Raw genomic sequence first — 288,358 nt, 5'->3', positions numbered from 1 at the left:
CATTGATTAGAGAAATACAAATTGAAACAACTCTGAGTTACCACCTCACACCTATCTGATTGGCTAATATGACAAACAAGGAAAATGATAAATGTTGGAGAAGATGTGGGAAAATTGGAACACTAATGCATTGTTGGTGGAGTTGTGAAATGATTCAACCATTCTGAAGAGCAATTTGGAACTATACCCAAAGTGCTATAAAACTGTGCATACCCTTCAATCGAGCAATACCGCTACTAGGCCTGTATCCCAAAGAGATTGTAATAAAGGAGAAAGGACCCACATGTACAAAAATATTTATAGCAGCTCTTTCTGTGGTGGCAAAGAATTGGAAATTGAGGGGATGCCCATCAGTCAGGGAATGGCTGAACAAGTTGTGGTATATGAATGTAATGCAATACTATTGTGCTATAAGAAATGACGAGCAGGCAGATTTCAGAAAAACCTGGGAAGACTTGTATGGTCTCATGCTGAGTGAAATGAGCAGAACCGGGAGAAAGTTGTACACAGTTACAGCCACACTGTGTGATAATCAACTATGATCATCCAGAGAAAAAGCTGTGGAGTCTGAATGCAGATTGAAGCCTACTATTTTCCTTCTTTTTTTTTCCATGGTTTTCCACTTTCATTCTGATTCTTCTTTCACAACATGACTAATGTGGAAATATGTTTAATATGACTGAATATGTATAACCTATATCAGATTGCTTGCTGTCTTGAGGAGGAGAGAGGGGAGAGAGAGAGGGAGAAAAAAACCTGGAACTCAAAATCTTATAAAAATGAATGTTGAAAACTATCTTTACATGTAATTGGGTGAAAAAATAAAATACTTTGCGGGGGAAGAAATATCAATTTGGCTGATGTATAGAAGCTGGATTAGTAAGGGCAAGGGCTAGAAGTAGGGAGACTATTTAGGAAGCTATTACAGTTGTCCAGGGAAAAAGTGAAGAGGGCCTGGACCATGTAAGTGGATTACAGGGTATGAATGGTAGAAATGATATGGAGGTGGAATTGATAAGACTTGGTTGGCAATTAAGTAGAATTAGGCCCAAGAGCCCAAGTTCGGTTCCAAGTAGCCCTGGGTTTGGCCTGAAGTATTGACTCAGACTTACCCATGAAGGTATTATTTCAACTTTGGAAAGAATGTCAGATTTGAAATCGGAAGATGTGGATTCAAGGTCTAGCCCCCTTTGCTAGTTGGGTGATCACAGTGATTACCATCTTCCTCCTCCCCCTCCTCCCACCAGTGCAAATCAATGCTTCGTCTCTAATTGGTAGTCTTAGAGGGTTGTCTGGGGAGCACTGAGAAATTAGGGATTTGGTATGTGTCAGAGGGAGCAGCTAGGTGGCTGTGCCTGGAGTACCAGGCCTGGAGTCAGGAAGACTCATCTCTCTGAGTTCAAATCTGGCCTCAGACACTTAGTAGCTGTGTGACCCTGGGCAAGTCACTTATCCCTGTCTGCCTTGGTTTTCTCATCTGTAAAATCTCTGCCAAGAAAACCCCAAATGGGGTCATGAAGAATCAGATATGACTTGAACAACTGAACAACAATGTGCCAGATGCAGGACTTGAACCCAGATCCTCCTGACTCTGAGGCTGGCAATGCCATCTGGCCTTCCAATAATATTAGTGATATTCAATAATAGCTGGCATTTATGCAGCTTTTGAAGGTTTGCAAGGCATTTTGTATGGATTATTATCTCATTAGGTCCACACAATATTCCTTTGGGGAAAGGTACTTTAAGGATTTTTATCTCCATCTAAAAGCTGAGGAAACTGAATTACAATGGCCCTGAGCCTCAGTCTCCTAATCTATAAAACAGAGATAATAAAACTTTCACTATCTACTTCACAGGATTATTCTGAGGAAAAGTTGATAATTTTCACTGCTCTATGTAAATTTAGGAGCTATTGTTATGCTTCTTCTGGCTCAGAGGAAAACTGATCAAGAGCTCAGATCACTGCAGTCCCTTTCATTTGCTCTTCTTCCTGCTCTCACGCCCTAAATCCTGGCCCCCTAAGGCTTCTGCCCCCAGCCTCCTTCTCTTCTCAGTCCACTTTCTCTCCCTTATTGATCCCCTCTGCCGCAACCACTCCACATTTTGCCTACCAAATCAATACCTCAAGCTGTGATCTCTTTCTTAAGCTGCACTCCCATGTATCTACAGGCTGTCTACTGGGCAATTGCATCTCTTGGTCCCACTGCAGACTAAATGTGTCTGAAACCAGTCATCATCATCCTCTCCTGCCCTCAATCAATTCCTCTCGCCAGACTCCCTTATCTCTCTTAATGACACCACTATTTCACCCAAACCTAAAAGCTCTGAGTCATTTTTTGCCCCCCATCCCCATTAATCAACCAACAAGTATTTATTAAGCCCTTAGCCTGGCCCTGGAAATACAAAGACAAATCCCTAACAGTCCTGAATTCTGTTGATAGAATATCTAGAATATTCACCCTCTCCTTTACATTCCCACCGCCACCACTGGCACCACCACCACCACCACCGTTCAGGTCAGATCCTCATTCCCTTGGGTTTGAACTCTTGTCATAACCTCCCTGGTTTTCTTCCCTCCAGGTCTTCCTGTGCTGGTACAACCAGATTAAGTCGTTCCAATCATTTCATTTCCCTGCTGAAAACCCTTCAATGACTCTCCACTCGCTACAGAATAAAGCCTGGAGGTCATAGGATGTGTGTGGATGTGAGCAATCACTGAGCCTAGCTTCTTTATTGTAGAGACGAAAAACTGAGGGCCTCAGAGGTGAGAGCTCCCAGTCTCACAGGAGTAAGGAGCAAAGTCAGAATTCAAACTCAGGTCATAGGCTTTTTGGCCTATGGAGCCCCAAGGTACCTTACAGGACACTTAGTTATTTTACAGGGGCAGCTAGATGGCTCAGTGGATAGAGCACAGGACCTAGAGTCAGGAGGACCTGAGTTCAAATTTCACCTCAGACACTTACTAGCTGTGTGACTCTGGACAAGTCATTTCACCCTGTTTGCCTCAGCTTCCTCATCTGTAAGATGAGCTAGAGAAGAAAATGGCAAACCACTCCAGTATCTCTGCCAAGAAAACCCCAAAAGGGGTCACAGAGATTCTGACACAGATGAACAACAGTTATTTTACAGAGGGGAAAGCTGAAACTTAGGTTAAATTTGGCTTGTACTATAGTCACACACATAGTAAGTGGCAAAACCAGAGTTTCATTCCAGGCCCTCTGCCGTAAATCCAGGCTCTTATGTTATTGATACTTTATGTTTTTATATCACAGTCATTTCTGGATCTGCCTCATTTCCTGTATACGACCTCCCCCCCTCCCCAGTCCACCCATCGCCACCACCTATGCACATTCAAAGAGTAGCCCAGTCCTTTCCCTCTCCTAAGAGAAAACCATTGACCCAAACCACAGGACACAGCAACTGTCCTACGGTGTAGCAATCATTCCATACCCACTGTCTACTCCCCCTCCAGGCTACTGAAAGAAGAAAGAACTATTCCCTAGGGCTGAGATTGGTCATTAAAATCATTCCCATCAGCTTTGTTTTAGAGTCGTTCTCCTTTCCATGATTACAGTCCCCTTCCTGCTCCGTTCATTCTGCCTCTTTTCATGTTTCTCTAAATTTCTTCTATTCACTGTTTCTTATGGCACAGTAATATTCCATGACATTCATATGCCCCAATTTGTTTAGCCATTCTCCCATCCCAGGGAGCCCAATTTGTTTCCAGTCTCTTGCTACCACAAAAAGAAAGGGGGAAAAAAAAAGACAAAATGTTGCTAGGAATATTTGAGTCTATAAGGGTCAGCAAACATCCCATCACCAACAGGCAGCAAGCTCCTTAAGGTCTGAGACTGTCTGGTATTTTGTCTTTGCATTCCTAGCACCCAGAACAGTTCCAGGAAGCAGTAGGTGCTTCATACATATTTGTTTCAATTTCATTAAGTTTTCTGCATTCAGTTTGAAAATGCGAAATGATAACTCGACAGCACATTTAAATACCTTTCTCGCACAATGCATTTCCAAGCAGTCTGTTGTGGTGAATATATGGGGACTGCTAATGTTTATGCTGTGAGCTGCGTTGCTGATGAACTGCAGAAAGAAAACATCTGCTCCATGGCGTGGGTTGTTTGTTTGTTTGTTTAAGATGAAATGAAGGTTCTAGAATCCTAACAGATGAGCCTGGTGATTTAATTCTTTGGTTTAATGAATCTCCAAGTTGAGAAGAAAGTGGAATATTGGTGAGCAGATTTCTGCTTGATCTCAGGAAGCTGCTTTCAAGCTGAAGTCGTCCCCTCTCCCTACTGCACACGATCATGGGGAGGCAGCCTGGTGTCAGGCAGGGGGCTCCAACCCTTTTCATCTCCTCCTCCATTAGTAAAAAATGTTTTGAGTACAGCCTCCTCTCTATGTATATTTGCTTATTTATGAAGTATATACATGAACTACTGGACTAATAATTGTGCACATTGTAAGATGTACACAAAGAATAGAAAATTTAGCGGGATGAGATAAAGATGAAATGATATTTGATTCTGAGTGTGTGTGTGTGTGTGTGTGTGTGTGTGAGAGAGAGAGAGAGAGAGAGAGAGAGAGAGAGAGAGAGAGGAGACAGAGACAGAGAGACACAGAGATAGACACAGAGAGAGTCACAGAGAGAGAGAGAGAGAGAGAGGAGACACAGAGACAGAGAGACACAGAGATAGACACAGAGACAGACACAGAGAGAGTCACAGAGAGAGAAAGAGAGAGAGAGAGAGAGAGAGAGAGAGAGAGAGAGAGAGAGAGAGGAGACACAGAGACAGAGAGACACAGAGATAGACACAGAGAGAGTCACAGAGAAAGAGAGAGAGAGAGAGAGAGAGAGAGAGAGAGAGAGAGAGAGAGAGAGGAGACACAGAGACAGAGAGACACAGAGATAGACACAGAGAGAGTCACAGAGAGAGAAAGAGAGAGAGAGAGAGAGAGAGAGAGAAGCGTTTTATGTTGGGGTAGTATAGTCAGACGTTGTTTTGGAAAATCACTGAATAGCTGAGTTAAGGATGGATGGGAGAAGCTTGAGGTAGGGACATGAATTAGAAGGCTAGAGCAAAAGGCCAAGTGGGAGGTGATAAGGGCCTGAACTAGGGAGATGGCCACATGAGTGGAGAGGAAAGGTTGGATGTGAGAGATGGGATGAAGGTAGAAATGACAAGATTTGGTAACCAAGGGAAAGTGAAGAGTTGGGGAGGGTAAGCATTTTTGTAAAGTGCTAGTGATGATGATGATGATGATGATGCTCAGGTTTTCTACAATCTGTTTGTTTGTTCAGCCATTCTCCAGTATATGGGTTCTCCCTTTGTTTGGGAGAAAGTGGTAACAATTGAGACCAGGAAGTGTCCTGTGTGGGAAGTGACACGAGCTGAGACTTGAATGGTAGGGATTCCAAGCAAGTGAAGTGAATAGTAAGTGCATTCCAGCTTCTACATAGGCACAGAGATAGAAGAATGGAAGACAGAATGTTATGTATGGGAAACAGCAAATAGGCCAGCCTGAGGGTGAAGGGGGCAGCAAATTGGAACCAACCTGGAAACAAAGGATGAAGCCAGAGTGTGAAGGGCTTCAAATGCCAGATGGGAGCGTTTGTAAGGAGCCATTCATTGAAGTTTCTTGAGCAACGGACTGCTCTCATTTACATTCCTAAGACAGGTCTAGAAACAATACTGCAACTACCTTGTAGCATAGCACACGTTCACTTCTAGTTTGGACTCTTTATGTATGACAACATTGCAAGTACCATTTTTGTGATGAAAAGTATTTCTCCAAGTCCCCCAGTGGTAGCCTATCTGAGATGGGTTGTAGTAGAAAGAATACGGGAGCTGGAGTCAGGAGAGACTTGGATTTGAAGGCATCCAGTCTTATGATACTTCCCTGAGGTCTTGGACTCCCCAGAAAAGATACTTAGGGTTGTTAGAGATTGCTACCCTCCATTTTCCATTAAAACTGTGCTACCAAATAGGCCATGATAAGGGCAAAAAGAGAAATCCAAGTTCCTTGTTCCCCCATATTGTGGATTTAGTCCCTTGTTGATATATTCCCATTTTTGAGGAACCACCCATATGATCCTCTTTTCTCTCCAAAAAACTGGTACTTCCCAGGAACGCTTCTTCTCTCTCTGGAAAGCTGGGTCCTAGAAATTTTGAATTCGGGTTTGCTTAAGGAAGTAATCTGAAGCTGGTGCTGCCCATAAATTCCTCTTCTCTCTCCAGAAAGCTGTATTCTGAGATCTCTCCACCCAGGAACTCCCCTTTCTTCTATCTCAGAGGCTGGGGTTCAGAAGCTCGAAATACTCCTCAGAGTGGAGCACGTCTGGCACATAGTATATGCTTGTCAGCAGACTGTAATAGCTCTGAGCTTTTTTGTAAGAAAACAATTACATCAGTTCTGAGATTGTTATAGATGGGTCAGTACTCCACTGGGGTGCCTGGAATAATGAGGGGCAATTTACTTTATTCTAGATGACAGGATCTAAAAGGATCTCAGTAGGCTGGAATGTTGGAGTAAAGATAATAAGATGCAATTTAATAGGGATTAAAAAGTAAAGTCCAAAAGAATCCCCTTCTGCTGCAAGTAGTGATGAGGTAGATGTGACACCTTCATTGGACAAAGAAAGACCTGGGAGTCTCAGTGAACTGAACACTCATTACAAGTCAACAGTGGAATAGCTTGGCCCCAAAATGCAATCGTAGGCCCCATCAAGAGAGGCAGACAGTTCAGGACCAAAGAGGTAACAGCTACAATGTTCTCTGCTCATTTCTGGGCCGCACGTTTTAAGGTCTTTAGTTAGCTAGGGAAAGTCCAGAGAAGGGCAAGCAGGGTGGTTAAGGGATTCAAATTCATGCCATATGTGGATTTGTTGAAAGAACTGAAGATGTTTAGCCTGAAGAAGAGAAGACTTGGGGGAGGTATGACAGCTATCTTTAAGTATGTCAAAGAAGGATTACACTTAGCAATAATATTGACCCACGTGGTAGTAGCACCTTAAGGTTTGCAAAGCACTTTACATATATTATTTCATTTGAGTTTCACAACCACCCTGGGAGGTAGACACTATTATTATCCTCATTTTACAGATGGGAAAACTGAGGCTAAGCGAAGTTAGTCGACTCCCCTGGGGTCACTCAGCTAAATAAGTGTCTGAGGTAGGATTTGAACTCAGGTCTTCCTAACTCCAAGTCCAGTGCATTAGTCACTGTACCACCCAAAGGGAAGAGCTAGAAACACTAGGTAGAAATTGTAGAGAGGCAGATTTGGGGCTTAGTGTGAAGAAAGTCTTCTCAACAACAGAGATGCAGAAGAGATTCCAGGATGGTCTAGATGTCCAATTAGAGACAGTATAACAGAGTGGGAAAAGCGGTGGACCTCCAAACTGTGATTATGGCAGATCGCTTCACCTTTCTGAACTTCTGTTTCTTCATCTATAACATGGAGACAAAAATATTTGCCTCCCCTCCGGGGTGTGGCAAGAAAAGCACTTTGCACATTGTCTAGTGGTACGTACACGTAAACTATTATTACAAGCATCGAGTAAGCACCTACTATGTGCTACACACTGTGCTAAGAAGCACAAAGAAATCTCCCTCAGATGCATCTGTCATGGCTGGAGGAGGCTTTTTGGAGGCTCAGCGAAGCGTGAAAGTCCATGAGAGGTAAAGAGGCAGCATGAGGCACATTGGCAGAGAGGGAGCCCACACGGACGAAATTGCCTCTTGCTGAGGTATTGAAATGTTAGTATCGATTCCTGCCTGGGGTAGAAATATCGAACGCTGGGAGAGAACATCCGTGAACTTTCTCTCAGCAAAACTCATTAAAGAATCTGGGAGCATTTTTAACAAGGTTTAAAATAAAAAGCTTGAAAACAAACAAACAAGAAATAAAGAAAAGGTTGTGTGGGATCAGGATGTGAGTTTCTTGCTGGGCATCACCATACCTGGGCAATCCAAGTTTTGTAAATTACAGTCACATTCTTTCAGCCTTAGTTTTCTCATGGGGGGGGCAATAATAGTGGCTCTCCTTCACTCAGGGGAAGATTGTGGGCCTGGTTGCCTCTCTCTTGCCTCTAGGGCAAAACAGAAATTCTGTTTGCCATTTGAAGTCCTTCCCAATATGGCTGTAACCTACACCTTACAGGCTTATTCCCCATTATGTCCTAGCGTATTCAATGTGTTGCAGCCTATCCGGCCTGTTTACTGTTTCCCATCTCCTGCCTCTGGGCCTTTGTTTATGCTGTTTCTCATGACTGGAATATGTTGTTGTTCAGCAGTTGTTTTTCAGTCACGTCTGACTCTTCGTAACCCAATTAGGGGTTTTCTCAGCAAAGATACAAATCTTCTCCTGCAAGTACAGAGTCCAGGGGAAGAATGAGCTTGAACTTACATTACTGTGCTGGGCCTGGAGTCAGGAAGACTTGCCGAGTTCAAATCCAACCTCAGACACTGACTAGCTGTGTGACCCTGGGCAAGTCACTTCGCCCCGTTTGCTTCAGTGTCCTCATCTGTAAAAGGAGCTGGAGAAGGAAATGGCGAACCACCCCAGTATCTTTGCCAAGAAAACCCCAAATGGGGTCATGACTGAAACAGCTAAACAACACAATAACAACTATGGTAGGGAGGCACTGTGTAGAGAACACGTGTGGCTAAAGGGCACACTCACAATTCTGAGTTACTGAAAGTCCTTTCTCCAGTCCCTACCCAGCATTCTTTTCTAATTCAAAGGGTTGCATGGCTTGAAATTGCTTCTTCTTGCAGGTGGTTATCTTTCTGCTTCTATCTGTGCTACGTTTGTCCCTTTTGGTTCTTGGTGTGACCGTCTATGCTCTGGGATAGATGTGTTGTCTCCTACTGGTCCTTTTTTTTTTTTGATGACATGGTTAATGGTGGGGGGCAAGGGGTGACAGAGAAGACAGAGCACTTCCCTCTCAGAGGTTTGGCTTGAATTGTAATTATCAACTCCAGGACTGAAATCTTCCATTGCTAGGCTAGACCCAAAGATGAGCCTTTGTATGATGGAGAAGCTTATAGTCATTGGAGAAAACTGCAACTTTGCCCAAAGGCAACCTAGCCCACTCTGCTCCTCCTGTTCAATTCTGGGTCTCCATCACTGTCTGCCTGCAGACATAGACACCGATGGACCAGCTCATTAGGTTGTCCATTTAACGGCATAGCATGGTCTAGGCAACAGACATTTTTCATCCACTTGTAAACCAAAATGATTATATATTTCTGGGTAGTTATATGGAAATGCACCACTAGATGGTACAAATGCCCAGTTTTCCAGCAATGATTTGCTAAGTGGTTTGCCTGGGCATGATCACTAGATTGGAACTATTTAAAATGTGTGCTTTTTAAAGTTGAAAAGCAAAATACTTCAAAGTAACAGTTGCAAAACAACATTGCCTTCAACTTTTTTTTTTCAGTTTCTAGTTGTTGGGGTTTTTTATGCCATAAGAGGTGTAATTAGAGAAACAATCAGGAGCAATTTTTCTTTCTTTTTCTTTTCTTCTTTAATGTTAACACTTACCTTGGTTGTTGTTATAGACTGAGGAGAACAGACTCTGTCCAGAAAATATAAGATTAGTACAGAGACAATTTTTTAAAATTTTCCCTTTAGTCACTCCCTTTGGCAAAGGATACAGATAGCAATATCGCAACATCCCAGGGATGGTGAGTCTATAGGATCCTAGCTGAAAGGGATCTCAGAGGCCATCTAGTCCAACCCCTGTCATTATGCAATTGAGGAAACTGAGGCCTAGAAAGAGGAAATGACTCTTGTCCAAGGCCACATAGTATGTGCCAGAGCTGAGATTTGAACCCAGGTCCAGTAATGATGCCAAGGTCAGTTTCTCAGATTCAGTGCTTTTAGCTGCAGTGTTAATTTGGCCTAATAAGTTTCCAGCCTAAAATTTTCTAATCTGATGACACAATCTGGAGAGCACAGTTTCTCTCTTCTAGATTTTTTTTTTTTAGTGAGGCAATAGGGTTAAGTGACTTGCCCAGAGTCATACAGCTACTAAGCATTATGTGTGTGAGGCCGGATTTGAACTCAGGTCTTCATGACTCCAGGGCCAGTGCTCTATCCACTGTGCCACCTAACTAACTGCCCTTGTCTTCTAGATTTTTGAGGAGATCTTATTGGGAAGTCAAAGGACAGCAAATAAGTGGGCTAAGTAAATTTTGTAAGAACGGATGATCTTTGGTGCTCTGAGAGAGGTTGTCTCTTTTGAAAGTAATTTGATTTCTTTTATATTGCAATGATCTATGTTGATCAATTCATGTATTGAACTATGTCATAAGTTGGGAAACAATATTGTTCTAAAGAATAATAATATTATCTGACTCTCTCTTTCTTTCTCTCTCTCTCTCTTTTTTTTTTTTTTTGAGAATGGGTCTTCCTCGGCTCTTCCTCAGGCAGGCAGTTCCATGGCCATTCACCTACGCAATTGCAGCTCCCAGCTCCTGAGCTCAAGCAATCCATAAGCCTCAGCCTCCTCAATAGCAGGGATTAGAGGAATGTGCCACTATAGCCATCTGACATTTGTTTTTAAAATAAGTTGTATTGATATCTTTTGTTTTCACTCACATTTTTTTATAGACATATTCCCCTCTACTCAAATGAACTCTTTGTTATAACAAAGAAAAATGGACAAAACTGAAGGATGTAGTGAGCATGTTTGATGGTCTATGCACCATTCCCCAACATCTTTACTGAAAGGAAGAGAGAGTAGCTGACATTCAGGAGGCAAGTAGGGGCTCAGTGGATAGAGAGCTGGGCCTGGAGTCATGAAGACTTGAGTTCACATCTGGCCTCAAAAACTTATTAGCTGTGTGACCCTGGGCAAGTCACTTCACCCTGTTTGCCTCGGTTTCCTCATCTGTAAAATAAGCGGAAGAAGGAAATGGCAAAATACCACAGTATCTCTGACAAGAAAACTCCAAATGCGGTCAGGAAGAGTTGGAAACGAATGAAACAACTGAACAACAAGGTAGCATAGTGGATAGAGCGCTGGATCTGAATTCAAGACCAACTGAGTTCAAATCCAGTTTCAGACACTTATTAGCTATGTGACCCTAGGCAAGTCACTTAACCTCTGTCTGCCTCAGTTTTCTCAAATGTAAAAAAATGGGGATAATAATAGCACTTACCTCTTGAGGTTGTTGTGAGGACTAAATAAGATGATAATTTTATTTTTTTTTTTAATTTTTTTGTGAGGCAATCAGGGTTAAGTGACTTGCCCAGCATCACACAGCTTGTAAATGTCAAGTGTCCAAGGTCGGATTTGAACTCAGGTCCTCCTGACTCCAAGGCTGGAGCTCTATCACTATGCCAACTACCTGTCCCGACAATTTTAAATAAGATAATATTTGTGAAGTGCTTTGCAAACCTTAAGGCACTATATAAATGTTAGCTGGGTTTTTTTGTTATTGTTATTATGTAAAACTTTAAAAGTTCACAAAGCACTTTATATACATTATGTCACTTGAGCCTGACAACAGCCCAGTAAGGTGAGAATGACAGATATTTTTATCCCCATTTTACAGATGAGAAAACTGAGACTCAAAGAAGTCAAGAGCCTTGCACATGGTCATACAGCTACTAAATGCCTAAGGCAGGATTCAAATCCTGGTCTTCATGACTCTGTGTGCATCACTCAATACAAGTGATCAGAGGGGTTTATATTTTGGGTCTCGAACATTCATTACACCACTCAGGAAGCAGTTAAGGACAGTGGTAACAATGACAACCACAACAATAATAATAACTCACTTCTTCAGAGTGCTTTAGCATTTACAAAGTGCTTTCCTTGCAGCAGCCTTGTAAGGTCTGGGTAGTACAAGTGTCTCGAAAGTGGATAAGAGAAAATGAGGCTCACTGTGGAAAAGAACACTTCCAGGACCTCCAAATTTGATTTTTCCCATGAGTCATTCATCTCTCATAACAGTAAGCAGGGTGCTTGTGCCAGGGCATGGGTCAAAAAATAGTTAGGGATGCAGGTCAGAGGTGATGCATTAACTTCCTCTTGCCTTAAAGTAAATCACTCCTCTGTGATTTGGAAGCTACAAGTCAGACCTCTGGTCTATGCAGTCAGAATCATGCTCCTGCACCTGTCAGTATATTCTAATATCTATTTTCTTTTCATTAAAAAAAGTTGATCTGTTTCTCCCATTATCCCCAGCTCCCAACAAGAAAAAAACAACCCTGAAAAATAACTCTGGCAAAACAAATTCCTGTATTAGCCATGTTGGAAAATGTCTCTTTCTGCATTTTGAGTTGATCACCTCTGTCAGGAGATGAGTGGTATGTTTCGTCTTCATTCTTTTTGGACTCATGGTTTATCGCTGTATGGACCAAAGTTCTAACATCTTTCTCTATAATGTTGTTAACTTTGTATGTGTGTTGTTGTCTTGGTTCTGCTCACTTCATTCTGCATCAGTTCATACAAAGTCTTCCCAGTTTCCTCTGAAACTGGACATTTCTTCAGATACAATAATACTTCATTATATTTATATACCACAATCTGTTTAGCTGTTCTACAATAGGAGAATTAAGCCCCTTAATTTCCAGTTTGGGGCTACCACCGAAAGAGCGGCTATAAATATTTTTGTGCATATGGGTCCTTTCCTTCATTCGTTGATTTCTTTGAGGCAGAAGCCTATGAAGTGCTTGCACTGAGTCAAAGTATATACACATTTTAAGAACTTTGGGTAGTATAATTCTAAATTGCCTTCTAGAATGGTTAGACCAGTTCAGAGCTCCACCAAATATTGCACCCATTTTCCCATAGCCCCTCCAACATTCATTATTTTCCTTTTTGTGTCACCTTTGGCAGTGATGGGTGTGAGGTAGAATCTTAAAATTCTTTTTATGTGCATTTCTCTGATTATTAATTATTTAGAGCAATTTTCATATGTTGATAAGTTGGATTTCTCTCTTTGAAAACTTTTGGTTAACAACCATTGGCCATTCATGTATTGAGGAATGGCTCTTAATTCTTATAAATTGGAATCAGTTCCCATAGACCCTTTATCAGAGAAACTAGTTACCCATTTCCCTTCTAACTTTTATCATATCAGATTTGTCTGTGTGAAAACTTAAAAAATTTTTATGATCAAAATTATTCATATTTCGTGTGTGATTTAGTATCAATTTTTACTTTGGGTTCCGACCAAGGCCAATGATCTGCTGATGGTACCTGCCTGCTGTTTGATTGTTTCTACCCTCAGTCAGTAAGATCCCAAAGTATAAAATAAGCCACAATGGACCCTTTTCTTCATTGTATAAAAGGCAGACACTTAGGTAGGTAGACAGACAGACTGACTGAATTAATGGTATTCTACTGTTAGGGTAGTCCCCTGACTTGAAAAACAAAAAACAAGAAGCTAAATGAAAGAAGAGGATTCCAATCACTCCCGGTTAACTTTCCTTTGTTAACAGTTTTTGATGCAGTCAGGCACTCTCATTAAGCCAGGCAGATCTTTTCACCTCCTCCTTCACCCAGATCAAGACCATCCAGCATAGACTGCTATGCTCCCACCTCACAAGATCAATCTTGCATCCCCACTTGCTTGGCTTCTCTGACTGGATGTTCCTTAGGTATCCCAAAGTCAACATAGTCCCAAAAGAATGCATTCAATCTTCTCCCAAACCAATCCATCCTCCAGACTTACCTATTTCTGTTGAGGTGGCCACCATCTAAGCACCCAGGTTTGCAACCTTGGAGTCAACCTTGACTCCTCTGTCTTTCATCCTATCTACCATCCTATCCTATCAAATTACTCCTCAAGTCTTATTGTTTCTATCTCCACAACATCTCTCGAATCTGTTCCCTTGTCTCTGCTCACATAGCCAACAGACCCTCATCACCTCTCACAGTTTATTACAGTAGCTCCCTAAGAGGGGCCCTACTTCCACTTTCTCCCCTCTCTAGTCCAAGCTGCACACAGCCATCAAAGTGATATTCCTAGAATACAAATCTGACTGACAACACCCTCCACCCCCAACTGAAAAAAACAAACTTTAATGTCTTCAGTTGCCTCTAGGATAAAGTACAACATCCTCAGCCTGGCATTTAAAAACTTTCCACTATCTGGCCCCTACCTACCTTTCCTGTCATATTTCTTATTACTCTCCTTCACACACATTCTGCTACAGTTCAATTTTCATGTTCTTTCTCCATACACAATATTCTGTCTCCCACCTTTGCACAGGCTACCCACGCCAAGTCTGGAAAGCACTCCTAACTTCCACCTCTCAGACTATCTATCATCTATCTTCTTTCAAAGCACAGCTCAAAGGCCACTGCCCACATGAAACTTTTCCTGATTCCCCCAAGCTTGGTGTTCTTTTGTTCCCGAAATTACTTGTTCGAACTTGGTGGCACTTTGTATTCACTTCCCGAGGGGAGAGAAGGACCGGGACTCTTTTTCATTTAGCACAGTGCCAGGTACATGAGAAGTATTTCTCCAGTTCCTGCTCATAGAATCATCTCGACATCTTTCCTCCCATTTTTCTCTTAATGATCTCAAAGGAAAAAGGTGTGTTCTCCTTGCCAAAGCTCAGCCCTCCCTTGTGCCTTTGATCTTGGCCCTTCCTGACTCTCAAGGGTTTATTTGGTTAACCTTTTCAGACCACAGGGAGTCCATGCCTAGGGTGTATATCAAACGAATTAGTGGAGGACTGATTTTCCACAGGGTTGGGGGCCTTCGCTCTGAACAGTGTTTCTAGATAACCTACAAAGATAGAGAAGGATGACCAAACTCAGACCTTCATGGAAATTCAGAATCATCGTCCCCATTTCAGTTATTGTTGTTGGTTTTTTCCAAATGACCTACAAAGCCCTCACAGGGGGCACCGCTGGCTTTAAATGGAAAATCAGAATCATGAATGATTTTAGATCTCTGTGGTTTTGAAGAAAACGTTCTTATTATAGAATCAGAGAATCATGTTGAAACCCAGCACTAGAAGCTCCAGGATGGAACTTCCAGAAAGCAGAGAGGCAGAAATGGCAGAGATTAGCAAGGGAACGAGAAACTAGGCAACCCAACAGAAAACAACATGGATCAGGGCCCCAGAACATTTACAAACTGTGGTTTACAAAACTTCACAGACTCTGCATTCCTTATGGTAGAGGGAACGTGTTGTAATGGCTAGAGTGCTGGATTAGAGGCAAAGAAATCTCAGTTTGAATCCTGCATTTGATATTGACTGTCTGGGTGACCCTAGGAAAGATAGTTGACCTTTCTGAGTATCAGTTTGCTCATCTTTGAAATGGCACCCATCTCATAAAGTAAAGCAGTGCGGTGACATTGGATTTGGAGTCAAGATCATCCAGGCTCATCCCCTGACTCGACCACTTAGTACCTGGGTGACCTTGGACAAGTTACTTCATTTCTGGGCTGAAGTTTCTTTATATGTAAAATAAGTTGGACTCAGTGGTCTCCAAGGTCCCTTGTAGCCTTAAATTCATGATCCTATGAGGGTTGTTATGAGGATCAAACATTGAGATCATATGTGTGCCTTGCAGACTTCAGAATGATAAGGAGATATGAGCAATTATTAGAGAGCTCACAATGAGTCCTGCCTGATGAGTAACTTCTCATACCTATCAGTAATATCAACAGTGGTAGACCTTGAAACGGGGGAAACCCCAAACAAAATGACTGACAAGAGACAAGGTGGTGATCTAGGAATAGGAATAATCCTTTATAAGTGGGAGTCTTTGATAATCTACAAAGAACTTTAAATGTGTCTCCTTACTTGGTTTTCCCAATCCCCACCACATGAGGTAGGTAGGGTAGGTGTCATCCCAATTTTACAGATAAGGAAACTGAGACTCAGAAAGATGCGGTGATTTACCCAAGATCATACAATTAGTCATTGTCCAAATCAGGCTGTGAACTGAAGGGATTCTTGATCACATCTAGGCTAAACTAGGAGGCCTCTGAGGTCCCTTAAAACATGGGCTGCACATCACACCTATCAGATTGGCTAACATGAAATAGGAAAATGATAAATGACGGAGAAGATGTGAGAAAATTGGAACACTAATGCATTGTTGGTGGAGTTGTGAGCTGATCCAACCATTCTGGAGAATAATTTGGAATTATACCCTAAAGGCTATAAAAAGGTGCATACCCTTTGATCCAGCAATACCACTACTAGGTCTGTATCCCAAAAAGGTCATGAAAAAGGGAAAAGGACCCACATGTACAAAAATATTCATAGCAGCTCTTTTTATGGTGGCCAAGAATTGGAAATTGAGAGGATGCCCACCAATTGGGGAATGGCTGAACAAGTTGTGGTATAGGAGTGTAATGGAATACTATTGTGCTATAAGAAATGATGAGCAGGTGGACTTCAGAAAAACCTGGAAAGACTTGTATGGTCTGATGCTGAGTGAAGTGAGCAGAACCAGGAGAGCAATGTACTTAATAACAGCAACATTGTACGATAAACCAATTTTGGTAGACTTAGCTCTTCTCAGCAATGCAGAGATCTAAGACAATTCCAAAAGACTCATGAAGGACAATGCTATCTACATCCAGAGAAAGAACTATGGAATCCGAATGCAGATCAAAGCACACTATTTTCTCTTTTTTGTTTTTCTGTTTCTCGTGGTTTTTCCCTTTTGTTCTGATTCTTCTTTCACAACATGACTAATGTGGAAATATGTTTAATATGATTGTATATGTATAACATATCAGATTGCAGGCTGCCTTGGAGAGGGGAGCAGGAGAGGGGGAAACTTAGAACTCAAAATCTTATAAAAGTGAATGTTGAAAACTAAAAATTAATTAATTAATTAATTTTTAAAAAAAACATGGGCTAGACTTGATGGCTTCTGAGGTCCCTTAAAACATTGAGAGTCTCTGATTGTGTGTCTCTCTAACTCCGTATTAAGTTCTGTTCTCTTTGTACCATATAGTCTCCAAAGTAATGAGTCCTCAGGAACCAATAATAATAACCGTAGCTTCCCTGTTCCCATCACTGATAATGGGTTTGATTTTACATTTTACAGTTAAAAGGATCATTAGTGATGAGTCTTCAGGATTAATGAAAGTATTCCCAGATTTTGCAACCATGTCTAGAATAGCTTCAGAGATTCTTATATAAATATCTGGGAAACTCTCTCTTTCTTTAGTTTTCCTGGTACTAAACTTATCTGTGAGAGACAGTGTGGTATATACTGACTGTGTCACCTGGGGCAAGTCACCTAACTTCTCAGTGTGTCTTGATAACTCTGTAGGACTAGAAGCTGCAGGTTGCATACCAATATGCATTGATAGAATGAATTTCTTCACTAAGAATTCCCTACACAGAAGACATACCAGGCCTGAACCAAAAGGGAAAAATACTTTTCTCTACGTGTGCCAGAAGCATGCTAGTAAATGTTTAACAACCAGCTCTCCAAAAAAAAAAGTACAAATGACATACCTTTCTGCTTAATCTGCACTATTAACATTTTCTCCATCACTTTTTAAGTCTAGGCAGCCAACAAAACAACAAATGAAGCCCTGATTTGAGGCTGCTTATAAATGTTCACACTGAAAATTTAACAATCAGGTCCTGGCTCCAGGACACACCTGGTTATGCCCCCCTCCCCAGAATGCAAGCTACTTGAGGGCAGAGATTGTTTCTTTTTTTGCCTTGGTATCCCCAACCCCCAGTTCAGTGACTTCCACATTTTATCTGGGTCTTTGATTTCATCAGGCAGTGACATTCCAGTGAGGAAACTCCCTTTACCAACACAGATCGCAACCTGCTTGGGGCATTGAGAGGTTAAGGGGCTTACCAGTATGTGTCAGAAGTGAGACTTGAATCCAGGTCCTGACTCCTAAGCAGGATCTCCATTCATATACTATGCTGATGCTTAATGTTTGTTGGGTTGAATTTCATCGAATGGAGAAAAACAGATATTGTAACTCTCCTGATACATAATAGAAGAATCCTACCTAATGCTCCTCAGCCTTCCTTTCATACAAACTCCTAGAATCCATAATCCCAAGCAGAATGTATATCATGAGATTCCAAATGAGGGAACTTAAATTTGGGACTGAAACAAGGGTCCCCTGACATTTGATGTTGGTTTTCACTTCACTCCTCAGAAGTCCAGGAGGCAAAAGGTCTCAGCTTTCTCTCCAAAAAGGAGGAAAGCAAATCAGATGTTCTCTAGGGCCCTTCCAGAAAAGATCTGTACCAGTAATATGTGTGCTTTTGCTAGATTTCACGGGCACAAATATCTTCAAATCAGAATTCTCCTCCCTGGTACTGGGATTACCAGTAACAGGCTTTCTCACTGATCTTCCATCCTCTCTCCAACTCTGCACCAATTACTGTTCCATTCTAGGCCTCAGTTTCCTTCTCTAAAGTAAGTCACTGGGACTGCATGGTCTGTAAGGTCCCATCTTCCTCAAAAACTCTAGGGTTCAATGATTCCAGGAAGTCTACGTCATCCATCTACATCGCCCTCTTCAAATCATGACCACTGCTCCCTACTGCCTACTGAAAACTACTTCCACTCCTAGATAATTTGGGCATTGAGCTTTCTTTGTTGTTGTTTTAAGTCTCTCAGATAATAACAACAACAAGAACTCTGTATGCCATTTTATATTTTTATTTAAGTAAAAAAAGTTTTATTGACGTCTTTGGTTTTTACATCACAGCCATTTACCAATACACCACCACCCTCTCCCCATAGTCTCTCTCTTGCAACATAGGAAGGAAAGAAATTAAGCATCTATGTTCCCCGGCATTTTGCTAAGTGCTTTACAGATATTATTACCTCATTTGATCCTGGGAAGTGGGTGATATTATTATCCCTTTTTTTTTTTAATAGCCGAGGAAACTGAGGCAAACAGAGGTTAAGTTTACACAGTTACACAGAGGTCAAGGCTACACAGTTAATTGTCTGAGGCAGGATTTGAGCTCAGTGCACTCAGTGCGCAGTGCACTGTGGCGCCACCTAGTGACCTCCAAAATAGGAAAAACAGTTAAGGAAAACCAAGCATCCACAGTCCCCTGCCTTTCCTGAGAGGAGTAAAAGTGTTTCTCATTATCTGTTTTCTGGGGCCAAGATTGGTCATTACGATATATTACAGTATAACAGAGCTCAGAGGCCTTTCAGGGTTGTTTTCATTTACATTGTTGTGGTCACTGCCCACGTTCTCACATTTGAGCCTCATAAAAACTTTGAAGTAGGCAGGGAGTGTCATATTTTACAGGAGGAAATAAGCCCTTGTGGTTAAGTGATTTGTCTAAGGTCACACGACTAGCCCCTTGACTTCTAACCAGTCACTTTCCACCATGCCACTCCATATCATCCTTGGTGTCTTTAATATCCATGGAGATTGACCGTCAAATCCCATTACCTCATGGTTCTTCTCCATTCTTGATTCAGCTGACCTTTATGGCAGTGGGATTTTGGTGTCCCCCCCCTTTCCATCCCCACCCCACCCCCGATCATGACCACCTTATTTACTGGTCGCTCTCCATTCCCCTCACTCCACGCTGTGATCTCTAAGCACTAACTTCCTCTGACATCACCCAACATCCTGGCTGTAATTGATGGCTGATCTAGGCTCTACTTCATGATCAGCCACTTCCACAATGGAGGATGCTCTTGTCTCCTTTGAGAGGCAACAGGGTATAGTGAAAAAAGCTTTGCATTTGGAGCACTTGGCACTTGGACTCAAATTCCAGCTCTGCTATTTCCTACCTGTGTAACTATGAGTAAGTTTCTTCTCCCTGGTCTTCAGTTTCCTCTCATGTAAGATGAGGGGTTTCAAATAGATGACCTCTAAGGTTCCCTCTATCTCTATCTCTACGATTCAGTGACCTCTGATACTTGTACCATAATTGTGAATGCCAGTCTCCCTTTTGGCCATAACTGTCTATACCTTTCCTGTTCACTTTCCCTGTCAACTTGCTCCATTTCTGCTCCCAAGCAAGCCAAAGTACTACTATAGGACAACTCAGTATCATGCGGGAGTGGCCTACCACAGATTTGTGCCCTTACCACTATTCTCTCTTGGTTTTCCATTTGTCCGAGAACAACTCCTCCCACTCTGCTACTGCCATCACCCATCATCCACCTCACTCTCAGCAGATAAATTTCCCCTAAGATCAAGGCCACCTAATTAATATAAGCTTGTTTCAATAGCGTTCTGACTCCACATCTCTCCTTGACTCAGAGGTCAAGATGTTCATCCTCCTCTTTAATTCAAGTCCACTCAATAAGCATTTATTTACATGCTTACATGCAAGGGGATACATAGGCACACAAAAAAAAAAACCAGCCCTTCATCATGCGTGGCTGTCCCAGACTAATTTTGCAGATGAGGAAACTGAGGCAAAGAGAGACTAAGTGACTTGCCCACCGTCACACAGTAAGTAAATGTCAGAAATCACATTTGAACTCAGGTCTTCCTGACTCCAGGCCCCAGTACTCTATTCATGACACCACCTAGTCCAAAGCAGAATGCCCCTGACTTGAGGTTTTGCTCATTTCAGCAACGTCTTGGGTATGTTTCGGGCTTGCTCTGGCTCAGATTCTACACTGGAAACTCCCCCACCTCATCTACAGCTCTGTGCATAGAAGGATCACCTCTCCTGACTCATCAGAATGCTAGAAAAGCTTAAAACCTTTCAAAGTCCTCAGGCTTCTAAAGCCCTTCCCAGGGTGGTTCCTGCTATCTTTGCCAACTGACCACAGACACATCATTCCTTCTCACTTCCACATATGCTCTAGGCCTGGAACACTCTCCCTCTTTACCTCTGCCTCTTAGACGCCTCCCCCCCTTCAAGGTTCAGTTCAAGGGTCACCTCTGCCTTACCTAACTAATCCCCCTAGATGTTAGTCCCCATCCCCATTACCCTGTATATATTTGGTATATCTTTTATATTTATATAGCTGTGTATATAGCAGGGATGGTTTCTGACTTTGTATCCCCAACCCTGGCCCAGTGCCTGCACATAGTCGGCTCTTGTTTTAAAATACATTTTATCTTTTTCAATCAACAAAAACTCTGCCTTCTCTCCCTCCCACCTCTCCCCAACCCGACTAAGGAAAAAAGAAAAAGAAAATCTTCTATTGCAAACATGAGCAAAACAAAGTCCAGCATTGGCCTTGTCCAAAACACATATGTCTCCATTTTGCATAAGAGGAAATAGTTCCTGCCTTCAAAGACTTTATGTTCTAGGGAAGCTTGTGTCAGACACATGGCCCCAGGCCACATTACAGTCCCCACTACTCCTAAGTAGACCTGAACCAGATTAAAATGCAATTGGGAAATACTTACCAAAATAAATTTAAATATAATAGACCGTATTAATCAATTAATTAATTAATTAACCAATAAGGTTAATAAGTGGTTTTCTAAGTCAAGAAGCAATGGTTTAATAGTCCCTGTTTCTATCTGAGTCTGAAACCACTGTTCTAAGGGGAAAAGGAAGGATATACTGTATTTAAGCAGATAAATACAATATAATTCGAGGAATGAGAGAATCCTAACAGCTAGTGGGAATCAGAGAAGGTTTTCTAGAGGAAGGAGCACCTGGGCAGAGCCTTGATAAAAGGATCTAGATTTAGGATTCTAAGATTCGTGAGCCTTGAGCAGGCCCTTCCACGGCTGCTCCCCATCTTAGCCTGCCTTGGTTCCTAAGGGACTGAGATCCTATTCACATCTTCTCCCTCTCCAGAAACTGATCTGGGTTCCAGTCCCTTCTCTGCTCACTTCCTAGTAATATGGCTTCCCCTTCTGGGCCTCAGCCTCCTCCTCTGGAAAATAAGAATTGTCTTGAAAGGTCCTTTTCAGTTCTAAAATTCTGCATTTCTATGTCTCTCTCCCACTAGTTCCTTCCCCTTGGCTTTCAAAATGTACAGGTCTTCTCTGCCTGGGGGAAAAAAAAAAACAAATAACCCATCATTTGACCCCCACTGCCTCTTGTATGTACAATACTTCTCCCAAGCAGGTCTTCTTCCTAGTTGCTGGGCAACCACCCACTTCACTATTTAATTGAATCCTAGCCTGCAGTTCCCTTTGATTTTTCTGATTTAACTGCAGAACAACAACGTCAGATTTATCCGTAGCTACACAGCTCTCTCTAGAGGATCGTTACATGTACTGTTCCAAAAAACAGAGGAAAAAGAAAAAAAAACACCGGCTCTTAGTTTTCTAAAGCCAAGCACTCTTTCCAAATTTGATGAGCTCTTGTACCCAGTGCATTCAAATGTATGGCAAGGACATGGTTAAATGGTTCTGAGGCAGTGAGCCCCTCACAAAGCCCCAGCAGCCCCTATGGATGGCTTGGAATAAGCTTTGTGACTCAAAACACCTCCCAATGCCCTAGTTTCAAGCTGAAGTATGCAAATCCAAGAGATGGAGGGGAAGCACATTTTAGTCAAATGGTCACCCCATAGGGCTCAGGCTGCTTCACTGTTGGTAGCTAAGGCTAAGGGAGTGGGCCTCCTGGGAGATGAGGCCTTAGAAGCCATCTAGTCCAAGCCCTTCATTTTATAGAGGAGGACACTGAGGCCTAGAGGAGAGGAAGGGACTTGCCTAAGGTCACACAGACCAGAGTCAGAATTTAAACTCCAGTCCTGTGGTTCCAAGGACAGCATACTTTCCATCATGCCATGCTACCAATTTTGAGAAGGAACAACGCCCACTACCAAGCTGGAGCAGCCCTTGTGACCTGGTACCTTAAGAACAGGAATTTGAGGGGAGGAGGGATGATCAGCTTTAAACCCCACCAGAAAAGGAATCTAATATAGGGCAAACAGGCTCCAATGCACTCTCTCTCCAGAGACCATTCTGGAGCACCTTACTCCCTCGTCTTCAACCATTTTACCTTGCATCAATTTAATTCAATTCAAGAAACATTCCCTAATTTCTAGAGGAGATACAAAGAGGAAAAAATGACGGTCCCTGTCCTCAAAGAGCTCACTGCCATCTACCTTGACATAGGACATTTTACCAAAAAGTAGAATGTGATCAAAGGGACCTTGGCCAGACCAGGACCAAGGGATGGCAGAACATTTGCTGAGCCATCATTTTCAGTTTGGGCAATCAGGGAAGGCTTCATAGAAGATATGGCACCTAAGTTGAGCCTTGAAGGAGGAGAAGGATTTCTCTAAGTAGAGGAGGTAAGAAGTCAGTGTGTTTCAGAGCTAGAGCAAAGCCTCCAAGGAGATGCTAATCAGGCTAGAAGGCAGAATGGATAAAGGGGAGCCATATGCAATAAGGCTGGAAAACTAGATTGGAGCTTTAAGTGCCATGAGCAGTTGGTATTTTAACCCAGGGGCAATAAGGAGCCACTGATGATTTTTGTGTAAGGGAGTACCTTGGTCAGACCTGAGCCACAAGGAGATTGTTTTGGTAGCTGTGCGAAGGATGGATTGGGATGGGAAGAGACTGGAGGCAGGGAGAACAGTGAGAAAGCTCTTATAAGAGCCCAGGTGAGAAGTGAATCAGAAGGTGGGGATAGGACAGTGTGAGTAGAAAAGAGGGAGCAGGGAATGCAGGATGTGCTGTGGAGATAGAATTGTCAGAACTGGGCAACTGATTGGTCATGACAGGATTGGGAGTGAGGGACAGTGAGGAGTTAAAGAGCTTGACACCATGAATAGAAGGGCAGCTGGAAGGAGGACTGGCTTGAGAGGAAAATACCAGCTATGATCAGTTCTATTTTGGACATGTTGCATTTGAGGTATTGGCAGGAGATCCATTTGGAGATGTCCAGGAAGCCTCCTGGTTTCATATCCCTGATCAGCCCTGCCTGCCCTATGTCAATCTTGCCTCCCTTCCACATCCACTGACTGCTCCATCTGCACCACCCAATGATGACCAAGCCTTTCATCAACCACATTTGCTACTGGGAACTAGCCTTCCTGACCTGGGGCTGGAGCCTTCCCAACACAAGGCCCCTAGATGTAGCCACTTAATAGGACTATTTTCTATTTAAAAAAAAAACTTCATTAAAACATCTGTAAAATTTTGATGGATAATAATTACTCATGTATATATATATGAATTAGAAGAGAAAATACCACTTAAAGCAAAATTTGAAGAAGTTTTACATCTGGTTGGGTTAGCCAGTGGTACCATGGATAGAGCACCAGTCCCTGGAATCAGGAGGACCTGAATTCAAATCCAGCCTCTGGTACTTACTACCTATGTGATCCACTGTGAGTCACTGAACCCTGTTTGCCTCAGTTTCCTCGTCTGTAACATGAGCTGGAGAAGGAAATGGCAAACCACTCCAATATCTTGCCAAGAAAACTCCAAATGGGGTCAAGAAGAGTGGGACGTGACTGAAATGACACAGCAGCGGCAACAGCAACATTACATCTAGTTATGCATCGATGCTTTCCCTCTAACTTCAAGTATATCCAATCTCTGCTTGGACTTACTTTGCCTAGAGGTTTACTTCTCAAGCTCAAAGCAGATTTCCCTGGACTCCCAGGCTGTGCCCACTCCAACGATGCTTTGGTTATGTTCTGCAGTGGCACTGAAAATTCCCTGCCTTGTGCCTACATATAACTTCTTGGAGGCTCACTCCTGAGTCATCAGAGTGGTTTGAAAGCTTTCTGCCTCAGCCTGCTCCCTTATGCTTCAGGGATGCAGCCCCTTACATCACCAAGTCATATAATGTTAGAGCTAAGAGGAACCTGAGAGACCACCTAGGCCAACCTCTTCATTTTCCTGAGGAGGAAATTGAGGTCCTTTCCCCATTACACAGCGAATTAATAGCAGAGCCGAGACTACAACCTTAGCCTTCTGATTACTTGTTTTCAGTGTTCCTCTCAGGATTATCCCCCTATCACATACTTGAAAGGGGAGATTGGCCCTCTACTGTGGTTTAGCCTTTTCACCTTTTGGGGGGCTTGCTCTTTCTATATCCAAAACAAAAGAGAAAAACCTATACTCGTTGTGACTAGTGACTACTTGAGGTTTCATGTCAAAACCCATGACTCTCACCTTCCAATTAAGAGATTATTACCACGGTGACTAATTTACCAATGCAGCACAGATCTCACTCATTCCTCTCTCAATTACTCACTCACTTGCTTCTATCAGCTCTCGAATCAAATGGTTAATTAGCATAGAAAAGATTTTCTTTACCGAAGCAAGTCTGAAAGTGATGTTAGACAACTTCTGGACCAAACCTCTGGGCACCCAATTTTTCCTTTTCTTTCTTTTAAATGCCCACTGAGCAGGCAAACAGTTTCTAAGATAGATTTGTCCCTATGATGTAAAAGCACGTAAGTCCACAAGTATCGCTTCCTCAAACTGGCCTATTGCTTATAGAGCTGGGTGTTAAATGATCAGGGGGAACAAAGCTCATATGTCGTGTTAATAAAGGAAGGTTTCATCCATGGGATTCAGAAACTGGGCGATGGTTTATCATCTTTTTCAGACATTCATAATGTGGGATTTTGGGAGTGAGGCATTTACAGTATTGCCTTGCCTTCCCCATCATCCTCAGTCCCTATTGGCTAAGTAGAAGAACAAAATTACCCACATGGCAGCATCTTCACTCTGAACTGGTCCTCCTACGCAGCTCCCCACTTCCTTTTTAAAAATTCACTCAAGTATTATTCATCAGCAAGGAAATAAAAAAATCTCTTTTTCAGTTCTCTATCAGTATTCATCCCTGCACCCCAAACCCCACCCCTACCCGACACAGCAAGTTAGGCCATGTGTGTCACTTTGTTTTATTCAAATGAGTGCAAATGTCAACCAATTGAAGACCCAGAGGTGGCTGTGGGTAAGGTCACCCATCGCCCCGAAAAGCCAACGCATTGAGCGGATGTCACCCTGTCAAGCACCTTCCTGGCTGCCCTTTGTGATGAAGTGATTGAAGGGGAGACAGGCAAAGAGGCAACTTGAAAGACACCTTTCTCTGGGGAGGAAGGAATACCTCGATGAAGAAAGGATTCTCTTTCTCCCTATTCTCTCCCCACCCACCCCTACCCACTAGAAAAATCCTGTATTCATTTGGATTTTTTCCATTTGGTTGAATCTCACTGGATTGGCAACAATTCAGCAAACTAGCATTGTAAATGAGTCTGGGGATTTTTTTTTTCCCAAGTAGTTCTTAGAGTTGGTCCCCAGCTTTAGCTTCAAGCAGAGTTTGATGCTTATTTCCTAGAGCACTGAGCATTTCAGAATGTTCTCCTTGGCTAAAAAGTGTCAATAGGATGTGGCCTCTAGGACATAGTGACTGCTGAGTCCAGGACTAAGAAAACGATTTCCAGTCCAATATCACTTTGTGATAATCAAACTCATTGCAAGGAAAGCTGAGGGGCAGAGTGGTTGGAGCACTGGAGTAGGAGAAGACCAAATTCTGAATCCTGCCTCAGACACTCACTAGTTGTGTTACTCTGGGCAAGTCATTTAACCTCTCTGTGCCTCAGTTTCTTCATCTGTAAAATGGAGATAATAATATCTGTGGTAATTACTTTCCAAGGTTATTGTGAGAATCAAATGAGATGTGATATATGTAGAGTGCTTTGCAAACCTTAAAGCACTGTAAAATGCCAATGGTGATTATTCTCCATTATTACTATTTATTCTATAAATAAATATTTACTAATAAACAGATTCAATTAGGTAACATCTTCTAAGCATCTACTTTACACAAAATATTGTGTTAGGCTCAGAGTACAAGGACAACACGAAACAGTACCTGCTGCCCTCAGGGCCTTATATTCTTTCTCTCTCTTTTTTTTTCTTTTTGGGGCGGGGGGCTAGGTGACTTGCCCAGGGTCACACACAGCTAGTAAGTGTCAAGTGTCTGAGGCTGGATTTGAACTCAGGTGTTCCTGACTCTAGGGCCGGTGCTCTATCCACTGCACCACCTAGCTGTCTCAGGACCTTACATTCTTACATGATCCTCCATCTCCAGACTCCAAGCATTTTCCCAGACTGTCCCCCATGCCTGGAACTCTCTCCCTCCTCATTTCTGCCTCCTGGCTTCCTTTAAGTCTCAGCTAAAGTCCTGCCTTTCTCAGTCCCCCTTAATCCTTAGACTTTTCCTCAGAGATAATCTCCAATTTATCCTGCCTATATCTCGGTTGCATATGGTTGTTTACATGTCTCCCCCACTAGAATGAGAGCCCCTTGAGGGCAGAGACTGATTTTTGCTTTTATATCTTCGGTGCTTAGCCCAGTAACTGGGACATAATAGGCACTTAATAAATGCTTGTTGACTTATTGACTCCTGGGGGGATACAACCCATGCACAGATGAATCAGTACAAAGTCTACACTTGGGGGGAGGTTGTCAGGACCTGTGATTTCATCAGTGCGGGGATCTCCTAATACAGAAATGCCCTCCACTAATAAAGCTGTATCTGACTTTTGGTGACCTCATTTGGAGTTTTCTTGGCAAAGATACTGGAGTGGTTTGCCATTTCCTTCTCCGGCTCATATTACAGAAGAGGAAATTGAGGCAAATGGGGTGAAGTGACTTGCCTTGGGTCACACAGCTAGTAAGTATCAGAGGCTGAATTTGAACTCAGGTCCTCCTAACTTCAGGGACTGGAGCTGTATCCACTGTGCCACCTAGCTAACCCAACTAGATGTAAAATTTCTTCAAATTTTGCTTTGAGTGGTATTTTCTCATACTATTCCATTAATGTACCATAGCTTATCTGACTACTCCTTAATTTGGGAAATATGGGTTGTTTCCATTTTATTTTATTTTATTTTTTTTGCTATTTCAAATAAAGTACCTACAAATAGGTCCTTTTTCCTCCATATTAAATTGCTGCATCAAAAGACATACTCAGTTTCCAGATCTCCAAAATGTTTTCCCCAGGTTACAGTTCCACCAACAATGCATCAGAGTGCGTTTTCTCACATTCCCACCAACCCCAGACTTAAACATTTTTTGCTATTTATGACGCACAATGAGGAATGAGTGTAGGATGGTAGCTCAAGGTTATCTTGATTTGCTTTTCTCTGATTATTAGGGAGTTTGAACATCTTTTCATGTGGTTATTAACAGAGTTTGTATTTCCTCCTTTACAAATTGTCTGTTCATGTAGAGTCCTCCATTGGAAAGTGTGTATTTATAGTGCTATGAATATGCACTACCATTTAAGAGTGACATTGACAAACTAGAGCAGGTCCCAAGGAGGGTAGCGAGGCATGGTGAGAGAGTCAGAAATCACGCTGCAGGAAGAACAAATGAAGGACTGAGTTTCTCAAGAATAGAAGACTAAGGAGGGACATGAGAGCTGCCTTCAAGCCTCCTCTTCTTCTACGTGGCTACCAATGGCCAAGAGGACCAGGTGCTTTGCCATCTGACAGCCCTTCAAAAAGATGCGTTCCATGGGGCAAATCTAGAACCAACAACTGTAAATTACAGGGAGGCTGATTTGTGTTAAATATAAGGAAAAGGCTACTTTTTAAAAACTTTTTTTTTCAAGGAGGAAGGGGAAAAGGAGAGAGGTAAAAAGAGAGGAAAAGGCTGCTATAAATATTTTGGTATATGTGAGAACTTTCTTTGAACCTGAGACTCCATTACTGGACTTATACCTTAAGGAAGCCATCAGCTACTTTCCTTCTTATCCTAGGTGCATTGATTTAATTTGTGCAGAAGCTTTTCAGTTTCAACTAACCCAAATTATCTAGTTACCTATTTTATCTTTTGTATTTGCTTTTATCTCTTATTTGGTTAAGTATACATCTCCTACCCATAGCTGTGAGAAGCATATGATCTATCTTCTCTTCTAATCTTTTTATACATAGTATGATCTTTAATATTAAAGTTGCTTATTCCATTTAGAATGTATTATGGAATATGGTGTAAGATGTGGGTCTAAGCCTAATTTCTATGAGATTGCTTTCCAGTTTTCCCAGCAATTTTTATCATATAAGTCCTAGGTAATTTATGTTTTTGACCTTATCGAACACTGGGTTGTTGAGTTCTATTGTTTCTGATTCTCCCTTATCTAGTCTGTTCCATTGACCTATCTCTTTGTTCCTTAATCAATACCAGATGGTTTTGATGACTGCTGGTTTATAATATAACCTAAGGTCTGGAAATGCTACTCTTCTTTTATCCCTACCTCTTCTCATCATTTCCTTTGATATTGTAGATTTTTTGTTTTTCATTATTATTTTGTCAAGTTGTATAAAGTTCCTTTTTTTTTTTTTAAGGCAATTGGGGTTAAGTGATTTGCTCAGGGTCACACAGCTAATGTCTGAGGCCAGATTTGAACTCAGATCCTCCTGACTCCAGGGTTGATGCTTTATCCACTGTGCCACCTAGCTGCTCCTTATAAAGTTCTTTATAAATCACCCTTGGTGACTAGTATAGCATTGAAAGTATAAATTAATTTTGGTAGTATTGTCATTTTTATTATATTGGCACAGTTTAGCCATAAGCACTGAATATTTTTCTAGCTATTTAAATTGTTTTTTTTTAAGAAGCACTTTGTAATTGAATATATATATATATATATATATATATATATATATATATATGTCTTTTTTGAGTTTTGGTAGGTTGATCCCCAGATATTTTATGCATTTTGTAGTTATTTAGAATGAAATTTCTTTTTCATTATTTATTTTTGTGTTTTGTTTTTATTACATCAGAATGCTGTTGATTTTTGAGGATTTATTCTGTAGCCTGAAATTTCACTGAAGCTATTGTCTCAATATCTTTGTTGATTTCCTAGTATTTTTCATGTAAACCATGTCACCAAACAAAGATAGTTTTATCTTCTATTTACCTGTCTTTATTACTTTAATTCCTTTTTCTTATCTTATCGCCATTGCTAGCATTTCCAAAACTGTATCAAATAATAGTGGGGAGAGTAGGCTTTATTCCCATATTTATTGGAAAATGTTCCACTGTATCCCCATTGTATATGATGCTCCCTTTCAGTTTTAGATAGATACATTTTATGATATTTTTAAAAAATCTCTCTATGTCTATTGTAGGGTATTTTTAAGCATAAAAGAGTGTTGTACTTTGTTAAAGGCTTGTTCTGCATCTATTAAGATGATCATGTGGTTTTGGATGTTTTTGTTTTTATCCTTGCATCCTTGGTATAAATCCTACTTGGTTGTAATGAATGATTTCTTGCATAAATTGCTGTAGTCTCTTCGACAGAATTTTGCTTAAAACATCGGAGTCAATGTTAATTAACGACATTATGCTACAGCTTTCTTTCTGTGTTTTATCTGTTCTTGGTTTAGTAATTAGGACTATATTTGTCTCATAAAAAGATTCTGGTAGGGTGCTTTCTTTCTCGTTTTTTGAGAATAATTAGTAAAGTATGGATACTAACTGTTTTTTGATAGAATTCTCCTGTGAATCTATTAGGATCATGAGGGTTTTTTTCCCTTTGGTATTTCTTTTATAGCTAGATCTATTTTCTTTTCTGAAATTGGGTTATTTAATATCTCTATCTGGTCTTCTGATAGGGTATTTTATATTCTTGAAGGTATTCCTCTATTTTCTTTTGCGTTCTCAGTTTTATTAGCACATAACTGTGCATAATATGTTCTGATTATTTGTTCATTTCTTCTGGTTTTGCTGTGAACCTTGCTCATTTGCTATTTTATTGATTTTCTGCTCTCTTTTTAATTAGATTAGCTAAAGGTTTACTAATTTTACTGATCTTTTCAAAGAACTGGATTTTAGTTTTATTTATCATTTCTATGGTTTTTTGTTTCCAATTTATCTATGTCCTCTAATTTTTAATATTTTTGCTTTTTTACTTATTTTAAGTTTATTTGTTGGCTTTTTAATTTTTTAATGCATATTCAGCTCATCAATCCTCTTTTTCTCTATTTTGTTAATGCAAGTTTATAAAGATATGTTTTGCCCTCTAAGGACTGCTTTAGCTACATCTCAGAAATTTTGTTATTTCATCATTATCATTTTCTTTTACATAATTATTGTTTCTATGATTGGTTCTTTGACCCACTCATTATTTAAGATTTCATTGTTATGCCTCCATTTGGGTCTATATCTTTTGTTTGTGGTCCCTGAATCAATGACATTTTATTGCACTAATGGTCTATAAAGATGTATTAACTATTTTCATCTTTTTACAATTTTGTTTACAATATCTCTGTGCCCTAATACATGGTCAATTTTTGTAAGCATTCCATGTGGTGCCTAGAAACATGTATTTTTTTTTTTTTGCTGTCTCATTTAGAAAATACTGTAAGTCTTTAAAGTCTGGCTTCTCCAGGACTCCATTCGGTACCATATTTTTCCTTTTGTATGTATCTGTTAGACTTAGCCAAAGTTGAAAGAGTGATATTGAAATCTCCTGTCACTATTGTGTTATTGTCTATATCTTCTTATAACTCAGATAATGTTTCCTTTATGAATTTGGATTCTTAAGGCATTTGGAGCATATTGTTTATTACTGACCCTGGTTTTTGTCTATGGTTCATTTAAGCACGATACGGTTTCCTTGTTTATTCCTTTTTTAGGTTTATTTTTGCTTTTTTGGAATTACTTGATGCATAGTAAAATTTTTCCATCCCCTCAGTATTATTTTGTGTATGTCTTTGTTTTAAAAATGTGTTTCTTGCAAGCAATAAATAGTAGGGTTTTGTTCCAATCTGTCACTCTTTTTCATTTGATTGGATTGTTTAATTCATTCACATTTAAAATTTGGGGAGCTAGGACTGTATTTTTCTCCATCTGTCTCAAAAATTGGAGCTTTTCAAAGCTATATTTTTCCCACTTCTAATGTAAACACAGTACTATATTCCTTGTTACTTTACCTTAATTTTTTTAAGGTGGCCCTGTTCCCATTGGCTCTCTTTCCCTCCCCCTAATCCCCTCATGTTTGTTACCCCTTTCTCTTTGATGTTTTGCTTATTAGTCCCTTTTTCTCTATTGCTTTTATCTGGTTACATGGTTCTTCCTTCCTTTCTTCCTCTCAGTCAAGTAGATTCCCCTTTTTTCTCTTCTCCTTCAACTAGTTCTGTTCATTAGTTTTTTAAATTTCTTTTTTTGTATTCTTTTCCAAAACATATTTCTCTTCCTCTCTTTATTATCCATCCTCTCTTTGTGTCCACTCCAGACCTTTGTTCTCTGGTTCATGACCTCCAGAATTATCTGACCTCTTTCTTTTCTCTGCATTACTCATGTAAACAAAACTTCGAAGGTATCCATTCTAGGCTCTCCTCTCTAGGTCATTTCTGCCACTGCTTTGTAGAGCTTGTCCTGTGGATTTCCCTTTTGCACTGTGCCTCACTCCTAGAACAATGCCAATTATTGTATGTATCACAGAGGACACTACCCCAAGACAGGGCACCTCTTCCACCACATCTCTGATTATGCGGTCTGCCACTGATCTATATACCCTCCCCAGGTTACCTTTTTTCCCCATTTGCCTCAAAATCTCCCTGGGTCTATGTTCTCCCATTCCCCCAGATGCCAGGAGTTCCAACTGCCCCCCTCCCCAGCCAAGGTAGAATGAGTAAATTTTTAAGCCCCAAATTCTCCAGGCCACACCCAGTGCAAGGTCCTCATCTCCTTTCACAGACCATCTCTCTTCACCTATAGGAGCATTCATCAGTGTAACCCCCTCACTCCACCAAAGCAAATCCTCCTTCCTTTCCTGCCATTTTCAATCCTTCCTCCCTCCTCCTCAGGCACTGCCCTGTAGGCTTATCTCTTTCTAAGACCACAGAAGTCACCTTCTCCTCACTGCTAGCCCTGGATTTGAACCCTATACATCACACATTAATCCCTATGCCTTTGCTACTCTTCACCCTTTTCATGGACCCTCCCATGTTGTTAAGTAATCTCACCAAAAAGAAAAACCAAAACACATTGATTTACCTGTAGGCAAAGTGTTGCCAGGTTCTGTCTACAATTCCCTAGGCCTGCCTCTTCACTGCTACCTCCCCTGGACTTCCACCTTCACCCCAGTCTCCTTGTGTACATTTAGAAAGAAGTTTCTTATTGGATCCTCTGTTGTCACTCTGTTGCTATAGCTTGTCCTTGGCTTCTGAATTTATTTGCTCCTCCTGCATTTCTGTTGTTTGGAATGTCTAAGAATCAAGAAACCTCTTCAGTTCTGGTTTTCTTTCTAAAATTGTTTCAAAGGCTTCTTTTTTATTCAGCATCTAGCTTTTTTCATTTATGGTTAAGCTCAGATTCACGGGGTAGGTTACCCTAGGTTGTAGTCTGAGCTCCATCGCTCTTTGGAACACATTATTCTATTCCCTTTTACATTTTCTGGTGGGTCCAGAAGAGTCTAGAGTAATTCGAATTTCCTTTCTTTTGAATTTGAAGTTCTTTGTCCTGATTACTTGCAGAATTTGTTTCTGAATTGAATTGTTAAATTTAACCACTATGTGACTTGGAGTTTACAACCCTGGGTTTTTTTTCCGGAAGTGATCTATGAATTCTTTCAATTGGGATTTCGTTGTCTCTTTTCAGAAGTTCTAGGCAATTCTATTATTTCCTGCATTGAGGTGGTAAATTTTGTTGTTCTATTGTATTCTTCTGGGAGATCCTTTCTCTGTCTCTGTCTCTAAGATTAGTGTGTTTTGTTTGCATAACGAGAGTATTTTCTTTTAATGTTCATGTTTTTTGCTTCTCTTCTAGATTGTCCTCCACTTCTGTATATTTGCATTCCCAACCTAACATTCTCTCTTTTATTTCTTTGGTGAGATTTTGTCATTGCAGATTCTAGTTTTTCTATTGTGCCCATTAATTTTGCTGTGCAAGCCATAAATTCTGCTCTCCTAAGTCTCATGTCTCTTGTAAACCTCTATAGCATGTGGTTCCATGTTCTCCTCATTCCACCCAGGTCGCTCACTTATCAACTGTTGGATTATTTGCCTTTGTTCTGCAGCATATATTTATTAATGCCTGAACTAATTCACTAGATCTGGATTCTTTCTATTAATATTTTCCCTGTTAATTTATCAACTTAATTCAAGGTCTTTGAGTTTTCTTCTTCCTGAGATCTTTGGTAATTTCAGGGTTTTGGTGTTTTTTTCCTTCTGATTTTCCCCTATTCACTTTCTGACTGTTCTCCTGATGGTAGTTTCCTTTGGGACTAGATCTCAGTGTCTCAGCCTCCTCTCACACCAGGCAATTCACAGTTTACCAGCCTAGGTCTCTGCGCCAAGTGTCTGTGGATGGTGGGAATTGGCCCCAGCTAGATACTGGCCTATTGCCCTCAGGCTTGGTGGAGCCCTGCACAGACTCCCTGCTCCCCCACCCCTACACCTTCACGTCCACATCCACGTTGTCCAGTCCCCTGGCTCCTTCTGTTCCTCAGAGAGCTGCTACCCTTGTGCTACAGAGTTGCGGCCCCAGCAGGCTTTTTCTCCTGAAGGGCCACTGCCTGCCACGTGGACTCTCTATCCCGGGTCTCCATGGCATTGTAAAAAGGGAAAGCAAGTTAGGGTGGGAGAGAGCTGGGTCTTGCTGCAGGCGCCTAAATCAGGTCCTTGGGTCCATTTGTGCAGCCTCCCTGAAGGGCATGTCGGGTAGGGTCTGAGATGGAGGAGGGGTGCTGAGCCAGCTCAGGGTCACTGAGTGTCAGGATTTTTTTTTTTTTGTGGGAGCAGGGAGTTTAGCCTTCTTTTGGATTCTGGGTTTCCAAAATCATGGAGACAACTGAAGTTGCCTTATCTTTGGTGCATAATTTCTGTTTTGGAGATGTTTGAGAGGTCATAGGAATCAGAGAAAATGTCTTCTCCTCCATCTTGTTCTCATGTTACCCAGAAGTCCCAACCAGCAAGATCTGTGGGAAAAAAAAAATCCAGTTGTGTTGCTTGCTTTCTAATAAGTGGGGGAAATACCTACTGTCTCTTTGCATTGTGTTCTGATTTTCAAGTGAAGGTCAGACTAAGAGCCCCAACTTGATCGAAAGCAGAATGAAACTAGAAGGAGAGGAACAGCCTGAGGATCTAGTGGCTACAGGCCAATCAGAGATCAATGGGAGCAAAACTGTTTGATAGGATAAGGGCCCTTACTTTTCTGTATTTTTTCCTTCTCATGAGTGTGACTAATCCATCCATTTGACCTGGGGAAGAGACAATGTTAGGAGGCAGCTAAGTAGTTCAGTGGACAGAATGCTGAGCCTGGCGTCAGGAAGACCTGTGTTCAAATGTAGCTTCAGGCATTTACTAGCTGGGTGACCCTGGGCAAGTCACTTAACCTCCATTAATCCACTGGAGAAGAAAATGGCAAAGCACTCCAGTATCTTTGCCAAGAAAACCCCATGGGCAGTATGATCCAGGAGATCACAAAGAGTTGGACACAACTGAATAACCAAACAGAGCTGTCTTAAGGTATTTGAGGGATTGGTCTCAATTAGAAGGATTATGCCTAACCAATTTGGCCCTAGAGGGTAGAAGCTCTAAGGAGGCAAATTTAAGCCAGCTATAAGGAAAAACTTCTAACAAAGAGAGCTACCCCCCAAGTGGAATGGGCTGGCTCAGGAGGTGGTGAGCTCCTCTTCGCTGGAAGTCTTCAATCGGAAGGTAAATGGCCATTTGTCCGGTATATTTGTAGTGGGCAGTGAATAGAGTACTGGATTCGGAATCAGGAAGACCCGAGTTCGAATGCTGCCACAGATACTAACCTGGATCCTAGATCCAGCTAGAGGATCCTAGCACTAATGCTAATCCTATTACTATTAATAATCAGCATAAGAGTATAGGATCATAGGTTTAGAGGCAGAAGGAATCTCAGGTCATCAAGTCTAACATCCTCATTTTACAGATGAAGAAACTGAGGCACAAAGAGGCTAAATGACTTTCCCAGGATAACATAGCTAGTAGGTCTACGAGGCAGTATTTAAACATAGATCTTCCTAACTTGAAGTCTCAAGTTCTGTTAACACATACCATGCTGTCTCTCATGATAATATTAATAATGATGATAATGATTATGATGATGACCAAACCCTAAAACCTGTGATTTCAGCTCTCACTATTTATTGAAATCTGAGTCAGGTTTTTACTACTTAGCTGAAACCTCCTTATAAACCTTTGGGAGAATCTTTAGGTTTCAAGCAAATCTTTGCTTCTTTGGGGTCTCCACTGGGCCAAGCTTTCAGTGGTTTTGACAGAGTTTCACTGTGGTATTTGGGTTCATGCAAAACTAGGTTTCAAAGTGAAACCAAAGAGGGAGGGACTAACTCATATAAGTACAACTGAACAAAGTTCCTGTGAAATTGAAACTGCTGGGTTTGGCACAAATTCAGAGGCACCATCTTAGGTCAGCCTGCTTTACTCTTACCAGGTAACTATGTACACTTAGGTGGACACAGTGCATTGTGGGGGAAGCAGCAAGGCACAGTAGAGGAAGAAGGTTTGGTACAAGGGAGATCACCATTTTCCCACAATGTTGAAAGAAACAACATGGCCCTAATAGGGGATAATGTCCTGGGTTCAAATCCTATCTCTGACACATTAGCTATGCGACCAACCTTGGGTAAGTACTTAACCCCACTGGGTTAGACAGCTCCCTAGGACTGGTCTACAAAGTCAAGGATGGGCTATAATCTCCCTTGCTCGAGGGAATCATGAATTCTTTGCATTTTCTGAGATATGAAGGACAGAAGTATGAGAACTTTTGCAGTATCACTAAAGATGAAGCAAGTTCTATTCAGATGAGGAATGGCAAATAATGTGTGTGTAAAAGCTGGGGTTTTATAGGCCTTTGATTCTGATATCATAGAATCTGGGAGTTGAAAAAGACATTAGAAATCACCTAGTCCAGGGGCAGCTAGGTGGTGCAGTGGATAGAGCACTGGTCCTGAAATCAGGAGGACCTGAGTTCAAATCCAGCCTCAGACCAAAACACTTGACACTTACTAGCTGTGTGACCCTGGGCAAGTCACTTAACCCCAATTGCTTTAAAAAAAATTTTTTTTTTAAATCACCTAGTCCAAGCTAGATAACAAATCTCTACAATATCCCTGCCTTATAAGTGGTCATACAGCCTCTCTTTGTAGACCTCCGGTGACGGGGATCTCACTACATAGGGAGGCAGTGCATTCCATTGTTGGGTAGCTCTATTTGGAAGCTCTTCCTATAGTTACTTCCATCCATCAATCCTCAATCCTCATATTCCCCTTTGGGCCTGCGAAGATTTCCCTAGTCTCTTCCCTTTTCCACACCACAGCCCTTCAGCTATTGGAAGATGATGAACAAACTCACACTTGGTCTTTTCCTCTCTAGGGCCAAATTTCCCACAGTTCCCAAAGACAGCCATCACGTCCCCTCTCAGTCTTGGCCTCTCTTCTCCAGACTAAACATCCCCATATGTTGCTCTAGACTTTCAAGAAAAAACTCAGAATATTTTGACTTTCATGTACAATAAAATGTGCAAGGACTGAATTTTAAAAAGGCAAGAGAAGGTTTCCTAATTCTTGTCCCAGATGTTTTTCCCCCTGAACCAACCCACTGAAAGACACTGTGAAACAGAAACACAACTAGCATTTTTTGGTGCTTAAGACAAGTAGCACAAAATGTTTCTGGCATAAGGAGTACAAACTGAGTCTTCAAGCTCTGCTGGAGATGTGGAGATGAGAAGAGGGGAAGAACCCGCTGGGGATACACCTATTTTAATGAAGTATTTTTGCTAACCAGATGTCAAATTTGGTTGTTTCTAGCTGCAATGCTATGAGGGTCTGACCTGTGAAAGACCTTAGCTTGAAAAGGCCAAGGTCCCTCACTGCACCCTGGGCCATCTCCAGTTGTCCTGATCCATATCTGGCTACTGACCAGATGACTCCAGAGGGGAAAGTGAGGCTGGTGACTTTGCACAGCCCTCCCTCACTTAAGTCCAATTCACTTGCATGTCATGGCAACACCTCCCTGATGTCATGGTTCTATTTGAGATCGAAGGACAAACAGCTATAAATTTAAATTCCAGCACCCTGGGATAAAGTGCTGGTTGCCCTGTTCTAGGCTCTGCTGGGAAATCCTTCAGAGCTCCTTCTTGGCCCTGTGACTTGCTGCTAATGCCAACTTTTTTTTTTCCTAGACATTGTCACAATGACTATACCATCTCAAAACTTACAGAAGCATACTTAGTACTCAAGGGCAAATTGTAGCTTCAAGTCTCAGAGAACCTGTAGCCTCTGGCCCATTCCCAAGAACGTATCTAGAAAGAAATTAAGTTTTTAATTCTTGGGGCCTAAATTTTAAACCTCAAGCTGTTTATTAAAGGATAAAGAGGCGTGCACCAGAACAGCAAATCTTCACGTGGGGGTGAAATATTGTGCTACTTGTCTCTCCACGCCCCAAGTCACAGAAGCCATCCAGTCAAAACTGTAGCAGAAATAACAATAACAATAACAATAATAATATAGTAGCTAGTCCTTTAAGGTTCATAAAACACTTTATATAATGGAACCTCATTTGGTCCTCACGACAACCCTGAGAGATAGGTGCTAGTATTCCCATCATATAAATAAGGAAACTGAAGCTGAGAGGTTAAGTGAGTTGTCCAGGGTCACTCAGCTAGTATCTATGGAAGTGACCTTGAGTTCCTGAAGGCCGTGCCAGTGGAGTGCAAACTTTGGAAAGTCTTTGAACACAGCCCGGGGATTGGTTGTGGGTCTGACATTCAAAGACCAGTTTGGTTAAGTGTGAAGATACTCATCACCCTGGTGGTTATTAAGACTGAATTCCCCATCCCCAAGAAAATGAGGGGAATTCAGTAAAAGCTGTCTTGATGTCAAGACAAGAACAAGAAGGAGCCAACGTATGTAATATGAGGTTATTTTTTGCCAAGGGGATTTAGAAAGAAAACCTTCAGATAAGAGCTACTAAGAGGATGATTTGGACTGATATTACAGTTTATCTGAAGCAAAAGGAAGTGATTTGTAGACCCAGAGAGGGTGAGCTGATGGATAGCATTATGTGCATTTATATCAGAAAGCAGTAATTTAGAAGAAAGGCAGTAGTTTGGATTATATTTGGGAAGGATTATTATAGTTGATAGGAAAGGGTGAAAGTCGGGAGGTATGAAGATTCAGAGTGGTCAGTGAAAAGCTGAAGGTATAGGCCAGAGGTGTCAAACAACCATCCCAAGGGCCACTGTGGCCCGCAAAACTCTGGAGTGCTGCTCAAAGCAGATTGAAATGTCATTGGAAAATATTTAACAAAATGAAAATGCAGTAGAACATAGATAACATTAATACCTGGTTTGCTAAGTCATTATGCTGCCTCCAGGGATCCTTCTATAGTTTTGTGGCCTCAGTTTCTACTGGAGTCAGACACTACTGGGTTGGTCCCCTGTCAAGGAGACAAGTGACAAATTTTAGAAATGCTAAAGGAAAATTTAGATTTATCCAGATTTTCAATATGAGAAAAAAAGAATACTGAGGAATGAAAAACAACAGTACTTCTCTGCATGGGAGAATCAGGGAAGAAAGAATGCTTTCTATAGTGACAGCAAAATAAAGCAGAGGGGAGAACTTTCCAGATGGAGAGATTTCATTTATGTCATTCGGGGGTAAATGGATGACAGCATCTAGACGGAGATGCAGACAATAGAGGCTTGAGGAAATCAGTAGGTTGCAGAAAGACAGATAGAGGAGCAATTTGTTTTGTAACCGATGTGTTGAAACCACTGGATCCTGATAACAACTTGGGGAGCTAAGTGCTATTATTGTGGCCGCCATCTTACAGATGAGGTAACAAAGGCTCTGAGAGGCCAAGCAACTTTCCGAGGCCACACAACTAGGAAGTATCTGAGTTAGGGTCTGAACCAAGGGCTTCCTCAGTCCAAGGACATCTCTGTATCCACTAGGCTTACCAAACCACAGAGCACATTTGCATTATGGGAAGGAGACTAATGAGAAAAGATGGACATCCCACAATCTTTCAGGTTCAACTTTGCAATAAGTTTGCTTTTCAAAACTGCTGTTCTAATTACAAGACTTTGTGGGTGTGGGAGGAGGTTATCCACGTAGGGAACTCTTGGTTTGGAAACTTCCTCCACTGAAGCAAATTAGCAACTCATCCATACTATATAGTCTTAGAGAGCTGCCTGGAACACTGGGAGGTTAAGTGACTTAAACAGGGGCACAGAGCTAGTGTGTGGCAGAGGTAGGATGTGAAAGGAGAAAGGAAGGAAGGAAGGAAGGAAGGAAGGAAGGAAGGAAGGAAGGAAGGAAGGAAGGAAGGAAGGAAGGAAGGAAGGAAGGAAGGAAGGAAGGAAAGAAGGAAGGAAGGAAAGAAGGAAGGAAGGAAGGAAGGAGGAAGGAAAGGAGGGAAGAAGGAAAGAGAAAAGAAAGAAGAAGAAAAGAGAAAGGAAGAAGGAAGGAGAAAGGAAGGAAGAGAGAAGGAAAGAGGGGGCAGCTAGATGGCACAGTGGATAGATATCTGCCCTTGGAGTCAGGAGGACCTGAGTTCAAATCCGGCCTCAGACACATAATACTTCCTAGCTGTGTGACCTTGGGCAAGTCACTTAACCCCAATTGCCTCACCAAAAAAAAAAAAAGCAAACAAAAAAAAAAAAGAAGGAAAGAGAAAGGGAGAGAGGAAGAAGGGAGAAAGGAAGGAAACAAGCATGTATCAAACTCCTATTATGCGCCAGGCACTGTGCTAAGAACTTTTAAAATATCTCATTTGATCTCAACAACCCTGGGAGGTAGGTGTTATTGTTATCCTCATTTTTTAAGTTCAGGAAACTGAGGCAGACAGAGGTGAAGTGACTTGCCTAGAGTTATGCAGCTAGTAAATGTCTGAGGCCAGTTTTGAATTCAGGTCTTCCTGACTCCAGGCCTAGCGCTCTATCCACTGAGCCATCTGGCTGCCTAGGTTGCTACCAAGTAATTGCTCTTTTTGTATTTCTATGGTTTTCTATTAAAGACAAGCAAAACACACAAAGCACCCTGTGGGTTAAAGAGTTACTGGAGAATATGGGAGACTCATGAATATTTTCCATTGAAGACAAGGGCATCCCCTCTGGAAGGCCTTTGTCCTTCCGGTCCTCCCATGAAGTAATTTGCAACTCTTCAGGATATAGCAATGACTTTGTCCTAAGAAACTGACACAGATGCAACATGGTATAGTGAAATTAATGGAATTTACTATGGCATAGTGGATTTGGAGATGGGAGACATTGGGGTTGAATCCTACAACTCTATTTCAGACTTTTACCAGCCTAGGGGCCTTGGGCTAATTCCTTTATCTTTCTAAAAACTTTGATTTCTTCTTCTGTTCTCTGTCTCTTGGCTCAAGGCATTTTCTCTGGCTGTCCTCCTTACCCAGAATGCTCTCCCTCCCCATCTCTGCTTCCTTCTAAGTTCCAGCTAAAATCCCACCTTCTGTAGGAAGCCTTTCCTGATCCCCCCTTAGTTCTAGCACCTTCCCTCTGTTGACTATTTCCATTTTAACATGTATATAGCTTGTTTATATGTAGTTGTTTTCATGTTGCCCCCCCATTAGACGGATATCTTTTGCCTTTATTTGTATCCCTAGTACTTAGCACAGTGCCTGCCACATAGTAGGTGCTTTATAACTATTGATTGGCTGACTGTCAAATAAGGATGAAGATCATAGGATCATAGGTTTGAACCTAAAAGGGACCTCAAAAGTCCCAGAATCCAGTCCCCTCATTTTACAGATGAGGAAACTGAGGCCCAGAGAAGTTAAGTAACTTGCCCAAAGTCCCCCAGGCAGTAAGTCACAAAGGAGGATAATGCTCATACTAGCCCCCTTCACAACTTTGGTGTGTAGAGGCTTTGTTAACCTTAAAGTACTATAGAAATGTGAACAATTCTGATTATTCTTTCTATACCCCAACGCATGGAGTCATTTGTCAATCTCCAGGACGTGGTAATGGCCTCAGGAGAGGGGCCTGGGTTTGATTTAGAGGACAATTTTCTGTCTCCCCCCTCCCCCACTTTCACCGCAGACCAATTTTTCCAGCTGAATTTTCAAGTTGAGATATCGTTCTGTACACATTCCCAGAGGAGCTGGGGCAATTGGTGACATTCAATTTATAAACTGCCTTTTCTCTGAAAGACTCAGAAACATCAAGTTGATTACTTGCTAGATTGGTATCTGGAAAGGTTATGGTAGAAGATCTGAAGCTCCCTTTTTGATAAATAATTAAAAAGCCTCCTACAATTGGTGATACGAACTCCTCTTCCCCAGCCTGAAAAATTTCTAAGTGCATCTTGAGAGTAATTCTCAGTCCTTCATGCTATTTTTGAGCCCGGTGACAGGCAGCCACATTAAAAGATCAGTTCAGTTTTTAATGCCTATGAATATTGGGAAGAAAAATGCTGTCCAAATGATAGTAGAAAATGGCTGCAGTGTTTCCATAGTGATAGGCTCAAAAAAAAAAAGTTAACCGGAAGAAAAATAAACAGCTATAAGATACAGGAAAGGAAAGGAAAGGAAAGGAAAGGAAAGGAAAGGAAAGGAAAGGAAAGGAAAGGAAAGGAAAGGAAAGGAAAGGAAGGAAAGGAAAGGAAAGGAAAGGAAAGGAAAGGAAAGGAAAGGAAAGGAAAGGAAAGGAAAGGAAAGGAAAGGAAAGGAAAGGAAAGGAAAGGAAAGGAAAGGAAAGGAAAGGAAAGGAAAGGAAAGGAAAGAAAGGAAAGGAAAGGAAAGGAGAAGGAAAGGAAAGGAAAGGAAAAGAAAGGAAAGGAAAGGAAAGGAAAGGAAAGGAGAAATGAAAGGAAAGAAAAAGGAGAAAAGAAAGGAGAAAGAAAAGGAAAGGAGAATGAAAGGAAAGGAAAGGAAAGGGGAAAGGAGAAAGAAAAGGAAAGGAGGAAGGAAAGGAAATGACAAGGGAAAGGGGAAAGGAAAAGGATAAGGAAAAAGGGAAAGGAGAAAGAAAAAAGGGAAAGGAGAAGGAAAGGAGAAAGGAAAGGGAAAGGAGAAAAAAAGGAGAAAAGAAAAGGAAATGAGAAATGAGAGGAAAGGAAAGGAAAAGGAGAAAGGAAAGGATAAGGAAAAAGGGAAAGGAAAAGGAAAGGCAAAAGGAAGAGAGAGAGAGAGAAGTAGCTGATAGATGATAACTAGACAGTGCCTGAAAATCATTTGGGGGTGTATGAAGTCTGGATAATGATTATGATGACAGTGATGGTGATGACAATAATAATAATAATAGCATTTCCATAGTGCTTTACGGTTTACAAAGCACTTTATAAATATCTCATTTGATCCTCACAACAGCCCTGGGAGATAGGTGCTAGTTTTATCTCCATTTTACAGATGAGGAAACTGAGGCAAAGAGAAGTGTGTTGCCCAGGGTCACACAGCTAGTAAGTGTCAGAGGCTGGATTTGACCTCAAGTTTTCCTGACTCTCTGTCTCCTGCAGCACCACCTTAATCTATGGATGCTAAATAAATGATACATAACAAAGATGATGATGAGAATGGGACATGTGCTTGGCCCTCAGCAAGAAGCCAATAGATGTGTCCAGCTCCCATGATCATTCCTGTTACAGAGAGAGGGAAAGGGAGGACTAACACATTCCACTTGGAGTCTGCAAGATGTAGGTTCAAATTCTACCTCTGACCTGCAGCCGTATGACACTAGGCAAGTCACTTAACCTCTCAACGTTCAGGCAACTCACCATAAGTCAACCGCACCACAAGTTCTACATACAGGTGAGATCACACATCTATAGCCCCATTGCCCCTCCCCTAAAATGAAATGATCAAGTATTTCTTGGGGATAATCAGCTAATCTTATTCCCACATGGACACCAACTACGATTTAGTCCTTTTTGTATTGGCTACTTGCAAAACCACAATTAAAATGACCCTGTGTTGTGTTGGTCTGATATTTTCTTTTACAAAACAATGCTTTGCACACATAGTAAGTACCTTCACAGGTGGCTACATTGAATCAAAACATGCTGGAGACAATGTGAGTCAACAAGTTGATCAAACGAGCATTTATTAAGCACTTACTCTGTGCCAGGCACTGTACTGTGGCATATATAGTGGTTAGTTTTTAGAGATGGGAAGACCTGGGTTCAAATCTTCTTCAGACATTTACTGCTTTTGTGACACTGGACAAAGCATTTAAGCTCTGTAAACCACAGTTTCCTCATCTGTAAAATGGGGATAATAACCTCTATAGTGTCTTTCTTGCAAGGCTGTGATGAGACTCCAGTAACATAATGCAAGTAAAGAGCTTTGCAAACATTGAAGCACTCTAGAAATGAGTTATTGTTATTAACATGTCATCTGATTGGTTCCTCAGATCTGTGCTGACCATATTAAAGAGCTTCAGAGTGAGTAAAGCACTGCCCTTGAAGTCGAGAAGACCTAAGTTCAAATCCTGCCTCAGCCTCAGCCACTTGCAAGCTGTGTGACCCTAGGCAAGTCACTTAACCCTCCTGCCCCTTAGTTTCCTCATTTGTAAAATGGAACACACTTCATGGTATTGTAGTGAAGATCAAATGAGATCATATATGTGAAGTGTTTTGCAAACCTTCTATTTTCATTGCTGTGATATAAACAAGATAGATGACAGCTAGGAAGATATAATAGATACATTATGGTGAGATGATAACTAACAGATCACTATAGCTAGATGGTGCAGTAGATTGAGTGCTGGGCCTGGAGTCAGGAAGACTTGGGCTCAAATCTTGCCTCAAACACTTACTGAGCAAGTTACTTCACCCTGTTTGCCTCAGTTTATTCATCTGTAAAATGAGCTGGAGAAGGAAATGGCAAACCACTCCAGGATCTTTGCCAAGAAAACTCCAAATGGAGTCATGAAGAGTTAGACACAACTGAAAAACGACGGGAAGGGAAGGGAAGGGGAGGGGAGGGGAGGGAGGGGAGGGGAGGGGAGGGGAGGGGAGGGGAGGGAGGGGAGGGAGGGGAGGGAGGGGAGGGGAGGGAGGGGAGGGGAGGGAGGGGAGGGGAGGGAAGGGAAGGGGAGGGGAGGGAAGGGAAGGGAAGGGAAGGGAAGGGAAGGGAAGGGAAGGGAAGGGAAGGGAAGGGAAGAGGGAAGGGAAGGGAAGGGAAGGGAATGCTTGATAGATGAGCTATAGAGAGATGCTTGAAACTGAGATGATTGAAAAATAGACCATAGGAAAACAATTTCTATCTTATTACTCCACTCCACTGCACCCCACTCCACAATGGGTAGCATTCAGCTCCATATTCAGAGATGAGACCCACCTTCCTTCCTCCCTCCAAGGTCAGTTCTCTGTCTGCTCTGCCAAGCTTCCTCTCTCACCTTTGACACACTGGCTGTGGGAGCCTGGTCAAATCCCTTCATCTCTCTCGCACTGTAAGTTGCAGAACAGATACCGATCTGGACTGGTAGAGGGAGTTTTCTCACTGGGAGAAGCCCTAAACCAACAAAATCATAGATCCAGTCCCCTATTCCCCCAAAAAATATCCAAAGTGAGTTAATGCTCTTTATACAATCCCAGGCACAACTGATGACATTTGATTTATGAAATACCTTTTCTCTGTAAGATTCAGAAACATAAAATGGGTCCATTATCTTCTAGTTTGACAGATAATAAAGATAATAGATCATAGAAGGTAGATGATTGATAAAAAGGTGATAGAAAATAGATCCATAATAGACAGATGATTGGGAGAGAGCTGATAGGTAACAGATTGAATAGCTAAGAGGTAGAGAGAGAAAGCACCCATCACAAGGGCCATCTGTGGCCGTGATTTCTTTTGAAATCTGGTTCTGTCTAACCCAATCTGAAACAATAGAGTAAGTGTATAGTAAATATGTATTGGTGACTATAACATGCAGTAAAGCTTTACTCACACACTGTTCCCTTTCTAAGAAATATTCAAGGGTCTGACAACGGCAAAAAGCTAGTCATTCTTTCCAAAACATATCCAACAATTCCACACGTCAGCAGTTTGTGACAGATGCATTTGTCAAAACGAAAGCTGGTCATTTTACTTTAAAAAGGTCAAATCCTGCATAACGTTTGTGGTGGGGGGAGGGGGGAAATAGGAGGACTGAGAACCTCATTTTTCATGAAAGAGCCAATGACTGCATGTGAATCCCAAGGACTCATATGATTATATGATTCATATGTTCATATGAATAGCCATGATTAGGACCCTAAACACTACTGACATGCTAGAATGTAGATGTCTCAGCCCCTCATCAATGTTGGAACTCTCCAGGGAAGCGGGGAAGGGGTGTTTAATAGGGGAAATAAGACTCAATGTTGTAAAGACAGGACAATTTCACTTATCCAGAATCAGACCAGATGTCTTGACCCTCTGTATCGGAGGCAGATGACAGCCTAGGGACTATCCTGATACTGGAGAGAGAGGATTTCTGGGGTCACTTCCCTTCTAGGGCTGTGTATCCCTGTATGGGATCTCTCTGCCCTCTCTCGAAGACTATGAAAGTCCCTAGGCATGAACCGCTCTCTGGATTATCATCATCTGCCCCTATCTGAATGGGGGCAGAGGGAGATCAGAGAGTATTGGTGGATCCAGGTAGTGCTAAAAGAAACTAGAAGTTCATACACATATATACAATTAGTCTATGAAGAGACAGCAAAATAAAGTAGAGACATGGACTCTAAACCTGGCTGTGTGACCTTGGGAAAGTCACCTCTCCTTGTGTCTCAATTTCTTGGTGGTTTGGTGGATAGAGCGCTAAGCCTGGAGTCAGGAAGACCTGAGTTCAAATCCTGCCTCAGCTGTGGAACCCTGGGCAAGTCACTTAACCCTCTGTTTGCCTTACTCTGCTGGAGAAAAAAAATGGCAAACCACTCTAGTATCTTTGCCAAGAAAATCCCACGGACAGCGTTGTCGTGCTATGGTCCACGGGTCACAAAGAGATAGATACAATTGAACAACAGCAATGAAAGAAAAAGAAAAGCATGTGTTGCTAGAGAGGAGAGATAGGAGGGTATTAACATCATAGGATTTAACTCTAAAAGCAACCTTCAAGATCATCCAGTCCCTTCCTCTCATTTTGTAGGTAAGGAAATGGAGGCCCAGAGAAGGGAAATGACTTGTCTAAGGGCACAGAGATAATAAGGGCCACAGATGCTCCTCAGCCCCAGGTTTTCTGACTTCAAGTCTGGGGTTCTTTCTACTACCCAATGACTGAATAACTGTAGATTGAAAGTCAGAAGGCACCTTAGAGGTCATACGGCTCAACTCCCTCATTTCACAGAGAAGGAAACTGAGGCCCAAATTGGGGAATCCACTTGCCCAAGGTGACATGAGCAATAAGCAGCAGAGCCAGGATTCAAACTCAAGTTCTCAGCCTCCAAATCTAGCTCTTTCTGTGGTATCTTCCCACGTCAATCATTTGACTCTTCTACCTCCTATAGCCACCCCTCAAGCCTCTTCTTCACCTTTTTTTGTGACCTCTTTACCCTTTTAGCATCTTCCCTTCTGAAACAACACGCCATAATCCGTGTCTTGGATGTACCTAGTCATTTGCATGTTGTCTCCTCCATTACAATGTGAGCTCCTTGAGAGTGAGAGCTGGGTTTTTGCCTTCCTCTGTGGCCCCAGTGCTTAGAACAGTACCTGGCACAGAGTAAGGATTCAATAAATATCTGTTGACTGGCTGACTTTGAGGTTTACTTGTGATACTCATTTTAACATGATTTTACCTGCGGAAACATGTTAGAACTCAGGGTCTGGTCTAAGTCTAAAATTTGGATGTTCTATAGAAGAAAGCCAAGAGATGGCCCCAGCATCTGACTTGTGAGTTTGTCCTGTAACTTGCTAGATGGAAAATTGATTGACAGATAGGGATAGATAGATAAACAGACAGGAAAAAGAAGAAAGAAGAAGAAGAGAAAAAGGAGAAAAAAGAAAGAAAGAAAGAAAGAAAGAAAGAAAGAAAGAAAGAAAGAAAGAAAGAAAGAAAGAAAGAAAAGAAAAGAAAGCTAGATAGACAGATAGCCAGACAGATAGATAGAATAGAATAGAAAACTAGAAAGACAGATAAACAGACAGGCAGGCAGATAGAATAGAATAGAAAACAAGAAAGAAAGAAAGAAAGAAAGAAAGAAAGAAAGAAAGAAAGAAAGAAAGAAAGAAAGAGAGAGAGAGAGAAAGAAAGAAAGAGAGAGAGAGAGAAAGAGAGAGAGAGAAAGAAAGAAAAAAGAAGAAAGAAAGAAAGAAAGAAAGAAAGAAAGAAAGAAAGAAAGAAAGAAAGAAAGAAAAGAAAAGAAAGCTAGGTAGATAGACAAATAGCCAGCCAGCCAGAGAGATAAATAGAATAGAATAAAAAACTAGAAAGATAAACAGACAGAAAGAATAGAAAGATAGAATAGAAAACTAGATAGAAAGATAGTAGATAGAAAGATAGAATAGAAAGATAGACAATAAAAAAGAAAGATAATAAAAAGACAGGACAGAAAGAGATACAAAGATATTCAAAATAAAAATAGAATAGATAGAAAGAATGATAGAAAGGTAGAAAGAAAGAAAGATCAACAGAGAGATGGAGATTGATAAAAGAGGGGAAGTAACTTACCCAAGGTCACACAGGTAGAGAGTAGGTTCTAAGGCAACTTTTTCAACTGCACCATGTTGTTTCTCACACTTGTAAAATGAGGCAGTCCCACATTCCCTCTCAGCCCCACGGTGAGCTGGGGAGAAATGTCCATTGGACACACTGTGAAGTTCCACCTGCTTTATTAATGTTCTTCCATCACTTTCTTAAGCTCCTGTTTGTGAATTTGCCTGTTTCTGAAAACTGAACAATCGGCTCTCAGGAGTCGGAGCTGGCTGCAGCCCTCCCTCCCTCTCAGCTCAGAATCCAACAACCAGATGTTTTTTGTCCTTATGTGTACTATTCATTTGAAGAAGAAAATGAATTTTTAAAAAACCTTTTAAATTAATTTATTTATCTTTAGTTTTCAACATTCACTTCCATAAGCTTTTGAGTTTTAAATTTTCTCCCCCTTCTCCTCCTCCCTCCTCCCCAAGACGGTGCACAATCTGATATAGGCTATACATGTACATTCTCATTAAACATATTTTCGCATTTGTCATGCGGAATTTAGATTTAGAACTAATGGGAGGACCCACAAGAAAGAAGAAACAAAACAAAACAGAAGAGAGAAGAAAAGAGCAAATAGTCTGCTTCCATCTGCATTCAGACTCCATAGTTCTTTCTCTGGATGTGGATAGCATTTTCCATCATGAGTTTTTTGGAATTGTCTTAGATCATTGCATTGCTGAGGAGGGCTGAGTCTATCAAAGTCAGTCATCGCACAATGTGGCTCTACACTGTGTACAATGTTCTCCTGGTTCTGCTCACTTTACTCAGCATCAGTCCATACAAGTCTTTCCAGGTTTTTCTGAGGTCTGCCTGTTCATCATTTCTTATAGCACAATAGTATTCCATCACATTCATATACCACAACTTGCTCACCCATTCCCCAATGGATGGGCATCCTCTCAATTTCCAATTCTTTGCCACCACAGAAAGAGCTGCTATAAATATTTTTGTACGTGTGGGTCCTTTTCCCATTTGTATGATCTCTCTGGAATACAGACCTAGTAGTGCTATTGCTGGGTAAAAGGCAAAACTGTGTTTTATAGCCCTTTGGGCATAGTTCCAAATTGCTCTCCAGAATGGTTGAATCAGCTCACAACTCTCCCAACAATGCATTAGTGTTCCAATTTTCCCACATCTTCTCCAACATTTGTCATTTTCCTGTTTTGTCATCTTGGCCAATCTGATAGGTGTGATGTGGTACTCAGAGTTGTTTTGATTTGCATTTCTCTAATGAATAGTGATTTAGAGCATTTAGAAAATGAACATTTAAAAATGTGTTCTCACTTGGTTTCTCCTCCCTGGCAATCCCCCCTCCCCACAACATGTTGTTGTTGTTGTTGTTTTCCTCTGTTTTGAAGCAGCTCTTGTCCACAGAGGAATCTCGGATATGTGTCTGTGTCCTTGGCTGGGGAGATAAAGGGTTCCTTTAATGGAACTGCTTACTCCAGCAAGGTTGAGGAGAGAAGAAAGCAATTTAGCAATGACCATATCTAGCCGCTTTTCTCTTCCTCCTATGTAGAGAAGCCTGCCCCTGGGCAATTATCACCCATAGTCACATCTGTCAGATAATCCTGCTTACTCCTACCTGTGGGCTAAGTCCAACCCTTGGTACTAACTTCCCATCAGAGCAATAACTAAGGTGGGGCAATCAGGGCTTTCCCCTAGGATGCCAAAATGTAAAAGGTGATAATGTGTTCACAGTCCTTCAGCAGCAGCCTTATGGTGACCTGGGATTACGCCTCTCCATTGTCTCTGTGTAATCTTCATTTATTTGGAGATTGTAACCATATAGAATCACTAGAACAATACTGATATTTGTGGGGGGAGAGAGAGAGAGAGAGAGAGAGAGAGAGAGAGAGAGAGAGAGAGAGAGAGAGATGGCGGGGAAAGGGGGGGATCTGATAAATTTAACAAAAGAACAACTCTGGAAATGCTGCACCTTCCACTATACTCCGACCCCCCCCCCCAAGTCCTGGCTTTGGTTTGTGAAAATAACAATGGGATTAAAGACTATATTGAGAGAAACAAGTATTACTACCTTGAGAGAAGCCAAAACAACATAAGGATATGTGTCAAATGATGAAGTAGAGGGAGAGGAGAGACAGAATCCACGAGTTTGCATTTATATGGGGAAGAAGGAAGTCTATCAGATGAATCCCCCTCCCTTTTGCTCTACTGTCTGAGGGACTAGAGACTCAGAGCTATAGCCAGGGTGGGGCAGCTAGAGCTTTCTCCCAGAACAAAGATATTTAGGGTGTGCTAGCAGCATTTAAATTCCTTCAGCAGTGTAGAGATAACCAAACTTGGTAGCTAGTTAGTTAGCAAGAACAACTAGTTAAAATAGGAAACTACCTTCATTTCCTTTTCTGACTGCTGCACATTAGGTGAGTAGGCTCCACTCCACCCCCTAGAAGCCTAACTGTGTCCCAAGATCTCTGCCTCCCTCTATCTCAACCCCCCACCCCCACCCCTAGCCAATTGGAATTTGTCTTTAAAAGTTCATTTGAGTGTGTTTTCCCTGGGAATGAAAAATGTTAGTTACAACTTTGTGGAGACTCACTTTTCATCTACTCCTTGATAAGAACTCTTCTTACAAACCCCTGGAATAAGTCAAGTTTAGGAGAGGTTGTAAAAAGGAAATTGTGGTTATGAAGGGAGAGAGCAACTATGCTAAGCTGGCCAAGAAAGAGGGAGGCCCTTGTGAGGGGAGGGGCACGGTACTGTAAGCATAGTAGGTTGTTTAGTTCATCTTATTTGCCGTGAGATCTTTGAATTGGCCACGTTAATAAATGCAGGCAAAAACTGCCAATGACCAGGGATTCCTAACCTGAGGTCTGAGGATGAATTTTCAGAGGTCTGTGAACTTGGATGGGGTGGGAGAGAAATGACATCTTGATTTTCACTAACTGAAATTGAGCATTTCCTTCAGTAATTTCAAAACAGGACTCTGAACAGACTTCACCAGTTGGCCTATGGGATCTAGGACACCCAACCAAGGTTAAGAAGCCCTTGAGCTCTCTGAGGGCAGGGGTCATTTGGTGTTTGGGGAGCCCCAGCACCTAGCTCTCATCACCTGGCACTGTCAGCTCTCAATATTTGTTGCATACCAAGTCTTACTCTCCTTGCCAAGGGACCTGCCATTCTCTATTTCCTCTACAAACTCCTCAGCCTGGCATTGAAGGCCCCCTGCCACTGGCTGACTCGTGCCTACTTTTCCACTGTTACTTCACATTACTCCCCTGAACTGGCCATATCCTCTCGGGTTTCCGTGAACATGCACAAGTCATCACCCATGCCTAGAATGCATTCCCTCCCCATGGCTACCTTTCAGAATTCTTCTCTTACTTTGAGGCTCAGCTACCACCTCCTCCATGAAGCCTTCCTTGATGCACCCCTCCCCCCTAGTAGTGTTCTTTCCCCCTCAAATATTCATAGACTGCTTGATCACCTTTGCCCTCTTTGAACCCTAACTTGTTTCACACTTAACTCTGTGTGCATGTTATGTTCCCAGCAACAGAATCGAAGCTTTTAGAAGGCATGGATTGTTTTCATTTTTGTCTTTGTCTACCCAGAAGCTAGCACAGTGCCTGGCATGCAGTAGGTGCTTAATGAATGCTTGTCAGATTTAATTGAATCCTTAGGGTAATGGAGATGGCTTTTTTCTTACCTTGTGCTTCATAATATTACTAACCACCACAACTAGAACAGCAAACATTGCCTCACTAACATGATGTTTCAGTCAACTGGGCAAAGTGGCCATGGCTGGACTAACCTAATCCCCTGCAGCCAACAGGTGCCATCGTGGACTGGCCACACTAGAAAAGGAAAGTGCTTGGTTTCATCATAAGTATAAACTAGTGTGTGCTCAAATATTTGTTTACATCATGGTATTTGGCAAGATGTGGCCCAGGGATACATCATCACTAGGATGACAAGTGAAAAGAAGCAGCCAAGGAAAGGAGACATACTGAGAAAGCCATTTGAAACTAGTGCTAAGATTCTCCTCCAGCGCTAAATCTCTCATTGATCCTGTGGTCCCATGACCTTCCCAGCAGACCAGTTAGAGCCCATTTCCCGAGGCTGAATTTAAGCATATGGGCAGTGCATGTTCTACTTTGAGCAGCTGAGATAGGAACCCTGAAGATGCACCTAACTTGGGCACCTGAGCAGAAGAGAGGTGCCTCCTGCCAAGGAACTTTGACCTGGAGGCATGGAGCATTCCTTGGGGGGGGGGCATAAGAAGCTATGGTTAATGATGCTCTCCCTCCCTCCCCCACAAAGCAGGTGAGGCATGAGAAGAGATCTCTTAATATTCCAAACACGGGCTCACTCATTACTGCCCACAGGGTCCTGGTCGATGATGGAGATATAGAAGTTGTTTTGCCTTCTTCTTCCACACCCACATTTCTTTTGGGGAGGGTGGGGAGTGTTTCCACATGGAAACTAAGGTTTGCAATCGCTTATATTTCAGGAAAAGCAAAACAGCAACAATATGGAGATGGCTTAGGGGCCTCCCCCACCTACTACAGACAGGCTTCAGAAGAAGTTGGCATCGGCCCTCCAGCAACAGTGGCGTTGGCTGCTGCCTCTGGTTCTACCATACACCTACTCTATTCTTCTGTGCTCCGTAATGAAGCCCGAAGTCACATTTTTTTTGGCCACAGAGAACTTTGATGCAAGCGGTTCTTCATTTCCTAGTAACTGCTTCCTTCCTCCTTCCTCCACCCGCCTCACCAACTGGAGGCTTGAGAGCCCTTCCACTCTGACTCAGAACATGAGGTCTACTTTGCAAGGCCACTGCCATGAATCAGAGCTTTTCCAGTGTTTGTTGTTTAGAAGGGAAGAAGATTGATATGGTAACAGTGATGACAACATCCTCTGTAGTCTCCCAAACCAATTTCTAGACAATAGTCGGGTAACCAGTCGAAACGCCAAAATAGCATTCCTAGGAGGTAAAAAGTCTCCCCATCTCACCCCACCTTTTTCTTTTTTCATCAATGAGGAAACAATGACGCAACTGCTTGGAAAAAAAAAATAACCTGTAGGCCGAGCTGACGAGAGACAAAATTGCAAAGTAGCATCCAATTAATCCAAGAAGCATTTAAGGACCTACTGTGTGAGAGGCAACATGATGTATTAGCAAGATCTGTATTCAAGTCCTGCTCCTGATCCCTATCAGCTTTGTGACCATGGACAAGTCAGTGCTGCATCATAGGTGCTTAATAAATGCTCATTGGATGAATGAATGACTGAAAAGCATATCAGTGCTCAGTGCCTCCAGGCAATTGTCTCAGGACCATAAGTTACAGGTGAGTTGTTGATCTATGTTGCTTGAGGAAGTTTCAGTACTGGGAGTTCCACACAGCAACCAAATTGAAATCATAGGACCAGAACCCCCAGAAAAACGTGCTGGACATTGTTCTAAGTGCTGGGCATATAAAGGCAAAACGGAAAGCAATCCCTGCCCTCAGGGAGCTTACATTCTACTGGGAGGATATAACATGTCATTTCCATGACCCTTCTCTGCCCCCTTTCACCTCTTCTATCCCTTTTCATCCACAGTGTTTTTGTGTTGCTCCATCCTTTCCATCAGGGAGGTAAGTACCTGATCAATTCCATCACCTTCAGTTGTTTTTTTGTTTTGTTTTGTTTTTGACAAGGCAATGTGGTGAAGTGACTTGCCCAGGGTCACACAGCTAGTAAGTGTCAAGTGTCTGAGGCCAGATTTGAACTCAGATCTTCCTGAATCCAGGGCCAGTGCTCTATCCACTGTGCCATCTAGCTGCCCCCCCCCTCAGTTCTTAATAACAAGTGGTTGACCCTTCCAAGAGTATTTGCCCCTGGAGAGAACAATGAATCTCTAATGGCGCACCTGCCACTTCTGTGGACTTCAATTCCCTTCTCTATGAATTAAGAGATTGCTAAGATTATCTCGAAGGTCTCTTCCAGCTCTAAAATGCCAGGATCTAATGAGCTGTGAAATCTAGGCAACTACGGCCCTTTGTCTAAAATTCTCGATGGTGAAATAGTATGGATTGACTAAGGCATGGAAGGATTTTTTAAGTTAAATAGGATTTATGGTCACCTTTTGTTTTTGTATCACAGTCATTTCTAGACATATCCCACCATCCCCACCACCAAATGAGTATGTCCTTGTAATAAAGAAGAATATATAAATAAAACCATCTGACCCAGTGACCATACATCTGGCAGTATATACAACATATAACTATAACCCCCCTCCCCAACACACGTGCACACACACACACACACACACACACACACACATCTCTCTACAAAAAGGAGGCACATACTTCCTCATCTCTTCTCTAGGGCCCAGCCTGCTCATTACAATTACCCAGAGTTCAGTTACTTTTTATTATTCTTGTTAGTCTGTATGTATGTAAATTACTCTTCTGAGTCTGCATCAGTTTATGCAAGTCTTCCCATGTTTCTCCAAATTCCTCATATTTGTCATTTCTTATGGTACAATAGTTTTGAGACAGTTTTTCAGCAAGTCCTCCAGAAAAGAAATTGGCTCTCTTTGAGATGATTATAATAGTTCCTTGATTGTATGCCTGACCCACAAATTTAAGCCTTGACTGTGGGATTAAATTCCCTTCTTCAGAGTCATCTGCACTCCCTCTTCGCCCAACTGACAACACTCTTTAAATAACCCAGGGAAGTCATAATGATAGCGAGCCTTATCGAACCCCTTTAGACGGCTTCTTCCTCTGCCACTTCTTGTGAGAAAGTGAGGAGTGGTGGGACATAGGGCCTGCAGAGGCCAAGGCAAATATTCTCCTCCTAGCATACACACTGGTTTGTGACCGGAAGAGAGTGTTTGGTGTTGGGGTTAATTGATATGTTGAAGAGGAGTTTGAAAGATGAAGATAAGTGTCTACACAACAACTCTGAAAGTTCAGAGGTTTCCACCTTGCTAGACAGCACACAATCCCCCGCTGAGGTCTTTATAAACACTAATCTTGACAACAGCTGAGGCGTGTGGGAGGCACAGAGTATTAGTCCCATGTGCAAATGGAGAAAGTGAGGCACAGTCAGGATAAGGACGAGGATGGGGGCGAGAGAGATCAGCCACCTGAATGACAGCATCCTGTATCTACCTGAGCCTACACAGTTTTCAAACTGGAATGATTCAAATTAGAAAAAGCTAACAACCAAGGTTGGGAAGCTCTCATGGCTGTGAATGTAACTTCTCCTTTGCCAAAATTTGGCATCACTTCAATCACCAAGGGCCACTGAAGGAAAGGATTCTCAATATTCAAATACAGAGATGTTTTCTCCAATAATACAGATCACGATCTATCCATCCCTGCTCATTCTGTGGGACTCTTGTCCATGGCTTTCTATTAAGTTCACTACAGGTGGCCACCCAGTGGTCTGCTGATGAATGTTTAACAACCAAGCTCTCTGGGGGAAAAAAAATGTGACACACTTTTAAGTTTAATCTGCATTTTAACACTTTCTTAAGTCTAAACAATCAACAAAAGATTGACTCTTGATTTTGCTGATTTCGGAGGTATAAATGCTCTCACTGAAAATTTGTGTACCAGGCTTTCACAAGGTGGTTGGGGCTGGCTCTAGTACGCCCTTGGGGTGCTCAGGGTGTTGGATGCTTTGTTCATTTTCTCCTCACATTGGGATGAAACCAGTGGAGCATTTCCACCATTTACCATCATCCCTTACCCTCTCCCAGTGGTCAGCCCATCTTCCCCTCCTGTCCTATGTTTCTCTAATAATACTTTAGAGTTCCTCGTTGACTATGTGCTGCAGCCAGCTCACAAGAAAAAGATAATAAGGATATATGATCTTATCAGACTACTATTTAGCCCCAGTTTTGTGGGGTGCTGATTAGGCAGTTGTAATATTATAAAATGGGAGGGTAGTTAAAGTAGATAGGAATGTTAGAAATTATCTAGTTCAACACCGTCATTTTAGAGGTGACGGTGGCATGTCCAAGCTCACAAGGACAGAATTGGGACCTTCAACCCAGGTATTCTGACTCCAGAGCGTGTATCTTTCCACTATACCTTCTCTTCTTCCTACCTATCTTTCCTATATGGGCTACCCAGAAGTGAATCACAATTTTACAGGATAGTAGACCTAAAGTCCAACAACTAGGTGGCTCAGTGGATAAAGCACTGAGCCCAGAGTCAGGAAAACCTGAATTCAGATATGATCTTGGACACTTATTAGATGTTTGACCTTGGGCAAGTCACTTAACCTCTGTTTCCCTTGGATGCAGCTAGGTGGCTCAGTAGGTAGAACACTGGGCCTGTAGTCAAGAAGACCTGAGTTCAAATCTGGCATCAGACATTTACTAAATGTATGACCTTGGGCAAATCACTTCACCTCTGTTTGCCTTAACCCACTGGAGAAGGAAATGGCCAACTACTCCAGTATCTTTGACCAAAAAACTACATGGGTAGCATTGGTATGCTATGGTCCATGGGGCTACAGAGAGTTAGACATGACTGAACAACAACATGACCTAAAGTCCAGGCACACATCATAGGATAGTGAATTTAGACCTGGAAGGACCCTTCAAGTGCATCTTGCTGAACCCCCCCCCTCATTTTACTGAAGAGAAAACTGAGACCCAGATGTTAGGATGAATTCTGTCTTTGCCTTAAAGTTATAAGCAATACTGTAATCCTTGAAGGTATAGGACATGTATCTCTTATGGGTATGGTGGTAGAGAGGTCTAGCGAAGAGCCACTTGTATCCCAGTAGTGTGCCATAGCGAAGGCACACTGCCAGCCAACATAGTCCAGCATTCGGGGGACAAGAGGTAGGATAGATAGGGAGATTCACGGTGACAAGCCACATCATTCAATCCAATGTCCCACACTGTCTCCAAATACAGCCAGAGCACAGAACAAAAGCTAATATTCAGAACGATACTTTTTGAAAACCCTGAGTCATCAAGAAAAAAATACTTTGAGAAGGCAGGGAATCTCACAGTACATTTTTGAAAGATTTCCATTTTCACAAAAGTTTAAATGACAACAAGCTTGCATCTAAAGTGGTAAGCCTTGACTCTCCAGAAAACTCAGCTATCCAAAGGAGCTCATACCCTGAAGTTCTAGGTAGCAGAGGTTTGACCATAATCGGTGCTCATTCCCTGCGTGCTTGAAACCGGGGAAGAAAGGGTAGGGTAGAAGGGGAAGTTAGCATGCAATTTGAAAGCCAGAAAATCTAGTTATTCTTTGCTCATCACTTTCTCCTAACATTACTGTTTTCTGTACTATTCTGGGGAGGGCCGATGTCTCCTACTGAGTGCCATCTTTGTATGATCACAAACTAGATTTGTCTTGCTCTGGGTTTTAACAGTAATTTATCCAAGGTCTTCTCCTCCTTCCCAAACCTAAAATGCTGAGCTTGTGACAAAACTGAGACACAGGAAGATGTCTTTCAGAACAGTCACTCATTAAGGACGTTAAGAAGGGACTTTTGTTGGATCTGGGCTGGACTTGGTCCCTGAAGCCTCTTCCTGCTATGAAATTCAGCAGTTCTTTCAAATTCTCCTTGCAATGGTGACACTGAAGCCACTCCCCCTTTCAAGCCTTCCTTCCCTTCCTCCTAGCTACACCAGGCCTCTTGCTGTGGTATTTCTTCCATCCCCCTCACTGCAGGGAGGGGAGATTTGCCTTTCCATACCCTTGGGACCTTGGTGACTCCTTGCCCTAACCCTCTCTGTCTAAGTTTCTGTGCCTTGTTCTAGGTGGTAGCTTTTTAGCCTGACAAGGTGTATGAATGGGTCCTAACAGGTTAATATTGAAAAGGAGCTTGACATAATAGGTTAGGGCTGGCCTTGGAGTCAGGAAGGCCTGGGTTCAAATTTGGTCTCTGATACATGTTAGCTGTGTGACCCTGAGCAAGTAAATTATTTCACCTCTTAGTGGCACAGGTAACTAGATAATTTGTAGACAGCTTGCTAATCTGCCCCAGTAGAGGGAATTTCCTCACTGGGAATTTCCACACATACATGAAATCACAGGTCCAAACTCAAAATTTAAAAGGTAGGTAGGAGTTAATATTATCCTGCTATTATGACATTAGTTCATTTTGAAGGAAAGCTTTACCATTAAAAAAAAAAAAGGATTCTGATAGTGAAAATTCCAGCATGCCCAGTAGTGGGAAGGGAGTTGGCCATACCTACAACCCTGCCCCATATGGAGAGAGATAGGGGACTATGAAGTAGCCAGCAGTAATGCCCCTGAGCTTCCCTCTCAGGCCCCAAAGCTAATTCTAATCCCACCTCTGAAAAGAGCTCAGAGGTTATTTTTGAGTCATAATTATTCAGCCTTCATTTCCCCATGGGACTACTTTAAGTTCCCAGAGTCATGGGGACAAGCTGGAAGCCAGGGCAATTGGGGAGGTACCTGAGCTCTCTTTTCATCTGAGCCTTATAGCCAGGCATTAAAGCGAGAAAAAAGGATGTGGCAGTAGCTTGGAGATCTCTCATTGGCATTGGTGAAATGAAGAGTAAGAGGGGCGGGGCATCCCAAGCCAGTCCAAAAGTCCTGAAAGAAGCGGGCTATACACATATCATGAGGGAAGGAGGTGGCTCGAAGCCATGAAGACATGCCTTGCACATTCCTCATGCATGCCCTTACATGAAGTCTGACAGGGTTTGACAATTGTGCTTCCGTTTTCCGTCTAACTACAAACTAGCCCAATTATTGGATATGTGGTGGAGACAGTGTGGTATGGTCAAACTCTTTCCCTAGCACTGGTTCTGGAGTCAGAGAATCTGGGTTCGAATTCCACCTTTGACAATTACCACCCCTGTATCCTTGGGAAAGTTACTTTAGCTCCCTTGGACCAACTTTTCCTCAGCTGTCAAATGAGGGTTCTAGAGTAGATGGCCTCTGAAGTCCCATCGAACTCCAAATCTATCTGTGATCCTATCCCTCAAAGGACATGAGTTCAAATCTGGCCTCTGAAGTTTATTACTGGTGTGACCTGAAGCAAGTCACTTAACTTCCCTGGGATTCAATTTCCTCCTCTGTAAAATGAGGACTATATTGGATAATACTGCATAGTCCCGGGCATATAATAGGCACCTAGCACAGTCCCTGGTATATAATGCCCATTGATGAGGACACTGAGGCCCAGAGAGGGTGACTGACTTTGCTCAAGGCCACACAGCTATTCTAAGTGGCAAATCTTAGATTGGAACTCAGGTTTGTGTCTCTAGATCCAATGTCATTGTCACTGAACAAAGGTGCCTCATTCAAGCCCTAGCTAGATCTAATTTTTTTAAATGAGTCCATCTGGCCTTCTCTTTGCCCTTCCTACCAGTGTGCATCTGAGTAAGGATTCATTGAGTCCATTTCTGGGACACCTGGGTAAGCTTTTGGCTCTCCCCACCCAACATGGCTAGAAAACCACAAATTCAGAGATGTCTTTGTTTATGTGACCTTTTTATCTGCACACAGTAACAGGCACACAAATGGAATTCAGATGAGGCAAAATCACTGTGTGAGTGTGTGTGTGTGTGTGTGTGTGTGTGTGTGTGTGAGAGAGAGAGAGAGAGAGAGAGAGAGAGAGAGAGAGAGAGAGAGAGAAATAAAGAACCTACGCATGCATGCTCCTACAGAAAAAAATCTCAGCCTGAATTACAATATCCCAAACCCCAAATTTATAAGGGAAACAAACCAGTGCCTGGGAGAAGAGCCAAAGCAAAGATTTGGTGGAGGAAATGTTGATACTAATGGTTGGACATGAGTTTTTGGGTTTCTGTGGATTTATGACTCTCTCTGTCTCATATAGAGTGTCAGTAAAGAGCTTCATTGAAAATGGAGGCCTTCCTATAACAATGTAAATGGAAAGAATGAATACAAAAATGAAACTGAACATGCTTTAACCATAACCAACCATGTCCTGAAAGAAGACACAAGGAAAGGTCCCTCTGCCTTTCTTCTCTGCAGAGGTAAGGAGCAAACTTGGGGTGTGGAACCTACATACGCTGTCAGACTTTGGTGATGGGTGAGATTATGTTGCCAATCCTTTTTTCTCTCTTCTAAAAATTCTTTGTTATAAGCAATAGCCCACTGAGTATGGGAGAGTGAAGGACACATTTGGCAATGAAGGCATATACAAGTTGCAACAAAAAAAAGTTTTTTTTAAAAAGGAAATGGAAGTCTTCAAGCAGAAGCTGAGTGGTCACTTATAAGCCGTGTTAAGGAGAGGCTTCTTGGTCAGGTATGAATTGGCCACCAAGGTCTCTTTCAGCTGTTCAGAGACTCAGTCGCTCTGTCCCATTCTCCTTGCAATGGTGATATTAACAAAGCAACCCTGAGAAGGTGAGCTTTGCCATCTCTCACACCCTTCTAAGCTTAGTACTATCCTGCTTTGCATAACTCTATTTCAGCTTTTCCTGCTAAGGGTCTTTCCTTAGGTTTGCGAACAGGAGCCAGAAAAATGTCCTCCTAGTATAGGGCTTCTGGGTAAAGTCACACAATTTCCAACCACAGAAGGAATCTTGGTTTGAGTCACAGCAAGGAGGGGAGGACTGACATTAGCCTGAGATTGAGACTGTAGCTTCAGTTGACTTTTCTGTCTTCCTGTGGAGCAAATTTGAGTTCTCCTTTGATTTCACTTGAGGGTTTTAATTAGGAATCCAAGAAGACAATTCAAATGGCAAACCATTTTCAAGCATGTTCACATACATATTTGTGGGAGTGCAGCTGCCTCCTTCCAACTGGAATAAGTAACTAGCTAAAGTTTTCTTAAGCAAAGACTCTTAGAGGTTAAGAAGAATATAGAGTTCCTCTCACAAGACAAAGGAACTGGTAGTGAGGGGTGGGAACATGGAAAGAGAGTGCTCTTACTGATGTGAGTGACTTGGCTGATTTCTATGCAATTTACAGATGAACAGCCTAAATTGCAAAGGACAATTACCAATGTCATCTCCATGATTTTCTTGCATTACTTCTAAGAGGCACACAGAATGGTTCCCTAAGATGAAAAATCTGTTCCAAATAGCCCTGTTTCAGAAATTGGGGCACATTTTTGGTCTTAATAGTAGCCATAAATTCTTCTTTCCCAGCAGTGCACTGTAGTTGATAGAGTTGACCAGAAGCCAGGAAAACCTGAGTTTTATATAGATATATAGAAGATGTGACCTACTGGGAGTGACCCAGGCTCAAGAGCTGTCCTCCATTGGTAGAGAAGCCCCTCTTCAGGAACTCCCTACCCAACAGAATCACAGGGTCTGTGAAAATCCCTTTCCCCTGAAAGCCCTCCACCAATGTAGTCATTCATCTGTGGCATGAGAACCAAACCAGAAAAAAAAAACAAAACTCCATGATACAGAAGAATATACTTTCAGGTAATCCAATAATTACCTAAAAATAGTCACAACAGTTCCTAAATACTACCTTGTTTACCTAGCAACCTGTCACTTGACCATGGGACCTGGGACAAGGGCTATATCTGGAGTCAAGAAGACCTGGGTTGAAAGTTCCACTTCAAGTCTTTTAATTGATTTGGCCTCTCTGATGTCTTCATCCAAATTGGGGGGGGGGGGGTTAGACCCTAGAATCCATCATCCCGATCCATTATGTTAGGGTTATCCGAGGTTTTCATCTGAAATAGCTCTTTATGTTGAGGCTGGCCATAAAACATCTCCATCAAGGACCTTTGTTGATTTGTGTTGCAAATTGTACCTGCCACTACTTATGGACAAACATAAGTGCAAGAATGGGGTTGATACATACAAACATACACACACACACACACACACACACACACACACACACACACACACACGGCAACACTCCAGCATTGAAAAACCAACAAAATTGAAGCAAAATATCAACTACAACACTGTATGTGTTAAGATACAGAGCTCCTTAGGATGTCCAACATCTATCTGCCCTTGAAGGTCAAAGATGTCCAGTCGTGAGTTATCTCCCTGTTATGATTCCAAATGTTTCTTTATTGTGAAACCGGACATCAAGATTCTCCCTCAAGGATCTATGTTGGTTTCTTTTGTAGATTGTACCCACCTCTACCTACTTAGAGAAAAAACCAAAGGTCGAAGATGGAAGATGGACTTGAAACAAACACAAACACACACACTCACTCATACACATGCCCAAATTCAAACACCCACACAAATACACATGAGGAAACAGGCCAATGTTGACCTTTGTGTGGGAGGGTACAGGTCCTGCTCCTCCAAATGCCTATGGATACAGCGCTAAGGCTCCCTAGAAAATATCATGTCTGACCTGAAGGTCATAGATACTGGCATGTCCAGTTGCCATGGTTACCACAGATTTTATTCCAAACATCCCTTTATTATGAGGCAGGACATGAATCTTCCTCCAGGATATTTATTGATTTGTTTTGCTGACTGTACTCAAGCCATTTTTAAAGACAAACTAAGGAGCAAAAAAGGGAAAAAAGCATTTATTTGCACAAAGATACACAAGCACACACACATAGCCAAGAAAGCAGGCCTGTGCGGAGAACAAAACATTATTGATTTGGTTGCTATATGTATATGTATCGAAATACAGAACTGAGGGTCCACAGAATGAAGGTCATAGACTCTATTATATCCTATTGCTAGAGTTATCTCAGGATTACCATCTCAATGATCACTTTATTTTAAGGTTCATCTTCACTGATCTTCCTCAAGAATCTATAATATTGATCTGCTTTGCAGACTATAACCAACCCAACTTATGGATACAAGCACCAAAGAGGGAGAATGGGGTTCATACTCTCTCTTTCTCTCATGCACACACCAACACACACACACACACACATGCATGGACTCAAATAGGCCAACACTGTTGGGGTGGAAGGTACAGGTCCTGATCCTAGCTATTTGTGTTAAGATATAGAGCTAACGGTTCATCAAATATTCAGCATCTGACCTTGAAGAAACAAGATTCTGTTATGTCTAATTGCCCCAGCTACCACAAGATTTATTCCCAAATACTCTTTTATTCAGGGCCTGGATAGTAAGAATCTTCCAGGGGCAGTGAGGTGGCACGGTGAATAGAGCTCTGGCCTTGGAGTCAGGAGGACCTGAGTTCAAATCCAGCCTCAGACACTTAACACTTACTAGCTGTGTGACCCCGGGCAAGTCACTTAACTCCTATCGCCTCACCAAAAAGAAAAAAAAAAAAGAATCTTCCATCAGAAATCCTTGTTGATATTTTAACTGGTTATTCCAAATTATACCCATGGAAGAACCAAAGGACAAATAGAGAGAATGGGTATTACACATACACGTTAAAAAACCAATATCAACAATGGGTTGAAATGTCAAGGTCCTGATATGATATGTGTTAAGATACAGAGCTGAGACTCTATAATGTCTAGCATCTACTTATCCTTAAAGGTAAAAAATTCTGTAATTTCCTCTTGCCAGAGTTACCTCTATCCTAGTTATGATCACAATTATCCCTTTATTATGAGACTAGACATCAAGATTCTCCCTCCAGGATCTGTGTCAATTTCTTTTTGCAGAATACAAAGGGCAAAGCAGGCGAATGGAGTTAATATGTGCACATACACACACATGCAAACTCATACATACAAACTCACACACATACACACAAATGCACATAAGGAAACAGGCCAGTGCTGACCCCTAGGTTTTCTAGAAGTACAGGGTCCTGATTCTATATATGCCTATTAGGATTACAGAGTTAAGGCTCTATAGAATGTTTATTACCTGACCCTGAAGGTCTAAAATTCTGATATGCCCATTTGCCAGGGTTACTCCTGCACCCCTATTATAATCCCAAATTTTCCCTTGATTTTGAGGATGGACATCAATAATCTCCCTTAAAGAACTTTACAGATTGTCCCAGATCATACACATGGACAAATCAAAGGACAAAGAAGGTAAAGTCCAGAGTTCATAAATACACACACACACACACACACACACACACACACACACATACACAGCAACAAGCCAGTATTGGTGGGAAAAAAACCCAACATCGTTGGAGTAGAATGTCAAGGTTCTGATTCTGTCAAGGTTGGTATATGTTAAGATGCACAGCTGAGGCTCTCGAGAATGTCCAATATCTGACTTCATGAAGGTCAAATATTCTGTTAAGTCAAGTTGCTCTCCCTTACCCATCCAATTACAATCCCAAGTATCTTTCCTTGTGCCACTGGTTATCAAGATTCTCCCTCAAGCATCTGAGTTGATTTGTTTTGCAGATGTTTGCCACCCTTACTCACAGACAAATCAAAGAGCAAAGGAGAATGGAGTTGATACAAACACACAAACATACAAATTCACATACACAAACTCCTACACGTCCAAACACACATGAGTAAACAGGCCAATGTGGACACCTGTGTTGACAGGTACCAGTTCTGCTCCTCTAGAAGTGTGTTAAGATACGGAGCTGAGGCTCCCTAGAAAGTACAGTGCCTGACCTTGAAGGTCATAGGTTCTGTTGTATCCATATCCAGTGGCAGAATTTATTCCCAAATATCCCTTTATTGGGAGGCAGTTCATGAGGAATCTTCCTCAAGGATCTCTATCGGTTTGTTTTGCACACTGTACCCATTTATTCTTAAAGGGCAAGAGGGAGAAAGGAGTTTATTTGCATGTACATACACAGATAAACACAAAGCTGAGAAAGCCGGCCTACATTGATGACCCATTGGTGGCTGTGGGTCCTGATGCTGCATGTATTAACACAGAACTGATGTCAGTCCATATGATGTCCAGCATATGACCTTTAAGGTCACAGATTCTACTATGTCCCATTGCCAGGGTTACCCCAGGATTATAATCCAAATTATCATTCTAGGTTGAGGATAGACAGCAAAGATCTTCCTCAAGAATCTATGTTTATGGGGCCGCTAGGTGGTGCAGCGGATTGAGTTCTGGCCTTAGAGTCTAGTTCAAATCTGACCTCAGACACATGACACTAGCTGTGTGACCCTGGGCAAATCACTTAACCCCGACTGCCTCACCAAAAAAAAAAAAAGCAAAAAAAAAAAAAGTAGCTTGTAAGAATCTATGTTTATGTTTTACAGATTGCCCCAGAACAGACACGTGGAAAAAGCAAAGATCAAATAGGGAGAATGGGTTTTATGCTCATCTATGTACATACACATGCACGTACCCACCAAAAAAAGGCCAACATTGACAAGCCGACATTGTGAGTTGGTACTGCAGGGCTGAGCGTCTCTATTATGCAGCATCTGACCTTGGAGATAAAGGAGATTCTGTTATATCGTTCCCAGTGTTATTCCCTCCCACCTGCATTATAATCCCAATTAGTTCTTAATTTTGAGGATGGACATCAAGAATCACCATATCAATGATAATCTCAAACCATATATCTGGGCAAAGAGAAGTAAAAATCTGGGATTTGTACGCACACATATACATACATACGTACATAAACATACACATGTACATACGTGTACAAGCCAACACACTATCATTGAAAAACCAACATAGTTGGGGTGGAATGTCAAGGTCGTGATTGTCTACGTGTGATCTCTAGAATGTCCAGTACCCCATCTTCATGAAGGTCAATGATTCTGTTTTGTCTCATTGCCAGGGTTACATTCCCCTCCCCCATGCCCCGTCATGATCCTAAATTACAATCCAGATCTTAAATAAATCCTAAATGATCCTTTATCATAAATATTGGACATCAAAATTCTCATGAATCTGTGTTGATTTTTTTTTTTACAGATTCTACACCCCTAACCAAAGGGCAAAGTAGGAAAATGGGATTGCTACTCACACATGCACACACAGACTCACATACACAAATTCATAATCATATACACGAACACACATAAGGAAAGAGGCTTATGTTGACACCTGTGTAGATAGGTATAGATCCTGCTTGTGTACATTAAGATACAGAGCTGACTCTAGAAAAAACAGTGTCTGTCCTGAGGTCATAGGTTCTGTTGTGTCCAGATGTCAGGGTTACAGCAGGATTTAATCCCAAACATCCCTTTACTCTGAGTCCAGACATGAATCTTCAAGGATCTTGTTTATTTGTTTTGTAGACTGTATGCATTCATACCAAGGGCAAATCAAAATGTAAACAGGGAAAAAGGAGTTTATTTGAATATATGCAGAAAACAGACACACACACCCAAGAAAGCAGGCCTACATTGTAGACAACCTAACTTTATTGATTTCGTTGCTGCAGGTCCTGATTGTGTTACAGAACAGTCCATATGATTATCCAGCATCTGACTATAAAGGTCATAGATTCTGTTATGTCTCATTGCCAGGTTTACCCCCGGATTATAACCTTAATTGTCTCTTTATTCTGAGGTTCAACTTTAAGAATCTTCCTCAGTCCCTGTGATTTATTTTACAGATTATACAACCTGGCCCTACTCTTGGACGAAGAAAAAAACAAAGAATAAGGTCTGCGTTCCCTCCCCCACCATACACACAAATAGGCCATTATTGACACCCAACATTGTTGGATTAAGTGCATGTCTTGAACTTAGTATGAAGGAACCGGAGTTCAAAGATGTTCACCATCTAACCTTGAAGGTCCATGATACAACACGATGTTCATTTGCCTTCATTACCACATTATTTGAGAATAAATCTATTCTGAAAACATCCTTTTCTTTTGAGGTTGGACTTTTAAGAATCTCCCTTGAAGGGTCTTTTAAAAATTTTTAATATTTTCTTTTTCCCCCAATCATATGTAAAAACAATTTTTTATTGATTCATTTGACAAGTATTTATTAAATAAGTATTAAACACCAAATCAAAACATTTACTTGACTTATGCCCCCATAATTGTTACACATGCGATGATAAGTCCTATTCTGAATCTCATTTAGCAAGTATTTTTTGAGCATCTACTATGTGCTTAGTATCTTACTAATTTTTTTTAAAAGTAATTTATTCTGATTTATCAACAATCACTTCCACAAGCTTTTGAGTTTTAAATTTTTCTCCCCCTGCCTCCCCAAGACGGCACGCTATCTGATATAGGCTATACATATACATTCCTATTAAACATATTTTCACATTAGTGATGTTGTAAGGAAGAATTAGAACCAATAGGAGGAACCACAAGAAAGAGGAAACAAAACAAAACAGAAGAAAAAAGTAGCAAATAGTATGCTTCAATCTACATTCAAACTCCACAGTTCTTTCTTCGGATGTGGACAGCATTTTCCATCATGAGTCTTTTGGAGATGAAAAACAATTTTTAGTATTCATTTTTTCAAATTTTGAGTTCCAAATTCTCTCTTTCCCTCCCTCCCTCAGCTCCCCCCTCATAGAGAAGGCAAGCAATTTTATATAGGTTATACATGCATAGTAATGCAAATCATATTTCTATATTATGAAGAGTCTTTGTTGATATATTTTAAAGATTGCTTGAAACAATACACATGGTCAAATCAAAGAGCAAACAGGGAGTGGGTTACCACCTCCCCCCACACACACATACTCATACGCTTACCACACATGGAAAAACCCGACATTGTTGGGATGAATGGTAGGGGGTTTTGATCTTATATATTATGGAAGCTCTCTAGAATGTTCATCATCGTATCTCCTTGGGGCAGCTAGGTGGTGCAGTGGATAGGGCTCTGACCTTGGAGGCAGGAGGGCCTGAGTTCAAATCCGGCCTCAGACACTTGACACTTACTAGCTATGTGACCCTGGGCAAGTCATTTAACCCCAATTGCCTCACCAAAAAGCAAAAAAAAAAAAAGTTGAATGTTCACCATCTGACCTTGAAAGTCAACATTCTTTTACGTTCAGTTGCCAGGGTTACCCTTGATCTGAAGTCTAACATTTTCTTATATTCAGTTATTTTAGGAGTTATACCCCAGAATTTAATCCCAAATATTCTTATCAAACTGGACCTTTCCTCCAAGGATATGTTTCACTAGCAAATATTTTAAAGGGCAATACCCAAACTAGACAGTTTAAAATTCCCCCAGCAGTGCCTATTTGGGCCCCTGTCCCCCTTATTAGAAAGTAGAGGGGCAGCTAGATGGCACAGTGGATAGAGCACTGGCCCTGGAGTCCTCAGGAGGACCTGTGTTCAAATCTGGTCTCAGACCTGACACTTGATACTTACTAACTGTGTGACCCTGGGCAAGTCACTTAACCCCAATTGCCTCGCCAAAAAAAAAACAAAACAAAACAAACAAAAAAAAATAGACACAGAACTCTCAGTTGATTCTTTTCAGTCATTTTATTTTAGGATCTGAATAAATGTAGAGGAACACGAAGGATGGACGGGACTGGCATTGAGGAAAGGAGGAAAAGGAATGGGCTCTGGATAGAGAATGGGAAAAGGGTTCTGGATACAGAATGGGGAAAGGGTGAAAGATGTGTTCCTTTGTTTCTTGAAGCCAAGTGGGACCTGCTCTGACAAGGACCAAAGTTAAATTCAACAGAAGATTCGATGATGAAGGTGGAGGTGTCTAGCTTTAAGAAGTACTGGCTGAGTGATGCTCATTTCTCTGGAGACAGAGGTGCAATAGTTCCAGGGGCTGGTGACTCTCCGTGGTCCCCAGATAAGCCATGCCCAGGGCCAGCTTAGGGCAGTACGTGAGTTCTAAGAGACCAGCTCTCATTTTCAGGTCTATCAGAGAATGAGTCAATGGTAGGCCAGGACTAAGGCCCTTGACTTAGAGAGTAGAATTGGCTGCAGGGTTGGGATCCGCTATTTGGGGTGAAGCTGCTTCATATTGATCTTCTAAGGCCAGGATGACAGTTGGGCCTCCCCCTGCCTGCAGGTTGCTCTTCAGTAGGACATCAAAGCCAGCCACAAAGACGGAGAAGTAGTCTGCCATTCCTATAGAGAAAAGTTTGAAAGAAGAAACTGATCTTCACTTCACTTCACTATGTGAACAAAATAGTAGAATATGTGTCCTAGGGAGTGATGGAGATGATGGTCCCTGGAAAGCCGGGAGACATCACTCCCCGTAGCTGACAGAGCCTTAGCTTGTGGGCTTCTCAGGGCCCAGGCTGGGGTCTGTGACAGCAGTAAGGCTGAGCTTGTGCCCTTTCTATATACCCCTCAGTCTGGGTAACCTGTTTACCACCCCACAATCTGTGACATCACAAAGAAGCCAGCTGCCAGCCTGGAGGAAGAGGAGCCAATATGACCATAAAGTGTCAAAATTGGCCCTGGAAAGTGGCACAAATTTTATACTGACCATACTACAGGCCTCTGTGACACTCGTCCATGTAACCTGGGGGGAAGAGGGAGTGAGTGGGCATGGCAAGTGGGTTCAATCCTTTGGGGGCTTCAGTTTCCTTCCCTCCAAAATTAGCAGGGTTAAACTTGCTGAAACATCCTTCCTAAACTGGGGTGGGGGAAGGTAAACAGAACTAAGCAAATTACTTAAGCTCTCTGGGCTAGGTGGCCTCTGAGGCCCCTTCCAGCTCTATGATCCTATGAATTCCTATGATTCCATAACCAGGTGGCCTCTGATGCCCCTTCCAGCTCTATGATCCTATGAATTCCTATGATTCCATAACCAGGTGGCCTCTGAGGCCCCTTCCAGCTCTATGATCCTACGAATTCCTATGATTCCATAACCAGGTGGCCTCAAAGGCCCCTTCCGGCTCTAGAGCCATGATCCCATGATATTCAGGGCATTGTGTTCAGTTGGGGTCGCCTGCCCCACTTTAGGAAGGATATTGATAGGATGCTGAAGATGTATTCACAGGAGGGAAACCAGGACAATGCCTTAAGAGGGCCAGCAGAGAAGACAGTCTTAGGAGGAATATGGTAACTGTCTCCAAGTGATGTGAAGGTGGTGCTGCTATCTGTCCAGTGGAAGAGGGATTTAGTGGCCCCAGAGGGCAGACTTAGGAGCAACAGATGGATAGAAGTCTGTAAAAGGCAAATAAATGGAGGCTGGAAGCAATTTACAAAAGAAAAAACCTTTCCTAACAAGGAGAGCTTGAGTAGACTGGGCCACAGTCCTGGGAGGGAGGGAGAGAGTGGGCTCCTCCTGGATGTCTTCAAGCAAAGGCTGATGACTTGTCCCCAGGTGTGATGTAGGGGGGGCAATCTTGTTCAGGTAACAGATTCCCTTCCAACTCAGAGATTCTGTGATTCTGACCCTTGAGGGTAGGAGCCCCGATCAAATAGCTCTTTCCCCTCCATCTTGGGGGGAGGCATGGGGAAAGCAAATTCCTTCACCTGTTCTCTGAGCAAATGAACAATGAACATTTATTAAGCACTTACTACGTGCCTTTAGCCTGTACCAAGTGGTGAGGATATGAACAGAAAGTTGTGAAAGACAACCCCTGCCCTCAGGAAGCCTCCTTTCTAAATAAAGGGGGAAGACAACACATTTTAACTCCAGGTTAGTTGGAAAGACCCTGTGGCCCTTTGGCAAGACGGAATGGCAATGACTTCTCTTTAATGTCATTTCCGCTAATAAAATAGTTTCTGTTTGTGATGTTGACTGAACCGTTTGATGGGGCCAAGGGCTTGAGTGGTGAGAGCTTTTTTCTGGATGCTTGGTAGCTGCAGGCCCTGCAGAGGCACTTGCCAGTGGGATCTCCCCAGGGGGCTGCTTCCCTGGATCATGGCTTCAGGGACAGGTAGGAAGCAGGCTAGTGGTATGAGGCAGGGCCTGGGGGGAGGTGCTGCTGTTCCTGGCTCTTGGGTTTACCTGCCTGTTGGTGGCAGTTGGCACCTGCAGAAGCAGTTACCAGGTTGGGAGCCCCACAGCAGGGTTGTTTCACTAGACTACAGATTCAGGGACAGGCTGGAAGCAGGGCTGGTGGGCCAGGGTGGGGGTGGAGGAAGGTGCCAATGTTCCTTCCTCTTGGCTGCAGTTGTTTGGCAGTTGGTGGAAGCAGCAGGCCCCTTCTCCACAGGGGTTGTTCCCCTGTGTGTGGGGGGGGTATAACCTGAGAGCTGCTGCTCTAGCCCAGTACTTGGGTCTTTCCTAGGGCTTACCTGCCTGTAGGTAGGAGGCAGTTGGGTGGCAGCTGGGGGTGGGGTGGGGAAGGGGAATGACAGGCTCCACAGAGGTTACTCCCCTGGCACTCTCCACTCCCTGTTCTCTCATCCCCACCCTCCTCAGCCCTCCTCTGCCTTCCCCTTCCCATTGTACTTTCTTGAACCCCTATTCCATTGCTGGAAAGCTTCCTTTCTTCTCACACTCCTGTCTCCTTGCACTCACAGAAGCCTGGCTCCCCCAGAAGTCATCCATTCTTGGTCACCCTCTCTAGTACTGCTGAGTAGACCTCTCATGCCTCTAGTGCTGGGCCAGGAGAAGGAGTCAGCTCCTCCTCACTGCCACTTCCACACTCTCCCTGCCACTATCACACCACATCCTCTCCTCCTTTGAAGTTCCCTGCAACCCTGAAGACCCACCTATGCAGATCATTTCCGTAGTCATCTCCTGGTTCCCAGCTCCCTTCTCTCTCCTTTCTCAAAGAGTTTAGTGCTTAGATCATATCTTCCTCTTGACACTAACCCCTGCCCTCCTGTGTGGTCCCCTCAAACACTCTGGCCTGATTTACTCTGGCCTCCACAACTCCCATGTCTTGACTTACAACTAAGACACAGGGATAGTCAATACTCTTGATATCACCAACACCCAAAACTCCTGCTATCATGACACAGAGCTCTGAAATTCCCTTCTTTGATCACAGCCTCCCATGCTTCCAGGAATCTCTCCTCCTGCTTTATTCCTAAACCTATTCTTCATCCTTGCTGTCATCTTCAGTCATTCCACCCTCCCTGTTCTCCTGGATCACTATGTCTCGCTCTGGCCTTATTTTCCTCCCTTCAAAATCTTGACCCTATAGTCAACCAATTGAAGTATATAGTGGCATCTCTCCTTGAACTCTTTGCCCCCTGTTCCTCTTTCCACTCATAACTTGCTGAACCTTAACCTCAGGTTACCCTCACCATTCGCCTTCTCCATTCCTCTGCGTGTGCTCTGCTGGAGTAAGTCACATAATCATACTGCCTGATTGAGCTGCACAAGTTTGTGTTATCTAATCTCAGTTGGCCCTTCAATGCTTGCACGACAATCTTCTCATTCTTCTCTGATGGACTCTGTTGGAGTCCCCACTGCAACAGCTCCAAACACCACCAGCTGCCTGCTCTGCCTCTCACCAGAGGACCTCAGCCTCCTATTTTATTGAGAAAAGAGAGGCCATCCTTTCACCCCTATTCTTCACCTCAGAACTCTTCTACATCAACAATTCTTTCCACCTTTGCTCCAGTCCCTTATCCTTGCTAAAGCCAACCACTAAAAATGTGTGCTTGATTCTATCCCCTCCCATCTCCTTTGGGAGCTTGCCCCTTTGACTCCCTAACTTGAATCGCTCTTTATATACTGGGTTCATCTATGCTGCTTATAAATAGACCTACGTTTCTCAGTACTATCAAGGAAGGACTCTCTTATTCTGGACACTATCTTTCTAAATGCAGCCCAAAATCACATTAGTTTTTTGTTTTGTTTTGACTGCCCGCATCATGTTTTTTTGGGCAGCTAGGTGGCACTGCAGTGGATAGAGTGCTGGGCCTGTAGTCAGGAAGACTCCTCTTCCTGAGTTCAAATCTGGCCTCAGGCACTTACTAGTTGTGCGACTCTGGGCAAGTCAATGAACCTTTGTTTGCCTCAGTTTCCTCAACTGTAAAACGAGCTGGAGAAGGAAATGGCAAACCACTCTGGTATCTCTGGCAAGAAAACCCCAAATGGGGTCGCGAAGAGTGGGATACAACTGAAACAACTGAACAACAACAACCATGTTATTGGCCCAACATTTTGGACAACCCAGATCTTATTGGATCCTGACTCTGTTACCCAATATGTTGGCTTGCCCTCCCAGTTTTGTTTCATTTGATAAAAAGGTAAAGAGACAGGACAGAACACAAATCCATGAGATTCACCATCCCTTCCCCATGGATCTCTACCTATTGGTGACTATTCTTTGAGTCCGGCTATTTACTCAGTTCTGAAGCCCACATCTTTCCATCTCGTCATGAGGAGGCCACATAGGGCTTTGTCAAATGCTGGATCTAGAATCAGAAGAAATCCAGAAATCTGGATTTAAACCCTACCTCTGCTACCTGCCAGCAATCTGTGTGATCCTGGACAAGGCACACACACACACACACACACACACACACACACACACACACACACATACAGTTGTCTCTGTGGGCTGCTCATCTATAGGATCTGAGGGGCTGGACTAGATGACCTTAAATAGCCTTTCCAGCCCTCTAACTCCTAAAGCCATGATCCTATGGATGGTACAATGAAAGGGGAGATTATTGGGGACTGGCTATGGCAGAGAAGACATGTGAAAGAGATGGGACTTTTCTTGGACATTTCAAGTCTCAAGAGTAAAAGGGTTTAGAGGCCAAATAAATCAAAGCACAAAGGCATGTTTGGGGGGGACAGTGAGCTTCCTAGCCTGGCTGGGGGAATTCATCCTGGAGGAGGTAAGGCTAGACACATAGGAAGAACTGATGAGGCTTAGTGGCAGATTAGCTCTAGGGAATGAGGGAAAAGAAGGGGAACCTAAATTTGGACTGTGCCCCACAGGCAGACTATGAGAGAGTGGGAGTAGAACTTGAAGTGGTTCTGTGCCATTGTTGGGAGTTCTGTGCTGGGAGGGCAGGAGCTGAAACTCTGCAAAGCAGGCTACACCTTCTTTTTATCCACATCCAGCATGGCCCCTTGAGGAGGAGAGAGCAAGGCCAGAATGGCCTGGGGGAGGCAGCTCCCCAGGGTAGAACAGCACTGTGCTGGAGTCTTCTGGCCACTAGGGGGCTCACTGCCATTGCTGCACCTGTTGCATCCCCAGTGATCAGAGCTGAGTCATTCCAACGCCTGGGCCTGTGGCAAGTAACATGGGCTTGACTCCTAGCCTCACAGAGAGCCTCAGAAAGGAATGGGGGAAAATTATGTGAAAAATAATGCCCTGAAGAGAAGGAAAGCCTGCTCTGTTGCAGCATAAGTACCACATGAGAACTTGGCCTTCTTTTCTCAACTGCAAACCCAGACTTCCCTCATCCTGTCACCTTCAGCATCCCTGAAAATCTCCAGTTAAGCCCCAGAGCCATAACTAGGGCCAGGCAACTGGGGTGCCAACATTTAGAAGGTGCCAACATGTTGACATTGATTTATTGATGATTCACAGCCAATTCATGCACCATTGGCCTTGGCCTTTAAAAAGGAAGCTGGAGAGGACAGAAGGCAGTCACACACACACACACACACACACACACACACACACACAGAGAGTCACATGACCTTAGGGATAGCTGCCAGTAAGAGACAATTGGTTCCTAATCCAAGTGGGGACTGCAGCAATGTGGACCTACACCAATGGAGGGGAAATAGTGGAGCCACAGATCTTAGACCAAGCCTCCTAGACCCAGTGGAAGAGCTCCTGGACCAAGTAGGAGCCTGAGGAATGGGGCAAAAGACAAAAAACCCCAGCAATCTTTGCCCTTTATCCCAAGCTTGGCCCTCTCCCCCACCCCCAATGTAGAGGAGCCTTATCCAAGGATAAGTACTATAAGTCACAAGGACTGCATAGGTCCTTGGGAGGGGGAAGGGGTTGCCCTAGAGGCGGGAGAATCATTTGCCTCCCCAGGATAATAAATGACCATGAGTCAGGGCAGTACAGGTCTCTGGGAGGTGGCACTCACCAGAGGTGTGGGGTGCTTAGCTCTCTTTGGTGAGGGGGTGAGGGGAGTACCAGGATGCTACATAAGGCAGAAGTTTTGTGTAGGTCTGTGGGAGGTAAGGGCTTACTGGAAGGATGGCTTACCTGACCCTCTAACAACTCTGAGCACTTTTCCCTTATAGGGGAAGCCACCCTTCACTACCTAGTCTGAAGGACCAAATTGGGAGGTCCCTGGGAGGTGGGACTCCCCTGAGAGGGAGACATTATGATTTTGACTATGAGAACAAGTGGCAGATCCTTTGTGTTTTTCATCAAGTTACATCAAAGCCCAAGTATTTGCGTGAGCTACTGGGTACTGAACAATTTCTTGAATGTAATCTAACCCACTCTCTTCCTTCCTTTCCATTCTGGGCCATCTGCAGTGCCTGTCCAAGAGGGATTTGAATTTTAGGTTCCTAGATCTTGAGTTGGAAAGGATCTCAGAGGCCATTTACAGAGGAGGAAACTGAGGCCACACCAAGTCATTGTGCCTCTTGGCATCCTCTGTGAAATGAGCAGGGCTGGACTATTTGACCCATAAGAGCCCCACCAGCTCTATCCATATCTGTGATTTTTGAGGACATGGAGTTGAGCTTCCTTGAAGGACAGACAGGATTTGAAGAGGCAGAGGGGAAAATAGAGGGCATCCCAGATGAGGGAACAAAGAGAGGGGATATTCATGTGTTGTGGTCAGGAGACAGTCACAGACTAAATTAGAAGCCCAAATTGCATTCCGTTCCATTCCACCAAGATTTGTTTGCCAAGGTGCCATCCAGGGGCATGATGTTGGCATCTAGACAAGAGAGTCCCCTGCTACATCTGAGTGCCAGGTGTAGCTGCAATGCCTAGGTACAAACTGGGTAGCTTTGGAATTGAAAACGTTGGGGTGCTTCATGAAGCTTTTCCTGATATTTCTTCTAGCGCTTCTCATTTCTTTTACTAAGTGCTAATAGTGGGGCATGGTGAAATGAGTGCCCGATTGGGAAATGAGGACACCTGGGTTTGAAACCTGGGTTTGAAGTTAGCAGAAGCCTAATGGGAGCAGGACATCCAGGGCTTTGCCCCAGAGTGTTGAAACATAGAGGATACAGTAGCATAAAAACAACAGAGCTTAGCAAGAGCAATGGGTTCAAATAGGAAGCTAGCAGATGGCCTGCTTCCTCCCTCCCATCCCTCATCTCATCCTTCACACCCCAGGTGAGGTCCTCCCTAACCCTCTGGCCCGTCCACTCCCTTTACCTCTCCCCGCTCCTCCCCATGGCCTCCCCAGCAGCATCTGGGGGGCAAATGCAGTATTACTTGCACTTAGGGATCATCACTTTCCTCTCTGACCCTTAGTTTCCTCATCTGCAAAATGACAATAACACCTGAGAACCTAAACAAACGTGGCGCGGGTGGCTGTGAGGCTCGTGTCAGATTAGGTCTCTAATTGACAGCTGTTGATACTGTCAGTGAGGTCCCCTAGGAGAGAGGTGCGGCCTGGCTAATAGGTGGGAGAAATCACCTTCCTCCTGCCCCACCCTCCTGGGGCCACGGCTTCGAGATTTCCCTTCTAGAATGTTCCATAGCTCACGTATAACTTTCCTGTGCCATTGACAATAGATGTCGATTGTGTAGACTTTCCGGCCTTGCTCAGTCATTCATTTCAGTGAAACATTCATCTCAAAGCTGCTCTGACAAGTTTCAGGTGTCATCCGTGGCCTCAGTTTAGGAATAACTTGCAGAGAAGCTGCAAGAGCGGTGCATCACAGAACCTCTCCTGCGGTTTTCACACATGACTGCTACCTGGAGCTGAGTCTTTCCTTTGCCTGAGAGGAGTCAGAGAAAGAATGAGCATCAAGGGAGCTCTGTTCCCGTTTCTAGTTTCAAAAGGAGTTAACAGCTCAAAGGGTAATCACCTTCACACACTGTGGGGTTTAATGAGCTCTAGGCAGGCCACCTGGCTTCTAGGCCCATCTCTGCCGGGAGCTTGCTGCGTGACCTTGAGCAAATCACTCCCCCTCTCTGGGCCTCTTTCCTCTTCTGTACAGTGAAGGGCTCAGAGGATATGGTTTCTAAGGTCTCTTCCAACTCAGCTGACCTGTGTTCTTTAAATCCCAGAAGTTATCAAGCTTCAGACGGCACAGTTATAATCTGGGAATTTGGAACCCCTTTTTGAAGGGCCATGGAGGCAATTTCATTGGTAGCTCAGGAAAGATGGGAATTCCCAGGCCTGGCCAAATGTGTGTGAGCTTGAATGGACATCATTGTCCCTGGTACTAAGGCTGTGCTCCGCTAGTTCATAGTGTCACAGAATTGACAGGGGCCTAGTCTAACCTTTACTCCAAGAAAAGAATCTTCTGTCCGACTCCCCTAGACGAGTGGTCACATCTAGCCTTTACTTGCAGACCTTCAATGCTAGGAAGCTCACCACCTCCCAGTGCACTTGGGGACAACTCCGTCATTAGGAAACTTTCTCTGACATCCAGGCAAAATTGACCCTTCCACAATTTCCTGTCCCTCAACCCTAAAGTGCTCCTCCATTGCATGCTCTAAAACCAAGCAGATCAACTGACATTCCTCTACCAATACTTGAATACAGTAATGATGCCCCCCCAAAGTCTTCTTTCCTCTAGGCTGAACATCTCCAGTACTTTCAACCAGCCCTCATGTGGCCCAGGCATGGTCTAGTGCTTAGCACAGTACTTGGCACATAGGGCCTATTTAATACGCGTTTGTTGATGGCTTGATTGACTGGTGGTCTCCAGTCTCCCTAAATACGGCTCAGAGAACTGAGTGCAATCCTCAAAAATGTGGGCTGAGGGGCAGCATAGAGCAGGACTATTGTCTCTTGAGCTCTGGACTTTATAGCTATCTCTTTTGATGCAACCCACAATAGCATTTGGAGTTTTCAGTCCACTAAGACCCCCAGATCTTTTCTCCAACTGTCATCCAGCCATACCTCCCTCATCTTGTCCTTCTGAAGGTGGTCAGTTGAACCCAAATATGGAATCCTTTTCAATTTTGTCTTATTAATTTCAGCCATGGGTCTCCTCTGTCATCCATCATGTTAGTTTTCCTTCCTAGATTCATGTCATCTGCAAATGTGATAAATAGGCCATCTATTCCTCCACCCAAGTCATTAATAATACTGTTAAAAAGCAGATCTCCTCCGACTCTGAGATTCTGGGATTTTGTGATATTTCTTTTTATATACTTTGGCTCCAGCTGAACTGTACTGTTCTCTCTGCCCCCTAAACATACTATGTCTTTGTTCACTATTCCCTATGCCTAAGATTTCCTCCCTCTTCATCTTCACTTATTGAATTCCAACTCCTGCTTTAAAGTCCCCTCTTCCAAGGAGCCTTCCTTGATTTCTCTGCTCTGTCTCTCCTCCCCACCCCCTAGCACCCTCCTTTACCGTCGGTAACAACCCTTTACTCCCAGCTGCCTTGTCTCACATTTTCTCTGAGGCACTCATAATAATGTAGTGTCTTCTCAGCATCGTTGGAATCTTATCCCTCTCCTGGCTGTGAGGGCCAGAAGAACAGGGACTCTGCCTTATCCTAAACTTGGCAACTCTCCTGGTGTCCTGAATACAGTGAATGACTAATAGATATCTATTGAACTGAATCTTCTTGTCTTCTGCCCTGATCAGAACATTTTGGGAGTATCATTCAGTTCCAAATACCATGTCTTAGGAAGGACATTGACAAACTGCTCCCTTGAAGTTACCACTGAAGCCCACTGACTGTCCATTGGTTCTGTCTAGACCAGCCTCTAGCTCTGGAGCTGGGGGTGGGGTGGGATAGGAGGACTTTTTGGATGCGATCCCAACATTTGTGTTCTTCATTCCTTTGGGACAAACCCCACTGGAGCATTACCTTACTTAAGGTCACAGGAATTTAGGTTTACTAGACTTGGAAGGGACCTTTGAGATCCTATAGCCCAGCACTCCTTAAACTGTAGCGACCCATCACGAAAAATTTGGCAACAGTAAAAGGTTTCTGAACACGCAATGATCAAAAATCAATTCAAAATCAATGCATAATGAATCCAAGGTGCTACTGGCAGCTGCATTGTGAAACTTCCCTGCAACTCTGGTTCTGAACACAAAGCATGTGCATTTTGCACTACACATGCCCTTGGGCCACACAACACTATGGAATGCTGTAGAAACACAAAAAAGGAGTCTCTAGTGGAAAAATTTAAGAAGCCCTGCTCTAGTCCAGCCCCATCCCTTCACAGAGCAAGATACCGAAGCCCGGGGAGGGAAGGTACCCCTAGGTGACACAGTGGCAGAGTTGGGAGTGCCTTTCCCTCTGTACTGTCTGAGTGACTGGTGCAGTGACGGGCTATGCTAGTCAGAGATTCAAGCTCTGATCACAGAATTTAACCTGTCCTTGGCTTCTTTTCCTCTCTGTAAAGAAATTTCTCCTCTCCCACCTCCACCCAACATCTATTAAGTCCACATAAACAATGGTGGAGAACGATTTGCTGAATTTGCTGAGTCAGGAGCCCAGCCTGGACCCAGCAGCCCCCAGTTTAATGAATTGAGGTCTGCCTAGGGAAGGAAGTGCTAATATAGTCATAGCCAGACAGTAGCGGTGGGTGTGAGCTGATTCATGTCAGAGGGCTTGAGCCATACAAAGGATGGCAGCTGGCAGATGGCAGAAGACCGTCCACTGAGGGATTCTGGGGGGAACAGAAGGAAGGAAAGTGTTTCCAAGGAGTGGTCAGTCCCTCCTTCCCCTTGATTTGTAGAAGTTTAATAAAGAGGTCTCCCATTATATTATAAGAAGAAGGAGAAGGGGCAGCTGGGTGGTGCGGTGGATAGAGCTCTGGCCTTGGAGTCAAGAGGACCTGAGTCCAAATGTGACTTCAGACACTTGACACTTGCTAGCTGTGTGACCCTGGGCAAGTCACTTAACCATGATTGCCTTGCAAAAAATTTTAAAAAGGAGAAGAGCTAAATTTCTTATTATGTTTACTCTGTGCCAGGCACTGTGCTTAGCACTTTACAATTATTATCTCATTTGATCCTCACAATAACCCTGGGAGCTATTATGAGCTCCATTTTACAGATGAGGAAACTGAGGCAGTCAGTGGTGAAGTGACTTGCCCAGGGTCATACAGCTAGTAAGTATCTGAGGCCAGATTTGAACTCACATCTTCCTGAGTCCAAGCCCAGCCTTAAGGCCTGGAACTATATCCATATTTCAAGGCCACATGGCATAGTCTAGAGAGAAGCCTAGATTTGGAGTTCCAGAAGAAATGCCACTTGACAGTTGTGTGACCCAGAACAAGTCACATCCCCCCTCTAGGCCTCAGTTACCTCCCTTCTCTTTAAAATGAACTAGAGGGCTTCTGAGGTCCTTGCCAGCTTGAAATTGTTGATCCTATGGTGAGGTCCTGGGCCAATCAATCCCCTTCCTTGGGCATCACTTTTGTCATCTATAACAGGGTTTGAAACCCCTTCAGCACTTCTTAAACTGTGTGGGTTGTGACCCCATATGGGGTTGGGAAATGAAGAGGATGGATTAGATGGTCTCTGAGGTCCCTTTGAGCTCAAGATCCACCATATATGTATATATTAATATGGTAATATGATCATTATTGAATGTTAGAACTGGAATCAGACCTTAGTAATCATAGTATTCCAGCTCAAGATCGGAAGGACCCTCAGGGCCCATCTAATCCAAGCTTCTCATTTTTTATAGATGAGGAAATTGAGGCCCAAGAAAGGTAAGTGACCTATCTAAGGTCATACAGATGGCAAGTGACAGAGGCAGGATTTGAACCCAGCTCCTTTGACTGTAGAGTCAGCTCTTTTTCCACTACTATAGAGACTTAGTCTATTTTCATCATTTTACAAATGTTCCAACAGACCCAGAGAGTGGATGACTTTTTGGTAGAGCTGGGACTAGAAAGTATCCAAGTCTCAAAACTCTTAGGTCAAGAGTTCTTTTGTCTGTCTCCCTCCCAAAGCTAGAAGTAGGGGAGAGTGATTGGGACTTTGTCCCAGGACACCAACATCTAGAGTGGGAAAACTTCTACCAGGGAATGAATTTCCTCTATTCTAGCCTGTTCCTAGCTTTCAATGCCTAGTAGGACAAATGTAAATTTTGAAGATACTGATTTGATAACAAGCCAAAATTGTCGAAGGCAGAACAATAGGGATCCAGACCTGATAAGTAGTGAGACTCCAAGAAGGGACAGAAGACAGAAAGTTTAATCAAAGAAGAGATTGGTATGAGGAGTAGTAGTAGTAGTAGTAGTAGTAGTAGTAGTAGTAGTAGTAGTAGTAGTAGTAGTAGTTGTTGCTGGGGTGGTGGTGGTGGTTGTTGAAAAGGCTGTTAGAACTTAGTCAATGGGAGAGAGTGAAGAGAATAGTCCATAGACAATGACCCAAGCTAGAGTGGAGGAGGCTTGTTTTGAAGGATGTCTGGACGCAGAACCTAGAGAAACAGCTTGCTTGGGCTGGTGGCTGTGGGAAGTAGGGTTATGCCCCTAAATCCAACAAGAAAGGATTGAGGTTCCCCACAGACCAGGGAGAAGAAGCAGACTAAAGTTGTAATAACCAGTCTTATACCCCAATTAGATTCAGTGGCTAAGCTGAATACCTGTCATTTGCCCACCTATATAGAATTTGTGCCCTCAAATTCTCAGGATCACAGATCTAGAACTGGAAAGGACCTCAAAGGCCATCTAATGCAATCCCCTCTCTTTTTTTGTTTTTGCTTTGACATATGAAGAACCAGATGCCCAGAGAAGCTAATTGACTTACCCAAGGTTGGACAAATAGTAAGTTGCATCAGAGGTCGAATTTGAATCCAGGTCCTCTGACCCTGAAGTCAATGCTCTTCCACTGTACTCTTCCATCACACTAGAGTAAAAGAGATTTTGCCTGAGCCAGATGGGGATAAAGGACCTGGGGTCAGAGCTAGGAGTGGCCATTTTTGAACAGTGGAACAAAGAAATCCCAAGACATGAGATAATTCACCTGGAGTGTGGCCACTGAGAGTATGGGGGGGGGGGATCATCTAATGGCTTCCTTATTGAACTAACAATTATTGCTAACTAGGTGTTAAGCTCAGTTGTTTCTAGATGCTGAAGGGCTACGAGTGCTTCTAGCACCCTCTGAATTTTCCTGCCCTAGGGCAAAATGCCATTGCCCTATCCTAGTTATAGAACTTCCTGAAGTATTCGTATCAGACTGGGAAAGAAAAATCTGTAGCCCAAGGTTGTAGTCTAAGAAAAAAAACAAAATAAAACACCTTATTGCTTGGATTAGAGATGACAAGACAACCACAAGGAGACGTAAACCCTTCGTCTCCCATTGCTGTCAGAGACACTTTATAAAGCTGCCCAAGGTTTCTTTCCACAGATTTGTAAGAACCCAGCCTCGATCCTAGGCTGACCCACTGCCTTTTTCTCCTTTTCCCCTCTTCACTGCCATGACCTTTGGTCACGCTAGCCAATGTCAACATTATCACATCCTAACTTCTCAAACCTAGGGAGCTGGGAAGCCGGCATCTGGCCCAGTAGCCATTTTCACAACGTGGCTCCTATGAGCATCTTCCCTCAATGGAATTAAACAATCTTATGGAAGAAAGGAGATGTCCGGCTCTGATAAAAATCGTGCTATTTGCCTGGGAGCCGGTTTACGAATAGCTGTTTGCTGCACACACACAGGACAGGATGCTGGGGCGTGGGCGGTGATGAGCTGATGCTGAGTCTACTGTCGGTACGCATATCTGATCAGTGCTGCATTTGACATTGTTTTCTTTCAAAACAATTTGGAATTAATTACAGAAACAAACTTTTCATTGTGGTCTCTGGCCAAACATGAGTCTCTTGATGCCTTCTGTCTGTCACAGAACATTTCAAGAGTTTCTTTAACCGTGAATGCCTTGTGGGAAGAGAATGCAAATAGCATTTAGAAAAGTGGATTTCTTGACACCTAAGTAATGTGCTGCTGATACTTTGGGGCTGGGGGGGGGCAGGTTGTCTCACTACAAAGTGAAATGTTAGCACTTATTTGGCAACTTCAGGTCATGCTTAAAGAAAATCCAGATGCTTCATGGGAGTGATATCAGATCAAGTCATTACATTCAACAAACATATATTAAAGTGCCTACTATGTGCCAGGTCCTATGATAGTGCTGGGGCTACAAAGACAAAAAAAAAATTGAAATAGTCCCTGCACTCAAGAGGCTTCCAATCTAATAAGGAGCTTATAGGTAGTGACTGAACAGAGAATAGGTCCTGGATATGGGAGTTCATTGGCATAGGGAGTTCCCCCATGAGAAAACTCCCTCTAGCAATGCAAGTCAGAATCTTTTCTCCAACTTAAGAGTCCTAGAGAGTCTAGTCTAGAATCTAGAACATTAAGAGGGTAAGTGACTTGCCCAGGGCCATACAGCCAATATGTGTCAGAGGCAGGACATCAACTCAAATGGATTTGGTTCCTAGGCCAGCTTTACCTACTACACCATGCTGCCTCTCATGAGTTGGAATAGGCCAGAGGTGGGGAACCTGCAGCCTCAAGGCCACATGTGGCCCTCTAGGTCTTCAAGTGTGGCCCTCTGACTGAATCCAAACTTCACAGAACAAATCCCCTTCATAAAAGGATTTATTCTGTAAAACTTGGACTCTGTCAAAAGGCTGCACCCGAGGACCTGGAAGGCCACATATGGCCTTGAGGCCACAGGCTCCCCACTCCTGGTATAGGACTTAATGTTTTCTCCAAAGTTTATTCACATGCTTTATCTAATTTGAGTCTCATCAGAATCTGAAGATGTAGACAGGGTAGATATTATTATTCCCATTTCTTAGATGAGGAAAGGAAAAGTGATTTGCACAAGGTCATGTATCAAGCTAGTAACAGAGCCAGGACCAGACCAGATGATCTTGTTCTGGACCACTAGCAAGCAAAAGCTGATGGAAAGGTGGAGAAGTCATTATTTCATGGATTTGCTCCTGGTGAATACTGAGTTCAGCTAAGTCAGACTAAAATTTCTTCTTTCTCCTTGATCACAAAGTTTGGGTCTAATCCCCTTGGATGACTACCTCAAGCTCCTCTTTCTCTTGGCCTATGGATGGGGTTGGGGGGGGGGCGTGGTAGTGGCGTTGAACTGTACAAAACCGAAATGAATCTGAGAATTGCTAGTCTTCAGCCTTGCTTTGGAATGGACAGCCGTGGCCTACCCAGCCTTGATTGTGTTTGAGGAACTGGCCATTCTCGATAGTCAAATCAATCCAACCTTTTTTTTTTCCTAGACCTATTTTCTTTTCCATAAACTGGAGACACATTAGTAAGACCGAAATTGAAGCTAGTCAGTGTTTGTCATTTTCCTTGAAACTGGCAAACCAAGCCCAATTGAGCCTTGCCATAGGAAAATACTGCCATCGGCTACTAAAGTTTTGAACGTTTCAAGGCACGAATGAATAGATGGAAGAAGCAACTCGTCTCTTCTTTGCCACCCAAAGGGGGAAAGCCTGGAAGTGAACGATATGGGTGCAATTAAAAAAAAAAACCAACCCTTTACGTAACTTTTTTTACTGGGAGAGAACACCACGAAGCACATTTTCCAGGAAGTGTGGGCTGACATGATTGTGTGCTCTTAACTAATCCTGAGTAGGGTAGCAAGTACACCAGCCTTCTAATGCTGCTTCTGCAAGCTCCTCTGTCAGAAGTCATTTCAACTCAACTGAAGCATGAATGAACCATACAGCCCGCCTGCTCCCCCGGCTGGGAATACCGGCTCTGCGGCCACCGTGAAAATCGTTATGTTTTTACTTACTCTTTTTGTTATTGTGCAGACTATTGGGACGGCGTTTTTTGGGGTCTACCTTCATAGGAGGCTGGACGAGGTAAGATCAACTGCAAGGCTTGATGAAATTGGGCTGTTTGTTTTTCTTGGCTTGACATTTTGAGTTTTTAACGTTTGGCTTGAAACTCTACTCAAATGAGGTGAAAGACTGGAAGTCGGAGGGAGATAATATTCTTTTCCTACACATTCGGCTACCTCATCAAGGATTTCTTGTCCTTCAGATTCCTGTTCTTTCAGAAAGTTTCGTGTGATAAAAAGTCACTTTTGAATTTTTTAATTGAAATTTACAATAGAACAGCTCGTTAGCAATGGATAAGCTCATGTCAACTGAATATTTCATCCCATATTCAATTAGCACAGACACAAGAGGACAAGAATATTCTGTCACTAATTAAAAGGTATTCTTTGTGGAATCATTTGTGATAAGGAAGCAAATTTATTTTCTTTCCTCTGAAAAATAGCTTATATTTCCATAGCACAACCAAGTTTTACAAAGAACTTTCCTTCCAATAATCATGGTAGGTAAGTAATGTCAGGATTTTTTTTTTTGCCTCCGCTTGTAATTTCATCTAGATCGGGAATAGTTTACGTGGAAGGTTGTGCCCTGCTGCATATTAACAACTATTCTGAAATTTACAGTCTTAAGAGAGTTACTTGGGGCACTCTGAAAACCCAAATAACTTGCCTATGGCCACACAGGTAGTATGTGTCATAAGGAGGGCTTGAACTCAGATGTTCCTAACTATAGGACCACTGTAAGTTAAACTTCATCTCAGTGCCAGGATGATTATCCCCACTTTATAGATGGTGAAATTGGGATTCACAGAGCTCTAAGGCCTCCTGATTTCAAAAGCCAGCATTCTCCCCACTATGCCACATTGCCCATCTTAGGTTGGTCCATGAAGTTCACTACTTAGGTTCAGAAACATAGAGTAGTTGGGTAACAGAGCAGGTCAATTTGAATTCTTAAGAAATTATAACCGGGAAGATGCATTTTGTTTCTACACAAATAGCTCCCACTCTCACTAACAGGCGACACAGGCTGTGTCTAGAGCAGGGCTTCTTAGAACCCATCAGTGACACCAGGACCCACAGTTTAAGAAGCCCTGCTCTAGAGGATGCCTCTCATTTTGATGAAAGAAAGATGATCCATGTAATTATTCGTACAGATGCTTCCAAAAATCTGGATTTTACCAACATGCAAGTAGAACATCTAGGCACCTGAATTCTTCATCTGTCAACCCGTTGTCCCCGCACTATGAGGCTGGCCATTGCCATAGCCTTACAGGCACAACGGAATCCCTAATTGGAATTAAAAAACAATGATCAGGGTCCTGGCAGCTCAATATCCAATTAGCAAGGAGAGCCAGGGAAGCTTTGGGTTTGGCCTTTGTCAGACACGTGTCTGGTCACTTGACTGGTTCTGGAGGTGAAATCCCCCTCCTACCTGTGTAGCCACAGCTTTCCTTTAGCACCCATGTCTAGCTAGCTAGCTAAAATGCCAGCGTCCTCCTGGGCTGCCTCATCATGGTGTGCAGGTGACCCTTAAGTCCTTAGATGCACAGGCAGTGGAACACAAGCTTTGGCAAGTCCTACCAAGCTGAGAAGGATTGGGCCTGGTGACCGGGCCTAATGATACGTTCTGTCTGTTGCCTGAGGACCAGCCTAGCTAAGCATAAAGAAAGAAGTTCATCGCCCAAAAGATGACTGCAAGGAGATGAAGTCTTTGGCAAAGACTAATTCATGAAATCATCTTAAAATGCCTCAGTGGTTTCTAGTATAGCTTAAATTCCACATACTGAAATCTCCTGAGACATATGAATCGCGAGGACCTATGACAATATTTTTAGATGAAAATTTTCTATCAAGTTTCAAAGTTGTTCGTATCTGATGTGGTGGAGAAAGGATTGAACTTGGAGTCTAAAGGGCCTGGGTTCAAATTCTGCCTCTGATCCTTGCTGGATGGCCAAAGACAAACCTCTTAACCTTTCTGGGCCTCAGTTTCCTCATCTGTGAAATGAAGGGATTGGGACTAGATGACCTCTGAGGTCCTTTCCGAATCAAAATCTAAAGTAAATTGAAGAGCAATAAGTTTTTTTAAATTTTTATTGATAATATTTTATTTTAAATTACTTTCATTTACTAATCTATCTCCCTTTCCTTTTCTACCCAGTGAGCTATCCTTTGTAACAAAGAAAAAGAAAGAAAGAAAGTTAGTTTAATAAAATCACCCAACACATCAGTCCAGATGATTCAATGTTCTGCCCCCATAGGCCCCTAGCTCTGCTAAAAAGTGAGCAAAGCGCGTGAAAGAACCCTTTTTCAAATAGCCAAATGCTAAAGTGTGGTTGTAATATAACAATTATTGTGATTGTGGTTTGGGGGTATCATTATATTTTTAGCTAGGTTGTGCTTTCTACCTCTGTCCACTGATGTGCCAATTATCCTGGAACATTTTGTTTCTGGTTTGTGAGGAATTAGAGACCTCCAATTCCCTCAAAGTTGGATAGTCGGTACCATTACTCACTTATTTGGAATTTCGTAGGTGTCACTCCCCCTCCCCAATCCTTTTTTTTTTTTTTCAAAGCACCGTGGTGGGGAATACGGTCCTGAGCACTGAAGTATCATTGCCTGGTATACTTTCAGCCTCCCCGGTCTCATATCTCTGCTCTTCCACGACCAGGTAGAAAAGGAGATACGTCAACAAGACAGCTATTTGTTCATGAGAATGCTACAGGAATGCAATCAGAAAGACTCCTCCACTGTCCTGAACTGCCAGAAAATTCTAGCCCACTTTCAGAAGCCACTTAAGGTAAACTCTTTCATAAACTCATAAATTCAAAATCAGACTGATGTTATTGTCCATGTGGGTCATAAGAGCTAGAGATGAACAAGACCTTTGGAGCCAGCCGGGCCAATCCCTCATTTTATGGAAGTTGAATGACTTGCCCAAGGTCACCTATCTAATGAGTGGCAGAACTGGGATTGTAACTCAGCTCCTCCAACTCCAAAGCCATTTCTCTTTCCATTACAAGTGCCCAAGTCCAACTCCCTCATTTTACAGATGAGGAAACTGAGGGGCAACAAGGGTTGACTGACTCACCCACACAGCTAGTATGTGGCAAAGCCGGGATTCCGACTCAGATCTCCAGCTAAATTCAGGACTCATTCCAATCTGCCAGACTTAATAGTCTAAGTTTTAAACGAATACAAAGAAAATGCCATAAGAAAGGCAAAACAGATGTAGGAAATTTCTTGTGAAGAATCAGAATTCTGGAGGTAGGAGGTCTGGGTTCTGAGCCTAACACTTGCCTCTTTGATTCCCTGGGTGGCCAGATCACTGGTGTCATACCAGGGCTTCATGTTGACTTAGAAAACCACATAGTTACATTATCTATGTTCTGTTGTATTTTTATTTATTTTGTTAAATATTTCCTAAATACGTTCTAATCTGGTTCTGATTGCATTTGGGAGTGGCACCATTGGACTCAGGGCTTCTTAAACTCTTTTCACTTGGGATCCTTTGGCCCCACATGGGGTCACAATCCACAGTTTAAGAAGCATTGGACTAGATGTGAGACCCACAACCTATGCCCTAGGCAAAACCGTGTAGGGAAGTTCATGTTAGGAGGAGACTGCTGTCTCCTGTCAGCACCCCCTATCGACCCAGACACCTACAGAAGCCCCACTCGCCCAGGACCTGGAGCTTTTCCTTCTCTCTCTAGTTAGCTGTCTTGGTGGATTTCCAAGGGATTGTCTGATGACAGAGACTGCACACTTTCTCAGAGCTAGAATGGACCTCAGAGGGATCTATCTAGGAGTGGGGAACCTGTGGCCTTGAGGCCACATGTGGCCTTCTAGGTCTTCTGGTGCCTTTTGACTGAGTCCAAGTTTTACAGAACAAATCCTTTTATGAAGGGGATTTGTTCTGTGAAGTTTGGATTCAGTCAAAGAGCCGCACTTGAGGACCTAGAGGGCCACGTATGGCCTGGAGGCGGCAGGTTCCCCACCCCTGATCCCTTCCAACCTGCATCAGCAAAGGAATCCCTAATATGACATATGGGTGTCCAGAGGGCAGGCAGCCTCTGCTCAAAGACCTCCAAGGAGGGCACACCCAGCACCTCTTAAGCAGCCTGTTCCATTTTGGGCCATCTCTCACTGGGAGGAAGCTTTTCCTGACAGCAAACCGAAATTTGCCTCTTGGCAACTTTCACCTATGGTGTCTAGCTCTGCCCTCTAATAAGAGAGGCCTCTCAAAGATTGAAAGGTCTTTGGGATCTAAAAGAATGAATGTCTAGTGGTGCTGGTAGAATCTCCAGTTGAGTAGGAATGGTAGGGGGGGCTGGGTGAAGGGAGGTTGGTTAGTGGTTCGTTAGGTAGGATTTTGCCTAATCCACTCGAAAAGGTTTAGAGCTGGAAGGACCTCAAAGGCCCTCTAGTCCAATCAGGTCATTTTACAGATGAGGAAACTGAGGCCCAAGGAGGTAACATGACTTGCCCAAGGTCACTTGGGTAGTAGAAGGCAGCCCCGGGATTCCAACTCCCATCCTTTCACTCCAAAGTCAGGAGTGGCACCACACTGATGGCCCCGAAATGACATGATGCTAAATTGACTTAAGGATACTATGCCACAGTCTTTGTATTGAACAAAGCTCTTGCAATAGAAAGAATGCTGGCTTGGGAGTGAGAGGACCTATGTTCTGGCTCTGCTACTTCCTACTTGTGTGACCCGGGGCAAACTGCTTTTTCTCCTAATGTTGTGAGCCAATGATCCGTAATGTGAAATGTTTCATCTTGTCTGTCCACCTGGAATTTAGACAGTCTGTGAATGTGTCCATAAGGGTCAAACCTCAAGAGAGGCTTGGATCCCCTGAAGGTGGGGACACAGCTGGGGTCCACGATCTGCCCCGAGGGGCTCCAGGAACGCTCTCTCGGGGACTTCAATGAACTTAATTCCAGCATCTCTTCCCTCTCTCAACTGACTCCCTCTCCTTTTGTCCCCTTCCTGCAGGGCACTGGCACATTCTGCCCTAAACTTCAATGAGGCCATCTCTCTTGAAGCCCATCTTGGGCCATTAATAGGCCATAGTTTACACAGGAAAAGTCCTTGCAGTGTAGCAGATGGGGGTCTCTGGCCCCCTACCCCACTCCCACCCTAAGTATATACTCCAAGGCTTCACCCCTATATTTAGTGCCCACAGGAACCTCATGCTTACTGGGCTCTTTACACCAATCTAGGCATCTGACTGGAAGTCTCTTAAGGGCAGGGATTGATGAGAGTCTTTGGATGATCACTGTGCAGCACATTCCCTGGTCTACAATAGGTTCTTATTTGTTTGGGGTTGGTTTTTTTGGGTTTTTTGGTTTTTTTGTTTTGTTTTGGTTTGGTTTGGTTTTGGCTAGGCAATGGGGTTAAGTGACTTGCCCAGGGTCACACAGCTAGTGAGTGTTATGTGTCTAAGACCAGATTTGAACTCCAGGGCCAGTGCTCTATCCACTGCAGCCACCTAGCTGCCCCTACAATAGGTTCTTAATCAATGCTTATTGGACTGGATGGAACTGTAATGGATTGAAATGGATTAGAGAGACCTTCAGCTCCTCCAAGCCTCCTCACTATTTTAGCATCTTTACTCTTAAACTAGAGATAGCAGTTCCAGGCAATATCTGAGGGTAGTGAAAGGACCAGAGGTTTCTTGGAAAGGACTATGGGGCTAAGAGAGAGTCAGAGCATGGCCTTCCAGCCTTGACTCAACCACCCACGAGCAATCTAGCTTTAGGCACGTCACTCCTCATCCCTGGGTTGACATTTTAAGGTTTGCAAAGCACTTAAATATATTCTTTCACTTAACAATCACTCTGTGAGGGAGGTACTACAAAGTTGTTACCTTCATTTTGACAGATATGGAAACTGAGGCCCAGAGAGTTCAAGTGCCTTGTCCAATGTCACACAGTTAGAATTTGAACCCAGTCCTCTGGGGCCTTGGGGCCAGGCTCTTTCCTTTGTACAACATTGCTTCTTGGTGCCTGGCATCCTTGTAACGGAGGCTGTGCCCTGCGTCAGGAACCCTTCGGTCTTCTTCAGTTTGGACACTCTACAAATCCTGAAATAAATGAGGGCAAAGTCCTTGGCAAAAACAAACCCAAAAGAACCTCTGCTGAATAACACAGATAGCATTCTTATGGTTCTGCCAAGAGTTGCCCCTCCTTTGGCAGGGAGAGTAGGCTGGCACTGGGAATATGCTCTGCCCCGAATTTCTGCCAGCTACCTGAGGCTTCGTCTAAAATTGGCTATCTGGGAGGACCTGAGTTCAAATCTGGCCTCAGACCAAATACTTGACACTTAACTAGCTGTGTGACCCTGGGCCCCAATTGCCTAAAAATAAAAAATTTTTAAATTTTTAAAAAATGGGACAGCTAGGTGGCGCAGTGGATAGAGCACCAGCCGTGGATTCAGGAGGACCTGAGTTCAAATCCGGCCTCAGACACATAACACTTACTGGCTGCGTGACCCTGGGCAAGTCACTTAACCCCATTGCCTAGCCAAAAATAAATAAATAAAATTGGCTACCCGGCAGAGGAGTAAGAAAGACCCCAGGCAGGATTTTCCTTCTGAACTCTTGGTTCAGTTGATGACTTCAAGGTATCAGCCCCAAAGGGCACCTCTAGCATAGAGCCACAGACTTGAAATGGTTCAACACCAAATCTGCTTTTCCCCAATGGCCCTTTCCTCCAGTCACCAATGAAAATCCTCTGATTTCTTTTTTTATTTTTGGTTCTCCAGATCTTGCGTTTTTGCTCAGGGTGATGAGTCCAGACTACATTTCAGTTTTCTTGGCCAGTCGGTCAATAAACACGCATTTATTAAGCACCAAATTCATGCCAGGCACTGGCCAAGGCCAGCTTGCTAATTTTCTGGGCCACTGTGTGTTTTCCCAATGGCACAAAATTCTCAGAAGTTTGCACTTTAGGGGGCTCTGAGCTCTCAAGCTGTGGGGGTGGGAAATAGCCATCCAAGTTGTTCCTAAATATATGCTGAATTGGAAGTTGACCATAGGCAAGCAGAGTAACTTCCTTTCCTCCCTCCACATGCAAACCTTACAGCATCATAGATTTACAGCTGGAAGGGATTGGGGGGTCATCTAGTCTAACCCCCTCATTTTATAGTTAAGGAAACTGAGACCCAGAAAGGTTTCATAGATTTAGCACTGGAAGGCACCTAGGACCATCAGTTCCAGGCCTCATTTTACAGAGAAATGAAGGCTCGGGAAATGCAAGCAACTTGCCCAAGATCACATTGCTAGTAAGAAGCCGAGCTGAGATTCAAACCCAGGTCTTCTGGGTTTCCAAATTCAGGGCTTTTCTCCTAGACTAGGCTGCTCCTTGGTGCCTCGCATCCCTTTTTTGAAGACAAAGTTCTTTCCACAGGGACAGAGAAGGCTTATAATGAACATACCCCCTGGGACACTGAACATAGCCACTTAAAATGCGACATTGGAAAGGACTCAACAGGGCCTCTTCCTGAGGCCAGCAGTTTCAGAGGTTGTTTTTGTAATCCATTGGGGTGGGAGGAAGGAATGGAGCACCACTCAACCCAGCAGGGAGCCCAGGACCAGAAAAGACAATTTTTGCAATGCACCCCCCTTCCCCCCACCCTGCTCCAGTCTGCCAAAGGTCTATGCCCAGCTTACCCAAAAAGTAGCTCAGCTGCAATCATTACACTACCCGTCTTTTTTGCAAGCATTCTAAGCAGTCATTTGTTTATTGGGTCTTGAATGTATTTTTTCCTGTCACCACATTTTTATGGTGCCAAACTCTGGCTTAAACAGAAAATTGAAACTCAACTGCACATGTAGGCAGTTCAAGAGGCAGATGGCACATTAATCTTTGTAACTTACAGCCTAGGCTCTGGCAACTCAATTCAATTCCTTTTCAATTCAGTTCAGTTCAATTCATATCAATTCAATTCAATTAAGATCAGTTCAGTTCAGTTTGGTTCAGTTTACAACTCATTCCCAATTAGAGCAAATAATGACTCTCCCTGAAGTGATTTCATTATTCAAATTTGCACTGCATATTTCCATTGGACTGGAACTAATTACCATATTTTACATAATTACAACACAATTATAATAGTGCAAATTCAAAAAATCAATAATTCAGTTCAGTTCAGTAACCGTGGGACACAGTCATAGTGACAGAAAAGAAGGCTCCATTTGGAGTCAGAGATACTGTGTTCAAATTCTGCCTCGAGCTATGTGACCTTGGGCAAGTCACTTGACCTCTCTGGGCCTCAGTTTCCTCTTCATTTTTTATTTTTATTTTTTTTAGGCAATTGGGGTTAAGTGACTTGCCCAAGGTCACACAGCTAGTAAGTGTCAAGTGTTTGGTCTGAGGCCTGATTTGAACTCAGGTCCGCCTGACTTCAGGGCCGGTGCTCTATCCACTGGGCCACCTAGCTGCCCCCTCAGTTTCCTCTTTAGTAAAATGAAGATATTGAACAAGATGACCTCTGAGGTTGTTCTGGCTCTAAAGCTAAGAGCCTATGGACAAATATTTACTAAGCACCTATTGTATATAAGGCACTAGTGATACAAAAACAAGAATAACTCCTGACCTCAGGGAGCTTCTAGTCTAAGGAGGGAAGGAAAGAGGACAGCACATGCAAAGACAAGAAATTCTAGAGGGAGAGAGTACTAGCAATTGCTCAGATCAGGAAAGACCTTGCCTAGGTGATAAGATTAATCTGAGCTGCCCTTTGAAAAAAGTTAGGGATTTTTCCAAGTGGAGCTGAGGAGAGAGTGCATCCCAGGCCAGGAGGTGGGAGATGGACATCAGCCAGTTTGGGACAGAGAATTTGTGACGGGGATTTATATGAAATATGCCTGGAAAGGTAGGCAAGGCAAATAGGAGAGGACTTTATGTAGGTCCCAGTTTGAGTGGATTGTACAGAGCCCTGAATGAAACCATCTACTACACCACTAAAAACGCATTTTGTGTAAAGCAGCCAAATAATAGGACTCTATTAATGATGGATTCCATCCAGTCTTGCTTACGAGAAGGTGTGTGGCAGCTTTCCTAGAAGACGTTATGTTAAGCAAGTTGGGTCTCGGTCTCTGACTCTGCCCTTCATTTCTATCCTGGCTTGACACCCCACCCAACCCTTCTCAGAGGACCCCAGGCTAGTCACTCAACTCCTCACGGCCCTGGGTTCCCCAGGTTCCCATCTTTTCAGGGGCCCATATAAAAAGGCCATTTGCAGGCAACCATTAGAACCCCAAATGCCCATTCTCCCATTCATTGTCACCTGTCAATGATCCAGGGAGTTCAATGTCCTGGGCATGAACAACACCATGGCTTTTTTTCCAAGACCACAAACATTTATCAAGTGCTTGTTACACACCAGGAACAGTGCTTCCAATAAGGACTACAGAGATGAAAAATGACCTGGCCCCTGCCCTCAGGAAGCTTACAGTTTAACAAGGGGAATAGGATGTGTACATGGCTAAATATGATGGAAGGCAAACGATGATAGGAACTGAGGAGAATTCCAGATGAAGGACTAGAGGAAATACTGAGCAAGGAAAGAGAAGGACCACTATATTTGGAGGCAGAGAGCCCGGGATTGAATCCTAGCTCTGCCTGTTTACTACTTGTGTGGTCTTGGACCAGTCCCTCCCCCTCCCTGGGCCTCAGTTTCCTCTTCTGTAAAATGAGGGGGTTGGACCAATTGGTGGGGCAGCTAGGTGGTGCAGTGGATAGAGCACCGGCCCTGGAGTCAGGAGGACCTGAGTTCAAATCTGGCCTCAGACCAAACACTTGACACTTACTAGCTGTGTGACCCTGGGCAAGTCACTTAACCCCATTGCCTAGCCAAAAAAAAAAGGGGGGGGAGAGGACCTATTTATACAAAAATATCTAGAATGGGACTAACTGGATTCTGAGGCCTCTCCCAGCTCTACATCACGGATCATACATGCAACCTTGAGCAACTCACTTTGTTTTCCTCATCCTCAGTTTCCTCACTTATAAGGTGAAGGAGTTGGTCTAGGTGGTCTCTGATCAGACTTTAATTATCTGATCCCTTTTTGGGGGGGGGAAGGAAGGGATGCTTCATGGAGGAAGTGGTACCTGAGCTGAGTACTTGGGCTTGATTGTCTCCTGGAATGGGGAGGTCTTAAAACTGGCATCTTCTAGATTACTCCTTGGACTCTTGAGACAGTGAGGGAAGCCCAGCCCACAGCCTCTCAGAGGTGCCCAAGGGCATTAGTGAAAGGTTCAGGAAGGGGAGAACAGCTACAATGGGAGGTCCATTGGTGGGATGGGGGACGATGTTGGTGCAGGACCAGTGCCGCCCCCCACTGCCCCAGTGACCTTTGATGTTTCTGCTCATTTCAGCCTGAAGAGAGCCCCACAAAGGAGACATTTGAGAAGCAGAAAGGTAGGTGGCCTGGGAGAGTTCCTGGGAGCACTTCAAAAGGGACAGGAACAATGGCTGGGAATTGGGGAGGTGGGGAGGAGCAGGTGTAACAAATGTTTGGAAGTGGGTCATTGAGAACCTGGCAAATCCAATTGGAAACAAAGGACTACCTTCTGAGGCCTGGTCCTTGGGGGTAGCTCCCTCCTCTCAAGAATCAGAGGAGCCTGGAAGGGGCCTAAGAGATCGATCTTGGCCGTTTTATAGAAGAGGAAACTAAATCCCAGAAAAGTGAAATGATTCACTCAAAGATACATAGGAGGTCAGTCTGTAGGTCATACATCAGGGCCAGGCATAGTACTAGGTGCGGAGGTATGAACGCTAAAATGAAAACAGTCCCTGCCCTCAAGGAGATTACTCTCCCGAGGAGACACAACATTCATATGGATCAGGAAATCCAAAGTATACACAAAGTTCATAATACAATACCATTTTAAGGGGGAAAGAACATGGCCAAGTGGGGAGATTGGGAAAGGCCTCGTGTGGGAGGTGATGCCTGACCTGGGCTTTGGAGGAATCCAGGAAGCAGAGGAGATGATACTCATGTAATTGGATCAAGATATTAGAGCCACAAGATGGACTGTGGAACTCCATCCTTCTGGCTCTTCATTCCTCTGGATGACTGGGAAGTTCCTCCTCTCTCACCAAGGAACCATGTCAGCTTTGTTTATGGGGACTGAAGCCAACGCCCCAGAGCCCTGCTATCTAACCTCCACTTGGAAAGCACTTAATTTGAAGCCTGGAAGAGCTCTTTGCAGGCCAGATCCAGTTCATCCTTCCACAATGCATCCTGGCCAAGACGAGTAGTCATGCAGCCTCTGCTCAGTTACATCCAGGGCCAGGCTGGACGTGACCTCCACTGGCCTTCAAACCCATAACTATTGGAAGAATGTCCAGTGCTGGACAGCTCACTGGTTCAGCCTCAGAGAACAAGCCAGCTCCTTCCATTCAGATGTTGTCTCCCCACCACTCACTTCCTCTTCGGGCTCAACCCCCTAGTTCTTTATACTGTTCCTCATAGGACATGGAACTGGACATAATGCAGCCATGTGGTCTAACCAGCACCATCGACAATAGAACAATACCTTCCAGCACTTAGCACAGTGTCTGACACATAGTAGGTTCTTAATAATAGTTTACTGACTCACTGACTGACCTTCCCTCTCTCCTCCCCCGCCCCCAATTCCCTCCCCCACAATTAGTTCTCTCTATGGTAGTTTGTGACTCTGTGCTGGTAAATCTTTAACAACTGACTCTGAAAAAAAGTGTACCCCAACACTTGAAGTTTAATCACATTTTCTCTATCACTTTCTTAAGCTTAGACAATCAACAAAACAATCAGTAAAGCCCAGATTTGTAGCGATTTCAAGGCATAAACATTCACGACAAAAATTTTACAACCAGCTCATTTTGAGCTGGCTCCAGCACACTCCAGGCTGTATCACACCCTTTCTCAGGTGGGGGTGGGTGCAGTTGATAGAATCAAACTAGGAACAAATAGGTGCAAGTTACACAGAGGCAAGTTACAGAGAGTATCATCCCCTCTGCTTCCTGGCTTCCTCCAAAGCCCAGCTCAGGCATCACCTCCCACACAAGGCCTTTGGCTTGGAGGAAGGACAAACTTCCTAAAAATTAGAGCTGTTTAGTACTTGTGTGGCCTTGGAGCAGTCCCTTCCCCTCCCGGGGCCTCAGTTGGACTAGTTGGGGTGGGGAGGAAGCAGGGCATTGCAGTGAAGTGAAAAGAACAATTGCTATGGAGTCAGAAGACCTGAGTTCAAGTCCTCTTCTGCTCTATTATAACCTGTATGACCTTAGGCAAATCACCTCTTGGGGCCTCAGTTTCCTCATCTGTGAAATGAGGACATTGGACTAAATGGCTTCTAAGGTCCCTTCTGGCTCTCAATCTGTGACCTATATTACCCACGTCCTATAGAATGGGCCTCCTGGGGAGGCGGTATGTGTCACTAGAGGCCTTCGGTCAGGGGCTTGATGATCCTTTTAAGATAGATTCATGCTTCCAGTATGGCCATACCTCTGCCACTAGGCCCTAGGGGAAGGCCTCCTGTTTGTCTCCAGGTGTTAGGCCTCTCTCCCAACTCCTCAGATTTCTTTGTACTTGCATTTGAGAGGCAGCATAACATGGTAGCTAGCCTTAGCGTCAAGAAGACACAGTCAGGTCCTGTTTTGGACACAGGATTAATTGTGTGACCCTGGGAAAGTCACTTAACTTCTCCATTGCTCTAGGCAATAGTCAAAGACTACAGACCAATTGCTGACCTACATTAGTAAAGGGAGTTTCCATACCAGGATTTCCCCACGCTGATAAGATCAATAGTCTGGACTAAAAGAAAAAAAAATAGCATTGTTTCCTTATCTGGGTATATGCATTCTATCACCCACAGCAGACTGGAAGCTCCTTGAGGGCAGGGACTATTTTATCTTTGCATCCCCAACACTTGACACAATGTTTGGCTCACAACTGGGGCTTAATAAATGCTTAGTGAATTGAACTGAACTGAATTCCAGCTCTAAGATTCTAAAGATTCCTTATGCTCAGAATACCACTGGATAATCAGGCCAGTCACAAGCTCCCAGGGTCATGGTTCCCATCTTTCACTAGTCAACAAAACTCAATAAAAGTAATGCCTACTGTGTGCAAGGTACCATGCTGGGCATTGTCTCTGTCCTCTAGGAGCTCCCAGGCTAGGTGAGGGGAGAAGACTGTAAACCTAGGAAACAGAAAAATGGTGACCAACCAGGCTAAGCTTGTGGAAGAACTGACCAGCAGGACCGAGGTAGCTGGACATGGGTCAAAGTACCTCAACCAATATATTAAGTGTTCAGTGTCACTTAACCGTGTGTGACCTTGGACAACTCAGTTCACCTCTCTTGGCTTCAGTTTCCTCATCTCTTAAGTGGGGGGAGGGGGGGCAGCCTGAATTAGACGGCCTCTGAGTTCCTTCCATCTCTCAATCATTGATCTGATGACTTATTCCTCAAAGGAAGACTGTAACCATTGTTGATGGTATTGGGGGACAGGGGTGGGCATGAGCAGCAATAAGCAAAATGTAATGGAGGCTCCCCCTCCTTGGGCACAGGCCAAGGAGTTTGCTCTGAGTGAGCCAGGCAATCGCACCTCTCTGATTTGCTTAGGAGACTTAGTCATATGAGAAAATTGAAACATGAGATCTCAGGCCAGTTGGATGTTGGTGTCTGACACATCTCATGGCTTTTATTTAATTTCAGGGGATCAGAAGCAGCTACCGATAATGGCTCATCTGACAAGTAACACCAACAGTAAATCAACAGCTGGTAAGTCTCGGAGCATTTAAAAATTCATTTCCCACTGGAGTCATCACATTGGTTAGCCAAGTTGTTTTTTTTACAGAACAGTGGGTCTATTTCTTTGGGGTCTGATTGACAAGCCCATCCATTCCCCCTCCTTCTCATCATCTTTAAAGAGAGCCCCAAGCAAAGGGGAAACTGGGAGAAATACTGAAGAGATGGGACCAAAGCCCCTGTCTTCCTCTTTCATCGCCTGCTCCCAAATGGTGTAACATTAGGTGGAGGGATTGGTCTTTGGCCAGCTCAGAGGAAACACCTAGTGGACAGACTCCTTGTCATTAAACTCCCCCCCTCCCCAGCTTCTACTGCCTGAAAAATGAAGGCTGGCCTTCACGTTTATAAAAATAGGACTCAAGGGACGCATTCCCATCTGTTTGATCCCCCTACAGTAAACCCCAGCCTCATTATGGCTAGCCCCAGGGAAATTAAAGGTAAAATCATTTTACAAAGATCAATAGATGATAACGTCAAATTTTCCAACGTAGTAAGAACAGATGATGTGCTCTGATCTCTTCACCTCCAAATGATTTTATTTCCACAAACGTTCTTCTAGTATCACAGGCCTAAGTCAGGACATGGCACTGCAGGATTCTTTATATCTGATAAAACAATGGAAACAAAGTCACTGAGCACAAAATCTCCACTGCTCCCCCCCCATCCATATAAATGCAGTCTGAGATTGTGGCCCCAAGAGCAGAGGGCCAACCTTTGACTGTCTCTAAAGGCCAGGATGGGGTACAGAAAAAGGCCAGGACAACAGCTTAAAAGCCAGGGTCTTCTCATGGCACAAAAGAAAGAGCACTTGGGGGCTTTGGAATCAGAGGACCTGGATTCAAATCCTGCCCTGTGGGGCCTTAGGCAAGTCCTTTCCCCTCTCTGGGCCTCAGTTTCCTCCTCTGTAAAATTAGGAAGTTGATATGAGGCCTCTGAGAGCCTGATTGGGACTCTTCATGGTCATCAAGTGAATTCCAATGTGTTCATGTCAAAAGATGAACAGATAGCCCCAACGTTAACAACTTTCTTCAGGAATTCTGTGTATCTCTTAAAGGAATCTGACTATGCCACTGACTAGCTATATGATAATGGGCAAGTCACTTTCTCCTTTCTGAGCCTCAGTTTCTCCAGCCATCAAATGGGACTAATAATCTGTGTACTTTCCACCTGGCAGGAATGTTCTAAAGAAATGAGAGTCACCATTTGATAGATCATGTTTCCTGGTCTTCGGATGTAGTTCCCTGAGAGAACTTATGTTAAATGAGTTGAATATTAGGCCCGGGACCTTTGTCATTCTGCCCCATAGGAACCCCCAAGGTTCAGGGGAGATCAGAGTCCAGTTAAAAATCAGCCAACATTTCCCAGCCCACTCTGTGTTGATTATTCATTACCAAATGGCCTAGATGAAAAGGAACGCGCCCCCTAATCGTGTATTGAACATCCACACGAGCAACATTTGGGCATGATTTGGTTGTTCTATATCTCTTAAGGGAGAGCTTGTCTGTAAGGCCTGTAAAATTTCAAACTAAAGTAGCTGTTCCTCCTAACACCAGATTCTTGGGTCTCAATATGACATGAGAAAACTGGTTTGTCACCCCAAGGGGTGTGTGTGTGTGTGTGTGTGTGTGTGTGTGTGTGTGTGTGCACGTGAGTGCGCGCCTAGATGTGCACTGGAGCTCTGCTCAGTCAACATAATCTCAAGTTCTTCCCCACGAAGCCCCCACCCCCGCCAATCGAACTCTCTGTGGGAGCTGAGATTGGAAATCTGGCGCACACACCTGCCACTTTGAACCCCACTCAGACTGAGTCGAGAAAATGGCGCAGGGCGTCGCCGGTGGGTGCTTGGGCTCAGCCACAAGACTGCAGAGGCTTTGCATACCACCAAGCTTGCAAGGCGGTGGCGCCCACTACAAGGGGAGATCAAAACCGAAGGGGAACTTGACAAGTTTATTTTCATACTTCCTTTCCTAATTTTAGTCCCCCTCAGTGGGAGGCAGGCCTGCTTTGCATCAGCATGATTAGGGAGGAATAAATCAGTTCTTGCCTTGCTGGGCTGTGGCTGACAAATGGTGTATGTTGTAAAATTGAAGCATGGTGTTAACTAATGGTAGGATTTGGGGATTTGCTTTTAAGGAGTCATGAGGCCATGCGTATAATTTGTTGGGGAATTTTTTTATTTACCCTACTTATTTTTAATACAAATAATTTATAATATGTATAATATATTATATTTATATTATATATGTTATTAATAGATTATTATATAATATATAATGTATGAAATAATTATAATAATAAATAATTTATAAATTAGTCCAAGCCCTTTTAACAGAGAAGGAAACTGAGGCCCAGACTGGGGAGAGGGCTTTCCTGAAGTCACCAAGATAATAATCTATGGCCTTGCATGGTCTTACATTTCTTGTCCATTAGAATATGAAACATGGAACACATTCCAATTGACCACTTTGTTTTCTCCTTCCTACACAGTTCTGCAGTGGGCCAAAAAAGGATATTACACCATGAGCGACTCATTATCCTATAGTGATGGGAAACTGACAGTCCAAAGCTCAGGATTTTACTATATCTATTCCCAAGTCACCTTTTGTTCCAACCGAGAAACTTCCAGTCAGGCACCATTTATCGCCAGCCTTTGCCTGAAATCGAGCGGATCAGAGAGAGTCCTCCTCCGAGCAGCAAATACCCACACACCCTCTAAACCGTGTAGGCATCAGTCAATTCGCTTGGGAGGAACGTTCGACCTGCAACAAGGTGCTTCCGTGTTTGTCAATGTGACTGATCCCACCCAAGTGAGTCACGGGACAGGATTCACGTATTTCGGTTTATTTAAATTGTGAAAAAAAAATGTAATTCCTCATTTTGTGGCCAAAGATGATGCCATCAATCTTCGCCATATAGAAAAAAGCAGTTCATACTAAACCCTTTGGAACTGACTGGGCTTTCCTGGCTTGGACTATTTATATTCCTCGGACTTTCTTTAATCAAATACTATTTATTACGTACTCCCACATAGGCAGTGCTGTACATACTAAGGGATTCCCAGAGTGAAACAGAAACAGTCCCTGCCCTACACAGGGTTGTGCCTTAAAACACATGAAACTGAGGCAGACATCCAGTGAACCCCACAGAGACCAAGAATGAGAATGAGAGGACAGAGACAGAGCTAGAGAAAGAGATAAAGACACAGAAAGATATAGACAAAGACAGAGATATATAGAAAGTGTGTGTGTGTGCATATGCGTGTGTGTGTGTGTGTGAGAGAGAGACAGAGACAGAGAGACAGAAAGACAGAGAGAGAGAGAGAAGAAAGTTAATACAATCAGTATTATTAGCACAAATGAGTCCCCTGAAATGGCTGCATTATTCAAACTCTCACTGCATATTTCCCCATTGCCATTTTTTATATCACTGTAACTTGGAATAGTATGAATTCAAATACGTGTGACCATTTCAGGGGATTCATTATTCATACCGATCAGGACCTAATTTTGACACGTGCTATCTAGAGCAGGGCTTCTAAAACTTTTTCCACTCAAGACCCCTTCAGCGCTTCTTAAACTGTGGGGTTTAAACATAAGGGGTTGTGACCCACAGTTTAAGAAGCACTGATCTAAAGTCTTCCAGTGGGCAGTACACTGGATCATCTCCAAAGGTGAGGAGGGGGGGAAGGGAGATCCCATGCCTCATGTTCATTTACAATCAACTCTTGCGTATGGGCACTAACCCAGAGGTTCTGGACAGCGGAGAGCTGACAAACCTGACTTCTGTCACTCAGTTCCCCACAGTTGCTTATCCCCATCCATTCCCACCAAGGATCCTCGTGGGCAGAGGGAAGCAGCCCTACGACCAGTGAGGTGGCACAGGGGAGTAGAATAATCTCTGGGTCCTAGAGAGAATCCACATGTTGACCACTGGGAGTTGACTGTGCTTATGGGAAATCTACTGTATCCAGCTGTAGTCTTCACTGTTTCCCAAGTGAACCTGTGATCATCTTGTTATTTATTTTTTGAGTAATAAATGTTACTTAACGTTATTGCCATTTTTTCTTTCTGAAGACCAAAACATTCTCCACCCCCACGACTGCTGCTTAGAGAAATATGTCGATCTTTTGGCACGGAATAGCCTCAACACATGCCAGGAAGGAGTCACAGTGTCAATGACATCGTATAAACTGTCACGGGGCAGAGGGGAAAAGGGACCGTGCCAGTGTTTCAGGAGGCTTAAATCCAGGCTGATTTTGCCTTGGTTACTCACTGAGCAGCATCGGGGGAGAGCCTTACGTCAGCAGCAGTAGCATCTCTTCTCCAAACTTAGGTAGGTCAGGGAGGATTTCACCCAACATCTTTGAGTCCCACTGACTCAAAGAACTGGAAATAGTCGTGGAGGGCCCTACATGCGTAGGGCCAGAATTAGCTTCCCTGCCTCTGAATTTGGCAGACACAAGGGAGTTGAGGAAATCTCAGAAAGTGGCACCAGATTCCTGGAAGGAGCTACCATAGTTCCCTGTTAGATACAATTCAGATGGGAATTTCTCTAACATACTTTTAGCTAATAAGGTTATGGGATGAAAAGCTGCCCATCCTAGTGAAAAGAGCATGGGGCTCAGAGGACAAGGACCTGGAACAGAATCCCTGCTCTATTTCATATTTGTAAGACCTTGGGCAAATGTAAGACCTCTCTGTGCCTCAGTTTCCTCTCCTGAACAATGAAGGGGTTGATCATCTCTAAGGTCCTTTCCAGCTCCAAATCCTACTAAGTCTTTCCTATGATGCTCCAGGAAGAGCTACAGACTGAGTTTAAGAGAAATGTGGATCCATGAAAGGTAGAAAACCCAAAGGGCACAGTTTCTCAGGTGTGAATGTATTCAATTCAACCAACATTTACTGAGCATCTAATCTGTGCAAAGCATTTATACTAGTATTTCCTTAAAAACAAAAACAAAAACAAAGATGAGAAAACCCAAACCAAAACTAGTTTCTGCTTTCAAGGGGCTTACAGTCTTAGAGTGGAGAACCCTGAATCCAGGAGGAAAGCAGCAATTGCCTAGAAAGCCTCTGCATTGGTACAAAAGGAGTCACATCTGGTCCAACTTACAGGTGAACAGAATCCCTTTTATACACTGACAAACAGCCCCTCCCCCCAGCCTTTGCCTGAGGACCTCCAGAGTCAGAGAACTTGCTACTTCTCATGGCAGCTGTCATCATTAGCAATTTTCTCTGGCCATCAGATCTAAATCTGCCTCTTGGTGACTCCGCCCTCTACTCCCAGTTTAGCCACCTGAGGCCAAGGAGAACAAATTCCATCCCTTTTCCATATGACAGTCATTCAAATACTTGAGGACAGCTTTTCCCGCCCCGCTGTCTTCTCTTTCCCAGGCTAAACATCCTCAGTTCTTTCTAAGCCAAACTTTGGGTACAGCAGCTGGTCTCCAATCCTCTCACCACGTGATGGGGCAAAGGAAGGGTGCAGAATTCAGGTACAGATAAAGAACTACTCAAGCCCAGATGATGCTTCTCAAAAGCATCCAGAAGAACTGACCTGCTCTGGCTTCCCAGAGACCACCCCTTGGGCATTCTGCAAGACACTCAATACCTATGGGGGCTTTAGCTCCAGGTTAAGAGCCCAGGAGTGAGCCTTGGTGAAGAGGCTTGCCGGAGTTTAAGCTAAGAGCAGAGTCAATGAGCCAAGGGAAAGAGAATTCGCTTACAGGAACAAGGTAATAAAAGAAGAAGACAGCAATAATAGGAAAAGTCATGGAGATCCCTCGCTAGCCTGAAGAAAAGGCTTTCCGTTAAGACATCCTCCTTTCTCCTAATTTCATATATATTTTGGATTTAGTATGTTGTTCTCTCCCAGTACAATGTAAGCTCCCTGAGGGCACGGACAGTTCCATTTTTGTTGTTATATGCCTAGCACAATAGAGGCACTATACAGCTATGTGACCCTGAGCAAGTCACTTAACCTTTGTCTGCCTCAGTTTCTTCATCTGTAAAATAAGTATAATAACGGCACCTACTTCCCAGGGTTGTAAGGATCAAATGAGATATTTATAAAGCAGTTTGCAAGCCTTAAAGCACTATACAGCTATGTGACCCTGAGCAAGTCACTTAACCTTTGTCTGCCTCAGTTTCTTCATCTGTAAAATAAGTATAATAACGGCACCTACACTTCCCAGGGTTGTAAGGATCAAATGAGATAATATTTGTAAAGCAGTTTGCAAACCTGAAAGCACTATATAAATACTGGCTCTTTTATTATTAATAAGAATAAATGCTTGTTGAATTGACAGATATACTTTTAAATTGTTTGCTGAAAAGTTGGATGATTTTTCTCATGAGTTTTCTTATGGAACCACCTCGACTTTTATTCTGGAGATAGCAATCAGCTGACAGCCAGCCCTTCCAGAATCCCAAGTCTCCGTACCTAGGGCTTGGGTATCATGGGCCAAGTAATGCTATAGATCCCAAAGGCTCTCGCCAAGCTAAAGCCCAGAGTGCACAAAGATGGTCGGAGTTAGCTTAAAATGGCGGAGCCCTCTGAAATTACCAGTTAGCAAGCAGTAAAAGTACAGACAAGAGGTCTTGCCCATGTGGTTAGACCAGAGGAAATCCTGTTGTGACACCCAAGTGAAAGAAGAAAAAGGGAGCTCGACTATGAGAGCCAGAAGTAGACATGAGCAAAGAAGGAAGCTATGAGGGCACTAGATTGCCCATTTAATAACTTTCACCACTAAACAAAATCCAAGTGTGGGTGCTTATTAACCGATGTTAAATAGAGGACTGAGAAGTGGAGTTTTTAGGTTTCAATCTTTAGCCTTACAGAATCATAGACAGTCAGAGCTGAAAGGGACCTTCAAAGGCCCTCTCTTCCTACTCCCTCATTTTACAGAAGCCCCAAATAATGACGACGATGTTATTCTACAGAAGGCCTGGCCAATTTTACCTCCAGAATCCAATTCATAGGACTTTTGGGGCACAGGTCTCAAGATAGAAGGGCTCTTAGGGATCATCCAATCCAAATACCCCCCTTTTTTTGACAGATGGGGAAACTGAGACCCATAGGATCTGTCCAAGATGACCCTGGTGTTCAGGAATAAAGTTGGGATTTGAACCCAGATTCCAAATCCAGCACCCCACTCTCTCTCATCCTAAGAAATCTCTCACTAGAGTCTTACTATAACTTTGGAGGTCCCAGTTATTCCACTTTACAGATGACGATGAAACTGAGGATTCGGGCCTCAAAAACCAAAGGGGATTTGAGAAGGAATTTGAACTCAGGTCTCTCTGATTCCGTGGCCAGCCCTCAATCCACTAGGCACCCCACCCCTGCCAATTCCTTCAGCGCCAAGTACCAAGCTATGTACTGCTACAAAAACAAAACAGCCTCTGTTTTAGGGAGCTTACACTCAAAATAATAGCAATAATAAGTAGCTAACATTTAGACAGCACTTACTACGTGCTGCAGAAATATTATCTGATCCTCACAACAACCCTTTAAGGTAGGTGCTATTATGATCCCCATTTTACAGATGAGGAAACTGAGGCCCAGGGTGATCAGGTGACTTACCTAAGGTCACTCAGGCAGTAAACAGCCAAGCCGGGATTCAAATTCAGATCCTTCAGAATGAGTCAGAGCCCTTTCCACCAGTCATACCTCTGACTAAATGTTCAGTGACTACTCTGTGTCTATCACATTGGGCCTCAGCAATCCTTTCAGAGATGACATATATCTTAGGCCAAACATTCAGGAAGTCCCAATGATACTGATGGGATAGATGCTGGAGGTCCCCTTGTTAAACCCTTCTCCACTGGCTACCTATTGGTCACTCACAAATTCTATCTCATGATTCTGCAACAAGTCTTCCTGCTCTCTTCCCGATAAGATAAACAAATTCGGTGTGGTGGATTCAGAACCGGTTAGATGGCTATACTCAAAGACCAAGTCCCCAGCAATATGGAAGGAGATCTCTGGTGGAGTGCCTCAGAGATCTGATCTGTCCTTGGCACTATGATATCCAACAGTTTTATCAATGACCTGGATGAAAGAATTGCTGGCACGCTTATCTAATATGTAGCTGGCACAAGCTGGGAGGTATGGCTAACATACTAGATGACAGACAAGATCATAAAAGGTCTTAACAAACTAGAACAATGGATCAAATGTAACCAGAAGAAAGTTAATGGGAATAAATGTAGTCTTGTACTTGAATTCAAAAACCCAACTTCCCAAGTCCAAGATGAGGAGAACGTGGCTAGATATGGGGGCTTTAGAGGGCTACAGCCTCAATTATTAAAAAGCATGCTATGGGGCAGCTAGGTGGCGCAGTGGATAGAGCACCAGCCCTAGATTCAGGAGGACCTGGGTTCAAATCTGGCCTCAGACACATAACACTCACTAGCTGTGTGACTCTGGGCAAGTCACTTAACCCCATTGCCTAGCCAAAAAAAAAAAAAGCATGCTATGGTGGACAAAACAGTAATGTGGTCTTGGCCTTCATTAAGCAAGGGATAGTGTCCCGAGTGAAGGAGGCAATGACTGTATCATACTACACCCTATTCCCATCACACTTAAAGCTCTGCATTCTGTTCTGAACATCCACATTCGAAGAAGGAAATTGATAAGACGAAGAGCATAATGGAGAAGGCCCTGAGATGCTGCCATGTTAGAATGGCTGAAGGGAACTACGGATGTTTAAAGAGGAGAAGACTTAGAAGGGTCATGATCAGTATCTTCTACTTTTTGAAGGGCTGTCACATGGCAATGGCATCTGACTTGTCCTCCTTGGCCCCTGGGAACAGAACTATGAGGCAGCTAAGGTGGCAGAGCAATATAGTATAAGACTTGGAGTCAGGAAGACCTGAGTTCAAATCCTGCCTTGGATACTCACTAGCTGTTACCCTGGGCAAGACACTTTCTGTGCCTCCATTTCCTCATCTATAAAATGGGGATAATAATAGCACCTACCTCCCAAGGTTGTTGTGAGGACAGAATGAGACAACATGTAAAGTGCTTTACAAACCTCAAAGAGCTATATAAATGCTAGCTATTTTCGTCGTTGTTGTAAAATCATTAGAATTAAAATTATTAACAGGAAGCAACGGGTAGAATTGGGAGAAAGGTAAACGTAAGGTTCAACATAAGGGGAAACAAAAGGTAGGGACAGAATTATGATTAGAAATTGAATTAGAGGAATTGACCACCTTGAGAGGGAGCTCTTCACGCAAAGACCACCCACTGGTTAAGTATATCATAGACGAGATTCTCACTCTGGACAGGTTGAATGAAAACTGCCACGCTTTGACCTCATCCTTATTTTCCAGGATGAAAAAACCAATGTTCAGAGCGGTGATTTGCTTCAAATCACACAGCTAAGAAGTGATGGTGTCAGGACTGGAACCTAGGTCTTCTAGTTCCTTCTAGACTAGAGCCTCCTGAAGCTCTAAAGGCAACATCAGCTCCTGCTGAACTCTTCCTTCAGACCAACAGAGGTCCACACTCATGGAAAACCACCAAAATACCACGCTTCTAAGATACTCAGCTCCTTCCCCCACCCTTCCTCTTTACCAACACCAAGCAGGTGATAAAGGAGAGGGAGCACACACAAAAATTCCATTTATAAGGCATTGTCATCCTTCTTTATTGATTGAAAATGTCAATTTAAAAAGTGTTCAAAATAAAAACAGTTTAGAAAAACTGGGTTTGCATAAGAGAAATGACAGGAAATTAGCCTACCCTGGGAGAAGACAAACAGAACCACCTCCTCACAGTGAGGCAGCAATGGAAAGGATAACGGGACCAGAGAATTTACAAAAGCATTGTAAACAACACAAATATGGAACCAGCGCTGTCGATTTCACATGACTTCATTTCCTCACTCAGGTTATTTGGCTCGTAACAGCAACAGCCATGCTTGGTATGGGTTCCGTTAGCTGAAGTACCATGCTTCTCCCATCAGGGGCTCAGAGGCCTCTTAAGCAGACTTCTGTAGAGCTCAGCATTGGAAAATTGGTTTTCGGTACAGTCTGCTTTCCTACCATGACTATAATCCATTTGAGTTCCTTGATATGTGAAGATTGTAGCTCACTGGAGGTCTAGAGCAGACCTTCTGAAATTTTTTCTACTTTCGACCCCTTCAGCACTTCTTAAACTGTTTAAAAAGTGCTTAAACAGTTTAAAAAGTGCTGGTCTGGAGTGAGACCTCAAAAACTAGTCCAATCCCCTCATTTTATAGAGGACAAAAATGAGGCCCAGAGAGATTGCTTCAATTTGCTAGGCCTCAGTTTCCTTATCTAAAAAATGAGAGAGCCGAGTTCCCTTTAGAAGGTAAAGGGCCCTCTCTCAGAAAGTCTCTCCTGGCCCCTCAGCCCCAGGAGGGAATGAAAGGCGAGGCAGAGGCTGCCCCAGATGAGTTTAGCTAGGAAACAGGGGTGGGTGGCTTGCTCCCAGCATTCCTTTGGCTGGCTCACTTCCTGAGAGCAGTACTTCCCCTGGGGGGGGGGGCAGCAAGCAAAAATCCACGTACCATACTGTGTAGCAGCATGGACTAGAGACCACCAAGTACCAGGGTGGGAGAGGGTGGTCAGTTTGGGGAGCAAAGCATTTCAAGTTGGAATCTGGATGTTTTCTAAACCAGCATTTGCATAAACTGACACTCATAAGTATTCATAGCAAATACATCTGGAAAACAACTTTTTTTTTGTTTATTTTCACTTTGTTTTTCAATCTAATGCCCCCTTTTTTTTTTCCATCCCTCAAAAGGGATCTGTCCCACGCTGGTCAAACTTCACCTGCCTTTGGGACTTTCTAATTATCTACCATACATCCTTTCCTAAATTGTGCTGAATGATGCCTGGGATCTGCTGACTATTCTATGGCCATGAGCTACAGCTGTGTCCGGATTGCTGGGATTCCAACAAAGTTACTGAGGAAAAGAGGGGAGCCAGATCAGCGGCCCAGCCGGCTCCAAGCAGGCCCCACTTGTGCTTGGGCAAACACTGGCCTTCCTGGAGAGAGCAGATTCCTGCAAATGCTATTGAAATGCCTCCTCTTGAGGGGGACAGGGGGACTGCTCCACCTCTTGCCACAGTCTATAAGCGGGCCAAGGAGAATGGACATCTCCTGTTAGAAGCCAGCCTCTTCTCTTGGTGGAGACTTTGAGACGCCCCAGTGATGGGAGGCTGGAATCCAAAACCGGGACACCAGAAGAGCTCACGGTCTGACTACAGGAAGGGGAGTGAGCAAAAGCGTGTTCCAACCAGAATGACGTACTGCTGGGTATGGTGAAGTCAAAGCACTGGGGAAATGCAAAACGTCTATGTCTACGATGCTCTAGCCGGAGAAGCTGCCACGATATCGTCATCACATGCTAGAAATAGCCTGCCGGCATTACGGCTTGGTGTTTGTGGCAATGATGAAAGCTCCTGCTCTATTGGGTTAAATCAAGCATGTCAATTAGACCAACATAAAAGCAACAAAAGGACTACTGAGTCTCCCGCGTTATCTTGTTAGAAAATCAAAGGAAAATAACTGTGTGTACACGAGGGGGGAGGAGGGGAGGTTAGACAGGGCGCATGGGCCATAGGACTTTACCATTCAATAACTTAGGTACCATTTCTTACGTGAGGCTTTTCTTGATTCCTCACCCACCCCCCTCAGTCATTAGGACCCCCCCAGTGACTCCACATTGGCGTCATATATATTTGGCATTGACTGGTGGCGTTGACTCCTCACTGAGTAGAGCTTAAGTCTGTGGAGGGCAGAAGTTGTTTCGTTCTTGTCACTGCATCTCCAGCATTGAGTACGGAGTGCGTAGTGGGGGTTTAGCGATGCTTCTTGAATGAATAACTGAGGGGCTTCAAGATCAAGGAAAGCTATTGGGAGAAAGCAGTGGGTGTGCCAGCCTCTCTCACTGGGCACCGCTTGGCAGCTTCTCTGAGAGTAGCTTTGTCCAAAGCACTAGTGACCCATCCGACCAAAGAGGAGATGGGATGAACTGTGAACCTAGGGCCATTTGCTGACTCTTCCTATTGCAATTATTACTACTGGTTTCATTTCCTTATTGAATGGAAGGCTATTTCCACTACAAATTCCTTTTTTTTCCTATAAGAGAAAACAGCCAAATACACAGAAAGCAGACAAGGCGAGGAGCAGAGTAAGTCAAGGGGTCTGATTTTCCCTTCCCGAAGATCCCAAGTCTCACTGGAGTGAGTGCTGGCAGCATGGATGGGGTAGCCTCAAGCCAGGAGGGAGGCCTTGCCTCCTGGGTCTGCCCTCATGCACTCATCTGTTTGCTTCAACAGCCTCCTGACCAACTTTTCCAAGTCTTTCCTGGACTTCAATTCTTCTTCTAGGCATTGCTTCATTTTTTTATTCTCCTAAGTGGTCAAAAACAAAAACAAAAAGCCAAGAAAAGGTCTATTCCAGAGAAAAGCCAACAAAGTCACAGAATCCAGGGGCAGAAGTCAAAAGAGGACAGGTATCAACCAGCCTCAACCCCAGTGCACAGTATCATTCACAGCTTGATATGGGGTGGGAGAAGAGAGAATATGGGGACAACTTGCACGAAACCTAACAAGACCCACCCCAAAGTTTACTGCTGTGTGGGACGCCAGCCACAGAGTAAGTACATATAGCCTAGGACAGGGGTGGGGAAGCTGCAGCCTCAAAGGCCACATGTGGCCTCCCAGGTCGTTGGGTGAGGCCTTTTGACTGAGTCCAAGTTTTATAGAACAAATTCTTTTATTCAGGGGATTTGTTCTGCGAAGTTTGGATTCAGTCAAAGGGCTGCACTTGAGGACCTAGAGGGCCACATGTGGCCTCGAGGCTGCAGCTTCCCCACCCCTGGCCTAGGAGGTACGGTCACTGGGCCATGGCCAAGCTACGATGATATTTGTCAGTTCTGGACAAGACCCAGGTTATGGTAAGAGTGAAAGGGGGAAATATTTCCACTCTCTACATGGTCCCCACTCCACCCCCACCACTTCCCTATGGCATCCCAAATCTGTCTTAGTTCTTCAGTTCCCAGTCCAAGACTCAAAGTGAAGCCTGTGCATTGTGGAATGCTGGCTAATGGGACAGGAACATGAGTCTTAGCCATAAGACAAGACTCCATAAGTCATGGAGTCGAGCCTAGGGACTCCACTGTGAAGTGCAAAGCACAAATTTCAACCCTAGACCACTGATGGCTTTAGGCAAGGCAAATCATCCTCAGAGTCAAAAACTCGTCAACTTTAACAACAAACACATAAAGAAAAGTACAACTGTTCACCAACTCACTGCCCTTGGCCTCTGGTTTTGTCTTTACACATTCTCTTACCTGCTTTAATTCCTTGACTTCATCCTTCAGTGCATAAACAGTGTCAACAAGGCTTCTGGAAAACAAACACAGAACAGAGGTCAGGAATCAACATGTGGGTAGTTAATGACCAAAGCACGTTTATAAAAGTCCAGACCCTGGGGAGTATTTCATTTTCTTGACAGCCCCAGATCACAAACCATTCGAGATGTAAAAAGTCAAGATGTAAATCTTCCTTGGAGATTATCTAACTCAACCATCTCATTTTACGTATAAGGAAATGGAGGCCCAGAGAGGGAAAGTAGACACCCAAGATCACACAGCAAAGTAGTAGCAGAGACAGGACTTAGAAGTTGCATCGCCCGTGTTGCCAGAGTATCAGTAGTACCGCTCACAGATGAAATTGAGTCAGTGTTTTCATAGTCTTTGGGGTAAATTACAGCTGTGAACATTAATTCAAACCCTGAGTCATTTCATTCCTGTTCTGCAAATCCCACCATTTTTATCATGCTCTTTATAGTCTCAGACGTATGGACCCCATCACAAGGTGTAGGCCCCTCCCCAAAACCGGCCTGCCAGCTCACTGACTCCCTCCCCGCCGGCCTGATACCTCCTTCTACTTAGTGTCCCTCCTTTTGTTGCCTATCTTCTTGTTTCCGATGCAAACCCCATCTCCCAACTCCAGGCATTTGCTCTGGCTGTGCCCCCTGCCTGTAATGCTCTCCCTACTTGAGGATCCCTGCCTCTTGGCTTCCATGGCTTCCTTCGAGTGCCAGCTCAGATCTTCCCTTCTACAGGAAGCCTTTCCCCACCCTTCTTAATGCAAGTGCCTCCCCTCTGTTGATCCTCTCAAACTGATTTTCCATATGGCTTGTCTGTATATAGTTTTTGGTATATTGTCTCCCCATTAGACTGTGAGCCCCTTGAGGGCAGGGACTGTCTTTTGCCCATCTTTGTATCCTCAGTGCTTAGCACAGTGCCTGGCATATAGAAGGAGCTTAATAAATGTTGACTGACTGACGGACACACCCAGTACCTCCCTCAGCCTTTTCCCATTGGGAAGAGTACTGGACAAGAGAGTGGGAAAGATGTGGGTTTGAATCCTGACTCAGCCACGTGCCAGCTGTATGACCTTGGACAAATCACTTGACCTTGCTGGCCCTCATGTTCCTCACCTGTAAAATGGGGTTAATAATCCCTGTTCTGCCTCCCCCAGTGGGGTTGTTGTGAAGATGGAAGGAGATGATGAGTATAAAGTACTCCACCAAAAGCAAGAGGCTAGGGAAGGGTTCCTCTGGAAAACACCACAAAGAGTGAGGAGGGGATGAAAGGCAAGCCTGAAAACTGCTGGGATTGAAGCCGCCCTGCCTGGGGTGGCAGAGGGGCCAGGATGGGCCACCAGGAGCAGCCCGTACAGGGGCCCGGCGTCCGGGGAGACAAAAGACCAACTCTCCCACTTTTGCCATTCTGCCAGGGACCACCCAGCTTCTTTACCCTCATCACATGGGTCTGGTTGCTAGGAGATCAGGAACAAAGTAAGCAGATGACACTGGCTCACCGTGTGTCCTTGAGGGAGGCATAAGGTCCACCTTGTGTAAAACAAGGGAACTGGACTGGATCTCTAGGCCCCTTCTGGCTCTGCCTTTCTATGATCTTACAAAAAAAGACATTTTACCCCTTAAAATAGTCGAGTCCACAAAAGCCACCCAATAACTGCTGACACCACCACACTGCCAAATTTGGCTGAAGCACTGTACACATATGAATCCATACATACTACTGTCATCGGGAGTCAGCCTGAGAAAGAACCAGGCCGTGGAGGGCTGCCCCTAATGCAAACCTCCCTCCATCACTGACTCTAACTACAAAGTAAATGTGTTTATCAGAGGCCCCCAAGGACTTCAGAAGCCTGACTGGGATGGCCAGGCTGCCATGATTCTCCTCATGGCCTGAGTCTGGGACAGAGCTCCAGGGAGAACTGTCAGACAGGCAGGCTCTGTGCTCAGTGGAGGGCTTCAAAGGAAGTGGGAGAGAGGGGGCCAGGATGCCCCTGCACTCCCAGGAGGGCTTGATTTCTCCACCATGTAAATGAGCCCAGCATAGGCTAGGCCACAAGGAGAACTAGCCATTTTCCTCCCTGGCCCCAGCAAAAATTTCAGGCAATTTAGAACTGGAAGAGACCTCAGAGGCCATCGATTCTGCCCTCCTCATTTCTCACTGGAGGAAATGCTGGCCTCTGAGACTCCCCAGGGCACACAGGTAGCAAGCAGCAGTCCTTAGACCCCAAATCCAACACTCTTCCCAGGGTGCCCTACTAGGTGGCATGAGCAGGCACACGGGCAGCTGGAAGGCCTTTCCAAGCCCCATACCAAAACAATCAGGGACCTCCCACTCAACTTACTTTTCCTCTATAACTGTCTGCCCATTGCTTCTCGTCTCTTCCACAATAATTTTCTCTTCCTCTGGGAGTAAGACTTGTGGGATGGAGTCCTTGCGGGTACCTGCAAAGGAGGAAAAGGAGCAGGCATATCAGTTGAAATGCTTGCTGTGCAGAACGCCAAGTCCCTTCTGCTATCCTACACATGAGCTCTGGGGCAGGAGCAGGCAGGCTACGATGGACAGAACAACGTGCCCCAGAACACCTAACTGACGCACTGACTCAGGGGACTGTGAAAGAGCACAGCAGTACTTGTCATCTCTCAACAGGGGTGGGGGGGCACAGGTACAGAATAAGGCATGCCTTGTCACACATGGACAAGTTGTTGGCTTGCTTTTCTTAACTGTCCTCCTCTGTTAGGTTCCATTGTGGCACTGGGGAAGTCACAGAAGTAACAGCAAGCAGGAAAAGAGTATTATGAAAACACCCCCTCATTAAAAAAAAAAAAAAGAAACAGAGAGGATGGTGGATGGGAAGGTCACTTGCTATCACAAGAGGGTATGCTACCTCACCTGCAACCAATCATATTTAACCCCAAGTATGTGCTCGGCCTCTTCAGACCTCTCAGACAAAGAAGCCACAAGAGAAGACTTAACCAAATACCTGTTAGCATTTACTCACACTCTCTCCTAGACTATAAGTGCCAGGAGTGCAAGGGACCTTCCTTCTTACTGACCTCTGGCTCTCCCCCAGTGTATAGCACAGTGAAATACCCACAGTGGGTGCAGGACCAGTATTTTGTGTCTCTCACACTGCTATGGTTTCGGAGAACAAGAACCTTTGAAAAACAACCTAAGCAGGAGTGGAAAGGATGGTTGACTGGTGCTGGCCAATGCCGTTGGCCCCTGGCCACTGTCAGTCCAAAAGCCAATGCTCCTTGACTTAATTCTTGCCCTTTCTCCAACAGCACCTGCATAGGAGGCACTATTTCCAGATTTTCAGAACAGCTCTAAAGCCGAGGTTTGATCAAGCCTCGTTCTCGAAAATGTGCAACTGATCAAAGATAGTATTTTAACTTCCTTTCCAAATGTGCCTAGAAGATGAGATTAGCATCTGTTCACAGATACAGGCACTCTCTGGGCTCTTTAATTCCTAACAAGAGCTGGTGAGGGTATCTGCATACTTCAAAGAAAGAGCACTTAAAAAAAGTTTGGGTTTTTTGTCTTTTTCATTTTTATCACCTCCAGTTTTTGCACTCTTTTGCCTCTCTCTAGGTGGAGCTGAGCAACGTGTAAACAAAGGGCTGAGTTGCTACAACAGCCTTATCTTCAAGATCCAGTCCCCTGCGTAGCCTGCACTACTCCTGTTTCCTGACGACTGCTTAGGTCACACTATGCACCCAGTGACACGGCTCTGCATCTCGGGAGAGGCAGCCGTTGTGGAGAAGCTCCCCAGTGTTAGGGAGCAGGGGATACATCCCCGAGGGTAGGAACACCTACCTGAACCATGGCTTTGCTGAAGTCCTGCATTGGCACTGGTGCAGTAGGCCTCAATCACTCTCAGGATCTGGGCATCTTCTTCCAGGGCTGCTGTACCTGGCAGGGGAGAAGTAGCCATCACTTTGCAAACACCCCTCCAAAGGAGCCCTGGGCCTAAGCCAGGAGGTACTGTCCCTCTGGCTGATGGGAACAAGGGAGAACCTGTGATTCAGGGCTACACCAGCACCAAGCCAGGCCTTTGCCCTTTCCCTCGAGACCCTGGCAGAAGAGAAAACGTTTCTCGTCCACTGTGTCATGTCACAGGAGCCTCACAGAACTATAGATGGAGTGGGCAGGGAGCTCAGAAGTCATTCAAGTGTATCCCCATTCCCCTATTTTATAGAAGAAAATACTGAAGCCCAGAGAGGTCACAGGATCACAGATTTATAATTGGAAGGGACATCAGAAGCCATACAGTCTAGCCCCCTCATTTTACAGATGAGAAAACTGAGGCCCCAAGGGGCCCACCCAATATCACAAAGGTAGTAAATGACAGAGGCAGGATTTGAACCGAGGTTTTCTGACTCCCCATCCCAGTGCTCCTCCTGCTGTCCCATGTCCTCCTTTAAATGGCTGCTCCAAGGTCACCTCTCCCCATTTCACTCCATCTATGTTCCGGCCCAACAGCACAACCCCTGACTCACCTGTGCCCTAGCTTCCCTCTCGGACACCATTATACAACAGGACCTGCCATGGTGCTTGTGGTGGGAGACAATAACAACTATAATAATAACTCTCTTGAGCCCCAACTCATGGCGCAAGAGCAAAGTAGGGGAGTGCCAGCCTGGGTGACGGAGAGAGGGGACACTTTATGAGGCGGGTGCTATTATAACTGCCATTTTATAGATGGGGAAACTGAGGCTAAGAGAGGCAAAAGAATTTGTTCAGAGTCACAGAGCTGAGTGTCTAAGCCAAGATGCAACACCAGATCTGGTTGACTCCAAGACCTTACTCCATAAGCACCCCGCAGGCTATGGGGCAGAGTGGAGAGAGTTCTGGAACAAAGGATCATAGCTCTCAAGCTGAAAGGAACTACAAGGACCATTCAAGTACAACACCCTTACTTTACAAAGGAGGAAACTGAGGCCCAGAGAGGTAAATCAAGTGACTTGCTCTGAACTCAGCCCCCCTGAGTGGTCTCCCCACTGCCCCATATCGATGGACCCAGTCATGAAGGCCTGGCTTCAAATCTCACCTCTGCCACTTAACCACTTGAGCAAGTCACTTCACTCACCTCTCTGGGCCTCAGTTTCCTCCTCTGTAAAATGGGGACAAAAAGAGCACCTACCTCTCAGGGTTGTCATGAGGTCATAAGTGAAAAGCACCCTGCAAGGCTTAACACAACACATACACGTGAACTCCTAGAAATAGGGGTGGAACCTGGAGCTAGAGTGGGATCTGATTGGACCATGTAACCAAATCTAGGGTCTCTGAGGGCACCTGGGCCCAAAATCTGTTTTCACTAGATTGAGCTAAAAGGCAAGTGTCATGGACACTTCCTTATACCATGTGTTTCCTGGCCCTTTAAAGGTCCAGGAGCTCTCTGGGCCAGAGATGGAGCCAATGGCCAGCCTGTCCTGTCATTGCTTGGGAGACAAGGGACAGACTGAGAATTTTAAGTCCAGCCCTACCCCAGTGGGGGCCACATTTCTGTGGCTAATTTTTCAGGCAATTAATAAGTGCTAACATTTATACAGAGTGTCTATGTGCCAGGCACTGTGCTAAGTGTTTTATAATTATTATCTTGTTAATTAGCTGGTGCTATTATGATCCCCATTTTATGGATAAGGAAACTGAGGCAATTTGCAGAACACTAGAGTATCCTCAGATTCTGAGAAGGTTTCACCCGTGGAACCTAGTTCATCTACCAGGGAAAGCTCTGGCTATAGAACACACCCCTATGGACATCCTACAATTGTGGGTTTGGGAGGGGCAGCCAGAAAGATTCCCCACAAAAATGAGGTCAAGTGACATCTGATTGGGATGCCCAGAAGGTACAAGAGAACATCCTGGCTCAAAGGCATCATACCTCTCCCTACCCTCCTTTTGCTGTTCAGTTGTATTTCAGTCATGTCTGACTCTGTGACCCCATTTGGGTTTTCTTGGCAGAGATGCTGGAGTGGTTTGCCATTTCCTTCTCCAGCTCATTTTACAGATGGGGAAACAGGTAAACAGACTTGCCCAAGGTCACAGAGCTAGTATGTGTCTGAGGCAGGATTTGAACTCAGGGAGATGAGTCTTCCTGACTCCAGACCTGGCTCTCTATCAACAACAGCGTCACCTAGCTGCCCTCACACCCTTCTGACCACCCTCTACCTTTATACTGTGGTATGAAATCCAAGCCTACACATATAACTAGCCGCTCCTTTCCAACCTAATATTCTAGCTGCAGGAGGTCTTAGGGAAGGTAGGGCATCCACAGAGCCTGGGGACAGTGGGGATTCTGATGATGAGCCTGGGCCTCCCACAGATTTAGAGGGTCACAGTCAAAGGCTTCGGTCAGGGACCGAGCTTCCTTAAGAGGCTTTGGAAGAAAGGGGAAAAGCAGCTGCCTATGCAGCTGGGCAGCACCCATTTCCGGGGTACATGGACATGGACTGTCTGTGGCTGTGACGTGTTGTAATGTACTGGGTATGAACTGTTCCTTGTGGGGTCATGTGCTTTTCTCACTTGTATCACGCTCCTTTTTCACATATTAGCATGCAGCGATCTCTGGCCAGTGTTCAACTCTATAGGTGATGCTATATGTGTACCTACTGTGTGAGACTTGGGTTTGTCCATACGTACTGATGCTACTTATGCCATTATCCTAATAGCTAGCATTTCTGTGTCATTCTGTGGTTTGCAAAGCATTTTACATATATTGTGTCATTCATTTGATCACCAACCCATTTTACAAATGAGGAAACTGAGGTTGAGAGAGATGAACAGACTTGCCCAGGATCACCTAGAGTCAGAGGCAGGATTGGAACCCAGACCTTCCAGAATCCAAGTCCAGAACTCTAGCCACTATGCTACACTACCTCTGAAGGTCCCAAGAAGAGAGAAATGGCTCACCCGAGGTGGTAAGGTATAGAGTCAAGATTTGAATCCAATGCTCTAACTCCAAAGCAGGCCTACTTTTTCCATTGTCTCCCACTACAGCTTCATTTTCTGGTTCCTGGAGAATCTTAGGGATTGAAGAGCTTTAGGAAAAAGGCAGCCAGCAGTCTCGGTAGGACCAAAGGGACCTCGGCCATTATCTAGTCCAGCGCTTCTTAAACCGTGAAGAAGCGCTGAATGGGTCACGAGTAGAAAAAATCTAAGAAGCCCTCAGTCTAGTCCATCTCCCCCATTTCACAGCTGAGGAGCCTGAGGACAAGAAAGGCCTCAGTCCTTTGGCTGAAGGTCACAGGCTCATAGAGCCAGATCTGAAAGAGACCTCCAAGGTCAACAACTCCCCCTTTTACAAAGGAAGAAACGAAGGCCCTGAGAAAGGAAGTGACCTGCCCAAGATCACACAGTATCAGAAGTCGGATTTGCACTCAGGCCTTCCTGAATCCAAGTCCAGCACTCTTGTCACCATGCTATGCCCACTCCCATGATACTGCATGGAATTTTCATGTGACTGCCTTGATGCAGCTGTGCACACATGCACCACACACTGTCCAATGCTAGTAGCAGGGCACCATCCATACTTTTCTCTAAAGAAGCAAGTAGGTGGCAGCCCAGGGCCAGAGCACTGGACCTGGAGTCAGGAAGACCTGAGTTCAAATCTAATCTCAGATACTCCCTAGCTGTGTGAACCTGAGCATGCCACTTTCACCTTTGCCTGCCTCAGTTTCCCCATTTGTAAAACAGGAATAATAACACCACCTCCCTCCCAGGATTGTCGTGAGGATCAAATGAGATGACATTTGTAAAGCCCTCAGCACAGTGCCTGGCACATAGTAGGCGCCATATCCACATTTATTCCTTTCCTCTTCCCCTCTCCCCCTCACATTCAAAAGTGCTTTTTAACCTTCCACTTCCTCTACCAGTACATGGCCATGCCCACTCTTTGATTCTACTCATTCCTAGAGCTATAGGTATGAGTGGGCACAGGTGGCATTACTCAGAACTAAGGATACCTAGGCCGCGTTGCCCGACCGCCCACAGCACGTACTTTTCCTAATGACATATTCTTCCTCTGACGCTTTTCTCTCCGTTTTTCTTTTATGGAGAAATTTCTTCATTGTTTTAGGGCTCTTGCTGGAATCCTGTGAGGGACAGAATGTTCCTGATACATTAATTCCTTCCAAAAAGGCAGAACCCAAGATCAAAAAGACAAACACGTGCCGAGAGAAGGCATTTGCCCAGCGGGATAGCTTGAAGCCACTGAAGAGACAGGCCACCCACATTCTCTCCCAGCACTCCCTAGGGCGAACACCCAGAAGGGTGGCTAGAGAGGTCCCAGGAAGGCAATGCCCCTTAGGTCCCCCCAGGGTCTCTTTGCAAACAGAGAAATGGCAAGGCTCCCCAGGAGGCTCATGTCTGTTGTCATTAACCAGAGGCCTAGATTTGGGGTTATCAGGAAGCTTCAGGCAGGTCTAAAGGATTCATTCTGGTAAGAGTTCTCTAGTCTTCATGCCAAGATGGGGAAACTGAGGCTTCACTGCCTCAAGGCTAAGTGACTTCTATCAACGTGTCAGAGACAGGAACTGAATAAAAAACTTCTTAGTGCATAGGACTGGCTTCTGGTGGCCTGATCAACGTTTCCTCAAACTCTTTCTAAGTGACTGAATGTACACAGCCATATCTGGCACCTCCTATGTCAACAGGCAGAAAAGGAACAGATTTGCAGGCCTGACTCATAAGCTGAAATGAGAAACTGGTACAAGGTAGATAGCAAAGGTTTGTCCATCATCACACTGGAAGAAATCAATTGGGATCCAAGAGCTGGAAGGGACCTGGAGGTCACTGAACCCAAACTCCTGTCCCCTGTAGGGCAGTGTATTATCAGTCCTGTCTCTGACACTTACTATGACCTTGGTTGGCAAGTCCCATGAGTTCTAGATGAGCTGCCAATCTGTACTGGTGGAGGGAGTTTACACACAGGGAGATCCCTACCCTGATGAAACAACAGGTTCAGTCACAGCTTTCCTTCCAGCCCACCTCAACTCCCTCCCACTGCCATTCAATCATGTGCTACCTTCAGAAGGTCCAAAAGACCCCATTTGCTCCCCCAGCCACAGTTAACCCTTTCTGACTTGAAAACAACAGGAGAGGGGCAGGGAGGGAGGGGAATGCCATGCAGCAGTTTTAGCATGGTTTAGCAAGCAGGCCATGGGCCAGATTAGCACAGATGTCCCAAGTACTCACCGTGGCAGGCTTACATTCTCAAGTACTGACAGAGGGAAAGCGCTTCATGCATTAGGAGGAGGTATATAGTACGGCAGGGCAAGCATTAGGAGGTCACAGTAAGGCTGTGGGGATACTTGCTACCCTTACCTTTAAGATATAAGACATCCTCTAAAAAGGGATATGTAAAGAAAGAGAAGAAAAGCGTGAGAAAGGTTGATTGTTACACCAGCCAAGTCCACTGTGCAATCATCTTCAACCGCCAAGTGAAATGTTAGTACTGTCCTTAGCCCCTCAGGAATGGGCACCACCATTCTCACAGCTTTCCCTGTTAGTTTTCCAGTGAAAAAATCATGCACTAGCCCAAGGAATGCAGCTCCGTGCAGAATCCCAGATGTTGAGCACTCTGTGCTGAAGACACATTAACCCACTCCCTCCAGCAGGGGGACAAAAAAGGCTCATGCCTCAAGGTTTAATAGATTAGTTGTGTGCAGAGGGATTTGGGGCTCTTTACCTTACCCAGAACCTAACCTTTTTACCCCTGACGTGACTGGCCCCTCCAAAGATGCATATCGCAACCCATCCGCGCCTGTCCATCACATGTGACTCCTGCCCATGCTCTCTCCCGTTTTAATGGTTTAATGGACACAGAATACTTTAAAATGTGACAAGGAGGGGAGAGACTGCTGGGAAACATAAGGCTGTTGTGCTCAGGTCATCTTCAAAAGAGGACCCCTGGATGACTTTGATGAAGCCAGAGCAAATGGAATGCTTCTCAGTCCCCCCTCCTGAGGACCCATGTAAACTGAAGAGTCAACTCAGGTTCTGGCCTTGAAAAAGAGATCAGTGAGTCCTAAGGGGCCCCTGTTTTCTTCTGCTCTTTTCTGCTCTTAAGTGCTGAAGCCATGCATTTGGCAAGGCAGCCAAATGTCCGGTCTTACATGAAAGTGGCGTGGAGTGGAGCTAAACTGTGTTTTATCACCTGAGCGCCATCCAGAGGGATGCTTTCCCTCAGCCCCCAACCTAGCTCTCCACCCCAAGAAGGCTGCTTCCAGCTCACAAAAACAGGTGCACTCAACACTGAATCAGACCTGGAAAAGGAACTTTTACTCGTGATTGAGCATCTTTTCTGAAATCGGAAACCAAGACTAGAAACAGGTCAGGGAAATAGGCTCCGATGGGCTGGAAAAGGTAAAAACTGAACACAGGTTACGTCAGCTGCTGACTGGGGTTTCCTGGCTACGACCCGAACAGGAACAGGAGGGTGAAATCCCCACATCCCCCAACCCCAGCAAGCTCTCTGGGCTTAACTTTAAGAAGCTCCCTTCCCCCTTCTTTTCTTCTGCGAAAGCCCTTACAGAGAACCCTCTCTCTTTGCCTCTTACAGTACATTGGGCCTTGACTTCCCAATTCTGACCTTCCTGCTTCTGGTCTGCCCATATGAATGGGCTTTGCCATCTCTAAGCAGGTGATTCATGAACAATCTGCCCCCCCCACCCCCCACCAGGAGTCTTCGTGTTTGGAGCTGAGAAACAATTGCTGAAAAGCAAGAATGCTGAAAGAGGGCTCAAGCCCCACTCAAGGAAATTGTGGCCCAGAGAGGGGAGAGGACTTGCCCAAAGTCACATAGCTCATAAGAGGCAAAGTCAAGATCTGAACCCAAGTTTCCTGATGTCAAATCGAGCACCCTTTTTCACCATTCTACTCTGCCTCTGTTTCTTATTTGAGACTTGGGGGTGAGGTGTCTAACATCATAAACTACAAAGGCCACTTTAAAGTTTGAAAGTTAATTCATTAAAGATCCCAAGTAGGTCTGCATTGGGAAGCCCTTGTGCTAAGCACCTAGGCATCTACAAAATAATCAGGGCACACAACGTGGACTCCCAGAGGGAGCCTGGGCAGTCAGTAAATCTAACAGTGAAGACAATGAAGAGCTACCACTTGGGCTCTAGCGAAGTGTGTGGGATCCCAGAAATGTCGCCCCATCCCCCAAATGACTCTCTGGCAAAGGGAAGCGGCCCTGAAACTCCTTTATCCACACTAAGAAATAGACCACTTGTAGCGAGATTACCTCTTTGTAACCTAGAGCTGCCGAAGGTCTAAGAGGAGGTGCGGGTCTGAGACAACTTAAGCTCCAGGGCTTTTGAATTGGGGGAGGCTCCAGGGCTCCTCGAGGTTGTCCGGCAACGCTAGAAGACTGGGAAAATGGCTCATGAGATGCTGGCATTCTGCCATGTCAACACTACCATAAGGTACATGGGGAGAGAACAGGTCACAGGCACAGAACAGAGAACAACAGGGCTGGAGAGAGTATCTAGTCTACCACCATGTCCCACCTCATTTTTTCAGGTGGGGAAACAGAGGCCCAGAGTTAGGAAGTTGCCTACCCAGGCTGGTTTCACTGTCTCTACCACACTGGCCTAGTCCACCCCAGAAAAGGGAAAGGGGAAGACAAGTTAGCCCATGGACAGGTGGGAGAAGGGCCTTCTAGAGTTTCACCACTCAATTTTCCCATCCCAGATTATGGGATTTCCTTATCATGTGGACTAACCCATCCAAGAGATCCATTTTCTGTTTTCTCAAGCCTTAATTTTAATTTTTTTTTTTTTAGGATTTCAGGCAGGCTGTATTTCCTGAGGCAATTTTTTTTTGCAATACTGGCCTCCCAAGTCTGACTTCCAAGGCCACCCCAGGTCACAGCCTCTCATTTGGTAGAGAAATCATCTCACTAATCCGGATTTTGGGAGATCAGAACTTGGAGGCACTTCACCAGGGGGTGATCTTTGATTACTTTTTGGTTCCCTTTGAATTTTTTACTCAGGATGGCCTACTGAGCAAAAGTATAAATTACAGGGACAGCCGAGGTGAGGCAGCAGGGGACATAGTACAAGCACTTATAATTTCTTTGCAAGGGAGGGAGGAAGAGAGGAGAAGAAGCACCCAAGGGGGAGTCAGAACATAATGTTCAAACGCTGCCTTGACCCCCTGCTCACTGTATGAGCTTGGACAAGTTACTTAACCTTGCTAAGTCTCAGTTTCATCCTCTGTGAAATGGGCCTAATGACATGAGTGCTAGCTATCCCCAAAGGGCTTCTGTGAGGAACGGGCTTAGGGAACTAGAAGATTCTATGGAGATGTGAGTTACTATTGTTATTGGGCTTGTGACTGTTCACAAATAAAACTGGCTCATTTGTGGACACTCCCAAGCAGAAACTCTGGTTGGAAACTATGAGCTGTTAGCTGCTGTTACAGTACATTTCTAGCTACAGGTGAACAAACTACAGATCTCTAAGAACTAGTGGCTACGTCGCTACTGGTGGCTGTGCATTAGTGTGTCTCATCGTCTATGTTAGGAAGTTTCCTGCCCGCCAAAAATCAGTATAAGGTGCAATATACAAACACAGGCCACATGCTGGCGGCTTTTCAGAAGTCTTCGACACACAGGGCGACATATGGGACTTGCCGTGGAAGCAGAGAAACTCATCGATACCTGGACCTCATCAGACTCCCCAGGGGCAGAACCAAGCCCAGTGCTTACAGATGGGGTACTCCACGACTGAGTTTTCACAAGCACGCTGCCCGCACCAGTGCCCCTGATCAGTCTGTGCAGGTGATCCAGCCACTCTTGGAGATCCTGGCTGCTAGGACAGAACACCGTCATCCTCTCAAACAGGGGGCCTACAAGTGGGAAGACGTGGAAGGTGAGCCGACCTTCGCCACTGGCCCTGCCACAGGTGACTGATGACCCTGTGCTTTGAAGGAGTCGTGTGGGGATGACTCTTAGCCCATGAATCCCTGCCCACTGCTCCTACAGGAGCAAGAGCCATAGCTACCGGAGATCTGGAAAGGAAAGCTCTGGCCTTCCAATCCTTGGCACTGCCAAAAGGTTCCACGTCCACAACCGCTCTCATTTTATCAGTGAGGACAACATTAAAGAGGAGACTTGATCATCTGCTTTGCCCTAGAGACCAAGGGGCCTTTCCGTCTGACATGCAGCTGAAACCTCCCCATTAGAACGGGAGCATTAGTACAGTGCTTTGAACATAGTAGGTGCATAATAAATGCTTCATTCATAAGTTCTCCTAAAAGAATGTGTTGTGGGTCACAGAAACTGCCTTGTTATTTTCCAGCCACATCTTATATTTTCTTCCTTACATCCCTTTAAAGAGACAGTGAAACTCCCAGAGAAAAATCTTGCTGGATCACAGATTTAAATGCTTTTTCAGGTGTTGTTCAGACTGATGAATTCATCAGTTTGGGCAAGTCCCAGTGTGGAAATTCCCTCCACAGACAGATTGACAACTTATCTGTCATTTCGACCTAAGGCCCTGCAAGCTCACACAGTTTATATATACCCAAGGCAGGACTTGAACCCAAGGCTTCTTGATGCCAAGGCCAGTCCTCCATGCTATCTCTTGTAGTTTTAATTTTTTTTAGTATAGAGAATATCCAGTATGGAAACATCTGCCACCAGTCTAGTCCGAACACTATTCTGCAACATGGGGCCTCAGAGACTTGCCTTGGCCCCAGAGAGGTTAAGTGCTTTGCCCAGGGTCACACAGCTAGTCTGAGGCAGGATGTGAACCCAGATGTTCCAGCTTTTTCCACCATTAAAAAGTCTCCAGATGAGCAGCTCAGTCCCTTCTGAGCCTAAAATTCTATGATTCAGCAGACTCTCCCACCCCCCCAAGGGAGTCCATTCCACTGTAGGAACAGCTCTCACTGCTAGGGAAGCTTCCCTTCCTGCACGCCTCCTCCCCCTCCCTTCAAATCCTGCATTCTCACAGGCTGGGTGAGAACCAAGATTCTGGGCCTTTTAAGGCCTTCCACCTGAAGATGGATGGCAGGAGCGAAAGGACAGGAAGTTGCCAGGGGTCACCTTTGTTCAGTAAACATTTATGAAGCACCTGTCATGTGCTGAACCCTGCTGAGTGCGAGTGGTCCAATGACTGAATGAATCAACGAAAAAGCACACTGTGTGCCAAGTGCTGTGCTAAGCAATGGACGTACAAATAGGGGAGCAAACCCAACAACCTCAGAGTCCCTGACCTCAACGAGCTTATCATCTAACGGAGGAGCTAAGACACAGACAGAGGAAAGGGTCAAACAAAGCAAGAGGCCTGACAGACTGCAGTGGCTGAGATCCCTGCTCTCACTGGGCCATAAGACGGAAGGCTTCATGGAGAAGGCTGCCCCTGAGGGGGGTCTGGGATCAGGAAAAGGGGACAGACTTCCAATTTCACTCCTCAGAAATCCAGGGAAGGCTCGGCTTTGCCACCACCCCCATGCCAAACGCCACCCCACCCCTCCAATGGAGCCAGGCGGTACTGACCTGCAATTTCAAACGAATAGTCATTGCCTTCACTTTCATCCAGTCTTGTTAGCATCATTCCAGCAACTGGGAGTTTTCCCTGCCAGAACGAAAAGGGCTTACTGATGACTCCAGATCTCCAAGGGCCCGCTCATTCTCATTATGATTTCTGACTTTCTCAGGAGCTGACTGCTGAGTTTTTCATGCAAGGGTCAAGGGATCACGGATGTGGAGCTGAACGGGGCCTCAGAGACCAACTAGGACAACCCATTTACTTCAGAGATGAGAGAAGTAAAGCCCAGAGAGGTTAACTTGCCCCAGGTCACGGAGGGGCAGGGATGAGATCGGAACATGAGTCTTCCATGAAGCTAGGCTGCCTCTTTCGTTTATCTATATGTCTCTCCAACCTGAATTTTAACTTGCTCAAAGACAGGAAAAAATGGGGAGACAGTCTGTGGAAGGCTTGTTCCTGGGGCTGTTAATGAGCCTTCATTTCACTTTGGACTGACTGACTGTCACTTCTTCTTAATGTACTGATCAGAATTTGGGGGAGCAGAGCTAGAACTCTCAGGAGTGAGTGAAGCCTGTCCGGAGGCTCTGAGTTGAGAGGGAGAGGTGGGGCCCGATGCTTCTTCCTCCCATGGTAAACCTGAGCAATCTCATTCCCTCCCTGGTCCAGGGTTCAGGCTGCCGCATGCTAGGGCCAAATGCCATCCTGCCCCTTTCCTGAGGCTGTCTTCTCACCAGAGTGGGCCGCCCCACATGGCCTGGGGACCCACTGAAAGGGATAGCCAGACTTAGCGTGGGGGCTGGGTTTGGGGGGGGGGGGTCCAGGTTATGGTAAGCTTGGTCGGAGCTCTTCCCTGTCCCTAGCCTTCCCCACACATCATTTTCCAGCAAGTCCTCTAGGACCTTTCTGTAAGGTTCATAAATTCCCCTTCATGCTAGAATGTTTCCTCTCACATTCCTTCCACCTTCCTGTGTTCCCTGAAGCTGTCTTTCTCCTGAAGGCCCCTTTTGCTCTATGATGCCTTCTGCCAGGCTGGCTGCTTCTTCTCTCCCACCCCCAGATGCAAAGAGCCAGGGGAATTGGCATCTCCTTGCTGCCCGTGGCTACTTTTAGACCCACCCTCTGCTAGCGTCACTCAGTAACCACGTCTCTTCCTTTGAGGTTCACTCCATCTTATCCAAGTCCTGGCTGCTATCATTTATGGACCTCCACTCCACAAAATTTAGTGACTGGCTCACAGTCTTCTCCACTGTAGCTTCCATCCCCTTTCAACCACCCTGGCCTCCCAATGCCTCAACCTCTCCAATTCCCATGACGTCTGTCTCCAGTCTACCTCAACCACATACAGCTAAATTTGTTCTAGGTACTAGAATTCCTAATTAGTCATTCCTGCAAGTCAGGATGGTCTGAGGCCTACCTACCAGGTGCCAGTAACTTTGGGTTCCGGATGTTTCTAGGGCCCTGAAAGAACTGAGATTACAGACCAAGGGAAATCTACCTTTTTAAAAAGTCTAACAAGGTTCCTGAAGTACACAGCTTGGAGAGTCTAATTAGGCAGGGCGGCTATCATTAAGGTGACCTTTTTCTTTTCTAAATGTCAACGATGTGAGGTGGGCAAGTACTGCTGCTAATACTGTCTAGACACCCCCTTAGGCCTCCGGGTGTGGATGCCTGGCATGACAGCCAGAGCAAAGAGCACACAGGATGCAATCATTAGGAGGAAACAAAAATATGCCTTGAATTAAGGACTATCTGCCCTTATGGGATGTGTCTAACAATTAAGGAAGTCAGGCCAAGGTGTGTGGGTGGGTGGGCAAGAGCTGGGCACTGTCAGACTGCTGCCACTCTGGCATGACGACAATGGCAATGATGACAGAGGTTTGATACGTGCAGAGCAGGGGCAACTGAAGAGAGACACGGGCTCCATCAGGTCCCTGCTCAGAAGCCAAATCAACCACCATCCACTGACCTGATAGATAAATCCACTCATCCGAGGACTTGCTGATACCATGAGTAAAACACTCGGAAACAACAAGAAATATCTTTCTTCTTTCTCCTAGAGCAGAGAGAGGGGAGAGAGAGAGAAAACCAGGAAGTTAAGAAAACAGGTATGGTTTCTTAAGAAGGCCTAAAATTCAAAAGGATGATGCAGCAGGTACACCAAGCTCTGGGTCTAGGGTTAGGAAGACCTGAGTTCAAACGTGGTCTCGGCACTTACTAGCTGTGTGAATCCTGGGTAAATCACTTTATCTTGGTCCTCCTCAGTTTCCTCTACTGTAAAATGGGGGTAACAACAGCGCCCAGCTCCCAGGGTTGTTGTGAAGCCCAAATGAGATAACGTATAAAATGTTTTCAAACCTTATAAATGTCAGTTATTAAAAATATACATGTGTGTATACAAGTAAATCTATCCACATATCTATGTGTGTATATTATATGTATATATGTGTATTGCATGTGGATGGAGATGGGTGTATGTATGTGCATGAAGGCACACTCGTATGTCCATGTGCATGCATACCATATACCTGGAATATTTTCTAGTCACTGGACCACAGGATCCTAGCTCTAGAGCTCTAGCTCCAAGGCCAGGAACCTGAGGCCCAGAGGAGGGGAAGTGACTTGCCCAAGGTCACATGGACCTCGGTCACAAGATGGCAGAGATGGCTTTCAAATCCAGGTCCTCGACCCCAAATCCAGTGCTCATCCCCCTCTACCACACATCAAGTCCATGAAGAAGAATTCTCTTCAAAACTGAATGAAGCCACAGGTTCCTACATTTGTACTTTTAAATGAGCATAATTTCTGGTTCTTCATTCTCTTCCCTATAAAGATAACAATAATTTTTATAGCACTTTGTTTCACATAAGCCTCTCGGCAACCCTGTGAAGGAGGTAGCATAATTTCCATTTCATAGAAGACACTGAGGCTCAGAAAGGCAAGCCAGTCAACAAGCCTGTAATGTGCTAGGCACTGAGGATACAAAGACAAAAGGAAGGATCTGAGACAGGATTTGAACCCGGTCTTTCTGACCCTGATGCTGTCCCACCCCCATCCCACCTCCAGGATCCTGTCCTGACATGTTCACACCTCCTGCCCAAGGTGTCAAAATCCCTGCTAAGCTTCTCTCTGTTCCAGTGTGAGGAGGTGTAAACATGCCTCCTCTGGGTACTCCCCTTGGCCTTCGGAAAGCACACAGAGATGCTTGAGGAGTCACAGGCTTCAGGCATCCTTAGACTTGGCATTTAAAAGATGACCCTCAGCAGGCCCAGGAGACAGGCCTCAGCTTGGGAAAACAAGGAGCCAGTAGGATACTAGGGCACACCCATTACATGTGCAAAAACACTGAATAGCTTCCCTAAGCACAGGGACTGGGAAACTCCCCCTAGTTAAGACTGAGCAGGCCACACTCACCAATGATTTCATTTCACATCATGAAAAATTATTTCTGAACTTGTGAGATTGGTAAAATGAAGGCAGGCTGGGGGGTAGAAAGGGGGGGAGGAGAGCAAAGGGGATGAATTACATAGTGCACGAAGCTCATTACCAGAACATCTGCATCAAATGTTTGGTCATGATGCATGCACTGGAATACTCAGGAATGGGGTTATCATTCTTTCAGCCACTTACAGATGCAGACAAACAACTGGCTTAAGCAGAGTCCAACCAGAACATGGATTTTTCTTAACCTGGGGTCCATGGACTCCTAGATATCCGGGGGGTCCATGAACTTGGATGGGGAATAAAAGTCCATCTTCATTTTCACTGACCTCTAACTGAAATTTAACATTTCCTCCAATTATTTAAAAACACGATTTGGAAAAGGAATGTATCCACAGGCTTTCCCAGACTGCCAAAGGGGTCCATGACACAGAGAAGGTTAAGAAACCCTAGGCTAGAGAAGGACCATCAAAAACTCTCCTTTATTAGAGAACCAGCCCTGCAGTCAGGAGGACCTGAGTTCAAATCCGATCTCAGACACGTAACACTCACTAGCTGTGTGCCTCTGGGCAAGTCACTTAAGCCCAATTGCCTCACAAAACAAAACTCTCCTTTAGTTACCAAAAGTTAGCCTCCATGGACCTTCTATGGGCCTCGGAAAAGACAGGCAAACTCACATCTTGCTACATTTCTTCACTGCTTTCCCTAATTCAACCATTTTAGAGCAGTTTCTCTCTCTATGTACACCTTCTCATCCTTCTGCCAGTCTGAGGACCAACCCAAAGGTGCCCAAGAGTCCGTGACAGGCCTTCCCTCTCCTGAAGGCCTTTGTTCCAGTATCTGCAGTCCCTTCTTCACTGACTATTCCTCCTTTACCTTCAAATGTGCTTGGAGCTTCTCTACCCTAAAAAAAAAAAAAGCTAAAAACCCAACCCCTTCCTTCAACCTGACCCCATCCTGCTATCCCTTCCACCTCCCCACCAAGTTCTTCCCCTCCAAATTCCTTCTTTGTATTATCAACACTTCCTCCCAACAGCTTTGTCCTAAACTCTTCAATCTGGCTTCCAATCCCAGCGTTCCACTAAACTCCTCCTCTAGCAGGCCACCATTCATCTCATCCTTCAAGGTCCAACTGAATCCAATCTCTTTCAAAAAGCCTTCCTTAATGAGTCCAATTTACATGGAACCATGGTATCTCTGTGATGTTGAGTGTCCAAACTAATTGGGGACTTGGGGATACTCTTTCTCTGACATTCAATAGGTAGGTAGGTAGGTAGGTAGGTAAGAAGCTAGCTAACTAGCTAGCTAGAGAGACAGACAGACAGACTGACAAACAGACAGGTGATTTCCAAAAGATCTTGGAAGATGGCCTTTACAGCCCAGTGTCTACACAGTTCTTATGAGATTTCTTTGGCTCCTAAAATGGATTTTTGAAGGCTCAGGATCCCTACAGAGGGTTAAATGAGGCTGTTGAACAGAAGCCAGGTAGACTGCCCTAAGGCTAAGATTAAATCTTTCATTTCTACCTCCTGTCTGAGTCCATGGTCCCAGACAACTATCTGATTTAGGATTGGGAATTACTAAAATTTCCCCTTGGGCTTGGCATGTAAATGAATTTTAATGAAACCTAGATCTAAGTAAAGAAAACAAGAGGTCATTGTCCTCCATCCTCCAGGCTTGAATTTCTGTTTTTATTCTATACATGTGTTGGCATCAAAAACAAAGCAATACATCTTGGCTTCAGTGCTATATTCTGGCCACTGAAAAGCCTCATGGGTCCCCTAAATATCATATCTATGTGTACAGTATATGTGTATGTGTATGTGTATGAATATACATATACAGTCTGCCCCAAAAGTCTTAGTATGGTTTTAAGCTATTAAAGTTATTAAAGCTTAAAATTACATTAAGACTTTTGAGACAGCCTATATTATACAATATTATATTGTCTTTTTTTCTAGAGGTTTCTCGTGTGCTTGTTTGCCCTTCCCAGCTAAATTACCAACTCCTCAATCATAGACAACATTCCTCATGTTTCTCCCCTAACTTCTAAGGTGCCCAGCCCAGTGCTGGCCAGAAATTAAGTCTCAAATTTCTGGACCAAAACTGCTCATGTTCAGCCCTGATGGAGGAAAGGTCATGTCAAGGTCATAATCTCTTACCTCACTGGCACCACACTGCACCATTACTTGCGACATAAAGATGACATTGCCCAAGGTTTTTATATCATCTCCTTCCCAGCCCTGGATGGTTTCGGAGAGAATTTGCAACTCCAGCTGCTTCTTCTTTCTCAGATCCTGACACTGGGCCTGTGGAGCCAAAGCACAGACTCTTTTCTTACCGTTCTCATTAAAAGCAGGACTTGCTTTCTGGGGAAACGGAGGTGAAAGAAGATTCAAGTCAGAGGGGATTTTTGGTGATAAGACTGGCAGAAGATTGGTCCACTCACTGCAGGCCTTGGACAGGCAGAAAGGTACAACTGTGTAGAATGCAAGACCCTGGAGGGGAGATGATCACTGAGACTCAGAGTTCAAACGGAAATAAATCAGAGGCTGCTAATCCAATTTGTACACAAACAAGCCTGTTCTCTATTTTCTCAACAAGTGGTCATCCAGACTTTGCTTGATCCCATTTAAGGAAGAGGAGGCCACCACCTCCTAAGGCACATAATTCAACTTTAGGTTGCAAAGGTTTTCCATACTTTAAATAGAATTCTACCTCTTTGCAACTTCTACCCAGTGGTCCTAGGTCTGCCCTCTAGGGCCGAGTAGCACAAGGTTAATTAATCCCTCTTCCAAGTGCCAGCCACCCTGTAAATACTTGATGGCTATCAGCTTCCCCCTAAGACTTTTCTTCTCCAACCTAAAAATTCCCAGTTCCTTTGCTCAATCCCCATGTGGCATGAATTCAAGGGCCTTCACCAGTCTGATGGCTCTCCTGTGGAGGCTCCCATATCATTAGTGTCCTTCATAAAACAGAGTGCTCAGAATGGAATGTAACCTCCAGATGTAGTAGTACAACCATGGTTGAGCCAGATGATGTTACCACCACCATAGTCCTGGACAGTATATCTCTCTTAACACAGCCTAGGACTGCATTTGCTTTCTTGGCCACAGTATCATGCTATTGACCCGTGCTGGGCTCGCTTACAGTCCCCTGACATCTCTAGATCTCTATAGTTAGTCATGTCTTCCCCATCGTATTCTTACCAAGTTGATTTTTTGGACCAAGTCTAAGATTTTATATACTTTACATCCATATTAAATTTCCTCTCTGTGATCCAATCCATTGCCAGCCCTGTCAGCTTTGGATTATCTGCATATCTGCTAATGCCTTTAATGCAGGTCACTGATTAAAAAGTGAAATGGCACGGAGACAAGTAGAGATCCCTGCGTCACTCCACTGGAGACCTCCTTCCACTCTGCCATGTAACCAGATCCCTCTAACCATATCTCTCTAGCCCACGTTTCTCCAGATTTTCCACAAGACTGTCATGAATGACTTTACCAACTACTTGGCTAAAATCTCAGTTTTGCTCAGTCCCCAAGTAGCTTCTCGAAAATGACAGAAAACAGACAATAAGATGAAAATAACCCAAAGACTGAAAAGAAAATCCCAGTCTTTATGTCATCACCATTCAAATCAATTTCGTAATGAAAACATACGTTTTATGGCTTATACTTTAATTAGGCCAGCAATAGGTCTCTCTAAATAATGCAATAAATTGTCTTAGGAGAAGATGAAGAAAATTACTTGTAATTCAGAACGAGCTAGGGCTGGCAAGAAATGTTAAGGATGAGAAAAAGGACCTTTTTCAGATTACAGGCCAGAGTTAAAAGACAATGGATAGACGTATAAAGTTGCCCACATAAAGAGAAACAGATTTAGACTTAATGTAAGGGATAACTTCCTAAAGATTCCAGCTGTCCCAAAGTGGAGCAGGCTGACTGAGAGGTGGTGAGTTCCCCCTTCACTGGCAATTTTGAGGCAAAGGTTGGGAAACTATCAGGTATGATGTGAAAGGGACTACTGTTCAGATACCTGCTGACTTCTGAGATTTCTTCCAACTCTGAGAGTTTGGGATAAACCAGTTCCATGATGACAAAGCAAGAAGGCTACAACTCCCAGTTTGCCAACTATGTTTTACAGCTATACAAGTGTCAAAATTCTATTAAATCTTAACATTGGAGAACAATTCAATGGCATCCCTCTCATAGTAAGTGCATACATGAGCTATGTTCTAAATGAGGTGAATTGTTTTCATTTCATGCTTTCCCTAAAACCTTTGCTGTCTTCTTCGATGAAACCATCACATCTCTTCTCAAACTGTATGAGGCAAAGGATATAGCCGAAAGTTCCTTAGCCTTAGAGTCGGGTAAACTTATTTTGAATGCTGTCTATCTCACTTCCTAGCTGTGTGGCTAAAATGGAACAGAGTAGAGAAATGGAAGAAGCAGGACCACTAAATACTTGGAGTAAGTAACAGAAGGGAGGCTCTTTCTATAGAGAAAGGAGCTGGACCGTCTAATGAGGAAGCGCTTCCTCACCTCCCAAGGAATGAGGATATGGCTGGATCTCATCTACTATGGCTCAGAGAAAGAAGAGTTGTGGTGACTGGTGACTCCACCTGAGGGCAGAAGGAGGCGGTTATATGTCAAGGTGACAATAACAGAGAGCTCTACTGTCCTCCGGGATGTGACAGAAAACCTTCCAAGATCTATCAAAATGGATGACAACTCCCTAGTTTCGGCGATTTAGGTAGGCACAAAGGATATGGCCAAATGGAGCCTAGGAATTATTGTCAAAGATTATGAAGTCACGAGCAAGAAACTGAAGAGCTCAGAGACACAGGTGGTGTTGTCATCATTGCTGCCCATCAAGGGCAAAGGTTTCAGAAGAGAAATGAAGGCTTGGTAAGTGAACAGCTGGTTAAGAAGATGGAAAGTGAGAGTAAACTTTGGATCTCTAGACCAAGGCTCAAAATACAGAAATGTGAGGCCCACGGCCAGGGATGGGATACACTTGGCAAGAGCAGGTAAGAAAGCATTTGCCCAAAGTCTTACAAATCTAATCAAATGAACTTTATACTAAACGGAAGAGGGCAGGAGAAAACGATTTCTTTCCATCAATTTCAATTCCATTGATTCTCAAACTTTTACAGTGGCAGAACCCTTCGATTTAAACAAAATTTTGGCAGAACTCTTGCAGTAAAACTCTCTAAAATGATGCTTGTTAATGCCTCTTAATAGACAATACAAGGTTCGTTTTGAAAAATAAACTTGAGGTGCTTCAAGGTTCCCTGCAGCACAGTTGAGAAACACTGCTCTATACCATAGGAAGAAGCTACAATGTGGGAAGAATAGCAGTGGAGATGGTCAAAAATTCAAAGGAGACAAATCCAAAGGAGATGGGAGCAGCAAGAACCATGGCTTCAGACAGCTAGACACAAATGCCCAAGGAATGAGTAATGAGCAAGGTGGACTAGAGATCCTACTGCAGGGAGGCAAATGTGACCTCACTGAAGTCACTAGGACTTTCTGGGAGAGGCCTTGACAAGTGGAATAGGGATCCAAAAGGATAGAATGTATTCAAAAGGATAAAGACACACAAAGACAGGGGGAGTACAATTTTATATGTAGTGTCAAAAAAATTCTAGGAACTAGACTTGAAAAGCATGGTAGAGAGCATTTGGGTAAAGATGAACAGAGGCATAAAGCAAAGCACCACTGTCATTTGGAGTACACTACAGACCACCTGGACAGAAAGAAGACATGGATAAGGTATTAAGGAAACACATTCTTAGTCTGCCACAAAGCCAGGATTATGATAGGACTTCAATCATATAGACACCCACTGGAGCTCTCTCTACTGAAAATGGAACAACTAATAATTTCTTGACTTGCCTTAATGACGATTTCATTCTTCAAAAGACAGAGGAAGCAAAAAAGGGGAACATCTATTCTGGATCTGACTCTCATCAACAAGGAGGAACTGTACTAGAAATTTGTAGGGGGAAGTGATCATTCTATCATAGAATTTATAAAAGAAAAGGACAGGAAGGTTGGCCAGAGACTGATGTGCGCTCTGTGTTTGGGGAAAGCAGGTTTCAAAGCAGGATTCCATGGATTAAAGTTCTACAGAGGAAGTCAGCCTGAGGGTGATGGGAATTTCTCAAGAATGAAGTTATAAAGACACAAAAAGAAACAATTCTGATGAGGAAGAAAAAGACTCAAAGGACCAATAGGGATAAACAGGAAACTCATCACCCAACTTAGATGTGAAGAAGACGTGAAGAAAAGCTGAAAGCCAGGACAGGCAGAGGAAGATCAGTGGACAACACAGCACAGGAGAGCGCCAGGATTGATAAGGCTCACAACGAGCTGAGGCTGGCAAGGGATGCATGCTAAGGGGGAACAAATAAGGATTAGGTCGGTTTGTTCTCTTTTTTTTTTAGTGCTATACCAGCTAAAAGAGGAAGATCCGGGAAGGGACAGGACCTCTGTTCAAAGTGGTTGGGAGGATAATCAGTAATGACAGATTACTGGGAAGGTAAAGCTGCCCAATTCTTACTTTGGGCTGAAAAGAGCAAGGAGGGGAGGAGGAAATAAGGAGGTGATACATGGCATAGGGAATAAGATGGTAAGTGAGCGCTTAGCTAAGGCCCAGATGGACAACAACATCAGGTCCTGAAAGTAATGGTGGCTGTGCCCCCATAAGTGATCACTGAAAGACGGGAGATGATAGGAGAGGTGCTACAGGACTGGCAAAGGGCAAATGTCTGCTTCCCTCTTTTTCAAAAAGGGTGGAGAGCAATCTACAAACCCTAGGCCAGTGCATCTCACTGTGACACCTGGCAAAACCCTAGAATGTGTCATTAAAGGGTCACAGAGGGCCAGCTGAGCTTCATCAATAAGAGGCCAGGCACAGGGACCTCTCTGCTTTCTGTTTTTTTGACAGGACTACCAGTCTGGTAGATCAGGGAGATGCTATAGACATAATGTGCCTGGATTTTTAGCAAAGCAACTGATAAAGTCTCTCAAACTACTCTTCTGGAAAAGACAGAGAGATGTGTGCTAGACAATTGTGTAATCTGCCAGAATCAGAACTGGTCAAATGGCTGGGCCCAAAGAATAGTCTTGAATGGTTCAATGTCAACTTAGAATAAGGCCTCCAGTAGAGTGCCCCAGAGATCCGGATGTGGTTCTGGTCTGCTGAGCATTTTAATCAATGCCTTGGATAAAAGAACAGATGGCATTCTTGAATTGCAAGCAACACAGACCTAGGCATGATAGACAAGGCGGGGGAGGGAAGGAAGGAAGGAGGGAGGGGGGAAGGAGAGGAGAGAGAGATAGAGAGAGAGAGAGAGAGGAGAGAGAGGAGAGAGGAGAGAGAGAGAGAGAGAGAGAGAGAGAGAGAGAGAGAGAGAGAGAGAGAGAGAGAGAGAGGAGAGAAAGGGAAGTCAGCAGGGAGGTAGAGAGGGAGATAGGTCAGTAGGTAGATAAATATAGAGAGACAGAAAGACAGATTGGTGCAAAGATTCTCACAGGCTTGAACAATGGGTTGAAATCTAATAAGATTAAATTTAATAAGAATAAGTAATTAATGTTTTACATTTAAGTAAAAAAATGAAAACAACTTCATGAAACTAAGATCTGGGAAGCATGGCTAGCAGGCAGTCTAACTGAAAAAGATCTGGTGGTTTCAATGGACTACAGGATCAATATGGATCAATAATAAGCTAAGAATGTCAGCTAAAAAAGCAAATGCAATGTTAGTGTGCATTAAGAGAGGCATGGCAAAAAAAAAATTTTTTAAAAAGAGAGAGGTATGGCACCCCAAACTAAGGACCCAGACCTGACAGTAGGTGCCGTACTTTGCCCTGGTCAGATCACATCTGGAAGGAACACGGTACTTAATTCTAGGTACCATACTTTAGGAAGCATATGGAGATGTCCAGTGGACAGAGACTGGGGGGAGGGTGGGGTAACAGTGAAAAAGGCCTTGACATCAAGTCATATGAGGATCAGTCAAAGGAGCTGGAGAGGAGATGACTTAAGAAGGCCATGAGAGTTGTAGTCAAGTACTAGAAGGGGTCACACATGGTAAAAGGAAAGGCTTGTTCGGCCTAGCCCTGAAGGACAGAACTAAAAAGAATGCATGGGAGTTCAAAAAAGGTAAATTTCATTTGATGCCAGAAAAAAAAAAAACCTTCCCAACAGTAAAAGCTGCCCCAAAGTGGCCTGGGCCACCCTGGGAGGTAGTGAGGTCTTCTGGCAAAGGTCAGGTATGTTGTCAGGCGATTCTTGTTCACCCACAGGTTAGACAAGATGGTCTTTTTCAATGTCAAGTTTGTGACTCTGTGTCACTGCATAAAGTACTTCCCCTGTCTGGGTCTCAGTTTGCACCTCCATGAAATGAGGAATAGCGGACCTACTTCACACGAACTGCAACATACCAGATTTAGAGCAGGAAGAGACCTTAAGGACCGTCTAGTCTAACCAAACCCCTTCATTTTACAGAGGAGGAAACTAAAGCCAAGAAAGGGAAGTCATTTGGTCAACAAACATTTCTTAAGCACTTACTGTTCGCCAGACCCTGGGCTAAGTGGTGGAGATACCAATGAAAGGCAAAAACAAAACAAAAAACCGTAACTTGCCCAATGTCACAGAGGCAACAAGAAGGAGAAGCAGGATTCATACCCAGGCCCTCTAACTGCAGTTCCAGTACTCTTTCCATTTCTATGATGACATGTGTGAAATGCTCTGGAACTCTCTAATGGCTATTGGATGGTATCACAGATGGAAAGTCAGCCTTGGAGCCAGTAACTTCTCTGAACCCAACTGGCTGGGGACCCCTGGGTAAGTCACCTAAAGTCTCAGTGATCTGGGCAATTCTCAAAGACCCTCATTCACAGCGAAGGCACCGGTGTCCACTGGTAGAAGGAGCTTCCTCGTCGTAATGAAGAAATCACAAAGCCAGTCCTGAGCCTCCTATAATTTTGACCAACACCCTTTGCGGAAAGATCAGAATTCAACATAGCTGGCCAATAAAGAACTATAATCTGAACCCTAGGGAATATGGTAAAGGCATAAAATAAGATAAGGGAGGTAGCAAAGCTAAGCAGGCCAAGCTATGCACTGTAGACACTGAGCAAGGGAGTACCCTGGTCTTGAAGTCAATGGTGATTAGTAAATCACTTGCCAATATTCCCTTGCCAAGAAAAAAGGGAGGGAAACCAGCAGAGATGATGCTATATCACAAAGCACCCAGAGGACAAAAGAAGGAAAGGTTCCTTAAAGCTGAGAGAGCTCCAGAGTCTAGTTACCTAAGCTCCCTGTGACCATTCCCGCAGAATCCTCTTTTATTTTTTCCTTGTCGATTTCAGGGAAATGGTGACTTGAGCATAAGGAGATGAAAAAGACGATGACCACCCTCAAAGATGTGAGACTGCAGGTGTCCTTGGAAGGGCAGGTCCAAAGCTTCATGAAGCACTTTTTTCTTTCGTGATATTAGGAGGGATTTTTACTTCCTTTGCTATGAATGAACTTCCACTTTCTTACCTCTTGGTAGTTGGCTCCGACAATCATGGCGGGCTCATTTCGGTGACTCATGAGTTGCACAAAATACAAGGTGGTCTATACTGGGGTAGAGATAGACACAAAAGGAAATCCCCCACCTACACACTGGTGCTTTATGTGGCAGATATTGAAAATGCATTGACTTCATACACTAAGGTTTGCAAGCTTTGATAGGTAAGCACAATTTTTTGGAATATGGAGAAGACAAAAGTTAAATGAAACCCGAACCCGGTGGTACTGCCCCTAAGCCCACTGTTTCCACTCTTGAGACCTTTGCATTTGGAAAAAAGTGTCAGCTTTGAGTCACTGGTTTTAGGGACGCAGCACAGAAATGGGGACCATGACCTACCGCCAGCGCCTTGAATGACCCAATAGCTTTCAGAACATCCTGGTGGTCCAGATGAGACTCCTAGGAAAAGAGAGAAACTCCTTAATTTTTGAACCACCCCATTCTCTTCCACTACAAGAAGCATTGGGCAGCTGGTTTCACATCACAGATTCTGTCACCGAGAAGTCCCCGTTTCCCCTTTCGTCATTTTCATTTAGATCCCTATAAGAATTCTGTGTGACAAGTTGCTTTGTTTCTCAGGATTCCCAGGCCATTCTCTAGAACTATTGCAATACAAACACTACACCTCTAATCTGTATCAGTAGTAATCTCCACATCATAAGATGATGTCAATGATATCACGGGTCCAGAAAGAAGAAGAGGAGGAGGAGGAGAAAGAAGAAGAGAGGGAGGAGGAAGAAGAGGAGAAAGAAGAAGAATTCTTTCAAAGGGAGGTATCATTAGGCCAGAGTGCCAGGAGTGAGGGAATTTGGGGTACGGTTTGGGAGTTATAGCGGTCAGCCAAATCTGCTTTTCAAAACTGTTTGTATACTGATGCTATAAGACCCAACCTAAACCCAACTTGGAAATTTTCAATGTTTCCTTCCAAAGATTACTTCTGAAACAAGGCCCTAGAATCTCATGGAAATTATAACCCCAAGTAAGTCATCAAAGCGGAAAATATGAATAGATTCCAAACAGGTTTAGATCAAGTCCCAGATGATGGATCTATCGCCAGTTACAAAAGGAAGACAGTGATATTTGAGTTACCTCTCTAAGTTCTGGAAGTCAATGTCACCAAAGGGCAACTTGAAACACTCTCCTCTGGGCCATCCTTTGGTGACAGAATACTATGGCTATGATCCAGGACAGATACATAAGGAAGCTCAGAGCCCAAAAAGGCTTTACTGGGTCACATGAGCATAATAAATGCAGTCATCTGCTTTAGAAACGGAAAGATAAAGGCATTCCCTCTGGGCTTAAGTTTTGTGCTATATTTTTAAAAATACATATTCTTTTGCATTAAATGCCTTTGCTTTGAACTAATTGTAGTGCCCCGCCTGACTAGTAACGGTAAACAAATTGTGGAGGTTCCTGAGCTATGGCTCTGAGTGGCCACAAATCCACAGTATACTCTGAACCTGAAGTAGCTTTATCTGAGGGACGTACTCTGCTAGTTTGAGGGTTCTCCCAGCTGCTACTGCTGTTTGGTTTGGTTTTTTTTTTTAACGTTCTTACAACGGAGTGGGGAGAAAGAGACCAGACTTCTTCTAGATTCAAGTTGTTACTTTTCAAATTTAATAGGGTGGATAAGACAGCAGAAGTCGGGATTCGATGCTGTCACTTTTATGTTCTGATTCGCCATTTAGCTTAGCTGCCCTGTCAAGAAAGTCGGAAAGCCAGACCCAGTTAGAGATGAGTTATCTGATGCTGGGAGGAGCCAGGTACCAAATGGAGGCAGAGAGGGCTTTAGTGAAGGGGAAAGTCAAGGAGGGGGTTCAAGCAGAGAAAGGGTTGGTCTTTGGGGGGGGGTTTTGCCTTCTTTTGTTTTCTTAGCCTGGGCCATTCATTCTTGAGCATGCACAATGTTAAACAGCAGCAGAAATGGACTTTTCATAACTGGCGATGGGCAAGTCTCAGACAGTTCAGTTGCTGGAAAGGCAGCCAGAGGTCAGCTCCTCACTGAGCCCCAACGGAAGCCCCACTCTGGCAGCCTTCGCTCAGCAGCTCCCCCACTGCCTCCTGGGTTCAGGCAGGTCCTGTACCCTGAGAATGTGGTTTTGCACACGGCGGGGCTAGCAAAGAAGTACACAGCCTCTTTCTTTAAAGTTAACCGAGCCTTTTTAAAACCTCAAACCCTTTCCCCAGACAACAGGAAGAGCAACTAGGGTAAATGCAACCTCCTCAACTGGGCCCTCTTCCCCCACCTACAGCCACAGAATATATAGACATGATAGCACAGGACTAGGCACACAGTAGGTGTTCATGAAATGCTTACTGGCTGAAATATTTCCAAGAAGTGTCAAGGGCGAGTTACCCATTTAAGGCCTCAGCCCAAGTCCTGATTATTCAAATGAGGTTGCTGTAGCTATAGTACAATTATCCTGGGTAAAATAGAGACTCCAAATGTAAAGGTGGGCCCTTCCTTCTTTTCAGAGGTGGGGCACTATGGGTACGGAGCACTGTATATACTGTCAGACTTAGTCGATGTGTTGACTAGTTTTGCTGAAGCCCTTTGTTTCAATTTTTTTTTTATCCTTTATGAAGAAGGCTGGAAAGCAGAGGGAAAGGGATCTATTTGGAAATAAAGGAGACAGAAGAATGAAAGAGATCAATAAAAATTGCTAAAGTGGGAGAAAAAAGGTGACTGTGTGTCAATGGTCATATGTTTGTATATCAACAGGTGAAGAAATCAACTCTGAATCCATTTCTGAGTTTTGACTTCCCTGGGAAGCACCTGAAATGTTTACTGTGACCTCGAATGTTAAGAGACTACACTCAGAGCCTGAATTGAGTTGTCAAAATAATAAACAAGAATAAGAAGAATAGAGCTCCTCTGGGAGTCCCCAAGCTACCTGGCTGCAGGGCCCCAAAGGCAGCAGCACAGCAGTTAGCTCCAAGCCTGGTCTCATCAAGCTGCCTTGCGCCACCACAGACGGGGCAGGACAAGTGGGGAGAAAGGCCCTGCTGAGAGTCCCAATCTGGGGCTGCTGCTACATCTGGTTCGGTTTCCTCATGTAGAGGACAAACTGGGTAACCTGGGGACGAGGCCAGCTGGGAGCGATGGAGCAGGGCCGGCAGGAGACCCAAGGCCAGCGCCCTCCACACAGCCCACTCGGGCCGCCATCCACATCTTACCTCCATGTGGCGCTCCAGCTCTTGGAGAAGAGACACATATTTTTCCAGTCGCATGAAGGGCTTGCTGAGGTTTGTTGTCAATAGGAGAATCCCCGGATTGGCTGCTCCCTGACTCTCCATAAACTTTTCCAGACTGTCACTGGGGAGAAACAGAAGCACTCTTCACTTCATGAGCCAAGGGAACGTTACCAGGGCCATGCTGCTGTTTGCCCCTAGAAAGAGCCAGACCCCAAGTGCTCCACAAGTGCTTGCCAGTCTGGCAAGTGGGAAAGGATTGAAGAAGCACCTACTATGCGCCAGCACTTTACCAATCCATTCTCTCATTTGATCCTCACAACAACCCTATTTTACAGGCAAAGAAAACTGAGGCAAACAGAGGTCAAGTAACTTGCCTGCGGTCACACAGCTCCCCTTCACCTCTATCCTTTCTGTCACTCAGGTTCCAAACAACAGTCATCCATGACTCTTCTCCAACCCTCATATTCCATATTCAATCAGTTGGCCAAGTCTTATCAATTCGGCCTCCACATCTCACTTGTCATCTCTTCCTCTTCACTGGCAGAGCCACTTCCCTAGCTCATGGTCCTCATCGCCTCTCCCCTGGACTACTGCAATAGCCTCCTAATTGGCCTCCCTCCCTCCATCCTCTCCCCTTTCCAATCCATTCATCCTCCAAACTGTCAAACTAACATCTGCAAAGCACAGCTCAGGCCATGGAGTTCCCAATTACGTCTATGAGACAATACCAACTATGATTGGCATTGAAACCCCCCCACAATCTAGTTTCAACTGACCTTTCCTGATTGGTTTCATATCAGCTAGGTGGTCAAGGTGCTGGACTTGGAGTCAGGAAGACTTAAGATCAAATCCTGCCTCAGACCCTTAGCTGTGTGACCCTGGGCAAGTCACTTTGCCTCTGTCTGCCTCAGTTTCCTCATCTGTAAAATGGTTTGCAACCCTTCAAGTGTTATGTAAATGCTAGTTAACATCACAATGACATTTCTACCCCTCACAAAGTACTTTCCAGCCAAATCAGCCCTATCTCCTGCCTCCTCTTTCTGGGCTCACCTTTGCCTTGGAGGAGCCTCACCTCCATTCAGGGCTCAACTTAAGTGTCATCCACTCTTTATATGAGGCCTTTCCCAACACCAAGCCCCTGCACCGTCAAAGGAGAATGCTATGAGAGAGCAGACCGAAGCTCCATGTTTGCAGAAGCAGCACCAAATGGGAAGGCAAAAAGAATCCCAGTGATGGCAGCCAGGACGGCTGGCTTACAGGCTGGCCCGCTGCCTGGAGAGCCAGGGCACCTGAAGCAGAGAACTGTCTCCACCCACAGACCTGTGTAGCCAACTGCCCTTTATGGACATTTGTTGTTCTAGCTATATTCTTTCATTTGACCCTTCTCACAACCTTCGGGTGGGTTTGGAGCTGGAAGGGACTTTGGCCCCATTTTGTGTATGAGGAAACTGAGGCACAGAAAGGATTAAATGATTTGCCCAGTGTCATGTGTGCATTTACCTATTTGAGCCAAGTTCCATCTCATCTGACCATATCACTCCCCGACTCCATAAACTCCAGGGGCTCCCTAGCACCTCCTAGAACAAACACAAAATCCTGTTGGCTTTTTAAGGCCCTTCATAACTAGGCCCCTTCCTACTCCTATGGTCTTTCACGCCTTACTCCCTTCCGTGTGTATTCTGTGACCTAGGGACACTGCCTCCATACTGTTTCCTACACAAACCACTCCCAGGCCTTCTCACTCCTCACCTCGTCTACTCTCCTTCCTAATTGCCACCTCCTGACTTCCCCGGCTTCCTTCAAGTCCTTGCTACAATTCCACCTTCTCCAGGCAGCCTTTCCCGAGCCGTCGCACTGCCAGGGCCTTCCTTCTTTGACTATCTTCCATTTGCTTACACACAACTGTTGGTATGTCATCTTCCCTCCCCCCTCCCACCATCCCCGACCCCCGTCAGCCTGGGAGCACCTTGACAGCGGGGAGGCAGTCTTTTGCCTTTCTTTGTATCCTCAGTGCCTGGCACATAGTAGGTACTTCATGAATACTTGATTTGGACCTTTCTTTGCCTCCCCAGCAGGGCTTAGTACAGTGCTGGGCTTGACTTAACTTCATCAGGGTTAGAAAAACCAAAGGCTACTCGAAATCGCAGGCTCAGAGGCTTCTCGAGGCAGAGGGAGGACTCAACCATCCAGGTTTTCACAGCCATTTTTGGTATTCTCATTCCACCTAGAGGCCTGCACAAAGAAGTTCACCTACTGCATGAATAGCAGGCAGGGCTGAGGATCACAGCTTTTCCTCCCTCTCCTTCCTGTTCACTGCCCTCCTGTCATCTCCTCACTTCTGAGTCCCCACCCCCAAAGAGGGTGAGAAACCCTAACTCATGCATTTTCTCCTTTGGAAGTCATGGTATGGAGAAAGTACTGGAAATCCTCCTGTTACCTAGGTTCAGGATTGGTGGTGGTGGTGGTGATGGGTGGTCTCATTTGCCTGTGTCCTGCTTGGATCCCATCACAGCCATAATGATGAGATAGCTACAAACAGGATTCCTACCCATAGTACTCAGGGAGATGAATTCATTTGACAGTCACGCCAATTCCACTGATGGGGCCTGATTAGTCCCGCTGTGTTTACAGAGGAGGAAAAACTCACCCATGATCACCTCGCTATTAAATGGAGAAGCGCCACAATTACAGTGGAGAAGGTGCTGGACTAGGAGGCAGGAAGCCCTGGGTTCAAATCCAGGTTCAGTCACTTACTAGCTATGTGACCCTGGGCAAGTCATTTCCCTTCTGTTGGCCTCAGTTTTCTCCTTGATAAGATGGGGATAAGAGAGGCCCCTACCTCACAGGCCTGCAAATGAGCTATATGTTCAGGGCTATATAAATGGAAATTATTACTGTTGTTGTTGTTGTTGTTATGACATGTCAAACCCATGTCTAGGGTTTGTTCTGCCATGCCGTGCTCCCTTCCGAAATGGACACAGCTGGGGAGAGAGCCCAGGTTTCCTGATTTAACATTCAAACACTGAAGTCATCATTTTTGGAAATAAACCAGTCACTCCCGCCTCAGGTTTTATGAAACTTCACATAACTGGACATGAGAAATTCTCCAAAGATAATTCTCCCTCAGTGATTAATAAGCACACAGCAAATGACCCTTTTAGAGGGATCAGGGTGGGAAGGAAGAGGCTTAGAAAGCCAGTGAAGAGAGACTGGAAAGGCCAAGATGGTTGAGAATATGCAGTCAGAGGTCATGGGCCTGACTCCCAACTTTGCCACCTGCATCACCGTAGGCAATCCACTTCACTGGCCAAGACCTCAGTTTCCTCCTCAGTAAAATGAACAGGTCGAACTAGGTGACCTCTAAGGGCCCTTCCGGCTCAAAATTTATGATCCTGTGATCATTGAATGAAACTCTTCAACAAACTGTGCCTTCAGGGCCACTCTGTAATAGGTTAGAAGGAACCTCTTCTACTCCATCAGGGAACTCCGAGTCCTGACCCAGGGAAATGAGCCAACCAATAATGAAACTGGAGCATGCATCATTAGTTACAGGTGAAACTTGCAAGGGCCCGAAAACTTGTTTCAGCACAATGTACCCTTTGTCATTTCAACTATGTCATCTCTTCTGGCTTTATTCCCTCCAACTCTACTGGGCTCATAGTTTTTTCTCTTAAGATAAAAAGGAAGAGAAGCTTCCCTAGGGAGAACGAGTAATATAGAAATCTTAATTTCCATCTTTATTTGTGTTATGAGATTCTCTCCCTTGGTACATGTGAAAAACACCCCGAATTTTCAAAGAGGAATCATGTGCAATGGAAACTCCAAAATTAGACACACTGGATTGGAAGGAGGTCATTGTAGCCCACTTCTCTCATTTTGTAGGTAAGAAAATTGAGTCCGGGAGACTGGGAGGAGCTTGGCCATGGTCCAACAAGTTGGTGGTTCTGGAAGTCCTAGTCCTGGCTCTACCCCTGATTAACTAACTGGGTGACCTTAGACTAATCATTTCATTTTCCCAAGCCTCAGTTTCTTCATTTGAAATATGGTAGGGGATCAAGGGAGTAAGAGGGGGATCAAAGTGTTAGACTAAATAATCTCTAAGGTTCTGAAATTCTGTTTGTTACTAATGGGAGAGGTTCTGCTCTCTCCTGTGTGCCAGGGAATGACACAAGAATAAGATGTGATGAATAGGTCTTCCTCTACGCAAAGGCCTTCTTGCTATAGGTTAGAGATCTCTTGTGTGCATTAAATGATAACATAGATGCTTTATACAGGAGGGTTGGAGATGTGCTAGAAATTGACTGCTGAGGAAACAACAGAGGCTGACATGTTGATACCCTGGATCTCTGGAAGGAGGAGAAGGAGAACAAAAAGCCAAAAATGAGCATGACCAGGAGAAAGGAGTAAATTAAAGCATGGGGCAAGAAAAGAACATTTGCACAAGTTCACCCAGGCTGGACCTAACTGGCCTTGTGGGTGTAGGGACCAAGGAGAAGCCAACGACCACCTCAAGCTTCAACAGAACTTCTCGGGGCCCAGTTTTAGCCTAAGCGTCAGGGTTTTATGATGAGGAAGCTGAGAGAGGAGCATGGGGCAGGGCTACATTCCCAAGGCTGGCCCCAGAAGAGGAGCCTTTAACCCCGTAGCTGGTAGCAGAGAACAAGGGATGAGGCCCCTGGCATTTCCTCACAGGAAGGAAGCACGGCCATACTGACTGGGCTAAAAATAGCTCTGCATCCAGGGCAAGGGGAAAGCATGCTGGACTTGCATGCAGGAAGATCTGGAGTTAAATCCTGCCTTTAACACTTACTAGCTATATGAGCAGGGCAGCTAGGTGGCGCTGCAGTGGACAGAGTACTGGGCCTGGAGTACAGATGACTCATCTTCCTAAGTTCAAATCCAGCTACTAGCTGAGTGACCCTAAGCAAATCACTTCACCCTGTTTACATCAGTTTCCTCATCTGTCAAATGAGCTGGAGAAGGAAATGGCAAACCATTCCAAGATCTCTGCCGGGAAAACCCCAAATGGGGTCATGAAGAGTCGGACACAATTGAAATGACTGAACAACAATAACAACAAAGCTATATGAGCAGGGACCGGTCACTCAGTTTCCCCATTTGTAAAGCTGGGATCATAGCACCTGCAATACCTACTTCTCAGAGGCATTGGGAGGGGCCAGACTTGAAAGCATCATCATAATTATTATCAATCCTTCCAACATCACCACCGTCCTCATAAATGCCATTGTCTGCCTTGGGGGCAACACTTGTTTATAACTGTGTTGTCTCTGCTGACTATGTGGCTGAGCTATAAATGGGCCAGAACTTCCTACATTATCCATTAAGCAGCCGGAATTAGGCAACTGACCAAGCAGCTGAGCTGCCTGCCTCGATCACCAGTCATTCAACATTTCCCCTTCACCACAGCTGCCACATGGCCATCCCAGGAGCCCCATTTGTTCTCCCTGAAAACAGCAGGAGTTCCTAATGTTGATCAAGGGAATCCACATGGTCTTCCCATGATACCTGTAGAATAATTCTGCCTCAGCGCTGCCCTGCCTACAACCTGTAAGCCAAGCCTGCTTACAATGAACTGGGGTGAACACAGAAAGGTAGCCTGCTGTCCTGACAGTCCTCCATCTCCCCTGCCCCCGAAGATGACAGCATAGGTTCAGGAGGGCTAAGGTTTACAGCATTTGTCCTGGACTTGAGCAGCCTAGCAAAACTGTGGCTGTTTGGGACCTGAAGCCAAGATCAAAGTATGTCCAAGGGCAGACCCAAAGGAAGGCCAATCTGCTACAAATGTGAAACATGATGTCCTTATTGGTTATCCCACATGAAAATATGGTGGCCTTACTGGCATCCCACATGGAAATACGGAAGCCTTACTGGTATCCCACATGGAAATATGGCAGCCTCACTGGTATCCCACATGGAAATATGGAAGCCTAACTGGTATCCCATGTGGAAATATGGAAGCCTAACTGGTATTCCATGGGGAAATATGGAAGCCTAACTGGTATCCAATGGGGAAATATGGAAGCCTAACTGGTATCCCATATAGAAATATGGCAGCCTTACTAGTATCTCACATAGAAATATGGCAGCTCTACTGATATCTCACATGGAAATATGGTGGCCTTACTGGTATCCCACATAGAAATATAGAGGCCTTATTGGGATCCCACATGGAAATATGGAAGCCTAACTGGTATCCCATGTGGAAATATGGAGACCTTACTGGTATCCCACATGGAAGCAAAAAGGCTTCCAATGACATGGTCACTTTCAAGTCCAAAGCTCCACCCTAAAACTCTATAAGGGACCTAGACTTCTTAGAAGGGCATTTGGCCTGCTGGGATCCACTTGGTTTTCCACCAGGTCAGGCAGGCAGACAATTCCACTGCTGCCTTCAATGGAAACTTCTCATTTTAACCTATCCTCAACTTTTAATTATCCAGAAACTAACAAGTCAGGCAGATTGATGATTAGGATCCTCTATTTCTCCCACTTCTCCTCTCATTGGACATTTCACTGGAGAAAGGGTATTGGCCTCCAAATCTAAAGCAGAGTGCTGCTAAAGCAGATGAAAATGTCAGTGTTTAACAAAATAAATAAAAATGCAATACAACACAGATAATGTTAATTTGTGATTTTCTAAGTCAATATGTGGCCTGGAGGGATCAGTTTCTATTTGAACTTGACAACACTAGTCTAAAAGACCAGCTCTGCTATTAATTTGCCGTGTGACTTTGGACAAGTCCTTTCTGCTTCTCTAGGTCTCAGTTTTCCTGATGGCAGAGGAGGGGAATTAGACTAAATCATTTTTCAAGCTCTTTCCAGTTCCTACCCCTTTCTTGTAACTGTGACCTCTTAAAAGTCACCATCATCAGAGAGAGGAATGGGTGAGTAGAAAGAGATGAGATTAACTGTTGTTGCTGGCTTGTCAGCAGCTTGAACTCATCACTCAGTGGGGGAAGAGCTGTATTCCTTTTTTGCCTAAAATGACATTGTTGTACGATGTGTTTGTTGTACCCAGGCTCTCTCCCTGGAGTCGTGATAATCCAGTGGTACCGATACCTGTCGTTCCTTAAAACAGACACCTGATGTGTCTGGAAAGGAGACCTGGAGCTGGAATGGGACCTTAGATGTCATCGAATCCAACCCTCTCATTCTACAAAGGAGGAAACTGAGGCCCGTGGAGGGGAAGCTACTTGCTCACAGTCACACAAAGGCACGACTTACACCCAGGGCCTAAAACATTCTTGCCACTGTGCTACAGGGTCCAACTTAAAAAAGTCAAAGAGGAAGAAATTATATATATGAGGAATTCAGAGAAACACAGGAAGATTGCTATGACTCAATTTAGAATACAAGAAATAGACCCAGAAGAATGGTATACACAATGACTACACCAATGTAAATGAGAAGATCACTAAAAGCAGACTGAAGTCCACAAAATGGAAAACCAGGAATGGTCTTAACGAATATCATAAAACATGCCTCCCCCCTCTCAGCAGACAAACAGGGGACTGTAAGGGCAAAACATCGGGTACAGGGTCCATGCTCGGGTACTGTCACTGGACTGGACAGTTTTGCCTAACTGTTTTCTTTGTCACAAGGGAAGGTTCAGTGAAAAATGTGTGTTTACATGTAATTGAGAAATGAATAAAATAAAAATTAAATGGTTAAAAAAATCAAGGGAAGGTTCAATTCTGGCATAGAGAGGATGAGGAAATGGGAGTACAGGTGTATATCAGAAATGACTGGGAGGCATCCAAAAAGCTTACTTAAAAAAAACCATCGAGGAGGGCACTTTGGTAAGGATTGTCAACAGGACCACACATTCATTACCTGTGCTGAGTTATAACATTCACAGCTGAGGGGTGATTAGCACAATAAGTGAGATACAGAGATTTAAACTGAGGCATTAGGGACATCAGGCAGCCTCCGACTTTCTGCTGACTCTCTGGAAGTCTGTTTCAAAAAGAGAGAGAGAGGGAAGAAAAAAGATATATTATATAAGTAACAAATACCTGAGGATGACTTCCATTAAAATAACAATAACTAACATTTTATAATACTTACTATATGACACGCACTATGCTACACACTTTCCAGAAATTATCTTATTTGACCCTCACACCAAACCTGTGAACTAGACACTACCTTTATCTCCATTTTACAGATGAGGAAATTGAGGCCTGTTAAAAATGCATAGTATCAGGGCAGTAAAACTTATTTTAAAGAACAAAATAAAATTAATATCGTGGAAAACCTTAAGGGGAAAAGTAAGAGAAATAAATGACTAAAAGCAATATGTGGCCTGAGTTGGGTGTTGAGAATAGGACAGGGTAAGGCAGCGAGCAGAAAGGATGGTCGGATGGCTAGTTCAGCCTCTGAGCGGCCATCATTTGGAACCCTGGCTGCCTGCCCACCTGCTGTCTTCTATAGATCTCCAATGGCCTCATCCGGTCCATCCCAAAGGAGAGTGCGTGGGCTGATGCTCAGCCCACGCTCCCTCAGGACATTCAGGAGCTACAGTTCCCATCACCAGCCTTCGCCTCACTCAAGCCCTCAGAGTTAAAAGTCCCCCTCCAAAAGTCATATTTATCCCATGATGTCACTTCAGCAACATATCCTACATAATGAAATGTGAATAAATCCCATGCTCCCATGTTGCATGACCAAAAGGATATACTTTTTCTGCTCCAAGCTTCCTTGGAATTCAGTGAAAGTGCCTAGACTAATCATAGGATCCTAGATCTCAAGCCGCAAGGGACCCCCAGAAGCCAGCCAGTTCAGCCCCTTCATTTTACAGAAGAGGAAACTGAGGCCCAGGGCAGTGAAGGGACTTGCCCAAGGTCACAAATAGAACCCTAGCTCTAGAGCTGAAAGGGACCCCAGAGGCCCCTGAGTCCACTCCCCTCATTTTACAGAGGAGAAAACTGACACCCACAGAGGGAAAGGGACTTGCCCAAGGTTAGCCAGGTAATAAACAGCAGTCAGAACTCAAATCCAGGTCCCCTCACTCCCAAACCAGTGCTTTCTCCAGAGCACTAGATGATGTGATCAGTGGAAAAAAGCCCGAAGCTCACAATCTAATAATAAGAACTAACAATGACTAACATTAATATAGCACCTGCTATGTGTCAGACACTGTGCTAAGTGCTTTACAATTATCTCATTTGATCCTCATGGCGACCAAGGGAAGGGAGATGCTCTGATTATCCCCATTTTACAGATGAGGAAACTGAAGCAGACAGAGGTAAAATGACTTGCCAAGGGTCTTACAGCTAGTAAGTATCTGAGGCTGGATTTGAACTCAGATCTTCCTTACTCTAGATCCAATGCTCTAGTCACTGCAGCACCACTTAGTTGCCCAATCTACACTCTACTGCCCAAGGTACAAAAGACTGTCATTAGACGTCTGGCATGAGGATACTGAGGCAGTCTCCTGCAACCAAGCACCTTTCTCAGGTGGACCAGATTCAGTAAACTGAGGTTCATCCCAAGGAACAAACACTGACCCCACGTTCTTCCTACAACCTTGGCGGCCACTGCCAACACTACGATCATCATTGGCATCATTGGCATCATTCCTCTCCACTGTGGTCAAGTAGGTACAAAAGCAGACACACTCCTGTAGAGGTTTTACCGTACCCACTCCCATAGGCCTCCGCAACCCTGAGTTCCACAGCCAACCTCCAATGCTTACTTTGCACACTCCTCCAAGGCCTGGCACAGGGTCTGCTGAAATGTGCACACTTCCTCAAAGTTGCCCAATAAAGATGCAAATTCCACAGCACTCAGCCTGGAGGGGAAAAGACATCTGATTAGAGTTTGAGACACACTTTCAGTTTCCCAAGGGCCCAGCTGAATGATTGAAAGCACTGGCCAAAGGACAAGAAGCCAAGAGCTCCTGGTGGGTCACCCCTGCTTTTATCTTTGTTCTCTTTAAGGAGTAGACTACTTAACCTATTTCCCTCAGTTTCCCCCTTAAGTAGAGCAGGGCCAATCCTGCTAAAGAATAAGTGGGCTGTACATAAATCGATACATTTAACATTTTCATTCTGAAGGCTCCGCTGGTATCCACTGGTATCCTGTGGTGTCCAGAGGACACGAAGGCTTCCAGCACATTGGGTGAACCCCTTGAGGTAAAAGTCTGGGAGGATAGGAACAATGGGTGTGGATGGATGGGTAGCAATCTGCATCCTCGGACGGAATGTCCACTGATGAATGTCCTTGATCCCCTTGGAGGATCAAAGTTTTTTCAAAAGGTTTTCTGTGTAATATAGAGCCTATATCAGATTGCACACTGTCTTGGGGAGGGAGGGGGAGAAAATCTGGAACACAAAAGCTTATGGAAGTGATTTTTAAAAAGGTTTGTGAGAATAAGTCTGCTTCAACATCTCCTCACAAAGGTGAAAAATGACCTCTGTGGAAATCAAAACCCTTGTAGCATGTAAGCTCCTTGAGGGCAGAGACAGTTTTGCACAGTGCCTGATACCCAACATAGGAGCTGACCAATAAAGGCTTAGTGAGTGGCTGACTGATCTAAAACAGGGCCTTGTAGCTCTCAGCAAGGGGACTGCAAAGCAAAGCATTTACTAGGTGAAGACAAGATGCTTTTGGGGGGCATTAGGTAGAGTTAAGATCTGTGTTGATTGGCACAGAGAACTCTTGGTGGGAAAACTCCCTCCACCAATGCAGAGAGGCAACTGTTGGACAAGTCAAACTAACAAGCAACTGAGAGGGAAAGTGCCTCAATCCCAGGTTCTCCAAACTCCCCGGGCCCAGCCCCCTGATCCACTACCACACTGCCTCTCAAGACACTCTATGGAAGAAGGCAAGAATTCCCGAAACCAGTTTCAACCAAAAAACAAAGCAAAACAAAACAACTGTCCTCAGTGGTTAGAGCAATGAAAAGTGGCCAGCCAGCTGCCTCAACCTGGAGATATTATAGGGACTGCTTCTTCCTTTCAGCTTAATTCCAATTAACAATCTAGAGAAGATTAATGTTAGTTTGCAAAGAGCTGCCAGACCTTCAGACCGGCCATTTCTTAGTCATGTGAATGGCCTAAAATGTGTATGGTCCACAATATGGCAAACTTTTCCCACTTTTATGTATCAGAAGATTTATATGTGTAAACCAAGGGTAGGGAACCTTCAGCCTGGAGGCCCTTCTGACTGGGCTGCACTTGAGGATCTAGAGGGCCACATGTGGCCTCGAGGCCACAGGTTCCCCACACCTGGTATAAACCAAAGGAAAATGGCAGCTCTCCCTAATAGGAAATTGAAGTGACTTCAGTTTTTCTTATTGTTAAGCCCACTGATCATATACTCTTAACAAACCAATTCCTTAATCACAAAATTAATTAAAGGGTTCAATTCCGATTTCAGGCCGTGGTCCTTTTTTCTTCCTTGACTTGAAAATGAGGTTGATCTGTTGCAGTGGCTACTATTGGTTTTTTGGTTGGAGGGGGTTGGGGAGAGATCTCAGATCAGCTCAATTTCAGGCACCGAGCCAGCATGGTCAGCAGTGGGATTCTTGGAAGCCATCAATGTAGAAATCTGGTTTGCTTCTATGTTATGAGGTTATTTCCTTATTTGTTTGCTTGTTTTCCCCAGTGGGGTGGGAGGAGATAAGAAGGAAAAAATAAATTCCTGATAATTGGATAAAAAAAAATTTTTTTAAACTTTGTAAAATAACCCAACCTTATGAGGTAGGCAGTGTTAGTATTATGATCCTCATTTTATAGATGAGGAAACTGGGACACCAAAGGGTGAAGTGATTTGTCTATGAACACATGAGGTGGTTTCTGAGGCTGGATCTGAACCCAGGAGTCCTGACTTTCAGTCCCATACTCCAAGGCACAGAATAGAATGCTTCACTTCGACAAGGCAAACCCAACCTTGAAATTGCCAAGGCTGCAAAGCTGTTCTGATTCTGCCTGCTTGTCATTAGGTCTCCTCCGTTTTAAAAACCAAAGTCATAAAAAAAGAAAATGATAAACGCTGGAGAAGATGTGGGAAAATTGGAACACTAATGCATTGCTGGTGGAGTCATGAACTGATCCAACCATTCTGGAGAGCAATTTAGAACTATGTCCAAAGGGCTATAAAACTGTGCATACCCTTTGACCCAGCAATACCACTACTAGGTCTGTATTCCAAAGAGGTCATAAAAAAGGCAAAAGGACCACATGTACAAAAATATTTATAGCAGCTCTTTTTGTGGTGGTCAAGAATTGGAAATTGAGGGGATGCCCATCAATTGGGGAATGGCTAAACAAGTTGTGGTACATGAATGTAATGGATTACTATTGTGCTATAAGAAATGATGAGCAGGCTGACTTCAGAAAAACCTGGAAAGACTTACATGAACTGATGCTGAGTGAAGTGAGCAGAACCAGGAAAACGTTGTACATAGTAACAGCCACCTTGTGTGATGACCAACTTTGACAGACTTAGCTCTTCCAGCAATACGATAATCTAAGACAGCTGGCTCCAAAAGACTCATGATGGAAAATACTATCCACATCCAGAGAAAGAACTATGGAGTCTGAATGCAGATCAAAGCATACTATTTGCTCTTTTTTTTTTCTTTTCGTGGTTTTTTCTGTTTGCTCTGATTCTTCTTTCACAATATGACTAATACGGAAATATGTTTAATATGATTGTACATGTTTAACCTACATCAAATTGCATGTCATCCTGGGGAGGGGGAGGGGAGAGAGGGAAGGGAAAAAAATTTAGAACACAAAATCTAATAAAAGGGACTGTTTAAAACTATCTTTATATGTAATTGGGAAAAAAATAAAATACTATTAAGAAAAAAAAAAAACCAAAGTCATTTTAAATATTTAAAACAACAACCAAAAAAAACCCAAGCCCATCTGCCCACATTGCAGTGGTATGTGTTTCTATACTGATGTAAAACAATTAACTGTTGTTTATTTTTAAAGAGGAAGGGTAGTACAGTGGGGGGAATACTGCATCTGAGGCCAAAGAACCTGGGTCCTAATCTCAGCACTGACACTTGCTACTTTTATGATCTTGGGCAAGTCTTTTCTCCTCTCTGGGCCTCAGTTTCCCCCTCTGTAAAATGAGGGGGTTGGACTAGATGGCCTCGGAGGTCCCTTCTAGTCTAGGTCTATGATGCTCTGTGTGACCTCAGGAAAAAGGGAAGAGAATAAGCATTTATTAAGCACCTACTAGGTGCCAGGCATGGTGTTGTACAGATATAGCTCATCTGGTCCTTACAACAACCCTACAAGGTAGGAACTGTTATTTTCCCCATTTTACAGATGCGAAAACTGAGGCAGGCAGCAGTGAAGTGACTTGCCTAGGGTCACAGCTAGTAAGTCCCTGAGGTTGGATTTGAACTCAGGTCTTCCTGACTCCAGGCCCAATGCTCTAGCTACTGCACCACCTAGCTGCCTCTGGGCAAATCACTTCCTCTCTCTGGGGCTCAGTTTTCTTTTCTGTAAAACAAGTAGGTTGAACTTGGGGACCTCCAAAGTCCCATCCAACTCTAAAGCTATGACCCCTTGTTATTAGTTGTGCCCAGGGCAGAGTGACCCAATCAGCTAACTGCCCCAAGCCCCTGAATCCCTCCTACATACACATTCCTACTACAGATCAGGGCAGGAGAGCCTTGTCTGGTGCCACAGACAATTCTATTCTGGGCCAGTGACCTCTGGAGCCCCAGAAAGCCATAGCGCAGACGCCCAGAAAGGAGTCAGGCAGCCATGGGAAGACAGGTCAGTGAGTCCCTTTGACTACAGTTCAGCACACTAGTATAGCTTGGGGTGGGGGCAGGGGGGCGGTGGGCAGGGGCAATGTCAAGGAGACAATAATGGCCTGCTGGCTGCTGAGTAGGCAGGCAGCAGCCACTGCCTTTGAAGGGCACAGTCCCCGACTGGCACTGTCCCTGCAGAATCAGGCCTCGGAACACGAGCACAAAGGTTGAGTTGCTAAGAATATACATTTGAGAAACCTTTTGGGTTGTTCTTTCCAGCCATACCAAAGATGAGAATAGTCCCGACTTCACTCATCGCTTCACAATTTGGGGAATCACACGGCTCAGATGGACAGCCCAGTCTGGTCTTCCAAGTGGGTGACGGCCTATATGGCATGATTCGAGGGCTGAAATATCAACCCCACCACCTGTCCCTTCACCAGGACAGTTTCATTCCTTCAAGTCATAGGATCATGAAATGTTAGAGCTGGAAAGGACCACAGAGATCAGCTACTGCAACCATCTCACTTTCCAGAGAGAAAGACAGAGAAACTGAGGCCCAGAGACATTAAGTGACCTGCCCAAGGTCACCCGGGTAGTATGTAACAGAGCTAAAATTCCGACGCAGGTCCTCAGACTTCCAGATCCAGATCTGACTGCAGATTTCTGGTCTAGAAAGACAGCATACCATAGTAGAGGGTGTAGTAGCCTTTGAGTAAGGAAGAGCTGGGTTCAAATCCTGCCTGACATTTACAAAGTGACCACAAGCAAGTCATGTAACTTTCTTGCAGCTGTTTCCCCAGCTATAAAATGCAGAGAATAAAGCTGGTAGTCCCTCCCTCGAAGGGTTATATTGGGAGACTCAAATCAGATAATACAAATAAGACCCTTTACAAACCTGAAATTGCTGTAGAAATGGCAGTATTATTATTATTGAAGGATGTTCAAGATTATCCTTATTCACAAAGGCAAATAGCTGGGGGGAAGGGGAGTTATACTTTAGTCAGCTAATCAGCTAATACCTTAATCTTAACCACCAATTAATACTCCAGCAGGAATGGGCAGCCAGCAAGAATAAGAGTGAAATCGAGAGGTGTTGGGGTGCAACTCAGAGGGAAAATGAGGGCACCAGTAAGGGAAGTTCTCAGGTCATCTCTAGGGAAGTCAGTGAAATTTGTCTCTGGTGCCCTTCCCAGAGCTCATCAATGATCTCGAACCATAACAACTGGGGAGGAACTTTCCTCAAAATCTGGTTTCAAATCAGCACGTGACACATTTGAAGGCTAAGGGCAACTGAAAGGACAATGTTAACGGGCCACGGGAGGAGAGAAGGAAAAACTGCTCAACTGTCATGGAGCTTCTGGGAAGTAAAGACCTGAAATAATTAACAGGAAGTCCAAAGCAAAGATAAAGGAGAAGAGTAAGGGAATAGACTAGTAGCTCTCAATGAACGCAAGGCACTAAGCCAGGCTGAACTACCTTCCCGGGTTCGAGAAGAATTGTCAGAGGTGATTACTGAGTTACCATTGGCAGCCTTTGAAAGACCACAGAGAACAATATCAGTGCCTTGAGAATGGAAATGGGCAATAACATCACTGTTCTCCAAAAAAGGGAAGTGGGCATCATCGTCAAACCATAGGCTGATGGGCCTGACTTCAATTCCTGGCAAAATTCTGTAATAGATAATTAAAGGAATAGTTTATGAACATTTAGGAAGGAAAGCACCCGCGCTAGGTGTTGGCCCATGTTTCATCAAAAAGGAAGTCGTGTCAAGCTAGCCTAAGGTCCTTTTTGGACAGATTCATAAAGGAAATGCCAGAGACCATCAATTTTTAGGAAGGTGTGTGACAAAGTCTCCGGTGGCTTTGGGGTAGCTATGATGAAGAGATGTGGGTTCAATTCACAACTAAGTAGTTCAGGGAGGTGTAAAAACTGCTTGACTGCCCACACCTAAAGACTAGTCATTAATTGACTGATGTCAACCCAGAAGAAGGCTTGGTGGAGCAGCCCACAGATTTGTTCTTGGCCACATGCTATCAGACATTTTTAGCAATGACATGAATAAGACATATATGGCATACTTATCAAAGTTGGGAGTAGGGTGTGTTGGTAAATGTTTAACAACTGGCTCTGGGGGCCGGAGAAAACCATATACCCATGACACACTTTTAAGATCAATCTGAATTATTATCATTTTTCTTCATCATTTTCTTAAGTCTATCCATCAACAAAACAATAAATCAAGCCTTAATTTGTAGTGCTTGTTGAATTCCACCAAAAACTTAACAAAGGGCTCTGGCTCCAGCACACCGTTGGCTGACAGGGACAGCTAATACAGTTGATAAAAGATGGATTCGGTAAAAGACCACAACAGGCTAGAGCAATGGGCCAAATCGAACCAGCTGAAATTGAATAGACATAAGGACAAAGTCCTGTACTTAGGTTTAAAAAAAAAACTCTACAAGTATGGCACAGGGAGGGCAGGATTAGAGTGAAAAAGATCTGGAGGGCTTAGTGGTCTGCAAGTTCAACCTGCAGAAACAGTATCCTATGGAAGCCATAAAAGCCACCATGGACGTGAGCCGTGGAGAAGAAAGGAGGCAACAGTCTCACTGTTCTCTGCCCTGCTCAGACAACACTAGCGATATCAGCTTCAGTTTTGGCCATCCTAACTTAGGAAAGACACTGCCCAGCTGGCAAGCTTAGAGATTGATAAAGGGCCTGGAGGGGGAAAGCCTTAGTGAGGGCCTAGTGACTGCCTTCAAGGACTGGCAGGGCTGGCAGGCAGAAGACAAATTACATTTGTCCTACTTGATTCCAGAGGGCAGATCTAGGCGTGGTCGGGGTGGAGAAACCGAAGATGGGCAGATTAAGACTTGATGTAAGGAAAAGCCTCCTCTGTCCAGTGGAGCTGTCCCAGCATGGCCTACGCTGCCTTAAGAGGTAGTGGGGTCCCCTCCTTGGAGGCCTTCAGGCAAAGGCTGAATGACCCTTACCAAGGATGCTGTAGAGAAGACTCAGGCAGAAGGCAGACCAGACGGCCTATGAGGCTCGTGATTTTCACTCCTCCCCCCAGTAAGAGAAAATATATCTAGGTAGACATCATTCTTACAGACAGAATAACTTGCTAAGAAAGAAAAGGAAAACTCATATGTTATTGAAAGGCCCTAGAGCTTTAAAAGGTCTCACTCTGCTCTCTGGGACAGCTAGAAAAACCTCATTTTGCTGCAGGTGTGAAAAAGGCAATCTTCCAAAATCCTGCTGCCTTGCCCATGGCCACGGGAGCTTAGCTGTCCCCTCTGACCCCTCCAAGTGCATCACACTGTCAGCAGCCTGACTCATACAGAGCCTTTCAATGCCCTGATACAGAAAAAGGACTTGGACCCGGGAGAAGCAACTCCACGGCTGATTCACTTGCAGTTCTCCCCAGGCGCAGGCAAGGCTGCACATGTGTCTCCACCTCCTCTGACTTCTGTCTCTTTCTTCCCTCTCAGCCTCAATCATTCCCTGGTCACACTTCTATTCTCTCAAGACTCCGATGTGCAGCTATCTCCCTTGTCTATCTCCCCGCCTCCTACCATAGCGCAGCTAGGTGGCGCTGCCATGGTGAGAGCGCAAGGCCTGGAGTCAAAAGGACCCGAGTTCAAATTCAGCCTCAGAAAAGCTGTGTGACTGAGCAAGTCACTTAGGTTCAGCTTCCTCATCTGTAGAAAGGGAATAATAACAGCACCCACTTCCTAGGGCTGTTGTGAGGGCCAAATGAGGTACTAGGTAAAGCGCTCGGCACAGTGCCTGGCACATTGAGAGTGCTATATGATGTTAGCTATTATTTATTATTCTTACTCCTGCATCTACCTCGTGGGATTGTTGTGAGAATCAAACCAGAAAACCGCTTCCCGGCCTGCTGTGAGCACCGACTAGAGTTCTTCTGCCTTCAAGATCTCATATCCACTGAGCTTACCACGCTCCCATAATCTCCAACACATCTTCTGCTTTAGCACCACTGGCCCCATTCCAGCGTGAGAGATGGTAACAGAGTAGGACAGTGGGTCAGTTTGAGAGTCTAGAAGGTCTCAGCTCACCTGCCTCTGAAATGGAGGAGCTTTATGGCCTGGGCAATTCTCTAAGACTCCAGAAGAGTTACTATCCTCCATTGCCGGAGAGAGTTTCCCTACCAGGAATTCCCTACATCCATGAAGTCACAGGGTGCAAGAAAGGAAGAGTGGGGAGGTTCAGTGGGAAGAGCCCTGGATTTGCTATCAGAGCATGTGAGTTCAAACCCCAGCTCTGCTACTTACTACTTGGGTGACCTTGGACCTTCGCCTCTTTCAGCCTCAGTTTCCTCATCTGTAAAATGAGGGGGTTGGACTTGACAGTCTCTGAGGTCCCTTCCAGTGCTAAATCTAGGACCTGGAAGCTACAGCCTTCCTGGAATAAAAATGTCTTTATCGTTGGAAGGGAAGTCCACGAAAGCGTGAATGAGGGAAAATTCAGGAATGTGGAGCCAGACAAGGGCTAACAAGAAAAGCTAGGGGCAGCTAGGTGGCCCTGAAGTCAGGAGGACCTGAGTTCAAATCTGACATCAGACCAAACACTTGACACTTACTAGCTGTGTGACCCTGGGCAAGTCACTTAATCCCAACTGCCTAAAAATAATAATAATAATTTCTTGGGCAGCTAGGTGGCGCAGTGGATAGAGCACCGGCCCTGAAGTAAGAAGGACCTGAGTTCAAATGCGGCCTCAGACCCAACACTTGACACTTACTAGCTGTGTGACCTTGGGCAAGTCACTTAACCCCAATTGCCTTTAAAAAAAAAAAGCCTCCCCCAAAAAAAGAAAAGAAAAGCTAACATCATTTCTGTAGCGCCTTAAGGTTTACAAAGCACGTTATCTCGTTTTGTTATCATTTGGAGACAGATGGTTTGGAGTTGAGACTTTCAGCAAGGGGCAATGCTTAACCAACCAAGAAGACTTGAATTTTAGACCTTTAGGTCCTCTAGTCCAGGCCTCTCTTTTTTACAGATGGAGAAACTGAGGCCCAGAGAAAGGAGGGGATTTGCCCCAGATCACCCAGGTAAACAGCAGAGTCTGTACTAGGTTTCCACATACATCTCCATATAGGGCTTTGGGTCACAAGTCTCATTCTCTCTACAACATCAGGGAAAGAACTGGTAAATGTAAGAAGGGACAGAGAAACATGCATTATGTTCCCTGTGACCGAGCCATGTCGGTGCACAAAAAGGTCAGCTCAGAGAGGAACAGCAGCCAGAGAAAGGTTTTGTCCTCAATTATACACACTGATTGCAAATCATTGCTCAGCTTTCCACCAGACTGTGCCAATATCTTAATCTCTGATAAAGCTTGGCCAAGGTAAATATTAACACATGCCTGTACAGAGAGTCTGTGTTTACAAATGCTGGACATCTACACACTGAAGGGGGCTCGACTGGACCTTTCAATGGTCACCTCACATGGCCAAGATGCAATTCAAGGCAACAAGCACATGGTAAACGCCAACTGTTTGCAGGGCCCTGAGCAAGATGGGGAATGATACAGACCTCATCCTCCAAAAGCTTACGTTCTGCTATGGAGAATGAGACCCAAGTACAAAGAAGGAGATGAGGAAGAATATGAAAAGTACCAATGAGAGGTGCAAGCAAAATGCTTGGTGAAATGTGACGAGGGAAAGATCACTTTCACTGGGAGAGGGAGGGAGGAAGGATCAGGAAATTCTTCATGAAAGATGGCGCCTGGGACACAGGGCCACTATAGGCAGAGGGATCATATATGTGAAGGTACAGAAGTGAATATATGAGATGGGAGGTGGGAGAAAGACAGGCAGATTGAAGGGAGATTGTGGAGGGCCTTAAGTGCCAGGCTAAGACTTTGTCTCTCCCCTGTGGCTCCAAGAAGCTGTAGCATGCGCAGCAGCCACACCCTAGTAAAACCATCTTGGTAGACGGGCTAAACCAGGTTGAGAGTGGTCAGCAGGCCTGAAACCCGTCGGTGAGTGAAGAGGATGTCCACCCCGAGCATGTGAAGGCTTCCCCTGGTGGAATGGGCAGATAAGAACAATTTGTTCCAAAGGCCATGAAGGCAGCTAAAGCAGGCGCTGTGGAGTGCTTACAGCCTGGTCAGACATGGAAGATGCCAAGGTCATCCACTGCATCCCAGGCCATCACCAGTCATCCTGCCTTTTGTCTTACCACTGGACTTAGAGAGAGTGAGCCTGATGGCTTTGTACAAGCGTGCCTCACTTAAATCCAATACCTGCACCAGTCAAGACGCCACCCAACATGATGTCTTTGATCCTCTTCAAAAACAAAGGACGAACAACAACAAGGGGTTTGTATTTTATCCCACAGGCAAATGGGAAGCCACTGAAGCTTCCTGAGCAGGAGAGTGACATGCTCAGAGCTGTGCCTTAGGAAGATTCTTTTGGAAGCTGGAGAGAGAAGAGCCTGGAAGCAGGGTCTCCAAGCAGTTGGGAAGGTATTACCATAGTCCAGGTGAAGGCTACTAAGGGCCTGACCTAGGATAGTGGTTCTAGGAGTGGAGGGGAAGGGAAAAGATGGGAGAGACGCTGCAGGGGCAGAAATGAAAGAACTGGGCAACTCATCAGACTGCTGGATGGCAGAAGGAGAGGGAAGACTCCAGGACATCTCCAAGGAACCAGAAGCAGGGGAGAGCCATTAGGAAGAGGTGGGAGAGGTTAGTTTCCTGCCAGACATCTTTCTAAGTAACCGCTTTTCACCAGTGCAAAGGTGAAGGAGAAAATTCTGCCAGTGAATGGGAGCTGTCTGAGGTCAGCCGCCTGCAGTTCCTCTGGGCAGCCCTCTGCTGGGGTTTCCCACTATCAGATCCCAGCAGAGAGGCCTTCCTGGAGAGCAAAGGTCAGAGTCAATCTGTGTCCTGCCCAGTTCACATGCTTACAGGGATTATTGGCGAGAACCACAGAGTAAAATAACCAGGGAGCCCATTTCATTTCTGGAGGGTAAAGCCAGACACACCATGGAAAAAAGATCCAGGATGAACATGGCACCCGGCAGAAAGGGAAATCAGATCTTCTCTTCCACAGCCAAATTCTTGGGGAGCGACATCTTGTAAGATTTCTGCTGCCCTGGCCATGTTCTTGGCAACTCATGCATGATGGGAATTCTTTTAAAGGGCATTTGCCCAGCTCTAAGACACCAGTGTAATGGCCACACTGGCTGGCATTATTGGGTTTTATTGAGTGAGGACCTTACAATGGAAATCTTACTTGTCATTGGCCTGGAGTGGTCGTAAGTATGTCCCAAGAAGCGACTGTAGCTCCTTAGCGTAGTCCTGTTCAGTTTCCAGGATGTTTTGCAAAACCTACAGAGAGACAAAATTGGATGAGTGCAGCCATGAGCCAGCATGACTCCCAGAATTCCAGTGCTGGCAGATTCCACTTAGACCAACTCAGACCTGAACTAGAATCCCCTCTGCCACATTCCATCCAGCCTGGGGTTGAAGGCTTCTCTCTAACGTGAGTGTAGTGTGATGTACTAGAGGAGGCACTGGACCTGAAGTCAAGAAACCATGGGACCCAAATCCTGCCTTGGACATTTCTTAGCTGTGTGACCATAAACCAATCACTTCCTTTTCTCAGTCTCAGTTTCCTCATCTATAAAATGGGCATAATAATTGTACCAATCTTCTAGGATTGTTATGAAGATCAAATAAAATAATACATGTCAAGCATTCTTTGCAAACTTTTGCTCTGTAACTGTCAACTCTACCACTACTCACTATATGGCCTTAGGCATGTCACTTGCCCTCCCTGGGCCTATTTCCTCCTTTGCAAAATGAGAAAGCTGGTCTAGATTACCCCTAAGGATCCTTATACTTCTGAAATCCTGTATTTCCTGGTTAGATTGTCCCAAATAAGAATGCAATAGAGATGTTGTACCCATGAAAGGAAACTACTGTATGAAAAAGGCCAGCATCCAGACAGTTCCTGCTCCTTGCCAGGTCCACGGGCAGCACACACAGAGAACAGAGATGACTCATGGCACTCTGCCAATAAATTAGGTGCCAAATCTGACCACCTTCTTTAAGGTATCTCTATGTTCAGAACACCTTCTATCTTCCCGAAATTAGCCTAAAAGTGACATGGCACTGGATATGGAGTCAAGGGGTTGATGGTCAAATCCCGGTTCTTCCACTTCTTACCTGAATGACCTTGGCCAAGCTATTTCTCCTCTCAGTGCCTCAGTTTTCTGTTGGGTAAAGGCAGGGGGCCAGACTTGTTGGGCTCTGAGCTCTCTCCCGGCTCTAAAACCAATGGCTTCTTTGATTTTCCATTGTTTTGGCTGTAGCCCCAGGATGAGACTGCTGGGGACTCCCAGAGCCTTTGATGATGAAAGGACGTGAGAGAATGTGGGCCTCAATGGGGAGGAGGCCGCCTGCCAGAAGACCTCCCTCAGGGGTGAGGCGGAAGGCAAGTGCATGCGGCAGGGCTGCTGGGTTCCGAGTGATACAATCTGGTCACCCCAACACTTCTTTACTGCGTCAGGTAGAGTTAGCCTAGACCCTGTTCTCTGCTTCCCTAACGCTGCCATTTAAAGGATAGCAAAGCATCCTTTTTCCCCAAATAACTACTACACGCATGCTGAGCAGGCCAAGACATAAAGCAGAGTCTGCGGGTGATAACTTGACCATCGGCATGCTGGTAGGAAATGTTTCCAAACTCTCTTGGAACATGGAAGCCTAAGGCTGCAGAGGCAGCAGCAAGTCTGACCCTCTCACCTTATGGATAGGAAAACAGAAGCCCACAGAGGGGATGTGACTTGGTTGCTGGTTATTTACTGTAACAGTTTTAGGATTCGAACCCTGGTTTCCTGACTCTTGAACAAGTGTTCTTTCCTCTGCGGTCTAGACATTCCTGGGAATCTCCAAGGCCCTTTCAGGAACCCACAGAGTCAAAACCATTTTCATAACAATACTCGGATGTTTTAATTTCTAATATAGTAAATATTGATAGATATAACCCACTTAAACAAAAGCTCTCTGAATGGGTCCTGAGCCCAAAAAGACTGAGACTCAGTGCTCTGTACCCCGCCTGCCTCTCTCTTGAGAGTAAGGTTGTTTTCACATTTTGAGTTCCCCAAATGGAAAGCGGCAATGAGTAAATCTAAGGAGATGTCAATTTCCCCCAGAGCAGGTGGTGGAAGGTATCCGTGTTCCGTATGGCTAATGACAAGCACAAATGGCCAGTGTGATTCATGACCATGTGATGATGGGCTGCCGGCCAGATGGATACATATATAACAATCATCTCATGATCAATGTATTTAGCAGCTTGTACTCTACTAAGAACATGGCATTAAATTCTGAGAAATACCCCTTACCAAATTAAGAGTCCAAGGAGGGGCCTGTTCAGCCCTGATGAACAAAGGGCCATATCTAATGTTTAATATCTGTGAGAGAGCTTTCTAAGCTATTAAACATTATCCACGTATATCTGATCCCAACAACCACCCTTGAAAGTCAGCAGGGCAGGTGTTATTATTAACCTATTGAACAGATGGGGAAACTGAGATCAAGAGAGGTAACATGAGCAAGATCACACCAGTCAGTAGCAGATTCAAAGCTAAAAGCCAAGTCTTCTCCCTCCTGGCCTAACATTCTTTCCACTGTAACCTACTACCTACAGTTTAGAAAGAACACTCAATTTGGAATTAGGGGGCCAGAATTTGAACCTTGGCTCTGCCACTTTCTACCTGTGTAACCCTGAAGTCCCTTTCCTTTTCTGTGCCTCAGTTTCCTCATATGTAAAATGAAGAGGCTGGCTTAGCTGATCTCTCAGCTTCCTTTCAGCTCTAAATCACAGGATCCTAGATCCAGAACTGGAAGGGACCACAGAGACCATGTAGTTTAAACTCTTCATTTTAGAGAAGCCCAGAAGTAAGTGACTCAGCCAGGACACACAGGCAATAAGGCATCAGAGGCAGGACTTGAACCAGAGTCCTCTGACTCCTGAGACACTCTGCTTTCCACTGTACCAAGCTGTTCCATCATCCAATAAGGAACTAGAAAGGGAAGAGTGATGTATGGAAAGGAGTCAAGTTGGAACAGCCATATGTGAATCACCACTCTGAAATCTACTAGTAATATGACCTTGGGCAAGTCACTGAACCATTCCAAGCCTCATTTTCCTTAGCTGTGAAATCAGGGTATGACTTACACTAGGCCCCTCAGAGATATTATAAGAATCAAATGAGATAATGTATGAAAATCTCTTTTTAAACAACACATATGCCACCTTTTGTTATTGGGAAAATACATCATTTATTAAGTTTTTTTTTCAATGCAGATACAGCCATTTCTATGTGGTCCCAAAGTCTGTCTCCAGCACAGCCCCAAGGAGTGAGTGACCCATATGATCCAGCCCAGCAATGGGTCAGACCCAGCAGCTGAGATGCCATTTTTCAGAATGACTTCATCTGTTGGCCAGCCGACCTTTGGAAATGACCTTGGGGTTGGGGGTGGAGGGTGTGAATGCTTTGGAGTAAATACCTTTTAAGTTTGAGCCCACTCTTCCCAGGTGGGAGTAGGGAAAAGTGGAGTGGAGAAAGCATGCCCCAGATGGGGGGGGGAGGTGGAATTCTTTATATTTCTGCTCTTACTAAATCTTCTTGACAAATATCCCTGTGTAAAAAAAGCTAATTAATTGATGCTCATTGATTAAATGATACTGGGACATGAATCACTGGGCCAATCAATGAAATAAGGGAAATACTAACTGTAACTGGCGATTAATATTGGGGAGAACACATTAGAATTGCCTCAAGCTGACAGCCTTAGGAAGATATCCCCTATACACCTAGTATACAGTATATAGTACCAAAAAAACTGGAACAAAGTAGGGTTCCCATTGATTACTGAATGGCTGAACAAATTGTGGTATATGAATATGATAGAATATTATTGACCCATAAAAAATGACAGATACAAGGAATTCAGAAAACCATGGGAAGACTGATATAGAGTGAAATGAGAAAAATTAGTATGATGTACAAAACGACTATAATAATTTCAATACAAGTAACACTAAAAAGGCAGTCAGACTCAGATTAATTGCAGTGACTAATACAGATCTCAGAAAACAGATAATGGAATACATTTTCCTCTTTTTGGCAGAGAAATGGGCACTATGGAAGCAAAATAGTATATGTTGTCAGACAGAAAAAAAAAAAAAAGAACACACCTAGAATCTGGAGGGGAAGATACCAGCCATACTCCAAGGACCCAAATGGTCCCCTGCAAGCAGGAATCGGAATATGGACTCCCAGAGTTATCCATACTTAAATTTTCAAAAAGACAAAGAACATCGGACTTTTTCAAGAGAAACAGCTGATGTTTTAAGAGATTAGCCCATTCATAAACAAAGGCCAACAGCACAAGGAAAATTCATTGATCTCAGAAAGACCAATAAAAGGCCAAGACACATTGAGGAACACTGAGAAAGTTGCCATATCTAGAAGATCCGTAACATTAATGAAATGCTTCGGGAAAGACAAATCAATGTTGCCCAGCAGCTCCACGCAATGCGAGCCATGTGCCAGGGGTGCCATCCGTCTGTCAGCGTCATTGGTTCAGCCTTCCTGGTCCCAGGCCTTTTGCCCAGACAACTTCTGGATGGATGGCCACATGGCCGTTTGGAAGCCCATGTCAGTGTCTGTGCCCCCAGGTGCTCAGATGGGAAGGAGACATGGCTGAGTAAGAAAGACATACAAAGGATGGGTAAGAGTGAACAGGAGATATGAGCAAGAGAATCAATGGGCCGATGCATGCGACAGTCTAGAAGCCAGGGCAGAGGGGGTGGAGTGAAGGGAGAGAGTGAAGGAAAGAGTGGGCGAGGAGAAAAAGAGGTAGCAGAAATTAGGGGCAGCAAACTGGCTCAGAGAAGATGGCAGGCACAGCAGAGGGTGGGCAGGCAGAAGAACAATTATAAGCTACCAATTATGCTTTCTGGATGAAGTATGGCACAACCTTCCTCCTCCATTCCGCAACCCCCCTGCCTTCCCAGTCACATTTGGGTACAGGGGACCCAGATTCTCTAAAGAAGACACCCCCAAAGAGTCAGCAAAGAGGAAAGGAGGAAGAAAGTCTGTGGGTCCCTTCTGATATTTTCTACTGGAGAGGCAGAGGAATGAGGGCTACCACTTCTCCAACAGAGGAGTCGGCTCATCCACGGAACTCAGTGCCAGTGTTTCATGGCCTGTGCCTGGTTGGTAATGGAAGAAGGCAGATTCAGTAAGCACATGCTGAACTCCTTTTCTAGGTTAGGCACTATCAGAAGTGGCCAGACATCCAAAGACAGAAACAATCAGTCCCTGCCATCAAAGAGCTTATATCCTATTGGGCTAGTTTGTTTTTCTTCTTTGGTCTCAACCTGTGATTTCACTGGAGTAGGGAACTCCCAGAGTAGAAATTCCCTCTACCAAGCAGTCTAACAACTGGTCTGCAATTTCCAGTCTTTAGGGAGCTGCCTGAGGCATGAAGAGGTTGAATAACTTGCCCAAAGTCACATAACCAGTGCCTGTCAGAACTTGAACTCAGGTCCTGGCAGCACTCTACCCGCTCACCACACTGCCTCACCTTTGGGGAGTACAACACAGAGAGAGCTAAGGAAAAATCGTGCAATCTGAAGAGGGCGTGATTGGGAAACAAAACATAGAAAAAGATAAATGAATACAAGGAAGAGGGATCAGGAGAGAGTTTATATAGAAGGTAGCTGCTAAGCAGAACCTTAGAGGGAGAAGATAGGGGCAGCTAGGTGGCACTGCAGTGGAATCAGAAGGACCTGAGTTCAAATCTGGCCTCAGACACTGATTAGTTATGTGACCCTGGGCAAGTCATTTCACTGTTTGCCTCAGTTTCCTCATCTGTAAAATGAGCTGGAGAAGGAAATGGCTAACCCCTCCAGGATCTCTGCCAAGAAAACACTAAGTTGGAGGCAGCTAGGTGGCGCAGTGAATACAGCCCCAGCCTTGGAGTCAGGAGGACCTGAGTTCAAATCCAGCCTCAAACACTTGACACTTAACTAGCTATGGGCAAGTCACTTAACCCCGACTGCCTCATCAAAAAGCAAAAACAAAAAAAAAACACCCTCTAGGTGGGGTCACAAAGAGTTGCACATAACTCAACAACAACAAAATAGTTTTTTAGGGCAGTGAGGTGGGGCAGTGAATACAGTGCCACCCCTGGAGCCAGGAGGACTCATCTTTCTGAGTTCAAATCCGGCCTCAGACACTTCCTAGTTCTGTGACTCTGGACAAGTCACTTAGCCCTATTTGCCTCAGTTTCCTCATCTGTAAAATAAGCTGGAGAAGGAAATGGCAAAAAGAGTTGGACATGACTGAAACTACTCAATCACAACAACAACAAGGGAGAAAACATAAGGCAGTAGAGAATAAGTAGGTCCAATAACCAAAAAGAAGCACAATTCATTACAATTTTAAAGTCCCAGGGCAGCTAGATGGCACAGTGGATAGAGCTCCAGCCTTGGAGTCAGGAGGACCTGAGTTCAAATCCGACCTCAGACACTTGACACTTACTAGCTGTGTGACCCTGGGCAAGTCACTTAACCTTGACTGCCTCACCAAAAATAAATAAATGAATGAAAATTAAAGCCCGTGTCCATTAGAAGTCTTACAGACAGGGAATAGAAAAATGTAGCCAATGCACTATTGTCTGGACTTTACTTTCCTTCTCCGTCAAAAGAGGATGACTGTCAGGTCCCTTCCAGCTCTAAATCTGCCATCTTTCCAGCTGGTATAGAACCTGCTGCAAATGCCTAAGGAACTGAAATCCAGAAAGAACAAGAACAGCCTAATGTTTACCAATCACTTCAGAGTTCTTGGCAAATGGCAAAATGCCCCAAAACTAGGCAGAACGCTGGTGAGGGCCGCAGAAGCTGGAGGCCTGGCCGCGACAACCAAACTGGCTGGCATCCTCCGAGCAATCAAGACTGGGTCAGGTTGCAGAACTGCCCAAATCTCATCATCCTGAAGGACTATGTTTCTAGAGCCACTAAGTGGGTCCAGGATGCTCTCCTGCCTCACCTCCACCTCTTCCAGTCTCTATCTTCCCTCAAAGAGCACCTCAGGTGCCACCTCCAACAGGAGACCTCTCCTGATCCCCCCGTACACACTTCTTAGCACACTTTCCTCTTGAAATTATTTGGTTATATAGCCTTTGCATTTACTTACTTAGATGCATGCTAACTCCCCTCCCCCAGCAGAATGTAAGCTCCCTGAGGACAGGGCCCGTTGTGTCTTGGTCTCTTTATTCCCAGTGCCTAGTATAGTGCCTGGCATGCAGTAAGTGCTCAATTACTGCTTGCTGAATTGAGGTGAATAGCAATTAAGTTCTCAACAGTATCCTCATGCCTGAAAATTAGTGCCCTTACTTTTCTCATGCCATGCTCAAATCAGGTCCAGAAAACTGGAGGGTTTGGGCAGCGAGCCTAAGAAGGCCTCAGTTATCTCTACCACACATTGTGAGGGGTATGCAGGACTTAAATGGGCTTAGAAAGGCCTTTCTGGCAAGGGCAGTGAAGTGAACAAAAGTAGGGAGGTAGGAATATTCAGGCCAGAACTGCGACTGATTCCAGACTAGGCCAGAAGACCCCTGAATCTCTTTCCTGAAGTCAGCTTGCATGATTCCACATCAAACTAGTGTGGACACATTATTCCAGCTCTCACTGCTTTCATCATAGAAATTCTTCACCCTACTTGGCACTAGTCACTTAAATAGTGGCTTCCCCAGGGAACTTTGGGTAAAAACAAACAAAGAGCTGGACTGTCCACAAAAATGGTCATTAGCCAGATGCAATGTTATGAGAACACAAGATGGCGGAGCTATTCTGGAGAACAACCTTCCATCCAAGTGGCCTCCAGACAAGACTCTTGATCCTCCAAGACACGCTGGGTCTAACTAGAAGGAAAACCTGGCCTTCTATATTCCACAGGCCACAACAGGGCTGAGTAACAGCAAAGCAAGAAGCCACTAGTCAGTCCCTGCTTTCAATCATCATTCTGTTGGCTTATTGGAAGATTTACCAGTGATGTGGAATCATGCAAGCTGACTTCAGGAAAAAGATTCGGGGGTCTTTTGGCCTAGTCTGGAATCAGTTGCAGTTCTGGCCTGAATATTCCTACCTCCCTACTTTTGTTCACTTCACTGCCCTTGCCAGAAAGGCCTTTCTAAGCCCATTCAAGTCCTGCATACCCCAGGTCAGCGGCAGCTAGGGGGCGCTGCAGTGGATAGAGCACTGGGCCTGGAGTCAGAAAGACTTGAGTTTACATCCATCCTCAGACATGTTCTAGCTGTATGACCTTGCACATGTCACCTAACCCCTGTCAGCTGCAGCTTTCTCAACTGGGGAAAATAAAATGAGGATAATCATCACGCCTATTTCCAGGGCTGTTGTAAGGATCAAATGAGATATTTGTAAAGTGCTTACTTAGCACAGTGCCTTCGCATAGTAATGCTTCCTTCCTTCCTTCTTTCCTTCCATGCTTCAAGGTTCAGCTCAACCCAGTCTCCTCCACAAAAACCACCGTAGCCTGGGTGATCATAGGCTTATAAAATACTGAGCCAGAAGGACTTTTGAGATTATTTTGTCTGGCCCCCATCTTTTTTTTTTTTTTTTGCTAGGCATTTGGGGTTAAGTGACTTGCCCAGGGTCACACAGATAGTAAGTGTCGAGTGTCTGGTCTGAGACCAGATTTGAACTCAGGTCCTCTTGACTCCAGGCTCTATCCACTGTACCAGCTAGCTGCCCCGTGGCCCCATTGTTTTACATGAGGAACGTACCCATGACCACACAACTAATAGACAGAGCACTCACTGACCATCCTGGTCATCTGGCATCGGACCTAGAGTTCTCTCTTAACATCCCCATCCTGCCTCCCCCACTGGCTGGTCCTCGTCAAACAGCTTGCAAGATCTTCTGCTTTCTGATGGCCCCAGCACTAAGCTCAGTGCCCAGCACACACTAGGAGGGCAATAAATGTTTGTTGACAACAGAGCCTTCTGGCGTGTAAATGAGCATTAACTCTGATAACCCTGAAGTGCTAAATGCTCCCCTTCCATCAGTCACCTGGAGAGCAGGGCCAGGTGGAGCAGCTCAAATGAAACAAGGCCCAGAGAGAAAGGCTGGTGCATTACCGGAGTTGGGCTAAATATAACCTGAATGCGCTTTCCGTGCTAAGTCTGCTGTTTTCTCTGTAACAGCTTAAATGGTGCATCCTCTAATTGAACCTGGCAGTTAAGACATATGGGCTCACTTTCCTTGTTTCCAGTCTTCCTGGCACAGATCGTCAAACTACAGCGGGCAAGGAAAAGTCCGAGCTAGGAGGAAGGCGATTGGAAGCATGAGGAAAGAGAAAAACAAAACACTCTTTGGGCGACGGGGGCCGATGTCACAGGAAACACTCATATGGAGTGGGGAGTAAGCTAAGGTCAGCAGCCCCAAAAGCTACCGACATGGAAGAATACTTCTGTGTTGCCCCAGGTCCCAGAAGGATGCTGGGCTCTCGTTCCCACGCTCTAGATTCCAATCAATTAACCAGGGGTGGCCAGACCACAGCTTGGGAGCCATACCATCTGGCCATGTCTGGGAGGAGATAAAATCGCAATCCATTTAAAGTCAGTCAGACTCGGTGTTCATGGCCAAGTTGGCCATGCACTGGCTTCTGGGAGGATGGGGAGATCTTGCTTTTCTGTCTCAGGCCTCCAGAACTGATCATGGGAGAGAAATGCACTCATCAGAGTGTCCAAACTTTGACATGGAGTCAAAGCAATGTCAAGGTACTCATGGGAAATGGGCTAGCATCCTCCCTCTCTTTCACGTCTCCCCTTCACCCTGGGGAGAATTTGGAGGAAGAGGGGAAGGGAGGGGAAGATGTTCTGGTAACATGGGGAGGAATTCCTGTGCTCTTGTGAGTTTCCTTTCATCCCTTCCCAGGATGATAAAACCTAACAATGGTGGGAAGGTATTTCCTGAGCTGGGGGAGACAGGAAGCAGGCTGACTTAATTAAAGAGACTAAGAATAAGAGGGGTCTAACTGAAGAATAGGTGGGAGATGGGTGGAAGACTTGGAGGCAGCATGGTGCAGTAGAGTTAGAGGACCTGGGTTCAAATCCCACCTCTTCCATTTACTCTGTGATCTTAGGAAAGTCACTTCACTACTCCCTGGGCCTCAGTTTCCTCATCTGTAAAATAACGGAGATGGACTAGATGGCCTGAGGTCCCTTCCAGATCTAGCTAGATCCTGTGATGAGATAACTGGTACAGATCCATTAAGCCTTGATTTGAATTTAATTGGGGGAGAGATGAGGACAGGGGATGGGAGACGGATATTGGAAAGAGTAATCCCAGTTATTGCTAAAATAAAGGCCTGCCATCTGTACAGCTGTTGGGATGAACACATTCCAAGATGCCTTTTTTTCATTCTCCTCAGTCTCTCACTTCCACTGCCTGGACTTTTGTTCTCATTTCCATTCCTCTTGCTCACCACAGAAGGATCAACTGAAGGAACCAGGGCCATCTTTGCCTGAAGAAGAGAAGATGCAGGAGGCCATGAGAGCTGTCTTCAAGTATCTGAAAGGCTACCATGTCAAAGAGGGATGTGACTTTTTCTGTTTGGGCCCACGGGGCAGAAGCAGGAAGACTGGGTGGGAGGTGGGAGAGCGGCCCTTCAAAATGGGATAGGGGTGTTTTGGGAGCCAGTGGGAAGGCTCCCCTGCCTTGGGGGTCTTCACACCACTTGTCAGGGAATACAGTAGGAAATTCCCATTCTAGTGTGGCCTAAACTAGACAGATGGCCACAGAGGGCCCAACCAACTCAGAGAGGCTGAGAGGCCACCTTTTTTTCCTTTATAAATGATCTGAACACTCTCAATGACCCCCCCCCACACACACACACACACATACATACTCAAAGGAGGAACAGTTTGAAAGTATCAATGGAACAGACATAGGAATACACAAATACATACACACATGCTTGCACACACATGAGCACATTACAGCCCAAAATCTCTTCTCAATCATAGGATCATGGGATCTTGAACTAAGTCGGATGAGACTGTGGGGGCCATGGAGCCCAACTCCGTCATGTTACAAATGAGGAAAATGAGGCACAAGAAAATGAAGCAATGAGCCCAAGGTGGCACGAAGAGTAAGCATCTGAGCTCCTAGCTCTCTCTAGCTTAAGGAGTATATCAACAAATGATTTCATTACTTGGCCTCCTGATCTTGTTAAGATGGCTATCTCTGACACATCTTGTCCATATGACCCTGTGTGGGCAACTCTCTAAGACTAGATGTTAGAAAGAAGGGGCCACCTCACCTTAGAAGAGACAGTTTCCTCAACTAGCAGCTCCTTGTCTGTATTCACATCCCTACCTCAATAGCTTGTTCTGAAGGGAAAAATAATAACTGACATTTCTATAAGTTACGATGTATCTTCCCCATCCTCCCATGAGGCAAGTAGTGTATTATTATCTCCATTTTACAGATAAGAAGACTGAGGCTCGTAAATACAGACACAAATACACAGTAAGTTAAGTATTAAAGATAGGATGTGAACTCAGTTTCTCCAACTCCAAATCCATCATTTTTCCCACTCCAATGAGTACTGGAAATTGCAGAATAGTCCCTGATATGGCTCCATTCAAGGCTCCAAAGCCACTGCTGTCAGCCAGAGGCAAAATGTACATCACGTCTAAGTATCTTCATCCTAAGATACCGTAGCAACTAGCCTGCTTTGGAAACCCTGTAGATATTCTGAGTGGACAGAGCTCAGAAAGAATTCCATCCATTTCTGGCCTCTCACAGGCCACCGTAGCCCTGAGAGATGAAAACAAAATGGCAGCCATTAGTACCCAGATCAGTCCAAATCAGAGGAACTGGGGACAGAGGAAAACATCAGAAGAAAACAAGCTGAGGCTCTAGAAGTCACCCAAGGACGAAAACCCCAGTGGCATTTTCACTCATCAGATGGATGGGTCCTGCCATTAAAGGGGGTTGAGCTGACTGTGTTACCTGGAAGCTAAAGGAAGAGAGAAATTTCATGGAGAGAGAGAGAGGCTGGAGGGCCCTGCCATTAGTTCACATGATCTCCAGAAATGCTGTTTTCTTTTTTTTTTTAATTTTTATTTATTTTTAACATTTTTTTTTTTACATTTGGAGCTCCAAATTCTCTCCCCTTCCCTGGAACCCCTCCCTTACCCATTGAGAAGGCAAGCAATATGATATTGATTATACATGTGAAGATGCACAAAACAGATTTCCATATTAACCACATTGCAAAAAAAAAAAAGAGAGAACGAGAGAAAGAAAGTAAAGAAAGTAAAAGGAAGTCTGCTTCAATCTGTACTGAGAGTTCATCAGTTCTCTCATGGGTCCTTTGGAATTGTCTTGGATTGTTGTATCAATTAGAGTGAAATGCTACATTTTCTTCATTCTGATTAAAAACCATATGATATACCTCTGGCCTTTCACTGGAAAAGTGGGAAGAATATGGGTGCTGAATGCTACATACAGTGTCAGCCATGTTTGCTCTGTCTGCTGTGTGTGTCTGCAGATTTTGTTCAACTTTTTTTCCATTATGAGGAAAGGCACACTGGGTGGAGGTTGGAGGGGGCTGGGGGATATATCCAAAAAAGGGTGTGAGGGGAAAACAAAAGACATCCCAAAAACTTTGAAAAAAAGTAACTGCTTCAGATGAAATAGCACTGGCATCTAGCATGGCCCTTGTGTTCAATTCATAAGAGTATTAGGCCCCTGATTGGGGGGGAGGGGTGGGATTACAGGCACTTCCCTTTGTTTTGCATGTTGGATGATCCAGGCCTACTGGTGATTCCACCTGCTTCATAATGTATTTTGAGTAATCTATTTTGCTCTCAGAAACCTAAGAACAGAAATATCAAAATACTGACCTGTATTTTAAGGCTGTTACCTATGTCTCTTTAAAAACAAATCCACACTACAATTCTAAATTGTTTTTCTGGATGCCACATTCTCTTTAAAGGTAAAATCTTAAGCACATTGATGACAGTTCATTTTTTCTTTTCTTTTTTTTTATAACATAAAAGAGCATAAATAGCATTTGAGATGTAGCTATGGGTCACTTTGAGGCCTGAACCCATAAGAAACCATCAAAGTTGACCAGGGAGACCCAGCGGTGGGAAATTCCCCTGTCATCAAGTGGGTCTGGGGGAACTGAGAGAGGAACAGAAGGGATGGGGGACATGTATCATGTAGAGGTAGAGGACTGGAGAGATAGGTGTCAGCCACATTGTGAATAGGGGCAGTGTGTGTGTGTGTGTGTGTGTGTGTGTGTGTGTGTGTGTGTGCGTGTGTGTGTTGTGTGTGTGTGTGTGTGTGTGTGTGTGTGTGTGTGTGTGTGTGTGTGTGTGTGGTGTGTGTCTGTGTGTGTTAGATGCAAAAGGTGAGTGGAGGGAAGAGGGAAAAATCAGAGTATGAGGAAAAAGGAGAGGAGAAACAGTGTTAAAGAAAGATGGCGGAGAGTATGTTCTTATAATCACAGAATCATATTATCATAAATTAAGAGGTGGAAAGGACCCTAGAGATCTCCAAGTCCAACTCCATCATTTTACAAATGTTGAAACTGAGGCAAGTGACTTACCCAAGTTCACACAGATTCACACAGAGCTGGGATTCAAACTCGGAGCCTTGGCCCCTAAATCTAGTGCTTTCCCACTGCATGATGCTCAGCACCGCTGAGGCTGAGGCTCCAAGGTGGGTTCGAGCCGAGGTGGAGGGGAAGGGGGCAGGGAATGGTAAGAAAGGGCCAGTGGTGCAGAGTGAACATCCCTCTCCTGCCCAGGGGAGGGTGGGTGAGGAGGGGCCAGCGCTGTAGGCCCGACCTGGATGATGTCCATCCGAGCTCAGATCTGAGCCACATCAGCAGGCCCAGCTAGGGGTAGGGGAGGGGGAGGGGGCAGAGAGGGAGCACTTAGTCTTTCCTCTACCTCTGGGGGGGACAGAATCTCCTCATTGAACCTCACCAGAATGCCTGGGCCCCGACAATTTCGTCTTTGTCCATTTTTCAGGGGCTCTTTGCAGGGTCTCTTTCTTTCTCCTGGCCTTGAGGTTTTCAGGGTGGTGGGTGTGAAATGTCTCTAGGTATTAGTAAGAGATCCTTATATAGCACAGTGCTGAACCCTGTGGGACCAGGCCAACTCACCACCCTAAAGCCTCTCATTTGTCATCTCAACACTTCAACTCTTGCTAAGCCGAGGGATTCAATTTACACGTCTTCAATGCTTCAAAGATCTCTCATGGGCTGGGGGGAATGGGGGAAGGAACACCTCCCCCTCCAGTCCAGATCACAGCCCCCTTTTGACTTTGGAGACAGTCTTTGACATTCACGGAATCACAGGATTTCAGAGCTGGAAGCGTCCTCAGAGGCAAAAGAGCCCAATGTGCGCTAGAATAAAAATCCTCACTACGATCCCCCCCCAACAAGTGGTCATCCAGCATTTGCTTGAAGGGTCACAGAATCCTGCATCTTGAGCTAAAAGGGACCTCAGAGGCCATCTTGGCTAAAGGTCACAAGCAACAGTGTCAGAGGTGGGATTTGAGCCCAGGTCCTCAGACCCCAGAGCCACACTGTTACCCTTTCTACACTGGGACCTGCCCTAATCATTATGAAACAAACTCTCCCTTACATCAAGAAGTCGATTCGCCAGCTTTTCTGTGCCATCTTTTCCTTTTGCCACACTCCAGAACTGCACCCATCATTTTGACCTTCTTATGCCCTCTGATCCCACAACTCCCCCTCTCTCATCTGTTTTTTTTTAATGTATTTTTTTTCAATTAACGAAAATCTATTTTCTTTCCCACCTCCCTTTCCTCAGTGGAGAAAAAAAGAAAAACTAAAGTTTTGTAATAAATATGCAGTCAAGGAAAATAAAATCAATGGGGCAGTGGATAGAGCACCAGCCCTGGATTCAGGAGGACCTGAGTTCAAATCCGGCCTCAGACAAATAACACTTACCAGCTGTGTGACTCTGGGCAAGTCACTTAAGCCCACTGTCTAACCAAAACAAAAGAAACAAAAAAAAAAGGAGAATAAAATCGCACATTGGCTACGTCCAAAAAACGCATGCCTAATTCTGTACACTGGGTCTACCCCCTCTTCGTCAGAAGGTGGGCAGCCTGTTTCACCTTGAGTCTTCTGGAATTGTGGTTCGTCACTGTGTTGATCAGAGACCTTAAGCCTTTCAGGGTCATTTGTTGTCCTCATATAAACTGTTCTCCTGGCTCTGCTCACTCTGCACAAGTTGAGCCAAGCTTTCCCAGGTTTCTCCGAAACCATCCCCTTCACGATTTCTTACAACACAACAGTATTTCATCACGTTCCTACACCATCATTTGTTCAGCCATTCCCCAATTTATAGGCACCTCCTAAGCTTCCAGTACTGCTTGCCCAGTCACCTGCTTCTCTTCTAATCTTAGCTTCACTGTTTGTTTGCCAAAACAACTGGAATTTTATGTAATCCAAAGCACACATTTTATGTTCCGCAATCCTCGGATCATTCCCCTAGCCACAGATCCTAAAGGTAATTTCTTCCTTGGTCCTCTAATTTGTGGTATCATCTTTTATGTCTAAGTCATGTACCTATTTGGAGCTTATCTTAGTATATAGGGTCTTAGACATTTGCTTTCTTTTTTTTTTTTTTAACAAAAACCACATTTGTTTTTCTCACAAAATTGGGTGGCTGTATTGCAAGAATAAAACTGGATCATATACACAGGATCAGATGAAAAAAAAAGTCACCACATGGTTATTTATACAGATACATAGCAGTATTAAGAATTCAGGTACTTGGTAGGACCATCACCAGTATAGTAAAAAATAACTCTACCTGGATCTTTAAAATTTGAAAGTGTTTACCCTAACACCCTGAGGTTACACGTCTAATCCTACTTTCCGCCACACAGATATCTAGGTTTCCTGGCAGTTTTTGCCCAGTAGTGAGTTCTTCCCCCAGTAGCTGGGGCTCTCCCATCCTTCTCAAATGTTCCAAGTGCTCTTGGACTCTCTTTTCTGCACCTGCCTCTTTGGTCATTCTCCCTACCTCATTTTGGGGCTTGGTATAAGACTATATTTATAATTATACGATGCTCCTATGGAGCACTAGCCTCCAGGTAAGATTCACTAAGTAGAAGGAAATAAGACAAGGGGGATAAGGGTAGGGCAGATCAGAGTCAGGGAGAGAAGAGGCAGGACTGCCTTGGTTTCAGAAGTAGAAGCAAAGTGAGTGACTAAAGGGGTCGCAGAGAGAGGAGCCATCCCCCTGCAGCTAACCTGGCAATGAATCTGTCAGAACTCGCTGGGCCAGTCCCTGGACAAAACGCGCAGTTCACTGCTGGGACCGTCTGACTTACACAGATGAAATCAGGCACATATTAACTGAACATGTGAAGACTCACCATACTGTAGTAATTCTTGGTAAGCTGAAGAGTATCCAGTCCTTTTACGGTCTTTGGGGAGCCAGGTTTCTCTGTGAAAAATACAATTAAATGATTGAAGGAGAGACACAATCCTTTTACATCCTTAAAGTCATTGAGAGGCTATAAAAGGTTGACATCTAGAGCGAGCAATAAGAAATAGACATTCTTTTTTTATTTTTAAGTCACATTGAGGAACTTTATTTGAATGTTTTCTTTTTTTGCATTTTTAAAATTAATTTATTTTGAATTATCAACAATCACTTCCATAAGCTTCTGAGCTTTAAATTTTTTTCCCTCTCCCTCCCCAAGATATTGCACAATCTGATATAAGCTATACATTCCTATTAAACATATTTTCACATTAGTGATGTTGTAAGGAAGAATTAGAACCAATAGGAGAAACCACCAGAAAGAGGAAACAAAACAAAACAGAAGAAAACAACAGCAAATAGTATGCTTCGATCTGCATTGAAACTCCATAGTTCTTTCTCTGGCTGTGGATAGCATTTTCCATCATGAGACTTTTGGAGATGTCTTAGATCCTTGCATTGCTGAGAAGGGCTAATTCTATCAAAGTTAGTCATCACACAACGTGGCTGTTACTGTGTACAACGTTCTCCTGGTTCTGATCACTTCACTCAGCATCCGTTCATATAAGTCTTTCCAGGTTTTTCTGAAGTCAGCCAGTTTATCATTTCTTATAGCACAACAGTATTCCACCACAATCATATACCACAACTTGTTCAGCCATTCCCCAATGGATGGGCATCCCCTTAATTTCCAATTCTTTGACACCACAAAAAGAGCTGCTATAAATATTTTTGTACATGTGGGTGCTTTTCCCATTCGTATGATCTCTCTGGGATATAGTCCTAGAAGTGCTTTGCTGGGACAAAGGGTATGCACATTTTTGTAGCCCTTTGGGCATAGTTCCAAATTGCTCTCCCAAAATGGTTGGATCACTTCACAACTCCACCAACAATGCCTTAGTGTTCCCATTTTCCCACATCTTCTCCAACATTTATCATTGTCCTGTCTTGTCACATTAGCCAATCTGATAGGTGTGAGGTGGTACCTCAAATTGGTTTTAATTTGCATTTCTCTAATCAATAGTGATTTACAGCATTTTTTCATATGACTATAGATGGCTTTAACTTCTTCATCTGAGAACTGCCTGTTCATGTCCTTTGACCGTTTCTCAATTGGGGAATGACTTGTATTCTTATAAATTTGACTTAATTCTCTGTATATTTTAGAAATGAGGCCCTTATCAGAGACACTGGTTGTAAAAATTCTTTCCCAATTTTCTACTTTCCTTCTAATCTTGGTTGCACTGGCTTTGTGTGTAAAAACTTTTCAATTTAGTGTAATCAAAGTTATCCATGTTGCTTTTGATAATGTTCTCTATCTCCTGTTTGGGCATGAATTCTTCTGTTCTCCATAAATCTGATCGGTAAACTATTCCTTGCTCTCCCAGTCTGCTTATAGTGTCAGCCTTTATATCTAAATTATGAACTCATTTTGACTTTACTTTGGGATATGGTGTGAGATTTTGATCTATGCCCAGTTTCTGCCATACTCTTTTCCAGTTTTGCCAGCAGTTTTTGTCAAACAGTGGGTTCTTATCCCAGAAGCTGGGGTCTTTGGGTTTATCAAATAATAGATTACTATAGTCATTGACTACTGTGTCTTACATACTTAACCTATTCCAGTGATCCACCACTCTATTTCTTAGCCAGTACCAATGGCTGCTTTATGATTGCTGCTTTATAATACAATTTAAGATCTGGAATGGCTAGGCCACCTTCCCCAGCAAAAAACAGACATGCTTAAGGAAGCCTGACCTTAACTTTAATGAATCAGAATTACAGAGCTGGAGGAGACCTTAGTGAACTTGTCCAGGAATGAGGCCTTCATGTTGGAGGTCAGGAGACTGGTCCAAGTTCCCACAGCTAGTTAGTGGCAGATCTGGGCCTAGAATCCCAGGTTTCCTGACTCCCAGCTCAGAACTTTCAATGGCAGATATACAGTCTCTCAATTCCATTCAAATAAAATGTACAAAAGAAGCAAAAACATTAGAAGTGGTGTTATTCTTCACAATTTGCCACTGAGATCCCCAGCAATGTCTTGAGGATCTGAGATTTCACAGGTGTGGGCAACTCCCTCCAACGCAAATCACCAACCAATAGTGACAGGGAGGTAGCCTTGTTTGTTTATTCCCTGCCTTGCCCCCAGTCTCCCCACCCCACCACGGTTCACTGAAGCTGGCCTTCTTGTGCTCAGATCCAGGCTTTCATGTCTCTCCTGGGTCTCAGGGCAACAGGAAAAACATCAACAGAAAAGGAATTCTGGCCACCTGGTTTCTTGAAATCTCTTTGAATCTCAACAATTCTAAGTCTTTCTGTCTCTTCCTAGTGCTTCCTCAGAGCACCTGATGCCCAGAGAAGCTAAGAGACCAACTAAGTGGTCAATGCAAGGCCTGCACCTGGGTCTTCCTGACTCCCACCCAGTACAGGGCTCCAGCTACACCAGCACTCTGCCTCTCCAAGGCTGGTTTCTCTAAAGCTACAGAAATAGCAAGCAAAATAAAAAAATGTCCCTTTTGGGCTGAAGCCCAGATGAGACCTGGATCCGTAACTCACTGAGAACTGAGCACTTATTTATGCGTCTAGAAGGAAGAAAGCACTCTCCTTTACTTAGGATCTTCACATGTCATTTGGAATAGTCTCTCGAAGACATACTTTTTTTGGACAAAGTTAAACTTCGCTCCTATAAAATTCATTTCCATTTCTTTTTTTTCTTACAGGGGGGCTTTTTTATCGAGACATTTTGATACAATGGACACTTTCCAATAAAAACTCAAACAAGTCCCATACTCACAAAGTGCCCTTCTTGAAGAGAAGAGACCCTATCAAAGGTTGTGTGTCAATTTTCACTTTCCCAACTCACAACTGGTGCCTTTGCTTCTCAAACACAAAGTCCTGCCCTTTCGAAAGAGCCATTTCCTTGCAGAGGGGACAATTATGGTGGATGAACACTGGGGCTTTTTCAGTTAGCCTGCCTTGGATTTTCCCCTGTTGCTCTGAGGCTCTCCTACTCAGAGTTGAATTCTTGAAGAATCAACTTGGACATGGCTCCTTCTCATAGAATCACAGAGTCAGAAGAGACCTCAAGAACCATCTGGTTGAAGTCCCATGTTAAAAAAAAAACCACCCTCTTCAATGTAGCTGACAAGCAGACATCCAGCCTGGACCTGACAGAGGGGGAACTCACGGCCTCTCGAGGCAGCTAATGCCTCTTGGGACTGGCTCGCATTGGTGGGAAGCTTTGCCTCTTTACAGCCTCCCCCCGCTGATCCTGGTTCTTCCCTCTGGGACCGAAGAGAATGAGCAGAATCCCTCTGCTACGGGTAGCCTCTCTAACACATCCCCTGAGTCTTCAGGCTACACATCCCCAGTTCTTTCGACCTATCCTCAAAAGGCCCAGAATCAGGGCCCTTTGCCAAGCTGACTGCCATCCTGCGGAAGCCCTCCAGCTTATCAATGTTCTTCCTAAAATCTGGTAGCCAGAACTAAAGCCAATACTCCAGGCACAGTCTGATGAAGGCAAAGTAATGGAGAACCTTCCTGTGTCCAGTCATCAGAGGGCCCAAGAGGGCACGGGCTTTTTGGCTGCCGTACCCACCGTGGCCACAGACTGAGCTTGCTGCCCCAAATTCTCCCGACCTTTTTCAGACAAACTGCTCTCTAAGCTTGCCCTGCCTCCCGCTGCCTTTTGGATTCACACTAGCCTGATTTTTCTCAAGGATGGCCAAGGTGGTTTCATTCATTCTTGGCTTTTTGGTGGTGATATGATACAATCCAGAATCCTGTCCTCTCCCCTCTGCACCTACAGGTCAATACAAGACCCCCAGAGTATTCCACCAAAATCGGTCCTCAGAGGAGGGAGCAGTAGCATTACCAAGCCTACGACCCAGGAGAGAAGGGGAAGATGGGCAGGAATGTCAGTCAGTTGAGTCAACAAGCACTTATTAAGCATTTAATATGTGCCAGCCACTGTGCTCTGCACTGAGGATGCAAAGAAAGGCCAAAATATGGCCCCTGCCCTCAAGGAGCTCACATTCTAATGGAGGAGACAACACGTAAATAACTAGGCACATACAAGATGTAGACACAGTAGATGGAAGGTAATCTTAAAGGGAGACACTGAGAAGGGTCTCCTGCAGAAAGGAGGGTGGGGCACAGCCAGGGCAAAGGTGTGGAGGTGAGAGATGGGAACATTGTGTAGACTAGTGTAGCTGGAGCACGTAGAGGGAGAACAGTCCATAAGGACTGTTAGGGTAGGTAAGACGATGAGGAGCTCTAAGTACCCAACAGAGGAACAGACAGTCATGCTTTGAGTTGAGTGCAGCGTGGCATAACGGACGGAGCACTGAGTCTGGAGCCAGAAAGAACTAAGTTCAAATTCCGCCTCAAACATTTAGCAGCCACGCAATCCCTGGTGAGCGAGCTGCAGTTTCCTCATCTATAACGTGAGGATAACAACACCACACACCTGTCCTGCCGAGGCCGCAGACCACAGAATGAGATGCTGAAATGTCCGAGCTGGGTGATGCCTTACAACTCAGCCCTTCATTTTTCTGATGAGGAAACAGAGGCCCGCAGAGGAGAAGGGATCAGCGCAACGTCAGAAAGGGCGAGATTCCAGATCTTTTGGACTCCAATGAGAGTCTGGGCCTCTTTGGGCTATATCGCATGATGATTTATCTTGTCTCCCTCCTCACTCCCCACTCCACACCTACTGACAGTTTGCAGCTACGTGGAGCTGCAGTGGATAGAGCACCGGGCCTGGAGTCAGGAAGACCTGAGTTCAAATTCAGCCTCGGAGGCTTACTAGCTGTGTGACCCTGAGCAAGTCACTGAACCTGTTTGCCTCAGTTTCCTCATCTGTAAAATGGGGATCATAACAGCACCTTCCTCTCAGGGTCTGTGACAGAGTTGTGAGGATTAGACGGTGCCTGGCACATATTTAATGCTAAACAAATGACAGTTATCTATCTACCCGGACCCACTGTTCTCTGGAGCTGTGTGGGCCATCACCACTCCTCTCCCTAGATGAGTCCGTTTCATACTGTGTGCAGGATTTCCCAAGGCCTGCTTCTGGAGAGTATGTCCATTTGTGTCTACTCTGTCACCTCTGGCCCCTGCCTCAACACTGGGGTTCTGGGGAGCAAAAAACAATGCAGAAGGGAACCCTATCTTTATAGGGCTAGGGCCTGAGGCCTAGGTCAAAGAGCAGCAGCAGACATGGGCAGGACAGCATGTGAACAGTGGGCAGCAAACAGACATAGAAGAACAGACTCAAAACCAGTCAATTCAACGTACCAAACGCTTATTTTTTCTTAACAAATAATTAATTTTTAGTTTTCAACATTCACTTCCATAAGCTTTTGAGTTTTAAATCTTCTCCCCCTTCCTCTCCTTCCCCTCCCCAACAATCTGATATAGGCTCTACTTATACATCCATATTAAGCATACTTTCACATTAGTCATGATGTAAAGAAGAATTAGAACTAATGGGAAGAGCTATGAGAAAGAAGAAACAAAACAAAACAACAAAAGAAAAGGAGAACATATTCCATCTGCGTTCAGACTTCATAGTTCTTTATCTGGATGTGGACAGCATTTTCCATTGCGAGATTTTTGGAGTTGTCTTAGATCCTCGCATTGCTGAGAAGAGCTAAGTCTATCAAAGTCAGTCATCACACAAGGTGGCTGTTACTGTGTACAATGTTCTCCTGGTTCTGCTCACTTCACTCAGCATCAGTTCATTTAAGTCTTTCCAGGTTTTTCTGAAGTCCAGTTGCTCATCATTTCTCATAGCACAATAGTATTCCATTACATTCACATACCACAACTTGTTCAGCCATTCCCCAATTGACGGACACCCCCTCAATTTCCAATTCTTGACCACCACAAAAAAAAGCTGCTATAAATATTTTTGTACAGGTGGGTTCTTCTCCCATTTGTATGATCTCTTTGGGATACAGACCTAGTAGTGGCATTGCTGGGTCAAAGGGTATGCACAGTTTTACAGCCCTTTGGGCATAGTTCCAAATTGTTCTCCAGAATGGTTAGATCAGTTCACAACTCCCCCAACAATGCATTAGTGTTCCAATTTTCCCACATCTACTCCAACATTTATCATTGTCCTTTTTGGTACTATTAGCCAATCTGAGAGGTCTGATGTATACCAAACACTTATTAAGCACCTACCATGTGTAAGGCATTGAGCTAAGCACCAGGGATATAAAGTTGGAAAACGACAGAGTCCTTGCCTCAGGAACTGGCATGTGGGGCGGGGAGGAAATATGTGTATACCATTAAGTAAGATGCAAGGCAATCAATCTGAAGAAGGAGGGAACACCAATAACTGGAGGAAGGAAATAAAGAAAGGTTTCCTGGGGGGAAGTGGCATCTGAGGCAAACCCGGAAGGAAGATGAAAATTTGGAAATTCAGAATTCAGAAATGAGGAGAGGGGATGGCCTGTGCAAATGCGTGGAAGTAGGAGATAGACTGTTGATCACAGATTATCAATTTAGAGCTGGAAGGGCCCACAGAGGCCAGATAACCTAACCCCTTCATTTTATCAGTAGGGAAATGGAGGCCCAAGGAGAGGAAGTAACTTGCCCAAGGTCACAAAGTTCACAAGAGGCAGAGTCAGGAACACTTTATCTAGAACATAGAGTCTAAAAAATAATACAAAATAAAGGCCAGAAAAATAGGTGGGAACCAGGCTGTGGGGGACCTTAAATGTCAAGCTGAGAACTTTGTTTTTCATCCTAGTGGCAAGAGGGAGCCACCAAAGCATTTGAGCAAGGTAATGACGCAATTAACAAAAGGCAAATCAAAAGAAATGCACCCATGCCCAACTTCAAGATTTAGCCTCTGACGATCAAGGCCCCTTCCACATGGCATCGTGTGGCACAACGTCGTACAGTGTGGCATGACCAGGGCAGCATGGAGGGAAGGAATACATGAAGAAGCAGGGAAGGAATGAAAGTCATATCACTGCAAAGAGTTAAGTGAGAACTGGGCAGTGCTGCACATGTTTGTATGTGCACTCTGGCACACACATGCACATGCACACACAAACACTCCTTCCAGATCATATCCACAAGACACAGAAACTCATCAATTCAACCGATTCAGGGAAAATCCAGCCAAAGTGGAGGATGGCAAAGCAGAGGCAAAACAACCAGTAGAAATAGCTATCGGGAAACTTCCTGAGGTCCAGTGCAAAACTCCCTTCCCTAACATTAAGGCTTTCATCCCCCACCTGCACACACACCCCTCCCCCCATCCCCACCGCCATCTCAACCCTTAACATGGATTCCTGCTGCCTGCTCCATGGTTAGAGGGCACCGAGGACACTTTGGGACTTGAGTAGTAGCTCTGGGCATAAAATCAATATGGCCTATACCCATGGGGACTGCAAACAAACAGTTGAAATACCAAACTGGGAGCGGAATTCCAAGCCGTGCTTGCAAAAGCAATGACCAGGGGGGAAAGTAACCCCAAAGCCATCCGAGCACCCATTTCATCACACCATACAGCCACACATCAGCCACACATGGACCAGCTGGAGGCCAGAGTGGAAGCCCCTCCACCAAGGACTAGGGCGTCCCAAGAGTGGCTGTGGATGATACAAATTCATTGCCCTGGGGCCAGCATGGGAATGAGCCTGCCCCAACTTAGCTAGGCAGCTCCTGGGACAAGGGCCTCCCACAGTCCAGCCCCACATTTGCCTTTCAATTAGTTCATTCAGCCAGCATTAATTGAGCCTCCTCTCTGGCAGGCCCCCAGGCCTGGATCATTCTGATTCCTGACCTTCCTGGCTTCCTTCAAGTCCCAACTGAAATCCCGTCTGGTCCAGGAAGCCCTTCATAATGCCTCTTCATTCCAGTGCTTCTCTCTTTTAATCATTTCCCTCTTCTGGCTATGGCTTGTTTGTACCTGTTTGTTTTCTTGTCCTCTCCCCAACTGGCTTACAAGCTCCTCGGAGGAAGGGAGTGTCTTTTTGCATCCCTAGCACTTAATACAGTGCCTGGCACATAGTAGGTGCTTAATAAATGTTCACTGACTAACTCCAATGCCTGACATTGGGCCTCACAGACAACAGTGGCCTAGTTTACCACTTCCTCCAGGAGGCCCAACTGTCAGTTCCTCCCCTCCCCAGTGTATGTCTGAATTTCACTTATGCTTATATATACCTGTTGTTTCACCCAACACATAGTAAGCTCTCAGAGGGCAGGGGCTAGCTGTCTCATGTTTGTCTTTGCATCCCTAGAGCCTAGAATAATAATAACGTACCAGGCACGGCAGGTAGGCATGGCAGAAATGCTTACCGACTGAGTGTCATTAAAGAGCTTACATTCAATTGGGAGGAAACAACCTGTATGCAGAAAAGCAAATATTCCATACACACAAAATCATTTCTGGGGGAGGGTACTATTGACTGGGAAAAGGGGTATCAGGAAGTATTTCATGTAACAGGTACTAAAACTGAGCCTGGAAAGAAGCTAGAGTCAGGTAGCTAGGTGGTGCAGTGGATAGAGCGCCAGGCCCTGAATCAGGACAACTTGAGTTCAAATTTGGCCTGAGACCAAACATTTGACACTTACTAGCTGTATGACCCTGGGCAAGTCACTTAACCCCAATTGCCTAAAAAAAGAAGAAGAAGAAGAAGAAGAAGAAGAAGAAGAAGAAGAAGAAGAAGAAGAAGAAGAAGAAGAAGAAGAAGAAGAAGAAGTTAGGGGTTCCAAGAGGCAGAGCGGAGGAGGGAAAGCATTCCAGGCATGGGAGACAGCCTGAGCAAAGGCATAGAGGTGGGAGATGGAACAGCCAGTTGGCTGGAGTGTCACTTGTACAAAGGGAGAGTCATGTGTAGTTTAGTTGGGCCTGCCAGACCTCACGCTCCACTAGCTTAGCCTACAAGGACCCAGGGTCACCTGCATGTCACTCTGGCGTACATCAGCCAGAGGACCCACTTCATTAACTGTCAAAATAACCCATTTCATTGATGTCTACATTTCCTTTCTAATGAATAAACAAAAAGGCCTTTATCAAGCACTTATAACATGGCAAACATTGTGCTAAGCTCTGGAGATACAAACAGAAAAAAAAAACAAAAGACAAGAGTCCCTGACCTCAGGAAGCTTACAATCTGATGCAGGAGATAAAACACAGAACCAGATGAGTACGATCCCAGTCAGAATGGGCGGAGGGACAGAGAACAGGGTGGAACAGAGTGGCCCAAGAGCCTGCAGCAGGAGAGATCACTGCTCTAGCTTGGGCTGTCACAGAGGAGGCTATGTGAGGTAGAAGGTGGAGGTGAACCACCATACCCAGGGGCCAATCATCACCAATTTCATTCCTCTCCAATTTGTCTGCCCCAAAAGAATCCAGGGAAGAGTAATTCCTTTTGCTATTTGCATGTCAAATGTGATTCTGCGAAGGATTTGTAGCCCTAGGAGGTGTGGCAATGGCCCCTCTGGGGATGCTGCCCAAAGAATTCCTCACCCTACCTAGGAATCACTTCATAGTGCTATGGCCCTTGTACTCTGCCAGAAGATTGAGTAATATCTGACATCTGCAGAACACTTGAAAGTTTACAAAGTGCATTACACATCTAATCGAAGTTTGAGAATGTTATCGATGGGCATCCTGGCATTTTCCAGTACATGATGGCATCTGAACCTTCCAACAATCCAGTGAGGCAGCTACTACAGGCATTCATTTATCAGCCTCCCCATTTTCCAGATAAGGAAATTGAGTTTCACAGAGGTTAGATGACATGATCAGGATCATACAGCTAGGATGCTCAGAGGTGACATTAGAACCCAGGGCTTCTTGATTCCCAAGCCAATACTCCGGTTGCCTCTCACTGCACTGCAAAGTCCTGGTGAGGCCCTTATATCACTATCTTTTTTTCCTCTCTGTGGGAAAATAGAGGAAATCTAATCCATCAGAATACAGACCCAGTATCCACTCTTGACTGATACCAAAATATGGGGCAGCTAAATGGCAGTGGATAGAGACCCAGGCCTGGAATCAGGAAGACCTGAGTTCAAATCCAGACTCAGATACTTCATGGCTGTGTGACCCTGGGCAAGTCACTTTAACCTCTGTTTGCCTCAGTTTCCTCATCTGTAAAAATGGGGATAATAAGAGCACTTCCCTCCCAGGGTCATTGTAAGGATCCAATAAGATAATAATTGTAAAGCATTTGTCACAGAGCGTGGCACATAGTAGGTAGACCACGCTGTCTGTGGGTTTTCTTGGCAAAGATACTGGAATGGTTTGCCATTTCCTTCTCCAGTGTGTCCCCATATAAATGTCAGCTTTCATCATCACCATCATCATCATTGTCATCATTGTCTGTAAAATGGGGAAAACAAGAACACCTCCCTCCAGGGCTGCTGTGAGAATCAAAGGAGAGAATATTTGTAAAGCATAAAGCCCCACTGAAATGCTAGCTATTAATAATGCTAATAATGTTAATTAATCCAGCTCAGTAGGAACTGAAAAACAGTGTGCAGTTTTGAAAACTCACACTAGTATTTACTCTCCTCCATACTGAATCTTAGCTCTATGTGTATTTTACTGTCGGCACTCAGAACATGAGTCAAGTGGGGGGGACCTCTTAACAGGCCCAAGGTCTAACCAAAGGAATCAAGCCTGCCTCCTCTGTGCGTGTGTATAATATTCTGTATGGTAACTCCTCCTGGCTGAACAGAGAAGAGGGAGGGCCACGGCTGGGAGGCCAGAGCAGCTTCCAGACAAAGGCCTCTGTGGGAGCCCAAACCCTATTCCTAGAGGCCTCTCCAAAAAGGCCGGGATCCTAGGAGGAAAAATGTGTCCCACTAGGAGGTACAAAGACCTGCAGCCTGGGGTTGTGGGGGGGAAGGGGGAGTCGCTCCTTTTTAATAGACACAAAAGAAGGATTTGCACATTCATCAGCCCAGGGGGGAGGGCAGCATCTGCTGGGGGGAGCCCTTCAGAGGTGACACTCCCAGGCTTATAGGGTTACCCACTGCAAGCCAGCAGCAGGATTTGGGTTCCTGATTGCAGGCCCCTAGAAAAGACCTAGAGTGTCAGTCAAAGGGCAAACAGTCAGTTTTCCAAGGAGACTTTTAACCGTCAGGGCTCCTCTGGGGGGATGCTCACACACAACAAGGAAATTTCCCCTATGAAGGGATAAGAACAACAACAATGTTAACAATAATGACAACTTTGAAGTGCTTTAAGATTTGCAAAGCATCTGCCACACATTCTCTCTCCTTTGATCCTCACAATAACCTTCCCAGGCAGGTACCACAAGTATTATTCCCATTTCACAGATGAGAAAACTGAGGTCCAGAGAGCTAAAGTAAATTATCAGAGTCTCCCAAATCCAAACCCAGTATTCTACCCACTGAGCCTCACTGCCCCTGAAGCCAGCTGGTCCTAGGCAGGGCCTCACAGTTTTTGTTGAGGGGAGTAGGCCTAGAGGCTGGAGGCTGGCAGGAGGCTGGGGATGAGAAAGAATTCAAGGGGGATTTGTTGGGCACTGAGCCACTCGAAGGCTCTCTCCATAACTCTTCTGCCAGTCCCCAACCCTAGGCCATAAACACAACAGGAAGATGTGACCTCTCCCTGCTCAAACTTCATACTGTACTTAGCATTCAGTAGGAGACATGATTTTATCTTGTTGTTGTCTACACTGGTGTCTTATACCACTACTTGGATTTCAAGAGGTGGTGATGCCTAATGGATACAGCACTAGGCTTAACTGGGATTCAAATCCTGCCTTTCATACATCCTTCTCTGAGCCTCACTTTCCTCACCTGTAAAATGGGATAATAATCCTTGCATTACCTACCTCACAAGAGTTATTGGGAAGAAATCACAATAGAAACGTAAGCTGCTATCACTGGTAGCTCCTTAGGGGCAGGGGGCTCATGGGAACTCAGCTTTCTATTCCCTCTCCCCTACCATACCCTTGCCAGAACCAAACACAGTGCTGCATGCACAGTAACGGACTTCAGAAATGTTTGCTGAACTGAGCTGAGCTACCAATGGGTAGCTGGGATGGGGGAAGCTATCCCTGCCATGGTGCCTAGCACCGTGCTTGGCAAGAACTCAGAGCAAAGCTGCTGAGCTGAGCTGTCTACGGGAGGCCCTAGATGGCAAGCCCAGTAGGTGGTAACCTCTTCAACTCAAGACTGAAGAGCAACAAGAAATGTTGGGGTCAACACGGGCACGCCCTCCTCCCCCCTTTCCCTATCATTCCTGCTCCTTCCCTTCGGCCCAGCCGCTGAGCACCCACTTGACCAGAACACTCTTCTCCTCAGGCCAAGGCCCAGGTTAAGGCAGAGGGGTTTGGGGGTGGGCATCAGACCACAGTGATTCTCCAGTGCAGCCGCTGTCTCGACACCTACATGTTGCTAAACGGGGCACAGGCTTGTCCTGGACAGCCATCCACTACCAGTCAATGGGGATGACTGAGTACCTACTGGCCAAGAACAGGGGCAAATGCAATTATATTCCAATAGCTTTTACAAACAATCCTTGCATTTACTGCCGGGGCCCTCAGAAACACTGCAGGGCCTCATTCCCTCACTCACAGAACAGGCCATTCATTCACCTTGGAAGACATGCTTCAGCACTGATGTCACTCGGAACATCTCACAAAATCTGTCAAACAAGTCCTTTCCCCCAATGGAATTCTCATCACCCTTTCCTCTCTCACCACCACCCCCCCAATCATCATTGGCATTTCCTGAAAAAGTCCTGAGCTTGCAAATGAAGCTTCTGCGACATAGGGAGGGAGAGAAGGAAGAGCAGGACAGCATAGCATGGCAAGCCTTCATTTGAAACCATCTGCCTAAGGCCTCCAAGGGGATAGCAAGAGACAGCAGCGATTTTATAACAGATCGATAGCACTGCAAAATCCTGGCACCAGACTAAGCGATCAGGCCGGATTTAACGTATCAGAGAAGATACATGCCATTGAGTTATTATTCAAGAAAAGATAAAGACATGTAAAGGACAATACTAAATAATAACAGTAACTAACATTTATAGAGATAGATAGGTTGGTAGTGAGAAGGAGAGAGATAGAGATGGATGATAGAGAAAGATAGAGTGTGCATTTATTAAGCACTTACTGTGTGCTAAGCACTGTGCTAAGTGTTAGGGATACAAATACAAACAAAAAGAAAGTCTCTCCTCCGGGAGTTTCCATTCTAATGGGGGAAGGTGGGACTGGCCTTATGGAAGTAAGGTGGGGGGCCTGGTTCTGGGCTCACCTATCAGAGTCTAGCAGGGCTCCAGGGGGTAAACTCTGAGGTTCTTGCGGGAAGGAGGTGGGCAACATGGCCCCAGGGAATTAGTGCTTTCCAGTTTGCAATGACCTTGACCTACAGATGCCAGGATTATAGCTGGCAGAATGATAAGCTTCTCAGGGCAGGGGTTGCTTTGTTTGTTTGTTTCTGTAGCTCCAGGATCTAGAACAATTCCCTAACACATAGTAGGTGCTTCAGAAACATTTGTCGGGTAAGATGGCTCTTTGTTCTGCTCCAGTCAATCACCATCTCTGACAAATGGCTTCTCTGAATTGAGCCTACCGCTAAAACAAAACAAAACAAAAACAAAGGTGGGCTTTTGGGCTAACAGGGCCCATCGAGGTAGCACATGTATGATGGAAACCTCCACCCCGAGAAGGGCCAGAAAGGCCTTCTGCCTTCTCAAAGTCAGAGCGACTATGTTCCATCTTTTTGGGGGCTGACTGTGTCTGACTGAGCTCAGATGCTTTGGAAAGTATTTTAGAACCCTTAAAGGAGTAGAGGCAGTGGGGGAGGATGGAGTAGGGGGTGGACAGAGATCTGGGTTTGAGCTCTGCCCAGACACACACCATCGCTATGACCACGGGTAAGTCACTTAGCCTTCCGGCAGTCTGGGCATTGACTCTCTAAGAGAGTTACTCTCTAGGTAATCAGCATCACACACTCCCCAGCACCAACCAGTCAGGGGCTTGGGGTTCTCCAATGATGCGCTTTGCAAGTTATCTCCAGGCACCTTTGGACAAGGCTTCACAACCTTGGGTTCTTGGCAACGAACTCAGGAAATCCCAAAATATTAGAGTTAGGGTATCAGAGGCCATCTCAGGGCCCAGAGTCATATAGCTAGTTAGTGTCTGAGGCTGGATTTGAACCCACAGCTTCCTAACTCCAAGAGCAGAACTCAATCCAGCACTCCATGCACTCTCTAAACACCACTTTGTCACTGCTCTTCCTAGAATATGGCATCCAGAAAACTGAACGCAGTGGCCTGGCCAAGGAGGAGTAGAGTAGGGCTATCATCTCTCTCATTCTGGACACTATCCCTCTGTTAACGTAGCCTTGAATATATGGTCCACTAAACCCTGGGTCCATGCCTAACATTTATCCCTTTTCAATTTCATCTCATTAGACTGGTCCTTTGATAATGCTGTACAGAACAGAGCCTTGTGGCACTCCACTAGGGACCTCCCTCCAGTTTCACCTCCACCCTTTAATTGCCACTCTGAATGCCTAACTTTTGCTGCAGCAAACCTGGGGTGGAAACAGGAGAACATCATACCTAATCTCAATACTTTGGGGATCTGAGATTACATCTCTATGGGTGCATGCTACTCTAACCCAACAGATTGCTACCCTTCCATTCTAGTGCATAATGAGAATTGCTAAAGATGAAAAACTCTTCATCCCATGGCCAAGCTGCTGCAGAAGCTCTCTGGGCTTAGCTAGGCTGGTCTCTGAATGACAGACACAATCTGGCTTAGCGACTACCCTCAGTGAGTTCTGAACTGGGTTCAAATTCAAAGCAAATTAAGATAATGCTTGTAAAACACTTCGTGAACCTGAAAGCCCTCACGAAATGTTACCTATCATTGGCATCATCCTCATCCTCATTATTACTATTACTATCATCATCACCATCATTACTATATCAGCATATACTGTCATCACCGTTATTATTATTTATTAATCATCATTATTCAGGAAGCTAGGGAGAACATGGGCAGGAGGCCAGGACGCAGGGTCAGCAATGGCCAAAGTGGCAATCCTTGGGAGGAAGGCTTCAAGGCCCCAGGAGAAGGCCCCAGAGAGGTCTCTGTCCCATACCAGTGTGTTCCCAAACTGGACCCCAGCACTTAGCACAGTGACTGGCACACAGTTGGTGCTTAATAAATGTTTACTGATGAACTGATAGAGCCCAGCTCCACACTCTGAACAATCTGCCAAAGTAAGCAGAACCAGGAGAACATTATACACAGTAACATCCACATGGTGCAATGACCAGCTTTGATAGACTTAGCTCTTCTCAGGAATGCAATGATCCAAGACAATGCCAAAAGACTCATGATGGAACATGCTATCTGCATCCAGAGAAAATGCAATCTGAATGCAGATCAAAGCATACTATTTTTCACTTTATTTTTTTCATGTTTTTTTTTCCTTTCGGTCCGTGTCTTCTTTTACAAACATGACTAATATGGAAATGTGTTTTGCATGATCGCAAATGTATAACTTCTATCAAATCGCTCACTATCTCAGGGAGGGGAGGAGGGGAGGGAGGAAGGAAGAAAATTTGGAATTCACAATTTTTTTTAAATGACTGTTAAAAATTGTCTTTACATGTATTGGGAAAAAATAAAATATTTTGTAAAAGAAAAGAGGAAAAACGAAAAACAAAAAACAAAGTACATGCTGAGGATTATGCCTTCCAAAGGCTGAAAAACACAGTAAAGGGGGAAATGCCAAGAAGTCTGCAAAAACGGGATCAAAACTTTGGGGAATTTTTTAGGTCTGAACCTGCGATTGATTTCATCAGACTTAGGAACTCACCTAATGAAGCAGAGTAGCAGCTGGCAGCCACTTACAGTCTTAAGAGAGAGTGAATTGACTGCAACACTAAAAGGTTAAGTGACTTGCCCAGGGTCACACAGCCAATCCAAGTCAAAGGCAAGATTTGAACCCAGGTCTTCCTGACTCCACAGACTGCCTCTCAAAAAAAAAAAAAAGTTAAGAGGCAGCTAGGTGGTGCAGTGGATACAGCACCAGCCCTGAAGTCAGGAGGACCTGAGTTCAAATCTGGCCTCAGATACTTGACATTTACTAGCTGTGTGACCCTGGGCAAGTCACTTAACCCCAATTGCCTAAATTTAAAAAAAAGTTAATGCCAGTAAATACAGATTGTATCACAGAAATACCTCACTTAGTGCTGCAGATTTATGTCTGAAAAGCTGTGGGGAGACTGAATATTACCAAAAGGTACCTACTTAGAAAGCCCAGGGGAGCAGGCCACTTAAATGTCTGTCCCTAACTGATGTATGCTGAGAAGCAATTGCCTGGAGTCCCTTCTTTTGAAGCAGGGCCTGGCCAGATTAGCACTTGCAGAGAGCCAGTTGGTGACAGTCTCCAGGAAGCAAAAGGAATGTTGAGAGGGGGCTTTCCCCAAGGATCACTGTGTAACAGGAAGGATTCAGGAAAGTTTCCCAAATCCAAGGATCCCAAAGTATGGCTGGAAGAGAGGTCAGCTGGCTGTCTTTCTCTGGGGGCAGTTAGGACGGCCATTTGCCTAAGATGATTGCCGAGCAGGCTCACCCAGATGGGCCAGATGACCCCTTAGCCTGGTCCACTCCACACACACAATTCCATTCTCTCTGACACATCAATGAGGCATTTGCTCTTGAGGCCTCCTTAAGAGCCCCTGGCTAAACAAGGAAGTTAGCATAAGACCTCTAGACATATCTGCTTATCCTATTCTGCCATCCCAAGAGGCTGAGGTCAGCAGGCAGGCACCACTGGGCAGGCGCTCCTGGCTGGCTGGGCTTCAGTCACCAGGCAGACCAAAAGGGACCAATTTAAGGTGGAGCCACTGCTTTCTTTGTGTCTCCTGAAGCCTTGATGTTCCTAAAGCACAGCTTGGCATAGAAAGCCCAAATGAAAGGCTCTGCTGGCTCTCTCTGCTGTATTATTAAGTTGACTTTGTTAAAGAGATAAACATTCATCTGCAAATTTGCTGTTCATCACTGGTGCCCACAAAAAAACCTTTGGTAGGGAAGTTAAGAAGAGAACAACATACATAATGACCTCAAAAGCCTAAGAATTCAGAAGAACATAATGACCAAAGGACTGACTGATGATGAAACATATGTGCCTCCCCTCAATAGAGACAGAGGTGGTGGACAATGGATACAAAATGCTACATACACTGTCATACATGCTTCTATGTGTCACTCTGCCTTGTTTGATTTTCCCCTTTGTTACAAGGGACTGTTCCAAAGAGGGTTACTGGGAAGTGCCAATGATGTTTAGAAAAAAAATGTAAACACTCAAGAAAGCATCAGTGAGAAAAAAAAAAAAAGCTCTATCAAGCTTTACTTACCATTAGGCTTAATTTCTCTGACATAATTACTGGGGAACCAGCCGGTTTTCCCATTGAGAGTGCCTTCCCACCAGCCACCTTCTTCCACTCGAGTGACATAAATGATGTCGCCCTTGCAGACTGAGAGCTCATCTTCATTGGTCTGCTTAAAGTTGAACCTTGCCTTTACTACCAACTGGTGGTTCCCATTTTCAGTCATCTCCTGGTGCAAAAGGACACACGGCCACTTCAGTGATCGTCAGAGCAAAAAGGAGAGCAAGAACTGAAAAAAGCAACAAAAGGCCAACCTCCCCCAATGGATGACCAAAGCCACGCTGCCTGGGATCCCTTCTAGTTCACTGGAACGGACATGGGAGGAGGCCAGGAAGCCAATCCCGTTGGTCACTGAAGTGGATTGGAAGGTGGGCTCTGTAGTGGTTCGAAGTGATTCGGTGGTGATGGTATTTGGAGGGCGCAGAGAGGGAAAGGAAGGCTAACGCTTTCTAAGACAAAGCCTCTCTGGGTTTGTGGACCACAAGGTTAAAAGAGGAAAGGGAAAGCTCAGAAGAAAGGTACAGCTCAAGGAAGCAGGGGAGAAGGGATAATTCCAAAGGATAAGAATGGCCTTGTCCTAGATCTAGAGCTGGTAGGGACCACAAAAGCCAATGAGCAAACTAAGGCCTACCCATAGAAGTGAAATGTTTTGCTCAGGATCACACAGGTAAAAACCAGCAGAAGCAGGATTTGAACTCAGGACCCCTGACTCTAGAGCCAGCCCTCTTCCCATTGTATGGCCACCAGTCCTTAAGGTTTAAAAGGCACTCTCACTGGGCCCAAGAGTTAGCAAGTGGCAGAGGGGAGAATGTGAAGCCAGGGCCCTCCAAGTCCTACACTCTCCTGACTGTGTTATGTTATGTGTGAAGCTACGAATACCAGCTTTTAGGACTCTCCCCCCTCCACCCCCACCCCCAGGGGAGAGAAGCAAACTCGGACATAATCTGGCCAGGTGACAGAACATATCTGGAACAATGGCAGCTGGGAAGTTTCTCCTCCACCTAAAAGATTCTCTAACTAGGAAGAAGGGGAAGAATTCAACTGAGGATGCCACCACAGGCTGAGATTTCCAACTGGAACACACATAGCAGGCAGACGGAGACAAACCAGAACAGCAGCGAACAGCAGAGTTGCAACTAAGGCAGGGCAACCGGGGCTTTACTCTAAGGCATGAAATTCTGAGAGTGCTGACAACACTTGCCTGCCTTCAGCATGATGGGGTAAATTTCCTTCCCATCCGCCATTCTTGACAGTAGTGTCCCTATAAGCAGCCTCGCACTGGTGTCCCATAGTCTCTGCCTGCCCCCTCCCACACCCCTTGCCCCATGCAGCTAAGGGTGCCTTTCATGTGACTTGCCCCAGATATAATACATACCGCTGCCTTTGAATGCCTTCTTAGCACTGGTGCTGAGTTAGAAACCGCTCCTGGGAGGTTTATCTGGGAACTGGAAACAGCACTAATGGAAGAAAAAGGTTGGCATGGTCCTTCCGAAATGTGATCTGTGGGATCAAGAGAGGCAGAGATGTAAGTCCCATCTGCAACTTGGTTCTTTATATGACAACACAGAATAGTTAAAGCAAGGAGGGAAAGGAGAGTGGTGTAATCCGATCTCATCCTTTAAAAGAGGAAGCGCAAGCCCCAAGAGAGGAGCAGACTGGCCCAAGGTCACACCGGACGTGACAGAACTGGCATTCAAATCCAAGGCTGCGGACCCCCGAATCTTTCCCCTGTAACAGGAAGCCGCTTATCAATGAATGGCAAGCAGGCTCAGAGATGACTCCCAACCAGTCCTGCTGTGACCATGTCCTGCCTCTCTTGGGGCAAAAGCTCCTTCCCCAATGTCTTAGCCACACTTGCCTTCTAAGGCCAAAGACTGCACAGCCACATTTCCCCCTAGAGCCACATCCTGACAGCTCCTCCCCACAGGTCCAGGCCCAACACCCTGTTCTGTCACCCAAGAGGTTAAAGGGGGAAGTAACCCAGCACCCAAGTAAACATTGTCACTGGGAGACGGTGTGAAAAAGGACCTGGAACCAGGAAGACTTGGGTCCAAATCCTGTGTCTGAAACTTACTAAGTGAGTGACCATGGGGACAAGGCATCCTGCCTCTCTGAGCCTCAGTGTAGGCAGTTGTAAAATGGCATTATACCCCCGTGTTGTTATGAGGCTTATGTGTAAAGCACTTTGCCAAACCCAAAGCATTCTAGAAAGTTTAATTATTATTATTATAAGCAATTGATTCTTTGAGAAATATTTCCAATTTCTCTTTTGATTTTTCTCTTTTTCGCCCTTCACCAAGTCATTTTCCCTCTTATCCCCATGTAAGAAACTGTGTGGCCTGCATGATCTACAATATTCCCCTTCCACTGGGAGAGCAAAAGAGACCCAGAGATTAAAAGAAAGAGAGAGAGACAGAGAGACAAAGAGACAGAGACACAGACAGAGAGACACAGAGAGAGGAGAGAGAGAGAGAGAGAGAGAGAGAGAGAGAGTGTGTGTGTGTGTGTGTGTGTGTGTGTGTGTGTGTGTGTGCGTCTCGCAGCCACTGAATGGGTAATTATCCATTAAAACCCCCATCAGGCCGATGCAGTATCTGCTATTCCCCTAAACCTCCTGAAAGTTGATAGCTAGGCCACTGTGAGCCCCTGCCTTCCCAATGACTGTGTGCAGAAGGTGGGGGCTGGTCTTGGGACAAATTCAAAAGAGGGTGCTCTGCCCCACTCTGCTCTGCTAGAAAGGGCCTGGCGCGCCCAAAGGCCCAGCATTCCCTAAGAGATGAGTTCAGTAGCCAAGTAACTTCCCTGAGGCTGTGGGTCTTAACCTTCACCTCACTGTATTCTTAGAAACAGCAGTGGCAAGGAAGGGCCTAGAAAACTGATCCAGAGACTTTGGCAAGAGAGGGTATCATTTGTGTTGCCCCCAAAGGATACTTGTCATGGACAGTTCCCGAAATTAGATGAGCTTTCTGCTACAAGCTTTCCAATGATATCTTCAGCTGAAAAAAAAAATAACCAAGCCGACTCCTGATGGGCCCTTTCGCATTGAATGCTGTCATTGCCAATTGCCTCCCGAAGCCTCAGACTGGGACGTCCATTGAGGAGATGGCTCTCCCATTACTCTCAGATGGTCCTCGGGGTATCTATCTGGTCTTCCCAAGACCCTATGAGCTCCAGGGGCAGGGGAAAAAAAACTGCCCAACCCAGAAGCTCCCAGAGGGCAGGGTCCAAGCCTTTAACCTTGGAATCTCTCCCCTCTTCACTCAGCAAAGAGAAATCCAATTGGTACTTAGTGAACAGCAGTTGAATCAAATTAACCAATAACAACAGGTGACATTTTTAATGCGCTTGAAGCTGGGCCAAGCATCCATGACCTCATATGAGGCTCATAACAAAAGGGTGGTGATATCATTCATCCCATGAGAGACTCCAGAGGATCACGGATCTTGAACTAGAAGGAACCTTAAGGGTCACTTAGTCCAAACCCTTCATTTTACAAATGAGGAAACTGAGGTCCGGAGAGAGGATGGAACTTGCCTGCATTCACACACAGGATCCCAAATCCTGAGCTAAAAGGGAACTTTGGGTCATATAGTCCTTTGTACAGAAGAAGAAACTAAGGCCTTAGAGGTAAATGAAACAAGGTCACATAGTGGCTGCAATGCTGGACTTTGGTCAAGAAAACCTAGGTTCAAATCCTCCCTCAGAGGCATCCTAGTTGTGTGACCCTGGGGCAAATCACTTCACCTCTCTGAGCCTCGGGTTGCCGATCTGTAAAATGGGTCCAATAATAGCAACTCCCTCAGAGGATCATTGTGAGGACTAAACAAGGTCATATATGGAAAGTGTTTTGCAAACCTTAAGGTACTAGAAAACTTAAGCTCCTGTTATTGTTACTCATGAAGAAACTGAGGTTGAGGGAGCTGCTTAAGTGACTAGCTCAAGGTCACCCAACCAGGAAGGGTCAGCAGTGGGATTCAACTCCATCTGTCAGAGGCCCACGCCAGCCCTCTAGCTCCCTTGGCCATCCAGCTATTTAAAAACCAAAACTGAGCTTTAAATAGACACAATCTCCAATTACCTGTACATATGGAGAACCCCACCACATTCTGGAAGGAGTTTAATGATTTTCAAAAGGGGGAGTTTGCCACACAAAGTTTATCATCATATTTTTATCTCTTAGGAAAACCAACATGGTTGGGAAGAGAGAGAAGTGGACTCAGAGGCAGGAGACTGGCTGCCGAGTCCCAACTTCCTGCTCCAGGCAGCTGTGTGACTCTGACCCTCAGTTTCCCCATCTGTAAAATGGGGGTAATATTAGCAACCTATCTCAAGAGACAACTTTGAAGATCAGCAGAGAATGTGTGTGAAACACTTTGTAACTTTATAGAGTTAAGACAGACAAGATATTATTACGATTAGAATTTCTAGGCTACAGCAGGGGTGGGAAACCTGCAGCCTCGAGGCCACATGTGGCCCTCTAGGTCCTCAAGTGAAGCCAAACTTCACAGAACAAATGCCTTTGAGGACCTAGAGGGCCACATGTGGCCTTGAGGCCAAAGGTTCCCCATTCCTGGGCTAGGTGTTGTGGAAATATATAGATACTTCTTCCACTCACTGAGTGGCTGAAAGTTTCCATGATGTTTTCAAAGTCTGCATACCTCAAATAGCATCTAAAGCTCCCAACAACTCTGTTTTTGAAGGTGTAATTATTATCTGTTTTACAGATGAGCAAACTGAGGCACAGAAAAGTGAAATGGCTTGCCTTGGGTCACACAGTGAGCAGCTAGCAGAGACAGGGACTAGAACCCAGGTCTTCTTCCTAACCCCAAGCTTGGCACTGTCCACTCACCAGTAACCAGAGCTGGATTCAGAGCATGGGTTTACCAAAAAGGAAGAAGGTAGGGAAAGGGAAGACAGTAAGAAGCTGTGTCTTTCTAATGGAAAGAGGGGAGCTGGGTCCTCAATTTGCAACCCATAAGAAGAAAGGGGACTCACCTTTACCCTTCCCTCCCCTCCCCCCACCAATCGCCACCCATCCCATAATGCCACTCATCTGGGGACCCTTGTTCTTCACACTACACAAAGATGTCCGGGCATTTGCAAGGTGTCTGTTTCAACCATTATACATTAATACCAAAACTGTTCCCACCAACTGTACCTTGAGCTGGGCCCTACTGGCTCCTTGGGTGATCAGGAGTCCTCGGACTACCCAAGAGATCCCCAGGGCACAGCAGACACAAATAAGAAGCCCTCCCACTCACCACACACACACACATACACACACACACCCCTCCCTGCCTTACCCTCAGTGGCTTTGTTGACAGCTAAAAGGGTACTCAGCACTCTGGAGAAATTGCTGCCTGTGTAAAGGTCACAAGGCTCAAAGACCTGCAGGGGGAAGAAAAGGGAGAGGCAAAGTGTGAGCCTCCCTGGACTCAAGCTACCAGGCCATGGCAGAAGGAAGGAAGGAAAGGACCTCCTCTTCCAGCTCTCCAACCCAATTTGAAAAGCCAAGAAGCAAAAAAAAAAAAAAAGCCAAGAAGCAAGCCTTGGTGTATACTGTGGGGCCAAATAAAAGAGGCAGCCAGCCTGCCTGCCCGCCAGCCCACCAGCCAGCCAGGATGCCCAATAACTCGGGGCAGGCCGCAGGAATCAGAGAGAAATGAAAACAGAATATGAAAAGAAGGTGAGAACGACCCCAAACATTGGCTGCAGAAGACACAACGGTCTCCCTGCCCCGAGTCTCCAAGTGCCATTGTAACCACCACCACGTGTATAGCACCCTAAAGTTCACAGGGGCCTTCACAACCATCTGATCCTCCCAAAAAGAGCCTGAAGAGGGAGGCACTCTTGTTAGCCCTGTTTGACAGAAGAGCCTAAAGCTCAGAGAAGTTAAGGGACCTGCCCAGGGTCACACGGCTACTCAGAAGTGGGATTAAAACCCAGGGCTTCCTGACTCTAGCTATAGTACCACACTGCCTCTCCTGCCTGTGTGGCTGTCACTGTTTATAATTAGCAACAAATAAATGAGGTGGCATTTCCAATAAATGAGGCTGGCACTTCTGTTTTTATCCTAATGGATCATTTCCTTATTTGGGGCTCTTTGTTGTCTGGAATTGTCCCTTCTCTCTGCCCCTCCCCAGGCACCCCGCTTCAGATTCAAGTCTTCTTCCCAAGCCATGAAAATAGGAATGGCCTTGCTGCCCCCTTACATGGCCTATTTGCCTAGATCCTGACCTACCCCACCCCCATTTTCTTCGCTCCTCAGTCCCTGGTCTGGGCTCTGAATTCTTGCTGTAGCCACCTTCCTGGACTTGGGCCCTTGCTTGAATTCAATGGCTGATACCAGAACTTCTACCTTAATGCTGAGGTTCCATACTTAAAATATTAGCTCTCCCCAAAGGTATCTGCTAGTTAAACTATTCCTTAAATAGCAATGTCTAACATTGACATCAGCACTTTCATTGACGTGAAACTTAACAAGAGCCCTGTGAAGGAGGTAGTACAAATATTGTTAATCATCATCTCCATTCTACACGTGAGGAAACTGAGGCCCAGAAAAGTATGCAAGCAGGTGACAGTCACAAGGTGAATAAGTGATTGAGTAGAGACTGGAAAGCAGATCTCTAGACTCCAATAAACCATGCTGTTTCCCTGTATGAAAGAAAATCCAAGATGGATTTGGATCAGGGGTTAATGGGAGAGGGCAACAGGGCCCTGAGGCATCAGACTGAGCAGGAACAGGAAAACATACCCCATCTAGTGGGGAAAAGGGCTCTGGGGAACTTGAGTAGGGAGCATTTGGCTAGCAGCTGGCCACGTCCACACGTGAAATGAAATGGGTCTCGCCAAAACACAAATGAAATGGTGGCCCTAAAAAAAGCAGATGGGGGGGGCATAGCAGCAAGAGGACAAGAGAAAGCACTGAAGGAAATGCAGATTTGCTGCGGGAGAATCTGCTTGATTTTGAGCTCTGAGAGGGTAGGGCCCAGTTCTTCATCTTCATATCTCCCACAGTGCAAGAGTACATGCTAAATCTTTGTTGAATGAGCCTGTCGACAGGCAATCACGATGTCATGTAACAAGTCACCCACTGCTTTTATTCTCCAGACAAGCATTAACAGAGTTTTTTCCAACTCAAGCTAAGGGAAGAGAAACCACAGTGATCACGCAGTCCCACCCTATCTTGGTAGGCAGAGCTTGATGAAGAATCTTCTTTTCAAAGGTCCCCCACCCACCCACCCGGTCTTCTTTGTGGGGAGATCTGTATGCCAAGGAGAACCAATCTCTTCTTCCGTTCTCCTCCACAAAGTGTCAGGTGTCTATAATGAAATTGGCAGGGCTCCGGTCTGGCCATCAGCAAGGAGCTTACCAAAGCTGAGCCATCCTTCTGGGTCTCCAGAAACCCTCCCATGCCTCTGGGGGGAATTCAGCTAAAGCCTCCCATCCCTTTGGCAGGAACTCAGCTAAAACATGTATGCTACTGCCCACCAGCTCCACATTGCCAACCCAGAATAAGTCAGCGGCCCTGTCCAGGCAAACTTTCTCCCCTCTCTCCTAACTACAGCTTCTAAAAATAGCCAGGAGGATTCTGCAGCCCTACAGCACTGATGTTTACAATAGCCACGAAATTTGAGGAAATTAAATCCAATTCAACCAGCATTTTAGTAAGTGAATCCTCAGATCCAAGCACTGAGCTTGGCAAAGCCGAAAACAAAAACAAAACTTTCACCATTCTATACTCTTAACCACAAGCATTGAGAAGAATCAATGTGAAGCAATGCTAAAGGAGCAGTGAACTTGGAGTCGAAAGAACTGGCTTGAAATCCCAGCTCTGCCATTAACTAACTGGGTGTCCTTGGGCAAGTAAGACTGCTATGTATATTTTTGTACATATTTTCTCGCTGTCAATAACCTCCCCGGGGGATAGTCCCAGTACTGGAATGTCTGAGTCAAAGGGTATGAACAATTTAGTAATTTTTCTTGCATAATTCCAAATTGTTTTCCAGAACGGTTGAAGCAATTCACAGCTGGACCAGCTGTGAATTAGCACGCCTGTCTTCCCACAGCCCCTCCAACAGTGAGTTTTCCCATCCTTGCTAGCTTGATGCCTGTGAGAGGATTGTTTTAAGTTTCATTTCACTGATTAACAGTGATTGTCAAGATTTCTTTCATGTGGTTTTGATAGTTTATATTTCTTCCTTTCAAAGGTATTTGCTCAAATCCTTCTACCACTGGTCTACTGAGCAGCCTTTACTTGTAACACTTAAATTAAGGAGGCCGCATTTATTTAAACCGACTCAAAGTCCCTCTCCATTTCAGAGAGAAGCAAGTAAAGGTCTTTTGATGGAGGCTCCAGGAGGCTGTTTGTCTGGTCCCAAATCTCCCAAGGAAATTACCAAATTGGCTACATGGGTGACATTGCAAGAGCCCAGACCTAAAAAAATACCTCAATGAAGTTACTACACCTGCCCTCGCCAAGGTTACCAGTGGTGTCTTCATGGTTCCTCTGATGGCTTCTTTCTCAGTCCTGATCATCCCTGGCCCACGTCAGCTTCTTTCTTCTGGGCACACTTCTCAAGTTCCAAGCCACTGCCTCCCCTGGCTCTCCCTGCTACCTTCTCCGTCTTCCTCATGACCCATCTCCCTTCCTCTTAGCATGGGTATCCCACAAGGCTCCAGATGAGGCTCTCTTCTCTTCTCTCTTCTAAACCTCTGAGATCTCATCTGCTCCCATGGACTCAACTATCATTTCTAAGCAAATGACTCGCAACCCTACATCTCCAGCTGAAGTGTTTCTCTTAACTTCCCTTCCAAAGTGCCAACTGTCAGACATCTCTACTTGCATGGCCTGCTGTCATCTCAAACTCAATGTGTCCAAATTAAAGCTCATTAAATGATGAAACATGTCTTCCCTCCTTTCCACAAAGGCAGGGAGGGCTACCACAGGGGCATGATTTTGCATATGCTGTCAGCCATTCTCACCGTAATGACTGTTTTTGCTTAATTGTTTTCACCTATTAACAAGGTAGGGTTCAATGCTTGGGTGAAGAGCACAGAGGGGCCAGGATATAAAAATAAAAGGCATCAATTAAGCTTTTTCTGAAGTAAAGGAAAGGCTGAGGAACCAGATTTTGAATGTAATAAGTAATATGCATGAATATATTCTGTACATGAACATCATATATAACATATAATACCTGCAAATAGAAGTAACAGCAATAAAAACCAAAGATGGAAGGAGAAAGGGAAAAACAAAAGGACTTGGGGGCTGGTACTCTGGTCCTTTGTTACAACAGAGGGCACGCTATTTCAGGTGTTCTTTATTTTGCATATTGATTGGACTGCTCTTGTCCATTACATTCTATTAGAAAGGCCAAGGAGTGCTGTTATGGCCCTTGGCCATGACTGGGCCCCCATCTGCCTCAGGACACCCCCTAGGATTCTGGGACTCTCTTGCTTGGTAAAAAGAGTACTTATACCCTTAGGAACTCTCCAAATCAGACTTCTTCTATTTCTATATACATTAAGTTTCTAGGGAAAGGGACTGCAAACTCCCTCTGTGAATACAGGTCTACCCAGCACTGCTCCATAGAGTCTGAGAGCAGCCCAGAACAGAGACGAACAGGCCATCGCCCAGGGTCACACAGCCAGAAGGGGACAAGTCTCCATCCAGGTCTTACAGGCTGTGAGTTCTCTACCCATGATGCCATGCTGCCTCTCGTCATGATTTTTTACAATTTTAAGGAAATGTGAAAGCCTTTGTTGAACTATTCTTTGTCCTTTCACAATTAAGGGAACACAGTCAGCTTGGTACTCGGGACAGGAAGGATAACTGCAAAGATCTTCAATCCTTCACCAGGTCAGCTGATCAATCAATGGATAGCTAGGGCTTCTGAGGATGGGGAGCCAGGACTCAGGGACCCCCCACTGGCACTTCTGGGGTACAAGATGGGGGAGTGTTGCAAATTAGGACCAGCCTCTCAACACACAAACTCCTTGGCTGGGGGACCCTGAGGAAGTCCCTAGCATCTCACAAAGCTTCAGTGATCTCACCTATAAAATGGGAATAAGATCCTACCTTCTTCCTAAGATTGGCTGTGACGAAAAGACATATCAGAGGGGAATCGAGTCCAACCCACTCATTTTATGGAGAAGAAAACTGAGGCAAACAGAGGGGAAGTCACTTGCCCAGGGGTACACAGCTCATCGGTGTCTGAGGCAGGACTGGAATCCAGGTCTCTGTGACTCTATCCATCCCAGGGCCTCTCGGTATGTAGCAAAGTGCCCTGCAGACCTTAAAAGCCTACATCAGGGCTTCAGAACCTGGGGGCCCACAGAAAGATAGCAGGGGGGTCTATAAATTTGGATGGGGGAAGAAAGGTTATTGTCACTGACCTTTACCTGAAATTTGGCATTTCCTTTCATTACGAAGGGATGCAACAAGCCATGATGCTGAGGAGTCCCTCCCCATAGGCTTCCCCAGCTGGCCAAGGGGCCCCAAGACACCAAATCTCTGTTATTAAGATGACCTTGGACAAAGAAGGCCACCTCACTCAGCCTCAGTTTCCTCATCTGTACTATGGGGATGAGAACATTTGCCCCACTTCTGTCCCAGGACTTGCAAAGGCTGAAAGCAGGGGAGAAGTAGAAGTTATTGTTGCTATTGGGACTCGAGGGGGGGGGGCGGTAAAAGAAAAGAAAAGGAAAGAACCTTTGTGGACATGGCTGATCTTTGGGAAGTAGCTTGTACTGAGGGAGGCTCCCAAGATGATAAAATGGGAATAGTCCTGTCCTTGGACAACCTGCCCAACAATAAATAGGCATGAGAGAAAGGAGAGCCTCTCTCCTTGTTAACAAGTGGGGCCACATGAGCTGCTGCAAGCAGTCCCCGCCTCACAAACACATGACTTCCAAAGCACCTGCTGCCTTCAATCCCCCTCCCTCCCCATTCCCCCATCACAGCCCCAGTCCCCTCCTCTCCCCTCCCCCAGTTCCCAGCCCCCTCCTCTCCTCTCCCCAGTTCCTTCCCCTCTCCCAGTTGCCAGCCCCCTCCCTTCCTCCCCAGTTTCTAGGCCCATCACTAAGCCCCCACCCCACCTCTTGCCAGGGCCAGGCTTCTGTGCTTGGCACTCCAGCTCCCAGCGGCTCCCAGAGCTAGGACAAACCACCCTACTCAAGGACCAGTTTGTAATGTATCTGCCCATAAAAACAGAGTATTGTTTCTATGGGGAGTTTATCTCACATGGCCAGAAGATCAGACTTAGAGCTGTAAGGGGCCTCAGAAGCCATCTAGTTCAGCCCACTCCTTTAACAGATAGGGAAACAGAGGCCCAGAGAGATTCAAGTGATTTGCCCAAGGTCACACACAGGGATCACAGAGCTGGAGCTCAAAAGGACCTCAGCTCAGAGGTCAACTCGTCCAAAAGCTTCATTTCAGAAGGACCCAGAGTCAGAGAGGTTTTGAGTGGTGTGTGCCCAAGGTTACGAAGCACATAAGCAGCAAAGGTTCTTGGGTCAGAATTCAGGTCTTTAGGATACCTAGTACAGCACTCTAGCTTCCTCTGCCCCATGCCCAGGCTGAGCCTGGGGAAGATCTTTGCAGAGCAAAGCAAGCAACGCCAAGCGAGCACTTTAAATCATGACCACAAAAATATCCAGGAAAGCCACAATAAAAGATGTAACTGCAGAGCAAAGGTCACCATCATGATCAATCTTGACTCCAAAGAACTGATCATGAAGAAGCCCTCCGCCTTCCTCTTAGAAGACAGCTGGTAAGCTATGGGTGTGAAATGGGGCACGCGACACCAGACAGAGTTGACCAATGGGTTTGTTTTGCTTCGCTGCCATACTCTGTTATATAGATGGGCTCATTTGGAGGGAGGGAGGTTCCTGGAGAATGGGGGTCATTGGACCATGACAGCAATATAAAAGAAAAAGCATCAATATAACCTTTTTTTTATGAAAGAAAAGGCTTTTCAAGTTTCAACCAACTGTCAATTGACTTAAAAACAGACTCGTAGAAGCTGCTCTTATGTATCCAAATGTGCTTCCTTCCACCTTTCCCCTTGTTCACTTTCTCTTGCATTAAATGTGTTTTAAAACCAACATGTGCTCAACTTTGCTCATTTTAGACTAGATCTATACCTTTCTGAGAACAACTTCCTTCTACCATTCTCCAACACTGGCAGCAGCCCCCTACCCACAGGTTCAGGGCTGGAAAGGCCCTTAGAAGTCAGCTACTGCAACCCCCACTCCCAACTGCCAGAAAAGACAACTAAGACCCAACGAAGGAAAGTTTCCTGGCTCCATGAAACCACAGATATTAAACAGACTTGAAGTAAGGTCTTCTGCACCCCAAAGCCAGGGCCCTTTCCACTACTTCACTCTGCTGGCCAGCCATGCCAAAGGCCCAGGACAGCCTGGGCTAGGTTCCAAAGGGCCTGCCATGTCCTGCCTGTCTCCCATTCTAACAGGTGGGGGGAGGACACAGGCACGAGAGATGGAGCTCCTTCATCCCTCCTCACCCACAGCAATGTGTCTAGCTCATCTAGTTCTGGCTTGGTTGGCATTCCAAGATGGGGGATGGAGAGGGAGGGGGCTAAATGGGACACCAGGCCCAAGGGCAGAAGTGACAGCTCCCCTAATTCCCACTGAATCAAGTTGGCAAGTCAATGGAAAAAAGGCCAAATCCGAGTACTGAGCGATACATTCCTCAGTGCAGACGAAGGTTTGGCTTTGACAGATCCAGGAGACAAGAGAGAATGTGGTAAAGGGCACTGGACTAGGGTGGGAAGGCCCTGGCTCAGGTCCCAGCTCCACCATCTCCTGGCTGTATGACATTGAACAGGTATCTCCCCTCCTCATAAAAGGTCAGAGGACCAAGTGAGACACGCTCTCAGCTCACCTGTGGCTCCAGCATCCTAGGGTTTTGGAGACCCTTTCACTAAAGGCTCCCCTGGTGCCCTTATGCGTCTGCCTCCACCAAGCCTCCCCTGACCAGGACCACAGGCCGTCGAGGTCAACTCCCTCCTTTGACAGAGGAAGACACTGAGGTGCCAGGGAGGGGAAAGGACTGGCCCAAGGTCACAGAGCTCAGAAGTGGTAGGGCCAGCCTATTCCAGTCTCCTCCCTACAGCAATCCCGGCTACAATCCAGGACTTGATTCTATTGTACTTCCTTGTGAGCTATGTGTTCATCTTCTCTCCCTAACTGAACCTTTCGGGGGGGGGGAGGGATCAGAGGCAGGGCAGGAACCATTTTATATGTCTTTAGTATCTCCCCTCACCCCACCAGTGCCCAGCACACTGCTGCTGCCATGGAACCCTCTCAATAAATGCTTAATTGTTAGCCTGAGGAACTCCCAGCATGGAAGCTTCCATCCTTAACAAAGATCACAATTGGGGCAGCTAGGTGGCACAGTGGATAGAGCACCGGCCCTGAAGTCAGGAGGACCAGAGTTCAAATCCGGCCTCAGACTAAACACTTGACACTAGCTGTGTGACCCTGGGCAAGTCACTTAACCCCAATTGCCAAAAACAAAACCAAAGATCACAATCTTTCTACGACCAAGTTTTAGGAAGCTGCTGTGACACAGAAGGTGATATGACTTGCCCAAAGTCACGCTTAGTAAGCATCAATGGCAAGATTCAAACCTGGGCCTTCTGGACTTGAAGTCTCGAACTTTAGCTACTACACCAGGCTGCCCCTGATGAATGAGAAAGAGCATTCTGGGTTACATTCGGCCTTCCAGAAACACACCTCGCACTTAAAGCAGAGAGCTAGGCTCTACTGGTCCAGATGGGCTGGGAAGGTCACCAGCTTGGGTCCGGAGCCCACAATTTCTAGCCTGTTCCACTTGATGTGGGACATCTGGCTCCCTCCTCCTCCCACACAAACACTGGAGCCTGGCATAGCCCAGGAGAGTGTGGAAGGTGGAAAGCCATGGGCTTGGGGCTTGGATTGGGCTTGGTGCTAGGTGGGCCTCACCTTCCTCAATCTAAGGGCATCATTGTCAACAGCCCCTGAACAAAGCAGGAGAACCCCAGAGTAACCTAGGCCTCTCCACAGCCCTCTCCACAAAGCCAGGATAGCTGAGCCCACCAGGTCCCAGCAAGGGCACTCACCCCGAGCAAGCCAGCAGGAGCCCACGTCAGAGGCTGCAGCAGGTCCCTCTCACTACCTCTAGTCTTCAGGGCAACTAGAGGGTTGCTCTGAAGCTGGAATGGTTTTTCTTTCCCCCTTTGGAACTGGCAACCAATAGAAATGCACTGGGCAAGGGATTCTTGGGCTTCCTTCAGAGGTCTATATAGAAGCTGCTTTTCCAAAACTGGTCTGTCATTTTTAGAAGGGCCAGTCAGTGCCGAGGAGACCTAATCCAAACAGCCTGAGCAGGGGAGAAGCGGGCTCAGATAACAAGGAGCATCAGGAATGGCATCCATTGAGCTCTGGGCCTCAGCGTGTGCACACCACACCTTCTGTAGGCTGCCTCCAGGAGACGCTTCCAAAAGGGCTCGTTACCCAGTGTCAGATATAGCAGGGGTCAGAGCCAGAGAGGCCAGGCCAGTCCACCCCAACCCAGACTGCTCGGCACTGGGGACAGGAAGCCCCAACCCAACATGGAACAGAAAAATATCTCCTGCCCCCGAAGAAGCTTACAGTCCGCTGGAGGAGACAACACAGAAGCAAAGAAATAGAGACATAATCATCTGAGGACAGAGAGAGAACCAACCACTAGGGAGATCAGGAAAGGCTTCCCGGAAGAGGCCTGAACTCAAGCCTGAAGAAAGTGAGGGGAGGGACTGGAAGAAAGACTTGGGTTCAAACCCTGATTTGGACACTCCCAAGCCAGGGGACCCTGGGCAAGTCACTGAACCTCTCTGGGCCTCAGTTTCCTCATCTGTAAAATGAGGGAGTTGGACTCACTGGCTCCTAAGGTTCCTTCCAGCACAGTATCTACGGTCCAGAATTAGGGCATGGCAGGCATAGATGCCAGCCTGGGCAAAGGCACTGAGGTGGGAGATCAGCTACCACATCTGCAAATTGGGCAGGAACACAGAGCATGTGAAGGGGGAATAATGTGCAATTAGGCTGAGGGCCAATCGGGGAGGGCATGAAAAACCATTGAGGGATGGCAGCCGGGGCCGCAGGGCTCACTTTGCCTAACTCTTGCTCTTTGGCACCAGGGAAGGCTGGCTCTGTGTGTGGTCAGGAGGAATGTCATATCTAGAAGCAGCTGGTGTAAAAACCAAAGGCATTGATAAAATGAAAGAAAATGAGAAAGGGTGAGAAAGATGACCAAAGGAAGGAAGGAGAGAGAGAGAGAGAGGGAGAAAGAGAGAGGGGGGAAAGAAAGGAGGAGATAGGAGAGGGAGGGAAGAGGGGGAGGAAAGAGAGGGAGAGGAGGGGACATAGCATTAGTTAGGTCTCTAAGCATGTATTGTATGGCGGGTACAGTCTAATTTGTCAGGGTGTAGCAAAAGCTGAGACTGGGATTAAGGATTAATTAGGCTAAGCAGACAGGGTCCCCCCAGCGACAGGTTCTCACAAAGATGGCAGGACAGTGGCACTGCCAACGTGGATATGGGGCCTTCATCTGCAGTCAGTCTGAGGGTGGCATTTCTCCTGCCCTGGCTTTGTATGCCAACCCCAGATGGCCACCAATGGTGATACACAGCTTAGCTGGACTGGTTATCAAATATCTCATAAGAAGAACATCCATTCAGAGCTAGAAGGGGCTCCCAAGTCCAACAAGGCTGCCCTTTTACAAATGAGAAAACTGAGGCCCAGAGAGTCAAAGTGACTGACCAAATGGGAAACTGCTGGCCAAAATCCTGGGGTTTTCATTTTATTTTCAAAGGCTATGAGTTTCCCATGCATGACCACCAGAAACTGCCAGACCTCAAGGCACAGTTAAGAAAAAAAAATACGCTGATTATCCATGAGATAGAGGAGAATGGGAAAGAGAACAGAGAGGGACCAGGAAGGCTATGCAAATGGCAGTTTTACTGAATGAAGCGTGGCCCTAGAAGACGCCCAGCTTTTCCTGTTTCAGGTTTCTATACCTGCCTTATCTCAAAAAGTAAAACTTCATCTACCCAGAACCCCGGGGAAAAGTCATTCTGGATAGCTGAAAGTTGACCCCTTTAAGCATCAAATTGTTTTTTTGGGGGTGGTAGGTGTCATTTTTTTATGACAATCTTCCTCCTAATGGAACCCAAACTCTCACCCTTATGACCCTGGGTTCTAAAAACAGAGCACTCCCTTGTCCTTGCTGGTCCTGGTCTTGGGTCCCAGCCGACACCTCCCAGGCATTTCCATGTCATGTACAAAATATCCCCTAATCACTCCACCACCCCCTTTTCAAACTCTGGCTCTGAAATCAGGCCCCAGACTCTGAAAACAATAACGAAATCTGCACTGCCATTTCTAGAAAGGGCTCATGATTGACATAACTGTTGCCTTCCGTAGGGTGCCTTCCTTTATTGGAACACAAGCGGAAGGAGGGTCTGTCTTCCTTGCTTAGATCTGTATCCCAGAATTTAGCACAGTGCCTGGCACACAGGAAGCATGTGAGAAACCCTTCTGCATCTTTCTCTAATATATTCACACTTCCCTGCCTTCTTAAGCAGAATATACAGAAGGAACATAATATAACCTTTAGCTGATGGCTTAGCAAAATCATCAAAATGAGGGGGAGGAGGAGTTCAGATCTGTGATTTCATTAATGTAAGGAATTATACACAGATTGGCAACTATTCTGCAACTGAGGCACCCCCAAGAGACTTGTCCACTACCACTATTTCATGGCATGACTGAAACGAGGGTCTTCTTGACTTCTCTAGGACCAGCAGCCTCTCAGTATCATCATTATAAATACTAATTACTATACTGGGCCATAATACACGGCACCCCCATCCAGAGGTCACTAAGGCAAACGGGGCTGTTTGTCCTTATGCCAAACAGCCCCATATTGCTGTGCTTTCTGAGTTCTCATGTCTGCTTTTTTTAGTTTTCTGTTTCTTCTTCGTCAACTAACTCTTTGCTTTACTGAAGAACAGCTGCCTCTGACAATCTTTGCCCACCCGGCTAGATCCCCTCCCAGCTTGCTCAAAAAAAAAAATCTGCTTTTGATTTGCCACAAAGCTTAGAAAGTAACTCACCAAGCTTGTTAGAGTTATGGATAAAATAAAAGTAAATAAGCTCTGAGTGAAATACCTGAGGAGCCCTCCTTAGCAAGGGAACTTCAGGAGCTTTAGTGTATGGACTTTCACCTGGGATCTGAAATAACTAAGGCCACTGAGAGTTGAGTGAAGTACAGAGCCTTAGACCCAAGTATTTAACCAGGGGTGGGGAACCTTCGGCCTCAAGGCCACATGTGGCCCTCTAGGTCCTCAAGTTCGGCCCTTTTCCATTCTGTGAAGCTTGGATTCTGTCAAAGGGCTGAACTTGAGGACCTACAGGGCCACATGTGGCCTTGAGACTGCAGGTTCTCCACCCCTGATTTAAGCATATGGATGAACAAGTATCATGCTAAAAGTGAAAAAGACTCTGATTCTCCAATTTCACCCCATGGAGGTTCTCAGTAAAGGTAGTTAGTTATATTGTACTTGAGTTAACTATCTCAAATGGAGCATTGGCCTCCTCGGACTCTTCAGATCTCAGTCACCCCCAAGAGAAGGGAAAGGGAGGAATGACATCAGTAAACGAAATTAACAAATTAAACCCAACTTCCTTTATCATTCATCTCTTCTGACCTCTCTGCCAGAGGAAAAAAAATAGTCATGGAAAAGCCACGACCCACCCAAACCAATATCCCAGGATTAAATATCATAAATGTGGTCTAGAGCAGCCACAGTTTAAGAAGTGCTGAAGGGGTCTCGAGTGGAAAAAGTTCAAGAAGCCCTAGTCTTGTGAAAGGTGCCCTGGCCAGAGACACCAGGAGACTGGGTTTGAATTCTGACTCTCCCCACAGCCAGCAGTGTGACCTTGGGCAGGTCACTAAGCCTTCATCAGTTTCCCCATACGTAAAGTAGAAAATCACAGACTCTCTGGCCATCTGATCCAACCCACACTAGAACAAAAATCTCCCCCATACAGCAAAGTGGTCATTCAACCTTGGCCTCAGGACCTGCATCCAGCAGGAATAAGGCAGCTCATTCCACTTTGGAACAGCTCTCTCATTGTTTGAACACCTGAGTTCAAAGCTTACTGGCTTGTGTGACTCTGGACAGGTCACTTCACTGCTGTTGGCCTCAGTTTCCTCTTCTGAAAAATGGGGATAATAGCACCCACCTGCCACTGTTGTTTTGAGGATAAAGTGAAATCATATTTGTTTAGCACTTTGTAATCCTTAAAATGCTATAGAAATGCTAGCTAGTATTATTCCCATCAGTCCCCCCCCCAAAAGCAGCCCATTCCCCTTTGGATCATCTCTCATTGTTAGGAAAGTTGTTGGGGGGGGTTCTAGGTAATTTTCACCTACTGATCCCAGTTCTGCCCTCTGAGGTCAAGCAGACAGAGGCTAATCTCTTTTCAAAGGCACTACTGCCTGGCCTACATACTGGACTGCGATTCAATCTAATAAAATAAGATAAAATATAAAGTAAGTAACCACCAACAAAGCACGAAGCACTCTGATAAGATAAGAGCGGGATTCAAATCCAGGGGATGGTCATGAATGGAATGTCCTTCAGTGACAAAGGGAGGCTTTAGCCCCCACCAGCACAGGCTGAGCGCAAGCCTCCTTCCCAGTTGTCTTAACAGTTCAAGGAAGCTTGCTGAGGGAGTGAGTACAAGGGCTTATGTAAGAAAGGGCTGCAGCAGTGCCTGGTGGGTAGCACAGTACTTTGTTTTAAGCCATTTTCTCCGGGGTAAATGTCAGAACTGAAAAACAAGGGGTGGGATCGGGTCCTCCACTGCTTTCAGGGGTGCTCTTTGCCATCATCCCCCAGACAGCATTGCATCATTTTCTTGGGCCAACTTGGGGCCTCGGTAGATGTCAAAATTGGGAATCTGTTCCTGGTGAGCCAATAACTCCGTTTCCAGGAAAACCCAAGTGAGAAAGGCAATTTGGCCCCCGACACTGTGACTAAAGGGGTTTGAGGTTGTTATTGGTATTGTTTTGTATTCTTCGGAGAACCCAAGCTTCGACAGCGGTCCACTAAAGAGACTGATGGGGGAAGGCAAGGGATTCTCAACGCCACTTTGATACGCAGAGTGGTGCTGGCCTTAAAAACAAACACTGTGCGTGTGTGCTGATAAACGTCCCACTACTCCGGAGTTTCTCCTCCCAAGGAGACATTACAAAGGGCGCCTCCACCCACTCACATCCCCCCAAAACAGTTGGTTCCCCGAGATGGCGGGGAGCCGCTTCAGAGCGCTGTACTGGGGAGGCCAGACGGGACAGCTCGGAGAACCTGTTGGGATCCTAAAGGGTTCGGGAAGGAGCACCTAAAGTAAGCCCCGAGACCAGGCAAAGTTGGGATTCATTGGCGGGGCGCACGCAGCGCGGGCAGGTGGGCTGGCGTGCAAGTGCCGCCTCTCGGGGCCACTACGTACCTGGGGGCAGACTGTGTGCCGAGAAGTCCTTCGGGCGCTTTGGTTCAGGGAGTGCTAAAATGTAGCGATCTCGCCCTGGAGAGAAGTCAAATGAAGATACTTTCTGCGGCCAGACTTGGTCCCGAGTTTAGCTCCTCCCTCCACTGCCCCTGATCGCAATCTCTCGGAGCGCCTGCCCCGCCGACTGGCCGAGCGGGGCCACAAATCAGCTGGCCGCCAAGCCAAAGAGAAGCTCTCGAGGGATGCTCGGGCCACGAGGACGCTGAGGCCCCCCCCTTCCACCACCACCCCCAGCCCCCCTGCTCCGGTGCTGAGCCGAGCCGCCTGGGTCCCGTGCGCCCGCGTCCGGCGGGCCGGTCGGGCCCCGCGCACTCCAACTGCTTCCACCTCCGAGCTCCGGCCCCCGGAGTTCTAGAGTCACAGGGCAAGCCTGGCCAGCGCGAGCCGGTGCCAAGCCTCCGAGCAGCAAGCGCTCGCCCCGGGCGGCCAAGTCGAGCTCAGCCTGGCTGCGACCCCGCGCCCCGGCCCCTCAGACTCTTGGCCAGAAGGGGACCTCGGCAGAGCCACGGGACCCCCGAGTCTCCTTCCGCCGCAGCCAAGCGAAAGAAATTATTTCAGTTTTGCCCAGACCCCAGCAAGCCAAGCACCTCAAATGGGAGGAGAAAGAAGAAAAAGCCGCCCGCAACTTCCGACAGCGCCGCAAAGTCCGCGGGGCTGCGGAGCCGCGCCCGCTGCCCTAGCCCTGGCGGCGGCGGCCGCGGCAGCGGAGGCGGCGGCGCACGAGGCGCCGCGCTGTGGCCGCGGAAAGCGCGCGGGCTGCGGGGCGGGGGGGCGCCGGCGGCGGCCTCGTCTGCACCCCGGTCCCAGCCCCGGCTCCGCTCCCGCGGTACAGCGCGCAGCCCAGCGGCTGGAGCGCGGCCACGCAGGGGTGGCGCGGGGGGCCCAGCACGGCCGAGGAGGCGAGGCGACCAGCCGCAGTCTGCAACTTGTCCTTGCCCAGCTCTCCAAAAGCCCCAGCGTTTGCCCCCTCCCCGCGGCGGCGGCGGCGGCGGCAGGGGCAGGGGCCGGGGGCCCGCAGCGGCCGGAGCCCGAGCCAAGCAAGTGGGCTGCTGCCGGCTGGGACCCTGACGGCGGCGGCGGCGGCGGCAGCGGCGGCGGGGAAGCGATGACCCGGACCTGGATCGGAGGAGTAGGAACTGGAAGTGACAGCGGCGCAGGGCAGAGCAGCAGCAGCAGCTTCGGCGGCGGCGGCGGCGGCAGCGGCGGCAGCGGCGGCAGCCTTGGAAGCAGCAGCTTCGGCGGCAGAGGTAGCAGCAGCCTTGGAAGCAGCAGCAGCTTCGGCGGCAGAGGTAGCAGCAGCCTTGGAAGCAGCAGCAGCTTCGGCGGCGGCGGCGGCGGCAGCCTTGGAAGCAGCAGCAGCTTCGGCGGCGGCGGCGGCGGCAGCCTTGGAAGCAGCAGCAGCTTCGGCGGCGGCGGCGGCGGCAGCCTTGGAAGCAGCAGCAGCTTCGGCGGCAGAGGTAGCGGCAGCCTTGGAAGCAGCAGCAGCTTCGGCAGCGGCAGCAGCTTCGCCAGCGGCAGCCCCTTCGCCAGTGGCAGCCCCTTCGCCAGCGGCAGCAGCAGAAGTTTCGGCAGCTGGGGCAGCAGCAGAAGTTTCAGCGATGGGGGGGGCGGCAGCAGCAGCAGCAGCAGCTTCGGTGGCTGTAGCAGCAGCAGCAGCTGCTTCGGCAGCTACAGCAGCGACGGCGACCCGGGCAGCAGCTTCGGGGCCGGTAGCAGCAGCAGCTTCGGGGGCGGGGGCAGTAGCAGTAGCAGCAGCAGCAGCAGCCGTGGTACCGGCGGCGGCAGCAGCAGCAGCAGCAACGCCTTCCCCATACTGCGCATGCTGCTGCTGCCCAACAGAGAAAGCCCCCAGCCTCCTTACTTTGGCTGCACCCCCTCAGAAGAGCAACCCTAGAATCGCAGCCTAGCTGACAGCTTGGCAGCCCGCGGAGCCCCCTGTTTCAGTTAGGCACCCTTACCCCACCACGGGCTCCCGGAGACCCGACGGCTTCAGCCTCGGCAGTTATTGAAAAGGGTAGTGGGAGGGGGGAGGGATCACAGAATATGGGGAGCTGAGGAGAATTCAGGGCAGAAAGTGGTCTGGTTTTTGTCCGTGAAACCCCAGCGCAATGCTTATAGCATACAGTAGGCGCTTAATAAATGCTTGTTGCAATGCATTGGATTAGGTTTGCTTTCTTTTCCCTACCCTCTATCCTCTGTACCCAAGGGGATCGATGTCTATTAGAAATCCTGACGAGTTTAAGCCCCAGGCCGGGCCGCGGGGAGGAAGTGGCTAACTCTAGTAGAACTGGGAATATTTACAAGGCTTCGGTATTCATGAATTAAAAAAGGCTAAAGTAGAGAGCACTCAGTCAATGAACACAATGGTAGATGTCCTCCTGAGCACTTATTGTTACTTATGGAAACTCCATTAGGATTTGTTTTGCTTAACTGTCCTTAGTTACTAGGGCGGGTTTTACTGGAATAGGGATGGGGGTGGGGGGGAGGAAAGGAATGCTAGAAAATGACTAATTTTTTAAGAGCATCAGTTTTTAAAAATGTATTAGGGATAAGAGACTTCAAGAAAAGGAAGAAAAAGACACGCTAAAATAGATCCTCTCGTGTTCCTATTGTCACGAAATGGAAGTAAATATCCTACAGGGCAATTGCCCTTTTCTACACTCTTTCAGGAAATGGGGAATGGAGGAAGGAATCGTAACCAACCAGGGCCCGGAAACTGCCTTGTGGTCGTCCCTTCCCCACCCCCTCCCAGCTGCTAGAGCTTTGCCCACTGAGATTACTTTCCATCTACTCCGCATACAGCGATTTCTATATTGGCTCTCCCCTTCGAATATAAGCTTCCTGAGGGCCAGGGTTGGTTTTGCCTTTCTTTTTATCCCCAGCACCTACCAAAGTTCCTGGCACATAGCAAAGTAGAAAGTCTTTTTTTTTCCCCTTTTGTGCGTTTTTCTTTGTAGAAGATGGTGGATTTCAAATTGAGTTTTCTTAGACGCAGTATTCCTAATGTTACTAACCAGCCTTAAGGAGCCGCCAATGTTAATCATGAATATAAAAGAGTTGAATGAATAATAAATGCTTGTTGACTGATGTACATAATAGACCCTCTTTTAATTGGCAAAGTGGGGCTTGACCGTGGTTTGCACTGTTTCTGTGAAGACCCATCCCTGAAGTTGGCAAATCAGTCCTGTTTAGGGGTGGGCATGCCAGAACACTGCCGTAGAAACTGGGCAGATGGAATGTCCTCATGGAGGGAGCCAGCTTTGGAAGAAGGCTCTGCCAGGGGGAGAAAGCACAGTCTGTGCTAGGCAGAGCACAGGTCTTGGAAATCAGAGGGCCTTGGTTCAAACCCCACCTCTGATCCTTACCCCAGTGACCCAAGACAAAACTTCACCTCCTGAGCCTCAGTGGCTTCATGGGGAAAAAAGAGGGAGTTACACTAGATGGCCTCTAAGGTGCCTTCAGGCTCTAGACCAGTTCTAGAGCTTTGGGTTCTAGAGACTTTGGGTAAGTCACTTCCCTTCCCTCAGCCTCAGTTTCCTCCTCTGTAAAAATAAGAGGCTGGTGACCTCTGAGGTCCCTTTCAGTTCAAATTCTATTCTCCTATGATCCTACCATCCAAAGTCACTGCCACCTCCTTGTGCCTCAGTTTACTCCTCTATAAAATGAGGGCATTGGGCTAGGTGGCCTCTGAGGTCCCTTCTAGCACTACATCTCTGACTTATGGAAAGAGTGCTGGGCTTCTACACAGGAGACCAAGGTCTGAATCCTGGCTTTTAACAGCACCTGTGTGAACATGTGGGAGTCACTTTCCCTCTCTGGGCCTCAGTTTCCACCTCTGTCAGCTGTGGGTCAGGCCAATTGCATTGCCCACTTTGCAGGGTTACTCTGAGGACAGTGCTCTTAAACCCTAGGTTGAAAGACCAATAGAGGTTGTTATATTATTAATTACTCTTTTTCACAAAACATACTGGCCATTGTAAAAAGTTCTGTTTCCTGAGGTTTTTCCCTCAGTCTAGCCTAAGAGGGCAAGGGAAATCCCCACCTGCTCCACACTGGGGTAGTGGGAGCAGCTGAGGGGACAATGGCTGCTTCGCACTTGGGAGCCATGGCCTCCCACCTTACCGAGCAAGGCAACTATAAGAGTGCCCTACTCACCCCCTCCCAAACTCTCCCCACCCCACCCCCACACACACTCCCTGAAGCCTAAATGGTAATTGGATCAGACATGTCCATTTTTTCTTTTCAGCCCCTTAAAACCAGATGCTTTCTATGGGTCCTACTGATGGTACTAGAGGGGGTACTCCTGGGGGCTGAGAGCTTTCCCTGCCTTCTCGGTTCTGTGAGTAAAGAAGGGAGCCCTATTTACAACATAAGATCCCTTCAAACCCAAATCCCTATGATTCTCTCATATATTCCAGGCTGCTTTTTCCCCCTCTCTCAGTACAGTCCTGTGGTCCCCATTGGCTGAAAATGAATACTGTATAATACAAGGCTTCAGTTGTCCGGAGGTCACTTATCCATCAACCTCAACTGTAAAAAAACAGGGCTGAGAACAGGAAGTAGGCAAAAAAAAAAAAGATGTCTCTTAGCAGCCAAAACAGATGGCACAAAGTCCAAGCTGAAAACTCAGAGAAGGGTGCCCCAGACCCTCACTCGGAGCCTATTAACTTTTATTTTAGACAGAATTTGAAAAAGCTTGGTAGTTAAAGTTTCCATTTCAGAGCAGAATAAAAGGCAGGGAACTGCTAGAGGCAGACATTGATAGCAGCAAAAATGACAGTTGGCAGTGAGGGATTAGGATAGGGTGAACAGGAACAGAAACAAGGCCTGTGGTTCATTGGTATAAGGAACTCCCAGGTGAGGAAAGTCCCTCTTCCAATGCAGGTCAGCACCTTTTCTGAAACTTAAGAGTCTTAGAGAGTTGCCTGGGCCACTGTGAGGTTAAGCTACTTGCCCAAAGCCACCCAGCCAATATGGGCTATAGGTGGGATTTGAATCCACATCTTCTTGGCTTCCAGGCCAGCTCTATGCCCTCTATTATAAATGATAATTAATAGGGGATTATAAAATAGAACTGAAATTATAAATGGCACAAGATATAACAATTTGGGGCCAGTTAGTACAGGGGTAAAGAACTCATGACACTGAGAACCTCAATGTAATAATATAACAATGGGGAAGCATGATGATCTCAAGCCATCATGAAAAAGTTAAATAAAACAGCTTCATCTGTTTAAGAAGGAAAGGAAACATCTAATAAATACATCTTAGGTCTTCACTCAAAATGGTTGACAACAATTTTGACTATCTGGAAAATTCATATGGAATGGTTCATCCCTACATAACACCAAGTACATGAATTGTTTGCATCTGATTTCAAGGGGAAAATACCACATCAAATTCTGGTGCACCACTGAGGTCCTTAATTTTCAAAGCACCTCAGCCAGAAAACATGTGCATACACACACACACATACACACACACACATCAAAATGGACAGTGGAGAAACAGACATAAACAGGCCAAACGGTTTTATAAGGGAAGTGAGCAGACAGCTGTGGATGGAATTGAGTTGAAGGGCATGGTTAAACTTTCAGGACTTAGAATCCCTTGATCTTGAGGCTTCAAGAAACTAAAATGGGGGATTTGAACGAGCGAGGATAAGCAGACAAAACTTGCCTTCCTGTCTAATGCTTTTTGTTCTTAGAAGATTCCCCAATGGGAATCCTATTGCATTCCAAATGTAGCTTCTGTCCAGAGTTGGTCAGAGGCCATGTTTTGAGTCAAGCAAAAGCAAGATTTGTGTCCCGTTGAGGTTATGTGCCAGCTGATCTTCCTTTCTTCCACCACTGAGATTCCCAGTCACATAACCCCCACCAAGGGGCCAGGCTTTCTGTAGCCAAGGCATCACTCCCTCATCTGATCAAGCTCATGTGCTAATGGGGAAGGTTGTAGGATGCCAGGGCCTTCCCTCTTTTTTCAGGCCTTGTAAATCTTAGTATAATAGAGCTCAGAAACCCTGAAAAAGACAGTCTAGGTCGGAGGCTTCCAGTCTTTTCTGGTTTCCATACCCCCTTGGCTTTCAAGAAACCTTCCCACACCTTCTACAGTATGAAATACGAAATAAATTCTAGAAACTGAAGAGATAAATTGTCATCAAGAAAAATTACCCCTTGGCCAAGCTTTTCAAACCCCCTGGCCATATACATGCCCCAGTTTGGGAACCCAGGATCAATCCCCTCATTTCATAGAAGGGCAAACTGAAGCCTAAAGGAGTATGGTCTACAGCTGTGGCCTGCTAGAGACAATGGCCCCAACTTTGTTGTCTAAATCAGAGGTGTCAAACACTGAAGAGGGCATGCGACACCCCCCCCCCCCCCCCCCCCCCCCCCCCGTGCTCCTGAGTGTAGCCCAAATCAGATTAAAATGGAATTGGGAAATATCCAACAAATGAAATAAAAGGACGATGAAACAGACACAATATTACATTTTAAAGTTAGGTCCATATGAAGTCCACAGGGATCCTTGTGTACAGATTAGTGGTCCTCAGTTTCTATTTGAGTTGAACATCACTGGTCTAAAATATTAGCGTTCCTGAGATTGAGAAAAGCACGTATAAAGCACATCAGTTCCATCTGAGTTTACTCTTAAAACTTTCATGCTGGACTGTGAAAGACAATCATTTTATTGTTGCTGCTGTCGTCTTTGCCAGCAGTTTTGGGAAAAAGATAGCCTTCCACCAAAGGGACCATCAATTTCTGCTGTGGGGCGAATAAAAAGGGCCTAATCTTCAACCTTGCAGTGGCTTCTAGGGAAAACAAGGGAGCCAGATTTCCTCCTTATTCTGATATCAAATCCCCTCTTTATTAGCAGAGCAAATCCAAAACAAAACCAAAAGTACTCATGATGCCTCCACCGAGGTTGCATAGGCCAACTGACTTACCTCCACCTGAAGGCCTGCACATCCCCTGAGGAAGTCCTTAATGTTACTGATGCAGTCAGCTTCCGTTTGGGGCTCCTGATGGTACTAAAGAAATGATCAAGAGAACCTCAGTGAGTTGGGTTTCCCAAGCAGGCCCAGCATGCCTCATGTAGGGTTTGCTTTTGGTTTGCTTTTTTTTTTTTTTAAGGCGAAGGGGAAGGCACTGTCAAACCAGGAACAGAAATAACCACTGAAGGAAGTGATGTAAAAACCTAAAAAACGGTTTTTTGTTTCAAACAAATATCAGCCTCGGAACAGGGCCCCAGGCTAGAGACCCACTGATGGGTCCCCCAACTTTGAGTCCCACGTTATTGGGACTATATGTGTTTCTTCATTCTCTGTCCCCATCCCAAGGTATTAGGATGTGTCTGGATTTTTTAAACTGTTTTCTTGTTTTTAAATGTTTGAAAAGCACATTTTCCACCTTGCTGTTTTCTGCAGTGTCATAGGAACCTTCATAGTATCAGAGATTTAGGGTTCATAGGACCCAAGGGGCTGTCTGGTCCAACCTTCTCGCTTGACAGAGGAGGAAACTAAGGGGACAGAAAGAGCCTGGTCCAAGATCACACATAGGATCCTAGCTTCAGAGCTGGAAGGGACCTCAGAAGTCCTTGAGTCTAACTCCTTCATTTGATAGAGGAAGAAATTGAGGCCCATTAAAGTGAAAGTTCTTGCTCAAGGCCCCACAGTGGACCACAGATGAGGCCATCCAGGCCAACCCCCTCCTTTTACAGATAGGGAAACTGAGGCCCAGGGAAATTAAATGACTTTCCTAGGATCTCATAGCTGATAAGTGACCAAGCTGACACTTACAACCAGGACCTCTGATTCCAAATAGAAATCTTTCCATTGTACCCCACTTGGACACTTGATCCAACAAGTTTCAGGTCCAAACGCATCCTGCACAGTATTTTAATATATAATTTTTCTAGCCTAGAAAGTTGTTACAAACTAGCTGTAGAAGATCAAGTCCAAGTCATATTCAATCCCCACCTCTACTCCCCTGGCGGCCTCCATTTATTTGGGCACACCTGCTAAATATTGGAGTTCTCTTTTAGAAAACTGGCTTTACATTTGGAGTAAATTTTCTAGCCTCAGGGGGAGTGTGGAAAACTTTAACTGTGCTAATCTAAAAGGAGGGATGGGAGGGAAATGCCTACATTTTAATCTTCCTCAAATCATGTGTTCCATTTAAAATATCCATTTAGTTTCAGCTGTTATCAGAAGTCACGCATCCTAGCTTGGTTCTCCTTGTTGCTAAAAGTAAACTTTTAAAGAAACACAGACATTCTTTGCAGCTATGCCCCTAGTCCTAGATTTAAACGTCTTACATCTGGATTCTGGTTAAATTGTGTCCTTGGTGTGTGCAGAGGACTCTTAACATCTCACTCACTCTAACAGGGAATACCTTTCCCATGGAGGTTGTCCTGACCTTACTGAGCTAGTTACCAAGGGCCCATAAACCATTTCCCATATTTCTCGGACTTGAATAATGAGGAATCATTTCTAGCTAGTGGAAAGATACCAAGAGGTATTTGACTCCCAGGCTATGTGGGCTAGGCAGTCTGAAGTCCAACAAACATTTGTTAAGTGGCTATTTTTATGTGTCAGGCACCGTGCTATGTGCTACAGAGACGGAGACAAAAATAACCACCAGTCCTTGCCCTCAAGAAGCTTGCCTTCTACTGGGGAGACTTGACGTGTAAACAGAAAGGCAAATACACAACCTAAGGAGAGGGAAAAGGAAAGGACCAAAGGCCAACTTGGGAGATAAAGAAAGGCCTGATAGAGGAGAGGGCAGCTGAGCTGAGCCTTGATGGAAGAGCTAGGGATTCTAAGAGCTGAGGGGAGCAGGGAGGGTATTCAAGGCCTGGGGGAAAGCCAGGGCCCAGACCCAGCAGCAGGAGGTGGAAGGCCCTGGGTGAGGAAGCAGCCAAGTAGGCCAAGGAAGCAGACCATGCCCATTTCAGTTACCTTTTCCACAGCTCCAGGAAGAAGACGATTTAGCAGTTTGCATAGCACTACCCCATTTTTCAGAGACACCTTCAAGAATTCCTCTGGATCACAGATGGTCTTCTTGGGGGAATTTAAAACTCCCAAAGAGATGAGCCATGTCACGATGCGTTCCTCGGGATTCATTGCCGAGGACTGTGCACCCGAAGCAGCTGCAAGGTCTCACCCACATCCGTGATTGCATTGGGTGCTGTCTTCCTTTTTTCCGGGCTCTCTTTGGGTGTTTGCTGAGCAAACAGTGGAGACAACTCTTCTCTGGCAGCAGTCCGACCACCACTCCAAAGGTGGGATCTTCTAACCACAGAGACCACACTCAGTGATGCAAAGCTAGAAAGAGCAAGGGCAAGAACCATGGGCACTCATGGTGGTATTTCTCAACACACAGCACCCCACCCCCAACTGAAAAACAAGCTCATACTGACAAACACTTGAAGGAGCCAGGGCTGCAAGGGAAGGAAGTGAAGAGGATGCTGGGGAGGGAGGGGACAGAAGGAAGTAGAGACTCTTGGAAGAGAGAGGTAAGCCAGCCCTGCAGGGAACCTTGCAAATGAGAAACTGAGTGGGCCAGCCTGGGGACAAGCTGTCAATAGTCTAGCCTCAGTGAACAAATCTGGCTTCTGTCAGGAAGTGGGTGCCAACTGGCTTGGATGTCCAACAGATCAGATCTGGGCTTTCTCAGGGAATCAATGGAAATGGCAAGAAGGGAGAAGGAGGAAACGTATCTCGGGAATGGCTGACCGGCTGCAAGTACTCACCCAAGGACGTTGGGTGCCACGACTTCTTGGGAGACTCTTTAAGAGGTCTGGGGAGGAGGAGTCAAAAGTGGAAAGGCTGGCAGGGTTGCCAGCCATGACAGAAGCAGGGAAGATGGCATTTTCGTTCGTGGCAAAGAGGGAAATAGGAGAAGGAGAACATCTGCCACCCTGTTTACTTGCATCCTTTCATACTTCTTTCTGGCCCTGATGCCCATTGCACGATCCAGCTGCAAAACTCACGCCAAAGGCTTGGACACAGTAATGTGGACCAGAACATGTTGCTTTAAAATTAAGTGTGTCTGGGGGTGGCAGGAAAGAAGGATTGGGGGGATTGAAGAAAAGAATGACAAAAACAGGAAGAATTGGAAAACAAAATAGCATTGCCAGGAGTCTATACCACACACTGGGAAATTGGGGGTCTTCCAACTCTACTTCATGGGCTGGTTGGGAGAAAAGAACTTTGCAAACCTAAAAACACTAGCCAAATGAAAGCTGTTGCTATTATTTAGATTAGAGGAGCCAGAGCTGAATGGGGCCTTAGGAAACCCAGGGTTCAAATCTTGCCTCAGACATTTACTAGCTGTGTGACCCCGGGCAAGTCACTTGACTTCTCTGTGCATCAGTGTCTTCTCTTCTGAAGAAGGGCAGGTAGGACTGCGGAGGGCTTGGTCTCAGTGGTCTCTAAGGTCCCTTCTAGCTCAAAGATCTTCGGTGGTATCTAATAAGTGTCTACTGGGCTGCATTGGATTGGATGAGATTGGCACCTTAGTAGACTCTCTCTAAATTGTCACACTATGAGGGAGGAGGACCAGAGCGTTCTACTTGGTCTTGCCTATGTCTCAGCTGCCACAGGGACCTTCCTAAAGCTTGAATCTAAAATAATAATAATAATAAATTAAAATTTAAAAAAAAAAGCTTGGATCTGACTATGTCTGACCACGACCGGCACCGGTGGCTCCCTATTACCCCTGGGATCAAATGTCAAGCCCTCTATTTGGCAGTTAAAATTCTTCACACCCCAGCGCCTTCCCACCTGTGAGTCTTCTTATACTTTGCTCCCCTCCACACAATGGATTGTAATCGAGTTACACTGGTCTGGCCTACCCCCTCAATTTCCCTGGCTCTCTTCAAGACTCTGCTTAAAGCCCACCTTCTCTCTCTAGAGGTGGCCTTTCCCAGTCCTCAATGACCTTTGGAGCTTTTAGCTCCAAATTACCTTCCTTCTACTCTACATCTCGTATGGACCTAGTTACTTAATGTTTTCTCCCTAGTAGAATGGAAGCTCCTTGAAGGCAGGGACTGGCTTGTCCTTTGTTTATAACCTAAAGCTTGGGTCAATGCCTGGCACACATAATAGGCCCTTTGAAAATGCTTGATAGTCAATGAGCATTTGTTAGGAAGCTTATTTTTGTTAGGACCTTTGTAAGGACCTTAGGAAGAAGCCTCCAGAAAATTAGCACAATAGGCTCACACTGGCATTGAAATGAGGATAGCCCCCGCTGAATAGTCCAACCCTTCCATTTTTGGGGAGGAAACTTAGGCCCAGAGAAGTGAAGGGACTAACTCAAATTTACATAGATTGAAAGTAAGACTGCTAAGATTCAAACCACAGGCTGCTGATTCCAAAGCTAATACATCTCCCTCTATACTGTGTTGTCAAAATAGCAATATTTTCTTTAAAATTGCTGCTCTGAAAAATAAATCTTAATTATCTATATGGTTCTGAAATCCCTCATAAGACTAATGCTTTGGATATAACAAATATAACTTTGGGTTTTTTAAGTATACTTGATTTTAACATTCGTTTTTTTAAAGATGTCAAGTTCCAAATTTTCTTCTTCCTTCCAGCCCCTCCCCCACATATTGAAGGCAAGCAACGATATCAATTACCCATGTGACATCACGTAGAACATACAAGTATAACTTTGTCCATAACAAATGACTGTCCCCTGTGAAATGAGTATTTGCCTGTCCCGGCCAATCTCCCACTTAACAAAGAAAGAGTTTTTTGCATGCTATGTCTCAGATTTTCTCAACAGTGTCAGGATCAGCATTATTTTAAAATTCTAAAAAAAACCCAACCAACTCTAAAATCATTCAGATTGTTCAACTGAAACTCAGGCAAGCACAGCTCAGTCACACAACAAAAAAACTGGCAGAATTGAGAAGAGGATGCAGGCATCCTCACTCACCACTTCTAAATATTCTTGGCAGACAATATTATATTATTCATCTACTTTTATGAACCAATGAACCAAGGCCTATGTATCTGAGAGAATTAACATTAGTGTTGACACAAGTCACAATAGTGGTTTACACTATTTACACAATAGTGATTTACAGAGCATCCTCAATTAAAAAAAAACAAAAGCCCGTGAGGTTGTTGTTACTTGTTTTTCAGTCCTGTCTGACTCTTTGTGACTTCATTCAGGGTTTTCTTGGCAGAGATACTGGAGTGGTTTGCCATTTCCTTCTCCAGCTCATTTTACAGATGAGGAAACTGAGGCAAACAGGGCAAAGTGACTGGCCAAGGGTCATACAGTTAGTAAGTGTCTGAGACCAGATTTGAACTCAGCAAGATGAGTCTTCCTGATTCCAGGCCTGGCGCTCTATCCACTACAACGCCATCTCACTCTACGACTGTGATTTATAGTTTGTAGATGGGAGAATACAGTCTCACAGAGCTTCAGTGACTTATCTATGGTCACCTAGCTAGTAAATGACTGAGTCAGGATACAGACTCAAATGTTCTCACTCTAAGTCCACGGCTCTTCTCATGTAGCATACTGGTTTTTGAAAGTAAACAGGGGGGGCAGCTAGGTGGCACAGTGGATAGAGTACTGGCCCTGGAGTCAGGAGGACCTGAATTCAAATCTGGCCTCAGACACTTGATACTTACTAGCTGTGTGACCCTGGGCAAGTCACTTAACCCCGTTGCCTAGCCAAAAAAAAAAAAGTAAGCAGGGAGGTTGTTTTTTTTTTTAAATATTAATTAAACAAACTATTCATTAATGGTTTCATTAATTCAGTGGTTTAATGAGGCAGCTAGGTGGTTCAGTGGTTAGAGCACTGGTCGTGGAGTCATGAAGACCTGTATTAAAATCTGACTTCAGACATTTCCTAGCTGTGTGACCCTGACCGAGTCACTTTAACCTCTGTCTGCCACAGTTTCTTCAGCTGTAGATATAATAGCACCTGCCTCCCAGGGTTGCTGTGAGGATTAAATGAGAGGATATTTGAAAAGCACATAGTAGGTGCTGTTTAAATGTGGAATCCCTTGTCTTCCTCTCCCTGAAATGAAAAGAAAGAGGCAAATCAAATTACCAAATCAGGAATAAAAAATGGAAATTCACAAGTGATGAAGAAGAAATAAAGGCAATTGTTTAAGATATTATACCCGATTGTATGCCAACAAAACTGAAAACCTAAATGAATATTTACAAAAATATGAAAACCGAAATGAAATGGATGAATATTTTTAAAATATGAAATACCCAAATTAACAGAGTAAGAAATAGAGAATTTAAACAACCCAATTTCAGAAAGACAAAATGAATTCCCAAAGGAAAAAAAAACCCAGGTCCAGATGGATTTACAAGAGACTTCTATCAAATATTCAAAGAATAACTAACTCTCAAAATGTTTGCAAAAATAGAGATAGAAGGCACCTTACCAAACTCCTTCTATGACTCAAATATGGTAATGAATATTGATGTGATATAGTGAATAAAATATTAGCAGATGATATTTATACCAGAAATGCAAAGTAATTTTAGGAAAACTATAAGCATATGTGAGCTAGGTATGTCCACGTGTAAAATTCAGCATGCTCATGAGTCATCTAAATGTGGAGACAGGGCCCTTGGGGGAGCATGGACAGATCTGACCTGAGGCCTCTGCAGAGGCTGGGCACTCTCTTCTCTAGTGCCCCAGATGGGTATTGGGCTAGAATTCTATCTATCTGCCTCCCTTCAAATAAAATATTAATAATAATAGCTAGCATTTATATTACACTTTAAGATTTGCAAAGTACTTTTCATATACTATCTTCTTTGAATCCCATAAGAACCCTGTGAAATATTCTTATTATCATCATTTTATAGATGAAGAATCTAAGACTGAGAAAAGTTAACTGATATGCCTAGAATCACACAGCTAGTGTCTGAGACAGAATTTGGACTCAGATCTTCCTGACTCCCAAGTCCAACACTTTATATAGTGTAAGGGTTGTGGAATTCAGGACAAAAGAGGCATTACCCCTAGTTGCTCTTAAAGGAGAGAGGATCCCTTAGTTTATGCTCACCAGCTTAGCTCTTTCCTGCCAAATGCTGATTACACAAAAGACTATCACAAATAGTCAATAATCAGGTGAACTTATTTATCTAAGCAAAAAGCAAACTGAACTTGGAGAAAGCACACAGATTAGAAAATGCATAAGAATAAATGAGTTCTTCAGTTGGGAGCAAGATAATATTTCAGCTCAAACTAGGCAAGAGAGAATGATCTCACCCAGTGGGAGTCCACTCTGGATTACAGGCTCTGGAAATCCAGACATGCTGAGGTGCCAACTTTCTCTACATATCTACTGCTGATCTTTTGAGACCATCCCTCTCCAAGAATGTCTGGGACTAACTCAGTAAGTTACTTACGTAGATATGCAGCATCATGCTCAGAATTCTCTCTGCCATTCAGGAGTCATGTTTCCTTCTGCATATTTATTATTTTGTTTTGTTTTGTTTTAGCTAGCATTTATATAGAGCTTGAAGGTTTGTAAAGGACTTTATAAGTATTTTCTCATTTGAACCTCATAACAGTCCTGTGAGAGAAATGCTGTTATTATCTCCATTTTAAAGATGAGCAAACTGAGGCTAAGAGGTGTCAAGTGACTCACCCAAGGTCACATAGCCAGTTAGTGTCAGAGACAATCCATATTCTCAATTTTTGCTATAACCTCTGTATGAGGTCCTATGCATCTGGGTGCAAGAGATCTACAAGGAATCGAGGATGAAGTCAATGCCTTCAGAGCCTAGAGTGACTTTCTTCCTTCCATGCCTCAGTTTCCTGAAGCTGGAAAAGAAAACAGCTTTCATGCAACCAACTCTGTGTTTCTGGCACTAGTATAACCACTGTGTGCATGGTCCCTGGATTTACAATGCTAACAAATGATGAGTCTTTTACTCTGGTGATTCCCAGATAGAGGTGTTCTTGTGTCAGGCCTTCATGTCCTCCATTCCCTTGATTCTCTGTCTCTCCAAAAAAAATGGTTTTATGCACTGTTCCATCTCTCATCTGATTAACTCTGTACTGGTGGTGCCATTCCTTTGGTTTGCTTCTGTGGGCCATATTCAAGAAGGCCCCAAACCCAATGGAAGTCAAATGTTGATTAAAAACTCTCTTTGGAGTAGATTGACCCCTTAAGGTGAGAAGCACCTATCTCAGCGCAGTTAGGCAGCACAGTGGATGGAGCTCCAGCCTTGGAGACAGGAGGACCTAAGCTCAAAACCAGTCTCAGACACTTGACACTTACTAGCTGTGTGACCCTGGGCAAGTCACTCAACTCCATTGCCTAGCAAAAAATAAAATAAAATAAAATAAAATGGGGTGGCCCAAAATTCTTAGTGCAGTTTAAAAACAAGAAAGTGCCTATCTCACTTGGGGAATTGTTGGCAGTGGTTTCTTTGTCTGCATAGCTACAACAACATCAGATCAATGAAGGTCATGTACCAAGTCCTGACTTAATTACCATGTTCTAGTTACATCTTCATTCTCAGGATCCGTGTTTATCTGTTCAGTCTTTGCAGGTATAGCTACTCTTGCTGATCTGTTCCCTCAAACTTCTCAGTTAAAATGTGTGTGTGTGTGTGTGTGTGTGTGTGTGTGTGTGTGTGTGTGTGTGTGTGTATTCTCAATAGGTCATGTCCTGCCAATAACCACAGAGGTTATTCACAGCCACTGAGGTTGTCCCTCTTGGTTACTCTCATCACTTCCATCTAACTCAGGTCCACCATTTCCCCCAGTGTCCATTTTCCCCATTGTCATTCTTCTGGGGGACACAAAAGTGAATGAGATCTTTGGCTGGGAGGGAAATGATATCTCACTTCAAAGCAGGAGAAAGGAAACAGTCTCAACCAAGGGGAATCCTCTCTGGATTGCAAGCTCCAGAAGTTCAGATATGTTGGGATGCCAGCTTCCTCGACATGTTTGTTCACAGCTCTGCAGAGATCTTGGCACTTGTCTCTCTCCAAAGATTGTCTGGAACCAACTCAGTAAGTCCCTTACACAGGTACACGGCACTATGTTCAGCATTCCCTTAGCCAATAATCAATTAGAAGTCATGTGTCCCTCCATATACACAGCAGCATGCAAGCTGCCCCAAGCTCGGGTGGAAGCCAGGTTGCACATAATACATGATACTAAGAATAAAACCGGGGCAGCTAGATGGTGCAGTGGATAGAGCACCAGCCCTGAAGTCAGGAGGACCTGAGATCAAATCCAGCCTCAGACCCAACACTTGACACTTACTAGCTGTGTGACCTTGGACAAGTCACTTAACCCCAATTGCCTAAAAAGAAAAAAAAAAGAATAAAACCAACTTCATGATTCTGTGAAAACAAAGTTGATCAAAAATCTTCCACCAGGAATAGCAATAGTCTTTTTGATTTGAATATGTTTTATATTGTTTTTCATAACTTAAAATCCCCTATTATGTCAAAGTTATGCTAAAAAAAGACAACTCTTTATGATCTTAAGCATATAGGGTCATTTTTTACTCTTGATACTAATCATGACTCTTTAAATAGTCCCACGCCAATTGATTCACTATAAACTGACCTGCCACAACAGAGGGAGTTCTTTGATTAGCAACAGAGAGGCATTCAGTGTGCTGGACTTGGAATCAGGAAGACCTAAATTCAAACCCTGCTTCATTCACCACCTAGCTATATGACCCTGGATAAGTTATTTCAACTCTCACTTGGATTCCTCATCTGTCAAACAGGGGTACTAGCAGTACATACCTCCCAGGGTGGTTATCTACAAACGTTAGTGGTTATTATTAAGTAAAGTCAGGTGAGACTTAGAACCTCAGAAGAGTTAGGATGTTAGACGATTTTCATCCTACAGAAGATGAAATGGCTTTAGGATTCCTCTTACCACTCCATGCCCAATGAGTTTCTAAACTACCTATCCATGTTTTGGGTGTGCTAGTTTTTGGTGGTGTTTGAGGAAATAAAAAACTCCAAATTTAAAAAAAAAGTACAGACTTCATTTTTATTTCTTTTTCTTTTTAAATTTTTTGGTTTTTTAAATAATTATATCATATATTATATATAATAATCACATTGTATTATTTTATTTTCTATATAAGTTTTATTATATATTTTATTTTTATTAACTTTTATTGATTATATCAATACACACAGAAAATATGGCTCATAAAATACAACTCATTTTCCAATTGAAAAAAAAACAACTATAAATCGTAGGAGTAAATGAATCTTTCCTTAATGTGATAAACAAGTATCTAACAAACCCAAAAAAATCATCAACCTTTCTATATATTACTAGGAAAATTCAGCAAAAGAAGATATTTTTAAAAATTCATCCAAAATAATTACAAAATTTATAACATCACTGGGGGTCAATCTACAAAGACACACTCAGGAGAATTATGAATATAACTATAGAACACAAAAGCTTAAAGGAAGACAAATATTTGGGGGGGGACAATGTTTATGGCTGACTTTCCATATATGGTAAACCAAAAAAAGACAATTCTAGCTAAATTAATGTACAATCCTAGTAACATAGGACCAAACTACCAATGGGTTACTTTATGGAACTAGACAAAATAATAAAAAAAATTTCGTTGAGGGAAGTGCTTCTTAATCTGGGGTCCCTGACCTTGTTTTTTTAAAAAATATATTTTGATAACTATATGCATATTTCAATATAATTGGTCTCCTTTGTAATCCTATGCATTTTATTTTATGTATTTAAAAACGTGAATCTGAGAAGCTGTCCCTAGGCTTCCCAAGGGATCCAGGATACAAAAAAAAAGGTGAAGAAGTTCTCATCTGGAGGAACAAAAGGTCAAGAACCTCAAGAAAAATTATAAAAAAGAAAAAAAATCAGGAATAAGGGCGCCTAACTGTCCCAGATTTTAAACCACATGATGAAGCAGAAATAATCTAAGCTATTTGGTACTGATTAAAAAATAGAAAGGGAACAACGGAACAGACCAGATAAAGGAGACTCAAGAAACAATGGAACATAATAGTCTAGAGTTTGATAAATCCAAGGACACTTTCTACTAAGATTACTAAAGTAAGGACTGTTCAACAAAAGTGCCTGGGGAAACTAGGGAACAATTCAGAAGGTTAAGTTTTTTTAAACATCATATGCTACAAAATTTTCTAAATGGATACATGAAAAACAGGGTCAAAGTTTTTGAGCGGTTTTAAACTTCAAAAGCTTAGATTCTTGAATACATTTTGTAGAAAAGGTTGCATTGTTAAAAAAATGAACAATGGAGGGGGATGCCTCCCCATAGCTATGGCTGTGGGAAGAATACTTAATTCAAGAGAAGGATGTGATCGTAGATGAGAAATGGTAAATTCAGATTCTCTAAAGCTGAACAGTTGTCCCCTGTTAGAATCAATCCAGTTAGAATTGAAAGAGAACCCGTTAATGGAAACAGATCTTTGCACAAAGCAAAGATCTCTGATAAAGGTCTGATATCCAAAATAGAAGGAATTAATATTAATATTTAAGAGCCGTGAGCCATTTTTTCCCAACAGATAAGCATCAAAGGACGGGACCAGCAAACTATGAATAACTATATCGAGGAACGCTTCCAATAAGAAAAGAAAAGGAAACCAAAATTGGAGGTTTCCCCTCCTCTTTAGATTAGCAAAGGTGGCAGAAGAAAATGGTAAATGTTGGAGGGGATGAGAGAAGATAGCTGGGCTAATAGATACCTCCTGGAATGGTCCATTGATGCAACTCTTCTGGATAACAAGGGAGGGAGATATGGGCAAGTAATAGTGATACTAAAAATCTATATGTATATAATATAAAACATATTAAAAATAAAATATCTATGTATATAAACTTTTCTTTTTTAAGCAGAACTCATCTGCTTTAACACATTTTTCTGCATTTGAACATTTTTTCCCCCAAACGCCCATCAACATTTGGCTTCAGAAACAATCACAATCTGCTGAGGTTATCCAGTGTTCTTTGAATTTGCTAATAGGAAAATCAATCTGGCCTCAAACCAAACACTTGACACTTACTAGCTGTGTGACCCTGGGCAAGTCACTTAACCCCAATTGCTTAAAAATTAAAAAAAACATTTAAAAAGGTAGGAAAATCAAACAAGTTCTGCATTCAGAGATGGAGAAATTAGGCGCTAACCTAGTACAGAGCAGGCTTGGAGGGACACACTGGCCTACTAGATGGAAGTTGGCCTCATTGATGTCATCGACTGTTTTTGGTGTCTGTAGACACTCTCCAACTTAGTTGAAACAATATTATGTGGGTGCTTAGTACCATGGAAGCATACTTATAAATGAGAATAGGAAAGAGGTGGCAGGTCCACAAAAACATGTCTTTAGGTGAACCAACATAGGGATAAGTTTATCAATCAATGAATTGATCAACAAGCCTTTGTCAAGCTTGTGCTATGCTCCAGACACTGGCAGGTGCTAGAGATATGATGACAAAAATGAGATAGTTCCTGCCTCTGGGGAGCTTACATTCTAATAGGAGAAAACCTGGACATTTAGAAGTAAAATATAAAATTCATACAAGTAAATGCAAGGTAATCTTTTGAGAAGACCAGGAAAGGACTCAAAGTAAGAGGTGAGCTTTGAAAAGAGAGAATTCCAGGGCAGCTAGGTGGTGCAGTGAATAGAGCACTGGCCCTGGAGTCAGGAAGACCTGAGTTCAAATTTGGCTTCAGACACTTCATACTTACTAGCTGTGTGACCCTGGGCAAGTCACTTAACCCCAATTGCCTCACCCTCCTCCCCAAAAGAAAAGAGAGAATTCAAAGAGGCAAGGAGGGAGTGCATTCCAGGCATGGGGGTAGTCTAAGGAAAGGCATAGAAAGGGATGATAGAATGTTATGTGTGAAGACCAGAGAGAGTGCCATTTTGGATAGACCATGAACTGCACGAAGAATGATGTTTAATAGGCCTTGAAATGTAGGCTGGAGCAAAGTTTTAAACTACTTTAAATGCCAAACAGCTAAGTTTATATTTGAGCCTTAGAGGCAATAGAGAATCACTGGTGCTTATTAGGCAAGGGAGTGCTATGGTCAGGCCTGTGCTTAAGACGTGTCACTTTGGGGGCAGCTAGGTGGCATAGTGGATAGAGTACTGGCCCTGAAGTCAGGAGTACCTGAGTTCAAATCAGGCCTCAGACCAAACACTTGACACTTACTAGCTGTGTGACCCTGGGCAAGTCACTTAACCCAAGTTGCTTAAAAAAAAAAAAGACGTGTCACTTTGTCAGCTGTGCAGAGGGTAGATTGAAGATAGGAGGAACATGGGGCAGGGAGGCTGCAATAGTCCAAGTGAAAGATGATAAAGACAGACCTGGAGTAGTGGGTATGTGAATAGAGAGAAGGGGCTAGCATAAGAGATTTTGTAGAAGTAGAATCAGCAAGGTTTGACAACAGAGTCAATATGTGGGGCACGGGCAAGTAAAGAGTTGAGAACAACACTTATGATGCGAGCCTGGATGAATGGGAGGTTGCTGGTAGCCTCACCAGTAATGGGGAAGTCAGGATGAGGGAATGGTGTGGGGGAAAAGATAGTGAATTCTGTTTTCAATACGTTGAATTTGAGAAGGCTACGGGACATCCAATTCAAAATGTCTGGACAGTTGGTGAGTCAGGACTGGTGTTTGGGGAGATACTAGGCCTGAATGTGCAGATCTGGGAGTTGTCTGCATAGAGATGAAATTAAACCCATGAGAGCCAATGAAAATCACCAAAGAGAGTATAGAGGGAGAAAAGAATAGGGTGCAGGACAGAGTCTTTGGGGGATACCCAAGGTTAGTGATCTGGATGAATATTCAGTAAAAGAGACTGAGAAGCAATCAGACAGATAGGAGGAGAGCCAAGTGAATGAAGTGTCATGAAAACCAACAGGGCAGGAAAGGGTGGTCAACATTGTCCAAAATTGCAGAGAAATCAAGAAGGATGAGGGTGAAGAATGATGATGCATGCCACTGAAGCCCCATGGCCTCACAGAGGCAAGGGGCAGAGAGAACAGAGGGCATAGCAAGGGATAATCAAGACTGAATTCATTGGGTCCCATGGGAGTAGGGTGGTGCTGACAAGTCAGAGGTATGGGGGTGGAGCTGCTAGGGGAAGAGGCTGGACAGGAGCAGAGCTTGGGCTGATCACCAGAGATTGGAGAAACTACAAAACTACGGTAGGCTCTTGCTACATGAAGGTGAGAGTTTGGCTATAACATATCAACACTGTTATTGTGAAATGGTGTTCACTTGGGCAATTTCACACGGGCTCTGACTATGCAGTGGAAACTTGTGAAAGCAGGCCTGACCCTTCAAAGTAGCTGCTGTGGCACCACAGCAAAGAGTTTAAAGGGGGAGCAGCTAGGTGGCACAGTGGATAGAGTACCAGCCCTGAAGTCAGCAGGACCCGAGTTCAAATCCAGCCTTAGACCAAACACTTGACACTTACTAGCTGTGTGACCCTGGGAAAGTCACTTAACCCCAATTTCCTAAAAAAAAAAAAGTCTAAAGGGACTTAAGAGGAACGAATGAATACTTGAAAGATTATCGTGGGCTATTTGCTCTCCCAGAGCAGAGACCAGAAAAGGAGATTTGAGCATACAACCTTGAAGATGATATTGTTTTTAACCCTTTACCCCTCCTGTGCCAGCTCAAAGTCCTATTCTATTGCCTCATTATGGTGAGGGCAGCCCTGAGCTCTCCAAGGCCACGATAAAAGACCCCTGGAGGCTCAGATTCACTCAATTCAGAGGCTCTGCACCAGTTTGGCCACAGGGTCCTGGCTATTTACTAAGTTACAGAGGGGCTATGATCTGTGTCAGTGAATGGAAGGCAGGGAGCTATTCCCTAGTAAATCACATATCCCTGAAATCTTAGGGGGAAAGGAGGGAGATTCAGACCTGTAATGTCATTGGTATAAGGAACTTCTGGTGAGCAAACTCCTCCACCAAAGCAGGTCAAAGCCTGCTCAGCAATTTATAACCTTAGAAAGTTGCTCGGGGACATTAAGAGGTTACGTGACTTGCCCAAGACCACAAAACCATTATGAGTTAGAGGCTAGACTTGAACCCTTATCTTCCTTACTCTAAAGCCAAGTCCAGCTCTCTCTCCACTATGGCATACTGCCTTTCCTTGACAAATTACGTCCATTAATAATTAGGGGGGGTGGAGCCAAGATGGCAGAGTAAAAGCAGGGACTCATTTGAACTCTTGCCCCCAAATACTTGTAAAAAAATGACTCTAAGCAAATTCTAGAGCACCAGAACCCACAAAAAGACAGAGTGAAACAAATTTCCAGCCCAAGACCACCTGGATGGTTGATTAGAAAGGTCTAGTGTGCTGGGCTGGGAGAGGAATGCAGTTCAGTGTGGGGGCACAGGCAAAAACCAGGCCTCAGCGAACCTGGAGGAGGTCTCAGAGGACTGAATCGTGAGCAGCTGTGCAGTTTCCAGACTTCTCAACCCACAAATGCCGAAGACAACTTAGAAGATCAGTAGGAAAGGTCTGTGACCATGGTGAGTGAGTTGGTCCTAGCCCTAGTCCCAGCACAGCTTGGTGCAGCAGCTGCTTCCAGAGCTTCCACCCCACAGACTGAGGGGGAATAGAGTAGCTAATCAGAGGGGGATTGCAGGGATCTCTTTGCTGGTGCTGAGGCAGGATTCTCTTGCTTTGCCCATGCTCAGATCTGGGTTGCAGTTCTGAGTGGCAGTTCTGGGGCGAGGAGGAGCGCTAGCATGGTGAGGCTTGTAGCGGTGATAAGGAGAGAATCCTCCTCACAGTTCCAAGGCAGAAAAGAGTGCTTGTGATCACTCATAGACCACAGCACAGGCCAGGAAAAGAGTAAACACCTAGCCCTTGATCTTACCACCTTGGAAGAACTGAAAATTTACAGGTCCCTAGAAGTATCTCTGACAACAGCTGCACAAAACCCCCGAGGCTAAGGACAGTACATTCTCCACACTGGAAGCAGACCCCTATCTTACCAAAGAGTTTTAAAATTCAAATAATTGGCTGGGAACATGAGCAAATTGCACAAAAAAGTTAGACCATAGAATATTTCTTTGGTGACAAAGAAGATGAAAACATACAACCAGAAAAAAAACAAAGTCAAAGCTCCTACATCGAAAGCCTCCAAAAAAAACCATGAACCATTCCCAGGCCATGGAAGAGCTCAAAAAGGATTTTGAGAAGCAAATAAGAGAAGTAGAGGAAAAACTGGGAAAAGAAATGAGAGTGATACAAGAAAATCATGAAAAACGAGTCAACAGCTTGCTTTTAAAGGAGACCCAAAAAAACATTAAGAAAATAACACCTTGGGGCAGCTAGGTGGCGCAGTGGATGGAGCTCTGGCCTTGGAGTCAGGAGAACCTGAGTTCAAATGTGATCTCAGACACTTGACACTTAACTAGCTGTGTGACCTTGGGCAAGTCACTTAACCCTGACTGCCTAGCCAAAAAAAAAAAAACCAAAAACAAAAAAGCAAAAAAAAAAAAGAAAATAACACCTTAAAAATAGCCTAACCCAAATGGCAAAAGAGGTCCAAAAAGCCAATGAGGAGAAGAAGGCCTTAAAAAGCAGATATTGGGGGCGCTAGGTGGCACAGTGGATAGCACCAACCCTCAAGTCAGGAGGACCCAAGTTCAAATCTGGCCTCAGACCAAACACTTGATACTTACTAGCTGTGTGACCCTGGGCAAGTCGTTCAACCCCAACTGACTTAAAAAAAAAAAAAAAGCAGATATTGGCCAGATGGAAAAGGAAGTCCAAAAGCTCACTGAAGAAAATACTTCCTTACATTTTGAATGGAGCAAATGGAAGCTAGTGACCTTATGAGAAATCAAGACATTGTAAAATGAAACCAAAGGAATGAAAAAATATAAGATAATGTGAAATATCTCATTGGAAAAAACAACTGACCTGGAAAATAGCTCCAGGAGAGATAATTTAAAAATTATTGGACTATCTGAAAGCCATGACCAAAAAAAAGAGCCTAGACATCATCTTTCAAGAAATTATCAAGGAAAACTGCCCTGATATTCTTGAACCAGAAGGTAAATCACCTCCTGAAAGACATCTCCAAAGGAAAACTCCTAGGAATATTGTGACCAAATTCCAGAGTTCTCAGGTCAAGGAGAAAATATTGCAAGCAGCCAGAAAGAAACAATTCAAGTATTGTGGAAACACGATCAGGATAACACAAGATTTAGCAGCTTCTGCATTAAGGGCTTGGAGGGTTTGGAATATGATATTCTGGAGGTCAAAGGAACTAGGATTAAAACCAAAAATCACTTACCCAGCAAAACTGAGTGTAATCAATGAGGGGAAAAAATTGATATTCAATGACATGGAAGAATTTAATGCATTCTTGAGAAACCAGAGCTAAATAGAAAAACTGACTTTCAAATACAAGACTCAAGAGAAGCATGAAAAGGTAAACAGGAAAAAGAAATCATAAGGGACTTATTAAAGTTGAACTGTTTACATTACTACATGGAAAGATGATATTTGTAACTCATGAGACCTTTCTCATTACTAGGGCAGTAGGAGGGAATATATATAGACAGAGGGCACAGGGTGAGTTGAATATGAAGGGATGATATCTAAAAAAGAAAATTAAGGGATGAGAGAGGAATGTACTGGGAGAAGGAGAAAGGGAGAGGTAGAATGGGGTATATTATCTCACATAAAAGGCAAGAAAAAGCTTTTACAGTGGAGGAGAAGAGGGGGAGGTGAGAGGAAATGAGTGAACTTTACTCTCATCGGATTTGGCTTAAGGAAGGAATAACATAGGCACCCAACTGGGTATGGAAATCTATCTTACCCTACAGAAAAGTAGGGGGGAAGGGGACCAGAAAGGGAGGGGTGATAGAAGGGAGGGCACACTGGGGGAGGGGTAATCAGAAGCAAACACTTCTCAGGAGGGACAGGGTCAAAAGAGAGAATAGAATAAACAGGGGGTGGGATAGGATGAAGGGAAATATAGTTAGTCTCTCACAACATGAATATTATGGAAGTGTTTTGCATGACTGCACATGTATAGCTTATGTAGAATTGCTTGCCTTCCCAATGAGGGTGGGTGGGGAGGGAGGAGGTGAGAGAATTTGGAACTCAAAGTTTTAGAAACCAATGTTAGAAATTGTTTCTGCATGCAACTGGGAAATAAGATACATAGGCAAAGGGGTACAGAAATCTATCTTACCCTACAGGAAAATAGAAGGGGAAGGGGATAAGAGAAGGGCATTGGGGGTGGAAAGGTAATGGAAGGGAAAACAGATTGAGTGAAGGGGGAATCAGAATGCAGGCCATCAAGGAGTAGGGGGAGGGAAGGGATGGGGAGAAAATTCACAACTCAGAATCTTGTTTGGAAGTGAATGTTGAAACCTAAAAGTAAATAAATAAATTGGAAAAAAATAATTAGGAGAAAGGAAATGGATGTTGTACACACTGAGTTTGAGATGCTTTGGAACACTAGCCCCTGTCTTTCCTTTTGACGAATTTCAGCAGGTAGCCTAGACCTTGCCCTTCTGACAAGGCAAAGAGATAGCTAAGGGGATGTTTTGGACGTCAGGGCTTTGCTGCCGTTTCTTTAAGACTCCCACAGTCTTACTGATTGAGTGTGAATCCAAAAACATATCACAAATATCTGACTAAATTGTACCACGTTTAGAAAAAAAAATTCTTACCTGAATGTTCAGGACGCTTTTGGGGGATTCAGAGTATTTTGGAAAGTAGCTAATGATTGATCAATTAAATCAGTTTGACAAATACAGGATGAAGGAGAAGAGGTTACACAACCGATTCTGGGGGAAAGATCTCAGGGTTTTAGTGGGCTGCAAGCTCGACATGAATCCACTTTAAAGCTGAAAGGGACCTTAGTGATCACAGAATGTCAGAGGCCATCTAAGCCTAGAGGAAAACCTAGAAGAAATAAAATAACCTAGAGAAAACCTAGAGGAAATAACCTGGAGGGAAAAAAAGCCCTTATTTGACAAGGAGTCACCCAATCTGCATTGGAAGACCTGTACAGCAGTAATCTCCAAACTTTGTTGATCATGGGCCCCTATGAGTAAAAAAATTTTTAGTATCTCCCAATATATTCATTTATTTATAAATGCTATACATGTACTCCTGTGCTAATAATTCTGTTGTTGTTAATGTTGGTCAATCATGTCTGACTCTCTGTGACCCCATTTGGGGTTTTCTTGGCAGAGATACTGGAGTAGTTTGCCATTTCCTTCTCCAACTCATTTTGCAGATGAGGAAACAGAGGCAAACAGGGTGAAGCGACTTGTCCAGGGTCACACAGTAAAGTCATCACAGCCTGATTTGAACTCAGGTCTTCCTGTCTCCAGACCCAGCACCCTAGCCACTGCAGTGTCACCTAGCTGCCAAGTGCTAATAATTACACACATTATAAAACTTGTATAAAAAAGTAGACATTTAAAAAGACTGAACTAAAAAAAGGAAATGATATTTGATCCTGAACTTTATTTTTAAGTTTATTTATTTTTAGTTTTCAGCATTCACTTTATACAATTTTGAGTTCTAAATTTTTCCCCCTCCTTCCTCTCCACCTTCCCCAAGATGGCATGCAATCTGATATAGGCTACACATGTACAATCATATTAAACATATTTCCGCAGTAGTCATGTTGTGAAAGAAGAATCAGAACAAAAGGGAAAAACCACGAGGAAGAAAAACAAAAAAAGAGCAAACAGTATGCTTCCACCTGCATTCAGACTCCATAGTTCTTTCTCTGGATGTGGATAGCATTTTCCATCATGAGTCTTTTGGAATTGTCTTAGATCTTTGCATTGCTGAGAAGAGCTAAGTCTATCAAAGTAGGTCATCGCACAATGTTGCTGTTACTGAGTACAGTATTCTCATGGTTCTGCTCACTTTAATCAGCATCAGTTCATGTAAGTCTTTCCAGGTTTTTCTGAAGTCTGCCTGCTCATCATTTCTTATGCCACAATAGTATTCCGTTACATTCATATACCACAATTTGTTCAGCCATCCCCCAGTTGATGGGCATTCCCTCAATTTCCAATTCTTGGCCACCACAAAAAGAGCTACTACAAATATTTTTGTACATATGGGTCCTTTTCCCTTTTAGATGGTCTCTTTGGGATACAGACCTAATAGTGCTATTGCTGGATCAAAAGATATGCACAGTTTTATGGCCCTTTGGGCATAGTTCCAAATTGCTCTCCAGAATGGTTGGGTCAGTTCACAGCTCCGCCAACAATATCTTAGACTTTAAAGGAAGCCACTAGAGTTTACTAGGGAGGGGAGTAATGAGTCAGGGCTGCACTTTAGCTTGAGAAGTTGAATAGAGGATGAGCTGTATCGAAGAAAGACTTGAGGCAAGGGAGACCAATTAGAAGTTTCTTGCTAAACAATCTAGGTTAGAGGTGATGAGGGTCCTGGGGTGGTGGCTGTGGGAATGAAGAGAAGGTCACAGATGTGAGAGACATGAAAGTAGAAACAACAAGATTTGAAAACCAATTGGATGCATGGCATGAGGAAGATTGAGGAGTTGAAGAGGACAACAAGGTTATTGCAAACCTGGATGACTGGAAGGATGATGGTGACCCCTCACCAGTAGCAGGCAAGTTCACAAACAACTGTGAAAGACTTCAGAACTCTGATCAACACAGTGGCCAACCATGATTCCAAAGGACTCATGATGAAGCATGCTACATGGACAAAGGATGCAGAATGAGACTATATATAGTATATATATTATGTTATATTATTGTATGCTATAATGTATATTATATAGTACATACATACATAATAAATGCACATGCACATACACATACACATATATACGTATAAATATATGTATGTGTATATACATGGCTAATATTTGTCATAAAGGTTTCTCTTTTAAATGGATGGGGAGAGATAGGAGAGAGAGAGAGAAAACAGATTTTTGTTCACTGAAAAAAAAATTATTTTAAAACAGGAATATGGGAGTTCTGAAAAGAGGTGGGTTTGGGAAGGAAGATCATATAATAATAGCAAAGATGCCACTCTCTATCTATCTGTTCATCCATCCGTGCTCATTCTGTGTGACTCACTGTGGCCCATGTAAAATGAAAAGGGGGGAGATGAGGTTCTTACTCAGCCATCACTGCCCTCCAGTGCAGAGTCTACTCTCTTAGGGCATCTGCTACAGCCACCTGGGGGGTAGGGGGTGAAGATGGAATTTTCCCAATGGCACTGGCCATGCTACTGTGTGTAGTGGTTAATTAGCAATTACCAGTCAACCCCAGGTTTAGAAGGGGGAAGGTGGGCAGCTAGCACAGCAGAGGGAGGGGAGGAACAATGGGGTGTTGGGGTGGGGGATGACAAGGATAAATATTGTGTGAGACACAAGCTCTGATTGTCTATTACAGGGATAGTGGGATATGACCTGTCTTCCTGTCCTCTGACTGCTTGATTACATTCTGCTTGGAGTCAGGTCATGGCTTCCCTGGACTAATACAACAGCTTCAGGATTCAGTTTGCACTTTGGCGACCACTGCTTTACGGGGGAGGAGAAGCCCACTACCGTCCAAGACAGCCCCTTCCCAATTGCGTATAGCCCTAATTGTTAGGAAACATTTCCTAACATACAAACTCAATCTTCCCCCCATTGTTTCTAGTTCTGCTTTCTGGGGCCAAGCGAGATTATCCTCTTTTCTACGGGACAGCCCTGCCCTACTTGAAAATAGTGCTCCTCTCTTTCCCTACCATGCCCATCCCAACTTTTTTTCCTCCAGGTCCTGCACTGTCTTAATGATTCTCCCCTGGATACTCTCCCAGTTTATCAATGTTCTTCTGAAAATATTGTGTCCAGGACTCGCCCCAATACTCCAGATGTGATGTCATGGGGGAGAGTTCAACAAGACTCCAGTCCCCCTACACCTGTGTATTATGCCTTTCATGAAGCAGTCTAAGGTCCCAGGTTATGCCACTGATGCTCATTAAAGCAAGTCAGGAGCTCATTAGATGCTCTGCTTTCGGTAGAGAGAATGAGTGTGGGCAGATGTCCAGATAATTGAAATCATCCATCAGCATTATATCATGCCTCCATACCAAGCTTGGGATCTGTTTCCTGAACTTCTCATCTATCTATTTCCTGTTTCTGTCCAGCTCATCTAGCGTGTATTCTGATGACATTCATACTTCTCTTTTTGCCTCACTTGGTCTTCACTCAAATACTATTACGCTTCCCCCATTCTGGTTCATAGATTTCTTTCCATGAGTGTGTTTGGCAAAGACAGTTCAAAGACAATATAAGCAGGAAGAGAGGGGACTGAATTGTCTTCAGGAAATTATAAAGCTCCTTTAACAACTCCAAACTCCCCCCAGAAACGAAGGACCATCTTTTTTTTTTTTTGTGAGGCAATTGGGGTTGTGACTTGCTTAGGGTCACATAGCTAGTAAATATCATGCATGAGGCCGGATTTGAACTCAGGTCCTCCTGACTCCAGAGCTGGTGCTCTATCCACTGTGCCACCTAGTTTCCTGGGGCCATCTTTTTTAATAGCAGTATTCTGTGGGTGCAAGAGATGGAGCACAACAGGAACTAAGGATGAGTGTCTCACAATAGTCAATGACAAGGTAGGTTCCTGCTAAATGTGAGCTGGCTGCAACATAGAACAACCCCCAAAAAAATGGTGTTAAGGATGCAATCGGAAAATGTCAGTAGAAAAAGATGAGTCAGTCACATGGTGGGGGCAAGGGATGACAAGTGAACAGTCCCCAATGTCTTACTGACATCCTGAATATATCAGAAGAAATCAAGGCCTCCAGTGCACTGGGTGGACCTATTGAGAGGAACTTAATGGAAAGATAGGTCACACAGGATACACAGGGGTAGATGGGTTATAATCTGTATTGTTGGAAGGAACTCTACAGACCCAGAGACCCAGTGCATTATACATTGCTAATCCATTCCCCCCACCCTTTCATCTGGTCACTTTCTCTTGAATCCAGTATATCCTTGCAGAGCCCTAATCTAGTCAGAGGTCCCATCTCCCCAAGTCTTAGTGATACCTATGAGAGCAAATTTGCCTCCTTGCATTAGGAGCTCTAGGGAGCTAGGTGGTGCAGTGGATAGGGGGCCAGCTGTGGAGTCAGGAGGACCTGAGTTCAAATCCAGCCTCAGATACTGTGTGACCCTGTGCAAGTCATGTAACCTGCTTGCCTCAGTTTCTTCATCTGTTGTTTGTCCTTCACTTCTCGAAAAAGACCATGACATCAGGAAGGTGATGCCATGACTTGCAAGTGAGCTGGATTTAAGTGAGGCAGGGCTGTGAAAAGTCACCAGCCTCACTTTCTCCCCTGGAGCCACCTGGGTCCAGTGGCAAGATATAGATCAGGACAATGGGAGATGGCCCCGCTCCTCATCTGTAAAATGGGCTGGAGAAGGAAATGGCAAATCACTCCAGTATCCTTGCCAAGAAAACCTCAAATGAGTTCACAGAGTGTCGGACATGAAAACAACTGAAAGACGAAAATTAGGAACTGTAGTTCAAACACTTTGCTTGTTACCCATACTTGGTGCATTTGTGTATAGGTATCGGAGGCCAGGGGTTTATTCCTGTCTCCTTTCCTGAATTGTGTCTCCTGGAAATTTATGGTTATCTCTCTCTACTGCAAGTCTTCCTTTTCAGTTGAAAACCCTTTTGATTAGATTTATGCACTGATGGGTAAATCCATTTTTACCAACCCTAGCTAGCCAACAGGCCATAGGCTGGTAGGATCATACATTGAAAGCTGAAAGGGGTTTCAGAGGCCTATCCTCTCATTTCACAGATGAGGAAACTGAGCACCAGGGAGGAGAAGGAACTTGCCTGAGGTCACACAGACAGCAAGTGTCACAGGTAGGATTTGAATTCAGGTCCTCTCATTCCAGAACCAGTATTCTTTCCACTATACCACTGCCTCTTTCATGCATATAACATTTTCTTAACCAGATGTCAGACCTTTTCCAATGTGTCTATCGATTTTGCTAAACTGGGTTATTTTTTTTCTCCTCTTTTTCATTCTTTCTTATAAGAGATGACTTGGGGAGGGGGAGAAGGATATTTTGGGAAATGTAGGTTATTTAAGTGCAATAGAAATCAATAAATATTTATTTTGTAAAATAGACTACTCACTGTTCTAAGAAGACAACATGCTTTTCCACCTCTATGATTTTGCTTCTACAGTATTGTTCTCAGGCATACCTCCTCCCTCATCCCAGCCTGTCAAAATCTTTCTATCCATTAAAGTCCAGCTCAAATGCCCCTCCTTCATCAACCTTTCCCTGAATGGGATCTCATTCCTTTGCACTTTATCACTTTTACATTTCTCCCCGTATACATGGCATTATGGATATTTTAGTCATGTGAACCCCTCCAACTAGACTCTTTGGAGGCAAAAGTACATCTTCGTTGAAACTGTGAGAAACATTTATTGAGGATCTGGGCTCAAGGGCCTATGTTAAATTCTGTGGGGTTTTACACACACCACACACACACACACACACACACACATCCCTGTCACACAGATCTAGAATGGGAAGGGACCTCAGAGGCCATCTAGACCAACTTCCTCATTTTACAGAGAAGGAAACTGAGGCCCAGAGTTGTGATTTGTCCAAGGGTCACATGGATAGTATGTATAGCAAGCAGAGCCAAGATTTGAACTCAGGTCCGTCCCTCTGACTCCAAATCCAATCCCTTTTCCCTAGATACCCCATATTCATTCAACAAAAAAAGAAAGGCCAGCAAGATAAACCTTAAAACAATGACCAAGTTTTAAAATAAATGACTCTTAAAACACCAAAGGGGAAGAACAAACCAGCAGGGACTCAGAAAATACCCACAAGGAAGGAAACTTCAATCAGGCCTGAAAATGCTAAAAGCCCAATACATTTACTTATATGACTTTAAATAAGACCAAAGAGTAGTGACTGCAAAAAAGAAATGTGCTCTGCTAATGAAAGGCAGCACTACAGGTATTAATATTCTTGGGGGAGGGGGAAGGAATCCAAATCATATCTAGAAGATGACAATGGCAGAACTGGCCCCAACCCTAGAGTCCTGACCCCAGGCTTCATCCTCCTTCACCTCTGAAGCATTTGCCACTGTAGAACCTCCCTCAGATTCGCTCCCCAGCCCTCCCTTGGCTGTTCCAGCTCTCCTCTAGCTTTTCTCACCTCTGAAACATGAATATGTGTATGTGTATGTGTGTATATGTGTGTGTATGTGTGAGTATCTTTGTCTATGTGAGCATGTATATATATATATATATATACACACACACATACATACATATGTATACACGAGTGTATGAATGTGAGTATATATATATGTATGTGAGCATATTATACATGTATATATACATACATGCATGCGTATGTTTATATGTAAGTCTATATGTATGTCTGTGAGTATATATACATATATATGTGAGTGAGTATATATATGAATATATATATACACCCACACACACATATGTGTGTATATATGTATATGTATGCGTGTGTATGTGAGTATATGTGTGTGAACACATATACATACATGAGTGTGTGTATATGTGAGTGTATGTGTGAGTATACATGTATATATGTGAGTATATATGTATATGTATGTGAATATATATAGGGTATATGTATAGGTGAGTATATATGTGTGAGTATATGTGTGTCTATGTGAGTATATATGTGTATGTGAGTATGTGCATATATATACACACATGAGTGTATGTACATGTGAGTATATGTGTTTATCTATACATACACGAATGTGTGAATATAAGCATATATGTGTGTGAGTACACATATACACACATAGATACACATGAGTGTATGTGTGTATATATATGCACAGACATGTATATATGTGTGTTTATACATGAGTGTGTATATGTGAGTATATACATATACACAATGACTGTATATGTCAATTATGAGTATAAACACGTGTGTGTATATGTGAGTGTATATATGTGTGTCTGTATATATAAACATGCATACATGAGTGTGTATATATGAGTGCATATACTCACACACCCATGTGTGAGTATATATGTATATATGCATGAGTGTATGTGTGTATAAGTATGTATGTATGCATGTGTGTATATATGAATGTGTATATATGTATGTATATGTGCATACGTGAGTATATATATCTATGTGTTTATACAGGTATATATGAGTATTTTGTCTCTCGGGGATCTCAGCCACTCCCCAGTTTTCATCAATGGTTCTCAAAGTATGGTCTGAGGACTCTGGAGAGTTCCTGATTCCCTTTCAGGGGATCCAAAAGTCAAAATAATTTTCATAATAATACTTGATACTAGGGGCAGCTAGGTGGCACAGTGGATAGAACAACAACCTTGGAGTCAGAAGGACCTGAGTTCAAATCCAGCCTCAGACACTTGATATTTACTAGCTGTGTGACCCTGGGCAAGTCACTTAACCCAATTGCCTACCCCAAAAAAATAAAATTTAAAAAAATAAATAAAATGTCAATTCTAATACTGTAAACATATACATATACATATGCATATATATACATACACATACACATACACATACATATATATATATCCCACATAATCAAAAGCTCTTTAGTTGGGGGAGGGTGCCCTCAATAATTTCTAAGAGTATAAAGGGGTTCTGAGGCCAAAAACTTTGGAAACCACTGGCTTATACCATTATCTCTCTGCCCATGCCTCTCTTTCCGGGTTCCTTCTGTCTTCTGAGCTTTGGATGTGGGGAAGAAGGAAAAAGGATTCAATCAGTTGCCAAATCCTATCTAACCTTGCTTACAGTGCTCTCCAAACTGTCTTTTCCTTTACTTTTCCCACTGAGAACCCTCCAGTTCATAGCTTTCATTGTCTCTCATCTGAACCATTTGAACAGAAGTATGATCAGAGTTGTGCATTGGGAAAATTAAAGTCCAAGCTCCTTAGCTTACCATTCAAGGCCCTCCATAATCAGGCTCAAACCTACTTCTCTACTAATTGCCCACTGCTCACTCTATGTTCCAGTTAAACTATCCTATTCTCCGTTTCTTGAACTTGTTCTTTCTTGACTGTGTGTCCCTCCTGAAATGCACAGAACAATATACTGTCACAGAAGGCAAGGGAATGGGTTTCATGAAGGTAAAAATAATGTCAAATGCCCTAGAGGCTAAAGAAAAGTACTCAGAAAAAGCCAGATTTAATGATTAGGAGGTCATTAGTTACCTTAGAAAAAGTCATTTCAGTAGAGTGGGGGAGGTGGGGATGCAAAACAGATAACAACGGGCTAAAATCAAATAGGAGTAAGATAATAAGGAAGGCAGCTAGGTGGTGCTGCAGTGGCTAGAGTGCATCTTCCTGAGCTCAAATCTGGCCTCTTAACTAGCTGACACTTAACTAGCTGTGTGACCTTGAGCAAGTCACTTCACCCTGTTTGCCTCCATTTCTTCATCTGTAAAATGAGATTGAGAAGGAAATGGCAAACCACTCCAGTATCCTGGCCAAGAGAACCCCAAATGGGGTCATGAAGGGTCAGACATAACTGAAAAACAACTGAAAGGTAAGGAGGCAGGCAGTAGCTACAGAAGATCTGCTAGCAGTGGAAAAGAAAGAAATTAGTTGGCCAACTAGATGGAACAGTAGGACAGAGTAAAGGGGTTGGTTTTTTTTTTTCCTTCTTCCCTTTTAAGATAGGAAAGAAATGAACATGAGAGGTAGCATGATGTAGTTGGATAGAAAAATCGGGGTTCAAATCCCCCTTTGAAATTTACTGGCTATGTGACTCTCGGGCAAGTCAATCTCTCTGGGTCTGTTTAGTCTTTTGTGGACTAAATGAGAGGGTTTGGCCTCAGTGGCTTCATGGACCCTTCCAGCTGGAGATCCATGCTCCTCCTCTGTTTAAAGGAACAATGTCCCCATCTCCTTTAGCTTTCACTTCTGATCATGAAAGAGAGGACAAATTGAAGGCAGTTTCAAGGAAGACCAGACAGGAAAAACTAGTGTATCAGTAGAATCCTTCTCAGACAGCCTGGGTCCATGTATACAGGTTTCTTACATTTCAGAACAATAGCATGATTTCAAAAATCTTTTATTGATGCTTTTGGTTTTAACACAGTCTTTTCTGTTTATATCCCACCTCCGCTTTGAAGGAATTGGACCATCCCATGTAATAAAGAAAATGGTCAGCAAAAACCCAACATAGTCACTATCTGACAATGTAGGCAACATTCTGCCCTCATAGATCCCTCATGTCTCTACTGAGGGAAGGGAGACATGTCTCATCTGTTCTCCAGGGCTGGTACTGGTTTCACTAGTACTAGTACTAGTGATGTTTTCATTCACACAGTTTTCATATATATACATACACACACGTTTACATACACACCCATCTTCTGTCTATTTCATCCTGCATTACTTCATGCAAATGTCCCAATTTTTCTTTGAATTCCTCATATTTTTGCATCTCTTAATGCATAATAGGGACAGAGACTGAACCTATGATTTCATTGGTGTAAGAAGCTATGGATGAAGAGCTTCTTCCACCAATGCAGGCTAGAACCTTCCCTGCAACTTGGGACAGTCTTAAAAGCACTGAGAGTTTAAGTGAGTTGCCCAAGGTCACACAGCCAGTCTGTCAGAGGTTACATTTGAGCCCAAGTCTACCTGGCCCTGAAGCCAGCTCTTCAGCCGCTTCTATTACTGTATCAGTTAGGCCAGTCATTCCCCAGTTCCTTTCTACAAAACGTGCTGCTAACAATATTTTGATATACAATTACAGACTTCTGACTTTTGTCTGTGGGCTATATGTCAAGTAGTAAGATTGCTGGCTGGAAGTATATAAGCAGCCTATTACTTTGCAGTAAACTCTACCTTACTAGGTGCCAGTCTCTCATTTTTAAGCCTTCTGGAGCTGAGTTGACATTTGTTAGTCTCAAAGACTAATGCAAAGCACATATAAAATGCACCTTTGAAACATCAATACCCTATTCCTTTCCAAGTTTAACTGGAGGTAGTGAGTACTGCACTGGGAATTCAATCACTGGTATAAATGTTTTATCTTGGTTAAGGTGTGCTTTGATATGATGTAAAGCATACAAATTGAATAACCATTCAGCTCTGCAGAAATATTCCCTTGCAAGAGATTTTATACTCCAAACCACCCAATACATGCAATCCAAATTCTTGCAGGAAGAGTAGGCTATCATTGACACATAGAGAAATCATCAGATCATAAATTCTTGTGGCCCCAGTGAACTGGTCTTGTGTTTCTGTGCTGCCAGGAGCTGCCAACCTTAAGCCTGGGAATGAACTCCATGTAAGTGGTAGCTGAGAAACTAAGTGAGATGGAAGATCCTATCAGACCTCAGTTATCGCCCTGCTGGAGATCAAGAAGCCGACAGGTTCCCAAGGCAGGCTTTCAGCTTTCCAGTTGGCAATGGGTATGTTTCAGTAGATGAATTCGGCTAAGTACACAAATGTTTATGGGATATAGAATACAAGGTATCCTCTTTACAAAGATGAGTAAGGTGTGGCCCCTCAAGGAGCTAACGGTAGTGGGGGAGAGGCAAGATATATACAGAAATTATAGTAATACTGTATCAGTCAACAATTTTGGCACAATTTTAATGAGCCAGGTAATTCTAAATTTCATGTGAATGTAGCAAGTTTAAGAGGAAAGATAGGAAAGCTTGAGAGAATAGCAAGGAAGATTTGCCCTTGCAAGCCAAATATGCTTCTAAGTAGAGGAGGCATGGGAAAATCCATCTCTGTAAATTTACCTCCAGGATGCTATTTCACGGTTATGGATGGACACTCCCTCCAGACAGAAGCACAACCCATCAACCTCTGAAATGGTTCCCTGAGCTTCTAAAGCCACAAAAATGGCCTAGTGGCCTATCTGCTAATGAACCTCTCCATGTTCTTGCTTGTTGAGTGCAGCAATAGATTGGTACTGATCTTTCCAACTCTAGGAAGATTTGCTGTGCTATGTAACTATGCTGTTCTAGCTTTTGAGATTCCCTCTGGGGAATAATCCCACATGGATTTGAAGATGTGATAGGCAAAGACTGAAAACACAGGTAAGATTAGCCCTGCAAAGGATATAGGAAAGAAGTCAGAAGATGGAACTCTGCAAGGCAGGGAGAGTGAAGCTTGTTCTCTTGGGCTGCACTATCTGGGGATGGCTCCAGAACTATAGCATGATCTCAGGTGTGAAATTCAGTAACCAGGGGAGATCTAGAACCCTGAGGGTTTGAAGAGGTCTACAACTGCTATCCTGAATAGTAACATCAGTCTGCTAAACTCAGGTCTTACTAAAGGACCCTGCCAAATTTAAATACAAGGAAAAGAAGCTTAATTGCTGGGGCCTGAAAACAGCACAAGATAAGGTTTTCTAACTTAACATTTAAAAGCTCCTGTTATTTCTAACACTTCCCCCGCACCCCCCCCCAATTAAGGACAAGCCACAAAATAAGGTAAGAGTAGGTGCTGAGAATGATACATGACATCCCCAATCCTGCCATGAATTTGTAAATCAGCATGTATCGCTCCCACCCTGCCAACACTTGTCCAGAAATAAAAACCATACCAATAAACTAGGAGCTGAGACTGAACCTGTCATTTTATTGGGATGAGGGGACTCTCAACCATGAAAAGATTCTCTTCAGCTTTGTCTTAGAAAATTGCCTAGAGCAGGGAAAACAGAGCAGAGTCACAATAGCACTTTAGTATTGTCTGATTACAGATAAGGGCCACTAGCTATACTTCTGCATGTATGCACCTAGTGACAGCAAATCATGATTATAAACTGCAGTCTTTCAAATAATCCATGGGCAACCTCTGTCAAAAAAAATCTTTCCATTTTAGTTCAAGTTATTGTGAATCAAAGAACTTTCAAATCAAAGTGAAAAGGAAACCTGGGTCCAACTATTCGTTCTGCTTTCCCAAGTTTCCTATCTTGAAAGATATTTATCCTTTGCTATGTAAACTAGACTTAACTGGTTAGTACTCCCTGCTGGATTATATTTCTAAGGCCTATCACACAGTGATCTACTCAAGAAATCAAAACAGAAGCGGCAGATTTTTGGATCAACAGTCCAGGTTGAGCCTGGTAGATTAGAGACAGTTAAACACTTGGGGGTTCACTCTTAATTTGGGCAGCTTCAGTGAACTGAAGTTCAGCACATGCCAGACTGCTATTTCATCGTAGCAAGCCTGGGATAATGTCAGTATTTCACATGGTTTTGTTCCCTAAATGTCTTTTCTTCACCTTCCCAACTAGGTCCAGCTCCAATGAATTAAAAGTGTGCTAAGTCACAAGAAGGAAGCACACCATTTTCATTTAAAGACCCAGGAAACCATAAACAGAGAAAAACCATACATTTATTCAATAAAACCAAGAATGTACAATATAAACAACTTTAATAAAGTGAGATGAAAGGCTCTGAACACAAACATTCCAGCTAGTGATAGCACAGTCACGTTTATTACACTGTTTTATAAACTGCCCGAGTCTGTTTCAAATAATCAGTGGCCAACCTGATAAGTCAAAAAGGGTTTTCCATTTCCCTTTACCTTCTCAAACTATTGTGGATCAAAGACTGACCTTTCAAAACAGTGAAAAGGAAACCTGGACCCAACTATTCATTCTGCTTTCTCAAGTTTCCTATCTTAAAAGATATACAACTATTCTTTATCCTTTACTATATAAACTAGACTTAACTTGTTAGTACTCCCTGTTAAATCTGCTCAATTATTTTTCTAAGGTCTACCACACAGATCTACTCAAGAAATCAAAATACTTATATATATAAAAGAGTAATTAGTGCTCCCCCTCAAAAGCACTACATTAATGCAAGCTAAGTTTTTTTTTTAAAGTAGGATGAACCAGAAAAATCAATCAGTAAGCAAAATCTATAAATTTCTGTCCCAAGTAGCTATTTAAGCTTCTGGACACAGCCTAAATAGGAGTTATATCAATATATTTAGAACATAGTTGCAGACAACTCGATAAAGATAAAACCAAAAAACTGATATGTAGATTAAGTTTTTCCTAAATGTAAGCTTAGGTTTTACTACTGAGCTCTGGAAAAAAAAATCTTACCCCTATTAAGTCCCTTTATTTTTATAGTAAGATAGTACTCGAAGTATGTAAGGGAAAGGGGACAAACTGAATCGAATTAACATCTTTACTGATTAAAAAAAAAAACCTCCATGATTTACTTTTGTAGCAGTTGCCTGCTTCTGCTAGTAAATTTACAGGGTATGTTGGGGGAGGGGGAGAAAAGGGATTACATAATGTAACAGTTCAAAAACAAACAAAAAATCCCAACCACTTTATTGTTGGGCAACTTCAGAAATTTTCATTTTTCCAATTTGGAGATTTTATGGTAAACCAATTGTTCACATGTAATATCTGAACTCATTTAAAGCATTGGATACAAATTTCTTCCTGCTCCAATTGTTTCCCTATAGCCAGCCCAATAGTCTTCCATTTATCCAAACCTCAATCCAACCATTCTTGTGTTTTTGGAGAAAATTAAACAGATTTAAATGGCAAATTAATTCCTATCAATAATCCTACAATTTCACTAACACTTAGCATGATTCCCCCCACCCCCCAATCCAAATCGGCAAAACCTTATTACTGCCCCGTAGATATGTAACAACTCGGCTACTGCCCAAAATGACAAGTTTCCCCGATCTCTATACACCAGAAATTTTAACATTTCCAATAAAGACTCTGTATGTAAGGGTTAAGGGTAATGGTAATCAACATCAGATGTCTTTGCTCAGCTCATTTCACAGGAGATCATCCAAGGCAAAAACTGTAGTGTGAGCCCAAATCAACTTTGAGATGCAAGTGACTTCAGTGACACTTCAGCATCCTGCTTCTGTAGCGACTCTGTAAAACGGAAGAATGCTTTCAGTCATCACTGTATTTGTTTAGTCCTACAACTCAACAATTATTCTCTCCTACCATCTCTTAAAGCTTAAGATTGAAACTAGAGTCAGTGTTGCACAATGGAAAGAATATTTACGGCTTTGGAACCTGGTTATTTTCTATCACTTAGAATCTTTGTGATTAATCCTTTTTCTCATGTAATCCCCTTTACAACTTCAAGCCTATGATCCTAATAGATCAGAACCCTATTCAAGTTCATTGTCAAGACCTGCATTCAAATACCCCCCCCCCCCGCCTTAATTTGCCAAAAGATATTTGCCAGGAAGGCTTTGTTTCAAGGCTCAAATTGAATAATTTCTTTATCATAACGACAGCACAAAGCTTTTAGAAGATACTCATGGTACATCCTGTGTATTTGCTTACCTTATATATTAGCTGCTTTTTTCAACTCTAGCACATAACCAAGACAGCATTTAATATCAGCATTCCTGACAGCAATGATCAGCCTGCAAAAATTACAAACACAGAACTTATCTCTCATGAAATTTCCAAAGAAAACATTGAATTTGCCAGCCTATAACTGCCCTTGATTCCAGAAAGTTCAAGTCAAGTTCAGACTTGCAGTTTACTATTTCAAGTTTTACTCTTTAAGTGGTGGCAGATTCATTGGTCTGGACTGGCTTAATGGTAAGTTGCATGGCTTATGGATTCTCATTCCTTTCCAATGGTGGATTGCCATGTTAAATCCATTAAGTTGAATTATTTGTGAAGGAATAGTGCAGTGTAAAGATTGGATTTTTAGTTGGAAGTCTTCAAGTTTACTACATTCAAGAGCATCATTTCAACTTCACGGCTGGACCTGGCTAATGTTGCCTCAGGTTTTGTGTGTTTTGCTTTTAAAAAAAAGGAAAAAAAGACTACTCTTCCCCATACAGTGTAGTTTCAATGAAACTAAAACAAGTCAGTCAGGCATCCAACTAAATGTTAAGTTTGCAATGGCTTGCTTGTGGAAAAAAACCCAATTTTAAGCCAATTCATGATGACTAAAGATTACTTTTGGGGAAAAAAAATTCATATGCAGCTTTGTCTTCATCAAAACATACAGAAAAAAACAACACCCCCTCCCCAACCCAAAATGTAATCTGTCTATAAGAGCTGCATTGTAATGCCTTTAAGCTTTATACATGCTTTAAAAAAAATCCAAGAAGAAAATGTTGAATTTGGAAGCCTTCTAACTCTAGTGAATATTGCTTTTCCAAAGGTTATCTAGAAAGCACTTCCATTTGCCATGACGTACAGCCATGTCTCGCTGTACTATGAGGAAGATACTTTGTTCAATTTTGACTTAGACGGAAAAACTAGTTTGCTTTGCTTACCATCTTTGCTGTTTCACAGGCATTTGATGCTTTATATCTGAAGTGGAATGCTGAAAGAGTCACTTGTTTTTAGAAGTCATAAGCCTTTGAGAAGTTGAAGATTAAACTTCTTTGCTTATCTATTTTCTCCTTTGCCTTTGGAATCAAGCTGTTCCTTTAAAAGTGAGACACTACAGAGTTGCAAAAATTTGAAACAGTAAGAGCAAGCATCATTTTGAAGCTTCGTTGTTGGAACTAGTCAAACCTTTTATTTAGAATTCTGTAGTTGTTTTATACATGTAATTTTTTTTTATTGGGGGGGATGGTCTTGCAGATTCACAAGAAAATGGTGGAAAAGGCAAAGTATAGTCATGACTATCCATTTGTGGTTTCAAGTTTACTGAAAGATTTTTTACTGAATTTTTTCCTCACTAAGCATCTGATATACTGGGAAATCTTGCATAGGTTTCAGTTTCAAAAAGGACAACCTGAAATCTTAAGGAGCAGCATAACCCCCAACCACCCTCCAAAACAGCTAATTGGTTTGGAATGATAGGTTTGAACAAGTAGAAGGAACCATTTCCATTTTAGATGGTTGGATGTTTGTGGAAGGTCTTAAGAACTGCTTCTCTCAATTGTCAGGAAATCAGATGGGAAGTAGCTTTTCAGGGAAACTTTTACTTTGGAACTTACAATACTGGTACACAGAGCTCAAATTTCACACATTTAACATCTGTTTTTTGGAAAGAAATAAACAAATCTGAAATGAAATTAAACATTGCTTTAACTTGTTCTTCACAAAAGCATAAAAATCATGGAGGGGAACTTAACAGGCAATAAAAAAAGGAAAAACAATTTTGTTTCCTTTTTAGTAGTCCTCTGGTAGTAAAGATAGAACAAGCTCCACTTGTTTTGTTTTTTTTTTTTTTGAAAGGGGGTTTTGGTCCAAAAACTTAAGTTTTCTTTTTAATATCTGCTTCTGCCTCCTCCTCTATCAGATCGACTTCCTCCACGGCCACCTCTTGGTGCTCCGCGGCTTGAGCTGCTGTATGAATCACGTGGAGGAGGGTATCCCCTATCCATAGAAGGGGGAAGCCCTCTATCTTGTCGGCCAACTCGATCTCCTCGACCACTTGAGTAGATATCACTTCGGCTGCTTGAATAACTTTCTCTGCTTCCACCATATCCATCTCTGCTGTAATCATCATAGCGACTGCTTCCACCATAAGATGGCGGGGGCCCTCGAGCAGGTGGAGCACTACGTGAGTTACCTGCAGGGTCAATGGTCAGGTAATATGGCAACACTATAAATCTTATATATACACAATAGTTAAATCTGAATTTAAAGAATTCCTGTATTACATGTTTACTTTTTTTGGAATGGAGGTGTAAAAGCTGCCACTGCTGGTAATTTATAGTGGGGATTGCTCATCTGCTGAAATAGTGAATGGTTTATGTTTGTTTGAAAAAACTGAAGAGTGTATTTCAAGAGGCATCTTTTAAGGACATTCCAGAACAGCTTGTTATTTTACAGTAGAAACTCAGCCATATTGTCCAGTGGTAAGTTGCAACTGTAGACTTTGCTTCATATTGTAATGGTAAATATTTGATCTTGTCAATTAGCATTTTAAATGGTACTTTCACTGTTGGGGGGGAAAACACATAATACTGCCAATTTACCCTCAAAAGCAAGCAACCCTCCCCCCAAGCAAGCAAAAAGCCTGAAGATCAACTCCTTAGCAAAACTTCAAGGCCCTTAAAAAAAAAGATCTCAATCTGCCAGGTCACCCCACAAAGCAAATAAAATCCCTCAAAAGCAAGCACAGCCTGAAACTGGTTCACAAGGTCTACAGAAGCACGTTCAACTTAAGATCAACTTAAGAGACCCTCAAACTGAATTCTTACCATAACTCTCATATGAATCTCTGTAGGAGCCTCCACTGGGGTGATCTGAATAGTCTCTATCACGACCACCATAGCCATCACGATCACTAAATTTAACAAGAAATCAAGGTATTGAGTCTGCTCAGAAACACCATTTTATAGTCGCCTCAAAAGCCTCCATGCAGTTTTAAGCTATTAAAGATTAAAACTCCATTAAGACTTTCAGGCCATTTGTGAATGTTTCCCCAAGCCATGAACACAAAGCACCATGCACCATACCTGTATCCTCTAGATTGATAATCATCACGTGAACTGGAATGACCATAATCACGGTATGCATAATCTCTTGGAGGTGGAGCATAATCTCTGTTGTCTCGAGAACTTTGATAATCTCTGCTTGAATAGCTAAAAGAGAACACAACTATTTATTATCTATAGTTTCTTTTAAAACCCGAAGTTTTCCTCAGTTTTCTGGGATTTCCTTTTACCTGTCTTTAGTATTATATCCATCATCTCTTGGTGACATATAAACATCTCTTCTAGATGGCATTGGGTCCCTTCGGGGTGGACCTCCATAGTTGTCTCTCCCACGTGATACTGGAGCTTTAAACAAAACACTTTATCTAAAACAGTGGCAGTACACCAAACTGACAGCAATGCTACATAGGTTGTTTCCAAATTTTTTAATTGCCATTTAAGTTTTTTTTTCCAATTTAAAAGCCAGTTTCATAAAAATTCAATATCCCTAAAATTTGAGACTAAGCATTAGAATTATGCGCCAAGTGCCCCAAACAAAACTATCTGCATTTTTGTAAAAGCTACCATATACCAAGGCATTAAAAAAAAAAAAGTACGTTAACCATTTAATTCTCTTGTCTTATCTGGAATCTAACGTTATAATTCCAGTTTGTTATCCCAACCCTGGTTTTCTCTACCATCTACACAATTGGCCCAGATGACCTGCAGATGTAGATAATGCACTTATTTTTGGTAATTAGTCAAGAAGCGCTTGAACGTTTTCCCTAATTTGACACCTAGTTCTGAGTCTTGCACATTGCAAGACTTTGACAAAAATGTATTCAGATGGAGACTGCACTTTTGAAACCTGGCTTCACATCCTGCCATTGGGAACTTGATGCGAGATCATGGACAATTAGCAGTAAGGTAAGTCACGACTTCTGAACTTCAGTCTCCTCATCTGCATTTTACAGATACAGCTGTGATGTCAGACTTTGAGGCCTTAGGTGGAGAAAGCAAGACATTGTCAGAGAAAACTGAGAAGCACTGCTGAAGTCCTATCTATTTGCCTCCACTCTCTATGCCAAAGGAGAAAGCTTCAGAAGGCAGCTTCCGTTTCCTCAATCACACCAATTCCATCTACTACACACCCAAAGGTGATTGTCAAATTACTATCCATGAAAAGTACACTGGTGTCCCAATAGGAGAAGCTTCAAAACATGAGACAGCAAGTTTAACTAGACCAATTCCTGCAAAAGTCTAGAAACATCTAGACTTGTGAAGGGATAGTTTCTTATAAAAAGCCAACAAACTGGGGCAGAATATGCCCTTTTTTGGATTAGATTACTGTCAGAGGTGATGCCAGAGATAGTATAACCTTGCTTGACAGTCTCACAAGACAATTGACCTAGTCAATTGAAAACTAGTTGAATTAAACCTAAAGAGTAGCTATTAAGTTAACAGGAAGAATGTTAACTAACATAAAGAGGGCTCCAATTCTCAGGGGTCTGTTTCTTTACGTGAAGGCACAGATGAATACCAAAGGGGGATCCAACCAGTTAAGAATGTAGGTCATCAATTTGGGAAACAGCTGATTAAGTTGTGGCATATTCCTGGAATATTACTGTTATGAAATGATGAGCAGGGGGGATATCTCAGAAAAAACGTGGACTTACATAAAAGGATACGAAGTAAGTAAAACCAGAACACTGTACACACTAACAGCAATACAATGATTAACTGTGAATGACCTGGCTATTTTCAGCAATACAATTATCCAAGACAATTCTAAAGGACTCAAAGAAAAATGCTATCAACCTCCAGACAAAGAACTGACAGTCTCAATGTAGATCAAAGCATACTATTTCTCACTTTATTTTTCCTCCTTTGGGGCTGTGTCCTTCTTTCACATGACTGATATGGTAATACGTTTTACATGATTGAACATGTACAACCCATATATCAAATTGTTTACTGTCTTCAGGGAAGGGGAAGGTGAGAGAGAGAAAAATTTGTAGCTCAAAATAATTTTGAATGTTAAAATATTTTTAAATGTGACTGGGGGAAAAATACATATTTTTTAAAAACTGAGAAGATCTTTAAAGGCAGCAGATCAACATATATCTTTCCTTATACCTAGCATCATGCCTGGCAAACAGTAGGCACTTCATCCAAGTCTCACACTTGTGGTCAACTGTACAAAGTACAGGATGGGGAAGATGTGACTCAGGCCAATGTGATTCAAAGGGGGATGTGGCAGCCAACTGAGATCTTAGAGACTATTAATAGAAGCACATTGTTAAAGAGCAAAGTCAAAACAAGGATCCATTGAACCATCTAATATGTAGCCTAGTCTTGGTGAGGGGTGGGGCGTTGCCTATGTGGTAGTCTTTCAAATATTTGACAAATTTTCATATGGAAGATTTGGTTTGTTTTCTTTGGCCTCTGAGGGCAGAACTAGAAACAATGGATGGAAGTTGGAAGCAACCTTCTGTTCAATAAGGAAAACCAGTTAAAGCTGTCCAAAAATAGAATGTTCTACAAGTATTTTATCTCTGCTCAGTGTATAGACATGATTCTTGCTTAGATACATTCCAACCTCGTGGACTTGTTTTAAGAGCCTTATTCTGAGAGAGTACCATACAAGTGAATTATTTGAATGATACCCCAACTCCAAACTATGTTATTTGAGAAACAAAATATACAGCTAGAAACCTATAGAACTGACCTCTTCCTCCCATTCCACTACTGCTGCGCACTGGCCCTGAAGGTGCAGATCTTTTAGGTGGAGGACCCCCACCACTACGTGGTGGTGGGCCTCTTTTTACTGGAAGAGGTCCCCTGGAAGACCCCATGTTGAAGTTAAGAGAATATCCGCTATCGTCTACATTAGGAAAAAAAAAATAGTGTTATACTAGTTGACAATGACCATAGGTTAGGATATAGCACAAATAATGTCCAAGGAGTCTACATTGCCTCTCCACTACAGAATCTGGCTATTAAGCACAAATCATCTTAAGTTAATAAAGAGATTTCCCTTGGTAGGATTTTAGATTTTTATATTAATTAATTCTGCCGTTTACTTTGCAAGCAGTGGTGGTAAAATACCATTTTGGCATCTTAGGTTAAAAGTTTGAGTGTAAAAAAGTAAAAAGTGAGTGCAGTTTTAAAAGGGTGTGTGAGAGAGAAGTCTCATAGGACCATAAAAGGAAAATTCTTATTTCTCTGTGGTGAAATGCTAGCCATTTTTCCCAGCTGCATAAGGCCTATTTATCTTTCTTATCCAAAGACTCATACAGGTGTGTTATTGAGCCCTTAACTTTTTGAATTGTGTTGAAGGGAACTGTTTGCTCACGCTGGACCTTATCAGTTGGATAAGGAACAACTCGCCCAAAAGGAACATAGTTTAGGCTTATGCCTATACTTTCGAAGACTTGGGAGGTCTCATACCCAAGTAAAACATCTATGAATTTTACTTCAAAGTCAAAAATTTTGCTTTTATACAATTTAAAAGCTAGCTTAGAAACTATACCCATGTGTCCTCCACGTGATGGTGGCCCCCTTGTTCCTCCACCACTTCCTCCTCTTCCTCCTCCTCTAAGGCCTCTTGGAGGGCCTCTGCTTCTAGGTGGAGGTGGTGGCCCACGCCTACCACCACTTTCGAATGTTGGCTTGGTGGCTTGTTCAACTTTAATTGATTTTCCATCGAGGAGCTAAAAAGAACGGGTTTATAAGCAGTAGAGCATTAACAATTGACTAATGCTAGCTCTAGTTTGTGGTATGAAACCAATACCATCCCCCCCCCCAGCTTTTTCACAAAGGAAAAAAATACAGCTGACAAATGGAAGTTGGGACAAGGAAATCCACCCAGAAAACACTCCAGTGCATATTTCACAGCTCTCACATTGGCTCAACTTGCTCTTTAATTTATGTAGTCTCAATAAATGAAACTGATTATGCTCCTACACCTGCCATTGTTATAATCTAGTTTGAACCTTTCTTTGTTCAATCAGAAACTTTCTAAGTGAAGAACACAAGCTGTAGATATAGAGCTAGTTAAGTAAAGCCAAGTAGTTTCATCAATATTCTTCCCTCTCCACATATAGTCTAGAATAGATTATATAACTTTCAGCAAAGTTTCACACATTCTAAATCATTTGTACTCTGTAATAGTCTGGTCACTCCCACCCCACCATAAGACTACTTTCACTGTATAGGAAATATATACATCCCACACACCATATTGGAAACTTGAATTCTGAGGTCTGAGGAAAATATACTAGCTTTTAGTTATAAACAAGGTCTGATAAAATTTCTAGTTTTGGTCATTTATAATTGACAAACCTAGACAACTGAAATAAAAGTGAAATTAAAAGTATCCTGTACTTTATACAAACTACTGTATAATGCCAGTTATGATACCAAATATGGTGGTGTACTATTTGCCAGGAGCATAATCTCACCTTCCCATTCATGTCTCTGGCAGCATCTTTTGCATCTGCAGGACTTTCAAAAGTGATAAAAGCAAATCCTCTGGACTTGCTGGTTTCCCGGTCTTTCATCAGAAGTACTACACAGGAGGGAGAGAAATATGATTTGTTCTAATTTGGTATGAACCCACAAAACTTTTGCCACCCCCCACTTTCAAAGGCAGCAAAGCAGCAGCTCAGAACTTCTTAGAGGGTGAATATCATCACTTCACATGTTCAACGCTATTGAAAATTCATCATTGCCCAGCCTTTGGGGAGGAGTCAAGGGATAAAATATTTTCAATTAGTATCTCACCTTCCACTATTCTCCCATATTTCCCAAATACAGCTTCAAGAGCCTTCTCATTTGTCTCTGTATTGAGTCCACCTACGAACAGTTTCCCTGGACGATCTGCTTCAACCATTCTGACTTTGTTATATTCTGTCCACAAAAGAAAACAAAACAATACAATTCAGGTCCACCAAAGTTAAGGCCATCAAAAATACATGCTAAGGTATGATTTCTTCAAAAAAACTCCTGCACGATGGCACTTCAAAGTTACAGCCCAAAAAACAAAGTTTCCAGTCCAACTCAAGTCACTTTCACAAAACTATCCCAACAAATGTAACAAACCTGCTCGGCATCCATCATGCCACTCCTTCCCTCCATCTTCTATTATTGTGCGCGCGCTCTCGCTCTCGCGCTCTCTCTCGGGCCGACTCTCCCTCAATGCTAAGCCCCCGCCCCCGCCCCCCCCCCCGCCCCGAGCTCAAGGTGCACCTCCCTCTGCTGCCCCAAATTGAGCCAGATTAAAAGGCTTGCGGTCAAACCGTTCAAGGGCACACCAAGGACTCAGCGAGGGCTGCGCCCAAGCCCCTTCGGGGCTAGATTGCCTCCTGAGCAATTGAGCGGGACCCAGAACCTGGCGGGGGGAGGGGAGACTGCTTCCCCGGGAAGCCTCGGCCCCACACTCTCGCAGGCCACGGCCGCGAAGGCCTCGCCGAGAAGGAGGGCGGGGGCCAATGAAGGAGAGTCCGGGATCCCTCCCAGCTCCACCCTCCCAAGTGGGGCTTAACCGGCCCGCGCGGGCTACCGCGTGGGAGTAAGACAAAATGGCGGCAGCTCCATCTCGAAAACAGCCCGGCACTTCGCCTCGGCCCGCTCCTCTCCCCCCCTTCCTAGCGCCGGAGGCCAGGGAGAGGCCTCGGAGGCCAAAGCGGGCCTCTGCAGCTACTCTGGCACTTTCCACTCACAAGCCCTCGGCCTCCTCCTTCCACCAACCCCCCCCACCCCTCTGACCAAGCTGAAGCCTCTCGAGTGAGGGCAGCAAGGCCCAAGGCTGTTCGGTCAGGCTCTTGGGAGAGGCCGTTGCTAGGCCTGACACCCTTCCCCCCCACCAGCCCGAAGTGCCACCTAAAATGGCGCCCACTCCCTCCATCTTTATAAGTAAAGTGCAGGGCCACCGCCGCCCAAACCAACCTAACTGGGGGGAGTGCAGCGAAAGCCTCCCGCTGGGCATCTCCTACGCACCGATTAGGCAGGAGGGGCAAGTGAGGGCGCTAGGCTCTCTGGTTACTTCTGGCTTCACCCGCTTCGGCTTCCCGCCGCCACCACCACGCGCTCTAAATTCGGCTTTGTACGCACGCGTTCCAGCCCCCCTCGTTCTCCAAAGTCCCCCGAGCTGCCCAGACGACAAGAATAGGACAGACGCAACTACGCAATGAGAACGAACAAAGGGGCCGGCGAACTTTATACAGCCCGGGAACGAGGCTACAGGACCCGGATGGAGGCGTAGCGCGAGCGTGAGGGGAGGAACTAACCTCTCACAAACCCGCCTCTTTACCCAGGCCCCGCCCCATCGCCCAATCAGGTTTGGCTTGGGGCCGAGCTTGAATCCAATCCGCCCGCCCACTTTCTCCAAACCTTAGCAAACTCCACCCGCCCTTCCGGGCACCGGCTTGCTTGGGGAAGCATGCAGGGAAGTTAGTTGACCTGCATTAAAGGTTCCTGGTACTTTACTTGTCGGAGGATCAGGGCCGAGCCAAAGTTTGAAGTAGGGTCTTCTGGCTGCAGGTCCGGCACCCTTTCCACGGCGCCACGGTTCCTTCTTCTGGGGAAGTGGAAGAGTGAAAAGCTGTTTCATTCATAGTTTATACATTTTGACATAGAAGGGATTTCTGGGACTTAACTAGTCCAATCCCCACAATTTACAGAGAAGGAAATGGAGGCCCAGGAAAGTGAGGTGATTTGCCCAAGGTCAAGATCATCAAGGAGAAAGGAGTCTTTGTGGTGATGGTTCCCAGAATAAAGAAGAAAAATCTTCCTTCCCTAGAGTTGGTTGGGAAACAGTCCTTAGTAGTTGCTGCTCTTGGGCTAGATTAAAAACAATAAAGTAAAAAACCAAAAACAAAACAATAAGGTGGTTTCTGAGTTTACGTAATGTAGGAGGTTGAAGTATGCAATGTGAACATAAAGAAATCATTTCCTTTCATTAACCAGGAGAGAGAATTCACTGTCTTCATGACTTTATTGGCCCTGGGAGTAGAATAGCTTTCTAAGCCTCCCTCAGACTTCCTGTAAGAGGTTTTTTGAACTTTTCAGAAGTCATAATAAACTGGAAGTGCAATTCAGTAGTATAGCACTAGAAGAAGTCAGTGGAAAAAGCACTGGATTTTGAGTCTAATGACCTGAGTTTGAATCTTAGTGCTGCTACTTACCTATGTGACCTTAGGCAAGTTGCTTCACCTCTCTGAGACTCAGTTTCCTCTTCTGTAAAAGCAGAGGTTTAGATTAGCTGGCCTTGGAGGTCATTTCCAGCTCTAGACCTCCAAGCCAGATCTCATCTCTATTTCCAGTAACACCAGGAATAGCAAACCATGAAAACTGGTTAGAAAGGACCATGAGCTGAGGGGTCCCCAAGAATCATGCTCAGAAAACACTCACACTAAATAGTGTAGCCTGATAGCCTTCCTAATTATTTTTTAACAATCTCTGATTTGTAAATATCATAGGAAATCCCCTTAAAGCTTTTACACTATTGGGTCCATGTTAAGTCAATTCAACCAACTTCTAGGAAGGTGACAGTATATGTTGCTTATTGGCTGCATGAGCATAGGCAACTCATAACTTCTCTGGATCTGTTTCCTCATCTATACAATAAAAGGGTTCAATTAGATAACCTTAAAGGTACCTACCAGTTCTAAATCTCTGATCCAGAATCCTGTGTATATTGAATTAAATTCATTCAGCAAGCATTTACTGAGCAATTAGTGTGTGGAGGGAACTGAAATAAATATTAGATTACAAAAGAAATGAAAAGGCCCATCATCATGACTTCCACTATTCCCTCCCCAATTTCTCTGATCTTTTCTTTCACAGCCACCTGAGATTAGGCTATCATAATAGCCTTCTGATTGCTCTCCCTGCTTCCTGTTAGGCTCTCTCCTCTGCACTCCAACCTCCACACAGCTGGAAAAATCAAATTTCCCAGGCTCAGGCCTGACCATGTCACTCTCTGGCTCAAAACCTTTGAATGGCTCCCTGTGGTCTCTAAAATAAAATTCAAAAGTCACAGCCTGGCATTTAAGGCCATCCCAAATATGGCTTCAGCCTGTCTTAACCAGCTTGATTTCTTATTACTATGTTACAGTAGCATTTTAAAACCCACTTCTTTCATTGTCAAGGCCAATGATGAATGTGAGCAGACAGACTACCATAGAAAACCAGTGAGGATTTATCATCAGGGAATCATAGAGCATAAAGTGAAGATCATTTGGTCATGGAAAGATAAGGATGATAGCCAGGGTGCTCCACTGATTTCCTTACAATGGCAAGAAAAGGAAGGAAGACTGATACCATATTAGTGAACCTTCTGTGGAAAACTTGCAAGCTTGGGGGAGTGTGTGTGTGTGTGTGTGTGTGTATGTGGGGGCAATCTGCATTGTCGCATGGGAACTCCTGAATTGATGAGGGAGCAGATCCATTTGAATGTCGAGTATTTCCAATTTGACATGGGAGCTTGAACACTGCCAAGGTAACCCAATTTTAAAAGTGTTGAGAGATTGATTCATAAGGTCCCTGAAGGACAGATACCGTAAGTGTTGAGGGGTGGGGGAAGAAAAAAGCCTGGATCTTATTAGTACCCCACCAAAAAGGCAGTTAATCAGACAGTATCTACTGCCCCACACATGCCTACTTTCCCGTCTGTAGAAACCATTTTCATGAGCATAAGCTACACATGCAATACTGAGAGGCATCAATTTCAGGAATCAGGAGGTAAGAGTCCCTCTGTGCTCTGCCCTAATTAGAACACACCTGTTTGGTATGTTATGTTGAGTTCTAAGAATCACAGTTTTAAAAGGATATTGATAAGCTTGAAAATAGCCAGAGGAAGGCAATTAGGATGGTGTAGGGCCTTGAGTCTGCATCACAAGAAAATCACTGGAAGGAACGAAGCATATTTGATGTGGAAGAGAGAAGAATCAGAGCCTTCATGATTTTTTTAAAGTATCTGAAGGACAATCCTATGGAAGAACGATTAGATGATGAGAGTTGAACTGTTTGTGCCAGAGGACAGAACCAAGGCTGATAGGTGAAAATTGTAAAAAAGCACATTTAGGTTTGAGGCCAGAAACACCTTACTCAGAATTAGATCAGGCCCAAAGTAAAATGGGCTGCCTTGAAAAGTGCTGGGGGACAATGCTAGGTTCCCCCCCCCAAGAGATCCCTAGCAGAGACTTGGGTGACCTCTGACTACAAACTAGAGATTTCATTTTATTTATTTGTTGGTTTGTTTGTTTACTTATTTATTTGGTTAGGCAGTGCCGTTAAGTGACTTGCCCAGGGTCACACAGCTAGTAAGTGTTATATGTCTGAGGCCAGATTTGAACTCAGGTTCTGCTGAATCCAGGGCCGATGCTTTATCCACTGTACCACCTAGCTGTCACCTAGCTACCCCCTGGAGATTTCATTTTGAGGGCAGTTTAGATGAGATGGTGCCTTCTGAACTTTGACTTCTGTGATTCTGTCTGATCTTCCTGAAACAGTGGGTTGGGGTTGAAATCACTCCTTTTGGCTCAGGCACCTTGACTAGGTGAAAACCCTTTCTGAGGGTGAACAAAGCTTGCACACTGCTCTGAATCAATTCCAGTCATTATGTTACAGACTGGATCATGCCCTAAGCAATTTGTATAAAAGAGAGAAGCTATCTCAGAATGGGGAATGAGGAGATACTGAACATCTAGATTTGATAGGTTGAAGCAAGCACAGAGCAATGGGACAACTGAGGTAGCAGAGAAAAGAAATACTGAAGAGAAATACAAAGAAGAGAAATAAGGAGGAGAGACAGCAGCTTTACCAGGTGTGTAAAAACAAGGACCCAGGCTGAGGAAATCCCAAGAAAGGTCTGCTCTTTCCCTGACTTCTCCTCCAGAAGCCTGTCTATGCACAGACCCACAAACAGAATCTGTTGTTTTCATACTCAAATGTTTCCAGTAAGCAGATTATTGCTTCTACTACAAAGGGACGTGGGGTAGGGATGGGGACAAGTTAATAGTCTCTATAGTGGCTCTGTATGTTTCCTGGCCTTTTAATATGCAAACGAGTCACTCTAAGATTAAAACACTTTATAAGGCTCAAAATAATACCCCAACATCTGCAAAGGGGCACACTGTTTATGAGGAGCAAATGAAACCATTCCAAGTCTGAATGGGCTTCACCATTCCATATCCTTGCCCTTTTTACCTGCCCCTTAGAAACCACAAATTAGCCAGAATCTGAAAGGGACACACCCTTAAATGGCCCTCAGTGAAACAGTTTACATTCTCTGCAAATCCCCTGGGGGACACTAGGATGTCTGAAAGGATACAAAATACTCTGCTGATATTGAAATTTCACAGTTACACAACCCAGTTAATAGAGATACTGGTAAATGCATTGCTACATGTTGATGACACTCCCACCGCCACCCCCACCCCCACCCCTGCTCATTTGTGAAATGGAAATAGGACCTATAATGCCTTCCTCACAAGTATGTTTGGAGGCTCCAATGATATAACATGTATGTAAAGTGCTTTGCAAGCCTTAAATCTAGGTCAGTGACGTTGGAGAGTGATCACCAGACTCCCAGAGAGTAAACCTCACCCCCCCAGGTAGGAAATCAATCTCCCGGCTCCCAAAGAATAAATTTCTCCTTCAAGTGGAGGGCAGAGCTGCTATCTGGAGGGCTCCCACTTCCTCTAGGCAGGTAATCTCTGGCTATTTGGCCTGACTCACTGCTACAGGACTCCACTCCCCCACTGCCATGAAGCTGGATGGAAGGAAAGCTGCTTAGTCCCAGACTGAGCCCATCTAAGATCTGAGTCTCAGACTCCAGGTCTCTTGTCACTGAATGAATAGAAAAGCATTTATGAGGCTCTTTGTGTACCAGGCACTGGGTTAGGAGCTGGGAACACCAATATAAACCAGCAAAGCCGGCCTTGCCGTCAATGAACATACCTCCTAATGGGGAAGACAACACATATGGGAGAGTGGAGCAGGGGAGAGGCTGGTGGTGCCAGAGCCCAGAGTGGGAGGTGGAATTCTGAGCAAGCTAGAGCTCTGGGCTACATGGAGATGCCTGGGAAGTGGCCCTCATCATCAGGATTTCATTCTGGAGTAGAAACACTAGCGACAGGAACAATGCTTGGCTCCACATGAAGGGAATCTTTTGGCTTTGATGCATCAATTTCCCCCATCTTGGGATGTTGCAAAAGAACTGGCACTGATGTGAATTACAGTTGGGGGGGGGGATGGTCCTGATCACCAGGATATTTACAGACCTAGATAAGTGAGCCAATCTCCCATCTCTCCTGGTATTTGAGAGAGAACTGAGAACTCTGCCATCGCGAGATCTTTGAGGATAGGAACATTAGTTAGATGGTTCTCCATCCCCATTCTCTGGCTAGCAAACTATCAGCAGGTATTCAATACTTGCTCTGTGCCAGGCATTGTGCCAAGGGCTGGAAACACAAATATGTAAGACGCACACACATACACACATATTTTGTGGACTGCCTAAAATAAAAGATGGCTTGTCTCATATGTGGCACAGATAAATATCTGACCTGGGATCTGGCCTATACCTCTCCAAAGTAGACTTAAACTTTGGCCTTTAAGGGAAGTAGGAGGACTTGGCTAGGGACTTGTTCCTTTCCTCAACTATCTCCAAATATTAGTAGTCTGTTCAGTTGTGTCCAGCTCTCTGTGACCCCATTTGGGGTTTTCTTGGCAGAGATACTGGAGTGGTTTGCCATTTCCAGCTCATTTTACAGATGAGGAAACTGAGGCAAACAGGGTGAGGTGACTTGCCTAGGGCCACAGAGCCAGTAAGTGTCTGAGGCCAGATTTGAACTCACAGAGAGAAGTCTTCCTGACTCCAGGCCTGGCACTCTATCTACTGCAGCACCTGGCTGCCCCTAATTAGTAGTCTAGGGATACAACACTTTAGGGCCACTTTCCCTGGTCTCTCTGGAGTAGAGATACTGCTTAGTTTACTGCCAGCTTAGCTCCCTCCTACAAAAAGCAGGTAGCAAAAAAGAACATCTTGAATAGCTAATAAACCTCTTTATCAAAGTAAACAGTAAACAGAAATTGTGGGAATTATACAGATTACAATAGACCAAAGAAAGAGTAAATGAGTTTTTCAGCTGGGAGTGAGATAAGATCTCAGCTCTACAGAACAGAGAGAGAACAATATCAAGGGGGTGGGGTAGGGGGTACTCTGCTCTTTGAAGTCAGCTACCAAGCAGAGGAACATGTCAAGGGACACGTTGGGGGCTAGCTTTCTAGCTCAGAAGTCTGAGGCTCTGAGGACTGCCAGTAGTATTCAAAAATCCATGCTTGCCTCTTTCAGCTGCCTCTAAGGAAAACTTTTCCTCTAACCATCTTAAGTTTGTTTCTCCCTTACTCACGCATTACCGTCCAACCCAAGTGAGTGGAGGGCTTACACATATGAATAAACTACATAGTTCAGGCCCTCAAAGAGCTTCCATTCTAATGGAGGTAAGGTAAATAAATAGGTACCTAGAAGATACATAGAGTAGATGGGGAGGGGAAGGCACTGGTAGCTGCAAGGAGCAGGAAAGGCCTCCTACAGCAGGTAGGATTTGAGCAGAATCTTCAAGGAAGCCAGGGATCTTAAGAGGTGAAGGTGAGGAGAGGGGACAGCATTCCAGGATGTTCAAAGACTTGGAGACTGGAGGTGGAATTCTGCATGTGTCTGAGGAAGAGCAAATAGGCCAATACTGGAGTCTATGTGGTCGGGAGTGGAGTTTAAGAATGGAAAGGTAGCAAGGGGGGTCAGGTGGTGAAGAGTTCCAAACACAAAAGAGGGGACTTTATCTTTGATTCTGCAGGTAGATGGAAAGCTCAATGAGCAGGAGATTGGGGGGGAGGGGGCGCACTGGTGTATGACATGGTCAGATCTTTTGTTGTTATCCAACTCTTTGTGACCCTTTTTGGGATTTTCTTGGCAAAGGTATTAGAGTGGTTTGCCATTTCCTTCTCCAGCTCATTTTACAGATGAGGAAACTTGAGGCAAACAAGGTGATGGGACTTGCCCAGGGTCACACAGCTAGTAAGTATCTGAGGCCGGATTTGAACTCAAGTCCTCTTGGCTCCAGGCCTAGCACTCTATCCATTGTAATGCCATCTAGTCGCCCTATGGTCAGATCTACAATTTAGGAAAAAGCACTTTGGCAGCTGTGAAGAAGACGATCAGAGTGGGAGCAATCTGAGGCAGGAAAATCAGTTACTTTCTATCCCTGCTGTCTCCCACTATTAGATTGTCAGCTCCTTAAGGGCAGAAACTGTCTGCTTCCTTTTGTATGCCCAGCTTTTAGCATAGTACCTGACACATAGTAAGTGCTTGATAAATGCTTTTTTCATTCATTCATTTATCTATCCATCCATCCATGCATTCATTCATTTATGCCATCTGGCACCCTGGGCCCAGAGGGGGAAGAGCAGGTGTTGACATAATCTTTGCTACTCACTGCCACTTCCAGAGCCTCCCTTTGCAGCCATCACTCAGCACCTTGCCTCCTCTGACCTGCTCTATCATCCAGGCCAGACCCTGGCTACAATTCTCTGCTTCCTTCCACTATTCTCCTTCCTTTTCCAAGCTATTGATTCTTGCATACCTCTCATTTCTTTTCCCAATTTTTCTCCTACCTCTCTCATTTGACTTTTAAAATCCTTCTTGAGCTCTTCCAAGAAGGCTTTTTGGGCTTCAGACCAGTTCATATTCCCTTTTGAGGTTTCGGATGTGGGTATGTTGACAATATTGTCCTCTTCTGAATTTCTGCCTTGATCTTCCCTGTCCCCATAATAAGAATCTATGGCCATTGTAAGTTTCTTTTTGTTCATGGTATTTGCTTATTTCCTGACCTTTAAAGAGATTGAGCTCTCCTGCTGGGGAGCAGAGGGCACTGACCCAAGCTTCTTGTGCTGTGAGCCTGGGGCCTGGTCACTGGCTGTATGTGCTGGGGCCTCAGGTGCTGGCAGTTGGAGGCTGTACAGTTTCTGCCAGCTTACCTGGTATAGGGCTGGAATCAGCAACACTGGAGCTCTAGGGGTAGGATTGGGTAGTGTGACCCCTGGAGGATGCCTGCTCACCCAGGCCCTGTACTGCTTTCTTTGGCTCCTGCCCACCTGGGTCCCCTACTATTCTCAAGGAGCTCAGCACCTGGCTTATAATATGATGCTCTATGACATCTCCTCCCTTCAGACTTGGGGTCCTTCAATGTACATGCTGATATCTCCTTAAGTAGTCTGGCTTCCAAGTTCATTAACCTTTTCAACTCATAACCTTCACTCCAACTGGCTAAACATAGAAACGGTCATATACTTAATCTTTCTCAGCCTCAGTTTCTTCATCTGTAAAATAGGGATGATAATAATAATACCCACCTCCCAGGAGTGTTGTGAGGATGAAATGAGATAATGGATGTAGAGCATTCTGTAAATTTTAAGATGATAATTATAAAGCAAATCTATACTTTATATTTATTCTCTATATATTTTGACTTGTTTCCCCTGTTAGAAGGGAAGCTCATTGTGACTAGGGATTGTTTCATTCTTTAGATTGGTATTCTCAATATGTACCAGGTATTGCCTGGTACATAGCAGGTTTTGTTTTTTTGTTTTGTTTTTGTCTTTGTTTTTTGTTTTTTAGGGCAGATGTGAATTTAGGTCCTCCTAACTCCTGAGCTGGTGTTCAATCCACTGTGCCACCCAACTGCCCCACATGGTAGGTCTAATTAATTAATTCATTGATCTTACCATCCCCCGTAAGGGCTCTACCTCCATGATTTAGAACACTGAAATTCCTCTACCATGGCTCCTGCTCATCCCCATTCCCATCTCCAGTCATTCCCACCTCCCTCTTCTTCCAGTCTCCATCATTTCTGCTCTGAATTCTTTCCTCCCTTCACAATCTTGGTCCTCTGGGTCAGTGATGTGAAACTCAAAAGAAAATAGATCCCTGAAAAAAAAAAAAAGGATCCCTGTGGGCTGCATATTGACTTAGAAAACCATACATTAACATTATCTATGTTGTATTGTATTTTGATTTCTTTTGTTAACCATTTCCCAAGGACATTTGACATCTTAATCTGGATCAGTTCTCATTCCCAGAGCTTTTTACTTGTCTGCTCTAGTTAACTACTATCCTCTCCTCTCAGTGCCTTACTACCTTATCCTGTCACTGCCCAAGCTTTGCCAAACACCAACCCTGGGTTCTGTGGTGTTCTGGAGAGAGTTCCTGAGAGCTCCTGAGACTTAACTGTCCAATTTGCATCGTGGGTATACCTTGGGAATTAGCAGAGGATGAAAATTAGGGCTTGATTTATTATCTTATTGATTTTCTCTAGACTTCATGGAAAAATTGTGGAAAAATATAAACAATTAAACTTAAAAGTATGTCATGTGCAGGGGTGTGTTGATAAGTGGTTAAGAACCAACTATCTGGGGGAAAATACAACACATTTTAAAGTTTAATCTGCATTATTAGCCATTTTCTTCATCACTTTAAGTCTAGAAACAATTAACAAAACAACAAATCAATTCATGATTTGTAGATCTGTTGGTTTCTCAGGTGTAAATACTCATGCTGAAAATTTAACAATTGGCTCTCCAGAGCAGGGGTAGGAGCTGGCTCCAGCTTAGAGGCCTATTCACTGAATGGGCATTACCTCACTCAAAGTGAGAACCTGAAAAGACCTTAGCTGAAAAGGGCCAGGGTCTCCCACTGCATCCTGGTCCATCTCTAGTCGTTCAGATGAATATCTGGCCACTGGACTCAGATGGCTCTGGAGGAGAAAGTGAGGCTGGTGACCTTGCACAGCCCTCCCTCACTCAGATCAAAGTCAATTGCAAGTCATATCATCTCCCTGATGTCATGGTCCTCTTGGAGAACTAAGGACAAATAAATACAATGAGAAGTCCTGGTTAAGCATGCTTCTCCAGCCCCCGGCCATTTGTTAAAACTTGTACCAGCACCCTCCTACCTGGTTCACTCCCACCAACCTCCCTCTCTGATCCTAGTGCTGAATACTGTTGGAAGAAGTCACAAAACTGTCACCTGGATCTACTCCCAGTGGACTGGATTTAATCTCAACTAGAGCTTGACTGCAATCTTTTCTTCTTTGGCTACTGACTCTCTACCACAGTTGTTCCTAACGTTCTCTTCTCTCCTCAACCCTCCTACACCACCTCCTCTCCTCTCCTTCTCAGCAGATGACTTTTCCTACTTTCCCCAGAATATAGAGGCCATCTGTCATGAGCTTCCTCTCCTCCTCTCCTGCATTGAAGCATCCCTCAATATTTCCTGTATGCTTGGCTCCAATCTCTGATGAAGACGTGACCCTTTTTCCTACCAAGACCAACCCTTCTTTCTGCTCCAGCTTTTATTTCTTTTCTTTTTTGTTGTGAGGTAGGGTTAAGTGACTTGCCCAGGGTCACACAGCTAGTATCAAGTGTCTGAGGCTGGATTTGAACTCAGGTCCTCCTGATTTCAAGGCCAGAGCTTCTGACCCCATTCGATTTCACTAGCTCCAGGATCTAACTCCATTCATTCATTCATTCATTCATTCATTCATTCATTCATTCATTCATTCATTCTCCCTCTCTCTAATCTTCAGTCTCTCCCAATTTACAGGATCTTTCCCTGTTGCATATAAACAGGCTCAAGTCTCTCTTATCCCTAAAGAAACCCTTCACTGGACCCCACCATCCCCTCAAATTGTTATCCTATATCTTTCCTCCCTTTCACATTCAAAATCCTAGAATAAGAAGAAAATGTCCACAATCCTTGCCTCTACTCAGTTCCTCCCACTCACTTTTCAACTCCTTGAAATTTGGCATCTGTGTAAGTGACTCAACTAAAGCTGCTCCAGGTGTTGGGCCTGGAGTTAGGAAGACCTGAGCTCTAAACCTAGCCTCAGATACCTCCTAGCTGTGTGACCCTGGGCAACTCATTTTTCCTCTCTCTGCCTCAGTTTCCTTATCTGTAAAATAGGGATTATAATAGCACCTACTTCCCCGGGTTGTTGTGAGGATCAAATGAGATAATACAGACAGTTTTCACTTCAAGTAAGCAGACTGACTATTCTGTAGACCTCTCTATGTAAAGTGATTTTTACATTTGCCAGGGGAAGGTGGGAAGGGAAGGAGGGAGGGAGGCAGGAAGGGGGAAGCACCCTGTGGAGGGAGGGGGCTGGCACACAGTTCAAGGAGGAGTGGGGGCTGGGGACAGAAAAGCAAGAACTGGAGAAGCACAAAGGGGACAAACACCTGCGTGGGCAGGCTAGGTGGGCAAAGGTCTCCTTTCTGGGTGCCAGAAGTCTCAAGCCAAGCCCCCTGTCCTGCAGAGGCAGCAGTGGTGGTCGTCTCTTCAGCCTCAGCCTCTGATTTTCTGCTTTCACTTGGAGAGGCTTTGGTGGCTTTTTTTTTTTTTTGCTGGGGGGATGGGAAGCTGCAGAGCAATAAGCAGGAGCAGAAACAGAGAGAGCATAGTACCGTACAGTAAAATTCACATAGGTGTGGTTTTGGAATGTGGATTTCTTTCAAAATTCTTTACTTAAGTTGAATTCATATAATGCAAATTTATCTAAAAGGAGAACCATCTGTATTTGTAAAGCACTTAGCCAGGGTACCTGATAGGTGCTTAAATAAATCCTTACTTATCCTGGCCCCTAACTGCTTATGCTAAGACTCTGTCCTTGGATTTCTCCTTTTCTCTCTAAAACCTTTTTCTTGAGGATCTCATCATCTGCCATGATTTCAGTCATCATCCCTGTGTAAATGACTCCCTAGATCTATATATAGGGTGTCCCAAAAGTCTTAGTGCAGTTTTAGTTTTTGGGTTTTTAAAAAATAGCTTAAAACTGCGCTATGACTTTCAGAACACCCTGTATCTGACCCTAATCTGTTTCCTGAACTCTTGACCCATCTCACCAACTTCCTGTTAGACATCTTTACCTGTACATCCCTTAGACAACTCGATCTCAACATGTCTAAAACTTAGATCTAGGACTGAAAGTGATGAGGGCGGGGCCCAAGCCAAGATCTTAGCCCTTTGCCCCAAAGGGAATCTGACTCACAGGCCCCAGACCCTCATCTACCTTTGAAAGCCTTAGCCTTACCTTTTAATCTTATTCAGATGTGCCCTAAAAGAATCTGGCTCCCCAGAAAGTCCTTCCTTTATCTCCTTTTGAAAGTTCTAGCCCCACCTTGATTTTGTGCACACGGCCTTTCAAACTTCTGCCTTCCTGTTCCCTCTTATCTATTCCCATTGTCTATTCAATCTCTCTGACTCTCCCCAATTAGAATTCTTACCTAGACCCTTTTCCCAACCCCCTTCTCTGATCACCCAAAGTTACTTTAGTATTTAAGATCCACCTTGGCCCTCATTCAGATGCTGAGAATCTCAGGCCCACAAGGCTGAGAACCTCTCATGCCTGCTTATCTTTACGGGCATCACCTGGCCTAAGTGTTTTATCACTAATAAACTTTTCCTCTGGCTGAAGAAGATTTGAGTTGAATTCTTTCAGGCAGGGCCTGGTACCGTGATCTTGGGGTCCCAGCACCCCAAAACCCCTAGACCTCTTCAAAAGGAGCTCCAAAGGTCAGTTTCTCCCTTGGATGATAGAAGGGACCAAGTTGTCCTCGAAAAGGCAGGTTAGAAGCAGAGCTCATGGCCTGGGTACGATGCTATTTCCAGAGCTCTCGGATAAATGGGCCTGCCTATCTTCTCTGGGGTCTAAGGGGTGCTACTGAGGATGGTTTGCCCTTCTTGGCCCATGCTGCCTTCGATCTCTCCCTCAGGGAGAGGTTCCAGCTAGTCAGATTCACCTGCCCCATCGATAGCAGTTGCTCGGCAGTTGGTATAGATGATGGCCAAGGAGGAGGGCCCTTACTCCACAAAGTTTGCTCCCTGGACAGATACATCAAGAGCTGGGCTGGAAATGATGTGGTTTAGGGGTTCAGGGGTGCTGGGACACCAATATCACAACACACAGGTCCTGCCCGAAAGAATTGGACCCAAGCCTTCTTTCAGCCAGAGACAAGGCCATATTAGCTAGACTCTTAAGGAGTCTGAGCATCTATGGGCTATTGGCTAGACCGTGAAAATCTCTGCGGCAGTGGCTAGATTTTAAGAATCCCAGCATCTTAATGGAGACAAGATGGACCTTATATACAGAAAGCCTGTGGGAAGGATTTAGGAATGGCCAAGTAGTCCATGAGGTAATAGAATTACCAAGGGTGGGTAGTGGCCTGGGGCCATAGGGAGGCAAGGGATTTGCGGCTAGGAGGGTGAACTAACACACTAGCCCACAGAATCAGGCAAAGCAAAGGGCAAAGGACAACTAGGTGTAGCCACAATGAAAGGCCAGTTGTTAGGATTATAGCCTCAGGGGAACGCCAGAGATCTGGCCATGTGGGAAGGTCCAGGGTTTTTCCTTTCTGGGGCCCAGATCCCAACCCCATCAGAAGCAGAACCAGTGGTCTGGAGGGCGGGCATTTCAAGGCTCAACTCAGGTGCTTCCCCTACCAAGGAGAAGCCTTTCCTAACCCTAGTTCTTTGTGCTCTCTCCTTTTTCAGCTACAGACAGCTCTAGATCTAGATCCTGCTAGAGCAGAAAGGGACCTCAGAGTTGTGTGTGTACACACTGACATAGACACACATCTGTGTGTTTACATGATGTACTCCCCCATTTGAATGTATGCTTCTGGAAGGCAGGAACTATTTTTCATTCAACTTTATTATCCCCAGTCATTGACATGATGCCAAGATTGTTAGGGGCTAGAGAAGTTAAGGAAGGAGGAATGAAACAATAGCTCTTCCTCTTGTTGAGCCCCCATGTGAAGGCAGCAGAGGTCCTAGTGATGGGGTGTGGCCCAAACCGAGGTCTTCACCCCTTGTCCAAAGGGAATCTGGCTCCCCTTTGTCTACAGGTCCCAGCCCCTCATCTCCCTTTGAAAGCCTTAGCCTACCTTTTAATTTCATTCTGATACCTTTCAGTTCCTTCATTATCTATTCCCATTGTCTATTCAATCTCTTAGACATTCCAATTGTAATTCCATTTTCCCAGACCCTTCCCTGGTCACCCAAGGTATATAAGATCTACTCTGGTCCCCATTTGGGGCTGAGAATCTCAGGCCCAAAAGGCTGAGACTTTCTCATGCGCACTCGTCCTCACGGGCAGACATTACCTGGCCTATGTGTTTTATCACTAATAAACTTTTCCTCTGGCTGAAGAAGATTTGAGTTGAACTCATTCAGGCAGGGCCCGGTACTGCAATCCTGGGGTTCCAGCAGCACCCCAAAAGTCCTAGACCTCTTCACTAGGATTCTGATTCTGTCTTCATTGTTATTGTTGAGTCATATTTGACTCTCTGTGACCCCATTTGGGATTTTCTTGGCAGAGATACTAGAGTGGTTTGCCATTTCCTTCTCTGGCCCATTTTTACAAATGAGGAAACTGAGGCAAACAGGGTAAAATGACTTGCCTAGAGTCACACAGCTCAATATCTGAGGCTGGATTTGAACTCAGGAAACTGAGTCTTCCTGACTCCAGGCTGGGCACTCTTTCCACTGCAGTATCACCTAGTTGTCCTTTGCCCTTTGCTTTGCCTGATTCTGTGGGTTAATGTGTTAGTTCACCCTCCTAGCCGCAAATCGGATAAATGTGCCCTGTATGCCTTTATGCAAGTCACTGATTAAAATACATACTTTAGGTACGGCTCAAATCTAGGCAAAGTATACCTATAGCTCCCCCTGTGTTAACAGTCTAATAACTATGTCCAAAAAGAGAGACAGATCAGTGAATCAACAAGCATTTATTGAGTACTTACTCCGTGATTGGCATGTGTTAAGCTTTGGGGAGACAAAGACATTGCAAGAAACAGTCCCTGCCCACAAGGAGCTTACTGTTACTATTATGTAGTGATTTAGGGTATTTGGAAACGAAAGCGCACACTTTTATAGTACAAGGAGTGCCACAGTAATTAAAGTAACTCGGATTTCTCCACTGGGGATGGTATTGTTGCTCGTAGTTTCCACCATTAATAAAAGTATATTTTATAAAAAAAAAAAAGAGAGAGACAGAGTGAGAGAGAGAGAGAGAGAGAGAGAGAGAGAGACAAAGAGAGACAAAGAGATAGACAGACAGAGAGACAGAAAAGGTTCACGTGGCTTGACCTGTACTGAAGGGGTCTATGCTTCCTCTTTGGAATCACTGCATCCTTTTCTAGACAATTCCTAATCATGTCTTTAATAAGATGTTTTAATAGGAATTGAAGTCAAGCTCACTGGTCTATCATTAACAGGCTCTTGGCCGACCTAATTAAAGGCCTCAGACCAATCCTAGAACTACACTGTATATGATAGTTCTCTGGAGTCTAGACTAGCCCATTGGGGTCACACTCAAATAGAAATGGGGCCACTAAACTATACCTAAGGATCCTGTGGGCTGCACATTGACTTAGGTTTCAAATGTAATGTTATTTATGTTTTATTGTATTCTTATTTCTCTTGTTAAATCTGAATTTAGGTCTTCCTAACTCCAAGTACAGGCAACATGGCATAATGGATAGGGCACTGGACTCAGAATCAGAAAGACCCAGATTCAAATTTTGCCCCACTTATTAGTTCTGGGATTCTGGGCAAGTAAGGGAAACCCTCTGGGCCTCGGTTTCCTCATCTGGCAAGTAAAGGGGTTGGACTTGGCGGCCTCTGAAGTCACTTCCAGTTCTAGAGCTAGGTCCTCTAATCTTTTTTTTTTTAATTTTTAAAAATTTTTATTAATTTATTTTGATTTATCAACAATCACTTCCATATGCTTTTGAGTTTAAAATTTTTCTCCCCCTTCCTCCCTACCACCCTCCCCAAGACAGTGCACTATCTGATATAGGCTATACGTTTACATTCCTATTAAGCATATTTTCGCATTAGTGATGTTGTAAGTAAAAATTAAAACCAATAGGAGGAACCATCAGAAAGAGGAAACAAAACTCAACAGAAGAGAAAAAAAAATAGCAATTCAACTTCCATAGTTCTTTCTCTGATGTGGATAGCATTTTCCATCATGAGTCTTTTGGAATTGTCTTAGATCATTGTATTTCCCAGAACTAAGTCAGTCATAGTTGATCATTGCACAATGTGGCTGTTACTGTGTACAGTGTTCTCCTGGTTCTGCTCACTTCACTCAGCATCAGACCATACAAGTCTTTCCAGGTTTTTCTGAAGTCAGCCTGTTCATCATTTCTTATAGCACAATAGTATTCCATTACATTCATATACCACAACTTGCTCAGCCATTCCCCAATGGATGGGCATCCTTTCAATTTCCAATTCTTTGCCACCACAAAAGGTGCTGCTATGAATATTTTTGTACATGTGGGTCCTTTTCCCATTTGTATGATCTCTCTGGGATATAGCCCTAGAAGTCCTATTGCTGGGTCAAAGGGTACGCACATTTTTATAGCCCTTTGGGCATGGTTCCAAATTGCTCTCCAAAATGGTTGGATCATTTCACAACTCCCCCAACAATGCCTTAGTGTTCCAATTTTCCCACATCTTCTCCATCATTTATAATTTGCCTGTTTTGTCACGTTGGCCAATCCGATAGGTGTGATGTGGTGCCTCAGAGTTGTTTTGATTTGCATTTCTAGGTCCTCTAATCTTATACCTTCACTAAACTATGTATAGTTCTCATCGAGAACCAATTCATAACAGTTCTCTAGCTCAGCTGGCCCTCAGGAAAAAGACATAGTCCATCCCTAGGACTGGACGAGAAGCCTTTCTACCTTGGCAAGACCAGCCAGTGCTGGTGCTCTGCTGGTATGGCCTTTGGGAGCTTGAGGGCACCTATACACTATAATGAGCTTTCAGAGAAGGACTTTTGATAGTATTATTTTAAAAATAAAAATAGAAATAGTTCTTATTCTGTGGTTGTGTGTGTGTCAATCTCATATCCTGTTCATTAGCATTTACTGAGAGTGTTTATAAATTTATAATGTGAATTTATTTTTTTAAGTTTTAATTGGTTCTATCTGCCATCTTGAAACAAATTATCAGTGATGTGAGTTTTCATGTATCTTCTGATTATGTCCTTGGAGGTTAATACTTGCTACAACTAGCATAAGCAGGCATAAACTAGGGCTCTTCTCCCCTTTTCATCCTTTGGGCTGCTTGTGAATTTTTAGTCTTGCCTCAGCACCCTGAAAATGTGTGCCCACCTGGTAAGGGCTGTGTCCTGGTCAAGGGGGTCATTTAAAAAGATCATTTAACTACCCTGAGAAAAGGGATTGAGGAATGACTTTGCCTGGGCTGCCAGCTGGGGGGGGGTGTGACTGTTCAGGAGGAGTCCTCCAAACTTAATGCTGTGTACTGTCCATGTGAGAAGCAGCATGATGGATAGGGTAGATAGACCTCTGGCCTTAGTTACAGAGATTGGGTTGGAGTCTGGCCTGTGATTCATACTGACTGCTTGACCCTGGGTGAAACATTTAACCTCTCAGTAACCAGACCACTGTCTAACACTTGAAGCTGGAGAATAGGAGCTGATAATACGTCTATAGATGGAGTTTCCTCACTGGGAGCATGAATGAAATGATAGGCTCATGCTGTCCCCAGCCCCACCAGAAGATTGCTCCTACTAAGCAAGCCTGAAGCTGACTAACAAGTTGGCAGAACATGTATTATTAGGAGGCAAAGAGAGGAAAAGCCCCAAGCAGAGGAAAGGAGCTTCTAGACCCAGAACCAGGAGGTTGATTTGGTTTGCTTATTTGGGCTTTCTGGTGACCAGAAGCATTTCAACATTCTGGTTTGGAAACACTGATGTCAATGGAACAAGATTTCAGAAATTGTATTCTACTACTCATTTCTGTGTGTACAAAGAGAAAGGAATGGGGGAGAGAATGGGAAATGGAGCTTTGCTAGCTGGAAAGGAAGAGGAGATCTGTTACTCGCTTTTAAAACAAACAAACAAAACACAACTCAAAGATGTTCTTGGAATCAACTATGTCTTATTATTGTTCTTTGATGTGGTCCTGATGCATTTCCTGCTTTTGTTAGGAAATGTCTTTTTTTTTTTAAATTTTCCTTTCCTGTTACATAATTGTAGTCTGTGTCACATGCCTGAGAAGCATGATCAAATAATACCTTCCATTTGGGTTTTACAAATGTTTTCTGTTCAGGCCTTCGTCTTTACCAACTTGTCCCTAATATATTTTGGGATGATGATGATAGAGCTGGAATTTAACAGCTCCTAGAAATTTGATACTATAAGGTCTCTTTCCTTTATTCCTAAACCACAGTTGTTCCAAGCAACATTTTCCAAGAAGGTCATTAAACCAGTGCAACAATATGGCAGCATCCCACCATGATGAAGTCATTAGAGACCCTGGGTGCCTCCACTCCTCATGTCTCACCCAATGGTTGTGTCCTGTGCCTCTGGCTACTCCCAGCTCCAGGCCTTTCCTGTCTTAAAGGCTTTCTCAGCCCCATGAGGGCAAAGGATCCTCTGAGTTTTCTCTTTATATTCCCAGCACCTCACATATCCTGGGACTAGTAGCTGCTGAATAAACACTGACAGAATAGAACTGAATGGAAGGATCACCCAGCCTCTTAGGAGCTCTGAAGTTTCTAAGATTTCCTGGAAGTTAGCCTGTGTACCCAGTATCCCCTGCAACCTAGGTCCCTGTAGCTCTGGTATTGGCATTCTATTTCTTGGAATGCATATGAAGAACATACTAAAACCATAATAATAATGGTCCCAAGTGTTGAATTTGACTACTGAAGAAGTCCCTGGTGGATAGCCAGTGAAGATTGAGGAGCAATCTTTTGCCACAAAGGTTGTATCAAAACTTTCTTTTCCTTCCTTGAAAGGGGCAACTTGTTGACCACAGGGCTAAATTTTATATTCCTTGGGTAGCATGGAAGACATATTGAATGAACTGGCAATTTTGGGATAAGACTCTACTTAAGATCAAAGCAATATTAAAAGAAACTAGACCCAGCAAAAAGTCAGGAAAGGCAGTCTATAATTCCCAAACTAGTATAAAGGGCTTTGGGGGCAAGAAGAGTATGAGGATAGAATCAATAACTGTACTCCCACTTAAAGTGACCACCTTGAAAAGGTGAGAAGAGAGCTAATATACTGAATCAATTCATTTATCAAAGACATTTTAATTATGTGATAAGAGATTCTGACTGTCTGAGAACACTTAGCCAGGCCTTGTGGGGGTCTATCTAAAACCAACAAACTAGTAAACATTTGTATACTCCATTGTCTGGCCAAAGAGTGTCGGAACCAGTCCCCTTAAGCCCCAGAGAGGGAATTGCTGCAGGATGGGGAGCCAAGCACCTTTTTCTCCTCCCTCCTAGACCTGAGGATGACCTTGTGAACTTTGGATTGTCAGATGATTGGGACTTGGGACTCTTCATTTTGTCCTAATAGTGATGCATCTTTTGACTCAACTCTTAGCTAGCCTTTAGACACTGAAAGGGTGTTGCCTCAGACAAACTGAGGCCTGGGAAAGAGTTTAATTTAGAAAGACTGAGGTCATCCACTGTATCTCCAGCCATGGCTAGTTGTCTTGACTTTTGTTTCGCCACTGGACTTTAATGACTCTGGAGGAGAGACTGAGGCCAATGATTTGTGAAACTCTGCTCCACTTAGGTCCAGTTCGTGCATAAGTCAAGACATCACCCCATGATGTCACTGGTCCTCTTCCAAATCAAAGAGAGTGCAGCAGCAGCAGTGTGCCTGGAATAGCAGCGTCTGGTGGTTGTGTCTCATTGGGAGCTAAAGACAAACTAGAGAAGCTTCAGGACTCTACAATGAGCCCAGTGGAAAGTTACACTACACCTAAAAAGAGGACTTCTTGAGGACTCTAGCAAAAGGACTTCTATGAACTGTATGTTAACACCCTCTGTGCCACATGTGCTTCAAGCTTGAGCTCACTTTCTCCTGGACTCTATATGTACTGGTGGGAGAAGACTTGGGGGGGGGGCGCGCCGAGGTGGAATGCTTGTGACCAAGTGTTCATATACTTCATACACATAAACAAGCTAATCAAGTCTGGTCAACTAATTGATATCAACTGAAAGAAATGAGGGCAGGGCAGCTAGGTGCCATACTGGATAGAGCACCGGCTCTGAAGTGAGGAGGACCTGAGTTCAAATGTAACCTCAGACCAAACACTTGACACTTACTAGCTGTGTGACCCTGGGCAAGTCACTTAGCCCCAACTGCCTAAAAAACAAACAAAACAACAACAGCAAGAAATGAGGGGCATCAGTCTGGTGGGGGCTTGTGAGCTATTAGAAAGACACCTCACCCCTCAGAGTCTCCAAGAACCATAAGGGGAGAAGTTACAACAGCCTTCTGGGGACCTAGCCCACCAGCAAGAATAGGACTTATGACAATTAAATCCGGAGCTTGTGTGACACTAGACACTGGCAGAACAACATGAACAAAACACGTCTTTACAAGGGAAATCTTTCTTTCTCTCCAGCAGGAACTTCTTAGGACCCTTGAAAAAAGATACCCAATGAATTCTTATGTGCATAAGTAAAAAGGAAACAAATGTTTGCAAGCCTAGCCAAAATTGGAGTAGAGATATGATAGCATAAAGAACTACTCTTCTAGTATATCCTTACTATAAGACAGTAGGAGGTGTCGATGTATTTTACAGTTTGAAGAGGGTATGTAATGAAAGAGGAAGGTTTGACTCTCTGGCTTCTTTTTTGCTGGGAGGAACTGAGGCTTGGTTTTTTTTTTTTATGGCTTGGAAATGAGCTCAGAGGTCAACTGCTCTCTTTGTCTGTCCCTACAGGCCTTTGCAGGTAGACTTGGGAGGGCTCCCACTCTCTGGCCTTCTCTTGAAGGACACACATTCTTTGAGTTCTCCCAGGCCTGAGAGGCTCTGAGACTTTCTGGCTTTCTGTCAAAGTAGCAAGGACATGGAGGTGGAATCCCAGGAAAGATATCTCAACTGCTTGGCCATGTCTTCTGTAAGTCCTTTCCCTACAAGTCACAGCTTTCACTGCCGTCTCTACTATTCTGCGGACCTACATCCAGTCTCTTTCAATACCCTTCAAGTTTCTTCCACATGTATTTTCTCTGACTGTGAATAATTGTTATATGCTATTAGAATTTAGTTCCTTGTACAAAGCCATTATCTGATTGAGCTAATTCCCATTTAGATAAACAACAGTTTGCATACTTGTCTTTGAGCTACAGTGTTCCTGATATGATCAATGTCTAGTTTCCTTGGCATGCTTACTATATTTACACTCTTATTTTCAAATGCAGACCTTCAAGGGTGTGGGTCAGGTACAATCTGTCAAGATGTACTCTTGCCAAAGTGAAAAGGCCCCAACTTCATGAGCCTCTTGGAACACATATCTATGGGAGAAGTGCCTCTCCCAGTCAAGTAGAGAATGATAGTGTCCTACTTAAAAAGAGGTGCTGCTCACACTGGCCCTTAGGTCCCAGCCCCAGATCCCTATTACTGCAGTACTTCTCAGCTCTGTGCTTTCTACCCCTCAGATGGCTCCTTTTCTATCTCCTTCCTCTTGTCCCAGCTGTTCCTGCCTCTCATTTCCTCCAGCAACCTT

At 44.4% G+C, this 288,358-nt stretch overlaps 3 protein-coding genes and 1 non-coding gene across 7 annotated transcripts; 1 reads left to right on the top strand and 3 right to left on the bottom strand.

Annotated features, from left to right (window-relative positions):
• Positions 1 to 84,787: 84,787 nt before the first annotated feature.
• Positions 84,788 to 102,877, top strand: CD40LG (CD40 ligand). The gene is made up of 5 exons (XM_020971763.2): positions 84,788 to 85,053; positions 87,697 to 87,825; positions 95,409 to 95,451; positions 98,734 to 98,799; positions 101,314 to 102,877. Exons 1-5 carry the CDS (start codon positions 84,898 to 84,900, stop codon positions 101,679 to 101,681), a joined length of 762 nt encoding a protein of 253 aa, XP_020827422.1. The 5' UTR covers positions 84,788 to 84,897; the 3' UTR covers positions 101,682 to 102,877.
• A 5,574-nt stretch (positions 102,878 to 108,451) lies between these two features.
• On the bottom strand, positions 108,452 to 226,772 carry ARHGEF6 (Rac/Cdc42 guanine nucleotide exchange factor 6). Of its 2 annotated transcripts, XM_020971752.2 has the most exons (22): positions 226,271 to 226,771; positions 224,258 to 224,341; positions 202,998 to 203,082; positions 199,070 to 199,194; positions 197,662 to 197,863; positions 180,166 to 180,236; positions 163,924 to 164,018; positions 152,636 to 152,731; positions 150,772 to 150,894; positions 142,900 to 143,038; positions 140,062 to 140,121; positions 132,297 to 132,443; positions 128,663 to 128,749; positions 126,705 to 126,783; positions 124,911 to 125,050; positions 123,444 to 123,569; positions 121,523 to 121,543; positions 120,198 to 120,291; positions 116,015 to 116,110; positions 114,540 to 114,639; positions 112,160 to 112,214; positions 108,452 to 111,218 (listed from the first exon to the last, which is right to left on the bottom strand). In XM_020971752.2, exons 1-22 carry the CDS (start codon positions 226,433 to 226,435, stop codon positions 111,078 to 111,080), a joined length of 2,331 nt encoding a protein of 776 aa, XP_020827411.1. In that variant the 5' UTR covers positions 226,436 to 226,771; the 3' UTR covers positions 108,452 to 111,077. The 2 variants fall into 2 exon arrangements, with proteins under 2 accessions (XP_020827411.1, XP_020827412.1); XM_020971753.2 differs by lacking the exon at positions 121,523 to 121,543 and having other exon boundaries at positions 226,271 to 226,772.
• A 28,931-nt stretch (positions 226,773 to 255,703) lies between these two features.
• RBMX (RNA binding motif protein X-linked) lies at positions 255,704 to 266,978 on the bottom strand. Of its 3 annotated transcripts, none has more exons than XM_020971754.2 (11): positions 266,671 to 266,977; positions 265,507 to 265,632; positions 265,185 to 265,291; positions 264,254 to 264,434; positions 263,450 to 263,605; positions 260,973 to 261,087; positions 260,764 to 260,889; positions 260,506 to 260,591; positions 258,622 to 259,871; positions 257,669 to 257,751; positions 255,704 to 257,245 (listed from the first exon to the last, which is right to left on the bottom strand). In XM_020971754.2, the coding sequence occupies exons 1-9, from the start codon at positions 266,708 to 266,710 to the stop codon at positions 259,567 to 259,569; spliced, it is 1,242 nt and encodes a 413-aa protein (XP_020827413.1). In that variant the 5' UTR covers positions 266,711 to 266,977; the 3' UTR covers positions 255,704 to 257,245; positions 257,669 to 257,751; positions 258,622 to 259,566. The 3 variants fall into 3 exon arrangements, with proteins under 3 accessions (XP_020827413.1, XP_020827414.1, XP_020827416.1); XM_020971755.2 differs by having other exon boundaries at positions 266,722 to 266,976; XM_020971757.2 differs by lacking the exon at positions 263,450 to 263,605 and having other exon boundaries at positions 266,671 to 266,978.
• Positions 265,384 to 265,454, bottom strand: LOC144455087 (small nucleolar RNA SNORD61). The gene has a single exon (XR_013483750.1). It is a non-coding gene; the product is annotated as a small nucleolar RNA SNORD61 (small nucleolar RNA).
• Positions 266,979 to 288,358: the final 21,380 nt, after the last annotated feature.

Source organism: Phascolarctos cinereus, unplaced genomic scaffold (genome assembly GCF_003287225.1).
Source record: "Phascolarctos cinereus isolate Bilbo 61053 unplaced genomic scaffold, phaCin_HiC Scaffold_8;HRSCAF=390, whole genome shotgun sequence".
Taxonomy (NCBI): domain Eukaryota; kingdom Metazoa; phylum Chordata; class Mammalia; order Diprotodontia; family Phascolarctidae; genus Phascolarctos; species Phascolarctos cinereus.
Note: the sequence above shows the minus strand (reverse complement) of the source record. Positions and strands in the feature narration are given on the sequence as shown.

Excerpts from the sequence above, each read along its gene's own strand:
- CD40LG (XM_020971763.2), top strand. The coding sequence starts at position 84,898 with ATGAATGAACCATACAGCCCGCCTGCTCCCCCGGCTGGGAATACCGGC. Across the intron at positions 95,452-98,733 it reads GACATTTGAGAAGCAGAAAG|GGGATCAGAAGCAGCTACCG; the intron begins GTAGGTGGCCTG and ends ATTTAATTTCAG. Across the intron at positions 98,800-101,313 it reads CAACAGTAAATCAACAGCTG|TTCTGCAGTGGGCCAAAAAA; the intron begins GTAAGTCTCGGA and ends CTTCCTACACAG.
- ARHGEF6 (XM_020971752.2), bottom strand. The coding sequence starts at position 226,435 with ATGAATCCCGAGGAACGCATCGTGACATGGCTCATCTCTTTGGGAGTT. Across the intron at positions 180,237-197,661 it reads CAGAGAAATTAAGCCTAATG|AGAAACCTGGCTCCCCAAAG; the intron begins GTAAGTAAAGCT and ends TATTTTTCACAG. Across the intron at positions 111,219-112,159 it reads AAGTCAAGGAATTAAAGCAG|GAGAATAAAAAAATGAAGCA; the intron begins GTAAGAGAATGT and ends TTGACCACTTAG.
- RBMX (XM_020971754.2), bottom strand. The coding sequence starts at position 266,710 with ATGCCCAGCGGGAGGCTTTCGCTGCACTCCCCCCAGTTAG. Across the intron at positions 265,292-265,506 it reads ATATGGGAGAATAGTGGAAG|TACTTCTGATGAAAGACCGG; the intron begins GTGAGATACTAA and ends CCTCCTGTGTAG. Across the intron at positions 260,890-260,972 it reads GGATATAATACTAAAGACAG|CTATTCAAGCAGAGATTATC; the intron begins GTAAAAGGAAAT and ends GTTCTCTTTTAG.